General features: G+C 38.3%; 5 protein-coding genes across 8 annotated transcripts; 2 read left to right on the top strand and 3 right to left on the bottom strand.

The window, feature by feature from the left end:
- Positions 1-44,626: 44,626 nt before the first annotated feature.
- LOC127629941 (delta-like protein C) lies at positions 44,627-48,575 on the bottom strand. Its single transcript, XM_052107260.1, has 9 exons — positions 48,312-48,575; positions 47,992-48,231; positions 47,827-47,884; positions 47,462-47,719; positions 46,683-47,044; positions 46,376-46,592; positions 45,246-45,945; positions 45,020-45,134; positions 44,627-44,922 (listed from the first exon to the last, which is right to left on the bottom strand). Exons 1-9 carry the CDS (start codon positions 48,360-48,362, stop codon positions 44,917-44,919), a joined length of 2,007 nt encoding a protein of 668 aa, XP_051963220.1. The 5' UTR covers positions 48,363-48,575; the 3' UTR covers positions 44,627-44,916.
- A 7,849-nt stretch (positions 48,576-56,424) lies between these two features.
- timm50 (translocase of inner mitochondrial membrane 50 homolog (S. cerevisiae)) lies at positions 56,425-96,630 on the bottom strand. The gene is made up of 11 exons (XM_052106884.1): positions 96,427-96,630; positions 95,018-95,177; positions 92,918-92,949; positions 80,772-80,793; positions 72,239-72,297; positions 71,509-71,628; positions 66,540-66,644; positions 64,903-65,001; positions 59,300-59,456; positions 59,108-59,214; positions 56,425-57,297 (listed from the first exon to the last, which is right to left on the bottom strand). The coding sequence occupies exons 1-11, from the start codon at positions 96,628-96,630 to the stop codon at positions 57,199-57,201; spliced, it is 1,164 nt and encodes a 387-aa protein (XP_051962844.1). The 3' UTR covers positions 56,425-57,198.
- Positions 96,631-97,786: 1,156 nt separating this feature from the next.
- Positions 97,787-102,936, top strand: tnfaip1 (tumor necrosis factor, alpha-induced protein 1 (endothelial)). The gene is made up of 7 exons (XM_052106887.1): positions 97,787-98,007; positions 99,168-99,519; positions 99,612-99,781; positions 99,899-99,982; positions 100,112-100,164; positions 100,277-100,472; positions 101,170-102,936. Exons 2-7 carry the CDS (start codon positions 99,279-99,281, stop codon positions 101,386-101,388), a joined length of 963 nt encoding a protein of 320 aa, XP_051962847.1. The 5' UTR covers positions 97,787-98,007; positions 99,168-99,278; the 3' UTR covers positions 101,389-102,936.
- A 224-nt stretch (positions 102,937-103,160) lies between these two features.
- LOC127629680 (small G protein signaling modulator 2-like) lies at positions 103,161-180,356 on the top strand. Of its 3 annotated transcripts, XM_052106881.1 has the most exons (24): positions 103,161-103,322; positions 112,226-112,301; positions 145,200-145,368; positions 155,386-155,550; positions 155,820-155,887; positions 156,076-156,224; positions 158,111-158,245; positions 159,831-159,955; positions 161,497-161,564; positions 161,950-162,113; positions 162,483-162,618; positions 164,344-164,481; positions 169,266-169,425; positions 170,805-170,869; positions 170,992-171,137; positions 171,242-171,370; positions 173,093-173,275; positions 175,489-175,851; positions 176,335-176,459; positions 176,655-176,737; positions 176,943-177,052; positions 177,174-177,270; positions 177,358-177,525; positions 178,087-180,356. In XM_052106881.1, the coding sequence occupies exons 1-24, from the start codon at positions 103,263-103,265 to the stop codon at positions 178,173-178,175; spliced, it is 3,171 nt and encodes a 1,056-aa protein (XP_051962841.1). In that variant the 5' UTR covers positions 103,161-103,262; the 3' UTR covers positions 178,176-180,356. The 3 variants fall into 3 exon arrangements, with proteins under 3 accessions (XP_051962841.1, XP_051962842.1, XP_051962843.1); XM_052106882.1 differs by lacking the exon at positions 164,344-164,481; XM_052106883.1 differs by lacking the exons at positions 164,344-164,481; positions 170,805-170,869 and having other exon boundaries at positions 169,266-169,325.
- Positions 180,357-182,901: 2,545 nt separating this feature from the next.
- Positions 182,902-242,580, bottom strand: tpst1 (tyrosylprotein sulfotransferase 1). 2 transcript variants are annotated; one of them, XM_052106886.1, is made up of 5 exons: positions 242,426-242,580; positions 229,296-230,331; positions 204,785-204,983; positions 186,282-186,341; positions 182,902-184,196 (listed from the first exon to the last, which is right to left on the bottom strand). In XM_052106886.1, the coding sequence occupies exons 2-4, from the start codon at positions 230,126-230,128 to the stop codon at positions 186,309-186,311; spliced, it is 1,065 nt and encodes a 354-aa protein (XP_051962846.1). In that variant the 5' UTR covers positions 230,129-230,331; positions 242,426-242,580; the 3' UTR covers positions 182,902-184,196; positions 186,282-186,308. The 2 variants fall into 2 exon arrangements, with proteins under 2 accessions (XP_051962846.1, XP_051962845.1); XM_052106885.1 differs by having other exon boundaries at positions 182,902-184,155.
- Positions 242,581-259,371: the final 16,791 nt, after the last annotated feature.

The following is a 259,371-nucleotide window of genomic DNA, read 5'->3' as shown; positions in this document are numbered from 1 at the left end:
TAATACTAAATTATTCCTGTGGGACCCAGTTAAGTTTATTATTATAATACTGAATTATCATTATTATTTTGAGGATTAGATTTGTTTTATTTAAAGTAGTATATTTATTTCCTATTTACTTTCATCTTCACATAGAGCTTTTATTTTGACACTTCACATGGAGCTTTTATTTTGACACTTCACATGGAGCTTTAATTTTTACACTTCACCTAGATCTTTTATTTTGACACTTCACATGGAGCTTTTATTTTGACACTTCACATGGAGCTTTCATTTTTACACTTCACCTAGATCTTTTATTTTGACACTTCACATGAAGCTTTTATTTTGACACTTCACCTAGAGTTTTTATTTTGACACTTCACACAGAGATTAAATTTTTTCACTTCATCCAGAGCTTTAATTTTGACACTTCACCTAGAGCTTTTATTTTGACACTTCACATGGAGCTTTTATTTTGACACAGAAAGTGAAGCGTGTAGTTTACGCTTGGGGCCGGTTGCACCAGCTATGTGTACGTTACAACTTAGCCTAATTGTAGCGTAAATGGGCACAATTTCACAATTTACGCACTAAATATTGGTATATTGATATTGGACTCAAGATGGCGCCGAGTATGGCTGCTGCGTTACGAGCTCCGACACAACTTTGCAGTTTATTGTTTGTTTTGTTTACCGTTTTTAGTTTTTTGTCTTGGATGTTGTCTGCCTTATTGTATACGACAGACAAACGCTTTTGGAAATTGATTCTGCAATTACACACCGAAAACCGGACTTCAAATTCCTCAATGCCGACCCGCTGTTTACACGCCTTACCAACTTTGTCTGGGCTGCCCGGCCGCGGAAACGCAGAAGGAAAAGGGGAAAAAGAGCCGGCATTCTCATCATAGTCGCAAATCAACCCCCACTACTCAGTATACTACTGGCAAATATTCAGTCTCTGGACAACAAGCTGTGCGAGCTGAGAGCGCGGATCTCTTTCCAATGAGAGATGAGGGATTGCTGCGTTATCTGCCTTACGGAAACCTGGATGTCTGCGGAGATTCCAGACTCGGCCATCGAACCCGCGAGTTTCTCAGTGCACCGAGCAGACAGAGCGAAAGACCTCTCAGGTAAAAGCAGAGGTGGTGGTGTATGTTTTATGATCAACAAATCAAGGTGTGATCAGAGGAACGTACATTTTATCAAGTCTTCTGCTCTCCTGATCTGGAATATCTCATGCTTCTGTGGCGACCATCCTGGCTACCGAGGGAAATCACAGTGGCCATTATCACAGCTGTGTACATCCCCCCACAAGCCGACACAGACCGAGCACTCAAGGAACTGTATGGGAGCGTAAGTGAGCAGGAAACCGCGCACCCTGAGGCTGCGTTCATTGTTACCGGGGACTTTAACAAAGCCAATTTTAAAACAATCGCACCAAAATACCACCAACACATCAGCTTCAACACACGAGGGGACCGGGTTTTGAACCATTGCTATTCTCCTTTCCGGGATGGCTACAAATCCCTCCACCGCCCACCATTCAAATCAGACCACTTTTCCATTCTGCTTCTGCCCGCTTACAGGCAGAAACTGAAACAGGAAGCACCCACCCTCAGAACAATCCAGTGCTTGTCGGACCAATCAGACGCTATGCTACAAGACTGTTTTGATCACGCAGACTGGGAGATGTTCCGGTCCGCCTCTGATGACGACATCAAGGTTTACGCTGATAGCGTAACGTGTTTCATCAGGAAGTGCATAGAGGACGTTGTGCCAACCAAAACAATACGGATCTACCCCAACCAGAAACCATGGGTTAACGGCGATGTTCGCGTGGCACTTAATGCGCGGACCTCCACTTTTAATTCCGGGAAAGCGGAAGAGCATAAACAAGCCAGTTATGCCCTCCATAACTCTATCAGAGCAGCCAAACGCCAGTACAGGCACAAAATTGAAGGTCAGTTCAACACCACCGCCTCTAGAAGTATGTGGCAGGGAATTAACATCATCACGGACTACAAAGGGAATAAAGACTCTCCATCATCAGCAAATGCTTTGAAAGGCTAATCAGAGATCACATCTGCTCTGTGCTGCCCACCTCTTTGGACCCATTGCAGTTTACCTACCGCAACAACCGCTCCACTGATGATGCTATTGCATCTACAATACACACTACTCTCTCCCACCTGGAAAAAAGGAACACATATGTGAGAATGCTGTTTGTAGACTACAGCTCAGCATTCAACACCATAGTGCCTTCCAAAATTGATGAGAAACTCTGGGCTCTGGGCTTAAACAGCTCGCTGTGCATCCTGTCAGGCAGACGTCAGGTGGTTAGAATGGGCAGCAACATCTCCTCATCACTAACCCTCAACACTGGAGCCCTGTAGGGCTGTGTTCTCAGCCCACTCTTGTATTCCCTATACACACATGACTGTGTGGCAACACATAGCTCCAATGCCATCATTAAGTTTGCTGACGATACAACGGTGGTAGGTCTGATCACTGACAACGATGAAACAGCCTACAGAGAGGAGGTGCACACTCTGACACGCTGGTGTCAGGAGCACAACCTCTCCCTCAACGTCAGTAAAACCAAGGAGCTTGTATTGGACTTCAGGAAGAAAGACAGAGGACACATCCCCATCACCATTAATGGAGCACCGGTGGAGAGTCAGCAGCTTCAAGTTCCTCGATGTCCACATCACTGAGGAACTCACATGGTCCATCCACACTGAGGCCGTTGTGAAGAAGGCTCACCTGCGCCTCTTCTTCATGAAACGGATGAGGAAGTTTGGAATGAACCACCACATCCTCAAACGGTTCTACACCAGCACTGTAGAGAGCATCCTGACTGGCTGCATCACCGCCTGGTACAGCAATAGCACCGCCCACAAACGCAGAGACCTGCAAAGGGTGGTGCGAACTGCCAGACACATCATCAGAGGTGAGCTTCCCTCCCTCCAGCACATATACCTGTATACCTGCGGTGTGTGAAAAAAGCTTGGAGGATCATCAGAGACTCCAGCCACCCGAGTCATGGGATGCTCTCACTGCTATCAGGCAGGCAGTATCGCAGCATCAGGACCCGCACCAGCCGACTACATGACGGCTTCTTCCCCCAGTCAATCAGACCTTTGGAGACTTAATCTCTCATGATCAATAATCAGCACTGCATTTTATTAATCTTATTATCTCACACTGGACTGTCAAATATATTCTCCACAATACATCTACTGTATATATATATTTTTTTTATATACTCTTTATTTTATGTGTATTCTATATTGTGTGTATTGTTTACTGTACATTGTATATTATTATTGTGTTGTGTAAGTATGTGTACATTTGATATGTAAATTGTGTTTTGTAAATATGTCGTTTATTGTAATTGGTATATGTCTCGTCACTGTCATGACTGCCATGTTGCTCAGAACTGCACACAAGACTTTCACCTACTGTTGCACTTGTGTACATGGCAGTGTGACAATAAATTGATTCGATTTATTTTTTTTTTAAATATGTACTGAATATTTGAGCATTGCACCACTTAGGTAGGACGTAACCCTACGTATAAACTAAGAGAGAGAGAGAGAGAGAGAGAGAGAGAGAGAGAGAGAGAGAGAGAGAGAGAGAGAGAGAGAGAGAGAGAGAGAGAACATACATACATGCAGTTTTCAGGATGTGTCTGTCGTCCAGTGTCATGTTTCAACACATTCAAAATATATAGGATATTAAAATTAATAAATGTATATATTTTCCAGCCTGTATAACCCCTTATTTATTTTAGAAAAAAGTTCCTATATATTGTTATTTACAAACTTTTTATTACGTATCGTATATTAATGGGGATATAATGTATTACAGTTGACAGTTACACGAGAAAACAAGGTTTGAACATCAACCGTAACAAGATCAAATTGAAGCTGATGGCTTTTTAACACTTCTGTGTACAAATTTGAAGGTTTTTTATTGGATAAATACAGGTAAATGTCATATTATGTGACTATGCATTACTTTACGGAGAGCTTACGACCTACTAGTTAGGTCTTGCCTTAATAACAGGTGGTGCAACCAAATTAAGCACTGAATTAGTTACAAACTAGTAGTTATAAGCCCTTAATGTGAACTTTCCGTCTCAACTTACGTGAGAACTTACGCACAGCTGGTGGAACCCTACCCAGGTGAAGCGCTGTTGTCATTCCTTTGCTGTTGTGCTGTGCAGCCTTTGTAGATTTGTATAATACTTTGTAGAGAATTTCCCGAATGTTTGAACATTCAGTACTTTATTTTTTTCACAATGCACGTGATCTGCTCTAAAAGCGCTAGAAACCCGCATGAGTCCTGCGCGTGCAGAGAACAGTCCATCACCCATTCTGAAGTGCACACAGACCATGTTTATCTCTCTTTTATGGAAGCCCATTGCAATTTTATTGTCACATGGGACCATATTGCCATTCTGGTGTTATTTTGGATGAATTGTGCTGCCCAGAAAGATGAGTAAAGAAATGAGTCTAATGATGCGCTTTTTTATGAAATTTGATGACCAAATAAAAAACATACTAAAATCATTGCGATATTCACGATTAACTGTATAATATATATCGTCAGCCAAATTACCGCGATTCTATTTTGAATATTCGCCCAGCCCTAGTTGTAGTAAAAGCACTTCTTCGTCAACATATTATGTTTTATTATACCTTTTGAGACAATATTACTGACAACAAAGTCATGAAGCATATTTGGCTCACCTCAGCCACTAATCTTCACCCCCTAGAATAAATGCATTTCAGAAATCTTCAACCTGAACATTTGCAATATTGGAGATATATCCCTAACACATTTACATTCTAAACTTCAGCATATTTGTTTACTGATGCTTAAGTTTAAAGATGAAACATTTGTAAGCAGTTTCCAGACTGAGCTTCCAGATCTTAGCCAGACTGTTTAGCCCTTAATTACAATTCATTTCATTTGAAGGCATTCTCAGTCATTTTTTGTTGCATTGACTGAAATGACATCTAGGGTTGTTGGCATGATAAAATAGGTAGTATTTGGCTTGTCATGTTTTTTCCACTTGACAGACCCCAAATATAAATTCAAATTATTTTACACGTAATTATGAAACGTAAATAGCTATTCCTCTTTAATGTACTCTTGTGCAGTTCTGTAAGTTATTGCCGTGTGCCTTTTTAAACTACCAAGAAGCTTATTTCATACCATGTGGATGTAAACAAATGAAAACATGGCAACACTCAAACAGAACAGTGCTTCTCTCCACAACTGTTTATACAAAAATATTTATCTGAAAGCAAAATAACATTTCAAAGTCTCATCCTTTGTTTACATTGACTCAAGTAGCTGAGGCAGTATGCCATAAGAACGTCAAAATTAAACAATATTAGCATCTGTAATATGCATTGTCTGTGTATTGTTTGTGAAACATTTGTTTTGCTTTTCAGTTCGTCATACAGTAATGTGTAATTTTAGCAACAATCAGCAATGTCCCAAGAATACTGTTTATTCAGCAAGTCCATTGACGGAAACATGTAAGCTGACTAAGTGCTACAAATTCTTGTGAAGTTTAACTACTAAAGCAATATATAAGCATTAAGCAGACACTTCGCTCACAGAATTAATTATAATGACTGACTTGTGAACAGTGCATTTCTACAATGGCATTATCAGTACAGTGTCTAAGTAAGGAGCCAGATTAGAAAGGTAAACAAAAAATAATTCACTTTCTCACTTCCTTAAACTGAAAAGAAAATAATCCAGTGCAAGGCATGACAGTTGACATGTGTGAGTCATTATAGTAAAAAAATTCATAGTAAACAAATCACTTCTTTGGAAGACTCATAACATTTTAGGGATTTGTCCTAAAGAATTACAGATCAGTCCTTACAAAGACTCAATGAAACTACTATAGTGCATCATGATCACATGGGAAGTCATGTTTCCGAGAAATCCACTACTCTAGGATAGACCACATTATGCCGACTTACTGACAAGCACTATCTCCCATCAGACATTTTTGCATTGGCTCAAGCAAGGTTACTGTCCCTTGCAGTGGAAGCACATTGCATCAGCAGCGGGGGAAACCTTAACCTTAAACTAGGAAGTGATAATATTTGCATAATCAGTGACGAGCGCAATTCAGAGGTTGCATTTTTCCCTCTAACATTACATTTTTACTTCACTTATGGTAGGGTTCGGTTTGGGGGGTACAGTTTATGAAATATGCATTCTTTTTTTTACTGTATTACATCCTGTACAGATGAAACAACTCGCTTTACAACTCGATTTTGGAGCCACTCTGTCTACATTACACCACGATTACTGCTTTGGCCACTGGGGGCAGTGTTTCGAATTTCAGTAAGCACAGACCCAGTTTAGCTAAACAAAAGTCAGTCTACAGGGTGGCACCTGCAAACCATGAAATGAAACCTTAAATCTGCTTTTACAAAGATTCTGGCCATTTTTTACCAGATCAAAACCGTTTTGTTCTATCCATATAGTTTAATTCCTGTAATCCACACCTCTTACTGTTTTCGCCACTAGCTTAGAAATGAAACTATTTAGGATGATTGATAGACAGTAAACATGAATTATTCTTGTGTTCACACCACAAAGGCTATTATCGGAATATAGTACCTATGCCAATAAATACAGAGACAGGAGAGTAAAAAAAAAACCTGTTCCTCATCAAACTCCTACACACCAGTATTCCCATTTTAGTAAATCATCAACACTGTAAAACTAGTGACAAGAATGTCTCTTTTGAAAAAGTTAAAATTGTGAAAGTGAAAGCATGTTAGTTGTAGGCATAAGGGCAAGAGGTGAAGGACATATTTCCTCTCTGTTTGGACTATATTTTTGCATGCTTTAAAAAACATCCACATTGCCCTCGGCGTGTTGGACTGCAGAAACTATGTTCAAAGGTGTTTTAAGCAATTATTTTGTTTTCTTGGGATATTCCAGGCTCTAACAAAAACAAGGATAACATTGTCAAAAAATCTGTGTATGTTGGTACTTTTAGAACTAATTCAATGAATGCCACTTCAGGGGAATTTGCAGTGTAGATTGTAGCTTGCCTAGTCATAAGTACAAACAAATAACTTTAGGGTATCACCTGGGTATTTTTCTAGTCTCCTGAGAGTCAATGTCATTGTATTTGATTGTGTCTGTGGTCATGGAAAGTATTAGAAATTGCAATGCCATTACTAGATTTCTGTAACTGTAAATAAACTTACTGAGTCATCAAGGTGTGATCTTAACACATGCACATCACGAATTGTGTGTACCTTTTGTACAATTGCCAGTAGCTTTGCACACAGACATTTCTAAAGGAGTTTAAGCTATTAACAACCTGCAGACAGGCAGGGTTGGGGAGTAACTGAAAACTTGTAACGGGATTACATATTTTAAATACAAAGTATTCCACTACAGTTCCAATTTAAATAATTGGTAAATAGAAAACAGTTACATTCAAAAAGTATTTTGATTACTGAAGAGATTACTTTGCATTTTATTGTCATTTGTTTCATTTAATATTTAGTCCTTTCAGATGGAAAACATTTAAACATAAAAATGATGTGATCCAAACTGCATTTGAGCAGCTGTGAAACACTTTCTTATGATGTGTTACATTCATACGAGCAGACAGAGAAGTACGTTTGAAGTAAGTTTGGAGCAGAAGAAATAGAAATAAAACTTGTGTAAATTGTCAGCTTTACACAAAGCTAAAATGCTATTTCTAGCCATTTTACATGCACATGTTACCAGACATGATCATATTTTTTTATCAAGAAAACATTAGATCATAATTTATATTTTTCTTGTTTGATCTTTGATATTAGGGCAAAAATCTTATTTTTGATAATCATTTTTGTAATGTTTTACTGTAGTTTTAACATGTGTATTTTGTCTTACTGCACTGACAGAGTTTTTATAGTCAAAACAAGTGAAAAAGTTAACCAGTGCCGAAGACGTTAAACAAAGTATTTGGAATACATTACTGACCTTGAGTAATCTAACGAAATACATTACAAATTACATTTTACAGCATTTATTCTGTAATCTGTAGAGAAATACATTTAAAAAGTAACCCTCCCAACCCTGCATATAGGACAGATGATTCATCCTGTTAAGTTCATTTATTTTTGCAATGTGAAGGATCAGTTGGCTTGAATGAACTTGGAGAATTGTTTGTTTTGTTGGCCCACTATGCCACCACCACTCAAATATAATATATCATCACTAAATATAGATATATACAAGTTTTTAAACCAAAAGAGCAACATTTTTAATGCAGCCCGCACTGATTAAAAATGAACTAATCACCAGCGCACATTTTTCTAAAGACTGCATCAAGGTGCTAAAACTACAGTGATAGTCCACCTTTACAATTGTCATGCACGATCATTTTCTCACAAGTTCAATGCTCAGTTTTAGAGGATGCCAGCATGTCAGAGGCCCACGTGGTTTCTCCCCCTCAGGTGCTTCCCTCCATCTCCGCTCTCTCTACATCCAGCACAGCGACTGTTCAAGCGAGTGCTGCAGGAATCTCACAAGTTAATCAACCAATACAAAGGAATATTGTTTCTAATGAAACTGGAAAAAACTTAAATCTCCTCATCGGTCATCCATGAGCTCATCTCATTCTGTTGTTGTGATGACAAATGTAAATTCTATCATGTGACACAATTTGTTTTTGCGTGAATACCTTTTTTTTATCAACAAAAATTTTTTCCGAACTAGTTTATGACATAATTTGTCATATTGACAACATGTATTATTATCATTAAGGGAGCAAATGCTAGTCTTAGTTTTTCTTTTGGATTTAAGTTTTCTTAATATACATAATGTGTAATCTGTGAATGTTAAATGTAGCCTAATTGTCCGGTGGGTGAATTTTCAAAAGAGGGCAGGTTAACTCCAGAAGGTGGTGGGGTTATTTCAGAAGGGGGTAAGGCCAGCTCCAAAAGGGGATGACACTTCCACACGGTTAGGGAAAGTTTTAGGTTAGGGACTCCGTATCACTTTGCTGGAGATTTAGAGTTCCAAAACTTTTTCTCCACCAGGGCGAACATCTACTAAACACCTTCTTACTGCCATTGGTCAATGCCATCAGTGTGTGACCTGGAGCTCCACCTACTTTGAGGCTGACAATGAATTCTAGTTCAGGCAGTTAAGATCAATCAACATGAACACACCGGCGTGCAGTGTTATTAGTGAGCTGGTGCTACATCTGTATGATTATTCGCTTCGATACATCTTCCAAGAGCTTGTCATTCCAATGGTCTGCACTTATATAGCACCTTTTTAACCTCAATGGTATTCAAAGCTGTTATGTCCCTGTGTGACTTTAATGGATTTTTTTTTCCTCTCCCTTTCTCATTTCGTTTCTGTCTTAAACTTTAAGCAGATTCTGGTTGGTTTACTCTACTGCCAATCATCCGAGTTGATGACGTCACCGTAATGCCTACACCCATAACCGGAAGCCCGCGATCATTTAAAAGGGCACGCAGACACCAACGCATTCAGATTCTTCCGAATGCTTTTTGAATATCTCTCTTGATGTTTCGATTGACTGTGAGTTTTCACCGGGTAAACTTATTGTTGGACTGTTTCAATGTGCTTGTGCTGGCTGGGTGGAAAAGGGAGTAGGTAAGTTCTGTCACGTGATATAAATTTTTACTCACGTAGAACAAATTACTGTATAATCACACTAGGTTAGGGGCAAGTGCCACCCACTGTATTTCTACTTCGGTCAGTTAGTATAGTATAGATACAACGTCACAGATGTTGAAGATTTTTACACTGAGACACATTCACCCATTCATACACCAATGGCGGCAGAGCTGCCATGCAAGGCACTAGCAACTTGGGAGCAACTTGGGATTCAGTGTCTTGCCCAAGGACACTTCAGCATGTGGAGATGTGTGGGCCAGGATTCGAACCACCAATCCTGCAATTAGTGGCCTACCCGCTCTACCAAATGAGCCACAGCCAGGTCCTCAGTATCCTGTGTGGGAATGACTTGCAAGGCACTTAAGGCAGTTCTTATGGGCTGGATCATACAAATTGCCTCATTCATCAAGAAATCCAAAGCACAAGAACTTGTGGAATTGGAAGGGAATATTGCAAATGCAGACGCAGAGCTGAAGAGCCAAATGTTGTCTAATGGCTTCAGAGAATTGACCCGATTGAAATAAAGATATAATACTATTTTGTCACTGAAGGTGGAGTTGGCTGTTCAGCGCAAGACAGTCATACTCGGGGAACAAAGCAGGGAAACTTATGGCTAGATATATAAAACCATTCCCTCAGAGAATTCTGCTGGTGGTGAAATATTTACCTCAGCCATTGATATTAATAATGCTTTTAAACAATTCTATCTTGATCTCTATAGTTCCACATTTTCATCTACTGATGAAGTTATTAGGAACTTTGTGGAACCATTAGAACTCCCTAAACTGATGACTGAGCAAAAAACTTGTTTTTGTCTTGATTCTGATATAACCTTGGAGGAGCATGGATGAGGTAATTAATTGCTTGCCTACAGTGCCAGATGTTTTGCCACTGAATTTTTTAGATCTTATGCTACAGAATTAGCTCCACTTTTGCTAGAAGTTTATCCAGAATCATTAAAAAGTGGAAAGCTTCTGCCAACCATGATGCAAGCCCGGATCAGTCTGATTCTTAAAAAGGACAGAGATCCAAGTGAGTGTAAGAGTTACTGTCCAATTTACATGATCCCGCTAGAAGTTAATTTTGGCTAACCAATTAAGTAAAGTTATGACATTTCTTATACATATAGATCATAGGGCATTATACATAGGGCCTTAGCTCTTCTGATAACATTTGGCATTTCATCAATATCATGTAGTCAGTGGAGAATTATCAGAACCCTGATCACTACCATCTCACTTGATGCCGAACAGGCATTTGATGCGGTTGACTGGAATAATCTTTTTAAGGCGATATATGGGTTAGAGAATACTTTTATTGGATGGATTAAGTTACTTTATAGACACCCGGTAACAGCAGCACAAACATGTGGATTAATTTCAGATTATTTTACTTTGGATAGGGGCACCAGGCAAGGTTGCCCTCTTTCCTTATTATTACCCTGGAAACATTAGGAGCCGCAATAAGAAAGAAGAATGATTTTCCAGGGGTGGTGACGGGAGGTGTGGCACAGAAACCTTTGCTTTATGCAGATTATATTTTATTATTTGTCTCTGACCCTACTAGATCCATGCCTTGCCTCCACATAATTATTCATTCCTTTTCTAAGTTATCAGGATACAGAGTCAATAGGTCTAAATCCGAAGCTTTGGCTCTGACAGCATACTGCTCGGTAATGATTTTTCAGCCGGGGAGCCTTCCAGTGGCCCAAACAGGACAATAAGCATTTGGGCATTTTATTCCCATCAAATTTGTTTGATTTAGTTAGAGTCAATTTTGACCATTTAATAAAAAGGTTTTTGAGCTATTTGGACAGGTGGGCTTCATTACATGTATCTATGACTGGGAAGGTTAATGTTATTCAAATTAATTATATTCCAAAATTCAACTACCTGCTTTGGATATTTACAGCTGCGCCACCTGTTCTGTTCTATTTTTGGGAGTAGCATACACCCCCTTAAAGCAGCAGATACTTTGGGAGTGGTGATTACTGCTTTAGGAAAAGGTCATGAGGCATCAGTGTATTACTTCCTGCTAATTCAGAGTCTGTGGGACAGAGATTTAACCTCTATCAAGAGATTATGTGAGAAAGATTTAAACTTGGTATTGGAGAAGTGAGTGTGGGCATCTGCATCTGCATCAAGGCTGCATCTAGAGATGCAAGGGTGAGCCTTATGCAATTCAAGATATTACATTGATTCTGTTGGACCCCCTCAAGATTTTATAGGCTTGGTCTAAATGATACACCCACCATCAGAAAATGGAGACACAACCCATATTTTTTGGTGGTGTGTTCAGATCCAAGAATTTGGGTTGAAGGTTCAGAGTTTTATGAGTAATGTATTGGGCCCTCAAATGTCATTTTGTCCTAGACTCTGTATTTTAGGAGATGGGGCGGTCATCAATGTAGGAGATATATAGTAATAATATACTGTAGGTGTGTCATGGTTGGCAGGAGCACCCTCATTTCAAGAATGGTGCATGGAGATGGGGAGGGTGGTGGCTTTTGAGGAAGCGTCATATAGAAGGCTGGGGGGTTGGGATTCATTTGATGGGAAATGGGGCATCTATTTGGTGTTTTTGGAGGGCTCTCGGGAGGGGCAGTGGAGAGAGAAGTTTAGTTTTATTTATTTATTTTTTAATTTAAGTGTGTCTATAATCAATTGTGACCAAAGGGATGTTGTTGAGGGTCAGGGTGGGGTTGGGGATTGGGAGGGGTAATAGTGGGGTTACATTTTGATTCTGTATTTAGATGTTTTTCTTTTCTTTGTTATCTATGTGGATCAATAAAAAATGTTAATCAGAATAAATCTCACATCAAACATCAGAATAGGGAAATAAATGCGATCTCAGTGATTTCGACTGTGGCATGATTGTTGGTGCCAGACGGGCTGGACTGAGTATTTCTGTAACTGCTGATCTCCTGTGATTTTCATGCACAACAGTTTCTAGAGTTTACTCAAAATGGTGCCAAAAAACAAAAAAACATCCTGTGAGCATCGGATCTGCAGACGTAAATGCCTTGTTGACTGGAGAGGTCAACGGAAAATGGCTGTACTGGTTCAAGCTGACAGAAAGTCTACGGTAACTCAGATAACCCCTCTGTACAATTATAGTGAGCAGAATAGCATCTCGGAATGCACAACACATCGAAAATTGAGGCGCATACTTTAAAACATTATCAAGTGGTTAAAACAGCTTCTTTTGCTGATCTTGTGTGAAATCTACTCAAGATATACAATGAGGCATGAAGTCATTGATAACACATTTTAATGCCATATTAGTGGATGTTTTACATGTAGTCTTGAGCATCCTTATATTTAAATCCATCCATCCATCCATCTTTAACCGCTTATCCGAAGTCGGGTCGCGGGGGCAGCTGCTCCAGCAGGGGGCCCCAAACTTCCCTATCCCGAGCCACATTAACCAGCTCTGACTGGGGGACCCTGAGGCGTTCCCAGGCCAGTGTGGAGATGTAATCTCTCCACCTAATTCTGGGTCTTCCCCGAGGCCTCCTCCCAGCTGGACGTGCCTGAAACACCTCCCTAGGGAGGCGGCCAGGGGGCATCCTTACCAGATGCCCAAACCACCTCAACTGACTCCTTTCGATGCAAAGGAGCAGCGGCTCTACTCCGAGCTCCTCACGGATGACTGAGCTCCTCACCCTATCTCTAAGGGAGAAGCCCGCCACCCTTCTGAGGAAGCCCATTTCGGCCGCTTGTACTCGTGAACTAGTTCTTTGGGTCATGACCCAGCCTTCATGACCATAGGTGAGGGTAGGAACAAAAATTGTCCGGTAGATCGAGAGCTTTGCCTTTCGGCTCAGCTCTCTTTTCATGACAACGGTGCAATAGAGCGAGTGCAATACCGCCCCCGCTGCCCCGATTCTCCGGCCAACCTCCCGCTCCATTGTCCCCTCACTCGTGAACAAGACCCCGAGGTACGTGAACTCCTTCACTTGGGGCAATACCTCCTTCCCTATATTTAATTGTACCTCTAAAATGCCACCCTCAGCGTTTTGGCGTGTTTCTGAGTGTTCGCAAACAGTATATTGTTGCTCAGCTGTTTCAAACTTCTTTTTGGCTCTGAGCAAAGAACAAAGAAGCACTACGCCGTGAGTGTGCTGGGGCTTTAAGCTCCCTTTCTGTCAAAATGTATAAGACTGCCCGCATTGAATTTAGAGAATGAAGAAACGGTACCACTCCATTCTCGTTAATATTCGCTCATCCAAATCAAAATGTGGACCTGCCGGTTTTCTTAAAGAGACACTGCGACACGTTTACATGCACATTCTTACACTGATTTTGCTTAATAAGCCAACAAGCTGTGTGTGTGGTCATGTAAATGCATGAAATGGCTTTCCTTGATCAGTGTAAGGTCACAAACAGCTAAATAAACCGATTGACATGTGTAGATTGCTCATTCCCTCGATTTTGCATTGCGTGTAAACACCATTATCTGCGATCTTACTGGGTTATCCAATGAACATGAGAGTTGTGCACATGCCTCTTCACGGTTTGATGTCAAAAGCAGAGAATAGCTAGATAATTTCAAATCTCATTTTAATGTGGTTTTCTTGTTTGTCCAATTTTTTAAATGAGCAGATTTTTGGTTATCAACATAGTGTGCATGTAAACAGTATTCGTTTTAGCATTTACTCTACATATCAGTGTAAATACTTGTAAATGCCGTAAAATGTGCATGTAAATAATAAACATGCATGCCTAGCAATATATATATATATAGTCTGGCCTACTTGTGAATTGCAATTTACTTTCTACCAAATTGACTAAAATGAGAGAGAAAAAGAAAAATCGAATGGTAAAATTAAATTATAAAATTAATATTTCCCGAAGTACCAACTACAAGGTTAAAAGATCCCCTGCCTTGTATATTTTAACAACATTAGTCTGCTCTAACTGCACATTTCACAAGTTCCTTGTGCACACAACTATAGGTTCTACAAATTGGGTTCTGCCATTTGCCAAGTTAGCAATCTGAAGAACTTCAAGATTGAGGAATCTTAATTTTTTTTATTTTTAGTTAATGACTTAGTACTGACCTAGTAAAATTGAGCACAGTGGGTAAAAACACTATACTTGACATATGTTGGTTATATGTTGGGGGGGGGTTAATGTTAATGTTAACATCTCATTAGTGCCGAACATCTCGACAGGACTCTCCTGAGCTGGCAGCTGACGGCATTCATCAAAAGTTCTAATTGCTGAAACTACTGAAGGACTGTCGTGTGCCCTCTGCCTGCTACCTCCCGATTCGTATAACCACATGGTGCTCTGTTGGTAGTTTTGCCAGTGACCGTATGACTGCGACCATGTTTTGTCCAGTCTTACAGTATCTGTACAAAAAAAAGCACAAAAAAAAAAGTATGAAACAACTGAAGCTAACTCTTCTATATGCATTTCTTTATAGTTAATCCACATAAACAATTTTAAAAAAGAAATAAAGAATATTCGCTGTAGATTTGTGGGGGAATTTCCAGTCACATTAAACTTGTTTCTGTCATTCCTGCAGTCACTCATAAAGGTAGGAGCTCTAATTATCTAAATACATTTAGAATTTTTTTTTTTGAATGAAGTGATGCCAAAGCAAGCCCCCGACTTCTAAATTACATAACTTCCTGTTTCCTTTCCCAATGAATTTTGAAAACACAAGCTCTCAGAAATCAAGATATCAGCATTGCATATAGGCGTGGTAATGACATGTTAATAAGAATTGGGGGATTCTGTGGGCTTTTCACATAAATGGAGTGAAAGGTGACTTCTTTATAAGTTGCACAAGCCTTTTCTAGGGTGACAAGAAGAAGAACTTGAAAATCTTGCCAACAGAGAACAGAGTATGGGTGTCATATTGTGTCTGATTTATGCTGTCAGTAACCATATTAGTCTTAACGGATTTAAATGAGCTGTTCAATGGGTTTACTGGAACATTCAGCGTTTCCTGTAGATTGGTATCCAGACAGGAAAACGTCAATATATTTTTTGAGGAGAGATAAATCTCAGTTTTGCTCTTGTTTAACACAATAAACATCACCTCCTTTTTGTATTATAATCTTAATGTGTTCCTGCAAGAATAAGTGTGCAGTACACATGAGGCTTGTTTTTGGTTTTGTCTTTCTCAAATAACTTTGCATCAAATAGCACAGTAGAATTGTATTTCTTTGGGTACTTAAAAACTGCTAAGTTGAGTCATTCATGGTCTGACCTCAAAAGATCTAACTCCATTTAATTAATTAGCAGTCACACAATAGAGATCTTTACCTGAAAGGATTTCCAAGGCTATTTTATATATCTTTCCAAAATAGTACCAATTTTATAATAGGTGGTGTTTGTAAATGTGTATTATGCATTCAACCTGTATGAGTGGGCATCTGTCACCTTCCTGTGTCTGTCCTTAATAGGAGAGTGAACATACAGTATATACACCACCTGTCTTCAGTCTTCTAATGCTGTTTAAGATGTGTAATTATACATATGGTTAAATTACACATATGCAAATATGCCATTATAAAGCTTGGATGAGCCAGGATATTTTTTAATATAACTTTAATATAAGTTTGGCTGAAAGTAGAAAGTCATATACACCTAGGATGTCTTTAGGGTGAGTAAATTATGGGATCATTTTCATTTTTGAGTGAACTAACAATTTAAGAGACTTTTAGTCACTGTAGAAACAACACATTTTTTATTAAACTGATAATAACAGTTAACAAGTAGCCTATCTCCAGATGCTTGCATGCTCAGAATTTGTTCTCTCTTTTATTTTATTAATTAATAGTTTTGATAAATGTGAATTCATTGTTTAACACTTCCAGTAATTTTGACAATTATTTATGATTTTGATTTATTTATTTATTTTTACTTAATCAAATTGTTATACAATTCCTTAACTTTGTTCACATATGGTATCTGAAAAAAAATGTCTTTAATAATTTTTTTTTTATTTCACTTTGTTGTGTAACCACCTGTTGTGTTCCTGGTCGACAATTGGAAATGAATGGATTTGACTACAAAATGTTCAGGAGCATCCAAATCATTTGATGAGCAATTGCACACACACACACACACACACACACACACACACACACACACACACACACACACACACACACACACACACACACACACACACACACACACACACACACACACACACACACATGTGCATCGTCTTTCATTGTATATTCTTTGAGGTATATTTAAAGGTCTACTTATCATATTATGTTGTGTTTGAACTCATTTGAATCGGGACAGTCTGCTGTAAGTTACAAAAAAGTGAATAGAAAATATATATATATACTTTTCTTGTTGTAGTGGTTGTGCACTGAAAGCCTCTGTCACCATGACAAATTCCTTGTATGTGTATGCATACTTGGCAATAAAGCTGATTCTGATTCTGATATGTAATTTTCTGCGTTACACTCTGTGTACTGTATGTTTCAGGAAGTAAAAAGGAATGATGTGACAAAATGACACCCCTGTTTCTATATTTATGTGTGTTAGTGTGAATTTCATACACTAATTCTCACTGAAGTTTGGCCTCTGAATTAAACAAATTTGCTAATTGCATTTTGCTAACTGAGACATTTCAAACGACATGTAACACTTGGCTATCTCATCTTTTTTATGTTTTCACCAACTCTGAATATAATAGTTATGATAACAAATCTGCAAATTATGAGATAAAAACAGTTCTAATTTTCAGCAAATTAAAAAGCATTATTTAAGAATTGGTTGGATCAGCTATATTTATTGTAAAGTCCAGATTCTAAGCTTTAATTGCCACCCACTTTGTTTAGATCAAACAAGTGGTTATTAATTTATTACATAATAATAATATTTTTTTCTGCATTAAGTGCCCCCACTAGCCTTGTATAAGTTCAGTTCAATGAATCATTCTATCAATAATATATATATATATATATATATATATATATATATATATATATATATATATATATATATATATATATATATTTAAAATATGTTTTAATTAATATGTCATAATTAAAAAAATAAATAAATAAGAAGTTGACAAAGATCAATGCAATATTTTGTGATAATATATGCAATATAAGAGATTTATTAACAATCTTTGTGGGCCAGTTAGCACAAATGAATACAACAAAAAGGTTAATCAAATGCAAGGGATCACTAATTTATTTTAATTTCTTTTTCTTTCTTTTTTTTTACATAAAAGCTGTACACCTGTAATACCTGCTATTTGCTATGCTAGACTAGATAAACTGTTTTCTATCAGGAAGACTCACAGACTGAGTGAAATTTAGATGACATTTATTTGATGAAAATAAAACAGAAATGTAATGTCTCTCTTTAGAGTAAGCACCATCTGGCTGTCCGAAGTTGTAGTACTCGGAACCGTCATATCCTGCCGGAGATAAGAGGCATGGGGTGAGGAGCCTAACCCCGTACAGGATGGGACTCAACTGGTGGTGGTGGGGTGGTGGAGGTTGCCGTGTTGGTTAGGGGTTACCTAATGGTGTAATGAAGTACACCTGCTAGTCTTCCCACTAGAACTACGCTGCACTTACATTTCCTGCATGCCTCTATTAGCTACTCTCCAAAATTAATCAATCACATTTTTAGAATGTATTGTGTCACTGCTCAGCAAAAAATGCACAAGTTAGTCAGTTATCTGTTTTGAATCATTAGTATTATCATTAGACCTGTGGAATGTTTTTTTTAAGTGTTCCAGGATAGTCAGAATATAAATCAGATTAATCTGTTATTTTAATTTCACTCATATTTTCTGAATTCTTTAGTGAAAATTACATTTACATTTATGCATTTGGCAGACGCTTTTATCCAAAGCAACTTACAGAGCCCTTATTACAGGGACAATCCCCCTGGAACAACCTGGAGTTAAGTGCCTTGCTCAAGGACACAATGGTGGTGGATGTAGGGTTCAAACCAGTGTACTTCTGATTAACAGTTTACCAGTTATGTGCTTAGACCGCCACACAACCACCACACCAAATTATGTTTGAAAAGGAAGTGTTGCGTTGTTTATTGATGCATACAGTATATTACTCTGCAAAGTCAAAATAGTACATAGTTCACTGAAAGTCTAGATGTTGTGGTTTATGCAATCAACCAAATTATACACATAATACGTCTATAGTGAAACAAAACTGCTTTTACTGGTTTCCTTGTATTCAAAGACGCCTTTGATTCAGTAAGCCTTAAAATTCAATCTTAACAATGATGAAAGCTGCTTTTTAGTCATGCTAGTATCAATGAACTTCTGAGTTTGTGAGTCCTGCATATGTCAATGCTGTCAATACTTATTTTCACTTTCATTCCTTCGTGGTACTTCTATTCAGAACATAACTACGGTCAACCCAAAATATCTATTATTTGATTTTAAGAGTCACTGACATCAGGAGAACAAAGCGAGGCGGTGTCCCCTTAAAGAAAATTCCCAGTTCAATAGACGTTAAGCTCAGTCAACAGCATTTGTGAAATAAAAAAATGCTCAACTTTACAGCTCAAATAATATACAAGTCTTAACAGAAGAATTAATGTAAGTGCTTTTATAAAAGTAATAGCTTCACATTTCTGCCTTTAAACGCTCAAAAAATTGTCCCCATTCACTTCCAATGTAAGTGCCTCACTATAACATTGATTTTTTTTAAGGAGAAGGAGGGATGAGTCAAAGTAATTTTTGTGGTAATCAACATTATGCCACAAATACTGTCAATTGAACTTAACTTGTATTAAAGCCATAATTTTCCCTTAAATAGGGATAATTATCGAGACATGTATGAGAAATCTAATCAAAACCCTTTTGAAATACTCACATCATTTAATGTATTACTTTGCCAGTACTTACCTGCAGCAGGGTTCATATCTAACAGTGGTTAAACATTATTGTCACATATTTATCACACAATATATTTCCTGTAATTTACCTGATTGCATGTGTTACAGTGCATCTGGAAAGTATTCACAGCGCTTCACTTTTTCCACATTCTGTTATGTTACAGCCTTATTTCAAAATGGATTCCATTAATTATTTTCCTCAAAATTCTACAAACAATACCCCATAATGACAACGTGAAAGAAGTTTGTTTGAAATCTTTGCAAATTTATTAAAAATAAAAAACAAAACAAAACAAAAATTACATGTACATAAGTATTCACAGCCTTTGCTTAATACTTTGTTGAAGCACTTTTGGCACCAAGTACAGCCTCAAGTCTTTTTGTGTATGATGCTACAAGCTTGGCACATCTATTTTTGGGCAGTTTCTCCCATTCTTCTTTGCAGGACCTCTCAAGCTCTATCAGGTTGGATGGGGAGCGTCGGTGCACAGCCATTTTCAGATCTCTCCAGAGATGTTCAATCGGGTTCAAGTCTGGGCTCTTGCTGGGCCACTCAAGAACATTCACAGAGTTGTCCCGTAGCCACTCCTTTGTTATCTTGGCTGTGTGCTTGGGGTCGTTGTCCTGTTGGAAGATGAAGATGAATCTTCCCCAGATCTGTGCCTTGATACAATCCTGTCTCGGAGGTCCACAGACAATTCTTTGGACTTCATGGCTTCGTTTGTGCTCCGACGTGCACTGTTAACTGTGGGACCTTATATAGACAGGTGTGTGCCTTTCCAAATCATGTCCAGTCAACTGAATTTACCACAGGTGGTCTCCAATCAAGTTGTAGAAACATCTCAAGGATGATCAGTGGAAACAGGATGCACCTGAGCTCAATTTTGGGGTTACAGGAGATTGGGTTTGGGGTTTTATCCTGTTCCTTTATATTAATTGATTGCCGGATGATAGCAAATGTCCCAGGATGAATTTCATGCACCAGTAGTTATATAGTAAAAGAAAAACTTGGATATTACTGAAGCATGAGACAATAAAATTGTGTCCCGTTTTAGGGATGTAAGTACATATTTTCTGAAAAGGGAAGTTTTTATTTGCCGCTTCTTCCGTTGCAATGGAAATGCCATTAACAGCATATTAGAAACTCCCATATTCAAGGGCAGAGGGGTCAGCAACACTTCTGCATCCCTAGAATTTGTGCCGATCAGATTGGTTGAGGGTGTTCTAGGGTGTGAGCGAGTGAAGCATTGCACAACAAAAGAAGACCATTATGAATCAATAACCTTAGTGTAACTCGATAATTTGAATGTGTTATTAGTGAGATTTTTATTTGGTCAAACCTCTGAGGGCGGCAAAATATGTCCACAAAGTCTAAGATCTGTGATTTTTCAGTATCCTTACTCATCTGTCAGTATGTGCTACTGTAACCCATTTGACTGTAAAGCCAGGGAAAATGCCTGAATTAAATCTTTTTTTTGTACTTCCTTTCTCACACGTCAAACTGCTAATTCAGAGAGAAAGGGGGACTGGGCAAAACTTCACTAATTTGCACACCATCCTGTTTAGTTTATTCTTAAAAAAAAAAAAAAAAAAACACTAAGCTTGTGTTAAATGATCAAAGCCCTGTCACATAGTAATACACAGAAAGATTCATCACTGGAGGGGAAATGAAACCATGTTTAGATTCCACCAACACTGTTGCATGAATGGGCATTTTAGGTCATCGTTTTTTCTGTTTGGATTGTCTTGAAGATTGTAATGCTGCAGATACATATGCTATTAGGCAGAAACTTGGAAACATCACATCCGAAAATTAAACTAAATGTGCTTTAGTCTTAATAGACAACTGTGATTTACACAGTCCGATTTCTTTAGATGTGCACAGTCATAGTTCTTGGGAAGCCAATTACACTTCTATTATGTTTACAATGGCCCTGAGGCTTTCACAAAGAAAATTTATAAAGAATCACGGTTCCCCGTTATTTGATCAGACTTGTAAAATAGGCCACACAGATTGGCCAGCTAACAGTTTTAAACAAAAATGAAAACCCTCATGCCATCCCAAATGTGTATGACTTTCTTCTTAAACACAAACAAATATTTTTAGAAGATAATCTCAGCTCTGTAGGTCCGTACAATGCAAGTGAAGGGTGACTATAATAAAGGCAGCATAAATGCAATCCATGTGACTCCAGTGTAAATAAATACATGTCTTCAGAAGAAATATGACAAGTGTGGGTGAGAAACAGATAAAGTCCTTTTTATGACCAATTCCCACTTTACTTTCACATTCTTCTTTTGTTTTTGGCAATTCACATTCTTTGTGCATTTCTCACCCACACCTGTCATATCGCTTATGAAGATATAGATTTCACCACTGGATTCTTATGGATTTTGTTTATGCTGCCTTTATGTGCTTTTTGGACCTTCAAAGTTCTGGCCACCATTCACTTGCATTGTCTGGACCTACGAAGCTGAGATATTCTTCTTAAAATCTTCGTTTTTGTTCAGCTGAAAAAGAAATCCATCCACATCTGATGGCATGAGAAGTTTTTAATTTTTGGGTGAACTATCCCTTTAAAACATTTGTGGTTGATATGACTCATAGTGTCTCATTAAGTTAACACTGTGGGTTAACATAAAATCTCAAATGAATAAAGTGGAAATTTCACAATATTATGAAAAGGAATAAACAAACTGTTTAATAATAGTAGATTGTTATGCTAGTATTTTACATAAATTGTAGTAGATAAACACATTTACTGGCAGATCAATTATGCACGTCCTCAATTTTCCAGTTGTCATCATTTTAAAAAGATTATTGATGGTGTGATTTAAAGGTGTACTCAGAAACATTTTACCCATTAAAAAAAGTTGTACTCCTTAAGAAATTAGTTTTTTAACATATGTTTAAAATCATGACCACTAATAACATGAGATGAAGACTCCTGTGATATCAGTAACCTTATAAAATCTGATTGTGGACAGATAACAAGCCTCGTTCTCATTTGGCAATGGCACAAGTCCAACACAACAACAGCAGACGCCTGTATCTCCTTTCCAAAAACACATTCCTTAAATTCTTCCTATTATTTGTACAAAAATGGGTAACTGCATGGGAGGCTGAGGAACATGGACGGGTTCCAAAAGTCAATAATTTGGAGTAATGATCACACTGATATTATAGTGCAGACAAAAGAAAGGAGGTGGACAAGGAGTTTGAACATGAGACTTGAAGAAATAGAATGTGAACCCTTGGATATCTGCGTGAAGTGGTCATAAAATGTTATCTGATCTGATCTGAGCAATAATATGTTTATAATTTATGTTGTTATTGAACACACATGGTAAACATTCACAGTTCACAGTCTTCCCAAACACTGAAAAAAATGTGCTTCATGTGATAATATTTGAGTGAACCTTTTGGTGGTTTTATTCATAGAAGTTTTAAGGGTTAAATCAGGTAGACATTTACCACCATCATTCCTGCCATCACAAGAAAGTTTTTATATAAACATAAAATGAGAATAGAGATACAATAAATCATCATTATGATCATATGTTTCCAGGATGCGTACACTAACATCCGCAGGAGTGATTTGTCCTTTTGTCCACTTAGCTAAGTTGTCACATACGATTGAGACAGTTTCAATAACAGCTGGGAAAAAAATGCAAAAATGAGGCCTGTCTTCTAAAAAACATAGAGGCCAAATAAAAGCATTGGGAATTTTAAAAACTCTTCTGATAAATCTTGTCTGGAAAATATATACTATATTTATATTATAGGTTAAATTCCCCAAAATGTTTCCATTATTACAGCCAGGAAGTGTCTAAGTGTAAAAATTGGTTTGGAAATTCTCATCATACATCATTGCATATGATATCGAAAATAATTGTTTACAGTTCCTTTACATGCCCCAAAGTATTACTCAAAGAAAAGAAAACAAAAGAAAACAAAAAGCAAAAAAGTAATTTGTGCAGTTTTCACCTTGCGGATCTATTTACACTTGAAAAATAAGGTTCATTTATTCATATTTTATATATATACATATATATATATGTATATATATATATATATATATATATATATATATATATATATATATATATATATATATATACACACACTGGTGGCCAAAAGTTGGTACTTTTATTCACCAAAGTGGCATTCAATTAATCACAATGTATAGTCAGGACATTAATAATGTGAAAAATTACTATTACTATTTTATTTATTTATTCCAGAACTTCTTCAAAGAGTTCTCATCAAAAAATCCTCCACTTGCAGCAATGACAGCTTTGCAGATCCTTGGCAAAGGTAGCTAGCTGTCAGTTTGTCCAGATACTCAGGTGACATTTCACCCCACACTTCCTGTAGCACTTGCCATAGATGTGTCTGTCTTGTCGGGCACTTCTCACACACCTTTCAGCAGTCTTGCTGATCCCACAAAAGCTCAATGGGGTTATGATCAATAACACTCTTCTCCAGTTATCTGTTGTTCAATGTCTGTGTTTCTTTGCCCACTCTAAACTTTTCATTTTGTTTTTCTGTTTCAAAAGTGGCTTTTTTTGCTATTCTTCCCATAAGGACTGCTCTTTACTGTTGTACATGAAACTGGTGTTGAGCATGTAGAATTCAATGAAGCTGTCAGCTGAGGACATGTGAGGCGTCTATTTCTCAAACTAGAGACTCTGATGTACTTATCCTCTTGTTTAGTTGCACATCTGGTCTTCCACATCTCTTTCTGTCCTTGTTAGAGCCAGTTGTCCTTTGTCTTCAAGACTGTAGTGTACACCTTTGTATGACATCTTCAGTTTTTTGGCAATTTCAAGCATTGTATAGCCTTCATTCCTCAAAACAATGATTGACTGACGAGTTTCTAGAGAAAGTTGTTTCTTTTTTTGCCATTTCTGACCTAATATTGATCTTAAGACATGTCAGTTTATTGCATATGATGGTGCTGATTTTTACATCAGTAATGTCCTGACTATACTTTGTGATCAGTTGAATGCCCCTTTGGTGAATTAAAGTAATAAAGTAATATTAAACTTAAGACTAATATTGACCTTAAGACAGGCCAGTCTATTGCATACTGTAGCATCACAAAAACAAACACAAAGACAATGATAAGCTTCATTTAATGAACCAAATATCTTTCAGTTGTGTTTGATATAATGGCAAATGATTTTCTAGCACCAAATTAGCAATTATCATGATTACTCAAGATAAGGTGTTGGAGTGATGGCTGCTGGAAATGGGGTCTTTCTAGATCTTATCAAAAATGACCTTTTTTTTTTTTCAAATAGTGATGGTGCTGTTTTTTACATTGTAATGTCCAGACTATATTTTGTGATCAGCTGAATGCAACTTTGGTGAATAAAAGTACCAATCTTTTGGATGCCATATATATTACTTTTAATAAAACCAGTTAATTTAGGTGTTACCACATGAAGCATATATTTTCAGGTAACTTAACAAAACTATTTTTACAGTGTGTTTTGTATGTACATTTTCACTGCATGCTACTGAACAGGAAGTGCCTGAGTCAATTATGGCTTTCTGGGCACCACCAGAAACAAGACTAACCTCAGCATACATTCCAGTATCCTCTTTCTGTTTATGGCTTCAGGGACCTTGCTCGCTTGAAACCTTAAGTTTTATTCTCAGCCAAATATATTGGCTCTTTTGACATTTTTCTTTTATGCTTTCTCTTTCTCTTTCTCTGACATTTCTGAAGTGTTTGCAAGGTCTTTGACCCTGAAGGATAAATCGTTTTCTCTGACTCCTGATGACAGTTGGCAGCTTAGCGAGAGTTCAGAGGTCACAGAGCTCTCAGTCAGCTCCCGGTCTAGAAAATAAGAGAGCAGGACTGGGTGAAACAGCTGTCCTGAATTCATAGAGAATGTTATAAGGATTGCCTGAATCCAAGGCCATAACCATGTCTTGAACATTGGGGGGGGGGGGGGTCAAACTATTTTGGGGGTGGGGGGTCATGGGTGTTCTCAGTCTTTTAAAATTATAAATGTGGTAAATGCAATCATTTTCTTAATAAAGGCTTTAAATGCATTAAAGTTCATTTTCAATAGAATCTTAAAACAATCTTTTCTTCAAGAATCCTAACAATGCTCTTTGACATACAAATCACTTCATATTGACCACTGCTCTCAAGATACAAAGAGGGGAAAAATCATCACACATTCACTCTTTGTCTTAAGCCTGATTTACTGAAAATTTGGCCATATCTGATTATTGGGGGGGACTTGTCCCCGTCTGTGTATGTTGCGGTTACGGCCCTGCCTGAATCATGTGCTAATGTGTTAAATAAGGGGTAATGTACAGTTAGCCGGTCATTATTGAAAAATAATCGCAATTGACCATTTCGAATTAAGTATTCTTGAGAACCGTTAAATAAACTAGCAAGGAACATTACCATTGCAAACATTTTCAATATTTCTTAGCCAGTGTGACAGTACAATGTTTATCATAATGATCATTAAGTACATGAACATTTAGAATGCTGACAAAACTTGTCTTTTTATTCCTAATTGTTCTATGGAGTTTTTTTACTTATCGGCTTTTCGTTGTTACTCTCCTGGCTGAAAATACAAGCCTTTCCTGTTCGGTGATGTGTGCACTTTCACCTTAAGGCTACTTATGCAACTGAGGCCATTGCCTTTGGGACATTGTACTGTTGTTTATGATGTTACACTTGCTAAATGTTTTCAAAATGTAAAAGTCCAATGGATTGCAGTAGTTATTTGTTTTTTGTTTTCTGTAACAGAATTCTGGACCAGACTGATCTCAATGTGAATTTGGAGAGAGCTGTAAATATGTAAATATTTCTGGAGAGGAATGAAGATTTTATTAACTTTGCCCCCAACCCAAAACCTGATCATTTGTGGAGTCCAAATGTAATCTTAGAGGGAAAATGTAACCTTCGAATCACACTTATCACTAATTATGCAATCGGATTTCTTCCTGGTTTTATTGCAGGACGAGAATCCTGGTCATGCTATCAGTAATGAGCAACATGAGAGGGTAAACACATTTGAACTAATGCAAAAATGTCTGATGGATGATGCCGCTTGTCAGTAACTTGGCATTTTGTGTCAAAATTAAGGCTTCATGTCAGATTACTGGAACATTTGACAGCAACGTGCCGACTTCCATGTTTCCTGGACACTTTCGAGTTAATGCATGAAGGTAATGAAAAGAGCAATGAAATCCCAGCAATTATTACCATGTAAATCATAATTTATAAAGCCAAAAATGTGTTTGGTATGTTTTGCGTTACAATGCAATGTGTTTGTTTTACGTACATATTACAAAACTCTCCACCACAGCTATCACCTGCATTCATCAAAGGTATGGTTTTGTTTTTATCAGATTTCTACCAGAAGCTGAAATATTTTTGCTTTAGACATGTACAGCAACACTCCTTTTTTGGGTTACCTTTTCAAAATAAGATTCTAATTGATACAAAAAAAAAACTCGTTGGCTGAACTTGATTCAGTCTTGGACAGTGGTTTCATGTTTTTTAAATACATATTTTTTTAATCGAAAAGAACAAGAGGTGCTCCACTCCCTTCCTCGCCTTTGGGGAACAACTCCCAACCTTTACCCATGTACATGGAGAGACTGTATGTGTTTATAGTAATCAAGTGTTGACATCTGTCACATCTCCTTGCTCATCTTGGCTGCACATGGATGTATTTCAGATTCCTGTACACCGTGTTAAAAGCAGAATTCTTTCCAAAAGGTATCTGCTATCAGCTAGCAAAGACTATTATCTAATTGCATAGTAGTTTTTTATTTGTTTGTTTGTCCATGCATTCATGGGTTTGACTGTGCTTATTTATCTGCATGGGAAGTAATTTTTGAGAAAGGTTCCTCAGAATGGTTCCTGAAATGGGTCATTCCCTGCAAAAAAAACTGTGTGGATATGGGGAAGCTCAGTCAATGAATGCCATAAGTGTAAAATACAGCTTCTGCGAAGTACCTGCACACTGCCTAGAGGGGAAATGGGGAAAAACTGTAGCCTCTGAGATGTGTATATCTGTCTATATACAATAGCTGTGCATAAGAGTTATTCACTCACCAAGACTGTAAGCAGGAAATAATGTTGATAGAAGCCAGTCAGGAACACACAACATCAGCATCCCTCAGATTTATCACCATACTGGAGCCAAAATTCCAAAGAAATCTTGATGGTACAAATTTGATAAGACAGCTATGGTTGTAAACCAGCTCATATTCTTGGGAAAATCCTGACACACTTTTGCACAGTGCCTGCAAATATCCAGAACAAAAGTGTAGAGGATGCTGGGATAGACACTTTGATGTCTGGGGAAGATAGCTGGCACACTTCCCTAACACCTTTCCTAAGGTGTGACTAAAAGAAGGAAAGAGAGAGCCACCACTATAGGAAATTACTTTAGACCCTCAGGCCCCCCTCATTCTCACTCAGTTTGCCCTTTCATGTTAATGAGAAAAGTCTTTTCTGGACAGACTAAATGTCTGTTAAGGTTAGCTGCCCTTTCACCCAAAAATAGTAAAGGTGAGACCTCTGCCAACCCCCTGCATGCTTTTCCACATCTCTGGGTTGAAACAAGGAAACTGGGATTTGGCCTCTACTTTGAGTGAGGGATAACAAGGACACCAGATCTGTCTGATCCAATCACCATCCCAATTGAAAATACTTGACTTTGATGCAATCTGACTCCAGGTATACTTCTGGTTAATAGTTGAGATGATCTTAGAATATTCCCAACAGTTTATGCTGACACAGAGGCCATCACTAAATTATTTTGCATTACTATGCGTAATATTATGTTATTAGTATAATTTTGGCACTGCATGGAAAAACCTAAAAGTTACTTACTAAAATATGTTCATAACACTGGGGTAAAAGGAACAGGAAGCACAAGAATAAAACTCCTATGCACTGCATGGGAAGAGCTGCTAATTCTTAGATTTCTCCTGGTTGTCTCTGACCCCATACAGACAATCCAGAAAGTGTGCGCACAAGTGATTATCCTAACATAAGAAAACAATAATGAAAACAATAATGGTGTTGCAGGAGAACGTGTTTATTGTTAGAAAGTGACTTTTCATCACCCCTCTAATCTCTCACTATGGCATGCGTGGTGGCTTTCCCATACTGGGAATCAGTATGACTAGAAAGGGAATCTTGGAGTCTCTTTTTTAATCTTTTGGAACTGTAGTTGCAATTGGTTACCATTCGCATAATTTCCACTATGTGGCCAAATGAGGGCATGCTAGTGCGTGGCATGGCCAGTTGCTTTCCCACTGTCACTACCAGGGCTTCTTTGTGCCTCATCGGGGCTCCTTTGGGTTTAACGATTAATCTTGCCTGTTGACTACCCTTGGCCCAAAGATGGCCAACTGGGGATTGTCAAATTCAGCTTACCTAAACAGATCAACAGATAATGGAGAATCGTCAGTACTGGTCAGTAAAGTAAATCAGAAATTCCGAATATTTGGGCTTATGAAAATGTGCAACATCAGATCAACAGCACCTGCCAAAACAAAGACGTGACTGTTGTCAATATTGTTGCAGAGCTTGCCAAGTTGTGTATCCAGTGCACAATGGTACAGGTTCTAGGGGAAAAAGTGAGGGCACAGTACAAATCCATGTTCATTTCAAGGGCTAGCAAATCTCCAATGTCTGATTCCTCAGCTTGAGCTTCCCTCTTGCTTGTGAAATGGGCAGGGTGTGTGAAGTTGACACCAGGGGGCATATTGAGGGTGGGTTTTAGGACAATACATGTGAACAAAATTCTCTATTTGAGGTCATTTTTATTTCAAGCTGGCAATCAATTCACTAGAATTGTTTTCCAAACAAGCTCCAAGCGAATGTGTTAGTGTTGTAACTGTGAATTGTATCCACAAAGTGAATAATTCCAAATGTGTAACTAGTTGTAACCACACGTCTCTTTTCTGTGAGTTCACTGAAGAGCTTATTGTATTTCAGACTTTTGGCCAGTGAGTTGGTCAGAATGGAATGCCCAGATTCGGGATCCAGTGGGTCAACCCAAGCTGGCCTTCAACGTGTTTCCCCTTCGGAAAAGCTTCCAATTTAACTCAGTAGATGCTTATTCTCTCTCTCTCTCTCTCTCTCTCTCTCTCTCTCTCTCTCTCTCTCTCTCTCTCTCTCTCACTCTGTGAGTGAGATTGAAACCTGCTTCCTTCCTCAACCTCCTTTCCCACACTAAACTTCATTGTGCAGTTGATGGAGCTGTCTGAGGTACAAGAACTTACACTATAACAATCTCACCGCTAGTTCCTCTTAGTTCCAATGTATAAGGCTCGGTCAGCATTTCTTCAGTTTAGGAGATAAATCACAAGATATGGGTGAACTCACAGTCCAAAAGCATAAACCAGATTGGGATGATAAATGAGACTTCCATCTCATTAATTTTCTTGTTGTCCACCTACCAGACTGATTACAGTGTGAATTCAACAACAGCAGCTCAAACGTCGGTCGGTCGGTGCTTACCAAAATTCAAACCAGCGTCTCCAATGCCGAAGCTGGACGTGTTGCTGAACGTATGGACACATGCAAGCTTTAGTTTCTGTATGAATTGGCCACAGAGTGGTGCCAAAAGCGAGTTGTTTTTTTAGTAGTTACTGATGTAATACAGTCAACAGGACTACTCACTAACCCAGATCCCACTAAACCTAACTGTCAGTGGAGCAACATTTTTTATCTTAGATCAAAAATGCAACCTCCAAATCGCACTCACCAATGTTTATGTGAACATTATTACTTCCTGGTTTCAATGGGACCAGAACCCATGTCTCAGAGGCCAGAGGGAAAGTAAACACATTTGATGCAATAATGTCTAATGGGGGATTCCACTTGTCAGTACTTTGGCAGAATAGGGTTGATTTCCCAACTTATGTTAAAAGTTGATTTAACTATCTAATGCAGAAAAGGCTGAGATTACTTTAAAAAAATTGATAAGGTGATCTTTCATGGTATTCAGTTTCATCAACTTGAAATTTTAAACAGTGGGGACTCACAATGTCAAGTTTGGCCTTGAATGCAGAATTTACAGGCTTTTGTGCATGTTCAGTTTGATCAATGTCTGAGGATGCCATTTGTGGCAGAATAATTCCCTCCTGCATATCATTGCCACTATTGTGCTATCACAGCTAGTTTGGATTGATACTTTGACAAGACATATTTTCTTTAATGTAATGTATCAATATTTATGATATGTAAATATTCTTTAGTAATATTTTCTTTAGGATGTTTGATTGCTCTATTGACCTTAATGGTTAATGCACAAGAACTGCATAGGACTGTCCATTTAGTGGACTTTAAGTTTGTATTGTAAGTCTATTAAGGCCAGGGCTCCCATGGACATGGAAAATCAGGAAATATCAGGAAATGAATAATGTGTGATTTTGAATTTGAAGGATCTTTACCTGTAGTCATGAACAACCATTAAAATCATGAAAAGTTCTTGATAATTAATGGGTCAAAAAATATGGTAACCCTGCACTATGAACTTCATATTGTTGTATCTGCTACTGAGCATGCCAATTCCTAAAAATTTTTCTGGAGGAAATACCCATAATCCCTTGTGCTTTAAATTATTTATGTGTGTTAGGTCAAAGCATTGCGACATGTGAGGGCTTGTAACTAATTTTTGTTTAGTTTTAATACGCAGATGGTTTTAGCTTTATTTAGTGTTTTTAATTATGTCTTTCTGTAAAATCACCATCATGGTGATAAGTGTTCAGTTTGGTGAACTTTATTCAGGTTTTCAGATGTCAGGTGTTCATATACACTGCTCTTTTAAATTTGGCCCAACTAATTAGTATGTTGGTGGGACTGACCCAAGATCTTTTAAAGTCTGCTTAACAAAAAACATCTCGAACCAAACACTGCATTTATGCTAATTTGAACTTAAAACTCAAAGCTTGTTGAACTTATGCATGTTAAAATCACTCATATTTCTGAGTTTGTTGGACTTAATTTATTTGGTTAACTGAATGCACAGACCAACTTAAAGGCAAATTAGTTGTATCAGCTTAACAATTTAAGTTGAAAAAATAAAAATAAAATAAATAAATAAAAGCCCTGAAGCTGGTTGACTTGAAAGTTTTCTCAACTTCTGATTTTTTACAGTGCAGGATACATTATAATTCAAACATGTCAACATGCCTGCATGGAGTCTTGTCCTCATTCTTCAAGATCACAAGAACAGACATGCATGGTTGAGAATACTTGATTCATTGCTCCTTTTTTAACTGCCCCCAGACCATCTGAATCCTTGATTGTCAGAGTCTGGTTACACTGACACAGCTTATGTACAGGAGATGGGTGGAAGACAGGAGGTTCTTAGGTATGTGGCTTGTTTTGCCCCTCCGTTCAGCCCTCTCCCCCTTTCTTGGTAGAAAAGAGGGTCTGTGAATCTGCACTGTCTGATACAGAGAGGTGGGGGACAGGTGTTTTGCCAGGTCTGCTAGAGTCATCTGTGTTAATGTCCCTGGTCACGCCAGTTCCCTGTACTCCCTTTCCCACGCTGCCGAGGTCAGAGGGGAGAAGTCTGCCGGATGCAGGCCTACCCCAAGACCCCCTTCACCAAAGAGTGGGTTTTCAGATCACCTCTAAAAACTAAAAAGTCTCCAGCCTAAACCAATGCAACTGTTTATATCAGCCAGATGAGTCATGCAAGCCTCAGTCATTGGCCTCTTATTCACTTAGCCAATGATGGTTTCTAATTCCAGACCAGAACCCTTAGACATATTTTACATAGATCTTACAGAGCTATCATGTCTGAATGTTACTCCTTTAGGGTCATTAAACTTTTATTCATTTCGAAAATACATAATATGCCTGTAAGGCTGTTAAAAACTGAGCTTTCAGACCTCCCATACACAAACACACACTCAAACATTTCTGTTATCTCCAGTTTTATATTCATTGTGTCTCCTTTACAGACTTAGATTTGATTCTTTAAAACCAGTATGATTGCTCATAATTCCTGGGGGAGACTGAAAACATCTGAGAGAATGTGAGGAGGCAGCCTCAATCTCAACACTGGCATTCACTGATTTACGAACCCCTCCATCCCCAGTGAAAGTTCCTCTCTTGAGATCAGGGCTGGAGGGGAGGTGGCTAGGGGGGATGCAGTTCTCAGTCTGTATCCCACTGTTCTTTTTTTTATTCATGTGAGGGAGTATATGTTGCTGCCATTTTTCTCGGGCTGGAAGACTCCATCTGTTCTTAAAGCGATAGCTTAGCCAAAAATAGAAATCATTTGGTCACCCTGATGTTGTTTCAAAACTGTATGACTTTATTTCCTCCATGGAACACAAAAGGAGATGTTAGGCAGAATGTTACCCTCAGTCCCCATCCACTTTCATTTCATTCATTTTCATTCACTTTCATTCTGTCTAACATCTCCTTTTGTATTCCACAGAAGAAAGTATGTCGTACAGATTTGGAACACAGAGTAAATAATGACAGAACTTTTTGAGTGAAATATCCCTTTAACTGGAAAGGAGAAATTGCTAGTTATGCATTAAGACAACATTAAAGTATTACAACTTTGTAAATTGAGCTTATCTTACTAAATTGAAGTAGAATTTTTTACAGTGTACCAAAAGATCTGCAAACGTGGCTTCTCAGAACTAACTTTTCTTTTCTTAGCTATTTGTGCAATTACTTTTACCCAACTGGTGTCAATGTCATTTTTCTGCATGTTGAAGTTTATACATTTATTATATATATATATATATATACAAATTACATAAACTGAAATGGTCCATTTTTAGTTATTTATATGAAACTTTGGAATCACCTGTAGTTCTTGTTAGTTTATTTTTATATTTTTTCCACTCTTTATCTACTTAAAACCTATCCAACCTCTCTTTGTTAAATATTTAGCTTGAAAAGTGCTATGCTTATTCAATCTTTCATAAAACTAAAAAGTGACCTGGTTTAATATTTTGTCATTTAATTCAATGGCATTTAAAAATATGAAGTGTGGCTTAAGTGTACAAATACTTTTTGGGGTCACTGTATTCCTCATAACATGTTTGCTTTTGTACTTTTAGTAATTTGGACATAAGTGCCATTAAATTCACAATTTCTTGTTGCCTAATACCGCAAGGTATCTGCACACCTTTGGAATCCTCATATGTGAATCGGAAGTGCACATAAGCACCTTAGACAAGTCTCGCTGGTTTCCCTCTGAGACAATAGCAGGAAATCCAGTGACCATTCTACTTGTTTTTTCCCTTAAGTTGACAATGCATTTGTTATGCCATGTTTCTGCTCTGTAAGTGTGTGTAGAGATTGGGCCACTAATTACAGTGAGAAGGAAGGGTCTCTTGTTTTCTTTTGAAATTAGGTTTGTTGACTCTTGCTCTGGAATGTTTTTTTTTCTTCTTTTTTCTCTGTTTTGTTATTGCCCACTATCATAGCCCCCACCCCTACCACATTCCTTTTTCTCCCTCCATATTCCATCCGAAAAATCCACTCTGTCAGTAGGACCTATATTTGTGTTGGGCACTTCCTATTTGTTCTGACCTTTGACATTAAGGGCCCGGCAGCTGAGCTGTGGTGAGTGGTGTCAAACCCTGACCTCTGGAACTGCTTGGTCTTACTGGGAGAGCTCACTATGTCTACCAGTGCAGACATTGTTGTATCGCCATTCCCAAGAACTGTTGTGGTATGACTTTGAATTGCAAACTTTATGCCAGAAAAATCGGTTGTCTTTAATGACAGAGACACAGACACATGTTGTCAGCATAGTTAAAGGGATAGTTTAGCCAAAAAGGAGAATTTTTTAAGAATGTTGATGCTGTTCTTTCCCATACAATCAAAGTGAATGGTGACAGACCGAATATGCTGCATATTGTCTCCTTTTGTGTTCCACACAAATAAGAAAATCATGCAAGCTTTATCCAAAAAGTGCGTGAGTACACGATGACTAAATATCTCCTGTTAATGTCTTCTTTTAGGTTACTGTTAAGTTCACTTCTATTAGATGTTGTGCAATTGTGCGAAAGATTGAGTGGATTTCATCTCAAGTAGTATAAAGTGTTTTTGTATATGTTATGGTATGAGTATACGTGTGTGTTCAAGGGTGTGTGGTCAGGAAGATACTCTGTTTCCGCTTCACGCTAAAAGAAAGAATAGGAGCCTCGGAGCGATGAGTGTGCCAGAATAAGGTCCACTTCCCTTCCCATGTCAAGACCTATAAATACTCCAAAAACAGGAAGCCAACAGGGATGAAATCGTGGGCAAACTTTAATCCTAGATAGACATCCCCCATCACCACCCCATAACCCTGACCTTTTACTCCACGAATACACCATACACATGTACAAAACATGCACCTGAACATTCAAACCACACAATTGCTTACTAAAAGTTACTTTTGTGGCCTTCCTTAAAGTTCTCAATCATGCATAGCTTTTGTTGACAAAGAAGCCAAACGTATGAAGTAAGAGTAAAATGAAAGGTTAAGGCAGTTAGATCAGGGTGTAGCTGATATTTATCAGACTTGTGAGCAGAGGAACAGGTTGTCATGTTTCATTTTACCTTAACAACTTACGTGGTGGGCAGAATCCATGAAAAACAGGTGGTTCACCAGACCGATCTCGGACATATTGAGTTATTGAATTAAAACTTTCATAGCCACCCATTATCTGATTATTCTTAAAGGGTTCTATCTAGCTAGCAATCTAGCTTGCTTAACATTCAGATGAGGCTTTGTCAAGCCAACATCAAAGTTTGTCTTGACAACTTTATTTATCTAGATCTTTAATTTTAGTCTCATTAAAAAAATACTGCACCAACAAACATAACTGAGCTGTAATATAAAAATACAGTATGACCACGGGATGGCCTCATGTGAATCTTTATTTCTGCCTGTCTAAAAGAATGTGTGAATAAGAGTTTAGTAGGGATTTGTAAATGTCTTATTTGAGCATGTGAGTGAATCTTGTGTTTCTTTTTTCTTTTACAAAGTATGGTCAGCAGACAGGGCTGTCGGGTTCTTCAAAAGTAGGAAGAAGGGTGAAATCAGCAGTGATGTGGCGATGACAGGTGTCTCTTTAATCTATGTGGGTTTCTCTCTTTTACAGCTCTGTCCACAATAAAATATGAACAAGGATTGCTCACCAAAGATTCTGACATAATTTACCTTAAATCCAAACTCCATATGACTCATGTGATATATTCCATGTTTTCTAAATTCATACAATAGTTTTGTGTGAGGAACAGACTGAAATTGCAAATATTGTCAGCCACTTGCTGTGTCCTATCAGACATAAAGGTGGGGAAATTCACTAACAATTAATTGTGCCCACCAAATGTGCTTTTTATTAGCACACACTCTCTGCGCTGGGTTACGTTTATGCTGCCTTTATGTGATATTTGGAGCTGCAAAGGTCTGGTCACCATTCACTTGCATTATATGGAGCTACAGAGCTGAAATATTCTTCTAAAAATCTTTATTTGTGTTCAGCAGAAGAAAGAAAGTCTTACACATCTGGAATGGCATGGGTGAGTAAATGATGAGAGTATTTAAGTTTATGGGAGATCTATAAATTTAAATACTCAAGAGGCAGCGCAATTTCAGCACTGATTGCACCTGCTAAAATACATTGCAGGTGGTTAGTGAATAAGACGCAGGTATTTGCGCTGAAATGCCAAGTGCAGAAATTGCCGCGACTGTTAAGTGAATTTCCCCCAATGTTTTCATTCTGCATGGGGCGCTTGGCTGCTAAGAAAACTTTGCAACGAATACTCCATTCATCCGCATTAAAATCTAAGAACGTTCTCATTAGAGAGATTTTGATAATTGCAAGTATTCCTACATGTAAATTGAAATCCACCTCAACAGTATTGATAAAAGCCTATTTTAAATCCTAATCCAGTAATAATAAGTGAGTGTAATGGGCCCATCCTGGCCAGCGCTGAGAAAAGTAACAGGTATCATGTGACAGTGTCATTTCGGTAGTGGTGCAAACCTCTAGACAATAATTATTAATGACACTGAAAAACTTTAATAACCACAGTAATAAAAAGAAAACCAGAACATTTTTAAAATGCTGTGCATGGTGCCCCCTTGGGCATGGTGCCATCTATCAGTCTGTCTGTCTGTCTATCTATCTATCTATTTACATGAGTTTATACTATTTGGTGCTGGTCTGGCTTGTGGATCAGAATAGTTATGCATTTCATCAGCAACAATTAGATGGTGAAGATAACTGCACATTAATAACTTACTGTTTAAGCTGATTAACCAGTCTGGTGGGTACACCATCCTACCAGCATCCAAAACACAGCATGTAATGATGACCAGCAATCAGTGTTCGAATTGTGACAGAGCACACGGGGTCCTGGTAGCTGCAAAAACACTGGATTGTCTACCCAGTTTTAACTGAATAATTATGTCAGATGCATTCCCAAGATTCCCTACTGTATTGTACCTCAAATTCAGAGAATACTTCAATACATTGATAAGTTGAGAACAAGATGTTATGCATGCCTTTCGTATTTAAGTATTTAAAGATACTGAGGGAAATATTAACTGTGTGCATTAACTTAGCGACTGCACAAAGACAAATTATGATTTGATGTTAGTCAATAAGGTGTACCAAAAATCATAAATCAAAGAAGAATTATATTTTTCCAGATGAAAATGAGGATCCACTCTGTCAGTGTCACTCAGTGACCATCTGTTAATTCCTTCAGAAAACAATGGCTAGTATACTAGGTCATGTTTAGAATTTTCAGGTGAAAAAAATATCATTTGGAAAACCGCGACAAATTATGGATAATTTTGCGTTGTCACAGCAAATCTAAAATAAATCTAGTTTTATGTTTGAAGTATTATAGTTTCTATGAACCCTCATAGAAGCCGGCTCTGAAATCATACCCCCGAACTCTTCTCGGATGGAGGAAGAGATGTTTTTCGGCCACTTTTTCAGTCACGACCGTGGCTTGAATATTCTGTAGAGCACGATGCATGCTTTTGTTTCCATGTCGAGTGTATGTTGCTTTCTCAGAGAACACTTTCATTTCGACAGGTTTTACAAACTGGAAAGCAGCATTAGAATGTGACCGCGGTCTTCAAAAACATGCTTGTGGCCAGGCTCATTTACAAGTCTCAACCGAATTTAACCGCTGACAGGTGTCTGGGGAGACCGTATTATGTTTACTCGGCCCCCAACAGATAGAAAAGAATCGATATTACATAAAAAGCATGGTAGGTGTTGTGAACTTTTTAGCAGTCAATGAACATCCACTACGTGGAGATCGGGAAACATTTGACAATGATGAGGATTGCAGAGCTGTGGGGCTTTTTGCCAAGCTGTTTAAATACATGTTGGAAAAAGATAAATACCTTGTGTAATCCGCTTTGGGTGCAATGGTGTGCCAGAAGAACATCTCATTGGCTTGTTAGAACGACAGAAGCTTGATGCAGATAATATCACCACCGAAATATTAAGACACTTGTCTCATACAGGATTCAGTTCTGACAATATACTGAGCCAGTGTCATGATGGAGCATCAGTGAAGAGTGGGGTGCGAGGCGGTGCAGGTTGGGCAGGCATATCCCCTACAACCACATGCTATAACCACCATCTTCACCTCTCCATCATACATGCAATTAAAAGTGAACCTTGTGCCAAAATTTCTTTGACTTGTCCGGCTCCCTGTACTCAGTGATCATTTTGTCTTACATAAGTACAGTTGCCCATATCTCAAGAGGTTGTTAGAAATCCGCTGGACAAGTCATTTTGAAGTTACCAAATGTGTTGTGGAGAACAAGGAAGTCATTCTTGACATTCTTTCCAAGGTTTCCGATGATGACAATGCCTTGGTTGACCTTGCAAAAGAAGCCTCTGGGCCTCTCTCTCAGCTGAAGTGAAGCCATTTTTTTGAAGTCGGCAAATTTCTGATTCATCTTCTTGCCATTTTGAAACCAGCCAATGCCATCCTACAGTCTCAACATGTTGATTTGTGCAGTGCAGCTGAAGTACTGCAGGGATCTCTTCCTTCCTCAGTGCACTGATGAATCTCAGAGAAAATTAGTCAATTGCAGCATTACTGCACTGGCATGTCTACTGATGAGCCCTAACCAAACATCTAAGGACTATTAATCCCTTCTATGCTGACTCTGTCATTTTATCACCTGTAGGGCAAGATGCGCAGTCAGGCTCTGAATGTTCCACTGAAGGCAACAGATATTAAACATTGTTGATACACCTGTGTCAGAGATGAAAAACAGGTTTTCCACAAAGAATTTAGAGCTGATGCAAGCCCTCTCATGTTTGATGCCAAAATCCAACAAGTTTCATGACATTCAGCTGCTTGAGCCTTTCTGTAGTCTTGCAGGTGTTACAAAAAGTGAGTTGCATGGTGAAATTCTTGTTGCCAGACCAATGCTGACCAAAAACCTTCCAACTGATTCTGACTTAAAAGATGTATTTCCAGGTCTTCATAAACTGCATGTGTCTGCCCTGGTCCTGGGTGATTCTACTGCTTTATGTGAGAGCATATTCTCCACTCTGGCAAGAATCGTTACACAATTCCTCCACACAATGAATCTTGCACTTTTAGATCATGAAAAATCAATAACACATGAACTGGACATGGGTGTGTTTGTGACCGAATTTTCTAAAACAAGCACAAAGCTAATGTTGTAAATATTATAGTAGTGATATCAATAGTTTGATGCACAGTCTCGGACCTGCACCTGTTGTGAAAAAATCTACAGTTGTTGTACAAATGGACAACTGTACATTGTACAAAATGTACAAATTGTTACAAAATCTGTTATAAAAGGACAATTCCTCTCGATTATGGGTAAATAGGTTATCACGAGCAAGGATGTCATAGCTTGCCAGCTCTGTGTATACAAATGCATCCTGTTTGACCCTGCCACAGTGACCAGTTTAAACCCTCTTCACCCCAAATGTGGGCACTCAGAGAAAAATGTATTGCTCAGAGGTTGCTCTTTCTTCACTCTAGTATATCATCTTGGCATCTTGAGACATTGAGATCTCTTCTGAAACTCTAAAGGAGACACATGTGAGATTACAGGGGCTTTTTTGTTTCCTTATAGGCTTCCAAATCCAAGAACATAAGACTGATTATAGTTCTAAGTGACTAAATGTAACCAAGTTGAGACATTGGGAATATAGAGTAGCAGTGGGTATGAACATTGGTCCCTGAAGGCCAAACATCTCTCAGGACAGATCCAATGCATCATGCCAAAAGAATGGCAGGTAAATAAACATAAACCCTTATTAGCATAAAATAATGTAATAAGCAGGGCATGGGTACACGTAATGACAAACATCAGGACCATATAAAGCAAAAAGGAGAAAACAAAACCAATGACTTCAAAAGTTAAACATTAACAATGACCCACAATTAGTCCATTCCTTTGTCACTATATGAAACCATTCTTTCTCTTTCAATTTGATATTAAACATTGGAGGAAACTCTGTTTTACACCACAGTGAACTCACAGAGACAATGTAAAGTGTGCAAACATATCCTGCTTTTATCCTGCAGCTAACGTCACCATGACCAATTAACTTAGCTGCAGGTGCCTGCTTATCTCAGTGGCTCAGAAAACTGCAGCCTCAGATTTAAAGAGTAATCCTGAAAAAAAAAAAAGCAAGATAAACAGATGAGAATGAGGAATGTGAAGGAGGCGTAGACTTTCACATCAAGACTCTCTTATGACTTGGAAAATCTTGCATGTTTACTGTAAACTCATTACTAACACAAGCAGTTTACAGGAATAGCCTATAAATCTAGAAACCTAGTAACTGTTTGCGCTAACAGAAGAATAAATGTCAACACTTTACAATAAGGTTGTAGTCATTAACAAGCAAATGCAATATGTATCATGAAGTAACAATGAACCGTTTTTTTTACAGCATTTATTAAACTTTGCTTAAGTTCATTTATCAAAATACTGTAATTCATTGTATATGGTAGTTAATATTGCATAAATGTTACACTCAAAAAATGTTTTTTAAGACCTATTCATTTCAATTTCATAACACAGTTCCATCAAATTGACTTGAACGAATATCTTTAACAAAATAAAGAATAAAAAAAAACAATATAATATTTGGTTAAAAATTACACAATTCAATTTAATAGAATTTTGTTATGCTTCAATGACAGCATGCACTCAAACTGGCAAAGAATTCACAAACCTGATGAATTTTTCAAATCCTAAAACTTTATTTTTATTGGTTGAAATTAGATTACAGGTTTAAATTAGATATCCCAGATATTCACTATGGTTTTAGACTTTTGGACCCACTGTAAACCCTCATAATTTAATGCACTATTTAATGTCATTTCATGATATATGTATATGAAGTATATATATTTTGAAAGATCTGGGGGATAAATCGAAGATCTACATGGTGGTCTGTACAGGGAAAGTGTCGGGAGTCTGTGTGCTGGTGGTGAGGTTGAGTGCGTTGGGGACAGGTGTCAGACCAGGCTGGGACCACATGTCAACGCTCCCCAGGGAGAGAGATAGAGAGGGAGCCAGCTGACAAAGGGGACTGGTTTTAGGCTTCAGCTCTTGGGTTTTAAGGGCTTCATGTTGCAGTGTGTTAAGGGAACTTGAATTTAGGTGATTCCAAAATTTTTCAATATGTATAATAAGGGGGTATCTGCCTAGTTCGGCCCGGCTTGCATTAGTAGGTGTTCTTCTCTGAATGTTTCTACAGAATTCTGAACAGAATAAAACAGAATAAAAGAACAGAATTCTTCACTCAAGGGCGAAGAGTGAGACAGGGCTGCAGTTTGAGTCCAACTCTGTTCAACATTTACATAAATGAGTTAGCAGTGCTACTGGAACAATCTGCAACACCCGGTCTTACTCTAAATCATTCTGAAGTTAAATTTCTTCTCTATGCAGATGATCTGGTGCTGTCAGCTACTGCACAAGGGCTACAGCAGCACCTGGACCTGCTGGAGAACTACTGTCAGAACTGGACCCTGACAGTCAATCTGAAAAAAACTAAAATGATGATTTTCCAGAAAAAAGCCAGATTACAGGTCACCAGATACACATTGACTCTGGGGAATACTTTAATAGAACACAACCGACACTACGACTACCTCGGTCTAAAAATGAGTGCTTCAGGGGGTTTTGATCTGGCAGTGAATGCACTAAAAGAGAAAGCTAGAAGAGCATTCTATGCTACTAAGGGCAAATTTACCCAAGTTGACATTCCTGTAACAATCTGGTGTAAGATCTTTGTTAGTATTATAATGCCTATTGCTCTGTACGGATGTGAGGTTTGGGGTCCACTCTGTCTGGCAGATTACTCGAGATGGGACAAACACCCCATAGAATCCCTGCATGCAGAATTCTGTAGAAACATTCTAAGAGTTCAGAGAAGAACGCCTACTAATGCATGCTGGGCCGAACTAGGCAGATACCCCCTTATTATACATATTGAAAAACATACCTAAATTCAAGTTCCCCTAACACACTGCAACATGAAGCCCTTAAAACCCAAGAGCTGAAGCCTAAAACTAGTCCCCTTTGTCAGCTGGCTATGAAACTCACAAACCCACTAACAACTAACAAACACCAGTTTCAGACCAGCACTGCTGAACTAAACCAAATCAGAATAAACCAAATCGTAAAAGAAAGCAAAAATTCATATTTGGACCATTGGGAAAATGAAAGTAAAAACCAAAGCAAACTGGAATGTTATCGGGCCCTAAACAGAACATATAATCTGGCAGACTATCTCCACACTGTAAGAGATCTAAACAGAGACAGATCCTCACCAAATACAGACTCAGTGATCACAGTCTGGCCATAGAAAAAGGCAGACACAGACAAACATGGCTTCCAAAGGAAGAACGAGTCTGTGCTCACTGTGACATGGGTGAGTTTGAGACAGAGACACACTTTCTCCTTCACTGAGAGAAATTTACAGAGGTGAGAGAGAAATAACTCCACAAACTCTCAAACCTCATGCCACAGTTTTCCAGTTCAGCAGAAACAGATCAGATGCTGGTGTTACTGGGGGAGGACCATCATGCATCAGTTGCAGCAAAATTCATTTTTGAGATGCACACCCTCAGAAACCAATTACTGCCTTAATGTACTTCAGTCACTGTACTTTTATTTTCTTATGTTCATAATGTCATGTTAAATGCATATTTTATTTTATATTGTATAGTGTATATTGTTATTATAGTTTTATTTTATTCATTACATGGCATCTTATTTTAATTCTATCTTTATTGTTATTTGTTACTATTTCATTATTATTATTATTTGTCTTGTCATTATCTGTTTTGTGTATTAATGCTTTGGCAATATTGTATGGAAACACAATCATGCCAATAAAGTACTTTTAAATTGAAAATTGATAGAGAGAGAGAGAGAGAGAGAGAGAGAGAGAGAGAGAGAGAGGCCCCCCTCCCCTTTTTCAAGCCTAAGCTTCTCTCTGTGAATGGAGGAGGAAGAATGGAGGTGTGAATGGCAGGTGATTCCTGTCTAAGGACTATAAATAACTCTCCACAAGCATTTTCTCTGCCTTTATCTGCATTGCTCTGATCTTTCATAAAAAGATTGAATCCAACCTCAAATCAGGCTGCCATACTAGTTATACAATAATAGCCACAATAATGAGTTTATATGAATTAAGAGGATATTGGATTGTTTTCTTGTGCATTTTACACAGTTTTGTCCATGAGAATAGAAGACTAGAGCTAGTCTTGCATGCAAACTTTCTCTAAGATATTACGCTAGGAACTCGATAGGTTCAATTGAAACAACATAATCTTAATTGAAGCAGAAATGGCTTGATAATAGCACAAATCCTGATCAACATAATATCAGCATTTACACACAGAAAAAACTAAAGTCATGAGACAAAATACATTTCAGGATTTATTTTAAGAAAAATACATACTTCTGAGTTTGTGACAGGCACAAGACATAAACATATATACATTTCTCTTTTATAAATACAAATTATTTACAATCAATTAAATAGTAGGAATATCTCAAGGTTTTGTACAATATTGCATTGTTAAATTAAGAATGACATTATAAAATATAAAAGTATCATCCATTTTGGTTTGAATTGTTAAAAAAAAGAATTGAAAAAACAAATCTACTCCATTAAGAATCTTGATATTTTTTTGAAAAAGACCCCAATGCGGAGGTTCACAAAACCAGGAAAACTTGACAATGACAAGGCTATCAGTTTGAACCAACTGGCCCATTTGAGCCTTGGGAATGTCGGAAATAGCTTAGCAGCACTGAACATTGCCAGGACGAAAGCTGTACACAACAGCATCCATCATGTACTGCTGTTTAAACAATTTGTACCCAAGACAACCAAAACATGTATTTCTGGAAAAACATACTCCTAAAGAGATTTTTAAATAGACATATCAAATACCAAACTACAAAAGTATTTTAGTGTTGCTAAGGAGTACCCTTCTCATTGAGTTAAAGCACATTGAAAGATGAGGCACTTAGTAAAGATATTTTGGTCAGAGTGAACAGCATTGATAGTCAAATCCATTGTAGACATTAAATACAGTGTAAAAGTTATTGGTTACACAGCCATTTTACACTGTAGATTCCCAAGATCATTGTTCACCTTGTTCCCAGCTGAAACAGCTTGTTCCATCAACTTTGATTGCTTGTCGTCACAAATCCATAATTGTTCATAAATAGCATTTTCGAACCATATCCAAAAAATACTCCATGGTCAGAATTCACCTCCTTTGAGTAAAAGGCTGATTGATTGGCTAAGCAAGGCCTCTTGTGAAACGTAAATTGAGATTATGCCCGTTTTCATCCTTTTCAAGGCCTCAGATAAAAAAGAATTGGCTGTTCAGTGATTAAGGAATCCTTGATTCTCCTTAGCTCAGACAGTCCTTGGTCTTTATGTACAATTTAAATATGATATATATATATCTATATCTATCTATCTATCTATCTATCTATCTATCTATCTATCTATCTATCTATCTATCTATCTATCTATATATATATATATATATATATATATATATATATATATATATATTATTCTATTTGGGACATTAAAAAGGAAAAGAAAATAGTGCTTATTATGCAAATTGTTCCTAAAGTCTTCAAGTCCATAAAATTCTTGCTTTGTCTCCGCAAAATCATTGTCCATATCAATAAAAAGTCATTTCTAATGAGCAGCATGAATAAATAAATAATATATGTAGATATAATATATACTTTTCACTTCTTCCTATAGTCATTTAGGACTGTAAACATTTTTGGGCCATTGGTCCACTGGTAATTGAGGTGTTCCAGATTGAAGAATACTGTTAAACCTGAGGATAAATGGGAAAAGAAGAATGCCGTTAGCCTATGTTTTTAGAAGCAATACATCGAGTGCATGCCAACAATGAAAGTTGTGAGAATACTTACCTCAGTAGCATACACACATTGTTCTATGTGTTCAGGAATGATGTATACAGGGTGATATAATCCCTCTTTCGGATAGTTCAATGGCGGAACCAATAATGTTGATTCCAAGTTTTTCCTGTAATGGATTTAATATACAGCTCAAGCTCAGCACATTTGATGTGATCAGCTCAAATATAAGACCAAAAACAGAGATGAGTAAAATAGACAAATAAGAAGGTCAACTTACAGGTCAAGCTTGTTGTTTTTGTGTTTTTCGTCTACGGTCAAATTGTAGTCCAGCATCTTCTGCTTGTAATTTGATTTGTCACTGGAATGAGCGTCCACAATGGTGGAGCTGAGTGCCACATCCTTATTGGACATCTTATAAGGACCACCAGGAATAAGAAAGGCCTCCTTCTCTTTAAGGCCTAACATTGAGTTGGGGGTTAAAGAGGTCCGGTTGTTGACCGTCTCCAAGTCATTGCGCACAGTGGATGAGATGGCTTTGCGATTTTGTTGCATCTGTTTCAGGACCACAATGGCAGCAGAAACCACAAGGGTGAGTGTGATGAGGCCCAAGGTGAATGAAACCACCAAAGCAGCTGGAAAAGGAGGGCTTGGTACAGGGGTGGGCTTATCTTTATACTCGCACCGTGCGCCCATGAAGTCTGGTGGGCACTGGCAGACGGGTCCAGAAAAGTGGGTGTAGCATGCCCCTCCATTCTCACAGGGCATGAGGCTGCAGGCATCAGCACGGATGTTACAGTCCTTGCCTGTGAAGCCAAGCGTGCATGTGCAGGTGTAGTCGTTGATGCCATCCACACAGGTGCCGGCGTTTTGGCAGGGGCTGCGTGCACAGTCGTCTATGTTTATTTCGCAACGCAAGCCTTTGAAGCCAGGGCGACAACGGCACATCAGGTTGTGACCCAAATCGAGGCACTGGGCACCTTCGAGATAAAAAGCATGGAATGTGTTAAAATCCAGCAGGTTGTATGAAATTCACAAACCATGCCCTAAAAATGAAAGCAATAGTTAGGCTGAATGATAGAACCCTTCAAAATAAGAGTGCAAACCAGGGTAAGTAATTATAAACCTTGGGAAAGCTATGGTACATCTTTATGACAGCTCTATCTTGCCTTTCATATCAGTCTTTGAGCCACACTGGTGTCTTTTCTATCATGCTTGAGTAGTATGTCTTCTACAGAATGTCACGCACAGTGGATGCATCTCAAAACCCTAAAGGAACAGGAGCCAGAAGCCGCCAGCAAACTGCCTCAGGCAGAGAATGGCGACAGCAAAGAATGCTGAAGCCCTACAGGCTGTTGTTTTTCAAGAAGGATTGCAGATAAGAGCTCGTAGGAGTGAGAATATGCTTACTGTTAGCACAGGGGTTGCTGCTGCACCGGTCGATCTTCTTCTCACAGTTAGATCCCATGTAACCTAGAGGGCAGCGACAAGAGTAGCCGTCGGTTCCCTTCTCCATGCAGGTTCCTCCATTGAAGCAGGGTGCATCGGAACAGGTCATGGCACTGATCTCACAGTTCTTCCCATAGAAGCCTTGAGGGCATGTGCAGGAGTAATCATTCACCAGATCCTAAGGGGGGAACAGCATCTCATTATCCATCAAGTTTCAATATATGTCAAAATACAGCACAGATCATACTGATCGTGTTTGACTGCATACATTACAGCTGCCTCCATTCTTGCACGGGATGCTGTCACACTCATTGGTCTCAATTTCGCAGTTTGTGCCGCTGAAGCCGGGCCTGCAGGTACAGGTGTAACTGCCTTGGCCAGTGTTGGTACAGGTGGCGTCATTCACGCAGGGCCTGTGATTTGTGCAGAAATTCAGATCTTGGTTGCAGAACAGGCCGCCCCATCCCTCCTTGCAAGTGCACTGCCAGGGTTGGCTGCAAGTGCCGTATAAGCACCCCGGGTGTCGTTGGCACTCATCGCAAAGGGGGCCCTGCCACCCGAGGTGGCACTGGCACTCACCGGGGGCCTCACAATAACCGTGCTCCTCGCTACAGCCAGACGAGCAGATGGCTGTTAAAAAGGAGAGGGAGAGAAAGGGGGAAATTAGAATGCCCATGTATCATAAACCACCCCTCCCTTTCTGGAGGCTCAGACACATCAAGTATTTGTTAAGTACTAAACTAACTAAGCAGCTGGGAGGCACACAAAGAAACACATGCCGTCTTTTTCACGGAAGGCAGAGCATATTAGGTTTCAACGCGTGTCCTTGTTAAATCATGCTCCTTGCTTCCATTGTTACAGCGAACAAAAGCGTGGTAGGCAAACTCAGATTTAAGTTTTTATGTGACCGCAAGAAGCCGTTGAACATCAGTTTAACCGCTTGCAAGATTTTAACGGCCCGCGACACTTTTAAACATGTAAACATTTGTGTAAATTGTAAACGTTCATGTATAAAAGAAAAAAGAAAAGAAAGAAAAACACACTTACGTTCAGCGCAGTATTCGCCTTTCCATCCAGTCAAGCAGATTCTATTGCCGGCGGCATCGCATTTGAAGTGGCCGAACGCGTCATCCCGTGGCCGGCAGAAATCCGAGCAGTCCTCGCCGTGGTAAAATTCATCGCACACGACGCGGTAAGAAAAGCGCAGTTCACTTTGCTCTCCAAGATGCACATCCTGGGACCAGTCCTGCCCAATTGCGAGTCTTCTTTTGGTGGCTAAACGGCTGATCATATTGTTCAGGTTCTCTGAAATCCATCAAATAGATTACTTTTAATACTCCTCTATAAATAAAAAGTAAACGTTATTTTTTCTACTGAAACAACACTACTGGAGGCAAGAGTAGGGCGCATACCTGTTGACTGCTCAGAGGATTCTACGTTCCATGCCTCAATTATCAACGACACAGTTCCCTATAAAGACCGCAATTTATTGAAACTCGTTAATTATATCTATCAAACATACTTTCATCTTTATTTTATACATTAAGATCCATTCACATTTGTAAGGCTATACTCACCGGCCATTTGAAATTAAAAGGCACCTTAACAGGCGCACTGCTGGAGATGGAGCTCTGGTCTGCGCTGAATACTCCTGTCAGTCCGATGCCGTAAGTGCACGGAGGCTCAGGTAAGATGACGTCCTGCGAGTGCTTCAGGCAAACACGGAAAAATATCTGACAGTCTCTGGACCGTTTACACACACTGCTTGTGGTTGTGAAAGAGTGTACTTTCAACTCAAACACACCGGATGATTCGCCCTATATGGGAATAATACAAGTATAAGTAGGCTATTACTAGCTATAGCACGTGTATATAATACAAATTAAATCATACTCACAAGTTGCAGTGATATCAAAATGAAAAAACACGTTGATAAAAAAATAGCCATTTTGTATCTTGTTGTCTGCTACTGAAGGATAGCAGACCGCGAGCGTAATCCGAAATGAATGTTTGTAGTGGTGGAAACAATTTAAGAAAAAAGCACTGAAGCGAGGAAACGAGTGGAATTAACTATTTAAAAAAAATCTTGTCGTCTGTTGTATAGGAGCTTAGAAAATAAAGAAAAACAGATTTCTAGCTCCAGGAAACAAGGACTTTGGACTCTTCTTTTAAGTTTCGTGGAGTAATGAGAGCGCGTGGGGTTTAAATAGACACAGCAGAGGGGCGGAATTGTTATTATGCAAATTAAGTCATATAAGGAGCGAGAAGGATTTAGGCTACTCGCGTTTGGTTGTACGTTCGTCAATGTTGTAAAATATTACATAATTAATAATACACACACACACACACACACACACACACACACACACACACACACACAAACATATGCTGTAAAACAAATACCTTTGGAATTTTTTAAGAAAACATTCTAATGGAGGTTAACAACCATGGCATTGGTTAAATATTAACATTTTTTATCACATTGGTTTATGAATTAATTAAGAAGCAAATCCACAATCATTTGCCCGACTTTGCTCAACATTCTGTTTGTAAAAGAAATGACTGTTAAATGACAAAGCTTGTCTCTTTTAGCTGTAGTAGGCCTAAGCAATAGGCCTACTTAAGTTTGCTGAAAGCAAATTAAGAATGTATTCGTAGTTAAGAATGACAAATGTGCTAAGATAAATCTTTTTTTTTTCTTTTCAACGACCCATATTTTGTGTTTTTCCTGTGTCGCGTGCCACGCTATTCTCGCAAGTTTGTTTTCGTCTAGAGAGAGGTTCGTCACCGATCTCGGATGGGAGGGGTGCAGGGGGGTAACCCCCCCCCTTTAATTCAGCCCTAAAATCTGTAATTGTTCTGACGCGTGTGAGTCGTTAAACCGGCATGCTTCGGAGGGGCACTTTATTGTGCCCTGGAAAGATCCGGAGGGCTCTTTTGTTATCTTGGGTTCGGATTGTAGGTCTTTGGTAAAGAGGGTAAAATGGTGGGGGTTACACAGAGCATTTAAGATGGCAGATAATTGCTTTCTAGAGTAAGAGAGAGAGAGAGAGATAGATAGATAGATAGAGAGAGAGAGAGAGAGAGAGAGAGAGAGAGAGAGAGAGAGAGAGAGAGAGAGTGTGTGTGTGTGTGTGAGCGTGTATTTATCACTTCGTGGGGACCAAATGTCCCCATAAGGATAGTAAAACCCGAAATTTTAGACCTTGTGGGGACATTTTGTCGGTCCCCATGAGGAAAACAGCTTATAAATCATACTAAATTATGTTTTTTGAAAATTTAAAAATGCAGAAAGTTTTCTTTAAGGTTTAGGTTTAGGGGTAGGGTTAGGTTTAGGGGATAGAATATAAAGTTTGCACAGTATAAAAACCATTATGTCTATGGAAAGTCCCCATAAAACATGGAAACACAACGTGTGTGTGTGTGTGTGTGTGCAGGGAGGGGGATACTCACTACAGCTGTATGATAATCTTGGCACCTGCGCACAGAGTGTTCCCATTTATGCTAAATTGTCACTATATGTCATGAAAACCTAATAGGCTACTGTATCTCATATGTGTTTGTGGAGGATGTTTCTAGTTGTAGTCTCAACCATTTTTTTTATTTTTCTTGGTACCTGTTGGTATGCACTGTAAACAGTGTTGTCATTACTGAATTAAACCCCATGAAATGTCAAGTTTTGGGCTCACAACTCAAATATCTAAGCTCCTTGAATGTATTTACCTTTAAAACACATAGACTTATAATTTTAAGTGTTAATTATTCAAACCCACAATCCCTCATGCTTGATTTATTGAATTATCTTTCCTTGGTCAATTGAAATTTAAAGAGGCATTTAAATAGTTGTAATTAAGAATTTATAGAGGTTTTAGCTCTTTTGTAATATTTTATGTTGTTTTCTTGCAAATACAGTTGTTGTCTTGTGAGATGTCACAGGGTGATCAGAGTTCTATTTGCTCAAGTTAAATTTATGTTTATTACTGACTGACCTAGAATCAGTTGTGATATTTATAAAATAAATTAAATAAAAAAATATTAACAGGAACAACAATATTCAAATAGCAAATTTGAGTTAAGTCTACTTGCATCTAGTTAAATTAACCTAGTTAGGTTCATTCTATGAACACCAAGTTAATTTCACTTAATTACATACGTTGTGGATACGCCTTTACTTAATTTGATTGAGGGAACGAATTTACTTACTCAAATGAGTAGATTCAACTGATTAGGGTTTTCAGTGTATGATAAAAATTCGAGTCCATTCAATTAAAATTATTAAGAAGAAATAACAACATTTAAATTGCAAATCTGAGTTAGGTCTACTTGAATCTTGTTACCATAACTTAAATAGTTAAGTTCACTGTACTCTATATGAACACCAAGCTAAGCAAACATAATTACACAATTCAACTGAGTGAACAGGGTTGCTCAATCAATTGTGTAAAGTTATCTTAAAAGAGTTTTCAGTGTACTACAATTAACATTCCCTGAGGTGTGGTGGCACAAATCTATGCTTTATGTTGTGTGCGAATGGTGCTTTTAATGCCCTTTCGCACAATTCCCCTTAACGTTCCTCCAGTATGTTGTCTTTAGTAATACAATCTCTTACAATGTGAGATTAACCATGGGATTTCATTTTAGCATGAATCTATCCTAAATTATTAAACATCCATACCTATTTTTCACAATCTGTATTGCCCCATATAGTCTACCAAAAACACAGCAACATTTCATTATCAAATGCACAACAATGCACACTTAATATTTTCGATTTAAGCATTTCGATTTAATATCACATTTTCATAAAAAAATGAATGGATTTATCTTTAACTAACTGAATAAAATAACAAATATATTTAAGTTTGTTAATTTAATTTAGGTAAAGATAACTGTATTCAATTTGATGGAAATTAGTTCTGAATATAAACTGTGTCAATAAGCCAGAATATATATATATATTTTTTTATTATTATTTTTTTTTTTTACATTTATTTATTTATTTATTTATTTATTTTTTAGTTCAGCATGCATCAATCTGCCTAATTCCTGGCAATGATTCTCCAAGAAAATCTAAACAAAATGTGGAAGTTTTTTTGTGAGTAAACATCAGACATTCAAATTTAAAATGGGGATTCTGTCGCTCTATATTGTGACATCAGCATCATCACCACTGAACAATGCGCGGCGCTCCAAACTGTTGCTCGTCTTAGTGATTTTCTTTTGTGATTCTAATGAGAGCAGCGCGTGCCTCCGCTGGCCCCATCTTTACCCCAGGCACGCTTTGCCCAATGAACGTCACGTCACCATATGATTAGGGTGTTAAGAAGCACTGCTATTGTTAATTTACTGTCGGACAATGATTAAGACTGTCTGGTTTCTTGGCTTCTGATAAACAAAAGGATGAATAGGAGTTATTATTTGTGTAAACAAGAAAAACTGTCCCAGCAAGTAACTGAACTAGCCAAATCAATGCAACCAGATTTTTTGAATAGCGTTATCCAAACATACTTGCACATACATGTTGTTTTAATGCAACCTCATATTGGTCTTGAGGGTTTATGGCCATGTCTGTTTTAAGATGTTTTTATTTGCAGTAGACCTAATGAAGTTCAAATTCTTGTAACAGATCAACAACACATATTATGTTTGAAACAGTGACTTGCGAATTAACGAACATAATAATAATAATAATAATAATAATAATAATAATAGTTCTCTCGTTTTTTTTCTCTGACATGGTGATGCGTGCCCACGCTCTACGGGGTACATGTTCATGCAAAATAGGTGTCGTGTGCCCATTACATTCATTCCACAAAGAGGGTGTGATGAGGGGAAAGCGGGAAAAAAGTCACAAAATCAATAGCCATCTGGGTCCATTGAAGACGCGCATCTCTGATGTTTCCCAATATAGATGACCGTGAAATATCAAATCGACTTTGGCCTACATGAACCTTCCCCCAAGGGATATAACATACCAAATAAAAAGTGCCAGTATTTCACACTTTCTCATCCACGTGTCTGAAAACCAAACTGTGTATAGCCATCGCTTTTGCTGAGATGAGCGTGTCTGTGACTTGGCGCTGGCGAATTCTAGGGGGAGGAGGATTGGCACATGGGGTGGAAAGACACATGGCGCAACCCGGTATCACGCTAAAGCGTGTAATACACACGCTGGTCCAATAGCGGACGCGTGTCAGGGTCACGCTTTGCCTCCTCAAGGCGTGAACATGACACGCATGAATGAAGGTTGAGTACCAGCAGGGGGCAATAATTTCCTCAATGCCAATGGCGACAGTTTTGTACAGGCGTTAGCCAGTGCAGAAGGCTCAGCGCATACATGTGAATTGGTGCCCTCTGCCAAAGTGTGAAGTGCGACACGCGGTGCTGAAGGCAGACCGATTCCCATGCTTCATGCACGTGTATGATGCTCTGAGGTGTTACTTTTATTATGCATGTCATTTGTTCACACCTTTGGGCAAAAGTCTGTTGGGGTCAGCCCTGGAATTGGCTTTAAAGGGATAGTTCACCCCAAAATGGAAATTCTCTCATCATTTACTCACTCTCATGCCATCTCAGATTAATATAACTTACTTTCTTCTGATGAACACAAATGAAGATTTTTAGAAGAATATCTCAGCTTTGTTGGTCCTTACAATGCAAGTTAATGGTGGCCAGAATTTTGAAGGTCCAAAATTCACAAAGCCAGCATAAAAATAATAAATAATAATAAATAAATAAATAAATAAATAAATAAATATATATAGGTCCAAAATTAATTCAGATAATATATATATATATATATATATATATATATAGAGAGAGAGAGAGAGAGAGAGAGAGAGAGAGAGAGAGAGAGAGAGAGAGAGAGAGAGAGAGAGAGAGAGAGAAAGAGATCCATTTATAAAAATAGTGGAAAATGACAGTTGACATTGTTATTTCTACCTCTTTCCAGTCACAGAGCACTTTATTTTGAGAGTTGTTTAAGTGAGAGAAGATCCTGTAACTTAGTGCAGTTTGGAGGAAATTGTAATGTTTAATAATTTATTTTATTATGAAAATAAAATGTTGCATTGAAGCAAGGTAGATTTTGTTTGTATATGTGGTCAATAATAGTTCTTAGAAAGAAAATCGGAATCGGAAAAAATTGGTATTGGCAGGTCACACTTGCAAAAAATCAGAAATCAGAATCGGCCAAGAAAATTGCAATCGGTGGATCTCTATATATATATATATATATATATATATATATATATATATATATATATATATATATATATATATATATATTATCTGAAGCGGTATTATAGGTTTGGGTGAGAAACAGATTCATATTTAAGTCCTTTTTTACTTGATTTCTCTCACCTGTCCAGTAGGTGGCGATATGGATTAAGAATACAATTAGTCAAAAACAAAAGAAGAATGTGAAAGTGAATGTGTAGATGTATGTAGATTAGCAATAAACGTAAATTTTGATCAGTTTGATATCGCTTCTGAAAACCATTGGAGTCATATGGATTGTGGATTTATGCTGCCTTTATATGCTTTTTGGATCTTCAAAGTTCTGGACACCATTCACTTGCGTTAAATGGACCTACAGAGTTAAGGACCTACAGATCTTCGTTTATGTTCAGCAGAAGAAAGTAAGTCAAACCCATCTGGCATGGAATGAGGGTGGGTAAATGATAAGATGATTTTCATTTTTGAGTGAACTATCCCTTTAAATTTGAAAAAAATCCACAGGACTTTTGTGTCTATATATATTAACACCACCGGAGCTGAGGAGACTCTTGTTCAAAACACTGATTTTAAAACGAGAACGGCGAGTCGGGCGGCTCTTTTTAACCGTAAGTGCTACAGAATATACGCCAGGAAAGATGTAAACAAAACCACAGTAAATTACTTTCGCCAAGGTTAATGCGTCATCTGGTCATATGACATTGCCCGTTACCAGAGGAAGTATGTCGTCCGGGGATGTTTTCATTATGCTCATCTGCTTAACTAAAGGACGTAGGCTACTTTATTAACGACCGATAAGTACTTTGTTAAACGTAGCAGTGGGTGTGTTTTTACAGAGGTCAGACAGATAAGTTTCATGCTATTCAGAGGTTACCATAAGTGTAAAATGGCACGTGTCCGTATGTCAAACGCAGAGGTGCAAACATGACAAATGTTTAACACCTCGCATTCTGTGTCTTTGAATTGCCTCAAACGGTCTGCGCTCTGAAGCGTCCTGCGGGGAAATTAGGTCGGTGATCGGTCAAAGAGGCTATTGGCATGTATGTGTGTGCGCATTTTAAATGGAAAGAGCAAGAGTTCGAGTGTTAAGATACAGTGATTTTAATTAGCTCTGGATTCTATTTCCATCAAAGAAAAACGAAGGGAACACCAACAAGGATCTAAACTGTATTACACTGGTGCAGATGGGCCTCAGTAACTTTAGCAAACATGTGCAAAAGAAAACTTCAAAGGAATCTCTGACAATATAATACAATAGCCTATTTCAGACAAACCTCAAATAATTTTGGTGCTAAGCACAATATGAATAGCATTGAATAATTCAGAAGTAGGGTACAACAGGGCCAAATGTCCCCCGGGGTAAAAACACTTTTGATTTTATTTTCTACACTAAACCGTAGTTTTCAAAAGCACTTTACACTGCGACTCATTCACCCATTCACACGCACACACACACACACACACACACGACAGCAGAGCTGCCATGCAAGGGGAGCAACTTGTGTTTCAGTGTCTTGCCCAAGGACACTTTGGCACGTGGGTCAGGAATCGAACCGCCAACCTGCTCTATCACCTGAGCCACAACACTTTCCTAAACACCCTTTTGCCACTATACACTGCAAAATATTCCTGATCCATGAGATCACTGCAAGCAATGTCTAAAGCGTGATTGTGAGGCAATCTGAAAAAAAAAAAAAATTTTTGCAAAGGTATGTAGCTAATAATAATCTCTGAAATTATAATTTATTTTTAGACAAAATACTTATCATTTTTAGTTTTGTTTAAGGTAATTAAATAAAAAGTTATTTAATAACTGCCCAATAAGTAAAAAGATGTTTGGGGGAAAAAGCCCCCCCTGTTGTAGGGGGCTCAAGGCCCCTATAAAACACTTTTTGTTGTCTTAAGTGGGGGGAATAGATTTGTTATGAAGAATGTTTAAAGTGGGCTCAGACAGACTGATTCAATCACAATGGAGATGCATTTGTTTATAGTATATTTTATGTTCCGAAATGCCAAATGTGATTGAAATGAACAAAAAATTATTCACTTTTATGAAGTGGTTATTTTGAATCAGTATTATGTTAATTTGTTATAAAAAAAGCATCTTGCTGTCTCAAAATTATTTGCCTAAGTTAACACATTTTATAATTATTGTCCTTATGTTCACAAGATATCACTTCAACACCAAATGTGGTGGTCTTCCACCCCAAGTATTGCTTTTATTTTTTGTCGGACACATTTTATTTTAGTATTGTCGAACATTGGCGTAAAATATCATTTTCACATTTTAGCTGACCTCTATCCATGATAGTGCACCAATAAATACACTTTTTGAAAAACATTTGATAAACTGTAAATCCTATGCTGTTGGAATCATGTTAGTTCCTCAGAAGAGCCTCCAAAACACAACCGCTGCTTTTTGTATAAAAAATGCATGTGGTGAGGTTGCTTTTGTGTGGCTGTGGTAAGTGACTCTTAACTAAGAATAGGACATTTTCAGGAAGTTTAGTTCAAATCATGTCAAGTCAGGTTGAGTATCTGAATGCCAATGTACAAATGTACTGAACTTAGAATATGATGTACATTATTTATATACTATTGTATAAATTACCCATTGAAAGTGTCACAAGATATATATTTTCACCAAGCAAAGCTGGTCAAAGAAGATCTGCTCTAAATCATAAAACCAATCCAAAAAAGAACAAACCGAAACCAAAATGAAACGAAACACCATGGCAAAACATCACACACCAATTATTTTAAGTTATCATTTGTTTATTGGAGATATTCTGGGTGGTTCACCATTCACATCAAAAGCAATACAAAGAACATTTCACAAGCACATCTTCAGACATAAAGGACCATTGCTGACGTGAAGAGAAAAAGCACCGGATTGAGCTCTTTATTTGCCTTCACATGATAAGAGGTTCTCCTCATTGCAATGCAACAGCATCACCATGACAAAGACAGTCTCACTGGCAGCATTTAGCGTTCTCAAAGGTAATCACTTATGCATACATGTGCCATGTGTTGGGCACACATTATTGAAGTCTAATATCAGGCTAATGCCTACAGCATGAAGTTATGGGTTTCAAATAAGATCTACATGTTGGAAACATATCAGTATCAGTTCACAATCCGTGTCCAAGTGTAATATAGTACTATGCAGTTATTTGCTCTTGCAGGGATAAGGAAGCCAAGTGGACAGGAATTCGTCCAACCAAGATGAGGATGTGTCTCCCCTTGAAACATTTTGTAATCAGTGAGATCAAATATTGGGGCACCATATCTGTTTGTCTGCTGTCCAGAAAGTGCCATCTCCCACACAGGAATGGAACGTCTTATGGAGCTGTGCTCCTCATCACAACCCTTAATACATGGTAGAAACCATTCGGTGCAGCTGATTGGAGGTTTTTCCATCAATGCCCTTCTGCTCCCTTTCTCCCCCTCCCTCCCAAGTGTCCACCTGTTTGGCTATGAGCTTCATCTCAATGGCTGGCCATAATCCAGGTTGGACTGTTTCATGTGGGTGCATGTAGGAGGAGTCCTCACTGCTGCTTCCGGGACCAGAAACGACCTGCAATGGAACCTAATGAAAGTCCCTGCTTCTTCTGCTGAGAAAGCTCTGAAAGTCTCTGTTCCTCCTCCTATGCATGAATACACACAAACCTTCATTAAAAAATGATCACAGAATAGTATATTTACATTTACATTCAAGCCAGAAAGATACTTTGCAGAATTATGCATAAACAAACACTTGGCCCGGCTGAACACACATAAAGTGCATTCTTGCTGTACTGTGATTGTAACAAACCTCAGTACAAAAGGGGGGTGATAAGAGTTGCCTTCAAATTTTTGCGGCTTAAAATAGTATTTTATTAGTCAAGTAAATTACTAAAATATATATATATATATATATATATATATATATATATATATATACACACACACACACACACCCTGACTTCAAAATATTTGCTTAGCAATTTTCTCTTTAAACTGTTACTACTTCATGATAGTACTGTACGTAGTTGGCTTGAAAAAGAAAATTCACTGTGGAAGCGGATATCTCACACTAATGTGTGCTACAGCGTCCCTTGCTGCAACGTGTACTTGCTGTGTGTTATGAATTGTGGTCGGATTGCCAAAAAATCAAGCTTGTGTAACTAGAAGTGTCTACGTTCATGTAGTTTCGTAAATTATGTTTCTCCATTAAAGCTTAAGTATGCAATTTATGCGACACTAGTGCCACTGAACGGAATTGCAAAAATAATGTTTTCAAAACAGCTTTCTGAATACACCCCACACCTGCAGATGTTCAAACAGTCAGACAGACCCACCCCAACTCACACCATTGGTTGAGTTAAGTTGCTGGGGTGGGTCTAGGGATGTAAACGTTTAACCGATTGTCCCACATTAACAATTTGTTCAACATACTATCAGTTAAAAATTAACCGAGAGGTTAAATAAAGAAATATATGTTATGTACACATGAGGGCGTGTATGGTTCATTTGGTGTTCAAGCGATTCATTCAAAATGTGTCCGTTACGAAATATAACAAGGATATAAAAAGTTGTTCATTCAAATGGTGATGTAATAACTATTGCTAAATATGCACATCTGTCATGTGAGCCTGTTTTGTTTCAGCCTGTATACAGCTTTGTCATGCCTGTTTGGTCACTTTGGTTTTATCCATGGCTTATCGGTTAACCGGTTAATAACCGGTTAAAACTCGCAATTAGTCGGTTGAAAGAATTTCCCTAGGTTGGTCTAAGCTGGCCACTAAAAACATTTTTTTTTTATAGCACCACAGAAACACAGTGTGGCATATGAATGGCATATTAAGCTGGAATAGAAGTATTTTTATTTTAACACAGAAAAACTGACATACTTCAGCTTTAAGCCTTTTAGTAGACACTTTTATCCAAATCGACATACCAATGAGGAACATCATCAGCAATTTGTCATACAACAGCTAACAATATCTGCAGTATTAAATTGTCAAGTTCCAACAGTAAGCTAGCATAAGCTAAAGTAGTACCGATTTTGCACTAGTTGTGTTTGTTGTTGAGCAGTAGCATATACAATTAGCTTTTTACATTTTCAAAAAGGAGATTTGAGTGGTGCTATGTGGTTGCGAAGGTTGATTATTCGCCGAAGTCAAAATAGCCAGAACGCTTTAGAAAATTAATAGCACACCTTTCATCATCAAGCTGAATTAATTGAGGTATCATTCATGTCTGTTAAGTTTAGCAAGTTTAAACTTTGGGGTATGTTCAAATTCCTAATCCAAAGTATGAGCAAAATTATGTGTTGCTTAACTAAGTAAGGACATTTTTTTTTTTTTTACAGCTCTTAATGAAGGCTAATATTCAAAATTGGCAAGAGAAAGAAACTTGGGATATAAGTGTATAACATTCCATATGTAGGTGTATAACGATCTATATCTTGAATACCTGTGCAAGCTGTGCTTGTCTTCTTTTGAAGGCTTCAATGGGGTCCTCCTCATGGGCATAGTTCTCTAGCACGGTACGTACATCATCCACTCCACTAATTGCAATAGCTAAACAGCATACATGAGGTTAAATAGTGACAAATGATTTGTACAATGATACAGTCCAACAATCCACCATACACAAAAACCTCACTTTTAAGGAAGGCTGCCAAGTCATACAGTGTGCGGTCTTCTGAGTTGCCATCCCACTTGCACAGTGCCAAGCCATTGAAAGGCTGTAGATTGAAGGCCTCCCGTTTGCAGTCCACGACAATGACTTTAGAGGTATCCCTGTTCAAGCAAGACACATCCTGTTGGACAAACAATAAGCCCCATTAGTCATATATATATATATATATATTTTTTTTTTAATTGAGATACTTTAACCAGTGTACATTCATCACACTCTTGCTACTGTTGATGTGTATCAACAGTAATGTGATCTCACATAATTTAATTGAATATTAATGCACTATTTTGCTACGTTGCTTGGCAACCATAAAAAGCCTCCTGTAGAGCACAACATTCTGGTTCTGAAAGTAAAAATACCATTAATGGAGGAATTGATAATTAATTATAACTTGCATACCTTTAAAGCCAGAACTACCGTGAGATACGAGGTTAAATTCTGGTATATGCTACTGTTGAAGCTATCAGTCTATTGAAATCAGTATATTTTTTTGAAAATCTACAGTACTCTACTAAACTACAGTACTCATGATCAGAGAATTTATGCCAACAAAGTGTGCCAAATGAGCTCTGCTGCAACAACTCCCCCCTTAAAGTGCTTGAATGCAGCTTTTAGAAATTTGAGCACTGGAATTTCTGGAAAATCGCCTTGTTTTGATGAAAAGTGCTTGAGATTAAAGTGGAGAGTTTCCTCCGTGTAATGCGTGTCCATCAATCCTTACTGTTTTTACAGTCAGATAAAAAGTACAAATACATATTAATTTTAATCTCATACAGCATGGATGAGCTAAAGAAACCGAGAGATTCTCCTTACTGTTCACTGAACCGGAACACTGCTCGTTGAACCCTTAAAGTGACAGTACCTTTTTAACATATCTTATACAAATGAATGTAAACTCAATGTTATTACTTGTAAATTGTACACATTATTTCAAACAGTTGTAGCTCATATCATTATTATATATACAATTTCATGATATAATATTAATTAATATAATGTAGAATTCTTTTTATTTTTAAGTTAAAGTAAAATTGTGATTCTAATAATGATGACAAACAAATCATACATAGATAGATAGATAGATAGATAGAGAGAGAGAAAGAGAGAGAGGCTTAAAACAGACAACATCATAATCCTGTTAAACACCTGTTGCATTTTATACAACTTTTCTATTGAACATCGTTTTTCCCCGTATTAATGTAGCAACCATTTTAAAAAACCAATAAGTAAATTGTGTGATACAGTTACCATTTAAATCATGCTAAAAAAACTCCCTTTAAATGCACAGCCTCTTGTGGCTTATTGCTTTAAAAGAGGCCTGGCATTTAGGAAACAAGGTCCAGTCTACTTATCACAGTGGCTATAAATACAAATTGAGGTTAAACGTGACCTCTCCACCACCCCCGAAATATCCATGTTGTGTGACACTGATGTGAACCATATTTAACACCTATACATTTGAAGAGGGGTGTAAAGACTTAACACCACCCCATTGCCCCCAGTGCTCAGTCACACACAAACACACACTCTCTCTGGGCCAGCTGTCTCAGTGGTGGTCCTACAGAGCAGATGGACAGGGACGCTGCACTCTCTCCATCACTAAGGTCATCAGTGGTCCCCTGGGGGGCTAAAAAAAAAAAGTTGAGTGCAGAAAACGAGAGACGGAGATGGAGGGGCCCCAAAAGGAAACCCCTTTGGACAGCAGCACACTCTGTAGCATTTGCAATAAATTACCCGCATCTGCCTTCCGTACGAGGCACGCCCAAACCCCACTGGGAGCATGGGTGTGTGTTTCGCAGTGTATTTGTTATTGAGTGCATGTATGAATAATTTGATTTTTATAGATTACTATAGCAACACACTAACTTAATGACATCCAAATCACATTGAGTAACAGAGGAAGCCTAATGTGTTAATGATTAGTACTTCTACATAGCTAGCGTGTGCATGATCTTCTGTGTGTGTGACCAGAGCTGTGAAATGCAGCTGGGCATAATAGTGTCATGTTGCCGAGTCAAACAGTCCCCAATTCCCCAGGTAAAACATTGGAGCACGAGCCAGAGGAAGCGTGCCTCCGGCTAGATGCCACGCTACGCACCTGCCAATCAAAGCCCCGTCCACCCCCTATCTAAGCTCGGGACCTCAGCATCTACTGGTGTCATATCTAGACAAAAACAGTTCACAGAAAGGCCACATTGGGCATTGCACGATATTCACCCAAAAATGAAAATTCGGTCATCATTTACTCACCCTCATATCGTTCCAAACCCGGATAACTTACTTCTATGGAACACAAAAGGAGACATTGGGCACAATGTTAGTAACTGACAGGCTCAGTCACCATTCACTTTCATTGCATGGAAAGAAAGATGCAATAAAAAGTGAAGTGACTGAGGCTGTCCCTAATGTTTTGCCTAATGTCTCAATTTGTGTTTTTTCAATTTTCATGGAACAAAATTGTACAGGTTTGGAACAACATGAAGGTGAGTGAATGATGATCATTTTCATTTTGGGTGCAATATCCCTTGCTTCAAAGCAATACCAATGAAACTCTTGTGTCATGCATTGCTTCAAGTGTTCAAGCTGGCCAAAAATGCATGATGTTAAAAAGTTATAAAGTGTTTACTTCAAGTCACTCAAGTTGGCTACTTTAAGTATTTCACGGTTTTCTTTTAACTGGCCTCCATCTATATACGGTTTCTTCTCGAGGATGTTTGGCTCACATTGGCAGCTTTTGATGTTTTTCTCCAGAATTCTTGAGAACACACTATAACTGGCCTCCATCTTCCGGCCAATCGCTTTTGCTCATCTCCCCTCCCACCCCTTTAACGGTCCAGATGGGAGATGAGGGAGGGGAGAGAGGAGGAGAGGGAGGGCAGAGTGAAAAGGACGTATTTTGGCAGAAGGTGGATGGAGAGAAAGTGCTGATGGGGGTCTAGAGGACAATGCCAGACAGGCAGTGGTGAAATGTGACCTGAGTGTAGACCTATTGCACAAATACGCTCGTATATACACACACACACTTCTAATTGCATGATCACTATTGAGTAACATGACCCGGTGAACTTCAAATAATTTAAATTCCACATCACATTAATGCTGATTGGGGCTGAGGATCGCCAATGACCTTACAATACCCATCGCAATACACGTCACAATTTAATACACCTCGATGCATCACAATGTCATAATTGGATCACAACTGAAACCGTGACAAAAGCATGGAATTTGAATTGATAAATTCCTAATGATTCTCATACCTAGCTGTGAATCATCTTTTTTGTGCACAGATAAATGCCGGTTTCAAAATTTGCATTTATTTAGACAATCTACTACTTAATTAATTGATTAGCAGAAAATGATATCAATGAACACAAAAATAAATAAATAAAAATATTTATAGAAGGATCTAAAATATTGATGCAATATTGTAAGAAAAATATTGTTTAAACATGATCTCTTTGTGGTGTAGTGTGCACACAGAGTAGTTTTGCAACTGAAGCTTCACAGTAACAGACACTCTCTACAAAGTAGCAGGTTTTGAACTCGAAACTTAATTTCCTGAGATTTTTACAGTTAACCAAGAAAGGATTTACAGAGAGTTAATTGAATAGTAAAAAAAAACAAAACAAATCTATAAATCTTGACATCAACAGTCTCCTTGGCGATCATGATTTCAAGCTCAATTACACTCCCGAGCACCATCCAGCGCTCTGCATCAAGCACTAGAAAGTGTACCGTAATCAAGCTTAAAATCATGATCGTGGCTAGAGAATGCAATGGCAAGATTTATAGTCAAATAAAAAGTGCTTTGTCACTTTGGTCTGTTCTCACCCAAGATGACATATATTAAACTACTGGGAGTCTTTTTTGATCACTTTTATGTTGCCTTTATGTGCTTTTTGGAGCTTTAAAATATTGGTCACCATTCACTAGTATTAAATAAATCTTTGTTTATTTTCAGCTGAAGAAAGAAAGTCATACACGTTTTAGATGGGCGAGTAAATGATAAGAGCATTTACATTTATGTGTGAATTAACCCATTAGACAAATAAGCATTATAACTTTTGCATGTTTAGTGCTTCATATACAAACCTCCAGTAACTTGTGTGACATGCTAATCAGTTAATGGATGAGAAGAGAATACATTAAATAGTAAGTCCCCCACCCCCTCACACACGAATGTATGTGATTTGAAGTAGTTTGAGTCCACTTTCAGCATTTTGCATTTTTCGATATAAATGATTATGATATAATCATAATCATGCATGTGAATTGTCACAGCACATCTTGCGAAAGAGCTTTTTACATTTTGTCCTACATTATTCTAAATGACACAAATGGGTAATCACTAGCCCGCAAGCAACAGTGAGAGAGGAGCGGGCTATTTAATTTATATGATGTATCTCGCACCGCCATTCCAATCTACATCTTGATGTAGTCCTTCCTCACGATCACGCAACATGTTTTCATCAGCTGAATGGAAGCCTAAACAATGTTAATGTGTGACGAGACTTGCGCTGCGTGTGCAAGCCATTCACACATCACAAGCTGATCAACTATTTAGCCCTCTTCGGTGAATCACACCTGAAAATCCTAACATGCTATTTCCAGGTTTAATGTATATTTTGATTAGACGCAGATTCTTGAACCCCACGATGTGGGTTTATGTTTTCTCTTTTAAGGTAATTTTGAGTGTGACTGGTTTAAGGAGGGTGCACCTGTATGCTGGGTCAAGATGGAATGCAGGTGCAGAATTTATATAAAATAATAAACTCCTCTCTCGTCGTTACTGGCGTGCCAGTGACGACCCCTGCCTATTTCTAGCACTATAATACAGATATACATTTGGGTTTAAATGGAAGAGGTTTCGCCCCATTCACAAGCATAATGAGGAGAAAGCTTGGATAATGATGGACAGCCTAACTAAGGAAAAGGAGGAGACAGAAGGTTAATGAGGCCCGAGAAGGGAGATTGGAGGAGGAGAAAAGGAGGGGAAGAAACTGCTATTGTCTTGGGCTGTTGAGAAAAGAGAAAAAGAATAAGGACATAACAGTGGGGAAAATCAATGGGCGAACAGAAGGACGGCATGCTGCAGAGAGACAGGGGGCATAATGTTGCCCGGGTCACACAGAAGGAGGAGGCCCATGGTGTGGGGGAGCAGGACAGGGAGTCTAGAGAACTACACTCAGACCACACTACATTATATGCATGGATGTAGGAGCTCTAAAGAATGATTTATTAATGTGTAACTATTTGTAATAAATGAGTAAGGATAAGGAGTCTGATTGCAGAATGAAAAAAAAAACATGTTGCAACATTGCAACACTGGGTTTTCCTACAACACATTGGTGAGACTCAACATCTGGTCAAATAAGTAGCATCTTCCTAATGGTGAAACAAATATTTTAGACAAGTTTATCTTGTTTGAAATGCTTCTAATGTGAATGAAATGACTCTTTAAATAGAAAATGAAATGGGCTTTAAATAGTGAACAATTGACCAACAAAGCGCGATTATCTAGAGGCAGATGTAAAGAGTTAAATCAGAAATATCATAAAATGTACCTTAACATGGTGGCCCTCCATGTAGCGTGTGGCATCCCGAAAGAGCCGGTACATCACAAATCCTTGAGGGTCTATGCTGTCAATCAAAGGATACGCCGTCTGCGGGCATTCACAACATTTTATGTATTAATATTTTGACAGCATCTTTCTTGTGCAGAACACTGTTGGAGATGAGGGGCAGAATGTTAGCCTCAGTCGACATTCACTTTCATTGTATTAAATAAAGATGCAATGCAAATGAATGGTGACTGAGGCTAACATTCTGCCTAATCTCCTTTTGTGTTCCATGGAAGAAAGGAAGTCATATGTGTTTGAAACAACATGAGGGTAAGAAAATGTAGACAATTTTCATTGTTCTCAAAAGTAAAATAAAACACAGTCTATATAGGGATGCAAACTGACCGTGATCATATTTGTGCATAAAAAGTTGTGATTCTCAAAACTGCAGTGCTATGGCTTGAAAAGCCTGTGCTTGTTAAAGGGATAGTTCACCCATGAACTCACTTACATATCATCCCAGATGAGTATGACTTCGTTTCTTCTGCTGAACACAAATTAAGATTTTTAGAAGAATATTTCAGCTCTGTAGGTCCATACAATGTGAATGGTGACCAGAAATTTCAAGCTCCAAAAATCACAAAGGCAGCATAAAAGTAATCCATAATTCTAGTGGTTTGATACATGTCTTCTGAAGCGATCTAATAACTTTGGGTGAGAAACAGATCAATATTTGAGTCTTTTTTACTATTAATACACATTTTGAAAGTAAAAGTGGAGATTTATAGTAAAAAGGATTTAAATATTGATCTGTTTATCACCAGCACCTATCATATCACTTCTGAAGACAAAGATTTAACCACTGAAGTCATATAGATTACGTTTATGCTTCCTTAATTTCCTTATTTGGAGCTTCCAAGTTCTGATCACCATTCATTTGCAGTGGATCAGAACTTGGACCTACAGAAATATTATTCTAAAAATCTTAATTTGTGTTCAGCAGAAGAAAGAAAGTCATACACTGGCATGACATGAGGGTGAGTAAATTATGAGAGAATTTTTGGGTGAACTAATGCTTTAAGCATTAAGACACTGTTGACAGAAAACTAACAGAAAACAGTTGAAAAACTAAATTTACATTCACATTCATTAGAATGAAAGAGAACGGCAGCAGCAACTTGAAGGCAAAGAGGTCAAATTAAAACAAGGCTCATTTGCATGACTTAAGAAGTGTGGCCAGTGGCAACATCAGTCGGGTATCAGATAAATCAACTAAACAGACTAAAGAATTAATCACTGGTGCCACATCAACAAAACAACATCAGACACACACAAACACTGGCAGTTTGACTGAAGCCTAACATAAAAGTCTCACTAACAGCACCATATAGGAAACATTATGTTTGAGCATTTGTAAAAACTCCTTGTTTGTAGAATCAACAAACGTGTAGGTGTGCCACTGTACCCAAAATATAAACTATTGAGAGTGAGTTCACATTAATGCTAAGCAGGGTTGGAAAACTTTACCTTACAATAGTAGCTGAAACAATCAGTGTATACAAAAACAAATAACAAGTCCATCACAACTGGCATTATTGTGGTAAATAGATGATATCTTTTTAAGAATCCTGCATACTCACCATGCCTGTCTCTGATGTGAAGATGACTATCTCATAGAGTGGGGTCAGTTGCTGGAACAGAAAGTCTATGCCAGGCCTCTTCTTAAAACGCCAGCCTGTGGCCAACTAGAGGCGGCAGAGACAGATCCATTAAACATTAAATACACAATAAACACGCACGCACTTTCAAAATGGAGTGCATTCAGTTAATTTTAGAAGAAATAATACATAATATGTAACAGATTTTGGCCACTAGACTTCTGGAGCATTCCACCACTGGCCTTCTCATCCCATCTACAGTGTGTTGTGCCTGCAGGTGGTATTTTAGGCTTGAGTTTTGATAATTAAATTAATTCAACATTGCATGCCTGCAAATAGCTTTTATTTAAAGTACCATCTGGATTACATTTAATAATAAATATGCGGTTAGAGGGTCTTTATCAATCCTTTACTTTTACAATCATTAACTCACTCTAAATGACAGCCCAACAATTCTTTAAAGTCTTTCAAAAGAGGACAGAACAGAATGAAGCACTTTTCATGGCATTGTGTTAAATAATTTATCAGCGAAGGTTGCTGACTTTCCTGATTTTACACCGATGACTCTTAAAGGGATAGTTCACCCAAAAATGAAAATTCTCTCATCAATTATTCACACTCATGCCATCCCAGATGTGTATGTCTTTCGTCTGAAGAACGCAAAATAAGATTTTTAGAAGAATATTTCAGCTCTGTAGGTTCATGCAATGCAAGTGAATGGTGATCAGAACTTTGAAGCTCCAAAAAGGAAATAAAGTCAGCATAAAAGTAAACCAGATGACTCCGGTGGTTAAATTAATGTCTTAATGACGATCCTGTTGGTTTTGGGTGAGAACCGATATCGGTTATCTGCAAAAATCTATGCTGATAGTTTATTTTTTCCACTCTTTTCTTCATAATTTGGAATGCACAATACCCAATGGGCTCCAAGTTCTTGTGGTGGCGTAGTGACTCGCCTCAATCCGGGTGGCATAGGATGAATCTCAGTTGCCTCAGTGTCCTAGACAGTCAATCCACGCATCTTATCACGTGGCATGTTGAGCGCATTACCGTGGAGACATGGCGTGTGGAGACCCACGCTATCATCCGTCGCATCCACGCACAACTCACCATGCGTCCCACCGAGAACCACATTAGAGAGACCACGAGGAGGTTACTCCATGCGACTCAACCCTGCCAAGCAACCGGACCAATTTGGTTGCTTAGGAGACCTGGCTGGAGTCACTCAGCACACCCTCTTTTATTCCTCCTCAATTATCCGTTCCTCTGATAATGACATCTTTAAAATGTAACCAAGGGCATGCAAATAAAATTCAAATGCAACTATATGGAAACGTCCCTCATCAGCACATATATCATGTATTCAACTTCATATATTGTGAATAATAATAATAATAATAATAATATATAGGCTATAAAAAGCTTAACTTAATAAATATTAAAAACAGAGCATTGTAACAGAGACAAGTCATTTCAAAATAAGAGTCCTGATGGGGTTCAGGCTTGTTTAGTGTTAAAAGTCCCACGTTAAAAATCCAATCTTCTTTTCTTCTGATTATTATTCAGATTTTGGTTGAAAAATAAACCACATTTGGGATTTCTTTCATTTTGTACTCTGACCTCTATGTCTGTGCAGGCTATACAATGTTATTTCATTCTATGAATGTTTTTTTTTTTTTAAAAAGATCGCCCAATTAAACAGTTATCTGCCTTTTCCACCACCTTAGTTATTGGTATTGTCAAAACCCACTATTGGTCAACTTTTAGCGAGAACAGACCAAAATGTAACTCCTTTTTCACTGTACATCTTGATATCAGTAATTTCTTTGGTGATCATGATTTTAAGCTCGATTACACTTCCTATAGCGGCATCTAGTGCGCTGTGAATGCGTAACGTACAAGTGAAAAATGTGTTACATTTTGGTCTGTTCTCTCCCAAAACTGACTGGATGGCTTCAGAAGACATTAATTAAACCACCGGAGTCATCTGATTTACTTTTATGCTGACTTTATTTCCTTTTTGGAGCTTCAAAGGCCAGGGGCCAGATTGACAAGAAAGTTCATAAGAACGTTCCTAAGTGCAATTCTTAAAATAATTGTGAAGAAGTCCTCAAATATTTTCTTAAGACTAAAAAGACAGACTTTGACATAGTCGGATCAGCCTGATAATGGAGTTGCCTTGTCTAAAATCCTACAACAAATGTAATACTTCAACACTGGTAAATCATAAGAATAAATGTATCTTTTAACTTTTTTTTATTTTTTTTTATTAAAATAGCATGCACCTTGCGACAATTTTTTAAAATGTAGTGTGTGAGATGTGTTAGGAGAAATGTATTTGCTGCTAACCATTTGAGAACTTTTAATTTGACATGGAGGAAAAGAAAAGAAACAAAAACTTCTGTAGACAAGAGGTTCTTGAGGAAATTACTGCAAGGAAAAATTCTCCTTAGGAAGCTTGATAATTATATCACGTCAGAAATTAAGAGGTGGGTAAATGGGAATAAGTGGCGGAGGCCGTCTCCGCTGTGCACAACTCAGATAGGGATGTGGATGGTGGTGAAAAAGAAAGTCTCAGCTTTCTAATGTTACAATTATTGTTTCTATGAACCCTAAAGTTGACGTAGAGCACTATATGCAGCGGATCAGTTTGAAAAAGCATGATTAGTCACTACATTAAGAAGCTTCAAAACGACATTTATTGTTTGAATTTGGTGAGAACATTTACACGGTTTGAAAGCGGAAAACAAAAACATAAATCACAAAACAGTTAGAAACATGTTTTGGTCTAATATAACATTTCTACATAAACAGGCCATTGCGACTTCAGACGCGCATGACAGAACACATCACATTTAAAACAACCCAGTTAATTCATTAAACATCTTACCTTTTAGAATATAAGATAACTGTGAGTTTTCCCATCTAGATTTTTCTTAAATAATCTTAAGAAAAAAATAAAAATCTTTCTAAAGTTTTTTTTCAGGAATACAAAATATTCATAACTTTTTTCTTATGTTAGAAATTAAGAAGAAAATGGTAATTTTAAAGTAAGAATTTTCTTCTTAAGAACGTTTCATGAATCCAGCACCTGATAACCATTCACTTGCATTGTATGGACCTTCAGAGCTGAGATATTCTTCTGAAAATCTTTATTTGTGTTCTGCAGAAGAAAGTAAGTCATACACATCTCAGATGGCATGAGGGTGAGTAAATGATGAGAGAATTTCCATTTTTGGGTGAGCTTTCCCTTTAATAAGCAGACAAAGTGTTAAGTCATTTAAACACTTTAAACATTTCACATTTACATTTTATGCATTTGGCAGATGCTTTTGTCTAAAGAGATTATGCATGCAATGTATATTTGTCTTATTTTGTGTGTTTCCTGGTAATCAAACCAATGATCTTGGCAATGCTAGCACCATGCTCAACCAGTTAAGCTACAGGAAACCCTAAATGGTTTCTATTTCCATGATAAATTATTTACCTTATCAAAAACCGAAAACACATAGGATTTTTACCTTTTACCCCTTTTCATGTTGAATGTAATCACCTTTACCAGCTTACTCAATATGCGCAACTTATGTGCGCATTCCTGTTTAGAAACGTTACAGAGAACATTAGAGAGCTCACTCAGCATTTTAGCATACATCTTGGCTAATTCTTCTTTTTCTTTATTCTTCTGTACATAGAGATAGGAACTTTTAGTGTGGCTTAGATTAGCATATACTTAGTGTGCTATGAACTTGTTCACTGCAACATATGGCACAGCACAGCCATGTATATCCAGTATACATAAAAGAAAGTAAAAAAAATAAATAGTAGAGTACAGTCTCAGACAAAGCATCAGTTGAGGTTAAACAAAAATCACTGTGCCATGCGCAACGGTAACAGTCTGCTGAGGAGTGTCAGGTTACATGTGGGCTATACTCCAGCTGTCAGCTGGCCAGGTAGAGGGAATAAATGGGGAGGAGAAAACAGGTAAGGGAGATCGACAGGTGGTTGGCCCAAAACAGCCAGATCCAGATGGCCTTATGCAGGAATTGGGAAATGATAAGGATAGTTTATCAAAAGGGGAAAATCTTTCAAACTGTTAAAATATCAAGATCGTTTAATAGTAAATTAAAAAGATAGACACTTTATTGCAGATGGGATCCAACAGAATACACAAAGCATGTACACAGGAGCAGCCGTGTTTATCTTGGAACTGCCTTCGGCCTGCAATTAAACACCCACCAAAAGTCTCGATTTTATCTGAGGTTCAGAGTCTTATGGTATTCACTGACATTACACAGATTGCAACTATCAAGATTTATGTAGCCTATCATTTCCTGGAACCATGTTAAATTTAGATCTGAGAGTGCAAAGTTTGGGTCTGAAAAATAACTATTGGAAAGAATGGAGAGCATGCCTTTCAGCAAAGTCATAGAATATAGTCACATGCAACTGGAACACAAGATGACTCAAATGAGCAGATTATAAGAAATATATATAGTACAAATCAATGCAAAAAAACTGTCAACAACGGGGTTGGAGTTATCAGTAAATCAGAGTTTGGTAACAGCAACACCAAACATGGAGTCAAATCCAAGGGAACTTGCTGATAAAACTTACTGTAAATCCCTTTGGATAAAAGCAACTGCTAAATGCATAAATGTTTTCAATTCCAAAGAGATTAAATTAAATCCCAATTGGCTGTCCACTTTTTGGCCAAATACACACCACAAACCATCCTGCATAAATTCCTCAATCCTGAAAGATTTCTTGGTTACTCTTTTTTTTTTTTTCTTTAATGGACAGGACAGTGAAAAAGAGGGGAATGGGATTAGGACATGATGCAAGCCAGATACGAACCTGCCTCCCTATTAGCATATCAGCTCTTTTTATGCATCTTCAGCACTACACTCTGCTCTGACTTGCTTGGTTAATGTAAATGAGATGTGAAACCTACCGACCACTCTGGATGCAGGAGGACATCAGTGAGCTCCAGCACTAGAGTGTATGGAGGCTGATAATAGGGTTCTCGCAGAGGGTCTGGGAGAAGCTTTGGGCTTGTGGGCTCAATGATCATCTTCATAGAAACAGAAAAAGAACATATTTAAACATTATGATTATGTTTTAGGAAGTTACTCAAAAAAGTTATACAAATTACAACTCTAAAATTGTAATGAGGTTAATTTTTAACTTCAAATATGTATCACATTAATAATGACTTAAAAGTTACTTTCCAAAACACTTGTTTTCCCACTCAACAAAATACGGTCTATATTTCCTCCTCGTTCATTGATTCATCGCGATTATCTAATCAGCTAAATGTCTGGCAGTGCAGTGCAAAAACTCAAGCAAATCAAAAAAATTTGATTTCAGTGATTGACTGACACGATTGTTGGTGCCAGACGGGCTGGTTCGAGCATTTCTGTAACTGGTGATCTCCTGGGATTTTCACGAACAACAGATTACAGTTTACTCCGAATGGTGCCAAAAACAAAAAACATCCAGTGAGCCGCAGTTCTGCGGACGGAAACACCTTGTTGATAAGAGAGCTCAACGGAGAATGGCCAGACTGGTTCGAGCTGACAGAAATCTACAGTAATTGCAGTAATTAATTACATTGAAAATAGAATACAAACAACTCTGCTTCCAAAGAACATAAATACAAACTGTTTATGGTATCCTCTCACCTGTCTGTAATCTTTGAAGTATTTGAAGGTTCTTTTAAGCTGCTGAATGACAGGAACCTCTAGAAGACAGACAAATACATTGGTGAAGCCTGAAGAAGAAAATATTTCTACCGCTTGTCGGTATAAAGAAACATTTTAATCATGAGCATTATTTGTGGCTGCCTACAAGCCATCACAAAACGTTTGCAATTTAGTACATTCTATCAAATGACTAATGCATGCCTTTATAAAAATAAATGACTTTGGGCCTTTTGTGGAAAGTCATTTTCTTAATACCCCCAATCCAGTACACCAACATGCTAATGGTTAGATAATAGTTACGCCAGCATCATCAAATAATAATAATGGCCACTTCGATTACAACATGTCCACATCATTCAAACTAAATTGATTATCCCATTTTGCCACTTCATGTCTTCCTACAATCACCATATGCCACCTCAAGCGGTAGAAAGGGCAGATAAAGTGGCGGCACACAGGTTCCACGCACCTCCTGCCTGGTGCACTGTGCGTCTGTTAAGGCAGCCAGCCCACCAAGGGGGCCAGTTGACAACATCAGTGCACAAGTACGGAGGCTGATTTTGTGACGTGGGGGAGGGACGATACAAACTGCTTTAACAGTTTGCTGCTCTATCCCTTTCCCTCCCTTTCTCCTCTCATTGTTTGATTAGTTCGGATGGGGAGTGTTGCCTATTGGAAGTCTCCGATGGTATAAGCTTTTTCTTGAGACTAATGAGTGAAACAGGATGGATGTCCCCTCATCACACTCATGTTGAAGGGAACTGTGAAACAGTGGTACTATGGCCATGGGTAGAAAAATTCACATGCTGTGTTAAATTGAAGCATTCAAGAACACTCATGCGTTCAGCTGTATTTGTACAGTCAGTATCAACATGGATATTGAAATCACCAAGCAGTATAACATTGGGAGACATAGCACAGGCATGCGTGGGTGAGAGTATTTCACCAAGTTCAGAGAAAAAGTGAGGCTGATACTTTGGAGGTCAATAAATCAATAAGACAATGAGAGGAGTTTCACCAACAATCTTGAGAGCCAGATATTAAACTGATGTGACATTATGAAATTCAGCCAAAACCGCTCATGCCATCTCAACAAACAACAGCTAGACCACCCCCCTTTCTGTGAGGTCGGGTTTAGACAAATATTTGTATCCATGGGGAGTAAGCAAATTTAGCTATAGAAAGTAATTAGGTGTTTGCCAGGTTTCAGTTTGCAGTAGCATGTCCAGTTTTTTTAAATCAGCGATGAATTAATTGAGAACTGACGCTACGTCCATTAGAGAGTGTGACAGTTCAATAGTGCCAAATCCTGACGAACAAATCCGAAGTGTTTTGATGTGGAGTAGTGATCATCTTCAGTGAATGCCTCAATGAAAGGGAGTTTGAGCACCTTGCCAATGCAAGATCAGTTTTACAGCACCGTCTTTTTGTCCAGATAGATAGAATTGCTGTGGGAAAGGAGCGATAGACTGGAGAGTCTACGGTGAGCGGTGGATATACCGTGGCCGCCAGAGGATTCAGAGTTCACGACAGAGTTCATATGTTTTGGAGTCTCAACATGGATGGCAGTTTAAGACCAAGTCGTGATGTCAGTAGTTGGATTTCCATGACATGAATGCCAAGGACATCCAAAACATGTTCATATGCGAGATACAGAACAAAAACAGTCATGAGAATACGGCAATTGCAGAGCTGCATAATAATTTGAGAGAGAATAAGGACTTACATTTTGGTCTGATCACACATAGCTTAAGAAGACTTAGAAATAGTACACAAGTCACATGGACTCTTTTATGGTGATTTTATAGTGAATATAGTAAATGTTTTATGTATTACAGTTACAGTTTGTCCTTTATGGAGCTCGACATCCCATGGTCACGATGACATTTTGTTGTACAGAGTTAAATAAAGACTAATTTTAATTTGTGGCCAAACTATCCCTTTAAATGGCAATGTGAGGTTTTATGATGATAAAATGCAGGCCATGTTAAATGAAACACCTGCGGCATCTAAAGTTGAGAATAAAAAAAAAATACTAAATTACATTTGTCATTTTTAAAGGAGTGTTCAGAAGAAAGTTTATCCACTTTACATCGATCACAGTTATCACAGTAACTTCAGCTCAAACTGGCACACATCTGCCACAGCTGCATAAGTCCTTCCTTCTCCACATGGCCAAGATCAATACAAAAGGGTGAACAGTTGCAAGAACCGTTACCAAGACTGATCCAAGACAACACCCCCCCCCCCCAAAAAAAAACAAGCGCAAAACAACTGGGTCCGCTTTTGAAGAATCTCTTGTCCTAACCTTGTTTGTCAGTGTAAACGGCGAGGAGTCCTATTGTTTCTTCACTGAAGGCCTGTGGCACTCTGGAGGGATGCCCATTGAGTCCCAGGCAAGGAAGGAGGGAGAGGAAGATCGATGGTTAGGCCTCTGGACACAACAAAAGCCTCCTTTAATCCTGCACTGGTTTAGCATATGCTTCACTAGTTTGCCAAAGGCCATTACTCAATTGCCTTTCTTCCTCCACCCCTTTCTTTGGAAGCCTCTTGGTCTTCTCCCTGTCAATCGCTCCTTTCTCCAGCAATGAAAAGTGGTCTTTAGGTACGGCCCCTCACTCAGAGCGGTCATATGGGAATCTATCCCTTCTGTGGATAGTGTACCAGGCCTGTGGTAGTGTTCTCCAGGATGGCCTGTAGTTCACTGTTTGTTTAGAGTACGAAGGGCTTTGTATGCATTCCATTTGCAACAATGACTAATGTATCACACATAAACAAAAAGTCTTCCGATTCTCACCCACTAACCTAGCAACTATACCTTCTGCCAACACTCTCCATTACCATGATGACAATACATTCTTACTGTTAGGATCATTCTTGGTGCTATAAAAGGTGCACTCAGTAATGTTTTTCCTTATTTAAAAGGTTTTACATCTAAATAAATGAATAGTAATTTTTAAAAAATATCTACTGTATAAAATCATGAACACTCATGCGAGATGAAAAGTTCAGTCATATCAGTAAACTTATAAAAGCACTATTAATATACATAGAGAAGGGGCACCTCATGCTATGCCATGTTAGCATCACATGACAAGTTTAATACTACTTGCTTAAATCTCAGAAACTCAGTAACAAATCCATGCATTCAATCAATAAATAAGATATTTTATATATTATTATTTGTTACATGTTCATGTTTAATTGCATAATTTGTACTATTTATACATATTTACATTGATTTGTTGAACGTGCTTAAACTGGTACGGTCTCTAAAAAAAACAAAAACAAACTGCATTTCTGTAAAGAGCATCTTTAAATGAGCACATGTTCATGAGCGCAAGTTAACGAGAGACTCAAATGGCTTTACCTCATCTGTGTCATGCATGATTAGAATTAAACATTTATTTTTGTTGTTTTTGATCAACAACGGACTCCAGACATTATTCTTCAATGGGTTGCGTGGACACACCTTACATGGAGTAACTTTTACTCTCAACAAGCAGTGAAAGGATTTTGCTGCTGAATACTCCACCACAATACTACAAAAATTGTGAAAAAGTGAGCCAGTTGCCAAGTTTATACTTTGTCGCATATCGTGAAATTTGATTGCAAATACAAGTGATTTCCTCTCATTGTATTTCAGTGTTGAGCATAGAGTAAAAGATAGAATCGATAGAGTTTGTTCAAATGAAGATTTGCGATGCATCGGAAAATCTATATTTTTACCCACCCCTAAAAACTACTGTGAATGATGCAGCATCCAGGCCACTAGGTGTTAGTGTAAGCCATACATTGACATACTTTAAAAAATTACTGAGTGCACCTTTAATTGTGTCCTTTGCTACCTGAATTAATAAAATCACAATTTGTGAGTAACCGATATACTGTTAAGGTTGATAAATCGGTTGATATTTGGTCTCTTTAACCTCATGCTACCCCATGTCCACATTCTTGGAAGTTGTATTTTAGCTTCACTATATGCAACGCATAATTTAAATTAATTTAAACAGACTGATCTCAGTTCTTAAAATTCTGGGCTGTCAGTAAAGGGTTAAACGTTGGACGCACAGAGTCAAATGCAAAACAACATGGCGCTGATCACAGAGGAGTTGGTAGAGGGAGAGGAAAAAAATAAAAGTCTTGTTTCAATTGATATGCCATTTTTAAATGAGCAATTTATCGCAAAATGCCAAGCTGCTAAGCACATACACTAATGTGTACTTTAGTGCATTTTCTCCTTAGAAATAGTCTCAGGTTACTCTTGTAACCTCGGTTCCCTGAGATGAAGGGAACAAGACATTGCTGAAAGCTTTGGGGAATTCCTTTTCCACTACCTAGTTGAAGTTGATCATAATGGCAATCTTATGATTGGCAATGGTGTTTGAGCCACGCCCTATTAGGCAAGCATTTGCCCTATATTTGCAGGCACTCACCATTTCTTCAGAATTTTTTGGCTGAGGACAAGAACACATCACTCGTACCTCGAAACTCTGAAATAGTAGTGCGGCCAAGTTTTAATGTCTCGTTCCCTTCATCTCAGGCAACTGAGGTTACAAGAGTAACCAGAGACGTTCACTATCGATTCAGTTCACAAGACACTGCTGAACGCTTTGGGGAATGGAGTCCCATCATGCCGCTCTACGTAACGCAACACCCTTGGATGCACCAGGGTATAAAACACTTTGAAGAATATGTATATAAAAAGGTCGGAGGCCTGTCGGGCAGTGATTTAGTATAATATCTCTTTAGTGTGTATGAAAATAAATAACCCCACATGGTGAAAACCAGACGGGAAGTTTATCATAGTCTGAGGATGTGTCAAATAATACACACAGTATAATTTAACCCCTTTATACCAGAGGTAGAGAGGGAGGTTTTATTATTTATATTGGAAGTGCTTGTGACTTCTAGTGGGAGTAAGTTGGGTAGCATCCTACACAGGTGACTGTATAAAATTATAACAGGTAGCCCCTCCCATGATAAGGGGCTCGGGCTCACCTGCCGGGTTTTAGAATAGTAAGTTCTCTAGACAGAGAGGACTCGTGAAAAGATGGATGCTGTTACTAGATACAAATCAAAAAAGGAAATGAAAAATGCCCACAGCAGTCACGCTCTGGTCTCAGGAGGTTAAATGATCTGAATCTACTGATAATGTTTCCCATTTGGCCCAATTGCACACCATCAAACTTTTGATGGCATGAAGTCTAGTACACGTTGTGCGTGTTAACACGCACACGACAATACGCTGATAACTACCAAAAAGGTCCAAAAATCCAACAATACAAGAAACCAGTGTTTACCAGGGATTTGAAATCATCGGGCAATTCTCCGATTTTTACATCAAAACATAAAGTGGCATGCGCACAACACTTGCGAACACTGGAAAACACAGACAGAATGCCGGTAAAGCTGAAAGCATGCAGAGTTAAATCAGGGTTATGGAAAAAAAACCTGAGATATTTTTGTGCATTGATGGCTTATTAACGCACTCATTGTCTCAAAACTGAGAACCACCAACTTTCAGACCATAGTGAAACAATGTAAAACTGATATAAAGCACCCAACCAGTTTGTTACTTACAGGCCATTTAAGAGCAGGCCTTCAGTCATTAGCAGTGAGCACATGGACCAAAAATGTTGCATTCATACAGTACACCTGAGCACGTTACACAAACCTTTATATTTTTATTTCCTTGATTATTGCTGATATTGGTTGGTGATGAAATCTTTGTGTGTTTAGCTGCAAGCAAAACAACCCTTCCACCTGGCATATTTAAATCCAAACCGTATCACCTGCAACAAGACTACACTTGTCATTTTAGACCCAGGTGATGCGTGAATCTGTTGTTAAATTCCATTCCAAATGAATCTAGTTACAAACATATGACATCATGTTGTTACTAAGGTATAAAATAAACAAACTTAACTGACTGTAGGACTTTGTATTTGTATTAGAATGTGTGATTTCATACAAACAAAATGTTTTATGTGACTCAATTAATTATGCCTCTCGCTAATTGCATCCAGTACAAATTGAGTGATGCAGCTTTTGAAAAGGCTGTGGGATGGTTCAGGATGTGCATGCATGCGTCTTCCATCGAATGCCGTCACTTGGCAAAGCATTTGCATTTAGTCATTTAACAGACAAAGCAAAAAGCTTTTTTGGAGGCATGCCTGTTTGCCCAGTCCTGTCTACCCAAGGATAGGGCTTATCAAGGGTCCAACTCTTCGTCCCCATGCTACCCTTCTGCTGTGAGAAGGAGGGTGAGCATGGGCCCAGGAGGCAGAAAACCTGCTTCTCCACTCCCCTGAGGGAGTAGGCGTTTCACCCTATTCCCTAAAGTAATCATGGCCCTTCGTTATGGCATTAAAAGCTATAAGAGCATTAGTATTGGACAGCAGTGCTCAGGGCTCTGTGGTAATAAATCGAGGTGGGGAGAAAGAAGGACAAGTCAGGGAATGATCGCTTGGCGACAGCAGCCTGCTATCTCAATTCATATCAGCAGTACATAAGCGCAGGTGGCCTATTACCTTTAGTCTGTTAATGATAATGCCAAAGACAGCATACTTCCAGTTGATGGTACTATAAATAGGTCAAAGCTATCACCACCAAACAAGACCCTTCACCATAAAACCCAAGTCACATTTAATTGACAGGAAGCCAATCATAAAATGCATAGTTTATACAAAAATGAAAATTGTCATAATTTACTTACTCTCAAGTTACTCCAAATCCGAATGACTTTGTATAAAAACAAGTAATGAAAAAACAAAAGGGGGTCTGGGGCAGTAAAGCTTCAAAATGACAATAAATAAATAAACACCATGAAAATTCCACTATTGCATCAGTTTTCAATTCAATAATGTTTGGTCATGAGACTTGTGAAAACCAATGACGTTTGATGCTATTAATGTCAAATCTGATGCAACTAATGCACCAAATGATGCGATGAATGACTAGAGCTACAGAGGAGGGCAAGATTTTCAATGAATAATGACTTAAATTTTGGTCTGCTCATCACACAATCCTATATGTCTTCAGAAGATTTGGAATACATCACACAAGACATATGGCTTACTTTTATGGTGTTTTTTTTGTTATTTTGTAGCTTGCCAGTCACAGTACCAATTATCTTTTATTATATGGAAGGGCCATTTAAAAAAATAATGTTTCATGGGTGAAAGCACAAATCATACAGGTTTAGAATGTATAATGAATAAATGATTAATTTAAAAGGAATTTTCATTTTAGGCTTACTATTCCTTTAAAACTGCCAAACAAAATGCACAGCCGTACAAACCAACAATTCATAATTTAGCTGAAGTTCATCAGATCAAGTATCAAAGCAGCATGAATGGAAGTGATTGTTACAGTTGCAACTGGCAAATGTATCACATGCCACTGGTTAAGTCTAGTCAGAGTATGTAAGCGATTGATGCCTGCAGGGGGCATGTGGAGGGGTCCAATGAGTCTAATGGAACATTTGACTGTGGAGTGGATTGGCACCAACTGGCATTGTGTTTAGTGTGTGGTGCTCTATGGCACTATGGCACCATCATATGTCTTTCTAACCTGACAGTGGAACGAACACCCAGGCAAGACAGAAGGGTCTTCAACTGCTAAAAAGGCCTGTCTGACAAACAATACATTTCTGCATTTGAAAGGCTTGGGAATGACTAAAGGTTGAATTAATGGTATTTGAAAGGTACAGATTGAAGGTCTAAAATAAAACTGTTTAGTAAAAATGGTTATCCTTTATATTTACATTGACTTTCCTCTGATCAGGATCTACTTCCCCACTATTCTGCATTAAAATACCCTTTGTCTAGGATTCAATAGAAAAAATAAATTGCAGCTTTACTTAGACTTTGATATCCCAATTTACACAGGTTCAGCCTGAAGCTTAAACAAAAATCTATGACAACTCTCTTATCACAGAGTCTCAGAGCATGTGTCAATATTAACTTCCTCTTGAGCTTTAAGCAATGCATTTCAAAGCCTTAATCAATTAAAGGTATAGTTCACCTGAAAATGAATGATAAGTTCACCTGAAAATCTGATGATAAGTCCCTCTTCAATATAGTGCCAGTAGATACTGTTTTTTAAAGAGGGCGGAATAGAATTACTATTAAATATGGTCAAAGTGGGCTCAGATTGACTGATCCAATCACAAAGGATATTAAATTGTTTATAGAATTCTTGAGATATATGTGATTGAAATGAACAGAAAATGGTTATTTTGAATAAGCATCATCTTAATTTGTCACTCAAAAAAGCATCTTGTTTTCTCAAACGTTTTTGTTAACAAATTTTGGCCCTATATCTATTGTCCCTATATTTACCAGTACACAATATTCAGCCATGTTGTACTCTATTATATAACAACAACTGTATAAAATGTATATTAAGGCTTTCTTTGTTAGCACAAATTCTTTTTAAGATATCAACTTTCATAGCTTCCAAGAATTGCTTCAGGGCCTACATGTGTGCAGATAAGGGGAGGACTTACCTTTATCAAACTCATCTGGAATCTGGAAAAAAAGAAAAGGAGGTGTGATAGAAGAAATGTTTTCAGTGCACACTGGTACATTAAGCAATCACATGTGGGTGCAAAACAAGTTCAATTAAGAAATATAATGCTGTGACATGCGCAAGCCAAAACAAAAACAAATTAGCAGTAAAATGTATGACAAAACTGATTAGATGTTTCTAGACTGACAGGCAGGTAGCAAGAACACAACAAAATCAAGGGTTGAATAAAAGGAATCCTGCATGACACAAAGTGAATTTTTTTCTCTCCTCTGAATTCCAAAGAACCAGTAGAAAACGTTGTTTTGGCATGCAATTTGAAGTCTGCACACTTAAAGTTAAATAATTTTATACATGATTATAACTTAAGTAATACTACATTTGTGGAAAACGAAACAAAAACTGTTACTTGTTTGACATGTTTAACTTGTGGTGGAGCCCCTGAACTACAAGGAAAAACGGAAGTTGCCATAATCAGACACAATTACTATTCTCAGCATGGAATACTAGTCATTACTGAATACTGCCAATTAAAATAAATACAATTCTAAATGTGCCGCTCTGAATAAGGTATAAACTAGAAAGCTCTCTTAATTAGCCAAGATTGTAAATATTATTGAAAATACTTAGGCCTATACTTCTTTGCCCTCTACAACATTAAATAGTACACCAATAAGCAGTCAGATTCAGCAGCACACGAATGAATATTCAGCAGGTCATGCCCCACATTGGATCCAGCACACTCCAACAGGGCAGGAGCACCACTTGCTGCCTGCTGGGACCAATCACAACATAGCAGGGGAGCAGAAGGGCTGTTTCTGCTTCATTCAATTTTCTCTCCTGTAATCGTTCATTTTACTAGGGCAGCTTTGGCGCCTACTGCTGGACAAAACTGTGTACACACACACACACACACACACACACACACACACACAGTATGCAAAAACGAAGGAATTATCACCAGACCAGATGGGAATAAACTTGGTGGATGAGGAAGTGGGCAATCTGTGAATTTATCAAGGACACCTTGTCTCCTTAATTGGACAAGCAATGTTCTATGAGTGCTGATATTTTGTATGAGTGTCTGTTTCCGTCTGTGTTTGCTACATACAATTAGTAACATTTTAACCAAACTATTTAGGTTGACAAAGCAAAAACAAACAATTGTCAGATAAATTGTATCCAAATCTCTGAAATGTAATTTACTCAATATTAAGTTCTTTATAGATCTGCTGAATAAACTATCACACAAGCAAGAGAGCTGTTGTACAGTATATAAGTAACTAATACATTGACATTGTAGTCTGGTGGTGTGAATAAAGTCTGTGGGTGATAATCATATGAAGTGTTGTTCATTGACTTACATCAGTACAGTTGAAGTCAGAACTTTACAGACACCTTAGCCAAATACATTTAAACTCTGTTTTTCACAATTCCTGACATTTAATTGTGGAAAACATTCCCTGTCTTAGGTCTTTTAGGATCACTACTTTATTTTAAGAATGTGAAATGTCAGAATAACAGTAGAGAAAATTATTTATTTCAGCTTTTCTTTCTTTCATCACGTTCCCAGTTGATCAGAAGTTTACATACACTTTGTTAGTATTGCCTTTAAATTGTTTAATTTGGGTCAAACGTTTTGGGTAGCCATCCACAAGATTCTCACACGAAGTGACTGGAATTTTGACCCGTTCCTCCAGACAGAACGTGTAACGGAGTCAGGTTTGTAGGCCTCCTTGCTCGCACACGCTTTTTCCATTCTGCTCAAATATTTTCTTTCGGATTGAGGTCAGGTCTTTGTGATGGCCACTTCAATACCTTGACTTTGTTGTTCTAAAGCCATTTTGCCAAAACTTTGGAGTTGTATGGATTACTTTTATGCTGCCTTTTTGTGCTTTTTTTTTGAGCTTCAGAGTTTTGGCCACAATTCACTTGCATTTTATGGACCTACAGAGCTGAAATATTCTTCTAAAAATCTTCGTTTGTGGTCTGCAGAAGTAAGGGATAGCATGAGGGTGAATAAATTATGTGAGATTTTTCATTATTGGGTGAACTATCCCTTTAAGGTATGTGCAGTTTTGGTCACAAACATGGAGGCGCAGTCATACAGGGATGTCAAGTAAAGTCAACCTTTAGTTATAGAGCACATTTAAAAACAACAAATGTTGACCAAAAGTGCTTTACATATCAAACAATTAAATAAAGATAGAGTGATATAAAAACTGATTGATATAAAGATAAATATAAAACATAATAAAATAAAAACCTATCAATACAGCATATTTATCCATTTTAAACTATTCAAGGGTCTATTTTATTTTTTCAGAATAAAAATAAGTTTTCAAAGAAGCACTGTGGTGGGGGATTAAGGGAGGAGAAGGTCAATGATTTATTGGGGAGTGAGACCAGATAGTGCCTTGTAGACATAAATCAGAAATTTAAAATCGACCCTGAATTTCACAGTAAGCCAGTGTAGAGATGCTAAAACCAGGGAAATGTGATCCCTCTTTCTTGACCCTGTTAAAAGCCTAGCTGCCGCGTTTTGAACTAGCTGTGGGCTGGATAACGCCATTTGGTGCTGACCAATGTACAATGAGTTACAATAGTCTAAACATGTTGTAATAAGTGAGTGGATCACAATATCCAAGTCTTTATGGGAAAGACATTTTTTTATTTTAGCAATATATCTCAGGTGGAAAAAGCTACCCTTGACAACAGCACTGATCTGCTTATTGAAAAGTAACAAGGAGTCTAAAATCACTCCAAGACTCCTTACATGATCTTGTACATTGGACGACAGAGGACATACCGGGGCAATCATAACATTGGTTTTGTTTTCATTTAATTGTAAAAATAATGTTGCCAGCCAATTTTTAATATCTATGAAGCAATATATGACATTCTCAAATGAACAATTCTTTTTCAAAGTTGTGACGTCAGCATAACAGTGATAAGATATGCTGTACTTCTGAAAAATAGAGCTCAAGAGGAAGCATATACAGGGAAAATAACAAGGGTCCTAAAAACCGACCCTTGAGGGACACCACACTGTAGCCAATGTAGAAGAAAAATTACCTACATTTAACATAGGATGTAGAATTGCATGTTTAAAACTACTTGTAACATCTCCACTTGCTATAGCTGTTACACAGGAACTGGTAGTTATGAAAACTTCTTTAAGGCGTGGCAAAAGAATATCCAGCTTGTAACACTTCATCTTAGAAACTACATCTGCTAACTGTGCTGACGTAACTGGTTCAAAGTTAGTCAGGGAGCTGGACGGGGAAGGTATTCGTGTTTGATCAAATTGTGAAGGTACAACAGCACATTTAATCTGCTCAATTTTGTGAGTAAAGCAGTATAAAAATATTTCACAGGTATCTTGGGTGGCATCCAGAAAAGCATGTCACATAAAAACAGTATACTGTATATTGAGTACAAAGCCCATAGAATGTAATATAGCTTTTAGACAGTAGTTCTATAATATCTTATCTCTATTCTACTGTATGAGAAGGGGATTCAGCCTCGGTTCTCACGCTGTCACTTCCCTGAAGTGCCCTTCAATTAAGACCAGTGGCTGTGAAAAACAGCACCATAAAGCCTGGCACACTCCACAAATGTTTCCAGCAAGGTCTTAACTATGTGCAAAGTGTGCCCAGTAAGAGAACACTTGCTCACAAGGCAAAACCACCAAAAGAGTCATTATACTCAAGAAGTATGCTCTCTACTTTGGAGGGAGTAGTCCACAAACATTAAAACATAGCACCAAGTGTGTCCTTCAGGTCACTAGAGTTTCTCTAGGACAATATTAGGTTTAATTAAAAGCATTTACTTAAATGGACAAAAGCAAGATAAACAGTCTGTTTGGAGGTTATGGCTTATTGTGTGCGAGCGTATGTGTGTAGGTATGAGTGCGTGCAACAAGCGTATGTGTGAGCGTGTGTGTTAGCGTGTGCGTATGTGTGAGCGCGCGTGTGTATGTGTGTAAATGCGGGGGAGACGAGGGAGTGTGAGGGCTCTTTTTAACCGAAATTGAAATTAATGTAGGATATTTTAGACATTGTTTTGACGTTCTTAACCGATTTACTTAAACCGATGTCTTTGTGGTAGCCTGTAGTTCTCTTTGAAATGGCGAAGTGATATGGAGCAATGGGTTTACTTGAAAATAATTGCAAACTTTAGTATGTCCATGAACCAATCAGAATCAAACATTCAACAGACCTGTGATATAAACATTATAGTCTAAAAGTTAGGGATGGGCGATACCACTTCTTTTTTTTATTTATCCCATAACAAGTACTTTTAGGCCAGTATCGCCAATATCGATACCAATACCTCTATTAAACCTGAATTCTTACAAATTCTTTGGATAAAATTAGTAACTTTAATTATTACTTAATATTTTGTTATATTGATAGGCTTAAGCAGACAATTATTAGGCTGCTTTTTTTACCCTTTAACAATTTGTAAGTATAAGCCACATATAAAACCTCAAAATTATCCATAGATATTATTATATGGTTACTATTACTAAAACCAAGTTACAATATGGACACTAAAGTAATGCTGTAGTTAAAGAATGGTTAATTGTAGAAAAACCTTGGATACTGCCAAAAAGAAAAGAAAAACATGGTTACTACAGTCATGGTTAATATTACAGTAAATCAATGGGTATTTTTCATAAGGATTTCATTGATTACGAGGATTACAGATAATTATCAATGTTTTAACAACTCTGAATTTAAATAAGGCTGTAAAAATGGTCAAACAAGCCCAATATAATACATTTCACATCTAGGTTTGTCATTACTTGGTGTGAATAACTCCAGATGCTGTTTTTCTGTCATTACCTCAGGAAAACACGGATCCCTCTTTGAACGAGCTATGACTGAAAGAGTGAATAATGACTGACTGATGGTGTATTTTAGCATTTCTGCCTCAAGAGGAGCAGAAGAACAAATAAGTCCGGTGCCAGGCAACAATTTGCACATATAATATTTTTTTCCACTTTGAAGATGAGATGCATTAATATTCATGTTATCTAAATAATAAGATTTACACATTAAAAACCCCCGTCAGAATCAATGTTTTATGCGAGGATCGATATTCTTGATACCACAGTCCTGTGCTTTCCCTCTGCATTGTGTGTGTGTGGATAATAACGAGACCAGTAGCCAGTTAACAAAGTCAAACTTAGCTTGTTTTTTGGTCACTGTTATTTGTTTGGATATATGAAAGGATGCGTTTCAATTAATGGATTGTCCCGTGAAATTGACAGCGTGGACTGACAGCAAGCATGTTAAACCAAAGCAGAAAGCAAATGTCTACGGAAAGCACTTCTGGACATAATTTTCGAAATAAAAGCCTAACAGTGAAATAACTTATTTTGAAATTAATACGAATGACAGCTTTTTACATTTTTGTTTTAAGAAAATACAATAAAAAAAATAATTTTCTTTTGAATTCCAATAAACTTTTAATTTGATGTTCTGCGCGCTCCAATGCGTCATCATGGAATTATCGCATATTTGTAAAATTATTGCATTTTTCCTTCATATTGCGCAGCCCTATTCACAATGATTGTTGATATACCACACGATTGAAACCGGTTGAATTTGTTTGCATCCCCTCGTAGCAAGCTGGGCTACCTTTTTCAAGAGTTAATGTCTCGCTCCTTGCAAGGATCGAACCAACAACCTTCTGGATACCAGTCCTGAAACTTAAGGCCTAAGTATTCTTCGTTTTCTGTGTGCTATCATTTCTCAATAGACACAAAATTCATCATCAACACAGTAGGCACGGACTGTCCCTGTGCAACCAAGTTTTTATAGACACTGGGATAGCACATGCGCCTGCCACAGAGTATAGTAAAGCGTATCGCAATGCACACATAGTGCGCATGCTATGAACACATCTGTATAGGCCTGTGTTCAAAAGAGTTTACATGGAAAGGTAGAGTGTTTGACAGTGTGTGAGATAAAATGGCACATACATTTTTTTTATAAAGTACAAAAAAGTATACCCTAGCCTTTGACCTCTTCACCACAAAACCCCTCAAAAAATACATTTAAAAAAGATTTTTCAAAACGTTTCACAAACATTTTCTGTCATAAAAATTCAAAGTAAATGTTCAGGAATTGTCCTATGGCTGGCAATAAAGACGGACAACAGTCTCTCCATGGGAAGAAAGCCAGGCTCACTCTCCCACACTGTCACCTAATGACATCCAATTGGACTTTGCAGAGGTGACAATATTTACAACAAAAGGCCCAGCACACTTCACATTTGTCTCTTATGTGGTCGCACATACATGTTAAAGTGTGTCTTTGAAATAAGTGCTAAACGGTGTCCAAAAAAGGTGGCACTGGAAAACAATAAGTCTTTCCCGTGCACACACCTTATCCCAGCACATGTCACCATTTGTAGAGAGCTGGGAAGGTGTGGAGTTTATAAAGCAGAGTGACAATGAGGTGACACCTGTGGTCTCACATAGAAATGTGTATTTGCAGTGAATACTAAACCGAAGATTCTTGAAAATGAACACCTAAACATGTGGGGTTTAATTCCCACGGTTTTTAAGACAACTGGGTCTCCATTAGAAGTCAGTTTCTTCTGAAATTAAATGGTACATTTACTTGAGACCATAGTGTTTTAGGAACTCCTGAACAGAGGAATGAGAAATTGCTTTCATATTTAATAACCATGACTGTTTGTAATGTTCAGGGCTGTATTATGGACCAAATCAGTGCCTTACGGCCTCAGACTGCTAAGGACCTCCAAAGCTTCAGAATGCAGCCTGTGACTTCCATATAAAAAGCTGAAGACCAGGGCCTCCGGGTATCTTGCCACATACAGCGCGGGCTGAGGTCCTCTGGGCCTTTTGGCACATTTAGCACAAGCTACCAGATCCCAGCCACATTGTCAGATAAAGTGCCTTTTGACAACCTTGGTGTATACCAGTAGGGTTTCAGGACATTTTTACCGGGTTCATTTTCAACACGGGACGACCAATGAAATAAGACCCATTTATGGCAGACACATAATAGAAGACATGGCTTATGCTTTATCTTTCTTCAAAATAAATGCCATAAGGTTTGAACTATGGTTAACTAATGAAATGACATTCCTACTTTTTAAGTGTGGTTTAAGTGTCCAAGTACATTTAATAATTTAGCACTTTTATCCATAGCAACTTATAAATGAGAATGATGCAATCAGAGAAAATTAAATCCAAAGGAGAACACGACACAAGTAGTGTTAACTAGGGCTGCACAATTAATTGATTGCATAATTGAGAAAACACTTACAGCTGTCACAATTACCAATCGTCAATTACAGTATTACTATTAGATCTACTCCCATTGCGTAAAAAAAATATACATTAACTATGTGCTTTTTACAGGTGTGCATTCTAGAAAGCATTCGATTGGCCAAGGCTTCTCAACCTCTATGTGACGTCATGGATGTCTTTTTAGCCGGAAGAGACACTGCAGATTTTAAATGCACATCTTCCAAAAACTAATTTTGTCAATTTTTAGATCTACAGTGGCATATACACTTACTGAGCACTTTATTAAGAACCTAATAATGTCAGGGTGTGCTGAGTGACTCCATTCAGGCTTCCTAAGCAACTAATTGGCCCGGTTGCTAGGGTGGGTAGAGTCACATGGGTTAACCTCCTCGTGGTCACTATAATTTGACTGTAGCTCTTGGTGGGGCACGTGGTGAGTTGTGCGTGGATGCCACGCAGAATAGCATGAGCCTCCACACACGCTAGGTCTCCACGGTAACATGCTCAACAAGCCACGTGAAAAGATGGCTGACTCAAACGCAGAGGCAACTGAGATTCGTCCTCCGCCACCCGGATTGAGGCCAGTCACTACACCACCACGAGGACCTAGAGCGCAATGGGCATGCCAAATAAGTATCTACTAAGTAGTGGGTATCGGGCATTCCAAATTGGGAGAAGTGGGGATAAAAAACAAAAAATATTCAGGAGGACATCATATCCTCTATGCATGACTACTGCTTCAGTAAATTATAATTAATGTAGAATAAATGATGCATTATAGTCCTCTGACGACAATGAATTTTGATCATACTTTTAGGTGACTAATACAAGTTCTCTAAATTAATTTTGTAGTGATCATTTAATCAAAATAAATTATATAATAATTTATTCCATTCATTCACATATCTGTTTATTCAGTCAAGTATGCATTTAAGGATGTTTTTACAATCAACTCAACCGAATATTGGCACCCCTCAAGAAACTGAAATCAGATCAAATAAACAATGCATATAATATTTCAAATCTTCCTAAAAATGTATGGAGAAATTGTTTACCATTTATGTAGTAGAAATAATTCCTACAAAAGTGTTGTCATTTTAAAATAGTGTATTCTTCTGAAAACATATGGAGCAAAATTATTGGCTCCCCTAGAGAATATTTTACATAAATTTAAAGAAATTTGCATCTTTGAAGGAAATAAAAATCTTTCTTTTTTTACTGTTCTGGAGACAATTTCCTGTTTTCCGGAAGTATAAATTTGAGGTTACACACTTTTAAAATCCATTCGTCATTGATCATAATGTGTAAAACAGAAGAACTGTCAACTCCAATGAGAAATGGTTATAAAAATGAGCAGTAAACTGAAATGACCAATTAACACAATTAGGGCAATAATAAAAAAAGACTGAAAAGCATAGGACTCATGCACATACTGCCCACACGTACAGTGAGGAGGACGGTAAGAGAGGCAAAGAAGAACCCAAAGACCACAGTTTTGGAAATGCACAATTTAGTTGAATCTTTGGGTTTTCACATTTGAAAATCCACCGTAAGACGCCACCTCCATGAAGAAGCCCTTCCTTATGGCAAGCCACAAAACGCAAAGCCTGAACTCTGAAAAACGTTATTGGAAATATGACTGGAATCACATGATGTGGTCAGATGAGACAAAAATGTAACTTCTTGGCCATGCACATAAGTCACGTTTGGCTAAAAAATAAAGGGACTGCATACAGAGAAAAGAACCTGGTCCCCACTGTGAAATATGTGGTGGTTCATTGATGCTTTGGGGCTGTTTGCTGCTATTGGTCCTGTTAAGAATGATGGCATATTGAATTCAAATAAATACCAGGTAATTTTAGCCCAAAATCTGGTTGCCTCTACAAGAAGGTTGGACCTTTCCGCAAGATAATGACCCCAAACACACATTAAAATTGACACAAATATGGCTTCAGGAACTCAAAATCAAAGTTTTGCAATGGCCCTCTCAGTCTCCAGATTTGAACCCAATTGAAAACCTGTGGTGCAAATTGAAGAGGGCAGTTCACAAGCAAAGACCAAAGAATAACAAATAACTGGAAATGTTCTGAAAGGCAGAGTGGTACAAGATTCCTCAACATGTATTCTCCAACCTTGTCAGACATTACAGAAAACGTCTAAGTGCTGTTACTCTCGCCAGAGGAGGCTTCACCAAATATTAATAATGGGGTTGCCAATATTTTTTTTAAATCAATTGTGTTAAAGAAAACATTGTTGTGTTCCAAAAAGCAGTGTGAAAATTGAAATATGCAGTGTATCAATGAATTTAAAATAACATTCACTGCATGGGTTATTTTTGAAATATAATAATCTTTGCTCTTTTTCACGAAGGGTGCCAATAATTTGAATTGACTCTACATTTCTCCAGGGTGTATGTTTGCTAAACATCCATTTTATGAGCTACTTTCAGTAGTGGTGACCAAAACGGTTCAGTAATTTACATGATGGTTAAGCTGATAAGCTATTAAGGCAGTTAACAAAACAGGTTGACAATGTGGTCTTATCTGTTTGAACTGACAACAGCAAAAGTTTTTTTTATTTTTTCCCCTCTCATTCTCACCCTGGAGTTATCCCTGGGATTGTTATGTTAAAGCTACATTCTGTTATTAAAAAAAACGCAAGGAATATAAGGGATTTTTTTTTTTCATTTGCCATTGATTCAGAAGCAATATTATTCCATATTATATAATTTTTAAATAAGAGATACAAGTCAATGTACAAAAGTATAAATGTTTCTACTTTCCAAGATCAATTCTCATTTCATTAATTTATTAGAGACTTTCCAGTGGGGTTTCAAACCTCTAGGGGTTCTAAATGGAACTACAAGGAGTTCAAGCGATGATGAAGATGGAATGCCAATACAGAATAAAATGGAATAAAAATGTATATATATATATATATAAAAGTATAAAATTAAAACTAATAAAATGATCACATAATTTAATCAAAAAACATTTGTTGTTTTAAAATAATTAGTGGTTTTAATTATTCAAAATAACATGTTATGATTAGGGCTGTCAGAATTATGAAATTTGGCTGGCGATTAACAGTCAAACACATAATTGGTATTATCATTAAATGTCTGTTTTTAGGCATATCATACAAATTGTCATACATGTGCGCTTCATACACCTTAAGAAGTCATTCATTCTTATTTAACTTGGAATCATAAAATAAAACTGGGATGTACGATTTCCTTTATTGATTTAAAACTTGAGTGAAATTTAAAAATATTATTTTTCACAAAATAATTCCAAATACTTAAAATGTGACCCTTTTTGGTCAACTCTAGTCCACTTTATATTCACACTTTTGTTTTTGGGACCTAGCCAATCTAAATAGCCATGATGTTATATTATATTAAGCAATAGTAAAATGTTTTTGTCCTAAATTCCTCACTTCGAGATGTTATGTTAAGGCTCTCTGATTTAACCCATAAGCCCTTATTTCTCATGAGGCCTTGAGATTCTGTGTGCATTTAAAATGTTTCTTCTTTTTGTCATCGACACAGAAATAGAGTAAGCTGGTGTCTCTTCTTTATTTTTTATATTTAATGAAAAGTTTGTGTTACTTGAAATCTTGGGGATACTTAAAATAAATAATTTATATCATATGGATGCCAAAATAAGGTTGGAAGCCCAAACTGAACAATAAGGGGAGGCACATAGAAGCAGCGTGTGAGACTGATCACAGAGCCAATTCCTGAGACGGAGTACAATTTACAGTACGGGAACAGGATGGCGGTCCTATCCTCACAATATGATCAAAAGGCCTCAGAACAGTAAAACCTATCTAATCTAGTGGATTAGGTGTGTGATCAGGCACCAACAGTCATTTGAATCCTGTAAGGTCACACTTACTGTACCTGTGAAGTGTGCCCTTACAAGTGGGCTCTAATTTAAGCAAATTACAAAACAGGATGTCTAAGAGGGAGATATGCCCTTTGAAGGGACCACCTTCCTGAATTGTGGCACATGCCTCATTTTACACCTACATGTGAAGTGTGTCCTTTGAGTGTGGGAAAAGATGGCAAAATATTGCAGTAACATTATAGTGCCTTTGCTAGTTTCATCTGTCTAAACCAACCAAAACAAAGGTTCAGTCTTACTTTATATACCTTTAATAGGCTTTTAATATTGAGGGATTGCAATCATTGGAATATTACATCATAATAAGTCACTTTGATATTTTAAACATGTCATTGACCCAAATTAATTTGCTTCAAGTCCTCTGTGCATTACAATATAATATGAATCTGGTAAGTGTGGAAGGTGACTAAATAGTGTAAATACTGAAACAAGATTCTTCTATCACAAAACCACAGATATTTTAAATGACAGTAGCACAGGTCTCCCACACAGGGGAGACAGGTACAAAATGCAACACCACTTAACACAGCACACTTCACTAACATCTCCTGTGAGACGGCATTTGTAAAGTAAGTACTTTGAAGTGAAACATAGGTTTATATGAGAACCTCCCACCTCCAAATGTGCTAGAAGTCTGCTCCCTTAATAAAGTTCTCAAGGTAATTCACAGCACTATGAGAAGTGTGCCCTACAGAGTGAAACTGGCACACTCAACTGGCTGCTAGTAGTATCAATAGAAGAGAGATCAGGGGAGAGCAGCAGAGGTGAGAAAGTGTGCCTTGGGTGGAAATGTGTGGCTGCACATTTATACAATATGTATATATGGGCTGTGATGTGTAGAAAAAAACATTTGAGAAAGACTGCCACATGCTGTCAACGATCTACTAGGATCACAATAACAATACATTTTTAAAACTTCATCCTTACCTTATTTCCTTGTTCATCCACAGAATTGCTACCTACAGAGACATTCATCATTTTGATCATTAGATATCAAACTTTGAGTTTATGTAAGAAAAAAACTACAATTGCTTAATGAGATTTTAAAGAACTATTTAACATCATATTTTACACACTTTAGTCTTGTTTTTATCCTACTTTATATATGATATATAGATATACACACACACACACACACACACACACACACACACACACTAGAGATGCACCCATATGAAAATGTTTGGCTGATAGTACGATACCTATTTTAACAAAAATGTATATGCCGATACCGTTATTTTGACACTTACCTCATTTTGACATCAAATCACTGTTTTACTTTTGAATTATACTTTAAAAATGTACAAAGAGGTACAAAAGCTTTTTACTGTTCTAACAATAAATAATTTCCAATGAACATGGATTGGATCTGTTGAACACAGGCCAAAATTTTAAAGAGTCACATTGAAAGATAAATAGAATATAAAAGGACACAGAGGACACTTCTGTCTTTGCAGTTCAAAATGACACGACTCACCTTTTACATGTATGTGCACGATAGAACATAAATTCATACGATGCATATGTTGGGCACTTCCACAGAAATGTCAAAAATAATATAATAATAATGCCACCCAGACCACTAGAGGGCACCGCTTGCTCACACAGCGCTGAACGCAGACTATATTTTCAAATGCAGCCTTTTAATGATGCGTTCACATACAACGCAAAGCAGGCGGCGTAAATGAAACGAATGATGCGAATCGAACGCACAAAATTACTTCATTCGCTCAAGTTGAAATTTTTCAACTCAAGTGAAAAATAACATGACGCGTTGTCACGAATGCCTCTCCGTATTGAGATTGTCAGGATGTCACTAACGTAGAAGCAGAAGAAATATGGAAAAATGGATGAAAATATTGTTATAGCAGTGTGTGTCCACCCGAAATTGTATGACACAATGTCATACATGTACAGAGGCCAGAAGAAAAAAGACATCGCTTGGAGGAAAGTGAGCGAGGAAGTTGGACTACCTGGTAAATTCTGAAAATATGTACATCTACTTGATTCCAGCTATTTGTTTACTTTACTATGAACCAAGTCGTTGAAGCCCCTCCTCCTGTCCTTTTCCGGAAGAGAAAGGGGAATACTCGCGAGTTCGCATTACTCGCGCGAACGCAAGTTTAAACACAAATTTAAAATCAAGTGGTCAAACTCGTTCAAGCAATGCGAGGCGAAAATTTTCTTTGAGTTGTATGCGAGAACGCACCATAAGGTTTAGTAATCGCACAAGGCCATATTGCAATTTCAATCTTAATTCAATCAATCATGCACTATGAATGGATATCATACCGAAATCTCAGAAGTCAAAGTGTGTTTTCAAAGTGTTTTGAAAGGCTCATCATGTAGCCTATAGGTAATTGCTGCTTTTACAACTGTCACGTTCGTTTATGGCATTTTGTCTGCATTAACGTGAAAACGAGAAAGAAATTAAAATTAAATATGACATGTTCTTAGGAGTGCCAACCCTTCTAGATATTGTATGTTTTATTATTTCTGGATTGTGCATTTTAATTCACAGTGATTTTACAAAGTATGTTACTAATTAATTATAAATTAACCATTGGTTTTTCATTTAGCCGTTTTCATGCTAATAACCAATATGGTTTTAATTTGGTCAATTAATATCTGAAGCCAATACAATGGTGCATCCCTAATATATAATACACTAATCAATTTAATAGATATTAAATAATTGTAAAAAGTTATTCAAAATTTTAAATGATATCAGCTAAAAAAAAAAAAAAAAAATCAGCAGTAACACAATTTTACCAACTTTACCTTCCACAACAAAAAGTCAATAGACGAAAATAATTATGATGATAGGGGCTTCTGTGATTTGTATCTTTAGTATTATAACATCCAAAGGTCTTCATACCCCACTAAGCGACCCAGAATATTCCAAGCATCTCATTTGTAACAAACGTTATGATAAATCCAACAATATTCAAAGCAAATCTTCAAGCCTACATCAGCCAAGTTCTGCAGTTTTCAACCTTAAAATAAAATTGCAACATGCAAACTCACCAAATAAGTACACAATGCCAACTGTACTTCCGATTCCCATTATCCCTGCTAACCGAAGGACCATCTTCTTTGCATATGCAGTGTTCTCTTTGTGTTTCTTGTCCTCACCCTGTTCACCTTTCTTCTGACCAGAGTCATCACCCTCTGGAGGAGGCTGACCCTGCGAACAAAGAGTCACTCAGTAATATTTGGAAAGTCTTTTTGGACTTACACTGACACCTAGGAGCTTAGATGCAGCATCATTCAAATGCAATAATTTTCAGTTATCAATGTCATTGTAGAAATTCACTACTCACAGCCACAATTAATTTAATCCATGAGTAAAAGTGTCATATAACAGGGCGGTTAAGTATTCTGTACATTAAGCGAGTAGTATTCTGCTGGTCATGTGATTTTAAATAGCAGCCCCCATTAGGAGACCCTCTCCTTGTAGAATAAAACATATTTTTTAAGGTTACTGATATAAATGTAATCTTCATCTCTTGTGAGTGCTCATGATTTTATACATACGTTTCAAAATTACTATTAATTTCTTTAGGAATAAAATGTTTTTAATGAGGAACAAAATAACAGAGTGCACCTTTAAGATCTCCCTTTAAATAAAATAAAACTCAGCAACAGAATGGGCAGTTTGTGACATCATAAGCGCTATTCAGCAAAACATGAGTGCATATGTTTCAAGCCTTTCTCGACAATAGTGCCAACTCCTGGACTAATACACAGCAGAGAATTATAGTCCTTCTTGTGATATGCACCAATAACTATTTATTTTTTAAGTGTCTGCTGAAATGTCAGTAAATTTGATCAATTATCCTTTAACAGATTCAGCCTAGAGGATTCATTTGCATTCTGCAGTCAGAAGAAGACTCTTGACCTTGCATGCTGCAACTTCAATGAGAAAGATACTAAAATGTAATTTTAGTCACACAACTGAGCGCACACACACACACACACACACACACACACACACACACACAGAGAGAGATAATTTGCTTTATATTAAATTGTGTATTCTAAACAAGCTGTCACAGAAGACACTTTTTTTTAAAACCCTTCTAAACTGCATTGAGAAGGTTAAATATATATATTTAATGATTATACTGTATGTATACATACATACATACATACATATCTAACATCTACCATCATACATTTACAAGGTATAAGGAGTTTCTCATACATAACTTTGGTATGTCAATGACTGTTCAGCCTGACTTCATTCAAACCAGCACCTGTCAACCCTTACGAGACAGAACAAAGAATTGACCATTTGTGATCGTTTTTGCATAACAAATCTCAACGCATCAGCACTAACTAGTAAGAATGTACATATTTCCATTGATACACTAAACGGCTGTCTAATCTTCTATCATGTGGGAATGTCAGACGGTCACAGCGCTCACTCCTACCTGGCTTTTCTGCTGTTGCTGAAGCCTTTCTTGTAATATTGCCTGGGCCAGCCCTCCTGTAGCACTACTACTAGACGTGTCAGCGGATAGTGTCCTGACAACATCCAACACCGCAGGGGTTGAGCTGCCGCTGGCGCCCTGCCTCAGTCTGAAGAGGCCCCGGCTCGCCCGGACACACATGGGATACATGGACACCGCCGACATCTTGAATGTGATGCAGCTAGTACCGGGGGCACGAGGAGCAAGGACAACGATTTTGATTGGTTACATGTTTGGTGATTGGCAGGCAGAAAAACCTATGAAATGTGTGATGGAGGCGGTTCTTGAAATGTCGTCAATGTCACCGGCAAAAAGCTGATAAAAGTTCCCATTTTTGGGCTCTTTGTAAACCAAATTTATTTTATTTTACAAATGAATTCGAATCCAATTTAAACCTTTTGAATAAATAAATAAATACAACTAAAAAGTAACAAAGATAAAAAAAGCACTGAAAACATGTACAGTTTTAAAGGAACTGAAATGTATGTAAAAAATATGTTGTCTGGCAATGTAAAATTATGTTTTTTATTTAAAATTTTGAATGTATGTAATTTAATATTGTCAATGCACACACACACACACACACACACACACACACACACACACATATATATATATATATATATATACCTGCTAATAACACACTCAAACAGTTGAGTCCATCATTCTTCTCAACAAAAGATATATTTTTGATTGCTTTCTTGTTAGAAGCAGAGCATAGGGAGTCATAAAATAATTTTATATCAATACGTAAAAGCCTAAAGTTAAGATTTTGACGGGGACATTTATTTTTGAGTGTGATTATATAAAGGAGTTCTGGAAAGAATGGTCAGTGCTTGCTCTCTCAAATTATAACAAAATTTTAATTTTTGAGATTGTGACTTGTTTTTAAATTGGGATCCTGTGTTGGGTTGAATGTGTTAAAAGTAGAATTGTAACGAGGAAGTCACATGATGGAAAAATGGCGTCACTATGAGCTAGTGTATGTTTCAAAATAAACGTTCCACTAGTGGCTTTTGTAAATTGTATCTTCTATTTAAAATACTAACATGCGATGCAACGTTTCACTATGTATTTATGATTACAGGGATAGAAAGAAATTCAGTATCATTATATTAAATAAATAAAGTATATGAGAGCGCTGTCACTCTCTGTAATTAATAGAGAATTATTATTTTATATTGTTTTGTATTTTTTGTTACAAAATAAAACAAAGTTATGTTACACGTGTTATTTATTAATATCAATTAATTATTGTTAGCAATATTTATATAATTATTATCACGTAAATACTAAACTGGTGTGAGCGTCAACTAGCCAATGTGTGGCAGTACAATCTTGTCACGTTTGAACCTGTTGCTGTTTTACTTACAGAGAAGAAGAAACAAACGCGCTATCGGCGAAATCGCTACTGGAAATATAAGTTAATAGTGTTTTATATTCAGATATTTGCTTCTCATCAGATGTTATGGAAGTAAAACCGTTGCACTGATCAAGTCTTCGAGTTCAATTAAACGCACACTAGTTACTGGAGCACAGTGGGTGAGATAATTTTTTGGTGTCAAACTTGATTTTACTTCTGACTGTTTTGAATTAAAGGCATTATATGTTCAACTTTTAGGTCAGCATTAGATAACCAAACTCCTGAAATGTTTATGCTGATTTTTGCTTTAGAGTAACAGATGAGAAAACTAAACACAGACGTTTGTTAGTAGTAAACCGTTGCCAGTTTAAAGATTATTGAGGCTTTGTTTGTAATGTAGTAATGCAACGACACAATACATTATGTATTAATAACCCAGATATGTAAATTTACGATATAAACTTTGCATTTTGTAAGTTTAGTTGGTCTATCAATCAGTTTTGTGTAGTTGCTACAGAGAAAGTTCGTACTGTTTTGTTTTCATGACTCGCCATAAAGGGACAGTTCACCCAAAAACGAAAATTATGTTATTATTTACTCACCCTCGCGTTGTTCCAAACCCGTATGACTGACTTTCTTGCGTGGAACATTAACCTCAGTCACCATTCACTTTCATTGGATTTTTTCCCCATCCAATGAAAGTGAATGTTGACTGATGTAGTCATTCTTACTAACATGTTTTTTTTTTTTTAAATGTTATATTGGAATTCCCAATTCACTCTAAGTCCTCATGGTGGCGTAGTGACTCGCCTAAATCCGTGTGGCGGAGGATGCATCTCAGTTGCCTCCGTGTCTGAGACCGTCAATCCACACATCTTATCATGTGGTTGGTTGAGCGCGTTACCGCAGAGATATAGCGCTTGTGGAGGCCCACGCTATTCTCCACAGCATCCATGCACAACTCACCATGTGCCCCACCGAGAGCGAGAACCACACATTATCGCGACCATGAGGAGATTACCCCATTTGACTCTACCCTACCTAGCAACCGGGCCAAATTGGTTGCTTAGGAGGTCTGGCAGGAGTCTCTCTGCACGCCCTGGATTCAAACTCGCGACTCCAGTTGTGGTAGTCAGTGTCAAAACTCGCTGAGCTAACCAGGCCCCCCTAACATGTTGTTTTGTTTTCCACAGAAGAAAACAATTAGTCATATACAAGTTTGGAACAACATGAGGGTTAGTAAATGACAGAATTAAATTTTTTAAGCGTACTGTCCCTTTAAAAATACTAGCAAAGTCTTGTAATATACTGATATGAAGTTGTATGCATTTTGTTTAAGGATATGTGATACGAAGGTTTGGCATCACTAGCAGCCTGCCCAGCAGCATTCACCACGGCGGGGGAAATCCGACCCATTGTGTGCAGGGTGGTTATCTACCTACAGCGGGACATGTCAGGAGAGAGCTGCCTGCACCAGCTTCAACCACAAATCGGGCCCATTGTGTCAGTCTCTTCAGCGGCTTGTCCCAAGACTAAGACTTGCACCTACAGTGGTGTATCTGGAAACAAATACGTGCAGCTCAATGTTGGTGGAAATCTTTACTATTCAACACTGCAAGTTCTCACCCGGCAGGACACCCTGCTGAGGTCCATGTTCAGTGGAAAAATGGAGGTACTTACTGATAAGGAAGGTGAGTTGTTTAGCCAGTGCAGAGGCACTTTCAGATAAGATTTAACATCTTTATCCTTATGCGATTTAAAGTGAATTCTCTGTTATTTTTAGGTTGGATTCTAATTGATCGGTGTGGGAAACACTTTAGCTCAATTCTCAGCTATCTCCGTGATGGATTTGTGACCTTGCCTAAAAGCAGACAGGGTGTCATGGAGCTCCTGGCGGAAGCCAAGTATTACCAGATCCAAGGATTGATAGACTTGTGCCAGAGGGCTCCGCAGGTTTGTTGACACTTATGAAGGAAAAGTAAAATGCAGTGTAAAATAAGAAATAGAACCTTTGAAAAAATTGATGCTGCACTGAATTGATTGTTGTCTGGTTGTTTTAATTTTTGGCAGGATAATAAAGAAAAGGCATTCTGTGTTATCCCAGTCATAACATCTCCAAAAGAGGAAGAGAGACTTATACAAGGCTGCGTAAGGGTGAGATTCTACGTGCAAAATAAATATTCTCTGCAAGTGCTTTATATTTTAAGGGTGTTGTTATATGTTCACTCAAAAACAAGATAATCTCCAACATGTCTTATGCTAGTTGTTGTTTTCTACTTACAGCCTGCTGTGAAACTGCTATACAACCGGGGTAACAACAAATATTCTTATACCAGGTAAATATACTATTTGTAAACAAGGACTAGGATGTAACTTTTTTTGGAGATGTTCAATTGGCTGCCATTGACATCACTTCCCTTTTTGATTCATTTTAATCTTTCTCAAAAGCAACTCGGATGACAACTTACTCAAGAATATTGAGTTGTTTGAGAAGCTATCGCTGAGCTACAGTGGTCGTGTGCTGTTTATAAAAGATGTCATTGGAGACGAGATCTGCTGCTGGTCCTTTTACGGTCAGGGCCGCAAGCTAGCAGAAGTCTGCTGCACATCCATTGTTTATGCTACTGAGAAGAAGCAGACAAAGGTCAGTACCATTTGATATGTTAAGATTACAGACACTCTCATAGGCTGTTTCACTAATGGCCTGTGAAAATGTGTTATGGAATAGCTCACCCAAAAATGAAAATTCATACATCTATTACTCTCCCACATGCCATACCAGATGTATGTGTTTTGCATACTTTCTTATGCAAAACACAAACAAAGATTTTTAGAAGACTATCTCAGCTCTGTAGGTCCATACATATTAAGTGAATGGTGTTCAAAACTTTGAGGCTCCAAAAAGCACAAAGGCAGCATAAAATAAATAAATTGGACTAGTGGTTTAATCCATGTCTTCTGAAGCAATACAAAGAGTACACAGCCCGATAGCGCAACATTTTGTTGCATGTGTTTTACTTGAATCTATCTTGGGATTTAAGAATCGAGATCATTCAAATGAAGATTGTGATGAATTAGAAAACCAATATATTTACCCACCCCTTATCGCTTCATAAGACATTGATTAAACCACTGGAGTCCAATTGATTACTATTATGCTGCCTTTATGTGCCTTTTGGAGCTTAATATTTTTGGTTACCATTCACATGCATTAGAAGTTCTCCTAAAAATATTAATTTGTGTTCTGCAGATGACATGAGGCTGAGTAAATGATGAGATAATTTTCTATGGTTTAACTATCCCTTTAAGTTGAAAAACTCTTATAAAGAACTCTGTCACAGGTTGAGTTTCCAGAGGCAAGAATCTATGAGGAAATGCTAAATGCCCTGCTTTATGAGACTCTCCCGGTCCCAGATAACTCCTTGTTGGAGGCCACCCGAAGGCGTAACAATTGTTGCTCACACAGTGAAGAGGAGGAAGCCGTGGAGCTGAGGGAGCGTGTGCGTCGCATCCACATCAAAAGATACAGCACTTATGATGACCGACCACTTGGACATTAGCCTAGCTGTGAATCGAGGCTTTGCCACTAGTGCCTCAGTTTTTGCAATGACTGTGGAGAACACTAAACTACCAGCATCAATCTCTGAGAGACCATATTACCACATTTTTAATCACCACCTGAATAGGTTGCTGCTTTGTTAATTGGCTGTAAGAGGAGGCTTGACAATTGGTTTTGGAGATGTAATGCCATTAATGTGAACATAACAAATAAGGTTGATGTAGCTTGCTGTCAGTTACTTCGTTTTAATTTATTTACCTCAACATTTCATTAAAAATCTTTAGAAATTAATAAACCTAATCATAGAACTTTTATATTTGATAGCATGTATTAACGATTTCTACTAACCTTACAGGATCATATACTCCTTTACAATCATTATTTATGCCTATATCAATCATCCATACTGTGATTTAAGTTATTCATATGAAATAGGTTTGATCAAATGAAATCATGTATTCAAACTTGTAGTGTTGCATCAAGAAAATAACGTTACAAGTTTATGATTTGTCTGTTAGGAGGATGAAGAGAAAGGGATGGTTCACCCAAAAATGAAAATGTTCTTATCATTTACTCAGCCTCGTGCCATCTAAGATGTGTATGGGTTTCTTTCTTCTGCAGAACACAAAGTTTTTATGAAGAATATTTTAGTTGTGAATGGTGACCCTGCCCCTCAAGCTCCACAAATCACATTAAAGCAGCATAAAAGTAATCAATGAGACTATTGTTTTAATAAATGTCTTCAGAAGATATATTAAAGGTATGGGTGAAAAACAGATAAATTTGATCAAGTCATTTTTTTTACTATAAATTCTCCTCCCTGCCCAGTAGGTGGCAATATGCACAAAGAATGTGAATTGCCAGAAGAAAAAAAAAGTGTGAAAGTGAAGAAGGACTTAAAAATTGATCTGTTTCTCTAGCACACCTATCATATCCCTTCTGAAGATATGGATTTAACCACTGGAGTCTTATAGAATACTTTTATGCTGCCTTTATATGTTTTTTGAGTTTCAAAGTTTTGGTACCCATTCACTTGCATGGACCTGCAGAGCTGAAATATACTTCTAAAAATCTTTGTGTTCAGCAAATGAGGGTGAGCAAATGATGAGGGAATTTTAATTTTTGGGTGAACTATTCCTTTAATGCCTAATGAATTATTATGATCAATAGTTTACTTTCCAATTAATTTATGATCAAAGCATTTTTTTGAACACAAATGTTTATTTTGATCTAGCTCTAATTTGTATCAGTTGTACTCTCTACAGCAGACTTTTTGTGTGATTCATGTCCTTATTGTCTTATACCAAAATTAAGCGGCATTAAAATATTAAGTATGAACTTTATTGTTTTTATGTGCATACTAGAATTGTATAAATGGATTTCGTTGTTATGCATCTGTGCGATTTATATGGTATGCACAGCTGTTTCCTGCCACATCAGGAGGATGTGAGACAATCAACCTAAGCAGTATCTGGGATGCAATAGGTCATATTCCCTCCCCTATGAATCGAATCATGCCATGGTAAACGTCTAATGATAATAAATTGATTTGTTCAACGACCACAAGCGTATACATCTGAGTTGTCAAACGTGGAGGAGAGCTAAAAATAAATCGCCGTCACTGCTTGTACAGCCTTGAGGTACGGCGCGTGAACACATTTATCCCATTGATTAACAACGCAAAGGGGGCGGGGCCAGCGGTAATGTCGTCATAAAGGAACCGATGATGGCTTCGCGACGCTGTACTACAGTAGTCTTTAGATGCGTCAACGCTCAACGGTCAGTACACACGTTTATATGAAAAGGAAGGAAGGAAGGAAAGAAGGCAGGCAGGCTGGTGTATGCTGTACTTTGGTAGTTTAACAGTCAGGGACAATGGGTTCGACTACAGACGAAGAATTTAAAGAGAAATTATTATGGAACGTGAAAAGAGAAGTAAGTGTAATTTATTTCACCTGTTTTTTTATTGTTTATTATTCTGTTACTTTAGAATGTGTGACGTGGGCTTGCACAGTAGTATTCATGCATTATTTATTGATACAATTGGCTGCAGATATAAAGCATGCGTTTTCAATGTATGCGTTTAATGGAAGTTTGAGGTGCACTGATGGCTAATATATCAATGTATTGCTGCAGTGTGAGACGTGATGTCCAGGCATGATATAGTTTCCATCTCATATACTGTAACTGTACATAATCTATATCGAAACATGTTCACTTGTAGAGCGGTTCAGAAATGTTCTTCCTCAGCCTATGTGCTTCTGAATATGGCCATGGGAGATTTGTAACAATGGGCTCAGTTGTGATTAATAGATGCAACTTTGTACAGAATTGCAAAATATTGCAATTATAGTTTAGACCGTCTAAACGTATGGTTTTAGTGAGAACTGTTACTCCGCCTGCTGCAATGTAAACATATCAACGAGTTGACACCGAATTTGCTGTAAATCATCTCGCGCTGCTTTATAACTGAGCGCGCGGAACTCTGAGCACGTGATGATTGCAACGCTGTTAAAAAAGAGCGGTGCTTTTTATTGCGGTGCATCTTTTGTATGGCTCTGCTTGGCCATAATGACTTGTTATATTTTGATCTAGCGTTAGTGTGTATCCATTGAACAATACGGTAAACAACTTTCCCTTGTGAAAACACTACAGTAGCCACATTTTCTGAGCTATTACGCATTAATTCGCATGACCTAGTAATGTTTTTCTTTTCAATTTAGCGCCTTTTTCTTTTGCATGAAGCTGCCGAAATTTGACTCCCTGCCATCTGACGACTCCCTACCTGACTGTCCCTGAACCTTAAAGCCAATCCCTAATCCTAACTCTCATTGGTCCCTACAACTAAAGCCCATCCCTACACCTACCCTTAAAAATAAGGATACAGGGAGTCAAAATTCGGATTTATATACATTGTTTGGTAAGTTACTCAAAGTAGTCCACAACAAATTACAGATGACTTCTCTGAAATTGTTAACGTTTGACTTTATCGATTACTTAATCGAAAAGCAATCGTGTTACTTGTTACTTTTAATTTACTTTCTAAACTCTTTTTACAGCAACATTTTTTGTTTTTCTGCTCAAATTCAAAATAATGTAGATCTCTCCCCCCACCTTTCAGCTGTCACGGAAACAGATATCAATATGAACATATTAATTCATATTTTAAATGTATAATTTAAATTTTACATCCTGCTCCCTTTCTTCCCTGCTCCAACTCACAATTAGGCCTACTAATAATGTTCACCGGATCACCATTAGTCATGTCATCAAGAACACTTTAAATACTCACCTCAGGCTCTCATTAATTGTCTAGTCTCACTTCGCCTTTGTTTTTGCATTCAGTTCGGTGTTCCGTGTATACCCGTGTTTTCTTTGTGTTTGTTAATAAATCTGCATTTGGGTTCACCACTTCTGTCGTCCTCTTCCTCTGAGCGTAACAGAAGACTAGACCTTCTACAAAATAAACCCAGCAGAAGCAGCGTCTCACACCGAGCAATTATCCGAACTTGAGCATCAGCTCCAGTGACACGAAGGGATCCTCCTGGATAAGCTAGTGAATACTCAGTCCATCACCTCATGTTCCATGCTCCAGACTCCTCCTCAGTTGCCACAGCACCTGCAATGTCTCCACTGCTCTATCCATCCTCCTTTCAGCATTAATCAGTCCAGTGGCATCACCCGCAAATTACTCTTGCTCTGCAGAGGAGTGCAGCAGTTTTCTCCTCCAGTGTTCCTTGTGTTTCGAGACACAACCCCAGCGATTCCCCAATGATCATTGAAAGATTGCAGTTATCATCTCTCACCTCACCGGAAAAGCTTTTCAACGTGATGTGGAAAGAGGGAGACTCCGTCATGTAATCCATTGGGGCTTTCACAGCACACTTCCGTTGTTTTTTGTTTGTTTTAGAACCATCCTCTGGGGATTTCCACGGCAGTGAGCAACTTAGCCATTTTATTAAAATTTGTCAGTCTCTGTATGTTTTCTACACTTCCGCATGCAAGCCTCAGCCAGCCATTGGAATGAACCGGCACTGATCATCCGCTATCGACAGGGTATGAATAAATCTTTTCAGATACATCTCGCTGGGTTTGATGACCCACGTGGGTTGGAGGCCCTCATTCAATACATTCAATAATAATCTGCATAGAATGATGCCTCAGACAGTGTTCAACTGGGGTCGGCTACACACCTCCACCAATCTCACTTTCTCAACTTGAGGAGGACGAACGCATGCAAGTGATTCTGCCTGTCTAACCTTGGCTGAACAAAAGAGGATCACAAACAATCTATGCCTCTATTGTGAGGCTGCTGATCACCATGTCGCCAACTGTTCCATCCGTCCTCCCAGGTTGCTGGTAAGTTCCATCTGTAGTGAACCTGTATCCAGTAGACGCATCTCCATTGATGTCTTAATAAAAGCTCCTACTGTTTCCTCACTGTTCATGCTCTTCTCAACTCTGGCTCAGCAGGCAATTTCATCTTGCCCTCACTCCTCAACCGGCTCAACCTCCGGATCAAGCTGGTCGTGAGATGCCTACCCATCCACTCAGTAATAGGAAAACCTATCGGCTCCGGTTATATCACCCACCAAACAGAACCCCTCTCAATCCAGATCTGTGCTCTCCATAGAGTTCTGGCCATTGCTCATTCTCCCAGACTCCAAGCCAGGCATCATCCTTGGTCTCCCCTGGCTCGTCTACCATAATCCAGTCATATCCTGGTCCACTTAGGAGGTAACTTTTGTGAGTTTCTCATGGTGCCTTTCTATGCCTGTCCGTTGTTCCCATCCTGAACCTCTTCTGTTCCACACCACCACCACCATTGAAAGTCCTCATTCGCCATCTGAAACTTCATCCCTACTGATTATCTGGACTTCACTGAGGTGTTCGGTCCATAGAAAGTCTCCCAACTCCCTCTGCATTGTCCCTGGGATTGCACCATTGACCTCCTCCCTGGTGCCCCTCTCTCTAGAGTCTATCCTCTGTCAATTCCTGAACAACATGCTATGGAAAAGTACATAGAAGAAGCCCATAGACCGAATTACATCCATCCATCAATGTCACCAGTTGCATCCAGCTGCTGCTTCGCAGCGAAAGAGTATAGAGGTCTTCAACCTTGCATTGACTACCGTGCACTCAATAATATCACAGTGAAGTTCTGGTACCCATTACCTTTAGTCCCTGCTGCCCTAGAACTACTGAGAGGGACCCACATATTTACCAAACTTGATCTTCGCAGTGCATATAACTTTAGCCACATCAGAGAATGTGATGAGTGGAAGATTGCATTTGTCACTTCCAGCGGCCACAAAGAATATAAGGTCATGCCTTATGGACTGGTCAACACCCCCTCAGTCTTCCAGATCTACATGAATGAGATCTTCTGAGATGTTCTCCATTGGTTCTTCCTGGTGTACATCAATGATATTCCCCCTCTCTACAGGAACATGTCCATCTTCCTTCACGTTGGTACCAGAACCTAAACTCCCTCCATCTATTATCGTCAGTCTTATACGGTGGGATCTAGAACAACGCATTGTCCAAGCAGTCTCTTTTGATCTTACTCCAGCAGCTTGTCCACCTGACCGTATCTATGTCACATCACCCCTTCACACACCTCTGCCAGAATGGCCCCACTCTTCTCTGGGGTCTGGACATCCAGGAATCACAAGAGCCCTCGCCCAAAACAGGTACAGTCCTGCACAAACTGTACTATCGCCAAAGTGCCTCATCGTCTCCCATCTGGTAAACTGCTGCCTCTTCCAGTCCTCACCGTCCATGGTCCAACCTTGGAGTTGACTTTATTACAGACCTTCCTCCTTCCCATGGGTATACCTGCTTATTGGTGGCAGTAGACCGATTTTCAAGGTCCTTCCCACAGCCATGGAAACTGCAGAGGCACTCTTCTATCAAATCTTCAGTAACTTTGAGATACCTGAAAACATGGTGTAAGACAGGGGGCCCCAGTTCATTTCAAGGAAATGGAGGTCCTTCATTAACCACCTGGGTGTTTCTGTTAGACTCTCCTCAGGATACCACCCCTAGTCCAATGGCAAAGCAGAGAGAAAGATCCAGGAGATCACATCCAATATCCAGGGTAGGTATGGATCACATCCATACCTACCCTGGGCTGAGTATGCTCAAAATTCACTTAAATTCCCATCTACTGGTCTCACCTCCTTCCAGTGCATCCTTGGTTACAAACCCCTTTGTTTCCCTGGTCCGGAGAGCCCTTGGAGGTCCCTGCCATAGATCATTGCTTCCGGAACAGCGAAAAGCTCCTTGAATGCCACCCACATCCACCTTAAACGTGCGGTCTGTCACCAAAAGATCCAGGCTGACACTAGGCATTCTTCCACCCCTCATTTTCATCCCGGGCAGAAGGTGTGGCTATCCACCAGGGATATCCGTCTCTATCTCCCTTGCAAAAAAGTCCTTGATTTATTGACCCTTTCACTATCAATAAACAAATTAATCCTGCCACATACTCTTTAACACTCCCTGCGCATTATCGTATTTCTCCATCGTTTCATGTGTCCCTCCTCAAGCCTCACTTGCCTTCTCACTCTCTCTCCCTCCTCCATAGAGACTGATAGGGGTCACCTCCTTCCGCTGCTCCTAGAGGATGGTCCTGCCTACACCATTCAGACCATCCTGGATTCCCGACGTCACCTCATTGACTGGGAGGGGTACAGTCCAGAGGAGTGCTCTTGGCATGACATCATGGACCCATCACTCCTCACATGGTTCCATTGTCAACCCAGATCTTCCTGTTCCATGGGGACTAGGCCGCCCACAATGTTGTTCTGTTTCTCGGGAGCTCTCTGTGGAGGGGGGGAGAGGGATGTACTGTCAGGCCTTCATCAGTCTCTGCTCCCTTTCTTCCCTGCTCCAACTCTCCAGATTTACTAATTGCACTCACCTGATCTCCATGTCATGTCATCAAGAACACTATAAATATTCACCTCAAGCTCTCATTCATTTGGACTCATGTGTACCTCCTTGTGAAAGTTCTAGAAGTTTTCAGTTTTCTTTGTGTTTGTTAATAAATCTGCATTTGAGTTCACCAATTCTGTCGCCCTCTGAGCATAACAATCATACGAATTTAGATACAGTAAATATTTGTAACCAAAGTAATTTACAAGAAAATAAAAATTCTTAATTGTGGGTCAGTAACCGTAATCTGATTATAATAATTTAAAATGTAATTCTTTACATTTCGTTACAGTAAAATTCATCACCACGTAATACAAGGCCCTTTATGTCCATTGTTGTTTCACAATAAAATAGTTGAAATGGCCAAGGCCCTACTGCCTTTCCATGCCACCACAAGTTTGGTTTGCAACTCATTAACACCTTAATATGACTACTTTTTATATTTTATAATGGATACCTCCAAGGTGTATTTTTATATGCTACATAATATGAATAAACTAGAAGATAATCTATTGAGGGTCAATAAGTTTGCAAAATTTCTCATTCACAGGGAGTAATTTAATTTCAATTTAGAAACTACTACATTCTTTTGAGTTAAATTCATTAAATCTTATCTTTGGCCTCACAGTGTAGAGAGGGGCAGTTTTTAAAGTGCACCTCATGAATAATAGAAATATTATTATTAGATAGCCCTAAACTGGAACCAGGATCTCTCATCTGTCAGAGTAGACAGAGTCCACAAGGCTGGTTCAGCTTCTTGAAACAAACATTTGGTATCCACATTTTCCTGTCAGATATAATTTCTCACCGTGATTAAGGGCAGATCTAGTAAGAGCCAAGAACCATGGATGTGAAGAACTTTGGCCTCAGGTGGCTTGGATTAAATTAATTTGAACATCACTTCATACATCAACTTTTGTGTCATATAAGCTTGAATGTCCACTTTTTTTTGCCTCCAAAATGAGTAATTTCCTTCGCTTGTTCCTTGTATTTCACTTTTTTCACCCAAATATAAACCGTGTTACCATACAGCATTGATTTTGTGTGATGATATTAATATTTCATGTTTTTTTTGTTGTATTTATTTTGGGTGTGATGGTGGGGAGCATAGAAGGACAGATTTATGACATCTGACATGATGTTATACCAGTATTTTTTACCATAAAATGTTTGGCTAGGAAAGAAATTTATTAAAAAGACCTGAAATGTGCATTTGGATTTGATTTATTTAAAATCTTGAATGGAAAATGACTGAATAGCAGCGCTGCTGCAAAACACAGCATAAGATTTTTGTTCCTCCTTTTAATTTTTTTGTGTTTCGTCCCAGGTATCTGTCACTTTAAGCTTCAGTCATTCGCCTTCTGGTTGCCTAGGAACTGAAAGCATCAGCAACTACCTAAGAAGTTAAATTGCATCAGTGGACGATTAATACAGCTGCGTTAAGCAGGCATTGCCAGAAATGGCTTGCATTCTCTCTACTTTTTGCCCATCAATATTCATTGCTGCAAAACGGTTTTGACGGTCAAAACGGTCTATTCATATTTATCTTGAATACTGGAAATGTTTGTTATTTTGGTAAATTTGTGTGATCTCTCTTGGGTTGTAGGTTGTTCTCTCTAGCAAACTGATTCAGAAAGAGCTTCAGAAACATTTAGGACTGCATGCTGCTTCATAGACTATCTTTTTATACTGTAGCTCTATATGTGATTGACTGCTGCACTTCAAAGTTGTCCACTGTATCCTCTAAAATATGGGAGAGAATACCAGCGCTCTTTGTATTGACTGATGTTAGACAGTGGATTAACTCAGAATATGAGTTGCAGTGATCTCTGTTATCTAAGGGCCACATATTGCATGTGGACTGAAAAGACCCTTATTTCAGCTGTAAAATGCTTGAGTGATGACTTAATTAATGCCTTTTGTTACTGCTGTCAGCTCAGCTGGAAAATTGGCAGAGCATTTTCACTGGGTTACATTAAATATGTAAACTTTTGTGTGTACTTTTCCAGCATCTTTCGAGACTCATTATGTAATGTAACAGATGTAGGTTACTGTGGTGTTTTACATTTTTAAAACAAATTTCCCCCATTCTGTTCAACTAAAGATGGGGTTTTCCCACTTTTTATTGACAAGGATCCCAAAAAATTATCAGCCCCCTTACAATGAAAAGACTTCCAAAAATATAAAGCCAGCTATATATTTTCTAAACTTTGGAAACAGTTTGTCAAAACTTCTGCTTATGAAAGTCTGTACTTATTGAAATACAAATCACTGCCTCCAGTGGTCGAAGCTGGAAGTGTTGTTGAATGTATAGGCACTTGTGAGCTCCAATTTTTGCAAGCAGGAATAGCTGCATGCCGAAGATCTCCAAAAGGGGGCAGGGTTACTCCAAAGGGGGTGGAGTTACTCCTAAAGGGGAGGGGTTACTCAAAAAGGGGGTTGTGCCAACTCCAAAAGGAAGGGTTACTTCTACACAAAGCTAGGGTTAGGTAAGGGGCTCCCTATATCTTTGCTAGTGGTTTTGAGCTCCCACCTCTTTTTTGAGCTCTGCCTGCAACTATATCATTCTCAATTTCTGGGTGAAATGTCTACAGACTTGCGCCAAAATGATTTGTATTTTTTTGTTGTACTTTTTTGTTGTAAACGATCTAATACAGTCAACAGGAATGCATATTTTATCAACCCTACAACGTAACCCCAACCCTAAAACTAATCATTAGTGGAGCAAAATTTAAAGGAATATTCCGGGTACAATACAAGTTAATCTCAATCGACAGCATTCAACGCATAATATTGATTACCACAAAATTTTATTTTGACTTGCCCCTGCACTTACAATGGAAATAATACAGTCACTTGATAACCTTTTCTGTGCAAGACAATTTCATTGCCATGACAATGTAATGTCAACAAATCCTAAAACGACAACATTACAGCTCAAATAATACACAAGTTTTAACAGAAGAATTATGTAAGTGCTTTTATAAAATTTGATGCTTCACATTTCTGCCTTTGAACCCTACAAAAATTGTCCCCATTCACTTCCATTGTAAGTACTTTACTGTAACCGCGATGTTTTATACGTGTGGATGACACTCAAAGTGTGAAATCAAACTTATCTCTAGTTAACATCAACTTTGACAGCTCTAAAAAATATATTTGTAATTGGGGTTAGGTTAGGGTCCTTTTTTTAGGGTCCATTTTTCTCAAGATTTCTGTATTGGCCAAACTCTTGATCTCAGCCTCTAAATAGTCCTTCCTTCACTGTCTATTGTCCTTGTGTCAAATCTCAGACCGTAGGACATTTGCAGCTTTTCAATGCTACAGTTACGCTTCTGCTGTTCAATCGCTGGGATCAGATCATTTACACCCCTTGTTGAATAGGACATTCCAGACCCGCACATATGTTTTTAATCAATGAACATCCAATATTATGCACCGCATGTCAGAATCCACTATCTTTGAATCATATTTTATTGGACTGGACTGGTTTTATTTCTGTTAGGAATTTATTAAGAGGTTTTCAACAAAGTCAACCCTGAGTCAGTTTTAGAGTTCTTTTCGAAAATAAATGTTGGGCCACCTTTTTACATATTTTTACTTGTTTTTCGCCATGAAAATATCCATGGAAGCTGACATGGCACTAACTAACTAACTCACTCATTCGCTCTACTACTGACATTTGGATGAAACAAAGAATATGAAGGCTCATTCTACACAGTTCTTTGCACTCCCAGGGAAACTTACCAATAGAATGATGCCTAATTAAAGCATTTATGGTTACACTGTCATGATTAATTAGTTGCTTTAGTGTGCTGGAATTGAGTGTGCAGAAAGATTTTTGACTCATTATTTCATGCCTGTCTGTGCTGTTCCTAATTATGACTTTCCGCGTCTAGGTGAAGCAGATTATGGAGGAAGCAGTGACCAAGAAGTTTGTCCATGAAGACAGCAGCCACATTATTGCACTTTGTAGTGAGTACAATTTTTTTTTTAATCACTTTTACAAAAAATATAAGAGATACAAAATGTGTACATATTTGTTCTTCTTGTTTTTTTTACCTGTTTGTGGAACGTGGAATTCATTTTCAGGGCCATACCTTTATGAGGGCACATTTTGCTTTAACATATAGCTCAAAATGTCTCCTTTTATGACAAAGGCCTACAGTAAAAATATTAGGAAATCAATCAAGTGTTAGATAATTGGTCATTTTAAATATATCGGGCATTTTTGTAATTTTCATTGATATTTTGTACCCCAAGCCCAGGTTAATTTCTGATTCTGCCACAAATTCATCTCATGACATCATCATCTTTGTGCTAGCACACATCTCAGTGGGAGATTATTTGAGAGCCCTCCTCAGGAAGGGTTGTGAGGAGAGATAGCTGGGGCTTGGTGACATGATAGTTCCAGAGCTTTGGATCACATCCAACAATAAGGTAGTTTTGTCTGTGCAGATGACTGGGAGTGAGTGTGTGTGGGTGTGGGTTTGTGTGACTCACACTCTTTACTCAAGTGACACAGAGACAGGCAGGAACATTAGCCCAGGCAAGTCAGTGATTTTGTGATGCACCAATACTGCGTGACATCACAACACACTTGAGCAGATAGTGCTTAGTCAATATGTATATGTGCAGACTTCAGAGGCGTAGCTGTAACGGCTCAACAATGAGGATTTTACTGTTGGCTCGAATGTCAAAATTTTCATTGGCCCCACCATAATGCCTATGTTACATACTAGATTAAATAAATATATATAATTAAAATGAATGGTAACTGGAAATTGTACTATATTCATTAACACATTTGCTGGAAAACAATAGTATACGATGCAAAACATTACTGATTGGTACTCTTAAAACCGCTGTATGTTAGTTGTCTTTAATTATTATGTACTTAATGGGGGTCTACTTCCACGAGAATGAGCAGTTGGATTAGCCACGCCCCCTATAATATACAGCAATAGAATGGTAATTTGCTTAATTAAACCCATGTTTTCTTACTGTTTAAATACGTTAACCTTTTTGTAATAGACATCAATGATTTGCATATAACAAGTACTTGATTTATGCGTGCATGCAAATGCATTTCTGCATTTTAATTGACCATTTGTGTTTCACACATAGCAGATATTCTTGCACTGATGCTACTTGGGCTTGTTGATATTTACAGTGTATGTGTATCTTGTCATCCAATACGGTGTGCCAGCTTTTGCTTTGAGGTGCAGTTGTTGCGTTGTGTGAATTTCAAACCCACCGGAGCGCTGTAGATCTAAACGGCACAGTACAAGTCATCAGGGGCCAGGGCCTGTCACAACAAATCAAAAATGTGACCTGCATGCATTTATAACTATGTTTTGTTGTCATGCTTATGCAAAAATACTAGGATTTATCCAAATGCATGTTATCTTCCGTGACTCTCGGTTAAAAACACTAAAATGAGATGGCCACTGTATGTTGAGGTTAAAGGTTACATGATGACAAGCAGTGATGTCAGCCCTGGGCTACTCTGTGACTCACTTCTCTCTCTTCCTCTCCCATTCTGTCCCTCTGCTTTTTAATTGCTGATCATCTGATAATACATCTGAATTAATACATTTGTTATTCCAGCACTGAGCACACTTTTTAGAGTGTTGGACATCATAATGAGTATGTATTCATTCAGCCCCCCTTTTCATTAGCTCTGAATTAAAAAGAGTCTGAATCTGATATTTGCTGTGTAAATGTGATAGACCCAACAGGACCATATACATTCCCCACAGTGCTTAATCCTCACTCAGTACTTCAGTACTTAATTACACTCAAGCTCGGCTGTAAAAAAAGCTGTGAAAAAGTGTCCTTTGAGGTGATGTTCACATACAGCTTCCGTGGTTTACTTCTCAAGATTTTAACCAGGTTAACTGTGGCATTAATGCAGCATTACAGCTGCTCTAGAAAATAAATGTGAATAGGAATTCTACTTTTTTTTTTTTTACATTTGCTATTTATATTAATTCCACTACAGAATATTAAAGAGGGGTTTGCATAGGTTTTGCTAGTGGTGTGTATATTGTGTGAGTGTGTGCGTGTGTGTGTGTGTGTGTGTGTGTGCACCGATCAGCCACATCATTTAAACCACCTGCCTAACATTGTGTAGGTCCCTCTTGTGCCACCAAAACGGCGCTGATATGTTATTCTTCTCAACACAATTGTACAGAGCTGTTATCTGAGTTACTGTAGACTTTGTCAGTTCAAACCAGTCTGGCCATTCTCTGTTTGCCTCTCTCATCAACAAGACATTTCTGACCATAGAACTGCCGCTCACTGGATGTTTTTGTTTTTGGCACCATTCGGAGTAAATTGTAGAGACTGTTGTGTGTAAAAATCCCAGGAGATCAGCAGTTACAGAAATACTGAAATCAGCCTGTCTGGCACCAAAAAACTTGCCACGGACAAAATCGCTGAGATCACATTTTTCCCCCATTCTGATTGTTGATATGAATATTGACTGAAGCTCCTGGCCCATAGCTGCATGATTTTTTTACATTTAATTATTCACACGATTGGCTGATTAGATAATCATATGAATAAGTAGATGTACAGGTGTTCCTAATAAAGTGGTCAGTGAGTGTGTGTGTATATGTATGTGTATATGTATATATATATATATATATATATATATATATATATATATATATATATATATATATATATATATATATATATATATATATATATATATATATATATATATATATATATATATATATATGACACTGCCTGGACAAAAAAGTTGAACACTCTAATATGTCGTTAGACTGCCATTAGCTTTGACACTATGCATGACTGGTGCATCTTGCTTCTTACCCTGATTGCTTTGGGATAGGGTAAATCTGGATTTATCAGATCAAATGACCTTTTTCCATTGCTCCACAGTCCAATCTTTATGCTCCCTAGCAAATTGAGGTTGTTTTTTCCAAATAGCCTCATAACAAGTGGCTTTCTTGTGGCCACACAGTTGTTTATTCCCAATCCTGTAAATTCTTGTCACATTGTGCGTGTGGAAATGCTCTTAATTTCACTATTAAACATAGCCGTGAGTTCTAATGTTGAACGATGTGACTTCAAGTGTTTTAGAGATCTCCAATCACAGTCATTCAAGATTTCTTTTCTGACCACATTTCTTCTGCGAAGCTGACAATTCACCATGTTCATGTGTTGGACAGTTCTTAATCCAACTCCTGTGATTTCAGCAGTCTCCTTAGTTGTTTTCTTTGCTTGATGCTGGCCAATAATTTACTCTTTCTGAAACACTGTAACATCTTTTCCACAAATAGAGAATACATCTTCTGACATGGTTGTTTAAGAAATGAGAATCTACACAAGGCATCAGTTAGGGTTAAAAGAATTGTGGCCAGCTGAAACATATCAATCACTGCAATAATGATCCAATCATAGGCTCTTAAGAATCTCCTTATTTAAATTCAAAAGACTTCTTTTTTTTTGGCCAGGCAGTGCATATTAATCAATAGACGCTAAATTGAGTCAACCATTTGATCGTTTGTTTGGGAATAGGACTAATCCGTCCACGCTGTGTGTTTTGCACTGCTCATTCAATAACGGTGTTGCAGTGCCGCTCCATGGTAGCAGGAAACTCCCAAACACAGAACGCATGTTCGAGAACTAAACCTAACCAAAAGTCTTGAAAATGATTTGGTTAGTAGTTTTATCAGTAGCTTTAAAAAAAAAAAAAAGGAAAATCTTTCTCAGTTTCCAACCCTAATGGCGAAAATCTAAAAATGGCAAATATCAACAGATTAATCAGCCTGACTGATATATCGGTCTATAAACAATTTATTAAACCCCATTAAAGTGTGCAATCAATGTATGTCTTCAAGCTTCCTTAGAGGAGCAATACATCTAGATAAATGTCACGTTAAATATTCATGACTTGCATCATCTGTAGTTTAATCACATTTAATTATTCCCATTTAGTATTTTTTTTCTGTCTCTGTGTTTTTTGGGATGGAATGAGTATATGGATCTGTATTAAAGTTATCTGAATGTTTTTTTTAGGATTGATGTACTGTTATATCCTATTGTGTAGTTTATATTCACATTTCTGTCTTATAGTTTGTCTTGTGAAAGTTAGAGAGAGACCAAGGAAGAGAAAATGTACAACACTAAAAGAAATAAAAAATGTTGTCCATTCCAACCTTCAGTCCTTTGGTTTTCACATTCAGAGTTACCCCTCACATATTGCAGGTGTTTTAGATGTTGATTTGGAGTGTTTTGGGTGTCTTTGCATGAGACCATCTGAGTCGTGACCGTAAGGGGCTGATGAGCTTTCAGTGTAAATGCTTTGCTAATGTTCTTCAGAGGAGTGTGGGTGGTGGCTGCTGAGGGATGGACAGGGAATATTTCCAATCTGTCGTCACCATCAAAAAGCAAAGCAGTTTCTCTTTATTACAGACGAGAGTTGCCGGGCACGGATTCCCCACGCAGCCTGCCACCCCCTCTTTTTCAAACTGGAACACGCTCTCACCCACGTCATTACAATGTACGACAATGCACTTCCAGCTAAATTATGTTTCAGGGGAATATCTGAACACAAGGATTGTGCCAGTGCAATGTAGGATGTTAAACGTGGTGTGTGTGAAAGGGTGGGATGGTGGTAACACCAATTTAGAAGCGGTAAAGGAGAAACATGGTTTGGCAGAAGTACTAATGTTCTAAGATGGCAATAATATTTTATGTTTGTGACAATCAAAAATGAAATTTCTGTCATTACTCAAACTTATGTTGTTTCAAAAGATGTTCTTTCTTTGTGGAACACAAATGGAGATGGAATGGATAGATTGTTTGCCTCAATCACCATTCATATATACTGTATATATAAGTTTATTCCAAAATATTTAGATATTTACAAATAATATATTTTGTCTGCTGGTTAAGGGAGACCGACTCAATTGTGTCAATCACACTCTATATTTATCCATCACTCTGTTGTAAAATTCTGTCATTGTCTATTTTTATCTGTCGTACTTGTTTTCATTTCATAAGTACAAGCATACATTATAATGGTATATACATGACCGTGTTTATTTGCCTAAAATGTATCGAACTCGATACCCAGCCCTAGTTCCTATAAAACATCTATAATACACTGTGTACACAAAATAGTTACACTCAGGACCTTAAGGACAAAAATGTCCCCATTGAAACCAATTAAAACAGCAATATTTGTTCCCAGTGACATTAAAGAATAAAAACATGAATTCTATGATATTATGCTTTCATTCTGGAGCCCTGGCTTCAAAATGTCAAAATATTTAATAATTTTTTTAATATTTTCCACCATATGGCACCATTTTTCTCATGTTTAGCCTATGGAGCAAATACATGCTTTTTTTCTATTTTCTGTTATTGTATTATAGCAAACAATCTTGAACCTTTCAGTTATCTATATTTATATCTGATTTTATTTTGCTACACTGAACAGTGTAAAAATTTGGCAATACTACTTTTTGGCATGTGATAGCACCCCTGCAACGCACATGGACACAGAGGGAGAGGGAGAGTGAGAGAGAGAGTGACGCCAAATGTATGCACTAGGTTAAAATGGTTATGTTGTTTCTTTTATATCTGTCAAAATGATGGACATCATTTGGAATTATCCATCATTGCTTAAAAAAAAATCTGCAAATGAGCGAGATTTTTCGACTAATGCAACCCCGGTTCACACTGTGCCTCGGAAGTGGGCTGTTGCTTTTGGAATTGTCTGGCACACTTTGTTGGCTGCGATTCTCTGATTGGTGGACCTTTCTCTTCAGGATCATGGGTAGTGTAGTTCTTCACCAGAAGAAAGTTGAAGTTGCCCTCTATTGGTGTATTATGATATGCATTATCTAAACTGGCCATTTTTGGGCCTCTGTTCAGTAATGAGAAAAATCAAAAAGCCAAAAAAGGGGTTTCCCAGAATCTTAGCATCCATTCGATGACTCATCCATTTGGCGTCCCTTTTGATATGTTTTGATATTGGTGTTGCTGTTGAATCATGTGCCGTGCTGACTTCCAATTATGTAGAGCACATACTTTACGGACATGCCCTCACCGATGCTGAGCCGTTAGAGCTGCATAAAAGCCCCTGTCCTGATGCTGCCTCCGCTAATGCTTGTTTAAGGATTACACAGTTAAGTGCCCACACAGATTTCTCTGTTTGTATTTAGTGTAAAATAAAATAAAAAACACACTTCAAATATGTCATTCTTAATCATAATTGTGATGTCTTAATCATTATATTTTAGTAACTGGATAATGAAATATTGCTGCCTTCAAGCCCTTCTGGGAAGTTCCTACTTAAGAGTTTGGAAATCGTAATTACAATTTAATGTGCGTTAAAATTATTATGGTCTGTATAAAATGGACACATTTGGAAATATTTATTTTTCACTTACGACAAAGACAGGATGCTTTTGTGCAACAAAATATAGCAAACTATAAGCATTAGGTGTGTAATTGATGCTTTTCCAATGTATGTTATCATTTTCATGTTGCCACAGAGAATCATGAGAAATACACTGAAAAAAATTTGGAGCGCGGTTTACTTTAAGTTTACTAGGTCTGTCAACTGGGCAGATAAACTATGTTCGAATTTTTACCTTAAATATTTGTAAAATTCGAATAATTTTCTAATTTTTAAGTCAGCTGATTTGTAATTTTTTTTTTGTTGTTTATTTGGTCCACAAGAGGGTGCATTAAATAAACTATTTAGCACCAGAAAAAAACAATACAAGTTTAAAAAGTTTTAGCCGGACCATATTTTCAAATGTTAAGTCAAAAGACAGCTTCAATAGACAGTTCACATTGTTACACTTGACGCCACAGTAAACTACCCCTGACTCAAACTTCATAATAACAGCGAAATACCATATTGTTTTTTATTCATTACAGTGTATGTAGAGTAGCAATATTCCCAGACAGCAGTGTATTCGGCTGAACTCTGTGGTGAAACAACTCAGACCATGAGCTCAGACCAGGGGCTGTTCTAACTGATGGAACACAATAGACTGGAATCGAACGTGAGGATCTTGAGACAGACACATATTTCCAAGTTGAACTCCTTTCCTGACAAAGCGTTTAAAAAAACTCATTGCTTAATGTGAGAAATGCTTATTAAGAGAGCAAGACACACCTCCACCAACTGTAAGGGACTGTTCACACCGAATGCTTTGTTTTTTTCTATGCAAATGCACGTTAGACGAACGTCTTTGTTTTTCATTTGTTGTTGTTTATTCAGTGCCTCGTGCAGGAGCCCTGTTGTTTAGATGATGTGTCTAATCAAAAAGAACTTTAAAAGCATATTGAGACACCTGCTTTCTGTTAAACTGTATTTGTTGTGCTGCGTCTAGCCTTTTTTTAGCACAAGAATGTGATCGATCATCATCAGTGCTTGGCACAAATCCAAAATTCGAAACACCGTTTTAGCATTCGAATGTGAATTTTTTTTTCTTAAATTCAACGAATATTCTAAATCTTTATTTGATAGCCCTAAAGTTTACTCTGCAATATTCAGTTTCAAGTAAATTTTACTTACTCTTTGTTTGTACATTTTACTTAAGCAATGAAGGACTGAATTAAGCCATGCTTTTCAAATTGAACTGGCATTTCAGTGCATTTTATGGTTCTTAATTATGTACCACATGGCACATGGAATTCTTCCACAGGGAGGCTTAATGCATGCTATGTACTCTATTATACAACATCCCCTTGCTTTAATGACGATAGAAACAAGATTCAGAGCTGTGCGCACAGACCTCTTCACTTGACGCACAAAACACAATGACTGCAACAATTAACACATTTTTTTAATTTTGTTAAAAAAATTAAACGGCTTGTACGGTGAAATGTGGCATTAATCTCCTGTATTGGTTGCTCTGTGTGTTCACGGTCAATATGTTTTGGTAATTTTTTTTATTGATGTGGACATTACATATTAGGCATTGTCTTTTGATAGGCCACACTTCAACCCTGCCTGTAACAGTGGTTGATGGTCTGTCTGTAATTTGCTGAATTTGCCAATGTTGAGCTGGTGGCTGATGATGTGTCAGTGATTGGTGGATTTTACAATCACCTCTCCTCAGAACTGTTGTTGTAATGGAGTGTTGCTCTACACCCTAATCCACATGAATTGTGAAGTTTAAAATTATTGAATCTATATATTAGTACAAACGTTGGGGTAAATATATTTACATTATATATTTATCTATGCACTATACACAAACATTAATATACTAAGAACTAAAGATGTTCATACCATGGACAACTGCTATGATATAGTGGCTTTGGAGATGTAATTTCCCTTTGTCCAGACTGTTGGGCTTAAAAACACTGGCCACGCAAAAGGGGCAGTGGAAATTGTTGCAGCAGTTTTTGCATTGCTGTAACTGGGGTAAAATTTCACCTCTTTGAATGGAAATATGTGTCTACAATGGGAGAATTTTATCACATGCATTTTTCAGTTTCGCAAACATTGACAGATGCAATACAATAAGGATAGCGCTCTCTTTGGTAATAGTAACCAAATCACACACCATACACTGTATAAATAAAACAGAAAAAGGGGAACAATAATTGAATATTCATCAATTAAAATCAACAGAGGCATCACTTAAATCAAAATACATTTTTTGTAATAAACACGTAGCTAATCCAAACAAGAATAAAACTGTTTACAGAATATTAGATTCAATTAAAGATAACAATCCGATATTCAATAGAAACAACAAAATGCATACCCATGAGTTAACAGGTAAACACTTAATTGGTTTAATACCAAATTGGTCAATTCATTGTTAATCATAAAAGGTTAAAATCATTACAAAACAACAACTTACCCTTCTTTCAACTATGTTTATTCCATGCCATTTGAATCCGCCCTAAACATCCGGCCGGAGTCTGCTGCCCTTGCGCTTCTACCCTGAAACTGCTGCTGCGGAGCATTGGCCAAAGTGGCTAATAAGGGTGACGGAGTTTCCCGCCACAGTCCATTTCTACCTGCATTTGGTGAAAATGTTCAGAAACATCTCTTTTAAGTAGAACTCATTTTACTGTCTACTTTCATTTGGTGGTAATAGCGTGATGTAAATTACCATGTGCAAAAGTGGCACAACTGTTTAATGAATCTGCACATTAATCTTTTCTGCTATAGCCTATTTACATCACAAAAAAAACATTCAGGGTATAGTTAGGGTGCACAAGCCTGTTGCCTCAAACCAGCAAAATGAGTAGCATTTTTTATCTACAGAACACAAAATGTGTGTATACTAAGTTTTACAGTCAACATTCTTTATTACAGATTAATTGTGATCAATAATCATTATAAAGCTTCCACCATGATTCTTAATTTTACACACACAAGTCAGGGCTCAAAGAAAATCTTGCTGGTTTTCCACCGGTAATTACGACAATGTGCATTTATCTTGTTAATATGAAAATTCCGCAGCATATGTCTTTATTGTTTGTTGATACATCTCTTAAAACATGGTTGACAAAAATCTTCTAAAAGTTTTCGTCCATGCATATTGAAAGTTAACAAGCTGTGGGTTGTGTCGGGGGTCGGCTGGCTTATGGCTGTGTAGCCCACTGGCCGACTGACAATGGGAGGAAAATCACAGACCTTGTAAAAGCGATTTTTCAAACCAGAGCTGAGTGTGGGTGAGGCCAGAAGAGGGTGAGAGTTCAATTGCCATTTAGATATTTAACATGACTACAAAGTATTTGAATTGTGTAGGGACTACATTTCTTCCGTCCTTCGGATGACACCGTTAATGGTAAACCGAGGTCCTGACTCTCTGTGGTCATTAAAAATCCTAGAGAACTTCTCTTAGGGGTGTAACCTGGTGTCATGTCTAAATTCCCCACATTGGCCCATCTCAATCATGGCCTCCTAATAATCCCCATCCATAAATTGGCTCTATAACTCTACTCTCTCCTCTCCACCAACAGCTAGTGTGTGGTGAGCGTACTGGCACACTATGGCTGCCGTCGCATCATCCAGGTGGATGCTTCACACTGGTGGTGTTTGAGGAGAGTCCCGTTCGCTTTGAGTGTAGTGTCAGAACAGTGCTATATAAATTTAACATTCATTCATGTTCACTTCTGTCCTGTAATTTGGTGTTATTAATGAGTAATGCAGCAATAATTAGTGAAATCCTGTCTTTCTGTAAAATAAATAAAAATCTCTACCCAGTCACCAAGACAATCTGTGTGCTGGAGCTGCAATTTTAAATCCCTTAACGTCACAAGTAGCTGAGATGGACCTGCAGATTTACTTTCGAACACCTGTGAAATTGTAAGCTAATTATACATTAGTGAGTGAATGAATAGTGTTGTGAGTCATTTCTGTTTACCCAGTGTACCTCTGCAGATCCTCACGATGAAACATTTTGCGAATGAGTTTTGCTTGAGATTTAAATTAGACTGCGAGCACATTTTATTTGTGAAACGCACATCTGTTCCTTCTGATGTGGCCAAGACAAATCTAGAGCTGTTAGTTACTTCCATATAGTACGTTCCAGTTACCCATTGACTCCCCAGTTACGTTTTTTCAAGTGGGCTGGGTCAGTGATTTGCTTTTGCATGTTTTAATGTTTCACTTAAGGTGTAAGCAGATGGAAAAGTGATATTAAAGGCAGTTATTTTTAGGACGGATGGGAAATTTAACGCTATTTTAATGTTTCACGATGACTAAATTATGCTCATAAATGATTATCTAAATGTGATTTCTTCCTTGTTTTCATTTGAATAGGACACTTGTTTCTCCTGTGTTTCTGAGGCTGCTCACGCAATGCGCTACCCTAAATGCATGGACGTGTCCCCAAACATTATTGCGTACATCAGCTCCTCCTTGACTAAAAAATAGCTTGCACAGTATGTATGTGAACACTCATAAGGGATACTGATACTTCACCATTGTCACACAGAATGTCCTTTGGATGAGACGTTAAACCAAAGAACATTTGGTAGGAATATGTTGATTTCCAGCATGTTTATGTTGTATGAATTAGGGTCGGGGGTTAATGTTAGAGTTTCTTTACAAAACAAACATTTAAAAAATGTGTTTTTAAATGGAGGAGTTTGACTAAGTAGTAAAGGAAAAACAGCGAACAAGTGTCCAGCATGCATTGGAGCTCCTTCAATGCTGTTTAAAAAGCAATCAGACTGAGGGGGCATATGCCACCCTATATTTTTAAGCCAAGATGATTTTGAATGGAATATTTAAAAAAGCAAAATAGTATATGCACATTCGATGATTACATTAAATTATTATTGCATGTAAAAAAGAATGTCTGTGGCAAATATCTTACCTGACAAAACTTTGTCAAATTAAGTCTCATGTTGAAATTAGTTTTGTAGACAAAAATATAATTGTGCCACCATATTTATTTATTGGACCAAATAATAAAGAAAAGCAGCTAATAAGTGCCCAACATAGATGGAAACTCCTTCAATAATGTTTAAAAAGCATCCCAGGGTGATGCCTCGAAGTTGGTTAAGAAAATGTCAAGAGTACATGTCTGCAAATTCTAGGCAAAGGGTGACCACTATGAAGATGTAAAAATATAACACAGATTTTATTTATTCTAGATTTGTTTAGTCACAACATAATTCCCTTAGTTCCATTTATGTTATTTCATAGTTTTGATGAATTTACAATTATTCAAAAATGTGAAAAAACAAAAGAACAATTATAATAAATACTGAGTAAGTGTTTCAAAACCTTTGACCGGTAGTGTATGTGCGTTTAGAGGTTTCCACACACTTCAAGTTTTTAAATTTACCTGACACAACATTATTTACAGTGCATGGTGTTGGTTTAGAGAATACTATCTGTGAAGGGTGGGGACTTTGAAGAAGCTTTAAAGAATATTTGCTAAAAATCCACAAAGTAATGAAAAGAAATAGTTTACTATCAAAAAGACGGGGCGGACCTATATTAATCGTTCAACTATACACAGTTATCTGGCAATGCAAATATTCTGAAAATGGACAGATATCCCCCAATTAATTGACCTAGTCGATATATCGGTCCATCACTACTCTACAATTAAATACTCACACTGAGTTTCATTTTGGCAGGCAGTGTTTTTTTTTCACTTGCTACACAATTGGTTAACTTGTGGACATCATTTAGGGAGACCATAGAGCCTGCAGAACACTCTAGTATTCCACTGATTACAGTCCTTCTCCATGAAAACACACCATTTCTATTCAGGGTGAAGACCATTTCAGAGGATATTACGCATAAATTTGCTGAAACACAAGCAAAGACACACAGTTACCTAATCCTACTCTGTTGGCAGTCTCCTTTAGGGTTATTTCTCAACACTCTGTGCTGTGATTTGCCCTGAAATGACAATAAAGGTCATAGCATGTGAATGCTTGGACTATGCTAAATTTGGTCAATGTCTGGCACTGATCGCCCCCAGATTTGGCCAGAGTGTGTTACTGGAATAAAAGTCCCTCCTGCCATATCATATCCTACCACTTCATATGTGCCCAAAATCAATGGGATTATCCCTGTCACAGATTTTAGGAGCAGGGAAGCCCCCTACAGCATCCCTGTTCTTTCTCTGATGCTATCTGCAGGGGACTATGCTCTGGGAGGCCAGATGACATCTGACCTTTACGACTTAAGCTCCACTGAGGTTTTACTGTTGTATCTACTCATGAGGACAGGACTAGCTTCATAATTCCATTGATTTAATCAACCAGGATACTACGCTGAGAGCCGTTTCATGTTAGGTGACATGGGTTCAGAAGATGAAGGAAAGACTTGTCTCAGGTGACTCTAAAGGAGGTGTATTTGTTGGTGATGAGTGGCAGTTGAGATTGGCTGCTATTTGTGTGTTGCCTTTTGGGTTTTGTGGCTGATTTTCACCAGTGGATATGCACCTGTTTGAATGATGTGTGTGTGTGTGTTGGTGTGTGACTGAATGACTGACTAGAGGGAGCGCTGCTGCTTAGATTGACAGAATTCTGTGATGGCATTAATGTTGTTAATCTCTTCGCTTATTGGACAATGCGGCAGTCAGGCATGCAATACGGGCTGGATGGTAAAACAAAGAAATGGTATATATGTTAATATTTTTTATCCTCTTAGCGATATTCAAGAAATATTTCTTCAATATTGTAAAGCAGTCAATGGAAAGGAGGAGGCGAGAACCGGCTTGAAGACACAAATAATATTTTTAATGATAAACTTAAAAGACACAACCACACACATGACAGACTTGTCCGTAACCTATCTCTCTCTCCCGCACAATCCTCCGCAGCCGGCCTTTATCCCTCTCGGAGGCTTGATTAGCCTGATAAGGGACCGGGTGTGTATGATCAAGACCCGGCCCCGCCCTCCACCCTGCCACATTCCTCCCTCGTTCTCTCAAGCAGGGGAGCCCCCGGCATGACTTACACCCCCCTTTCCGTAGGGAGGGGCGTGCCTCTTGCCCCGTCTGCCGGCAGGTCATCCCCGTCTACCTGGACGAGGGAGGGGACGAGGGGAGGGAAATGGAAATAATTAAATAGGGGGGGTACTTCCTGTAACAGTGTAGTATCCCCCCAAAAAAACACTGTAAAATTTAAATGACTTCACGGAGCGAGAGAGAAAGAGAGAAGAGAGAGAGATTAAAAAAAAAACCTCTTACACGGCAGTTCTCCGATACGCTGTAGCTTGTTCCTCGGACACTCCTCCACCCTCTAACGGACGACAGCCACGCCTCTACGGGCGGAACATCCCGCCGCGTTCTTGAGGAACAGAAGGGGTCTCCCCTGCCCCTGACAGCGGTTCTCCCGCTCCAGGTGGTCGGCATCGTGCCCCTTTCTGCTCGCGGTCAGCGGTCTCAGACCCCGCCGCGTTTCAGCGGCTGGTAGGGGACTCCTCCGCCCCTGGCAGAATCCTGTTCCAGGCGGTCGGTTAGGAGCCCCTTCTCCCTTCGCGGTCGGCAGCCGTCGTCTGCTTCCAGGCAGCCGGGCTCCTCGTCCCCCGGCAGATGGCTGCTCCGTTGGGGTGGACGGTAGTCAATGGAAAGGAGGAGGCGAGAACCGGCTTGACGATTCAAATAATATTTTTAATGATAAACTTAAAAGACAAACACATACATGATAGACATGTCCGTAAACTATCTCTCTCTCCCGCACAATCCTCCGTAGTCGGCCTTTATCCCTCTCTGAGGCTTGATGAGCCTGATAAGGGACCGGGTGTGTATGATTACGACCCAGCCCCTCCCTCCGCCCTGCCACAAATATATACATGTATTTGTGTATTTGCTGTGAAATTACTACAATTACTCTTTGGTCGAAGAAAAACAAACACTTTCAAAAGGAATACTTCACCTAAAAAATTTTAATTAGGTCATAATTTACTCACCCTCATGTTGTTCCAAACTCATTTGACTTTCTCTCTTCCATGGGACACAAAAGGAGATGTTAAGCAAAATGTATGTTCAATGTATGGAAAAAAGAAACAATCATTCTGCCAATTTGAGGGTGAAGAAATTACCACAGAATATTCATTTTTGGATGAACTTTCCCTTTAAGCTGAGATTTAAAATATTATAAAATTACACTTGTTTTTGAATTCTTTGCATTAAAATACAGTAAAAGGGTCATTGACAAATAAGGTTATCCGAGGTTATTGAAAATAAAAAGTCTTTTAAAAATATAGTTTAAAACACATGTTTTGTAACTATCAGGTAACAAATGTGTTAAAATACTTTCCTTGCACCTTGAATACGAGTGGATTCAGTTTAATAATTAATTCAAAGTTTTTAAGTATCATGAATTAAATCATAAATATCATGAATTTTTTTTTATTTTTATTTTATTTTTATTTGCTTTTGTGATATTCCTGTACATTTTATTTTAGTACCAGCAAAGACATCTGCAGTGTAGAAACAGAGGAAAATGGCATTTTATGGGGTAAAGAGAGCGTTTAAAATGTTCAAAGTTTCACGGTGGCAGTTCACGTCAAATGACGCTCCCGGGGTTTCATGGATAAAACGTGCAAATCACCACAAATTATGTAGTTGTTGACTCCTTAAAGTACTCCAGAAAGGGGCCCCAGACTTTCAGAAATAATTTTGGCTTTTGTTTCATTGCGAACCGAATCTTTTCCATCCTAAGAGCATACAAAAGGTCAAAAACCCATTGGCGATAAGAAGGGGGAGCTGTTGCCTTCCAATTCATAAGAATAAGTCGCCTGGCCAGTAGAGTTCCAAAGACTACACTGTCAGCCTGCAATGTGTTTAGATGAACAGGCTCCGGCAAGATACCAAATAGTACTGTTAACGGGTTGAGGTCTATTGTTAAAGAAAAAATAACAGAAAAGCATCCAAAGATTTCCCCCCAAAAATTTGATAATTTCGGACAAGACCAGAAAGAATGTGATAATGTAGCTGGTTCAGTTAAACAGCGGAGGCAGGTTGGGTCAAGATCTGGGAATATTCTGCTTAGTTTAACTCTAGACCAATGGACCCTGTGCACTACCTTAAATTGAATGAGGGTGTGCCTAGCATTTATAGATGATGAATGTATTCGGGCAACAATCAGATCCCAAACATTTTCCTCCAGCGTCAAATTCAGTTCCTCTCCCCAGATGCCTTCAGCGGACGCATTGAGGGGGACTGTTTTGTATTGATTATAGTAAATATTTTAGATATAACCCCCTTCAAAGAAGTATGGAGATCTAATATGTTATCCAGTATATTTTTAGATGGCAGAGAGGGAAAGTTTGAAAACTGCTTACGAATAAAGTTCCGTATCTGAAAGTATCTAAATAGATGTGAATTGGGTAGGTCAAATCTTTCTTGGAGTTGCGTAAAGGAAGCAAAATTGTTATCTATGTATAGTTGATCAATTGTAGATAGGCCATTTTCCCTCCAGATATTAAAAGCCCCATCCATCAGAGAGGGTGGAAATAATATATTACAAAAAACAGGCGCTGTAGTACAAGGGTCCTTAAGGTCCAACGCCAAACGTAATTGAGAACAAATCCTTAATGAATGTTTAACAACAGGTTTTTTTTTACTACATTAGTATGCTTATAGGGAATTGGTACACATAATAAAGATGTCAAAGTTGCTGGAGTACAAGAGGCAGATTCCAATAGTACCCACTGAGACTTTTTAATTGCAAATCCTGCTGCACCCAACATAACAAATTCCTAATGTTTGCTGCCCAATAATATGTTTGAAAATTTGGCAGAGCCAGGCCACCCAAACACCTTGGTTTCATAAGATGACTTTGATTAATTCGTTTTGACTTATCCCATATGAAAGAAGAAATATTCCGTTGCAGAACTGTGAAAAACGATTTTGGAATAATAATAGGGAGGCATTGAAAAAGATATAAAAATTTAGGAAGTACATTCATTCTGATGATATTCACCCTTCCTATCAAAGAAAGAGGGAGACATTTCCAGGACATGAAGAGAGACTTCACATGATTATAAAGAGGACTAATATTGGCTTTGAATAGGTCAGAGTATTTACGAGTCACCTGAATCCCCAGGTATTTAAAACGATTTCTGACAACCTTAAATTGAAAATCTGAATATGAAATCTGAAGGGAAGATGAGTTCAATGGAAACAGTTCACTTTTACAGAAATTTAGTTTGTATCCAGAGAAACTACTAAAGACATTCAGAATGGAAAAGACTCGAGGAATTGAAATAAGAGGGTTAGACAGAAAAAGAAGAAGGTCGTCTGCATATAAAGAGACCTTGTGTACTATACCTGCACGGGTAATACCACAGACCTGTGCACTGGACCGCAGGGCAATTGCAAGGGGTTCAATGGCTATGGCAAATAGCAATGGGGAGAGAGGACAACCCTGTCTTGTGCTTGTAATTCGAAATATTCTGAAAGAACATTATTAGTACGTACAGAAGCTTTAGGGGCCGCATATAACTTTTTGATCCAAGAGACAAATGTAGGGCCAAATCCGAATTTTCCTAAAATCTGAAAAAGATAATTCCATTCAACACGGTCAAACGCCTTTTCAGCGTCGAGTGACAGAACCACCTCTGGATTGTTTGATTGGGAAGAATACAATATATTAAAAAGGTGCCTAATATTAGAAAAAGAATGTCTATTCCGAATAAATCCAGTTTGGTCATGTGAAATTATTTGACCCATAGAGTTTTCCAGACGGATAGATAAGAGTTTTGCTAAGATCTTATAGTCACAATTTAACAAAGAGATGGGACGATATGAACCACATTCAAGTGGATTCTTGTCTTTCTTTAGAAGCAGAGAAATAGTCGCTTGGTAGAGACCCGCAGGCAAATAACCATTCTGAAGACTTTCTGAAAAAACCGAAAGTAAAATTGGGCTTAACAATTTAGAGAATACTTTATAAAATGAACATGAGAAAAGAATGAATACTTCCTATCAGAGGGATGCAAGTGACGGAATGCATCACATATACCGTACTTTTGCATAAAAGTGAGGATAACTGATGCACATTTTGATAGAGCTATGGTTTTTTTGGAAGATCTGTCAAGACCTGGAGACATAACGCAATTAAAGTCCCCAGCCAAAATAAGTGGGTGTGAGTGAATATTAGGAATACAAGACAGAAAAGAAGAAATAAACGTAGGATCATCATAATTGGGTGCATAAACATTTGCAAGAGTCAGGGGGGTCGAGAAAAGTGTTCCTGATACAATAATATATCTCCCTTTCTGATCTACAATAGTGTCAGAGACTATAAATGGGACAGATTTATGCACTAAAATTGCACAGCCTCTAGATTTAGAATGGAATATTGAATGGAAAACCTGCCCTACCCAATCCCTTTTTAACCTAAAGTGGTCAGCAGAACGAAGATGCTTTTCTTGCAAAAAACAAAGTCTGCCTTTAAGCTCTTCAGATGGTTTAAGACTCGGCTGCGTTTAACAGGATTATTGACAGCCTTACAATTCCAGCTAACATATCTCAAAGAATTTGCCATGCTAAAGTGTTTAATGAAATTAAAATATTCCGGGAGAAAATGAAAACAAACGAAATCCAACTAACAAAATACGAAAAAAAAAAAAAAAAACAGAGACCTAAAATAGACAGTAACACATCCATGTGTAAAAGACACCCAAAAATGAACACCATGAAGAATAAATGAACTTAAAGATGAGCTCAGCTTTGCAACCGCAACACCACCCATCCCTCCATCCCCATCCCTACTCCCCTTTCCCCCTCCCACCCTATGAACAAAGCTAACACTACCCTTAACGGAGTGTACGCCTCCATGGGTTAACACCCAACAATACGCCCGAGTCACTTTAACACGAAACTCGAACATGACTCTGCAAACCACTAAATCATGTTACAACCACATTTATGGTTATGACAGAAACAAGAAACTGAAATTTTAAATGTTGTTATAATAGGCTAATGAGCGAAAAATAGCCTCAGCACCTATTTTATTTTTAACTATGCGATAACTATTGAGAAGAATAATTAACTTTAACTCAAAATGACACAGCTGGTAATATAACATTAACAGATATAGAGCAGGAAGAAAGAATAACCTGGTATTTTTTCAGCAAACATTAGACCATAAGCTTTGAAAGTCAGGCAGCTACTTCAACCAGCTGACCCTTCTATTCCCTCAGCCAAACAGATCGTGTCCTCTTGTCTTATGGGGTCACAATGTGCCTTTTCACATAGTTCATCGCTTCAGCTGGGGTATCAAACTTGTGCTCAGTACCTTCATACGTGATTCGAAAAGCCAGTTAGACTTCTCAGTCCATATTTCACATTCGATCTGGACTTCAGCACACGTTTCACGTCGTAATACGCTGCCCTCTTTTTGGCGATCTCAGGGGGGAAATCAGGGAAAATATGGACAGATCTGTCTTTGAATTTGAGCTGTTTGGATTGAATGGCCATCCGCAGAATGTCTTCCTTGACGTCAAATCGGTGAAAGCATATGACAAACGCCCGCGGTCTCTGACCCTCCGCGGGTCGCGCTGCCAACATACGATGGGCTCGGGCAAGAAGCAGGGGATCATGGAGGCTGAATATTTCTTGCAGTGCTTCTGAGATAAATTTTGTCGGCTGTGTACCTTCCATACCCTCGGGAATACCCACAAGACGCAAATTGCTTCGACGGGAGCAACATTCCAAATCTGTGCACCTAGCCTGAAGAGCGGTAATCTCGTTCCGTAAGGAGGTCACGGTGGGCTCAAGTGCCTGCAGACTTGTCGTCCACTCTGACGTAGCATTTTCCAGACTAGTTAGTCTATCCTCGTGCGCTTTCACTTCTGAAGTTACCGGCATTAGTGAATTATGTACTTCTTCTCTCAGGGATGATATATCTTTCTGAAATTCCGCTGCATGCGCGTCAAACTTTTGGTAAATTGCAGCTTCCAAAGACTTAATCGCTGACATTATTGTAGCACCCTCCGTTATGCTAGTTTCATCTTTTGCTAACTCTGCAGCTCCATTAGAGCTCGCCGAATCGGTCTTTTTCTGTCGCGGAGCTATTGACATTGAGGCGCAAAGCTCAGAAATATCGCACAAAACAATTTAACAGCTGTGATGAGTAAGTTAAGTGGGTTATAACTTATATAGAAAGTAAATATAACAATTAGTTTGCAGAGTTTCCGATCCTACGACCTCACATGTCAGATGCTAAACCGGAAGTTAATATCATTAATTTTTCAGTCAAGAATATAAAGAAGACCTGAACAAACTTTGCCTTTTCATAAAAGTGTAAAAATATGTATATTTAACAAGACAAAATCAGGATTTTATATTTTAACTTCTCACACAGTGTTTTGTTGTTGTTGTTTCTTTGTCACTTGACAACAAAATGGCTACCTACACGCTACATGACTTTGATTTGCTGGACAAAACTTTTCCAAATATTAATTCTATTTTCAAATGAAATATTTTTCCTGCTTATTTAAAAAAATAAAAATGTTCAAGAAATAAAAATGATAGATTGTTCTGCTCTACTAATGCCAGCATATATTTTTTCAAGGCTTTCATCTTTAGGGGCGGCTGTGGCTCCGTTGGTAGAGCGGGTCGGCCCATTTACCATTTACCATTAAAAATTTTTTACTGTGTCCAGATGGTTAAATCACATGATTTTTAACTTTAAGCCCCAGAAAAAAAAAAGAAAAAAAAATACTTAAAACTGAGTCATTGAAAACATGTTCAATATAAGAGGTGTATTCTAGTAATTGTTTTGTGTGAATTGCATTTTAATGTAATATTGAAAAATTTCCAAAAAAGTATTGTCACATTATTGACTATTTTGAAGAATGATTTTTAATTAAATTATTTTATATGCACCTAAACAACACAGGGATAAACCGCAATATTTACCTATTTTTTTATATTTATTTTTTAAACAAACTTCTGGGGCCAGACTAGTTGATGTTGTTTCCCTTAATTATAGCTGGGTGTTACAGAGGCAGTGCATAGGACTCACTCCCCAGTAAGAGTTGTGCTTTTTTTGGGAGGGAGAAGGACTAGTGCATGTTAATTTTCAGTGGAGCGTGAAAGCTGAAGTGTAAAAAATTCCACCATTTTCATTCACTCACCCTCATTTTTTCCAAAATCTATACGACATTCTCTCTAACTTGGAACATAAAAGGAGAAGTTAGGCAGTACTCATACAAATTGTGTTATTGCATCCCTAAATCTGATAGTGGTATCAGGAAATGAATACAACAATGGCAATAATCATATTTCCCCCATCTTTGGAACAGGTGTTTGATGACTGCTCTACTCTTCACCACTCAGCAGCTGTGACCTGAGTTTTGTGCATCCTTCAGCTGATTGAACCGTCTGTTTTTTTCGTAAGAGCTTAGACAAAGAGACTGTTAATGAAGTTAACTTTCTCTTTCACTGAGTGGATAGAGGGAGGCACTAGCAGATTGATCTCCATTCGACTTACCTGACTTAGTCCAGAGAAATTCGATTAAACTCCAGCCTGTGGTCACTGCTATACCTTTAGCAGAAGATATTGCTGTTCTGATGGACTGTTAGAGTGAATCAGTATTTAATCACCTGGTGTGGGAGGATGGCATGCAAGTCCTTGGGAAATGAGTGAAGGGTATAGGCTCATTTGAAACAGTGATGCTGACCAGACACAAACACTAGCTGTTTCAGACTGGTTATCTTGGTGACAGGTTACTTTATATACATTATATGCACTACCATTCAAAAGTTTGGAAACACCTTCAGTTCTTCACTGCAAACAAAAATCCTGTAAAATGTACGTCAGAATACTGGCAGCTGTGGTTTTACACATTTACAGGCTTTACGGGATGTAATTTTGATACCTGTATATCTGTATATCTTGGAACACTATGATCCCAATAAAGTGCCCAACGTGGTTTTCTGCTGTCTTAGCCCATCCGTCTTAAGGTTGGACATGTTGTGCATTGTGAGATGCTATTCTGTTCACTACAATTGTACAGAGGGGTTATCTGAGTTACTATAGCCCTTCTGTCAGCTCGAACCAGTCTGGCCATTCTCCGTAGACCTCTTTCATCAACAAGGTGATTTCGTCCACAGAACCGCCACTCACTGGATGTTTTTTGTTTTATATACACTCTAGAGACTGTTGTGTGGAAATCCCAGGAGATCAGCAGTTATAGAGATACTCAAACCAACCCATCTGGCACCAACAATCATGCCACGTTCAAAATTAATGAAATCACATTTTTCCCCATTCTGATGGTTGATGTGGACATTACCTGATGCTCCTGACCCATATATGGATGATTTTATACATTACATTGCTGCCACACGATTGGCTGATTAGATAATCATAGGTGTACAGGTGTTCCTAATAAAGTGCTCAGTGAGTGTATTATTATAATTTAACACTAAATAATGCAATAAACATTAAGAACACAGAACACCCCAATGTACAAAACTGATATTAAAAATAGGAAACATAACTTTGCCCATAACTTTGCCCATAAAATATAATGTAATATATAATGGTTCATGCAGGGACTTCTGGGAATGCCCGATTATAATTTTTTTCACCATAATTTTAACAACAGTTTACCATACAAATTACACGTATTCCCCTTGTTAAGCATAATATACATTTATACTGTTATAAATGTATTATGTGATGTTGCTGAATCCAGCCATGTGAGGTTTATTTGGCTGGAAGTCACTGGTTTGGAATGATTAGACATGGCATGGGGCAGGTACTTGGATCATCAGAGTGCAGGAAACACAAGTTTTGAGATTCCAAGAAGAGGGTGAACGCATCATACACTGGAATTGTTTTTGTGATTCAACACCTTCATGCTTGGTTGTGTAGTGTGTTTGTGTTTATGCGTGTGAGATTTAAATAGACTGTATTTGCAAGGCTTAATGGTGATAGGAATGGGCTGTGTTTACATTTGACTCCTTTCACAGTAACTGTGGATGCTTCTATTAATAGAGGCCTGTATCTGTTTAAACGCCGCTCATTCTCACTTCATGGAAATAGCATGCCACTTCTGCAGGCACTGGTGTTGCCAGTTCCACCTAAATCTGCACATCCTCATTTAGGTTTCAGACAATTGGTTTGACATCACAGTCCTGCTTCAACCAGTCACAATTCATACTCATTATCGTTGAATCTCAACGCACTGTTGACTGCTGCAGGTTAAATACATTTGATTTGTTATTCAGGAGATGAGTATATTTAGAGACAAATTTCAGCAAAGTGAAAATTTGAGATCAGTCACGTTAATGCCAAAAGCAGTGTTTATTATTTTAGTCAGTGTTGGGGAATGTTACTTTAAAAGTAACTCATTAGAATGTTACGTTACTCCTCAAAAAAAAGACACAGTTATTAAGATTAACAATGGATTAAAAAGTTATTTATTTTATGGAAAGTAAAGCGTTACGTTACTTTTGCTGTATTTTTATTTTTTTACAGCCACTTTCTCTTCTGCTATGCTATGGTTCCATACAAATAAGCCATGCATCGCTTACAAGAGACATTACTGGTCATGCTAGCTACTGTACAAAACTCATGTTGTTTTGACATAATAAACAAACAGATATTTAGTAAGTAGGTCTTCACGTCTTATTTATAATAAAGAATCAATAACATGAATATGCATGATTTGTTTTTCCATCAACATGGCAGCCAGTATGAATAATGAAGAATAACCACTGTCTTACCTAAAGCAGCAAAGTCCAAAACTTGAACCTTCATCATATCTGTGCGTTAGCGAGTTGATTGCCAGGCGATATCTGTATCTAAAAGGTGATTGGCTCTTTTACCTGCAAGACGGGACTTCCTTTCTTCACCCATTGACTGTTGGGTGCTAGAGCTTCTTGGTTGGGCTTTCCAATTTCTCCCATTAATTTAAATAGACTCTGGCCTCACACTAGAGGTCTTCATGTGTCCACCCTAACCCGAGACCCAACCTGGGACCCGTACAGGTTCGGATCCACATTTTGTATGGTTAGCCGGAGCTGGGTCTGTGTCAGGTCCCATTCTATTGCTGCGGGTCCGGCCGACTGCGGAAGATGGTGTGGGAGAGAGAGATCGTTTACGGGCATGTCCGTCATGTGTGTTTGTCTTTTGTTTAAGTTTATCATTAAAATATTATTTATATTGCCAAGACAGTTCTCGCCGCCTCCTTTCCACTGAACTATGTTACACTGGTGCCAAAATCCGGGAAAGAGGATGGATGCCCGTCGCGGAGTCCTTGACACTGCCATCCACCCAGGGGAGCGCCGCTACCATCCGCCGGGGGAGGGAGTAGACCGACTGCCCTGACATGGTGAATGGCCGCCGTCCACGATGCAAGTGGGGACTGGACTCCCCGACCATCTGGAGCAATGGAGCCGCTGCCAGGGGTGGAGGAGAGCCGCTGCCATCCCCCAGAAAGACAGTTCACATGGAGTTACACTTGCACTGATTCCTTCTACTCCAGACTCAAGCTTCATAATAATAGTGAAATACCATATTGTTTTTAATTCATTAGAGTGTATGTAGAGTAGAAATATTCACAGATAGCATTGGTATCCGGCTGAACTCGGCGGTGAAGCGGCGCAGACTATGAGCCTAGGCTAGGGGCTGTTCAAAAGATATTTCCAAGTTGAACATCTTTCCTGCGTTTAAACAACTATTAATATATTGCTTAATCTGAGAAACGCTTATTAGAGAGCAAGACGCAATGGCCAAAGACCACCACCAACTGCAAGGGGCTGTTCACACAGGACGCATTTGCAAACATCCATTTGTTTTTCTATGTAAATGCATGCATGTAAATTATTCAGCGTCTCGTGCAGGAGCGCTGTTTTTTTAGATGATGTGTCTAATTAAAAATATCTTTAAAGGCATATTGAGACACCTGCTTTCTGTTAAACTGTATTTGTTGTGCTGTGTCTTGCCTTTTTTAGCACAAGAATGTGATCGATCTGAAGTCATCGCATTACAGTGAGAATAAAATAATTGAATTGAAATCAGATGCGTTTCTGATTTGTTTATATGTTTCTCTCAGCTGCATGAAGATATTAATTTGCTTTCTCACATCAATAGCTTTAAATATGCAATTTAGCTGGATAATGAATGCATAAACATGACCAGCTGGATATAATCTAATGCAAATAGATGGTAATAGATAGTAACAATCTTGACATTTGAACATTTGGGTAGGACTTGCCTGTATTTTTGTCACATTATTCTAATCATAGTGTTAATGTTAGCATCCTCTCAGCCTTGTTGGTAAACATGCTGCTGTTCTTTACTAATGCAGCACCTAGTCAAAAAATGTATTATTTTATAATGATATGACAATGTGTATTTTAGTATACTGTATACATAACTTTTACACTGTTGATGTTTTAAATCCGCATCTTAAGTGCTCCGCTCCATGCAGAGTGTAGTCTCGCATATCAAAACAAACACCACAAGGTATCAGTGAAGTGATAGTTTTTATTTTGGCCTAGTTTTTAAAATGTCTGTCAGGATGAGGGTGCAACCATGTTACCTTAACAAAATCATGCTGTTTGGTCAATGTGTGCTGCAACATGTGTCTTTTTCCTGGGAAATAACATGGAGGTTTTTTGCAGCCAAGGCTTTAAGGTGTGTCTATACAGAAAAGACTGTAAGACTTAAAAAAATAAATCTATCGTGAGAAATATTTATTGGAGTAAAAAAGTGTAACAACTGGCCCTGGCCTCCCCCATGGTTGACTATTCACGGTTGTTTTTATCAGGAACTCAGTGGTTAACCAGGATTCTTACTGATACCGCTGTAAAAGAACAATATACAGGTATATTGTCTGACGGACGCACACTGGTAGACCAGAGTGTCATACAGTGTAACGTACGGTTACCATGACAACTGTGGTAACGCGCTTACTCTTTGTTGCTGTTTGGATTAATATTTTGGTATTTCATTTTTAACCCATTGGTTAACCAGGGTTCTCCATTTATTATATAGGTGAGCAATGGCTGCCTCATGCCCCCCTCTGTTTATACCCAGTGGATCTTATGAATGGCCATATCCAATGTCCTACCTGTCTAGGCATTGAACACTTCAGAGAGGCTTTAATAGATCCCTCCCCTGAGTGTAGTTTAATGCCTTTGGGGGTATGCAGCATCAACTTGCTAAATTGGACCCTGATTTTCAGAATATTCCAACCAGGACCACAACTCAACAGACTAGCAGTAAGCATCCTGCTAATAAGGCTGAAGGGCCTTCAAAGTAAAAACTGACCTGCTTTGTGGCTGATTTTTCAAACACAGTTCAGGGCATTCAAGCCTTATTGATGGCCGAGGGGACGAGAGTGTGTACATCTGAGGTAGTTTTTTCTGTCTTTTGATCAGCTCCCTCATCCAGGTATGATCGTGTGGCACGTATGCTAGCATCAATGGCTGAAGGCCAGGAAAAGTGCCTTGGTAATATGCCTCCAGTAGAGCAATATATATATCTTCCTTGGTGGTGCCTCCAGACAAGGCACACAATTCCACCAACCCGGAATGCAGGCGCACATACGACCTGCTGGTCAGAACCTATAACACAGTCTCAGACTTGAGTCGGGTAGGGAATTCCATGGCCCACCCATCTATGGCGGTCTGGAACAATGAAATAGAACATTGGTCACTGGCGTAACTGTGGTTCTGTGAATAGTGGGAGACTGCCAGAGTCTCTGGTCACTCAGACTACGAGAATGACTATAGAGACCGACCATGATCAAGTCATGTGGAAGGAAATGGATATTGCTTCCTACACGTGATTGGTCAGGGTCACGTGTGACAAAATGAATGCAAGTTTCACGATATGATGCATAAGCACACGCGTCCTTCCACTATGTTTTAACCATCTCTGGCAGTACACTATTCATAGAACCACGGTTACAGCAGTGACCAATGTTCTTCTTTTACACAGAATCATTCAGTAATTCAGTAAATAGTCACAATATGTTTCAGATGTTTTTACATTTTATTATTGTATATTTCAGATTTTCCTTTTAGAAAATATATTTAAACCCAATTATTGTCCCAGCATATATGTTGTGTCAACATTGATTAAAGGCCTTTAATAGGAGGCATAAGCTCAATGCTGTTTGGGATTGGGTGGGCTAAAGTTTCAGTTTAACCAATAAAATCAAAGCCAATTCATGCAGTGGCCCAATAGCTGTCAAGATTTAGAGATGTGCTAAATAAATTGTAACCAATGCAATCAAGGCCAGTGTATGCAGTGACCCAATGGTTGTCCAGATTTAAGGGTAGGTTAAATTTAAAGGCAACCAATCCAGTTTCAGATAAATGACCAATAGGGGTGACCATTTTATCCAAAAGGTGAGAAATGCAAATGTGACTCAGGTGTGAAAAAGTCTCACGACAGACAACTTAAGTGAATTACTTACCATGGCAACAAATGGCCATAACACGGATGGAATCCTCAGTCACTATACATCTGAAATGGTATATAATCTGATGATTTTAGGCCTGAATTGAAATGAACAGAATTAAATGTAATAAAACTGAACTAAATTGAACTGAACAGAATCAAACTGAATTATATTGAATGGAAATGAACTAAATTTAATTTAGCAAAACCTATTACAATAGAATGGAATTGAATTGAATCAAGTGGAATAAAACTATTTAATTGTTTTTAATTAAATTAAATTGTACTAAACAGAATGAGACTGAATTTAATTGAATTAAACCAAACTGGAAGGGAAATTAGCTTAATTGAATTGAGCCAAACCCAATCAAATGGAATGGAAATTAAGTACCCACATACTCCTATGTGGTAAACCACATACATTTCAGTACCCACATACTCCTCCTGTCTGTCCAAACCACCTCTACCACATGAAAGCAATCCAGTTCCATGTAACTCTGCCCAATGGTGACTCAGTTCTTGTGAATCTTGTAGTTATTTCCTGTTGTTATTGATAGTCAGATGGTTAGTTGCTCTTCCCCAGAAGGGCACTGCATGAGGACAGAGTCTGAGTCCAGACAGAGGGACAAAGATCTGGCTGATGAACAAGTACAGCAGTGCTAAGCCATCTCAATGTTCCCAAACCAAGCAAAGTGCCAGAGATCATTCCTTCCTTCCTTCCTTCCTTTCTTCCTTCCCTCTCCCTTTTCATTCTACTCTATTTTCTTTCTTTCCCCCTTTACATTCTACTCAATTTATCTCTTTGGAGTTCTGCCCTTCCTTTCTTTATCTGCCCCTCATTTTCAGTCCTTGTCTAATCCTTTTTTCTATAACTCTTTCTCAAGCCCCCTGCCTCCCACACACTCTACAGCTGCTGAATCCCTCTGTAATGCAATTCATTACTGTCTATTACTGTGACTCACAGCTTGACTGCACAGTCACAGATGGGTCCCCCTCAGTGCCATGTACAGACGGCAGCTGCCAACACCCCTAAATATTCTAAATTTGGTCAGTTAAATTTAATCAAACCTTCCGCAGGTTATCTTCTTTAAACTGAAAATTCTGATGTCATTTACTAACACTTATGTCACTCAAAATGTGTACGACTTTTTTCCTGTGGAACAGAAAGAGTTATTATACAAATGTCAAAGCTGCTCTTTTCCATACAGTGAAAATACAGGTTGATATATATATATGGTTGGGATTTGAACCCAGGTCCCTTTGCATGCCAAACAAAAACTATACTACTAGACTAAAGTGGTGGTCACGAAATGTCGGAAGATCTAAACAACACATGCTGACCTCTTAGTTCAATACAAAGAACACATATTTTAAAGCTGCATGTTTTATTGTTGCAGGAAAGAGAGTTGACAGTATTTTTTATGTTTTTAATATAATACTGTGGCAGGGCGGAGGGCGGGGCAGGGTGATGATTCTACACACCCGGTTCCTTATCAGGCTAATCAAGTCTCCGATAGGGATAAAGGCCGACGGCGGAGGATGGTGCGGGAGAGAGAGATCATTTACGTACATGTCCGACATGTGTGTGTTATTGTCTTTTGTTTAAGTTCATCATTAAAATATTATTTATATTGCCAAGCCGGTTCTCGAGTCCTCCTTTCCATTGAACTACATTACACTGGTGCCGAAACCCAGGAAGGAGGTGGGATGCCCGTCGCGGAGTCCTTGACACTGTGGTCAACCTAGGGGAGCGCCGCTGCCATCCGCCGGGGGAGGGAGTAGCCCGACCGCCTGGACGCGGTGAACGGCCGCCGTCCGCGAGACGAGTGGGGACTGGACTCCCCGACCGCCTGGAGCGATGGAGCCGATACCAGGGGCGGAGGAGTGCCCTGCCATCCCCCAGAAACGCGGAGGGGTCAACAGAAGACCGGCGTCCGCGAGGGGAGGAGGGAAGTGACTCCCCGACCGCCTGGAGAGGTAGGGCCGCTGCCAGGGGCGGAAGAGTGTCCCCAGGAGTCGCCGTGAACGCGGAGGGGCTTTCTTTCCACGGGGGGGGGCGTGGTTCTGACTCCGGTCTGCCCGGGGAGGGGAGTGGTTGTCGTCCACCTGAGAGGGTGGAGGAGTGATTGAGGACCATGCGACGGTGTATCAGAGAACCGGCGAGTATGGTTTTTTTTTTTCCATTTCTCTCTCCTCACTCTCTCTTACTGCCGCTCCGCATTGGCCTTTTCCCTCTTGTTTAAATTTTACAGTGTTTTTTTGGGGGGTACTACACTGTTACAGGAAGTACCCCCCCTATTTAATTATTTCTGTTTCCCTCCCCTTGTCCCCTCCCTCATCCAGGTAGATGGGGATGACCTGCCACCAAATGAGCCAGAACCCCCACTGTACTACACATTTTTTTTTTCTTTATTAGGATCATTTTGTTTTCCAGCAAAAAAATATTTCTTAGAAAAAGATAGATTCACTTGAAAAGCAAAACTGCCTTAGATTAAAAGACTCTGTTTTCAATATATTTCAGTGAAGTTAACAATCGTCACAGTGACTATTTGTGTTAGGTGTAAATAGCACCTGTCACACAGCATGACTATTTGCACACCAATACTCTGGTAGTAACACAAATTGAAGACAAACTGGGGTTTTAGTGTTGCTGCAGTGGTGTGGGGTGTGACGGCCATGTGAATGTGCTTTTTTCGTGCAGAAAAACACTGCACTCTAAAGATACTAAATGAGATTCATTTGACCGATACTGAACAGAAGCAGTTGTAAAAAAAACAAAAGCAGCAAAATCGCACCCTCAACTGACAATTGTTTTTTACAATTGACAATTGCAACATGGCAATATTTTTTAATTTTAACATAATCTATATTCAGACTCCAGTGGTTAAACCAATATCTTCAGAAGCAATATGATAGGTGAGAAAAAGATACAATTTTAAGTAATATTTTCACTCTATATCTCCACTTTCACTTTTATATCTGAAAGTGCCTGTTTAGTTTTACATCTGAAAGTTAAAGTTGAGATTTAGAGTAAAAAAGGTTTTACTCATTTTACTGTGGATATAGATACTTGTCTACCTGTTTCTTCCAGAATCTTCACAAGGTCCTTTGCTGTTGTTCTGGAATTGATTTACACTTTTCGCACAAAACTTTGTTCATCTCTAGGAGACAGAATGCATCTCCTTCCTGAGTGGTATGATGGCCGCATGGTCCCATGGTGTTGGACGATGGACCAGACTTGTGGAGGTCCACAATTTTTTTTCTAAGGTCTTGATTTCTTTTGATTTTCCCATGATGTCAAGCAAAGAGGCATTGAGTTTGAAGGAAGGCCTTAAAATACATTCACAGGTACACCTCCAATTCAGTATACCTCCTATCAGAAGCTAATTGTCTAAAGGCTTGACATAATTTTCTGGAATTTTCCAAGCTGCGTAAAGGCACAGTTAACTTAGTGTATGTAAATTTCTGACCCACTGGATTGTGATATAGTCAATTAAATGTGAAACAATCTGTCTGTAAACAATTGTTGGAAAAATTGCTTGTCTTGCACAAAGTAGATGTCCTAAACGACTTGCCAAAACTATAGTTTGCTATTATTAAATCTGTAAAGTGGTTAAACAATATTGTCATTGTTAACTAATGACAAATTCTGACTTCAACTGTATTAGTTATTTATGTATACTAATTCCATTCAAATAAAAAATGTAGGTGCATGACCCCCCTGAATGATTTGCTCTGCTTAACTCTTAAAAAAAAAAAAGAAGGCTGCTACAGGCTTAATTAGATCTTATAAAAGCTCAATGGCGACAATGCTCTGAAAGGAACAAGCACAACCAGACTGACCTTCTTCCATGATTGCAAGAACATGGGAGACTTTCAGTCATTAATGCCCCATTATGACTTGCAAAGATGTAAAAAGACAACACTTGATTTATGGGAAGTAACAAGTCTAATCTGTTGCCCATTAAATCCCCATGTGGTGCATCAGATGCTAATCACTCTTTAGTTAAACGCACAAACGGAATATATACTAAATGGCCAAAAGTATATGGACACGCTGGCTAATGGAATTGCCTGCATGTATGCTTGATTGTATTAATCTGATAGTTATTGGTGAACTAAAATAGCTGTTCAAGTTTTGCAGCACTTATTTATGAATTCAAACATGTGTCAGTATTTTCATTTGAAAGTGTGTGTTTGCAGCCGCGTGATTGCTGTAAGCGTGAGGCCAAAGTAGCGTGTGGGTGTATAGATGCATGCAGGAGGCCGTGCAAACCAGCAGGCACTGTGAGATTATGTAAACACATCTTCAAGTGTCTTCAGATCGTTTCCCAAATGCACAGCTTCCTGTCCGCCTGTTTGTTGCTCTGTGGATGATGGCTCGGGGAACATAAGAAGTGCCATAACTTATATTGGTGCTCTTGGCTTTAGTGATAAAATCACTATTTGCTTTTTGGGAGAGGACAGTTAACATGTTGGGTTCTTAAGAGAAAAGCACTTCGTGATTCATGTCATAAGGGGGGTTTGGTAAATGTGTACACTCTGAAATAGAATAGGAGGTGTGGATTGGGGAGGGATGTGCTTACTTTGACATGGAGGCCCCTGGCTGTCCAGAGCCCTGGGCCATTGGCCCCACTGGCCCAGTCCATAATCCAACATCGGTTGCATGTATTGTTTCTTCATGAATTCAGTGCACTTTTTCAGCTTTCTGAAACTTTCAAACAGCAGAGAGCGTCTAAGCTGCAGCCCCCTGTGGCGCAAGCCAAGCAATAAAAGTGCTATTACAGCCATAAACATCTGATTGCTTTCTCAAATGCAGTCGATTATGTAGCAGTGATGGTACCTCAATTCCGCTGAGATATTGATAGCATCAATCACGCAGGGAGTCGACAGGTAGAGTGCTGCAAGTCACGCCAAATGGTCGCACCAGATGCAAATCTCACAACTGGCCTTTCATTCTGACCGTGTAAAAAATATTCTTGATTTCATTTGCCAAGCAAGTCCTCTCATGCATCTTGATTTATGTCATTCTCAGCACATGAACAGTTGGTTACATGTCGGGAGAGATGGATGAACACATTATTTATGAAATGAACATCAGATCCATCCTTCTTCTGTGATATCAGGGGAGTTTGGGCTAGAAAACTGTTGCCATTGTTTATTTGTTTTTGGGGGGAAGCCAAAGCCCAACAGAACAGGAACAGGTAGTTTGTCCTAACCCTCCTACTGAAATATTTAACTTCGCTCCAGGAACCAGCTTTAAATCTAGTTGCCAGTTGCAATTATGCTCCTATAATGGGTGTTTACCAGAAGCAGAATGAGTATGAGGCAGAATACAATTACTTCCGCAATAAGATATTCCCATGCAAGTTCATCAATAGAGAAACCCCCTGGGGTTGCTTGGGAAAGAATTGTGGTTGACAAATTATGTGAGAGCAAAGGACTGTGATTAAGATATTCATGCAGCAGTTGGAAGTAATAAGATTCAAATTGCTAAATGGTGCACTCAGTAATATCTCTAGTAATATTTAGCTGACACCTAGCGGCATATATTAGCAATAAACAAAAAATCCACATTAAAAAGTTTTACTTTCAGAAAGGAGTAGTAATTTTGAAATGTGTATAAAATCATGACCATTTACATCAGATGAGTTTAAATTTACATGTAGAGGGTCCCTTCATGTGGGCTGCCATGATAGGATCACATGACCAGCCGAATGTTACTCGTTCAGTCTCAGTAACTGCCCTGTTATTCGACACTTTCACTCATGGATTAAATTAAACATGGTTGACTGTGAATAGTGAATTTATACAATGGCATCAGTAACTAAAAACTATTCAGTTTGAACAATGCTGCTTCCATGCCCCTAGGTGTCAGTGTAAGTCCAAGATTACATAAAATATTACTGAGTACACCTTCAATTATATTCAGTGTTTTATTTAACCACTTTTTGCATCCTTCTTACCACCTCTTCCATCTGTGTTTGTCCATACCTGCAGGCTCCATTGAGGCTTGTTTAAGCCACCTTCTGAAGCGAAGAGCGGCGGGATTCCTCCACAGGGATAAAATTGCGGCCCTCTTTACTAAGATCGGCAAGGTGAACACAACGACGAGTGAGGTGTGTCGCAAAGTACAGGAACAGTTGCAGCAGCAAGATGAAATCACCAGGTCTGACTACTAACTTTTACTGTAAACTTCCATTCTTACAGGTGAAGTGTGCACTACTAACCTGTTTCTAAACGGAATTCCCAAACCCTTTCCCTCTGGTCTTCCATTGTTCAAGCAAATTGATCAATACAGGTAGTCTTGCAAAAACTCCTGTCATGGGTTGGTGTTGTGGGCAGTTCAGAGAGCGCAAGACCCTGAGACAGGAACACCACTGCAACTGGAGAAGTCATGGAAAATTTGAAAAATACCTAAATGTGAAAATTAATTATTGAAAATAATGATTTTTCATGGCAAATATTTAAAGGGGTCATATAATGGTACATGCACTTTTTCAAGTTGATTGTACTGAAATGTGTGTTGGCTGTGCCTGTACACAACCATCCTATTATGATAAAAATCCATCCAGTGTTTTTGTTTTAATCTCCTTATATATTTTCCCCTGCCTCAAATCGAGCCGTTCGACCGTGTGACGTCACACTGGAGCAGAATGGCGCCTAAGCGATTGTGGTGTTCTGTTCTTCGGTGTAATAACGAACACAGCAGTCATTTTGATGTTCCTAAATCTGAACCGATGAAGACGCAGTGGCTGAGTTTTGTTAACGATGGGAATATTCCCCACGAGCAACGTCAATGCGTTCATGTTTGCGCGAATCATTTTTCAACAGACTGCTTTATAAACGAGGGTCAGTATAAAGCTGGTTTTGCTAAGAAGCTGCTGCTGAAAAAAGATTCGGTACCAACTATTTATATTCCCTCTGCACCTCCAGAAGAAGTAAGTGTAACGTTTTATTAACCTATATATTAATCTTTGCAAATCGCTTGCACGCTTCACAATGAATGTGGCTAATGTTTACACTCAGGGTACATTACGGCATGTTTTCCATAACGTTACGACGTTCTCAATATAATTCATAATCCCACGTTTATAATGAACAACGCGTTATGGTTATTGTGTTATTAAAAACTGTGTACGCAGGTGTTACAGTTAACATGGTAACACTAAGTTACACCTGGTTTACTTGTATGTTACTGATTAAGAAGTAATGTAAAAAAACAGTTATACGGAGAATAACTCCAGAACGGAGGGGCGGGGTGACCAAAGTGAGAATTTTTAATAAAATTATATTACAAAGTTTTAATTTAGACCCTAAAGATTCATATTAACTTGTACAAAAATGGCATTATATGACCCCTTTAAGTATAATAAAACTGTTTGACTGTATGGCTAACATGGTTTTGTTACATGTATATGGTAACAATCAGGACTCTGTTTGGATAGGTGTCAAATACACAGATTCATATAGTTTTGTCTAGGTATGCACCGATTATTTTTGTAAATTTGGAATTATGCTTTAAAAATTACAATATAGTTTTAACAATAAATAATTTCCATTGAACATGGATTGGATCTGTTGAACACATGACAGGCAAAGCTTTCATGAAGTCCAAATTTGCTGGTTTCAAAGCAATTTGGGTGGTTTCCCTCATCATTTACCCAATACGTAAGTGCTGTTTATAGAGGTTTTTCCACATTAACATAAGAACGAGAGAGAATTAAATTAAATATTTCATAGAAGGGCACCGACACTTATTGTGGCTATTATTATTTCTGGATTGTGCGTTTTTACAAAGTGTGTTACTAATTAATTAAATCAACCCATCATTTCATATCAGCATCTTCATGAATAAACTGATAGGCCGATGGTTGTAATGTGGTCAATAACTGCCAGCCAATACATCCGTGCATCCCTAGTTTTGTCAATGCAGGCAGCTGCATTTGTGAAACAATATCAACGGTTGACTGTCATGAACGAAGCACTGTCACGTACATTCTCAACTCATCTGCTTTGCTCCGATGAAATTGTTTATGTATTGATATATTCAAAATTGTTTTTTGCTGCAGTTGTTAACTACAAAAACGGTCGGTGGTCAGATTATTATTTTTTTAAACGAGTTCACAAGCCGAGGCGGTAGCGTGGTGATACTTCCTTTACACCTCAGGATGGGAATGTAATGTAATTTTCAATAAATGAATGATCAGAGTCTGCTTATAATGTGGTTACCACATGTAGGGCCCTATGATTTCTGCAATGTTAAAAACAGGGATGGACTCACTGGATCCAGTTATAAAATTGGCATTAGCTATAAACACGGAATGTCTCTTAATTTGACATATTTGGGACAAAAATAATGTTTGAATTCACAAATAATCCAATTAAATTTGCAATATGTCCTAGTGTGATTATTAATCTGCAAAAGGCTGTGATTTAATGAAATAAATATATAATCTGCATGTACTGCATTGTTCAAAATGAATGTGTGTGATGAATTCAGAAAAATAACCATTCAGTAACAACAATATGCATCATGACCTCTCGTGTGTGTTTGCTGAAATATTACTACACCCGTTGGGCACATAAAATGTCTTGCAAAATTGTGCCTTAAAAATAGTAGGAACCCTGTTGGTTGATGTGTTGGGGCCATTCATTCAGAACATGTTTTATGTAAAAATAGCTACATTAACTGGAACAGAACACAGGTGTCATGAGAAATGTTTTTAAAAGATGATGTACTTTTAACTTGTTACAACATCCTAAAACTGTCAAAGGTATCTGTCAAGTATAGGGGTGTGCAATATTGACAAAAAATGATATCTCTATATTTTCTGGGATTTTGCTGATAACGATAAACAGACGATATTTTGCATCCTTCAAAAAAAATGTGTTGAAGGCTTATATTGTACTAGTTCCCTCTTACAACATATTAATAGCATAATATGATAATATTGATTGTTGATATTTTTAATCGAAACAATATATTGAAGGAAAAGAGATCTTTATTATTTTAAACTGAATCATTCAAGAACAATACAAAACACTGCTCAGCTGAAAGGTGAACTGTGCAGTGCAGCATACAAGCAAGAAGCAAAAATATGACATTGTAATAAAAGTCACCAAATGCAAACTTCTTTCAAACACAGCACAAGAAAAAAACAATTATTGCATTTGTAAACAAATTACACCCTTCTGTACATTTTTGCATAAAGTCAAAGATGAAAAAAAAAAAAGCCCAGGCAGTGTGTAAGTCTTCAAAAGTTGTTTAAAACCATCTCTCTCAACCTCTTGAATTAGCACGATGACTTTTGCGATGTAATTGGTGACAGCGTTTGTTATATCTTGCCATCTGTTGCTTTTTTTGTCCTAAGGAACTTTTTTGTTAAAGAGGAAAACTAAAAGGAAAGAAAGGCATAAACTGGAAATGATCATTTTAGCGATATAAACAAAGCTACATGACTGATAAGGGGTTAAGACAATGGTGAAAGCAGGAAGCAGATCATATCAGAGCAGAGATGATTTGCTGATTTGTCAGACTTTAAACAGCTGACTGGCTCTGCAGCACTCTAAATGAGGGATGGTATGGACGGATACTCCAGGGCTTTGGTTAGCTTCTTATTTTCCCATTAACTCTCCATTAGCAGAGCCACATGGCCAATGTGCCACTCAAGAGTAGAATGCATTTTCCTAATAGCCAACATAACTGTTGTTGTCAGACATTAGCATTAGTTGAGGCCAATTGTGTGTATCTGTACAGTAGCTACTCACACAAGCTCTTACAGCCTTTATGTAGAGTGCTGCAAGTCACATATTCTGTGTTGCTCCCTGCCTGTCCATTTTAACAACCCCTCCCCCACCACTGCACACTCGGTTACTCCAGTTGCCACAGCAACACCATGGTTTCACCATTGCTAGATCAACAATATGCTCGCTGGTTTATTGAATGCTTCTACCGCAGTGATTCAGGGCTTAAACTGATTTGAGAATCAAAAGATATTACAAACATGGCTCTAATAAAGGATTAGCATATGATTACTCTAATACAAGAGAGTTTTTGCACTCCAAACACTTCATCGTTTTATTGATTTGCTTGTTCTACCGCATACAGAATCTTAATGGCAGCTTATTATGTTTAAAGCTCTTTTCACAGCATTGGGCTGGATCTAAAATTTTCATTCAATGATATATGTTTTAGTAAGGGATAATGTACAGTTTCAGCTCGTCATTTCAATGCATATCGCTGATCCTACCAATTCTTAAATTATGCTCTTTAATTGGCTGACAAATTAGAACTGTTTCGTTCTCATTATTTGTTATCACAACAATTATATTCAGAGTTGGTAAAACCACAAAAAAAGATGAGATAGCCATTTGTTGTATATCGTTGGAAAGGTCTCAATTTGTAAAATGCAATAAGTACATTTGTTTCACTCAGAGGCTAAACTGCAGTGAGTTTTAGATCAAAGTCAACATCTGTAATAGTCAGTATCTGGTGTGGCCACCAGCAAGTACTGCAGTGCATCTCCTCCTCATGAACTGCACCAGATTTGCCAGTTCTTGCTGTGAGATGTCACCCCACTCTTCCACCAAGACACTTGCAAGTTCCCAGAGATTTCTGGGGGGTATGGCCCTAGCCCTCACCCTCCGATCCAACAGGTCCCTGTCGTGCTCAATGGGATTGAGATCCGGGCTCTTCGCTGGCCATGTCAGAACACTGACGTACCTGTCTTGCATGAAATCACGCACAGAACGAGCTGTATGGCTGGTGGCATTTTCATGCTGGGGGGTCATGTCAGGATGAGCCTGCAGGAAGGATACTACATGAGGGAGGAGGATGTCATCCCTGTAACGCACTGCGTTGAGATTGCCTGCAATGACAACAAGCTCAGTCCTAAGACTTTATAGATATTACAGTTTCATTTTTTTAATGCATGTTTTCCTGTAAAGCTGCTTTAAAACAGTCTGTGTTGTGAAAAGCGCTATATAAATAAAAATTACTTGACTAGTGGCTAAATTATTAATATAACAGCCTGAACTCTTGAAAATGATGTGACTGGTGACATTTCTACAAAATGACATTACGTGGTTCATTGCTCATATTGTGGCAGTTTCGAGGTGAAATATAAACTGTGTGGTGCTAAAATGTTCTCCTATACAGATGAGGTTTTAAAGGGTAATGCTCTATCAAAGTTTAAATCTATTAAATCGACCTCCCTATTCTAACTTTAAACCAAACCGATAATTTCTTAAAAAGTAAATGTGACATGAATAATATCAGTTCATATTGTGATGCTTCACAATATGAACTTCAATGACATTTGAGAAAGATTGTAAATGTAGTTGGTTATGTTATAGAAATAAAATGTTTCATACACTTTAGTAAAAGTGTTTTAATGTAATAAGAAAGCATTATCTGATGAACAAATTGAAAAGTAAGTGTTTATGTACTGATAATCTGGCATTTAACTCATGGTTTGAGTGAAAGTGAATAGAAGTCATTGTTATTGTAGTGTATCTAGTGTTTATTTCAACAGGAGGCTGCCGCAATACCTACAACAAGCCACGTAAAAATTATTTAGCAAAACTGTAGGTATAGTAATATATTTCTGTGAGACTAGGTTGGGATAAAAGATGGGGGGGTTTGGGATCTGGACTGTGGTTGCTGGCACACAAGTCTATATTATTGCTCTTAGAGCTGAATTTCACCGTTTCATCTCCATAGCATCTGCATACTGTAGCTCATGCAGCTCATCTGTGATACTGGAATTTATTTGCTTGTTTAGAATGAATTTCCTCAGCTGTGGCCACACACACACACACACACACTCACACACAGTCTATAAGGTAAGCCGTTTTGAAATCAATTTCTATGTAAATCAGAGGAGATGGGCCACTGTGGCAGGCAGCAGACTCTTCTATCACTGGTGTATCTGTAGCTGGGTGGTACTATGGTGTAGTGTGGTGTCTGGGCTGGAGAGAGAGTGATGACTGTGGGCTGTTATTGGCTAAAGCCCATGATGGACTCCCTCAAGTCTGTAAACTCAACATTACAACACTTCTCCCAGCTCTTCACGGCCTTCAAACTAATCTCAAAAAAGTTTAGAGTCACAGAAACATTCACAAAGGGATATTCTAGGTTATTTTTAACCTAAAGGTATAGTTCAGCTTAACTTCCTGAGACCAGAGCATGACTGCTGTGTGCATTTTCCATATCCCTTTTTGAGTTGTAACTAGTAGTACCTAATAAACAAAAATGCAGTGCAATGCAAAAAAATAAAAACGAAAACCAAATAGATTTCCTAAAAATTGATGGCAGCATATGTGGACAGCGGGACTAAGTTGTGAAATTTTAAATAATACCAAGCTATAGAAAGTCTGATTATTATTTATTGTTATTATTATTATAAATCATAAAATATAAATCAAATTGTTTATTATGTTTCCAGCAGTGTTGGTTATTCATGTTTGTGAGACGTTTCAGACATTTCATCAGAAATTAACATAATTAATTCTGATTCAAAATAATGTCCAGCATCATCCAATCACTGCTAACCATGTTCAAATAAAATTATACATGATAAATTCTGAATCTATGTATTGATTACCATTATCCCAAATCTGTTAACATGTTGAGTGGTCCAAACATCATCTGCAGCCTGAAACAAAATTTTTGATTGAAAGTTTGGATTGAATGCGATTGGCTGCATAGAGAACTATAGGATGCTCCCTTGCTCCCTATTTAGTGAATGACTTAACCTCCAGTGTGCTCTCTGTCTCCACTGGTCTCAGAACAGTTTGAAATGCACCTTATTTTCATCCTAACTCCATATAAAGCCTCTGAAAGCAAACTGTTTCAGCTTTTGAATGAATCCATTGATTCTCAGTGTGATAATGCACAGTAAATATAGAAAATCTGCTGAATTACACATTAGTGGACATTGTATTTAGCAGCATAGCATTTTGTGATAAATCACAAACATTTAAAATATGGCATATCGGATGAAACTAGAGACTCTAATATTTTGACTCAAACAGTTTTCAATGTAAAAACGTCATTAGGTTTCTTACCAGATACAATTTTGTTTGTGTTTCTCCTAAAGACAAACTCTGTGATCGAAACCATGTTGTTTTGTCACATTTTGTCAAATATTTAACCCTTTTTACTGATATCACAGTCTCCTGAACTGAGATCAGTTGGATTAAATTAATTTCAATTATGTGTTTCATATAGCAAAGCCAAAATAAAATGTCCACGCATGTTTAAGGGGGGCGGACAAGGTTAAAATGAAAATTCTGATTTAATCAATTTGTTTATGGAATTTCTTCCATACGATAGCTTTGTACAAGGAACAAACCAAGTGTTAGTCACCATTCACTGAAATCTTTGCACTTAGCCGTAGCTCTCAAATCTAATTTGTGCTTGCGCTAAAGTTCAAATGTGTCACGACATAACACCATGTTTATTGTCAATGAAGTCAGAAGTCATTGGTTCGTTCTTGTGACTGATCATCAGTGATTCAAAGCTGCCATAACGCATCTCGAAGTGCCATATTTGAAAGACTTTAATGTCATTACCTGCTATTAAGTTAGGCCACGTCCACACTAATACATTTTAGTTTGAAAATGACGTTGGGTGACTGAGAACAGTCGGTGTTGGCATGGTGAGAACAGTCGGTGTTGGTAACTACCATATCTGTAAAGCATTTGTCATAGATTTATGAAATATCTATAAGTAAATGACTAGAAGTTCCTTCACCTAGAAAAATAGTCCCACCTTAAAACAAAGATTTACACAACTTTTACGCTCAAGTAACAATTTTTTTGTTTAATTGCTCTAACAAAAAAAGAGCTTCACATTTCCTCTGTTAAACACTGGTTGCCTGTTAGACTTTCATTGTAAGTGTATTACTGTAATTGTGTTTCCAGTTCATTTATGCACGCTGAGGAACGAGTCGAAATTACTGTCTGTGGTAATGCTTCAGATCCAGGATATGAACATTAAATCGAAATTAACCCGGAATATTCCTTAAACCGATTACATTCGTAATATTTTTTCATTAGCGCTATTGTTTTCCCCAAGAGCTTTGTTCAGTATCGGCTTTCCGCAATGGTATCTTGTGACAGCGCCCTAAAGCATGAGATTATTTTTTTTGTCTTATTGGATCCTCAGTGATTTCTTTTTCTCTTTATTTTCATTTGAGTTGTTGTTGACAACTCACTGCCAGCCTAGAGCTGATGTCTGGCTCTCAAGAAACATTACTGATAACTCACAGTGCTGTGATATAATTTCAGTGAAAACATAATTGCATAGATTTAGCTTTTCTGAAATGAGAGGAATGGCTGTTTTAGATGCGTTGAGTGGCCTGTGTGAGTGATGGTGCAATAACTTTAATCTTAGATGTTCCAACTCATGTGTTACTCAGTCTTTTATCTGTGAGATTTATCTCTTTTAATACTCTGAGGTGAGTCTTTTGGGATGACACATGCTCCGTTCCTGTCATTGTGTGTATATGTGTGTGTGTGTGTTGTCTTCATTGGCTGAATGGCCCAGCGGGTTCAAGTAGGCTCTGCTGCTGGCCTTCCTGCACTGTTATTGATGAGCAGTCATGTCATCCTGTTGAGATGCTGTATGGAAAAGTACAGGACTCGCAAACACTAAGAAATAACCCATCATAGCCCCTTTTGTGTCCCTTTTATGAGGCCAAACAATGTAAGTATGAGATTTATTGCAGGGTGTATAAGGACACCTATTCACACAAGTCCAAACTTTCGGCGACAAGTGAACGACAAGGAAGCAATGCTACAGGTCCAAAAATATTGTTCTGCAATGATCTGCATTTTAAATTATTTATTCTGATGACAAACAGTCATTCAGGTTTACTGTAAAAGTAAAAGCAAAAGCTTTACTGTAGAGTTTTGTGGCTTTTAATCCTCATTTATTCGCTTTGAGACCATCTGTATGGTTTTGCACTAGGCTTGGGATCAATGCCTTTTTCACACATCAATTATCTGATGTATCCGATGATTATTGATGAATAGGTCTACCTAATGCACAAAAGTTTTTAACTTTTCATACATATTTCTTAACACAACTTTGCGTGAGCGGCAGGGTAAATTAAAGTGTGTCACACACCGGATGTGTCTGGTGGACGAAATGGCGCTTTCTAAAATTTGAAGCAATTCTTTTCTATTAAGGTTCATATAAGCATGGTCTTTCAGTCTCTTGAGGCTGCTTAAAATTCTTCAGTGACACAGAGCGTAACACGCTTAGTTTTTTGTTAGCTTTGACCCAAATCATTATCAAATAACAAAGATTATTTAATCTAGCCATCACTGGATGATATATTGTGTACATGCATCTTTCATAGAGCCTACACAATGTCTTTTTGTGGTTTGACAGCTTGAATGAAACCACTTCAAAGCTACATACAGAGAAATTGCATAATAATTTATAATCCTTCAGTTTGCAGAGTTAAACCGGTTTCATACACTAACCTGCAAACTCATCAACATCACTTTCATTCTTGAAGTAGAAAAACCGAAACAGAACCCCAGGTGAATGAATTGGAAATCATGCAAATTAGGCTTGTTATTTAAATGTCGGCTAATGTTAATATATCGATGCCTAAAAATATATTGATAAAATAACGTGATGATCAAAAATCTATATATAATTATTTTAAGACATAGCTATTTTGTACTCCTAAATATTGATACAATTTCTTTAGTAGGTCTACACTTTTAAAAATGACCAAAAGTTACAGACCAAAACAAATATATGACTCATCCTGCAATCCCAAAGATTTTTGTCAAATCATATGCTTACTAGAATGAGAATGCCCCCCCATGCAACCTGCAAATGACTAGCAAGTAGTAAATCATGGTTCTTAGCCGTGAAGTAACTAAAGCCTGTTAGAGTCCTTTGATACGTCCTGTTTTAATAGAGAATACATCAACACAGGAAAACAACTGATCTTATTATTGGTCGGAAATAGTTATGTTAAGTTATGTTATGAGAAAATGTTTGTAAAAATAACTTTTGTGTCATTTGGTCACAATAGACTTGCAAGGATTTGCAAGATCTCACTTTATGTGCTTGTGTTTTGACTGTTTTTGGTCATATAGACACATGTTCAGTCATGTTCTCTTGTGTGAATGTGTTTGTATTGATTTTGTATCTTAGGAGAACCCAAAGCACAGGACAAGAGCCCCTCAGGAGGCAGGGTTCTTCAGTCGGCAAAGCACCCCAGCCTCTCTCTGCACAGGCAATCAAGCACATATGGGTCCGCACTGCCCTTTTTGAAAAAGTCTTGGACAAAGTCGTGCAGTACATTGTGGATAATGCGAGGTAATTAGAATATCTGCCTCTATTCCAGTCCATTCTGCTTTCTCTGTTTGATTTTGTATAAACTGCGACCACGCTGCATTCATTACAAGAGCATCTTGTCTTTGTTCATATTATTATTTGCAAAGATTCAGGCTTGAAATCTGATATTCTTTATGTTCATGGTGATAGCTTTCACTCTCAGGTATAATGGGCTGTTCATTCAGCTTTTGAAATAGGTCTCTGGTTTTTGACTAACACATTGTCTGTTATTGGTTTGTGTGTCTCTGCAGTAAGTATTATGAAAAGGAGGCCCTGATGCACGACTACGTGTTTGGCCCTATACTGGCAGCGCTTCTGGGTAAGTCTGTCTAATGCTTACAAACACACTCAGGAAAGATTTATAGGTGAAATTAAGGTTTACAGGTTATGAAAAATATATTCAGTGCTTTAAAAAGACATTCAAATGGTGTTAGCTCAGCATTATTGTATTACAATACAGATTGTTTGTCAGATTGTTTGTGTGAAATAAATGTTTTTCATCTATAGTAGGGCCTTGTGCTCTGGAGTACACCAAGCTCAAGACATCAGATCATTTCTGGACAGACCCGTCAGCCAATGAGTTGGTGCAGAGGCATCGTATCCACGGGGCCCACAGAGGTCAAGAGGTTTCGCCGGGCCAGAGGCCTGCACTCGGGGTGAGAAAATCATGCCGTTAGAGCACATGGGGTGTTTTGATATTGTTATTTTTGTAATAGTACCCTACTAGTCAAAAGTTTGGACATGCCTTCTGGTACTTGTTCTTTATTATTATTATTCTCCACATTTCAGTAATCAAATCTGGGAAATAGCACAAATGGAAGTATAAGAATTATGTAAAGACCAAAAAAATATGTTATATTTTAGCTTCTTCAAAGTAGCCACATTTTGCCTAGATTACTATTCTTGGCATTCTCGTTACCAACTTCATGAGTTGCTCCCCCAACACATGGGATGCTTTTTAACAGAATTTAAGGCGTTCCCATTCATTCTTGTCACTTTTTGGCTGCTTTTGCTTGACTTTGAACAACTCAGTTTAAAAGAGCCATTGGTTTTGTAAATAAATTCTTAAGTAAGCACAATTTATATTTGTTTACAAAACTAATTTCAAGCATTTAAGCAGAAGCATTTTGATCTAAAGGTTTTTAAGATGCATGAGAAACATAAATTCAGTCAAGTGTAGGCCTGTCGCGATTACTTAATAATCATTCGATCGCGGTTATTTGATCTATCCGTGGTAAATTGTGATAAACGCAATTATTGTGCACTTTACCAATACCAATCACGTTTTACTCTCCAAATAAGGGAATGAACGGTGCGTTTGAGTTTCTCGTTCAATTGATCTCCATCCGTCTCACTAATTCGCACCACAGACCATGCTTAGTGCAGCTCCTGAAGAGCGCATGAATATTAACAGCTTCAGAACCAGAATTGAAGCGCAGTGATGCACATGCCGTCTGTGGAGGTTTGCACCAAACTCCGGTAAAAATATAAACAAGGATTTTAGGGAATGTAAAGTGCTCCATTTCAGTTTAATTTAACCATTGTGTAATGGCATTGTGGGTTCATACACGCAGTGTTAATGACACAGAGGAGCCCGAGATTATAGAATGAAAAAACACAGAATCTGAAAGGTCTTTCTTCATTTGAAATAAGGACTTGTGGGTTAAATTGGAGAGCCTTAAAGTAACATGTGAAAGGGGTCTTTGTGGCTCAGCGAGTAAAGACGCTGACTAACACACCTGGAGTCGCAAGATCGAATCCAGGGTGTGCTGAGTGACTCCAGCCAGGTCTCTTAAGAAACCAAATTGGCCCGTTTGGGTAGAGTTAGATGGGGTAACCTCTTCATGGTCACAATAATGTGGTTTGCTCTTGGTGGGGCGCATGGTGAGTGGTGTGTGGATGACGTGGAGAATAGCATGAAGCTATGTCTCCGTGTGAATGCGCTCATCAAACAACGTGATAAGATGCATGGATTTATGGTCTCAGACATGGCGGCAACTGAGATTCGTCCTCCGCCACCCATAGTGAGGTGAGTGAATACGCCACCACGAGGACTTAGAGCGCATTGGGAATTGGGTACTCCAAATTGTGGAGAAAAAGGGGAGAAAAGAAAAATTTTAAAAATAAGTAACGTGTGAAAGTGAAGATTTTTGGATAGAAATATTTTTACGAATATAATATAATAATAGGTATTCAGGTTGGCTGGGTTCCACAAACAACAGTGTAAATGCAAAATGGACCAAGACTAAAGTTGATTTATTGAAAATTATTAAAAATATTTTTAGATTTAAATACAATTTTTAATGTCATTCATACGTTTTAAAAGCCTGTAATTGTTAAATATGAATACATTACTTCTTAATGTTAATCAAGCATACATATGACAAAAGCATGACAATTTGTTTGACAATTAATCATCATAATCGTGACAACCCTTCTCAAGCGTGTTCAAACTTTTGACTGGTGGTGTTTCTAAATGCTTAACCTATCTGTATATTACATAAATATTTCATATTCATGGTCACACATTCACTTTCTATAGATCCGAAAGAGGCAGTCTAGTGGTAGCATGTCTGAGGACAAGTTTGCAGCTTCGGCGAGAGAGTATGTTGAATCCCTGCACCAAAATTCACGTGTTCACTTGCTCTACGGAAAGAACAACGTACTTGTTCAACCGGTAAGACGGTAAACACAAAGACATGCTGTCGCACACATTCAAAATCACTTACTGGAAAATTGGTTTGATTTGCGGGAAATAATTCTCTTTATGGTTGTAACAAAACGTATTGATTTTAGATCAATGAGTCACATCTAATCAATAAGTGCTTCACAATAGGGGCTGGTTATGGGAAAAGGGCCACAATGGTTTACAACATGTGTAGATGGAGAAAATCCCTTCTTGTCCAAACAGTCCCTGGCATTTGCTACTCTCCAATGAATCAGCCAATCAGTGCTGAATTTCTGGCTGATAGTTGGCCAGTCTTTTGAAATGGAAAAGGCAGACTGGATTAGCCATTACACCACACTAGATTTGTCATCAAGTATGAGTCAAGGATGTGGTGTCTGTGTGTGTTTTCCTGTGCGCATTTGTGTGCATGTCTATAAGATTTGCCATGGTGACTGATGTAGCTGGGCACGCAGAGTGCTGGGTCTGGCAAGGACTTGTAGAAATCAATAGTGTAAATGGCCCTTGCCAGTAGGATCCCAGTGATTCAGGTGTAATTGGATTTCAGTGTGAAACCTGATGCATCTTGCAGCTATCATTATCCCGGTAAATCGTAAGAGACATTTTATTTATATCACTTGTTTGATTGTATCACTCACTCTCTCTGTCATTCTGTGATCTTTCGCTTCTCTTTTATTTTTTATCCCTTTCTTCCTGATATATTAAAGGAAAAGTTCACCCCCAAAAAAATTCTGTCATTATTTACTCACCATCGTGTCGTTACAAACTCCTATGCTCTTATTTTTTTCTGTGGAATTCAAATGTTTCTAATGAGAGATTTTTCATTTTATGATTAAAGGAATGTCATCTCAGATGTGTATGACTTTCTTTCTTCTGCTGAAAGATTTTTAGAAGAATATTTAGGCTTTGTAGGTCCCAACAAAGTGAATGGTGACTTTGGCAGCATTAAAGTAATCCATAAGACTCCAGTGGTTAAATCTATATCTTCAGAAGTGATGTGATAGGTGAGAAACAGATCAATATTTAATTCTGTTTTCCTCCCTGCCCAGTAGGTGGCAATATGCACGAAGAATGTGAATCGCTAAAAACAAAAGAAGAATATGGAACTGAAAGTAGAGATTTATAGTTAAAAATGACTTAAATATTGATCTGTTTATCACCCACCCCTATTATATATCTTCTGAAGATTTATATTTAACCACTGGAGTCATGTGGATTACTTTTATGCTTCCCTTTATGTGATTTTTGACCTTCAAAGTTCTTGCCACTATTCACTTGCATTGTATGGATCTACAGAGCTGAGATATTTTTCTAAAAACCTTTCTTTGTGTTCAGCAGAAATAAGTTATGCACATCTGGGATGGCATGGGGTTGAGTAAATAATGAGAGAATTTTATTTTTGGGGGAACTGTCCCTTAAAGTATTTATTAAACTCATACACAGGAAAGAGACAGAGATTAATATGTAAGGCTGCTGATAATGATAATAAAGGCTTTTTAGACCACCTTTAAGAGGAATGGGGGAAGCTGCTGTGTATTATTATTTGTGGTTTTGATAAAGTCTTTGTTCTTTGCAGAAGAAGGACATGGAGGTGCTGCGTGGTTACCTGTCCCTCCATCAGGCAGCGGAAACACTCACGCTGAAGTGGACACCCAATCAGCTAATCAATGGAACTCTGGGCGACTGTGACCTAGAGAAGAGGTAATACACACAAAGGGGATATTCAAGAAAATTGGGTAATCAGGTAAAATGGACCAGATAAGGTTGGAGTGTCATAAATCTTAAGATAATACAGTGATACCCTATCACTGTAAATAATTGTAAACTGTTGCTTAAAATTGTAAACTTTACATGACATGTAACTGATTTAATTGGTGTAAGTTTGCTAAGGTGGATAGAGCAGTTCATTTAACAGAGGAAGGAAAAGGAAAACATAAGATCCTGCTATTGGTCAACAAGGTTATACAAGGATATATAATATATTTTAATGGAGGAAGTGGACATCTAAATGTAACAGAAATTATATTTTGATTGTGTCTATAAGAGGAATTGCAAAAGATTAGCTAAACAGGCTAAAGACAAAAAAAAAAAAACTATGGTTATGGGCCCATTTTAGCAGAACAGGTTACCAAAGTTAATTTAAAACTGCTTTTGTTAATTTGTTCATAATTTGTCATTTTGTCTGAACACCACAGTAGTGCAAGCGTAGAGGGGGATATCCACCATTAAAATATATCTCTAGCCTAAAACTTTGTTTTTTATTATACAGTATATTTTGAACATAAAATGATAGAAGAGACCTGACTCAACACAAAACTACAGTAGCACTTTGGGAAATCGAGCATTATGCGGATAGACATCTTAATGCTGCTCTCTATGAAAACAATGGCTTAAAGGAATAGTACAGTTTAAATTCTCTCATTTACTCACCCTCATGGCATCCCAGATATGTACGACTTTCTAAAAGATTTTAGGAAGAATATCTCAGTTCTGTTGATCCTTACAATGCAAGTGAATGGTGTCCAGAAATTTGAAGCTCTAAAAATCACATAAAGGCAGCATAAAATTAATCCATATGACTGAGAAACCACACGCGCTATGAAATCTCCATTATGACCAGCCCTCCTATGCATGTTCATGAGAGGACCAAGTACTTCTTCTAGTTTTTGACGATTAACATTTTTCATGCATATCCTCACCTACTGGGCAGGGTGGAGAAATAAAAAAGGAGATAAAGCAAAGGAAAGAATAAATAAATCCTATGTGCACAACAGCCCAGTAGGTGGCGATATGTACAAAGACTGTGAATCGGCAATAAAGAAAAGAAGACCTTTTGTAAATGTGCATAGTAGGGCTGGTCAAATTGGAGATTTAGAGTGGAAAAGGAGTTCAGTATTGATCGGTTTCTCACCCACACCTATCATATCGCTTAAGAAGACATGGATTAAACCACTGGAGTCTTATGGATTGCTTTTGTGCTTTCTTTATATGTTTTTTGGAGCTTCATAGATCTGGTCACCATTCACTTGCTGATATGGATCTACAGAGCTGAAATATTCTTCTAAAAATCTTTGTTTTCAGCAGAAGGAAGAAAGTTATACACATCTGGGATGGCATGAGTGTGAGAAAATTAGAGAATTTAAAACTATCTCTTTAATTTATCTGATTTAATCCTTTAAACACATTGCTTGCAATAATACACACTGTTGCCAAAAACACTTTCTCCCTCTCTCTAACTCTAGTATTTATTGGGACTACGCATTGACTGTGCCTTTAAGACAGATCGTCTGCCTACATTGTCATCAGCGCCGTAAGTATAATAACATGGAAAAGGATTTTCTCTTAATCACGTTCTTCAACTTCTGTAGTTTTAAATTGAGTCCAAGAGGTTCATTGATCGGTGTTTCCACATCAAAGTTTGTAATAAACGTAAGATTTTACTAAAAAGTATGTAATAATTTTACATTATGTAAATTATAAAATGAAATAACTAAAATGTAAAGTAAAATACCTGTAATGCCCTTGTCTAAAATAAATGAAAAAATAGGATAAGATTTATGATTTAATTTGCATAATTTGAATGTTGAATCTATCATTTAAAAAAAAAACATTTGCATTGTTTGTTTACTATTCATTTAATGAAAATGATATAATATGTTTTAAAATAAATGTATATTTATGTGAATTTCTCTCAGCGGACTGTGGTGGCACTCTGGTGTTAGTAAGTCAGGATGGGATCCAGAGGCCTCCTCTGCACTTCCCCCCTGGGGGCCACCTTTTGGCTTTCCTGTCCTGTTTGGAGACAGGTCTACTGCCCCGGGGTCAGCTGGATCCCCCTCTCTGGTCCCAGAGGGGTAAGGTGAGTGTTGTTTAGTGCCATCTTACTCTAATGTATTCAGCAGTTACTATTAATGACCTGCATCTGAATCTTTAATAGATTTTAGCATTTGACATCCTTGTTTTTAGATGGAATAAATAAAAGCTTTATTCCAGTCTGCTTGTTTGAATTCTAGCTTTTACATAGTGTTAACATATGGCTATGTTCAATTAAGAGTTTCTAATTAATTGCAAAATGTTATTCATTTGAAAAATGCCTTATGTTTGAATATGATCGTGTGTGCGTGCGCGCGTGTGTGCGCGTGTGTGCGTGCATGTGTGTGCGTGCATGTGTGTGCGTGTGTGTGTGTGTGTGTGTGTGCGTGTGTGTGTGTGTGTGTGCGTGAGACAGGGCAAAGTCTTCCCTAAACTTCGTAAGAGGAACAACACTGCCCGTTTAGTTGATCAGGATGGCGGGGATGGAGAGGAGCAGATCGCTGCAGACTACGTGTTTCGCATTGTTTATCCGGGACACTGTCACGACTCAAGTGAGTATCCATCCAGACGTCCATCCATCACACATCCATTTACTCATTTAACACTCCACCAACCAGGGTTCCCACGCATCCTGGAAAACCTAAAAAAAATAGTAATGATTATTTGTTCTGGAAAATATTTTAGGTTAAAAAAAAAACCTTTGACTGTTTTGCTAAAAAAGTTTTTGTTGCATGTACAAAAACATGGTAACGATCGGGATAGGTGTCAAATACACAAATATGTATCACTTTGTCACTGTTGATGGCTGCGCATTGTGAAACAACGTTAACAGTTTAGTCATAAACAAAACCATGTCACATACATTCTCTGCTCATCCTCTATCATCTCTTCTTTGCTAAGTATTTATATAGTGCAAATTCAAAATATTCTTCTTTCTTTTCTCCTTTTCACTTATCCGGGTTTGGAATGTGGAAGTAAACGATAGCAGGGAGACCACAGAAAATACAATTGTTGCTTACCCTTTTGCTACAAAAGTGGTGGATTTACAGCAGTCAGAAGAGGGAAAGAGGCCACATTTTCTGTCACCCTCTCAGCAGCTGTAATTGAAACCTCACCACAGCTGTGGTAGCTCATTTTATAAAACTAATATAATACACAAAATTATTTTAAAAAATTGCAAATATAAAAAACTAGATTTACGCTCCTGAATAAGTCTGTGAAAAGAGTCCATTAAACCACAAAAGTTTGTGATTTCATGAAATATATATATAATCTGCATGTGCTGCAAGGTTCAAAATAAAAATGAATACTATAATAATTTCATTCGATTTAAGTTTGAATGAATTCATTTAATTAGATGCCATTTTGATGATACAATTTAATGAATCTGTTGAATATGAAATTCAGATCAAATAAACACAATATACATCATGAACTCTCGTGTTTTTGCTTAAAGGAATATTCCAGGTTCAGTACAAGTTAAGCTGAACCAACAGCATTTGTGGCATAATGTTGATTACCACAAAAATGTATTCTCACTGTAACCTCGCTTTTTTAAAAGAAGAGGATGGACAAGTCGAAAAACATTTCAGTGGTAATCAACAAATGCTGTCGATTGAGCTTAACTTGTGTTGAACCCAGAATATTCCTTTATATATTACACCCATTAGGCAGAAAAAATGTCCTGGAAATATCCTGGAAAATTGTGCCTTGAAATAAGTGGGAACCCTGATATAATCGTATATACATCTATAAGATGGCTGAACTCTGATTCGGGCTGTATCCAGTGTTTGAATTGCATCAGTCAAGGCTCTTGGGGGCTCTGGACAGTTACAGAATGGGACTGTGCGTGGACACTTTAGCGTGTTTAGAAAATTCAGATGGAAAATAAGTTTTGAATTACTAAGTTCAAAAAATACCTTTATTTTGTGTCAATAAGTCTAAAAAAATTACGATTTTGTTCTTTGTTTTAATTCAATGATACAGAAAGGGACATAAGACCCCCCCCCCCCCCCATTTCAAATACAGGCTGCATCAGCCACTGTCTCTTCATCTCGTTGTTAGTGTGTTGTGTTCTCACGTTTCACTGTTTATGTGAAGCATAACAGCCGCCATGGAGGCTGCTAGGAGGGATGTGAGTGTTAGCTTTGGATTTTCACCGTTTTGAACTGGGATTTCAGTGCCATTTTTTATATCAATGTGTGTGTGCATGTGTGATTTAAGCATGACTGTTGCTACAGAGGCGGGTGCTAAACTGTATTCTTTTATCACCCAAGCTGTCACAATAAACTACCACCACACCACGGGCAGTCGTGCGCCCTCTCTGGACGACGATGAGGAGGAGGAAGATAGACTTCACGCAATGATCTCAATGATCTGCTCACGGAACCTCACAGACCCTAATGTCATGAAAGGTTTTTATCACCAGTGACCCACCTCACCCCCCACCCCAGCTCCCCATCCTTCTTTCTTTTCATTGCAACTGTTACCTGATCCCCACAGCAGCAGTCCAGCAGTGCAGCCGGTTGTTAGTCAGTGAGGGAACATTGAGCCACAGCTGGCACCTCAGGCATCGCAGTGTTCTAGTAACTCAATTCGGGGCTGCTTTTTGTTGGCCTGACCTGTGTGCATGTAACCATGGCAACCATGGTGTAATAATTTGTAGATAAAACAAAAGCTAGATCAAGTGAGGTCCAAGGTGTATGTTGTTTGTATGTTACAAGGCACCTATTCCAGCTTATCAGTGGTGCTTGCAAAGGCAAGCCTCATTATGACTATTGCTCATACTTTGGGTTAGGGATTTGAACAACTAACCCTACAGACAGTAAGGAAACCTCAATCATGCAGTTTGTCTAAGAGATTAGTTTTTCAACTTGGCTGCCATGGTGACATAATGCTGTAAACCCTAAAACTACTCTGAAAACAAAGATTTTTTGAATGAATATTTAATTTAAATGCTTTTATAAAATTTATAAGCTTAACATTTCTGTCTTTAAACCCTCAAGAAATCTGGACGTTAAGTTTTTTAAAGAAAAGGAGGGACAAGTCAATGTGTAGGAAAAATGATATAACCCACTTAGACCAGAGCCATGACTGCTGTGTGCATTTTCCATTTGCCTTTTTGATTTATAACTAGTAGCATCTAATAAACACGCAAACTATTTTATTTTAGAGCAAATAATTTTCCTAAAAATTCATGGCAACATCTGTGGACAGCGGGACTAAGTTGTGAAATGTTAAATAATACCAAGCTATAGAAACTCTAGTTTTTTATCTAATTGTTTATTATGTTTCCAGCAGTGTTGGTTATTCATGTTTGTGAGACATTAACATAATTAATTCTGATTCAAAATAATGTCCAGCATCATCCAATCACTGCCAACCATGTTCAAATAAAATTATACATGATAAATTCTGAATCTATGTACTGATTACAATTGTCCCAAATCTGCTAACATGTTGAGTGGTCCAAACATCATCTGCAGCCTGAAACTGAACTTTTGATTGGAAGTTTAGATTGAATACACTAAGCTGTATAGAGAGCTATATGATGCTCCCTTCCTCCCTATCTAGGGAATGACTTTACCTCCAGTGTGCTGTCCATTTTAAAATGGCGTATCGGATGAAACTAGAAACTCTAATATTTTAATTCAAACATGTTTCAATGTAAAAACTTAATTAGGTTTCTTACCAGATACAATTTTGATTATGTTTCTCCCTAAGACAAACTCTACTGTGGTCAGCACCATGTTGTTTTATCTGAACTATTGAGAATTATTGAGATTTTGGATGGGATATTTTGACTTAGGCCAGTAAACAAACATCTAGCAACCACTCAGAACACTCTAGAAACCACATAACAATGCCTTAACAAACAAGCAGAACACCTCAGCAACCTCATAGTTTCGCCCTGGCAACTGCTCATTTCAACGAGCACGACTCTTGCAGAAAATGTAAAAATCTAGTTCTTTAACTCTTTCCCCACCAAACACGGAATTTTCCGGGTATCCGTGTTTTAGGTGGAATACGGTAAGGAAGACCCGCACGCATGTTTTGAAAGAGTACGCAACTCTTTGATCAAAGAAACAGACTGCGATCGTCTCAAACGTGAAGAAGTGGAACACCATACTAATACTAAAGCTTCTCAGCTTTTTGTCCGAAATGTTGTTTTTGACAAAACCTACCTCTGTTCAAGTGGCAATAAAAAAAGAACAAATGAAGATAAAATAAAATCGTTTCTTTTGCCTAAAAGCAGAGGCTCAGATCTTTATTTTGATATATAGCATCTTCATATATTCATGGAAGAAAATATTCTGCGGGCCATTAAAATTTACCGAAAATCTTCAAAAACCCTGGCGGTGGCTGGCAACTTTTTTTAAAAACGCTGGCGGGGAAAGAGTTAAATGTAAGAGAGAAATAAATCCAATCTTGCTTACACGCTTAACCTTATTTGTGTTATTGCAACTGACATTTACACATAAGTCTATGTGTGTATAAGGTCAGTTCTGTGCACATCTCTCCCCCAGAGTCACTTCCCACAAATTACGTCACTATGTTCTCTCCACGCTTCCGTTGCCGGGGGTTACCTACACTAGCCTTTTTCACAGTCGGGAAAGCTTTCACTGCCCTGCCACATTGTCGCACCACTGCACTGCCTTTGTCATTCTCACACACTACACGAAAATACCATCTGGCTGATCTAATAGAGATGGTTTAGGACAGTGTTTCTCAGCTGGTGGGTTGCAACCCAAAAAACAATACTAAATTTAAATATTAAAAGGCAAATAACCATATAATCAGGCTTATCTATTTTTAAGAGGAGAAAACGATCCCTGTATCTTTTTGACAATGCTGACGTCAAAGGCAGTGTGTCCAATCAAACTCTGTGGTATTTTGGTGCAAATTAATCTGTCACTAGATAGAAGTTAGGTTACATGACATGCCCTTATCTTTAAAACCCATTAACAAATCTAGGCAAGGTCCAAGAAAATACAGTATGACCCAGTATTACATCAAATATAACATTAGCTTGCGATGAGGATAAAAAATGTCTTTGTTGACCACAGTGTGCAAAATGAATACATTTCAGCGTTTGATTGTAAGGACATTTTGTGTACTTTTGTATGCTACACAATTTTGGTACTGTGTTTGGCTGAAGCATGATGGGTCCTGAAGCAAACCAGTGGGAATCCACTGGTTTATGATTAAGGTAATCTGCACTGTTGGGCCAGATTTTGGTGGTCAGGCAACAATTCTTCCAATTATTTGCTCTCTTTTCCTTTTGCACTATTTGGTTGACATGAGTAAGTCCTGTTTGTTGTTTTGGGGTTCCATTACTTTCTTTTGGTTTCGCTGCAGAATGCTCAAGGGGCTTTTGCATGTCAAATTTGCAAATGTGTGTTTTATTTTCTTTATTTCTGTTTATGGTGAATGTGCTCCACTGCTTATCTGTCAGAACTGTGTCTCCTCTCCTTATCAGTTCTCTCTTTTCCTATTTGGTTTGTTATTTTAGTTTTTGATTTTCCTCTTGTGTTGTGCCGATTTTCTGCAATGCTGTTCACTGTAATTCTTCACTAACTGCAGTCACCTTTCATTATATCAGTTAGGTCCTGTGGGGTTCTGGTGTAGTAGACAAATGAATCGTTCCATGAACGCGTCGCCCATTTGATCATAGACTTACCAAAGTTCCATAGCCCATGCTAGACTTTTAGGGATAGATATTCAATATGTGCTGTCCGTCCACTGTTATTTTATTGTTACAACAAGGGAAGTTATGATGTATAGCAGGTCACCAGCTCCAACCTGAAGAATTAAGGTGAAGAGCATTTACTCGTGTCAGTTTACTATCGACACTTTTGGCTCAATGAGTTCACTATCTTCACATTTTATAAACTAAACATGGTATGCATTTTTCTTCTTTATTTATTTCTTTATTTTTGTCATGATTGAATCAGATGCATCCAGCATGGTAGGAATGGTTACTGTCTGTCGTTCTATATTCCACTCCAAGCTCTACCAGTGCCTGGCTTGATTTGTGACACTCTGTGATTGATTAATTGATTGATCGATCGATTGATTGGCAGGTCTCCTGGCATGGCATCCCCGCATCGTTTTACACCTTTTCCTTCTGTTCATTCATAGATGCATGTTTTTGATATCCTAACTTCAGGTTTGCTTGTATTACATTATGTGTATTTAGGGGCATCTGGGTAACAAGATCTGAATGTTATTTATATATATATATAAAAAAGGAAGAAATGTCTGAAAAGAAAAATAGGCTATATTTAAATACCATCCAAAACAAATGAAAGTCTGAGTCCACATTGAAAATCTGGGATTCAAAATCTAATTTAAACCTAGAAATATGCAGAACTTTTTTAGGATTTAAAAATAAAAAACTGTAACTGAGAAGCCTTGAAGTAAAATTGATGAGAAATATGTACACTTGCACTATTTCTAGACCACCAATAAAATGTAAGGAAATGAATGACAGTAACCATGTTCACTCCAATGTAATAAGGAAATCGTTTATTGACATAAAGTACACAAGTACTGTACTTCTCAAATCAGGCTGGGATAACATGGATCATCAAGTTTGGCACAAGTGCATGCTGTCATTGAAGCAAAAGGGGGACTCACTTAAGAAATATTTCAATTCATATGAATTATTTCAACTTTTTACACACATTGTAATTTGTCAAATTTATTACATTAGAAAAATGCTAAATAGATGCATTTTCACCCGAGGTACTGTATTCAAAATAAAAACACTCCAAATCATACTGTATATATGTCAATGCATTATACTCTTCCTTAATTATCTCATGGTTGAGCTGAGGCCTGTAGCATTCAAATCACATTGTCTGTGAAAATGATCTTTTATGCCCATTCTAGTAGGTTCCACCAGACATATATTGTGGAGTCTGAGATTTGAACCTAAGTCACATTCGACAGTGTTCCTCCATGCGACAGTTTCTTATTTTATAGTAGTTCAGAGAGAAAAGATATTAACCATTTTCAGTGATCCGAATAATACTATTGTTAATATAATGTATCTAAAGCATATTTTCACAATGGAAATATGTTTCCTCAAATGCAGATTACTTGAGCAGGTTAAATATTGCTTATTCATCTCCATTTACTCTCTCTTTCTCTCACTCTCTCTTTATCTGTCTCTTCCACTCCAACGCCCTTGCAGACCACGGGGACATGATGGAGATGCAGGGCTTTGGCGGTAGCCCGTTGTCATGGCAGCAGGGTGAATGCACCAGTCATATGTCATTATGTCTCTCATGCTCCACTGGGGGCAGCAATGTATCTGTCGAGCTTCCAGTGAGCTGTACCTGTGTGCATGACCGGTGAGAGAAGTGCATGAATATGCCATAAATGAGTGCTTATTATACAGATCAAATAAATCAGCTGATCAGCATTCCTGCATTGAAAGCAGACCTGGGTAATATAAAAATAAATATAAAAAAATATAAAAAATCATATGTGTGTCATTTCAAAAATGAATTATTAATATCATCTAATGCTTCTTGAAATACCCCATATGTTGTGTGTATTATAAAACCTTTATTGTTTATGGGCGATATACACTCACTGAGCACTTTATTAGGAACAGTGTTGGGAGTAATCCAGTTACAAAGTAAATAGTTACTGTAATATAATTACTTTTAAAGTTAAAAAAGTATTGTAAAGCATTACATTTTAAATTCAGATAAAGTTACTGACATTAATTTAATTACTTTTAAGTACATTATAGGGTTATGCTTATTTCAATATATGATTTATGTAGAATACATGAATTATGGCGCCGTATCGAGTCATTTTGAAGAAAAATGTGAGTGTATGACTTGTGTGAAATAATGGAAGAAACATAAACATTTATTTTTTTTGCAGAAAACTGTTTTAGAATTTTACTTAATTAGTAATAGGATTACTTTTTCAATTAATTAGTAAAGTAATCTGATTACCATTTTAGAGAAATAATTAGTTTGTAGTGTATTTCTATTTAAGTATCTATACACCTACTTATTCATGTGATTATCTAATCAGCCAATCGTGTGGCAGCAGTGCAATGCATAAAATCATGCAGATACGGGTCGGGAGCTTCAGATAATGTTCACATCAACCACAGAATGAGGAAAAAATTTGATCTCAGTGATTTCGACCGTGACATGATTGTTGGTGCCAGACGGGTTGGTTTGAGTATTTCTGTAACTGCTGATCTCCTTGGATTTTTAAGCACAACAGTCTCTAGAGTTTACTCAGAATGGTTCCAAAAACATTTAGGGAGCGGTAGTTCTGTGGATGGAAACACCTTGTTGATGTGAGAGGTTAATGGAGAATGACTGGTTCAAGCTGACAGAAAGTCTACGGTCACTCAGATTACCACTCTGTACAATTGTAGTGTAGTGAAACATTGAGGCAGATGGGCTACAACAGTAGAAGACCATGTCAGGCATTTTATTAGGATAAACCATAGTGTTCCTTATAAAGTACTCAGAGAGTGTATACTGAAAACTGAAATGTTCTATTAAAAACTACACTTACAGCCATTATATGAATTTCTTTACATTTTAATTCCATTTCCTTAAATTCAATTTTGAAAATGTTTGCTGCTTTAATTCAAATTCAGGAATTGGTTTGGAATTAAAAAGACATGCTTAGTTCAGTTTTAAATAGCACACATCCGTATTGAAAGATGTAACCTATGGTTCCCTTCTGTTCCCAGTATTCCTCTAAAGATGCTGTGCCAAAATATGAAGAGACAGATTGTCTCTCGGGCATTTTATGGCTGTAAGTCAAAAAACGCTGTTTGTTGGTTAATTCAGTAATATGAATGAGTAATTACAATATGCAAAATTAACCCTTAGCTGTGCATATTGTATCTAAGTGCTCTTTTGCAATTTTTCAATCAGGGCTGGCCTATTGTCGCCATCTGTCCACTGTGAGGACTCATCTTTCAGCGCTGGTCAATCATAACATTGTCCCTCCAGACAAACCTTGTGAAGCCTCTGGGGGACTCACCAAAGATGTATGGAGTAAATATCAGAAAGACTGTAAGGTTAGTCTAGCATGTTTTAACTTTGGTAACTAGAAGTTACTAGAGGTCAGTAAAAAGTACAATATGATGCTACTTTCTTATACTCTCCACCTGTCTTTTTCAAGAATTATAAGGAGCTGGAGCTGCTGAGATTGGTTTACTATGGAGGGGTGGAGCATGAGATCAGAAAGGAGGTGTGGCCGTTTTTGCTTGGTCACTACAAGTTCGGAATGGACAAGAAAGACATGGCTCAGGTAAACAGGAAACTTTAAAAAGGACTGATATGTTTAATTTCAATGTTTATTTCAGTTGACTTCAGTTTTCTTTGGCCACGTAAAAAAAACACACTCCAGCTAAATTCGGTTGTCACTTCTCTTCTGAGTGATTAATCCTGTCCTGTACACACAGATTTCAGCGATATTAGAAGAGTGAAACCTGATAATGTTTACATGCAAAGTAAAACTGGGGGAAAATTACGTGTGCCGATCAGTTTTTGCTCAAACCGCTAAATAATATTGTATTATGTACATATAACATAAAGCCAGAGGTCAGGTTCCTCTCAAGGTCTCAAAGACTTTAAAGCATGATTTTCTACAAAGTTGCTTTGAAACGATATGCATTGTGAAAAGTGTTATTCAAATTAAAATGACTTGAATGTAGACAAACTAATTATTCTCAAGAAAATATGAAAATTGTTTTTCTCATAGCAATCTGCTGATAAATGCGATGCTGTTGTTTAAGTTCCTTTATAATGGAGTTCTGCTTTATGTTGCCAATGTCAGACACTGATGTGTCACTTAAGATTTAAAATACATTCATGTCGAATCCTTCAAGTTTAAGCAAAAACATTTTGTGGGCTTCTCATTCTTTCGGTTTAAGCAGCATAATAAAATATGAGGTATATGTGTAAACTCTTAAGTTGTGATTGGAAGTAGAGTTAACTAGTACATAATTCGACTCTTGAGCATTTTTCCACATTATTCATGAGAAGGAACGCTTCCATCCAATCACTGCGCTGCCTCATCCATGAGCTCACATTACAGTGGCGAATTCAAAATCACACGCGGACTTGACAGCAGTTCCTAGCCCAAATATGAGAGCGGAATTTTAAACGGAACACTGTGGTGAGATCGGAATCACTCGTCAGAATGGACCACAGTCGATAAACGGATCGGAGCGAGCACATTTGTTGGCCGAAGTTCTGCTACTCGCGGTCCAAACATGTGCTTAGAGACGCACTTATGCCATCTCGTTTTCTCTCACATTTTGAAGTTCAGCCATCTCTATATCATGAATGAGCGAATTATTGTGCTTGATCCCCTCAAGTCTTCACCTCCATACCACCAACTATCCACCCACCTTTTCACATATTTTCACACCCCTTTCATGACCCTTTTTTTTTTATCTGAGTTGTGAATGACTGGTGCTGAACTAGGGGATTTCTTGACATTTAAATAACATAAACAAAACACAGCTCTTCTGTCGATGATGGTGCTCTGTTGCTGCAAATGTTAGTTTGGTCAAAAATAGGAGTTAAACTGTTGCCGTCTACGTTTCTTGTTTACAGACCAAACCGTTGCTATGCAAACCGTTGCTCATCACTAGTTGACCTATTGCTGGTTCAGGGTAGTGGAAGTAACTAGTGTATTCCGTCTACATATGGAACGATCATTCAGGAGACTCGCTTCCAAAAATAAATCCTGTTGTAATAGATTTTTCCTAGTATGAGTAATCGCTTTACTGTCTGTTATGCAAGAACAGATTTTGGCCCTTAAAGGTCCCCCGCAAATCTTTTTAGAAGCCCCCGCTTGTCCTAAATTTTAAATGTAATGTCCAAATAATGAGAAATTAAATGGCAAATATGAAAAGTTAAGTTTCAATTGAAAGATATGAAGCTAAATTGGCCCCACTGGTCCAGGCCATAATCCATCCTTGCTGATTTACTGTACATTTGCTGATTACTGTACATTTTGTAGATTGATGAGAAGATCACAGAGAGATATCAGCAGGTGATGCGAGAGTGGAAGGCATGTGAGATCATTGTGAAGCAGCGGGAGAAAGAGATGCAGTCGGCCATCTTTGCCAAGCTGTCGTCAGGGAGCAGTATAGACAGCCACATCCTCAGACTCATCCACAGAGACTCCACTATCAGCAATGAGGTTTGTTTAGTGTTTAGTGCTTAGTGTGTAGTGTGTAGTGTGTGTGTGTGTGTGTGTGTGTGTGCGTGTGTGTGTGTGTTTGTGTTTTGTTATTGTATTGTTTTTAGTTTTGTTTTTGTTTTGTCATTTCTTTCGATAGCATTTTTTAATCAATGAATTACATGATGTGCCGATTAATTCATGGAATTAATCACAATTAATCGCATATCAATATTTACTGAGAATGGCCTCCAAATAAAGATAATTGAGTTTAATTCATATACATATACTGTGGCAACAGACATGCATTTAGACAATACAAAGAGTGTCTTTAAAAGTAAAATATTATTAGTTTTATTTCCATGTCATCGAACATTATCCCATTATTGGCCTGCTTCCCTCTGCACTATTTTTATTTATTGGTCATATATATACTTGTGCATCTGATGGACACTTTTAAAGCGCTTCACTTTGGTTGCGTCTTGTCTTACTAGATTTCAGCATCTGTAGTCATAACAGCTGTGTTTTTAGGTGGCTTCAAATGTGGATTATAAACTGGGTCAATAAGGCAAGTGTCCCGAGACCTCAGGCCAAGAGGCCCACGGTAGTATGACACTCAGAAACAAGGCACCTCGATTGCAAAATTGATATAGAAAGATAAACAGTGCTTGAACGTGTGCCAGCCATGTTACCTCCTCAGCTTCTCAGGCCTACGCCATGCTCCAAAAGCCTGCAAACCATAATCAGAGGCCCTGATTATGTGTTTTGGTCATGTATGATGACCAAGCATTGTAATTTTATGACTATTTAAAAAAAAAAAAAAAAAAGTCCCCTAAAAAGCCCCCCGTAAGTATTCTGCATGAAAAATAAAGAGTAGCGGTAGTTACGTTTGAGTGCCATTTGTTAGTTATCAGCTATCCCTTTAAGAGAGTAAAGTATATAGTACATTTAGTAAATGCATCACAAACACTGGAGTAGTGATACAGCAAAAAGGAAAGCACAGAGTCGAAAGGGAGACTTTTTGACAAACTTTAAGGCTTTTAACATTGTGAAAATATTGCACAGGGGTAGAATGGCAATAATAATTAGAGCAGTGGTTCCCAACCCTGTTCTTGGAGGCCCCCAACACTGTACATTTTGGATATCTCCCTAAACACCTGATTCAACTAATTAGCTCATTAGATCAGACTCTACAACCTGAATTGGGTGCGTCAGATAAGGGAGATATACAAAATATGCAGTGTTGGGGGCCTCCAGTAACACAGTTGGGAACCAGATACCTTAAATGTGTTTCTCTTTTTGGTCAACTTTAGTCTAGGTCAGCTTTACATTTACACTATTGTTTTTGGAACCCAACCAACCTGAGTATTATATTATGCAATAGTAATATCTTTTTGTCCTAAATCTTCATTTTCTCCCATTTATTTTAAGACTGTTCGATTAAACCACCAGCCCTTATTTCGCATGAAGGAAGATCTTTGAGATTCTGTTTCTTCGTTCTATCATCTGCACATATATAAAGTAAGCAGGCGTCTTCTTCTCTGTGTCACTGTGTTCCATTAATACTGCGTATATGAACCCATAATGACCAAGAAAATTTGCCATTACGCAAATATTTAAGGAGCACTTTGCGTTCACTTTATTATTTTGCGGGAGTTACGGCGAACCTCCACAGACAGCGCGTGCATCACAGCACTTCAGAAGTGGTCAATCTTCACATGCACTTCAGGTGCTGCTCTGAGTGCAGTGTGTGGTGCGGCTCAGTGTGTCCATTTGGAGTGCTCACATAATGCAACAGCGGAAAATGAGACTCAAAAATACGATGTTAATGTCATTTCTAGATTCGCTTAATATTCCTTCCCATTCATGGTGCATATGTTGAGGCAGAGGAGGGGGGTGGGCTTGAGGTAGGGGCCTCCAGGAGCCTGATGCCTAAGGGCCTCGCAGGACCATGATCGGTCACTGTGTCACTGTGTCAAGTTAAACATAGTTTGGAATCTTAATGAAAAGTATCATGAATTTTTCCTGAAATTCTCACATTGCCTATATAAATTAATACCCGTAAAACACTCCTAAAATAGTTTGTTATTTTGGGACATTTGATTGTTCACACCTTTGCTTGGAAGTACATTTGGAGACTTCAAGTCAACTTCAAGTGAATATCGCTCATTTAGAGGTATATCTGATATCATGTAGCTTCATCATACCCTTCAACCCATCTTCTATCTCCTTAGGTATTCATGTCAGTGGATGAGCCTGATGCAGGGGGTCACGACACCTCGTGTGAGGGAAGCACACCCACCTTAACCACTCTGGTCACCCCAGCTGTTTTAGCTCCAGATGAGAGGCCTCTGGTTGAGTTTGACTCTCCAGACTCAGGCCTGCCCTCCTCCAGAAACTACTCCGTGGCGTCTGGCCATTCCCAAATCATGTCTAGCATCGATGATGGGCAGAGCATGGAAGAGGACACTACACCCACTGGGGGACTAGAGGAGCAGTGTGGACGGGACTCTTTGAGTGAGGACAAACTCTGCAGTCAGTTGGACAAACTTGTAACCACCAACGAGGGAGCAACACCATCCTTATCTTCTTATACGGTACATTGGCACACTGTTGAGTTGGGGCGTAGCTTACTACAAACGACAATCCTACTAACCTAACTACATTGTCCAGTTCCATGACAGTTGCAAATAATGTACAGTAGCTTTTCTATAACAAACTTTTTTTTCAAGAAGTTGCTTTTGTAATGAAAGTTTTTTGTAATGAAATATTCCATTTAAATACTTCTTATTATTAATACAATGTCTTCTATTATTACTGTATATAAACTGTATCATAGTTATAGTATGTATTTAATAGAAAATACTACTAATATAGCATATGCTACTATTTAAATAGCTTGTAGTGTAGCTAACATTTGTATAAAAAGTATGGCTTGCTTGTAGCATCTACCTGGCAAGCCACAAATTTAAAGTAGCTTCCCCAATATGAAGGGAATAATCTTTGTGTAATTGTTTTGTCTAAAGGCTAGTATCTCCATATTGTTGTTTTCTGACACCAAATGCTCTGACTGTGCGCAGATCGAGCTGTTGGATAAGGTGGCGCTGAACTTGCACAGAATAGATAAAGATGTCCAGCGCTGTGATCGCAACTACTATTACTTCACAACAGCAAACCTGGAGAAACTACGAAACATCATGTGCAGGTGAGAAGAGCTCTGAGTGATGATGCTGATCACGTATGTTCTCACTGCTCAGAATAGCAACTCATTGAATTTCAAATCAGCCAGCCTGTTTCATTAATTGGAACATGAATCACAAACTAATACAATTTTATAAATCAGCTGAACTGAAACAGAGTTTGTCTTTGTGTCTCATGATCTCTCTCCTTTATGAATCAGTTATGTGTGGGAACATCTGGAGATTGGCTATGTGCAGGGCATGTGTGATCTTCTAGCCCCACTAATGGTCATTCTGGATGATGGTGAGTGTGACACTTTAACATGTAACACACTAGAGTTATTTCAGCGCCATCTTTGCTGAAAGGTGCTTTAACTGCTAATTATTCATTAATAAACTAGATAGATGGATGGATGGATGGATGGACGGACTGCAATGCATTCATGTTTATATCTTAGCCTTACTTATCTTTATAAACCTTTTCTCCTTATTTTAACCCCACTCAAAAGAGTGCCTGGCCTACAGCTGTTTCACTCAGCTGATGAAAAGGATGAGTCAGAATTTCCCTACCGGACGAGCGATGGACACTCATTTCGCCAATATGAGGTCACTGATACAGGTAACATGGCACATTACCTTATTTCTCCCCCTTCCTGTCTGAGTCAGTATCCATGATTCGTCCTTCTTCTGAGCGATCTGTGACATCATTAGATCTGAACATTGATGTGTTTTTTTTTTAGATCCTTGACTCAGAGTTGTTTGAGCTCATGCATCAGAATGGAGATTATACTCATTTCTATTTCTGCTACCGCTGGTTCCTTCTTGACTTCAAAAGAGGTAACAACACTTGGATATTGAAATTGTGATACCACATAAATAACCTTCATCACTTAACTCACTGTTTATTTTGTGTGCGTATGTTAGAACTACTCTATGAGGATGTGTTTGCAGTATGGGAGGTTATCTGGGTCGCCCCCCGCATCTCCTCCAGGCACTTTGGCCTCTTCATTGCACTGGCATTGGTGGAGGTGTACAGAGACATCATACTAGACAACAACATGGACTTCACTGACATCATCAAATTCTTTAATGGTGAGTGAACAGAACAGTACACTTTTAAACAGGGAGGGCAGAGCCAGGGCCCAAAATTTACATTGGCCCAGAACCACAAGCAAGTAAACAATGACTTTGGAGAGAATTTTTTTTTTTACTGACTAGTTGGTAACTTTATGAACTGCAACTTTACATGGTTTACAAGTCAAATTGGAAGATCGATAGTCTGATCCTCACCGATGCAAGTCACATGAGTGACTGACCATAAGTTAAAATGTCTTTTAAAAAAACTGTTGCAACTCTTATATCTTCTAACAACTTTGCCTTTTAACAAGAACGAGAAGTTTATATAGATGCTGAAAAACAGGCAAAGTTTATCTTGAATGCTAAAAATCTGCAAAACTTAATGTTGCGAAATAATGCACAGTACAGTTTCTGACTAATAAGAAATAATGTTTATGGCCATTGGTAGAGGTGGCAAAGGGTTGTGCACAACTTCACTGTGTTCCTCAAGAGGAAATGCTGCCTTCATAGCAAGTGACAGTGGGAAAAATCATTAGTGTGTACTTTAACTGTGTGCTTTGTGTTAATCTCTAACAGAGATGGCAGAGCGCCACAACGTGCAGTACATCCTCCGAATAGCACGGGAGCTTGTACACAAGGTGCAGACCCTTATCGAGAACAAGTGAGCATGGACAGAAGGAGGTTGTGGACACCCACAAAGCACTGCCTTGCTGTATCCCTTTCTGTCTTTCCCAGCAGCCCAAGGCTCGAGACTGCCTGGGATCTGCCACTGGCAGCGTGGACCTCAACTTCTTGACTCTTACAATTGTTTTCCTGCCACAGAATGCCATTGTGACAGACCCAGGCATTGTCTGCATGCTCGTGATGTTTGAGCACACTGTGACTACTTTTTGTTTGTTCGTTTCTTGCAGTACACGCCTCCAGCACATGCCACATCTATCAGGTCCTTTAAGATCTGCTTTTATAATAAAATCTAAGCCTCATAGGTTGAGGCAATGGCAATTACCTTTCCCTAATGGCCGCTGTTGTTGTTCACGTGCCTCAGATAGAAAAGGCGCAGAGCAGTTTAACTCAGCACAGAGGCTGCATTAGTTCAGCTCCCTTAAGTAATAACTACGCCACTAAGTCGTTAAAACAGTGTGTGACCAAAAGGACTGTGCCAGTGACCTTGTTATAGTATCTAAATGCCTTGTTTTATTGTTTCTTCTGTACGATTCCCTTGACGTTTTGGTTAACAGTGGAAATTAGTTGACGTTGCCTTTGTAACATGTATCCATTCTTTTGCACTTTGAATCAATGACCCTGTGACACCAGTGATGCTCCTTAGACGGGACAGGAAGGAGTTGCGGTGTTACACAGGGTTCACTCCACTTCCCTTAAGGCTCTCCAGTCTGGAAAAGGGGTCCTTGAGAAGACACAACCAGACTCTTCCATTGCTCAGCAAATTGCTTCCACATTATGAAAATAGTACAATGCGACAAGACTAATTTCTTCTAGTGTGTCCCATCATGGATGCAGGTTTGCTTCTTTATACACTACTTTAGTTTATTTAAAAGAAAACTTCTCCCATAAAATGAAAAGTTTATCATAATTTACTCACCCTCATATTATTCCAAACCTATATATGGCTTTGGAACAACATGAGGGTGAGTAAATAATGATTTTTGGGGGGGGGTAAACTATCACTTTAAACGTTAAAGAGGCTGAGGTTCAGACTTTAGTTCATGATATGCTACTAGTAGAGATATTGCATTATTTTATGCCTGTACATCATCACATCTGTCTCTTTCGCTCTTGTTAAAGACAGATCACATACCATTTGCACTGTTAAAAAAAGACATCCACGCTGTCTTAACAATCCTCCAAATATTTGATACCTAAAGGCTGTGTTCGAAATAGAATACTACTTTTAATACACTGTACTCGTGTGCAATATAAAAAAATTTAATGTGAAACAATGCATAATGCAATGTTTCAAACAGTAGTGTGTGTCATTGTTGTGACATGACCTCATCAAGTTGCATGTTTAATTGAGCGAATGCTCTCCAATTATCATTTTAGAAATGGAAACATTGCATTTTTAATACAAGTTTGTGTAAAAAGGTTGTCATTTTTGGCGTTCCAATCAAATAGAATAATTTTAAAACTATTTTGATATTACTACTGGTTCCTACGCTGGAAATGGAAGGTCAAGTCAAGTGCGCTACAAATGTAGTAGGTCATATGGGTATTCCATGCATGCAGACTGTAAACAGTATACATACTACACACTGCAGAAATAGTAAAAGTTGTATGGTAGTATACTATTCCGATCCTAGCCTAACTGAATCCCCCAAGAAAACAAACAAAATAACCAAAAAAACAACTATACTTTTACATCAGCTGACAGAGATTATGTGAAGTCGTTTTACAAAGTGACTATTTTGCTGCCAATTCCTTTTGTCCTTGGTTCAGTTTGTATGTGTCGAGTGTGAGGGATGTTTTAGCCCTTATGAAAGGTTTACTGCCGATGGGACCTTGTGTACCAAAGCCTCTAAAACGTCATCCTTGTCGTCATACAGATGTGCAATCTTAAACCATAACTCGAAGACTGTTGATTAGGTGTATATTTAAAAGACAAATCGTACCTTTTAATTTCTACTGTGAAACATTTGATTTGTTAACCTCATTTCCAAGTGTACAATTGCACTGTAAATACAAAGAGAAAAAGCCCTGGATTTCTATGAGGACAGTACTGTCAGTTGTATTTTACACTCAATTTTTTACTTAGGTTTTAGAGACCGCTTCTAAGAAACATTTATACCTGGAGAGCTGTACAATTTGAATGTGGGAAACCATTGTTACTTGTTGACTGTTATTTCTCCTAATCAACGTTGTGCACTGGTTTCTATTTGTTAAATATATATATATATATATATATATATATATATATATATATATATATATATATATATATATATATATATATATGTACATTATGTTTGGACGCCAACATCAGAATGAAGTATGTATTGTAACGGATGCATCATTTACCTTGAATGTATATGTATTATGATAAAAAAAAGTTGTTCCTTGATATTAAAACATTTTCATATGCACAAACCATAATGGTCTTTTCCTCTTAAAAATTAAATCAGCTGATGAAAGCTCTTGGGTCTCAATATTCAAGGCAGGATTCCCATGGTTGTAGAAAGCCTGAAAATATCTGGGAATAAAATTGTGATTTTCAGGACTAGAAAAGTCTTGAAACTTTCAAATGAATATACTTTTTCTAGTTTTCCTCTGCCTAAATAATCTCATCAGCTAGATTTTGCTCACACACCATAGTGAGTTCTGATTTGTAAGTATAATTCATTATAGAGTTGATCCGAAACAATATGATTTTTCAAAATACATCCATCAATCCCAAATTAATGGTAAGGTTGTGAAGTTTTATTAGTCAGCAAGGCTGGGAACCATCTGAAAGGAATATTCTGGGTTCAATACAAGTTAAGGGGGCCTGGGTAGCCCCCTCATTTTTTTTATTGTTTTCCTGTAAAAATATCTAAAAATCATTAAAACAAGATCAATTTGATTTATCTTGATTTAGAAACAACACTGCATAAGATATTTTGGTTTTTCCAGAGAATGTAGTTTTAACATGTGTATTTTGTCTTACTGCACTGACAGAGTTTTTATAGTCAAAACATGTGAAAAAATCAACCAGTGCTGAAGAAGTAATCCAAAGTATTTGGAATACATTACTGACCTTGAGTAATCTAACGAAATACATTACAAATGACATTTTACAGCATTTATTCTGTAATCTGTAGAGAAATACATTTCAAAAGTAACCCTCCCAACCCTGGATATAAATATAGTGCACACGTCATATAAACTACTTTTATGGTGCTTTTTTTTACCCTTTTGGGTTACATTATATTATATCATAAAAGTAATCCATATGTAATACATATATATATATATATATATATATATATATATATATATATATATATATATATATATATATATATAATTAAACTCATTTACTCAACCTCATATGAGGTAATTTAATTTTGTTTCTTGTTGAACTATTCAAAAGAATTTGATGTCATACTGGAAAAGAAACTGAGATTCACTGTGTGCAGTGTCTAAAAGTGACCACTGGGTGGCGCCAGAGTTATGCGAATAACGCTACGCACAAGGTCTGGTCAGGAAGAAAGCCTCAGTAGATATGCATGGACAGCAGTGGCGTTGACACTGGTTTGCAAATGCCACCCAAAACTTAAGTTTGAACTCCCAAATAATTTTTGTATTTTTTATTTACATTTAATTATAATATGTTGGGGTGTAAAATGCATCAGTCATCTGCTGAAACTTCGATGCAATGATTAGGGAATTTAGTAATGAATTGTTTGTGACACCGGATTTCTGCCTCATTGCACGTGTCCATTCATTGTTCTTTTCTTCTTCAATCACGATATATTGTGCTTCTTGTGGAGAGTACACTTGAAAATATAGGCTAAACTCTACCAGGCCTTTACTTTAGTCTATATTTGCATATGTACAGCAATTTGTATACACTAGTGTTCTTAAATGTGCTATATAAATAAATTGACCTTGACCTATATGTCCTTAGTTCTGTGACCCTGTTTGGTTTAAAGATCAGACTTATCTGCCTGTGTAGATGACAGATTTTATTTAGATTTTAGTTATTTGTTCAGTAAATGTTCGCAAATCTGTTACACATAGGGATAGTTAACACAAAAATTAAAATTCTCATCATTTACTCACCCCCATGCCATCCCAGATGTGTTTAACTTTCTTCAGTAGAACATAAACGAAGATTTTCAGCTCTGTTGGTCCATACAATGGAAGTGAATGGTGGACAGAACTTTGAAGATCCAAAATGTACATAAAGGCAGCATAAAAGTAATCCATGACTCCAGTCATTTAACCCATCTCTTCAGTAGCGATATGAATGGTATGGGTGAGAAACAAATCAATCTTGAAGTCCTTTTTTTACTATTAATTCTCCTCCCTGCCAATTAGATGGCGATATGCACAAAGAATGCAAATCACCCCAAAAAAATAAAAATAAGAATGTAAAATTGAAGCTTTATAATCAAAAAGGACTGAAATATTGATCTGTTTCACACCCACAACTATCATATCGGTTGTTTGACTTGACGATATGTATTTAATCACTGGAGCATTTGGATTACTTTTGCTACTTTTATATGCTTTTTGGACCTTCAAAGTTTTGGCCACCATTCACTTGCATGATGAGAGAATTTTCATATTTGGGTATATCATCCCTTTAACGTGTGTTTGCATCATGTCAGACATGATATTATCTTTTATTCATATTGGCTCAATAATTCATTAAACAGTAATGTTATTTTTCTGTTTTATTATGAACAAACCTCTCAGTTCCCAAAGAATACAAAGAAAGTTGAGATTTAGAATTTTCTTACAGTTGTGCATTCGTCTGTTCAACACAATGCATTACTTATTTCTTATCCACAGTTATGTTTTTGAACCAATGAATGTATACTAAAACCTAGTGTATTTTTGTCATCGTTTAGACAATTATCTATCATTCCAAAACAATTCATTTGAACTTTGTAACAAATTATTAAGCCTATTATTTTTGATACATTAACAGGCATACCTAATCCATTTATAAAAGTGTCATTAAATTGTTAAGCCATTAAAACGTAACATGTCAATAAATGAATTATAGCTTAAAAAAAAAAAAAAAAGTGGTTAACAGTCACTTAATTGCGCTTTAGTTATTGCACATCCTGTTTTCCTTGGCACACCCAGTCTTGTTTCTTACTAAGCAACTAATGGACAGAGGTTGAAAGGTTTCAAATAAGCTCCAACTAATCTTAACTATGCACCTATTTTGGTCATTTGAAAAGTGGACTTTCTCTTTATGATTTTAATTAAAGCGGAAGTGCCAAACGGAATTGCAAAAATAAACATTCCTCCCCGTCTACCGCTGATCAAACAGGTAGTCCCTCCCCAAATGCACATCATTGATTAATGTTACTGAGGTGGACCATCGGGATACTCAAACAAACAGAACAATATTTTATAGTGCCACAAAGACATTTTGTACAGATTTACACTGACAGGTCATTTATTACAACTCTCAATGTACATAAGGTCACTCCGTTGTGAATGCAGAGAACAAAAATGCAGATCTATCTCTACAAACTCTCAATAGCTCAAGATCTTGTACATCAATCAGTACTCAAGAAATTGCACATTACAAAGGCATTAAAAAACACATTAAAATAGAGATTGCATCTTGTATTCTAAAGCTAACTTTTCTCCATAAATACTTCCTTTTGCTAATCAATTAGTCCACTGTATTTTCTTATAACAGAATCACAGGTTTATGAAGCCAGGAAATCAAAAGAGCAGAGTGGAAAAATAGAAATGAAAAAGACAAAATATTAAGAACAGCAATGACATTCTTAGGCCACAATTGTTACAGTACAACACCAAAGGCCAAACTGTCCTACAGAGAGTGGTCCGGACCCAAAGTCCTGTGTGTGTTTGTAAGTGTTTCCATGCATGGTGGTCCCAGCATAGCATGGGTGATGTACAGTAAGTCCATCATGGTCCCACGGCATCTGCTTCTACTCAACCCTGAAACACAGGAAGAGTGCAGCAGCTGAGTAAGACCCCACCTGTGAGAACAGCAAATCTATAATTAGAGGCCAGGGTTCTACATCAGTGGTTCTCAACCAGAGGGCCGGAACCCACAAAGAGGCCTTAGCACACTTCCAAGGGGGCCTCAAGTTGACTTAAAATGTATTTAAAATAAGAAATATTAAACTGGGGGGCCTGGGTAGCTCAGCGAGTATTGATGCTGACTAACACCCCTAACAATCCAGGGCATGTTGAGTGACTCTAGCCAGGTCTCCTAAGAAACCAAATTGGCCCGGTTGCAAGGGAGGGTAGAGTCACATGGGGTAACGTGATTAGGGGTTCTCGCTCTCAATGGGGCACGTGGTAAGTCATGCACAACAAGCCACATGATAAGATGCGCAAATTGACTCTCAGAAGCGGAGGCAACTGAGACTTGTCCTCCGCCACTCGGATTGAGGTAAGTAACTGCCACCATGAGGACCTAGTAAGAAGTGGGAATTGGGCATGCCAATTTGGGGAGAAAAGGGGATAAAATCAAAAAATTTAACTAATTCAATGTAATTAAAATGCAAAAAAAATATATGAAGACTCTTTCTGAAACTTTTAGAATCAAAAATGATCTATGATTAATTATTTTAATCAGACAAGTCTAGTTTCGGGCGAGGGGGCCTTCAAATATTGTCTTGGACTGTGGGGGGCCTTGGAGTCAAAAAGGATGAGAACCACTGCGCTACGTCACTGTTACAAACTAATGACAAGGGAGAATGTATTCAAATGCCATAGTCTAGATGAGAGTGTAATGCGAAATAACTTTCAAAATAAAGGTTATTTTTGCACCATTCATCACACACTTTAAAGAGTTAAATAAAATCCTATATAAATCTAGCTAAGTTTTGAACTCTGCCTAGATTTAAAGGGGTCATGACATGAGAAACCAAATTTGCCTTGATCTTTTGGTATATAAGAGGTCTTTGTATCATTAAAACGTCCAGCAAGTTTAATATTTTAAGACGTCCTCCCCATTCTAAACGAATCATTTATTTAATCAAGCTCAAAATACAGCTCGTTCTGGATTCATGGTTAGAAGTGACGTGTCGGTTAGAAGTGACGTAACAGCGTTTGCATATGACCGCCTCCAGCACAAGATAACTACGCTTATAAGCGCAAGACTACGCTCATTTCAGTATCGCCGTGCGCCTCACAAGTGTTCAGTCGATGGACAGCGAGCTCTGACAGAGACTACTTGTGCACAGGAAAATTACGATGCCACACAGATGTGCTGTTCCTGGCTGTGGTCAAACAAAACCTCTGAATAAGCTGCCGAAAGATCCAGACGTCAGGGAAAAATGGATGCAGTTTATTTTTTGCGGACTGACCCAGTCACGGCAGTGTTAACTTAAGCGTTTGTTCTGTACATTTTAAGGATGACTGTTTTGAGAACAAATCTCAATATGATGCTGGCTTTGCCAGAAAACTGTTGCTCAAAGATAAGTCCGTGCCGACTATTCTGGGAACAACGACGACGCAAACTGTAAGTAATCTATTTTAAACTTTAAACTACTTTTTAAAGCGCAATTTCATTCATTATGAATAATCACAGTGTTTTTACTTAGTTTACTTGCATATTGTTCTGGCTGGGAGCGTCAATAATTGATACATAGGCACTGACGTTAGCCAATCATAACAGTGGGCGTTAACACTGAAGTCTTAAATGGAAAACGCCCCCAAAACAGACTGTTTGAATCAGAGGATGAGAAACAGGGTGGGAAAAGGTCATAAATCACTAGATTTTAAAAGTTTTTCTTAAAAAAAAATATATTAATACTATAATTGCACCTAAGGGAACATAATAATACAATAAAAAAACCCATGTCATGACCCCTTTAAGCTTTTATTGTAAATAAAATATGCATTCACTGTCTATTTAAATTTACATTATCAGTATTTTGTTATGGTGTCACTTTGCCATAACACATATTGAAAAAAAAAAACAATCGGCACTGTTCCTCAAATCATAACTTTCAAATTTTGTGCCTGAGGTGGCAAAATATTATTTCATGAAAGTTCAGCCATAACCTTATCATATGATACAAAACATATTTTGTAACATAATAGCAACTCACGTCTACGGGTAAAGTCTTCTTCTCCTCCTATCTTGGGTTTGAGTTTTCTGTTTTCTGAATCTGTTTAGAAGAGAAACATTTGTTACACATCCAAGAAATCATTTCATCTCAAATAGGAGGTCATTTTCTCTATGTTTGGACAAAATACTGTACAGTTGAGTGCATTGAAATGCTGGAATGAATACAGTTTCCCGTGTATTTGTATTGTTCTGAGGATTTCTTCAGTGAAGTTACCATATAGTTTGGATTCCCCATGGAACGGATTAAACATAGGTTCAATTTGGGGGAAGGGGGAGCAGCTCACACAAGACAAAGAATGAGACACACAGAATATAAAAGCTGTTAAGAGTGAAACTCCACATGTTTACTCAGAGCAATTATTTAGTCACACCAGTTTTGAATCACAAGTAACTCCATTGTTTCCAAACTTATATGGACCCGCCAGCGGGTCCAGAGAGGGGCGCTATATCGCAAAAATATTTTACACTTAATCGTTTAAGTCTCTGTATACTTAAGTCAGGCATATTTTTTTTTATGTCTCCAGACAGCAGGAATGGCCAAATGAAAAGCTGTGCATGCAGGCTATGGAGGCTCTGTGAAGATAACAGACTCCTCTTATGTGAAACACTCTCTTGCGCTGCTTGGAGGATATTGTGTGTCAATTCCCAGGGTGTCTGACTTCACAAAATTCACAGAACCGATTCAGGCATCAGAGACAGGGACAAAAGAGTGAAAGATCAGGAGAGAAAGAAAAAATAAAAAGCCAAGAGAGACAGACGGAATGTTGTTTACGGTGATATGAGAACTAGCCATCATGTCTGCTCCAGAAAGCATTTAAGTTCAACCAAAGGGGGCAGAGAGGACAGTACCAAAAATCTCCAATTAAGACCTATCCAGCTGATCTCATTTCCTAGCCTTCTAAGCTTACGAAACTGGGAATGTGGAACTTGCTGAGAAGCGTGAATGTGTATCTGTGTGTGCGCACAAAGGAACGAAGTGGTGACCCAAGGAGGAGCCAATCAACTGACGGTGAACCCACTATTTCAAAACACTTCCCGATGTTGTAGTTCTAGACTGAGAAACCTGAAGCACTGTCTCATTCTTGACTTTCCAGTAGAGGAGCTGCAACTGGGAAGTGAGTTATTAGAGCCGTACAAAAGTCTCTTTCTTATAAATTACCTCCTCCTGCCCCATTTCCAGTTGGTCAGGAGTAGGCTGTCCTCAACATTTTCAGCCTTTTGATGAAATATTTCAATATGTATGTCTCTTCTTCGAAATAAATTAAGAGAGTGTTTTATTTTCCAATCAAAAGAACCATCATTTTGGCCAAAAAACCATTGTTGCAAAGTAGATTCAAAATGTTTAATGCAAGAGGAAAATACACTTTAGTTAATCTACATAAGTTAATTAATCTAGGTGTGTTTTTAATTAAATAAATGCATAGAAATGCAAAGAAATATGAGTATTTAAGTTGTATTTATCGATGCACCAAATATAACAATTAGAGCTAGATAAAAAAAATATAGATTTTCTGATTTATTGTGAAGATCATTTGAACAATCCTGATATCGATTCTTAAAATGCAAAGATCGATCTTTTAATCTATGCGCATCCCGCTACGATAAGAGTAAATCACATTTGCATTTGTGATCAAATTTCACTCACTATATGACAAAAAATGTCTGTGGTAAATTTTCAGATTTCACCTGCATTGAAATGTGACCAAAATGATGAAATGCTAATGATAAAATAAAATATTTTAAATATTTTTTGTAATGTACAAAGTTAGAAGGTCCGTTGTATAATTAACAGCATTAACTGGGAGATCATTTATTTCATATGTAACCAAAATGGACATTATAACTGAAATATACCTTATAAGAGCTTATGAATCAAAATCGAATCAGGAAATCTGTCTGAATACTTGGCCCTAATAACAATACATAAGGCATGTCATAAAATATATATCGGTCCAATGAACCAGATTTAAATCCGATACTGTGTGTTAGTCATGTCCGTTACTGTCAAGCTCCAAAAATGACATAAAAGAACTATAAAAACACCATTAAAGCAGTTCATATGATAGCTCTGTGAATCACAAAAGGCTGTGTTTATTAAGTAAATATATAGTATGCGCAGCGCCAACGTGTTAGTGAATGGTGCTGCTCTGTTGACACAAACTCATGCAGAGGCTGGTGATGCACTTGCGGCTATTTTTAGCCTTCACACCGGTGTGCAATATTTGAGCGCTACTCAAGAACAGCATCTCAGATGTAGATGCTTAATAATTCGGTTCACATATAATATGCATTTAGAACGGCACCAGAGATGAATAAGAACTCAATTAAACTACTGTGAACTTGCCTACAAACAGACACATACAGGACTTCCTGGAGAGTTTAAAATGTCAAAATAAAAGCATGAGGGTTTAAAAAGTGCATGATTTAAATATATTACTGTTGCAAGAAGTCAATAATAATAATAATATTAATAACAAATTATTATTATTGTTATTGTCATCATTAGAATTTGTTTACAATTTATAATAATATTTAAGTTGAATGGGTTCCAAAAAATAACTGTGTGAATGAAAAGTGGACTGATGTCTTACAAATAAATTGAACAAAAAAAGAGATCTGAATCATTTAAAGTCCAGAATCAAATTGAAACATTTTGGGGGAAAAAAAAGGCAAAAATAAAACACTGGTTTCTTTTCTACTGAAGACTGGAATTACTGTTAATTTTTCTGCTACATTATACAGTATACTAGTAATTAATAAAGTGTTTCTTAATAAGCTATACATTTATATTGAAGTAATGTGTAGTTAAAGGTTTCTTTACATATTAAACAGCACTCCCAATTAGTTCCACACAATAATATAAAGATTTCTGTATTCTATATATTGATAAACATCAGGAAAATCTTCTGATTACTGATTCGTGAAAAAGGCATTGATCCCAACCTTAATTAAAATACGTTTATCAACACTTTTTTTTTACAAAAAATACTTCATGCATGGAAATCAACTGAAGACTACTGTGAACATTTTTATGTGATGATGCAAACAAATCATTGAACCTTAATTTTATATTGTCAGCAAAATAATCATGAATAAATTGTGATTTGTGAATATTCACTATATTGACCAGCATTAGTCAGGATCATAGAGTAATGTCCGTAAGCCATATGGGATATGATGGTTGCGCAAGACTTCAGACCCAAATTACTGAGTGGAGTCTCTGGGCGCCGGTTAAAGAGATCTAGTATCACTAGTGAGTCAAGAGGTGGGGTTCAGCGGGTGGGTGTAGAGGGATTGGAGCTTGGATGGGGTTCTTTTGGGTTGAGTTGTCTAGCCAAGCTTGTGGTTGAGAGCCCGACTGGAATTTATTTGCAACACAAAAGGCATGCATGTTTCCCATGTGACAGGGTTCCATTTTGAAACAATCTTTCACTCATCCAAGACTGTTTCCCTCACTCACAAAATTGTATTCCTTCTTTAAAAAGAGGACTCCCATGAGGAAAGAAAGTGTGTTTTTCATATTTTTGCCAGTGCAATAAAGAAACAATATACTTGTATTCAATATATATTCTTTGAAAGCAAGTCTAAATTTCTTATATATTGTTTCTCAGGTAAATGTATCTTGTTTTAAGAATTTTTTGATATTCTAAAATATGAAATATATATGAAATATTATATTCAACATTCTCTAAAAAAAAAATTCTCCTGGAGTATAGCTCCTAAAGTAAATGTACGTAATGAGGTTTAGATATTTATATTGGAAAACAAACCAAAAAAGACCATTGTATATTGGGCTAAGACTACACACTCACCTTTTTGTTCACTTCGACCCATCTTTAACTCACAAAAAAACAAACTCTCTCGTCTTAACAGAGCTGCGTATTGTAGATTTTCTTCACTCCAATATACACACGTGACACATATTATAACTCACTTTGTCGTGAGCCATCATGTTAAAATCTAGCTGCAGCGAGTGCGTGAGAGGGTTTATCAGCCGGCAGAAGATTGAAACTCTCTCGCTCTGTTTTTACACAACTCATATAAGCGGCTCTGACCACACAGAGAAATGCCAGTTTCAGAGTTTGAGCTTATTTACACAACCCCCTTTCTTATTATTTGAACTTCAATGAAAGATGCATTTAACGAATAATGCCAGGCTGTTCCATTTTTAGACGCTCTGACAGGCAAGTTTTCCTCAAGCGGAATGCCAGATCCAGCTTCGCTTTATTTCGCGTCAGGAAGACAATTCTGCATTTTCTTATTTTGTATTTTTGTAGTATAACTCCCTCATACTTTGCAATCTACATCACCTTACGCTGTTTGAAAGTTTAGAGTGTATCTGGACTGTGAGCTGTTTTCTTTCTCTCCTCAATCAGGCACGAGCTGCTGTGCTGCTCTCCTGCATCATCATTCGAATTTCATATGATGTTACGTTAAATGTGATCAAACGACTTTTCGACAATGAACATTTTTGTAGACAATTTCTTATTGTCGACGTTGTCAATAACAATCTAATCGTTTCAGCCTCACTAATCAACTTGGTTGTCATCTGTTGTTGAATGACTAGTCAACTAGTCGACAATAGTGACCCACACTGCAAAAAATTATTTTCTTGACAAGTATTTTTGTCTTGTATTCCTGTCAAATTATCTAAACTTTCTTAAAACACGATTTATTTACTTGTCAAGCAAAATGGGATAAGATATTAAGTCTTGTTTTAAGATAAATCTAACTAAATTTAGTGAACTTTAGACTCAAAACAAGAAAAAAAATCTGCCAATGTGGTAAGCAAAATAAACTTATTTTAAAAGGAAAACAAGTTTATTTTGCTTATCCCATTGGCAGATTTTTTTCTTGTTTTGAGTCTAAAGTTCACTAAATTTAGTTAGATTTATCTTAAAACAAGTCTTAATATCTTATCCCATTTTGCTTGACAAGTAAATAAATCGTGTTTTAAGAAAGTTTAGATAATTTGACAGGAATACAAGACAAAAATACTTGTCTAGAAAATCATTTTTTGCAGTGCATCCCTTTGATGGTTGGAGAATAACATCTTTGAGGTCCCCACGCACTCATTCACAAAACAGGAAGTCCGACAACCGGGTCAGCGTTGCCTGAAAGTGACATATGTGGTTTCCAAATCTCTCTGAGACATATAACAGCAGTGACATGCAAAATGAGTCATCAATGATCTCAAAACATTTTTTTGGTTCTCTCTCACATCATTGAATTTTTCATTGCTGCAGTAACGGGACAAATGGTTCAAACAAGAACTTTTGAGTTATGAGAATACAACTGATATAAGCCTGTGGGCAATGGAGTGTTGGTTTGATTGACACCTTCGTATCTGTGCAAAATTCTTCAAATCCTCACAGCTCATGAGCTCAGGGGAGACGGCTCATATGGAAAAACTAACTGTGCAGCTCAGCAGGTGAAGCTGACTCCTCGCTCCACTGGAATGTTTACATTGAGCCCCAGAAGCTATCAGTGGAGTTTGGTTACTGAAGAGTACAGTAGGTTTGCCTTCTATAAATACACTGAATGCGAAAAATTTATTTCACAATAATGTAAAAATGGCCAAATAATGTCCAATTACAATGAAACACAAAAAAAAACTAAGTAGCAATAACAAAGTTCAAAGAATAGTTCACCCTCAAATGTAAATTCTGTAATAATTTACTCACCCTTATGTCGTTCCAAACCCAAATTACTTCTTTCTTATGCGGAACACAAAAGATGTTTTAAAGGTTTGAGTAATAAAAACACAAATGTATGTGATTTAATTAAATAAATATACAGTTTGCATGTACTGCGCACTGCAAAGTGAAAGTATCAAGCCACTCGTATGCTCAAAACACCTAATTTTATAAGCATCCCGCTCTGTGATTATTGTTGTAATGACAGAGTGCTCATTCACTGTGATGCATGCAGTGCCTGCAGACTATATAATTAAATCGCAGCATTGTGCGATTAAATGACCAAACTATAATAATTACATACTATGGTGGCTCAGCGGTTAAGGCTCTGGGTTACTGATCAGAAGGTCGTGGGTTCAAGCCCCAACACCACCAAGACACCACTGTTGGGCCCTTGAGCAAGGCCCTTGAACCTATCTGCTCCAGGGGCGCCGTATCATGGCTGACCCTGCACTCTGACCCCAGCTTAGCTGAGATATGTGAAAAATAAATAATTTCACCATGTATATGCAGAAATGTATGTATAATGTGTGACAATTGGTCAAATTAAATTAATTAAATTAAATTAAATTAAATTAAATTAAATTAAATTAAATTAAATTAAATTAAATTAAATACTGTATTACCAACGTCCAAAAGTGTGAAAGATCATAGAATGCATTTTATTATTATTATTATTATTATTATTATTATTATTATTATTATTATGTTGAACCTATATATCACAAGCAAAAGCACTGTTGTACTGAATTTAAGTTTTCAGTATTTTAATTAAATTAAATTGAATCAAAATTTGGAATTTAAAAAAAAATAAAACTTGAAGCAATGTTTACTTAAAGGTAGAGTCCAATATCATTTTAATCCAATACACTGTCAAATTCTGTGAATATCTCTTCATGGTCCGCTAGCTGACCGTTCTGTGTTTGTGCACACCCCTGGCTCTGACAATGGTAAAATAAGCAAAGGAGATCGGACTGATCCACAAAACACTATTGCATGAATTGGGGGGGCTTCTGAAGGGAGGGGTGTGTTTGTTTGGCTGTTGAGTTCAAATATCATCAGTCTTCTCAGGAATCGCTTACTCCACTTTTAAATAAACACACTCAAAATAAACATTATTTTATTTTAATGGATTATTTACATTGAAATTTAACATTTTCATAGTCTAAAGGGTTGTTTAATAGCATATTACCTATTTTTTTATTTTTTTTATTGTACTGTATCGGTAACGATTACTGAAATTTTGGTATTGTTACAACACTAGTCTTAAAGGTGCACTCAGTAACTTTTGTCTTTGTTTCATCTTGAACTTACTCTGACACCAGCGGCCTAGATGCAGCATCTTTTAAAATCAGTAGATTTTAGTTTCAGATGCTATGGAAGAAATGTAGTATTCACAGTCAGCCATGATTATTTTAATCAATGAGCAAAAGTATCAAATAACAGGACAGTTACTGAGATTAAGCGAGTAGTATTCGGCTGGTCATGTGAATCTAACACGGCAGCCCCCATGTGTGTCTCCATGTAGAATAAAACAGCTTTTATAAGGTTACTGATATGACTGGAGTCTTCATTTTAGTGTGAGTGGTCGTGAATTCTAACATTTAGAACATCTAAAATTAAAATTCCTGTCTTTAGAAGTTAAACTTTTTTTAATGAGGAATAAATGATTGAGTGCACCTTTAAGAATTACTAACTATGTAAAAGGTGGTAATAATAGTTTCTGCTTTTTTAAAAGAGCTAATAGTCTAGGCACTGTAGGGTGATCTAGTTAATCCCTTTCAGTAGTTAAGAGTACTGTCAGCAGTGACATTAAAAGAGGTGGTGAGTAGACTGTTATGTTGACAGATATATTCTCTGCCTCAGTGGTGAGCTGCTGTCCCTGATCTCCCAGCACTGGGTTTTTTTTGCACTGCCACATCCAACATCATCTGCTGTAGCCTCTGACGAGAGGTGCAGCGAAGCATGGCAGAAACCACCAAAGCGCTGGTGCTCACTGTTCCATAGAACACAAACGGCAAAAAACTATTCATCAAAGATGAATTAAATGCAGGGCGACAGTGCTGACTCAGTGTGTTAGGAGACACATCAAGCCCCCTGAGTTATGACTCTTTCACACCTATTCTTAACTTGAGCTGCTCTTTACTACCACAAGGCATGCAGGGAAGAGCATTAATAGCAGATTATTATAGACTAGCTACAACATTGGGAAACAAGTTATTTTCTCACTCAAACCCATGTGATTTTCTTTCTTCGAAAAACCGAAAACATAGATATTTATATTTTCCTATTTGAGTGCTATTTTACTTGCAACAACAATAAATGGGGACTGGGAAGGGTCAAGCTCCATAAAGATGAAAAATGTGCAATAAAAGTGGTCAATAGAAAGAGACTCTAATCGTTTGACTGAAATAGGTTTCAATGTAAAAGCTTAATTAGGTTTCCAACCAGATGTTGTTTTGTTGCTGTTTCTCCCAAAGAAAAACTCATCTGTGAGCGATGCCATGTTGTTTGATCACATGACTCAATACCTCAACTTTACAGACAGCACTCCAGAGTCTCCTGAACTGAGATCAGTCAGTTTAAATGAAATGAAATGAAATTAAACGGTATATAGCAAAGCAAAAATACAAATCCACGCAGGTTAATTAAAACAATACGAATCGCAGCATGTTTGACATGCGAGAAACAATGAAGCTTCACATCACTGATGTCAACCTGGCACAACTTGCAAGATAACAGCATGGACAGTCTTCAAAATATCTGTTGTGTTCCAAATTTTCATTTTAGGTTCACTTTTTCTTTGATAAGTAAATAAACATTTTAAAATATTTAATATATCAGTAGCACGTGTACAAATATAATGTGAAAATACATTAATCAATCAAAGTCCAAATCCATGTTTCAAGGCATGATCAATTATTTGAATCAGCATTAAATAATTATCAATTAAAAGTACAATGTAATAATTATTGTTATTTTTAATGTTGTTACTGAAAGTGCCAATACTGAATCAACATTGAACAACCCATTCATCCGCATGATCTCTCTCTTGTTTAAGGGGAAATAAATAAATAACAAATTCTCTCAAATTACAATCCAGTTAAGCACAACTGTTTCCACAGTGTCACTAGCAGCACTATTGAGACAGAGAACATATTGATCTTAATATCAATTTCTCAACATGAATCATGAAGTTGCAAAGCCACTTAATAGGCATCGATTGTGGCTTTGGACAGGATTCAAAAATGTACTAATTCATATGAGACCCACTACAGAGAACTCCTACAAGAGACCTACTACAGCTAAAAAAAACATTGTTACCAGAAAGACCCAGAGTGTCAAGCACAACTGAAACTCGCAGATGCTTTGACAATATAATGTCGCTGAACTACATACATCCCGCCTCATGTTACAACTGTTCTATAGAGTTTTATGGATCACCTTTAATACCCAAAAAATTATCTGAACAACAAAGCATATAAAACATTGAAAAGAAAAAGCCACCAACAACTAGGACAATACATGGCATGATCGTGGAAGCAGTTGATAGGCAGCAGATGTTTCTGTCTCTGTGTGGTATTTCTTGTTTACTCATGACAGAAACACACAGGTCAAGATTACTGTGACCTAGTAAAACATGTTAATCAAACAAAATCATGGATACATTAAACAATGAGTCAGTATGACTTTGTGATCCTTGTCCCATGACAGCATTGCATACTGGTAACCACTTTATTTACACTAAAGAGTAAGGAATTAGACATGTAATAGTACTACCTTCATTATGCCAAAGTAGTCAGATCAATATTACCATCTAGTTAAGCCCCAGTACTTAATTGTAGGAATTGCGCATTACTGCCAAGAGAAATTAGTTCTGAGTTTAATTAATCAAAGGACATGAGCATTCTCACTGACATTGAGAATGGGTGGTGTTTCGTTCGAAAGCCTCATTTGAAAGTTGCTGCAGTGCCACAAACAGCCTAGTAGTTTCAATAACCGGGGAGTGCTGTTTTAATGCAGAAACAGGGTTCTTGAAAGGGCCCTTATGCAAGCAGTTATTAAGAGTGCTTAAAAGGGAAGAGAATTCTCTGAAGTTTGATTTGAAGCAAAAGTTATAGGGAAAATTGGACAAAAAGACAAGGGTACAAGGCTGTGTACTTAAAATATTTCTGAACTACAATCCCATGAAGTATTGCAATTGACGTAGTCAAATTAATAACAATTAATTTAATTAACAAATATTAATAAAAAATATAAAACTATTGATTTAAAGTTGTTGATTACATATATAGAAACAGTATAGTTAAACTGTATTGCAAAATATTTAGTTATATACAAATATAGAAGTAGTTTTAGAGTAGGGATGTTCACAGATAGTCATCAACTGGCTAACCATTCTACATGCCATTTATTCAAATACCAATATTACTATTCGATTATTTTACATGTGCTACAGGGGCCTTCGATCTGACAAACCGTCAGGTTTTCCAGTCGGGTTTGGTTCCGTTTTTCTTCTGTATACAGTTAACAGGCACTGGACGGGTGTCTTTGCGCTGAAGTTCATGTTTTTGTTTTTCTTTCAGCATCTCGAGCAGGATCACCACATTTTTAGACACCAATTAAAGTTGAAAAGAACTAAATATTTTATAAACACATCTCGAAACACCTGCGTCGTGTTTCATTCATTAACTGTTTCCATACAAGGGTTTTTCTTTGCGACAAAAGGTGTAGCGCATCAAAACGTTTACAGTTATAGCCGATAGATACGCAAATAATTGCTAAAATTCGACATAATATTTTTCTGTTTAACTCTAGCTCTGTCGATACTTCAAATGTCCTGAAAAACTGGTTTAGAAACTTGCCATTAATGCAAAAATATAGTGTCACATGACAGAAATTACCCCAATCTTACCTGTGTTAATCATGACGACAAGGTATACATAATTGAAAGCCAATTTAACGTATGTGAAGCATTACTCGCACCATTATGGATTGGTCTCAACGGCATACCTGATCTGATGCTGCAAATACATCTGCATCATGACACTTCCAGAAGTGCCAACACCAATATCTCGTATCACGCACCTGCCATCGACAAGTGCATGGAGAACAAATGAATGGCCACTTTTTACGATTAATTTAATCGTGGTAGCCATCCGTTTATTTATTGAAGTTACTTTTCCACACCATTCAATATAATAGACGGCAGTCATGGAATTAGCCCACAATACAAAAATCATATCATTTCTGTGCACGAAGATGTTTTAAATTAAAAATAAATACACAATGCAAGGAGAAAAGCTTCAATGTGCTTTTTTGGAACACTAACAGCCCAATTCTATAAAGTTATTGTTTAGTTTACTTTTGAACAGATGCCGGCAGAATTCCCTGTATTAAATAAAATAAATCACCAAACAAATAAGGCATTAAATTAAACAAATAATTACCAAATGAATCAATTATATTGTTAGGCCTATATAATTGCTTTTTCTTTATACAAACTTAAATTAGCCTTACCCTGTTATATAGATGAAAAAAGTCAGCTGAATTACATTCTCAGAATGTTCTACACTTTTTTCAAGACTAAAAATTATCAGAACTATTTGTCCAATGCTGAGTTCACTTTCAGAAAACAAGGTTTTGAACATTTTAAAACTTTTAAATATTTAAAATTTAACCCTCTTTACCTTTACTGAGCTTCTGCAGAAAATGTAAATTGCATTATGATGCTAAAGTTCAGTTGGTCCTTAAAAGTTGCTGGACAATATGTGGGACATAATGCAGTTGTGATGGCAATGCTTTAGATGATTGCTCAAAATAGTCTATTGAATATCAGAAATGTATCATATATGTAAACACTGATATTACGCCACATATATTTTTCTTTAATAGCTGTGCACACCTCATATACACATCGATGGATGGTCCTTACACTAAGACTGAAAGTTTACCCTACTACTTGGTGCAGGTTGCCAGCTTGAACAGGACCATGAAGATTTGCTTTCGGGTCAGAACCGGTGGCAAACTGCGATAGGAGCAACAATATTAAAGTCCTTTCAGTAATTGTTTAAAATAATTTCCCCTGTGGAAGAAATGTATGGGATTTTTACTTTGGGAACCAAACTGTTGCATTATATTTCAGAGAGTAAACAACTGTTTTTCTTGCAAATCCTTTTGGTAACACACGTTAGGGCAGAACAGCCAGCTGCAAAAGCCATCAGCCCTTACCAGACCTGAAATCCACCCCCATCTCTGGACTCATGATGTCTCTCTTACAGAACACCGCCATGACTGAGCAACATTGCAGCTTTTTCTCTGATGAGCTACAGTCTTGCAGTTCAGCCCTGTTACCAAGGAAACCTTGCTTAGAATGCTATCGAGAGCCTTGTGACTTCTGAGCAATTTGCAATTCTATTGAGATACAGTAGAGAAATCTCAGGAGGATGTGTATTCAGAGTGTATAAAAAAACTCCACACTGGCCTTCTTACAACAAGGACATCTTGTGAAAAAAACCTACTGTACCTACTGTAAAGCTGACTCAATTAAAGACAGACAGTCACTGTGAGGAAACAAAGTATTTGACTTCAGGACAAAACTAAAAAGTTTCTCTAACACAGAGAACATCTCTTCATCCAAATCTAAAGTTAAAGTTCTGTAAATGAATGATTATTTGAATGGCTTTGCAATGTAAGCATCATAAATTATGTACAGATACAATAATATGGTATTACACAAATGTTATTGCAGTCCAGGCTTAAAATTCAACACTGAGTTTTATATAACATGTAACAGGGTGACCCTGCTCCGTCTCTCCATCCGCAAGGGGTCCTTGGCCTGAAAATAGTTGAAGACTCCTGCAATACTTGATATGCTGAGAAGCCCGAGTTTAATGGATGTTCAAAAGCAAGGCATATGGTTTGTATTCTTTGACTACTCAAATTCAGCTCGCGTCGCAAACACCAAAATCAGTGCAGCACTGTTCACAAGTTTTTTTGCACATGCTCAGTGTAACGCCTTGTCTGCATCATACACCTTGTGCGCAGATCTTAGGTCTTCGCTGCTGTGTGTGTGTTGTACTCCATGTAGAAGGAGGGAGTGAGGAAGCTTTACGAGGGATCCGCACAGCTGTGTTTGATCCAGGGGAAATACACATTAATACGCTGCAGATGTGATGCGCTCTTATTTTCTTTCTCACACATATATATCTGGCTGATATAGACGGAGAGTGACTAAAACATTTTCTGAATAACACTGAATGGAATCTAGACTGTAGGGTGTAGGCAAAAGTGTGAGTTAATACCATACAAACAAATGCATGCAAGATGAAATACAATAAAAGGTCTCCACTCCATTTTTGACATCAAACATTCATGACCATGTGGGCTGAAATTTTTACAGCTTCTAAGAATTAGTCAGTTTAATGATCATTCTTTTTGAACTAGTCACGATTTTGAAGAGTTTCAAAGAGAAGAAAGGCATGTGTTTAATTCTACAAGAAAAACATATGGAACCGACAGAGATTTTGTGCCAATTGAATGGCTGAGAGTGATAAGTAAAAAAATTGAAATAATTGCTCCAATTAAAAGGAATCTTCTCTGTGTGGGCAGGAGGGAATAACTGTCACAGCAAGTAGAGCATGACTGCACAGTAGAATCTCATTGAGGTTCTCTAGTTCAAGGTTGATGTCAACCCATAGTCAGCTTGCATTATCTACTCTTCTCCAAATGCATTTCAGAAAGTTTGGAGAAAAGCTTTGGCATTGTCATAGCAGAGATGCAGTATTGCGAACTGGATTTTGGATTAGATTTTAAGACATTCTGTTACAATCAACATCTTGCCGTAGAAAGTAGGGCAGCCAGGATTAAGATGAGGTCAGCGAACACTGCCCAACTATGTCAATGCAACCAATGATGTACTATGTATTTTCCAAGGATAAAAATCCATCCTAGACACTTGCTTGGGTCCAAAACCTTGTGAGCTTCTTAGGTGCTCTCTTGACACAAAGGCTGTTCAAATTTAAGCAAGTTGCCCCCTAAAAGCCAAGTTATACATCAGTTGTCCATTTTGCTGAACAATTTATTGTCCTCCTTCTTCTATGTTCTTCAGAGCAGATGTTCTGTACAGGATACAACTCTGTGCAGTCCTCTACAGGTCAGGTTGAGTATCACAAAGCAGTCATAGTATACATGCGCCAAATGCGTCCATCTGTACTCCGGGTCAATGGTATATATTTCAAAAGGCAATGTGGTCGACTGGGCACACTCCAATCGAAATGCGGAAAAACAAAGTAAACCTGGGCCTTCAAATACCTTGTTTTGACCAAATTCTAAGGCAGCATCACATGTATCCTTTACTGAGGTGGCAATCTAAGAATGCATTGTGACAAGTTGAGTGAAAAAAGTAAAGGAATGTTCCTTGTTTAGTACAAATTAAGCTCATTTGACAGCATTTTCAGCATAGTGTTATTAAAAAAATGAGACATCCTTTTTTATTATTATTTTAAGAGATTCCTTGAGGTGCACTTATAATATTAGTAAATATAAAAATAAAATAAAAGAAATATTAAATATTCAGTAAATATTAATATATTTGTATATATTTTATAGGACAATGTAAAAGATCAAGGAAAATTTTATTCCACATGCCATTACCCGTTTAAATAAATGAGGGATGAGTCTAAATACGTTTTTTGTCATAATTCACTTTATGCCACAAATTCTATCGATTGAGCTTAACTTGTACTGAACCCGGAATATTCCTTTAATCCAAAATGGTGGACAAGGAGAGAGAAATGTTGATTGTAAATTAACTTTTTTTTGTTTAATAATGAAAAGTACCAACAACAAAAAAATTGCTCAGTGTAATTAAAAGTGGATTATATTACAGAATATTTGTGGGTGCTATGTATTTTTAATGCTTATTAGAGTATTGCAATGTAATCTTAGCAACATGCTAACATCAAAATTTACATCAATCGTGAGTCAAGTCTCCCTATTTGTTTGGTTTGCAAAGTTGTTGCCTTTGTAGTGTTACAAATCAGTCGATATTAAGAATTTATGATGGTTGGTACGATGCCTAAAGCGATTCAAACACAAGAAGTCGTGTTGTGGGTAGGACAAGCACAGATATTGCACACAGGACGTGTCGATGCAGTGCAGGTAGCAGTCTAAAACTGTAAATCTAGTCACTGTAAAAAACTAAAGTTACAAAGGTTTTTGCACCTCTTCAAGAATGAACAAAGTGACATTGAGGAGTTATCAGATTATTGTCTGAAACCAGTGCAATTTAGCAAAATGTCGATGTTTATTATGCAAATACATGTATCCTTAAATAGGCTTCATTCAAGCCGTCAATGAAAAGCTGTACTTGTAACTGAAAATATATGAAAGATACACAATGCAAATTTTAGCCATGGCTTAATTAAATAATCTGCCACTTTATAAAGGTTTAGATAGAATTTCAGGTAAAACTATGTGAGTGGCGCTGTAGAATTTTCATCAGCCTCTGGAGTCGCAACTGGCGGAGTGCTGCATACATTCATAGAAAATAATAGTTTATAACAGTTGTTAGAATGCGTTGTGTCTTCCGCAAAATGAGTCCGGTGTAAAAAAACAAATGTAGGCAGTGGACAGCTTACTAGGTTTTGGAACAAAACTACTGACATAGCTTTTCTAAAGCCCTCCAAGTCAGACAGACACCATGATAGTTCCTCTTTCCAACCTTACAAATGTATCTTCAGGGGTAAAAAGAGATACTCTTCACTGTGGCTGTGGTACACTGCTCAAGTAGCATAAAAAAACAAACAGTCAGCACTTTTACCATTTTCTTCAGTATTGTGTTTTGTTCAGCACGGAAAAACACCAACAAGTGAGACTTGATGTCAATCATGTCTTAGTGAATGACAAAACCACCAAGCCTGTGTGCTGAATAGAGAAAGGAACCTGAGTGAAATGAAATCCATTATACGGTAGGTTGACAGTGCTACATCAAAAATTGCTTCCCTCAGGCACAACTGTGCACTCGCAATAACAGCAACACGAACCTTGTCTGCTCAAAAGGAATATGGAGAGCCTGGAGCCATTTTAATTAATCTTAAAGGCTCTTGTGGGACATTAAACAGCTTTTATACTCCTTTCTTCCACGGTTTAGCATATGATTTCATCATTAACTGCTGCAAATGGAGTGCAGCTGTGAGCAAATGTGGTGTAATACTGCTGATGTAAGAATAGATCAAAAATTAACTTCACATGGACAATGAGACTTACAGTCTGAGCGAAAAGGGGGCACACTGAAGCATTATTTGCGCCAAGGTTTCCTCATGCATGTATTAGTGATAGACTGATAAATTGGCCAAGCTAATAAATCGGCTGATACTTGGACATATTGTAATTATGTCCTAACAGAAGATTTAGAAATCGCATATAAGCCATTGGCCTCCCAGCTCTCTAATTACTGGTATTAGCCATTGAAAAACCCATATCAGTTGTCAATCAATATGTATCAATCAGTACGTTTACGTGCACTACAAGTTCAATTTCAGTTGGACTAGAACAATAATTTGTCTTTTTAAAAATGCAAATGCTTTATTCAAACGGAAATCGCATCATTCTGATTTTTTGCGAAGTCGGACTAACAGACCTAGATAATGAATATGGTTTCATCCAGCATGTTGTTAATCAGACTTCAATTGGCCTTGGCATTGTGCACATGCATGTTCTGAAAAGACAGAGGTGCCACGCGACTTATATTTAACCTGTTGTATTTAACGTCCTTCTTTCAAATATTTGATTATGCACTATCATGTATTCTTGGACAGACAAAGACAGACTTCGATTACAAAAAACCCACTGAAGCTTGGTTATGACTTCATGTAAATGTACTGACTTTGAGAAATCAATGAATGTTTGTGCAAGTAATCATAACACTGACATTTTCTGAAACTGTCATCATAAACAGACCAAATTAGCCTTGAAATTGTCTTGTCATTTATCTCAGTAAACATTAGTGTTGAAGTGCAAGGAATCATGGAGAAGAAGCCGTTCAGATCATAAGTATATCAACATTCTGTAAACTTCTCTTTAGAGAGGAATTACCTGTAACAGAGTGAGATTAATGGGGAATAATGCTAATGTCAGAACGGCTGGTCAATCGGCCAACTTGCTTCGGAATAGAAAGCACATTTATTAAGATTTGACAGCAATAGGCTGGGTCTATATCCACCAGCGCACCATGAATCATTGACATGATGATAGTAAGATGGATTCAATGGAGTGTCAATTAATGTTTGGTTCTTTATAAAGAACGCTCATTTCACCTTTATTACTGGTCTCTCAAATGCAATGAAAGGTGTTTTTCCCTTGTATCCTTTTGATTCGTTGAGATCCAATCCATTTAAGCCTCTACCGAATAATAAAAAAACATCTCAAAACAATGAACAGAAGGTCTTATTCCAGGGTTTTTGCAGAAAGTGGCATTCTAAAACGTCATGTAAACGTTAATGCATATTTCCTCACACGTTTAAGGGATTAAGAGAAAGTGGTTAAACACAACAAGGTTTCTCCTTGAGAAAGCTGCTCATGTGGCCATGTAAACACGTAACGTTTTTACATGGACACCTACATGGTGTTCTAATGGGTTTTTGGGGAGTGCGCATGTGCGTGGAACAGACCAAATAACAAACATCATAGGATGGAGCCCAACAACAATTCAACAAAACAGTGGGAAAAACACATACACTATAAACTATACCAATTTATAAACACCACTGTAAAATATCAACAGTCTCTCGCGTTCGTGTATATGCGCTCATACGTTGAGGGAATCCTGGAGTTTTTCGTAAAAGGTAACCAACCCCATTATTGAAGTGCAATTCCACTGCAGGTCATGATAGAAAGGTAAGGTAGCAATTACAGCAACTGTTCTGGAATATCTGGAAATAAAGCGAAGCAACAGGGAATACAATTCTTCCATGATACCATGTTTGTTATTTACACAAACGTTACAGAGAAATTACTTTGCTGTGGAGGAAGCTGCTTACTGATCGATCCACATTTATACAGGTGTAAAGAGTGCGTCGCTAATACAGTGAAGGTCAAACAGAATGCTGCTTTCTCGCAATAACCCGCTTTCTGGTGTCCACGTAAATGTAGTCACTGCTTGAAAATCATCTGAGGACACAGAAGAACTAAGTGGAGATGTAATGGCTCACATACAGATTTTCCAATCTGCATAACCGCAATGCGCTAATCCCAAATGCGCAACTCACACCTAAGTGCCCATTTCAGCACATGGAGCCGTTTTCCCTTGCAGGCTGTCTGGAATGTTATGGGTTTTAATACATGGATTAAAAATGGTAAAAATAAGTACTAAGTGCAGTGGCTGAGCGATACGAAATCCTCTGATCCCAGTCTCATAACATGCCTTCTGATACAGCCTAGCTTGAGGAACACTTTTTAAAATACTTTGCAGATATGTGAGACATATGTCAACAATAATAATAGTGACATCACTTGGAAACAGATGGAGGAAAACAGGGTTGACTTAGTGAGGGGATTTCAGGTAAAACTAAAGTAAAAAAAAGAAATAAACTCGCCACAGAAGGTCTCCACCCAGTTGCAACAAAGCCCTTACATTAGAGACAATTCACCTAAATATAAACATTCTGTCATCTTTTGTCATCACCCTTGTGTTGTTCCAAACCTGTATGAAATTATTTTTTAACTTGAGTTTGTTGCAACAGGGCACTGATTTTTTTGTTATGTTGTGTTGTAGATGCACACTCACCCTTCTAGTATTGTCCAGGACAAGGGGGTCGGGCCGGCCGTAGTTGGGGGGGTTGGCGTGGGGATCATAACCAAGCCTGGCCAGCATGGGGGCGATAACTGCCATGTCCCGCAGCACATCTGGGGGGATTTTACCCACCCACTTGGATAAGGCCTCCACATTGACAGGCTTGATCACTTGGTCTGTGGATCTCTCTACCCTGTGGAATAGAAAAAGATGGTTGTCAATCAGGACTGTATAGTGCAACAGTTTTCTTTGTGAAGGCAAATTTGAACCCATTCACGTGTGAGTATCTAGCACTTGAAAATCTGCAAACACCACCTGCTATGCATATTGTACATGAAAATCACCAGTTCCATTCTGATTGGCTGGATGCGATGTAACTTTTTCAAAGTAGCTGGTGCACAGGTTTTTATCAGTTTGCCAGATAAGAAAGTTGTCAAGTAGTAATTAGTGGTTAACCAATGAGTTAAGGATAAGACAACTATTTTAAACAATATTTACCCAAGGTTCACTCAAATATATTTGAAAATAGAAAAATGTACATTGCACTTTTTTAGCCAACTATCATCTGTGGTAAAAAAAAAAAAAAAAAAAGAAAGAAAGTGTGAAGTCTTGGTGTCAATGTGTTTCCAGACACTTAAAAGTCTTCTACCCACAGTCCACTAAATAGGCCTTATTCAGAATAACAATTAAAGAATGCTCCAGGCATCCCTTCACTTCAGACTGTGTAAATGCTTTAAATGAATGGCCTTTCACTCTCCAGGATCATCTCCCAGGCTGCCATGCATCACACTTCACATTCCACACCATACTCATATTTGATTAAGATAAGATGGCAGAGATGGAGATGAAGGATTCTTGATCTGCTTGTCCAGATGTACAAAATACTGCATGAACTGGCAGAGTTAAGTAGTTTTATCCTGACCGTGTTGATATAGAATTAATTATGAGTAGATTTATTTCCAATGTGCATATTACTGAACATCCACATAAACAAATACATTTCAGTCTAGTTTTATGCTTAGTAGGGAGCCTGTCCCAATTTACTAACAGCACAACCTGCTAAATAAGCTGCTTCCCTTAGTATTACCCCACCATAAAATGCTTGGATAGACATTTGTGGAAATATTAAACATGAATCAGGCATTATGTCACACCCTGGGTAAATTATTCTTATGTCTGACTCAGAAATGAATTATTTGCAAAGAAAGGGCTAAAGCAGTGTTTGTCAGGTGTTTGTTTATAGAATAAAACATAGGAGTGGCTTACATAATTGTAAGATATTGTTTAAAATTCACAAATATTTGCTTTAAGAAGAAATTAACCCCTTTTCTGGGAAACTCATCTTGTCACCCATCCCTGTTATCCTATAAGATGGGAATTGCAAATATTGGAGGAATATCACAAACATGCATGGGTAATATTTGTCATATTTAATATAAAATATGCTTAATTTTCTTTATGCAAAATATAATGTATTACTTTTTTCTTTGAACGTTGGGGAGGAAATAAGCTTGATTTTATCATGAAAATAACATCACAACTCTTAATATCTTAATGGTCCTAAAAAATAGGCTCATTTTTGTTTATGAAAAGAATGAAATGAGACCTGGACATGTTCTTTGTGAGCTTCACCCTAAGTGAAATGCACTCTCTTTTTTTGTTGTTTACAAAATCAATAGGTGTTCTTCTCTTGTTTGGAATGGAATAACTGTAGTCGGAGTTAGAGGCCAGATTACCCCCATTTTTTTATAATTTCTTCCCTCATAGAAAGGACTGTTTCCAGATGGGAAACAGATTACTATACTAAATCCCTATCTAAAGCCAAGACACAGAGGATTGCCAGCTCCACTGCCGCCCAACATCAGAGTGTTGTGTGCATTCTCTCTCTCTCTCTCTCTCTCTCTCTCACACACACACACACACACACTCTCTCACACAATCTCTCACACACACACACTCTCTCTCTCTCACACACACACACACTCTCTCTTTCTCACTCTCTCTCTTTCTCTCTCACACACACACACACACACTGTTCAATGAGTATGTACTCTGAAATCACTTAGATTTTTAACTTAATTAAATGCCTTAAAAGGAATAGTTCAATATAAAAGTTCTGTTATTATTTTTGCGTTTCAAAATATGGGTTTGATGAGGGTGAGGAAATGACAGAATTTTCATTTTTGGGTGAACCTTTAAAGTAAGGCCATTCATGAAACATTCTGAATCGGTTTAAATCTGTTCCATTGTGTGGTCACAGAATATTATAAAGATTCTAAATAAACATTCAAAACATTATGCATTCCAGAACCTTTCTTTTTACTCTTATTCCTGGAAAGCAGGAACGCAGCTGTGTTTGACTTATTGTGTTCACCTTCCCATCACACCCTCCCCAACCTCAGCAGCGTTAGAGATCTGCCTCTCTCCCCAGGCACCACAAAGTCCATTTCTACTGGAAAGCAGCTCTTCTGTACATTTCATTGTTCAAGTCCCTGGTCAATACAGTGCTACACTTCAATAATCCATTTACACTGGAATTGCACTTTTCTTACGTGATTAATAGATTTACTCCTTCCCAGGACAGAGAGAACTGTTTTCTTGTCCTTGCTCCAGTATTTTCCTCAGTGGAAAACTCAAAATCATTCATAAAAAAAAAACTAAAAAAAAATCAGAAAAAGAAAGCACACATAAGCATGGACAGGAGGAAAAGCCATTTTTTTACAGCCTGGCCACTGATGCATCATGCCATTCTCTAAAAAAAATAGCATCCTCTGTTCTGCTGTTGCTATGGCCAACACATTCCAAACAAGGACTCGGTCTGCACTGACGCTAATTGGTATGAATCTTTTTATGATTCATTGACACCCTTTGAGACAAAATTAGCATCTGTAAGGTTTAAAAGCACAAACATAAGATGAATGGCAACAGCTTGGATGTGGAGGCAGTAGCAACAAAAATAAGAACACAGAAAAGCAGCTACAATTTCAAATTAAATTACCATTTCTATTATAATGTTACGTATGGCATCTGTTATTTTTTTTTATTTAATATAGTGATATTACCTTTAAATTAGGAGAAATTGCTTATTTCTCCTAATTTAACAAATTAGTGACCATCGTTAATACAAATTAGTGCACAGCATATTTCTGTTTGACTACAACATAAAGTCTATTTTGTATTGAAAACAAAATTGATTTGAAATTAGATCCTTTATATTATCTTTTTGGCCTTTTGCCACTTTATACAATGGTCTTTATGGTCAATGGTCCAAATACTTTATACAAAGTATTTGGACACTTAAAGGGTTAGTTCAACCAAAAATGAAAATTCTCTCATTATTTACTCACACTCATGCCATGCCAAGTGTGTATGACTTTCTTTCAACTGCTGAACACATTTGAAGAAAAACAGAAAAATATCTTAGCTCAGTAGGTCCTTAAAATGCAAGTGGATTGGCTCTGACCTTTGAAGCTCCAAAGAGAACCAACCGTCAGCATAAACATCATCCATACGACTCCTCTGGTTAAATTAATGTCTTCTAAAGTGAAACGATCCCTTTTGGTGTAAAAAATATCAATATTTAAGTACTTTTTAACTATTAAATACAAATTGCTTCCGGTTAATTTTTGGGTGAACTATCCCTTTAAGCCACAAGTAAACATGCGTGATAAAAATATAAAATCAAGAATCTTTTTGTTTTAAAGAAATATAGCCCAAACACACTTCAAGGAAAACATTTCACAAAATTAAGTTTGTATGGTTTCAAATTATAAAAAAATAGATACGTATATTGATTAAAATTAAGAAAAATAACATTGAAACTTTCTGGTTGTGAAACTTTGTGGAACATGTCCATAGTTAATGTGATGAACTACACATGTGATTGCTCTGCTAGTGGACGGTCTTAGAGACCAGGGGGCGTCTTACAGAAAACGTCCTATCTTAAGTTCCCAGTCTGTCGCTCACTTCGACGTTGTGTCGAAGAAGCAACACTGGGGTCTCTCGAGCACCGAATATACCACTGATCTATGAAAAAAGGCCAATGAGTAGTTGGCAGACAGTATTTGCATTCCCCGCCCCCGGTCGAGTTCATTAAAAAATTTTCTTCGGAGCCGATGATCATGTATGCAGCGAGCTGCGAGTCACACACTGTTCCTCCCACCTCTGAGTGCGATTGCTGTTGGATCTACAATGCAAATCAGTGGCTTTCTCCTTCTCTGCACAGCAGTGCAGTTTGCCCCTGGGCGCTTTGACAGCGCAGTTAAAAGAGTTATTTTCTCTAAAAGACCAAATACACAGCTGCCGTTGAACATCCTTTTCAGGACGCATCTTTTTAAAGATGTCTTTCCGTCTCTGTGTAGTTTCTGGATGCAGCTGATTTCTCCCCACCTCTGACGGTCATAAAAGCTGCCTAGCGTGCCTGGGCTGTGATCACACGCAGGCAGCGTTTTATGAATGGTTCATGTTCTCAGTGCGAGAACATAGCCATGGCAGCATTGCGGTCACGGCTTTGAGAAAGCCACATCTCGCCTCCTTACTACAGGATTGGGCCAGGCGGCGCGGGCGATGAAGGCGATTTGGGTATAATGACGGGCTCTGTTCACAGGGTAAATCCCCTCGAACCACCCGCCTCCCCGGTATGCTTGCTTGCTTGCTTCCGTTCGAGCTTGGGATGAGTGATTTCTCACCAATGGTTCATGTTCTCAGTGCGAGAACATAGCCATGGCAGCATTGCGGTTGCGGCTTTCTTTTGTCATGAGAGAAAGCCACTTCAGCCGCTCCTCGCCTCCTTCCTACGGGATTGAGGCAGGCGCCGCGGGCGATGAAGCCGATGACGGGTTCCGTTTCGCCGGGTAAATCCCCTCGAACCACCCACCTCCCCGGCACGCTTGCTTGCTTCCGTCCAAGCTCGGGATGAGTGCCATGGTTAAACTATGGTTCCCCTTCTGTCGCTCTCTCCACGTTGTGTCGGAGAAGCGACACTAGGGGTCTCTCTTGAGCGCCGATATTCACCTCTGATCTATTGAAAAGGGCCAATGGGAGTTGGCAGTCAGTATTTGCATGCCCCGCTTAAATACGGGTATTTAAGCGGGGCAAATACGGGAGTTCATTCAGAAAATTTCTTCGGAGCCGATGGTCTGTCTGCAGTTGCTGTGAGTTTACACACCACTATAAAACGTTCCTGTTTCCTCTGACGATCTGCATGCTGTTGGATCTTGACGGCGCACAACAGCGGCTTTCTCCTTCACTTTGCACGGCGTGCATTGTTGCCCCTGAGCGCCGACAGCGCAGACACACATACACACTGTGTATATTAAAAGAGTTATTTTCCTTAAAAGAGTAAATTTCTCTAAAAGAGCAAACACAGCAGCGTTGAACGTCCTTTTCAGGACGCGTCTTTCTGAAGATGCCTTTCCGCCCCAGTGTAGTTTTTGGAGGCGGTGATTTCTCCCCACCTCTGACGGTCATAAAAACCGCCTGGCGTACCTGGGTTTGCGAAACACGCAGGCAGCGTTTTTTATGAATGGTCTATGTTTTCAGTACGAAAACATAGCCATGACAGCATTGCGATCGTAGGCTTTCTCTTGTAGTGAGAGAGAGCGCTTCAGCCGCCCAGCGCCGCCTCCTTCCCACGGGATTGAGGCAGGCGCCTGGCGATGAAAACGATCTGGGGTCAATGACGGGCTGCGTTTCGCCGGGTGAACCCCCTTGAAACCCCCCGCCTCCCCGGCACGCTTGCTGTTTTCCGTCCGGGCTCGGGATGAGTATGCTCTCCAATGGGTTATGTTTTCAGCCTGAGAACATAGCTGCAGCAGCGTTGCGATCTCTGATTTCTTGTGAGGAAGAAAGCCACTCCAGCCACCCTCCGCTCCTCGCCTCCTTCCTACGGGATTGACGCAGGTGCCGCGAGCGATGAAGATGATCCCGGGATAATGGCGGGCTGCGTTTCACCGGGTAAAAACCGCTCTGTCCCCCGGCCGGCCGGTTCAGACGAGTCCAGAGGACGCCAGCATGAGACCTCCTCCTCCTCAGTCACGAACCCGCCCCCTGCCGGGTGCGCGGAGCAAGGTAAGTGCTTTGAGTCTATTCTCAGCACCTCAGCCTCAGGCCGCAACGAAGCCACCCGACGCTGCATTACCTGTTCCGCCCGCTGCGAGGCCCCGCCGGTACGTCCAAAATACTCGTCCCTTTGGTGCCCCTAGCGTAGAGCTGGGAAGCGTGGCTTTCGCTTCCCAACGCATCACGCTGGCTGCACCGGACCATTCGACTCGGTTACGCAATTCAGTTTGCCCGGCTCCCGCCCCTCTTCAGGGGCGTCCGCGGAAATCACGACCCTCTTAGCCAAGGGCGCGGTAGAGCCCGTCCCTCCAACCGAAATGAGGAAGGGTTTCTACAGCCCTTAATTGTACCCAAGTAAGGCGGCGGCTTACGACCAATCCTGGACTTGCGAGTTTTCAATCGGGCCTTGTTAAAACTCCCGTTCAAAATGCTCACGCAGAGAAATATTCTGGCTGGCGTTCAGCATCTAGATTGGTTCGCAGCGGTAGACCTGAAGGACGCGTACTTCCACGTCTCAATTCTGCCATGACACCGACCCTTCTTACGGTTCGCGTTCGACGGCCAGGTGTTCCAGTACAAAGTCCTCCCCTTTGGCCTGTCTCTGTCCCCTCGCGTCTTTACGAAAGTCACAGAGGCGGCCCTTGCCCCGCTACGAGTAGCCGGCATCCGCATTTCTCAACTACCTCAACTGGCTCATCCTAGCACACTCTCGAGAGTTACTATGCACACACAGAGACCAGGTGCTCCGGCACCTCAGTCAACTGGGAAAAGAGCAAGCTCACTCCGGTTCAGAGCATCTCTTTTCTCGGGTTGGAGTTAGACTCAGTCTCAATGACAGCATGTCTCACGAGCGAGCGTGCTCAGTCGGTGCTGGACTGCCTCGCTTCCTTCAAGCCAGGCACAGTGGTCCCTCTAAAACTTTTCCAGAGGCTCCTGGGGCATATGGCGTCCTCCGCGGCGGTCGCGCCGCTGGGGTTGATGCATGTGAGACCACTCCAGCACTGGCTCCAGACTCGAGTCCCGAGACAAGCATGGCACCACGGCACGCATCGGGTAAGGATCACCCCCGCCTGCCTCAAAACACTCCGACCCTGGACAGACCTCTGCTTTCTACGGGCAGGAGTGCCCCTGCAGCAGGTGTCCCGACACGTCCTGGTCACAACCGACGCCTCCCGGTCCGGGTGGGGGGCCCCGCTGCGTTGGCACATCAATTGCCTGGAGTTGTTGACCGTCCTTCTTTCTCTCAGGAAGTTCCTCCCGTTAGTTCGGGACAAACATGTCCTCGTGAGATCGGACAGCACCACAGTGGGGGGTACATAAATCGCCAAGGCGGCGTACGCTCCCACCACATGTCACAACTCGCCTGCCGTCTCCTCCTATGGAGCCAGCAGCGACTCAAGTCGCTGCGCGCCACTCACATCCCCGGCAAGCTCAACGTCGTAGCGGATGCGCGACAATGCCTGCCCGGCAGGGAGTGGAGGCTTCACCCCCAGTCGGTCCAGCTGATTTGGGAACAGTTCGGCAAGGCCCAGATAGACCTGTTTGCCTCCCAGGAAACCCCCCACTGCCCGCTCTGGTACGCCCTAACAGAGGCTCCCCTCGGGACAGACGAGCTGGCACACAGCTGGCCCTCGGGGCTGCGCAAGTCACGCATTTCCCCAGTGAGCCTTCTTGCACCGGTGCTGTGCAAGGTCAGGGAGGATGAGGAGCAAGTCACGTTAGTGGCCCCCTACTGGCCCACTCGGACTTGGTTCTCGGAACTCAGGCTTCTCGCGACAGCTCCTCCCTGGCGAATTCCCTGAGAAAGGACCTCCTCTCTCAGGGACGGGGCACGCTCTGACACCCGCGCCCAGACCTCTGGAACCTCCACGTCTGGTCCCTGGACGGGACGCGGAAGAGCTAGCCGGCTTACCGCGACCGTTGTGAATACAATCAACCAAGCCAGAGCCCCTTCTACCAGGCACCTTCACGCCCTAAAGTGGCGCTTGTTCGCAGATTGGTGTTCTTCCCGAACTGAAGACCCACAGAGATGCGCTATCAAGTCAGTGCTCCTGTTCCTACAGGAGAGGCTGGACAGGAGGCTGTCCCCGTCCACCCTCAAGGTGTATGTTGCCGCCATTGCCGCCCACCACGATCCTGTAGATGGCAAGTCTTTGGCCAAGCACGACCTGATCCTAAGGTTCCTGAGAGGTGCCCGGAGATTGAATCCCTCCCGGCCAGGCCTAGTTCCCTCCTGCGATCTCTCGATAGTCTTGGCAGGACTCTAGAGACCTCCCTTCGAGCTGCTTGAATCAATTGGACTCAGGGCCCTCTCTCTTAAGACGGCCCTGCTGATCGCGCTCGCCTCCATCAAGAGGGTCGGGGACCTGCAAGCGTTCTCTGTCAGCGACACTTGCCTGGAGTTCGGTCCGGCAGATACGTCTGTGATCCTAAGACCGCGACCGGGCTATGTGCCGAAAGTTCCTACCACACCATTCCGAGATCAGGTAGTGAACCTGCAAGCGCTGCCCCGGGAGGAGGCAGACCCAGCCCTTTCATTGCTGTGTCCAGTGCGCACCCTGCGCATTTACCTGGACCGCACACAGAGCACCAGACGCTCTGAGCAGCTCTTTGTCTGCTTTGGGGGATGGCAGAAAGGGAATGCCGTCTCCAAACAGAGGCTCGCCCACTGGGTTGTCGACGCCATCACACTGGCTTATCACACCCAGGCCGTGCCCCTACCCTTGCGGGTCCGAGCTCACTCAACAAGGGGTGTTACGTCCTTGTGGGCACTGGCAAGGGCACCTCCCTAGCAGACATCTGTAGAGCCGCGGGTTGGGCAACACCCAACACCTTCGCAAGGTTTTACAACCTCCGCGTTGAGTCAGTTGTGTCTCGTGTTTTCTCAGGTCCGAGCCCGTAGAACTCGGTAACACGTAGACCGACCGGCCGGGTGGATCGCTTGCGCCCAGCGCCCTTTTCCTGACGTCAAGGTAAAGTAGTGCGCCTTCTTCCCAGGGCGCCCCACTCCGAGTCGGGCCCCTGGTTGATTCCTCCCTAGCCCTCCGGGTCCGCGGTTCAGCGGAGGAACTCGCCGACCCAAGCCACTGTGGGTACCCTGATGGCTACCATGTACTGGTATAGGTGCTCCACAGGTAAGGCCTCCTGCTCGGACTCCCCTGTGTGTAATTCCACGGTTCTGTCCCCTTACGAGCGGACCCCGTGTCTCCCTTAGGCAGTTACAGCTGCCCGGTCGCCGTGCTGTAGCAACTCCCCCTTTCGAGGCTGGATCTACCACCGCACCATACTTTCCACACGAGCCCTAAGACAGCCGTGTGGCGTGTCTACCACTTTTCCTCCCCAAGAAAAAGGGCAGGTGTGGTCTCCGCGAGGGTCTGGGTAAGTCCCCTTCCCTATATGCGTGTAAGGGCCCCAGCCGTGATTGCTCTATGTGAGAAACATAGAGAGAAAAGAGGCCCAGCCAGGCTGGCCCGTTCCCATGTTGGCAAACATCGCCTTGTTCCCCTCCCAGGGTAACTAGAAGGATTCCGATGTTCTTATGGGGCATTGGGGAAGCGTACGTGCAGCCAGGTACAGACGATGCGCGGCACTGGATGAAATCTCTGCCCGCCTCTGTATCGGCGGTTCACGTACACGGTTCAGCGCATGGCAAGATTGGAATGGGCCCCTAGTGTCGCTTCTCCGACACAACGTGGAGAGAGCGACAGAAGGGAACGCTTGGTTACATATGTAACCTCCGTTCCCGAGGGAGGAACGACACGTTGTGTCTTTCCTCCGCCATGTCGCTGAACCGAGCCACTGTTGTGGCCGGACCATTTCGGCTCCTCAGAAAAATCCTGAATGAACTCCCGTATTTGCCCCGCTTAAATACCCGTATGTCCGGGGGCGGGGTATGCAAATACTGACTGCCAACTCCCATTGGCCCTTTTCAATAGATCAGAGGTGAATATCGGCGCTCAAGAGAGACCCCTAGTGTCGCTTCTCTGACACAACGTGTCGTTCCCTCCCTCGGGGAACGGAGGTTACATACGTAACCAAACGTTACTGTAGTAAAACCATGTTTAAGTTTCATGGTTTAACCTAACTCCAAATACATTGAACACACACACAAAAAAACAAAACACACAATTAGCAAGCTGCAGTGGTGGCCTAATACTGTATGTTAGTATTTAAAATGGGGTACAAATAATATCTGCCACTATTTACACCGTAGTGTAAATTGCATCCACAATTATTTGCAGCAGGGTGCAAACAGCATCTGCTTTAACTTAATCCCCTTTAAAGCACCGCTGCCATTGCCATGCACATTCAGATGTCTGCTGCATTGCATTTCGCTGCAAAAACAGTCAAAAAAACTGCATTTTGTTCCATTCCATTGCACTCCATCAAGCTGCTGAAAAAAACAACCTACTTAATTCTGCACTTTCTTACAACTGCTAAGTCGCATTGTCATTGTCCAGGCATTGTCATTGTATGCATCCCCAATACAAACACATAACCCTTCTTTCCCGTTGATGCAGGGAGATAAATGCACACACACTTCTGCTGGAAGAGCAGCTTAATGGTCTCTGACTGTTTGTCAATTATTCATGGTGGGTGCTAGAGCTTTTTACATGCGGTGTACTACTAAAGCCAGATAACAGAGCCCTCAGCTACATGGCTTGCTCATGTTAATGGCCAGGTCTGTGCCAACAGCTGCTTACAGTAAATCATGCATTCAGAACTGATGTTAAAGGTCAGACCCATAAATGTTAGCCCATGTTCTGGTCAGAGAGTCAGGGCAAACCATAGTAGTGAGCCACTGATCGATGGGTGGGGGGGCAGATAGGGACCTGCCACTAACAGACTTAAGTGGAGTGAGCTTTTCCTCTGGCAGGTGTTGTGGGCAAAATTTAATGGACTTGCATCTGTACGTCCCCTATGGGGTTCTGTGTTTATCATCAGCAATTAGGGCCCTTCAGGCTACCCTCTTCCTAAAATCATATCAGAGCCTTCTCTGAAATGAGCTATGATGGTTTCATTCCCCTCAAGGATTGCATAATGATGAAGGCTAGAACCAGCATTTTTTTCTGACTGCCTTTAATGGGAGCTCATCTGCTGGACAAGATTGAGAGGTGTTCTTGTACTTTAGTGCTGAAGTATTGCTCCATGCACAATGCTTATGTCTGTTACGTAACTTTTGACCCATGTTAGGGTTAGGTTATGTAGGTAATTAGGTTCTGTTATGTTAAAATAAGGTATAAAGCTATATAATTACTGTTACTGGCAACTATTTAATTTATAACCACAATATGTAATGTGGTGGTGTGATGTAGACAGTAGGGATGCCAAGGTGAGAGTCTGAAAAAAAAAAAAAAAGTTTAAAGTTTAAGATTTTACAATAAGATGCTAATTTTCTTTTTATGAAACAGCACTGAGGAAAAAAGTCACATATGACAACTGAATGTGTTACTGGACAAGTTTCTGAAGAATATATGCATGCTAAGCACAGCCCTACAACAGGAAAACTGAGAAATTCACAACAGAATGAAGTGCTTTAAATGTAACCAGAATGCACCACAGCTAAAAACATTACACTCACTAGTTGGCTGTTGGGCAACTAGTGAAATATCCTGTTCCATTTGCAGGATGTGTACCTCTATATGACTTCTGTCTGCATGTATTACATCCCTCTGCTTCAGTAACCCCTATTAACGCAAATGCTCCCTAACAGATGATTTAAGTTGCTTTTTTGGTGGATAGGAGTCTGGCATTTAGATTTTCTTTGAGGCCAAAAAAAAAACAAAAAAACAAAAATAAACAATTCACATTTAGTCCACAATAACATCACGCGGCATCACGCGGACACTGTACGAAACTAAAGAAACAGCTGCACTTACCTCACAGGCACAAGCACAAGAGATTTTCACATTTCGGCTCACACAAAAAAAAAAAACCTTGTAAATTATATATATTATTAGGAACACTATGGTCCTAATAAAGTGCCTCACATGGTCTTCTGCTGTTGTAGCCCATCTGCCTCAAGGTTCAACGTGTTGTGCATTCTGAGATATTCTGATCACTACAATTATACAGAGGGGTTATCGGAGTTAACGTAGCCTTCCTTCTCCATCAGCAGAACTGCTGCTCACTGAATGTTTTTTGTTTATGGCAACATTCTCAGTAAACTGAAGAGATGGTTATGTGTGAAAATCCCAGGAGATCAGCAGTTACAGAAATACTCAAACCATCCCGGACATACGGGATCGACATTTTTCCCCATTCTGATGATTGATATGAACATTACCTGAAGCTCCTGGCCCATATCTACATGATTTTTTGCATTGCACTACAGCCACACAATTGGCTGTTTAGATAATTGCATGATTATGTAGATGTACAGGTGTACCTAATAAAGTGGTCGGTGGGTGTATATATAAAATATTTTTTACCATGTATAAATACAAAATTTCACAGTATAACCATAGATTCTAAATTCTTATGGTTAAATGAACAGTGACATTTTTAATTGTGGTTAAATGGGTCAAGTCATTGTGACGACGAGGAGGGCATGGCCAGGCCGTGCGGATGCATGTCCGGGAGGGAGCTAAGGGAAGAGCCGGGGATGCCGCAGAGAGAGAGAGAGAGACACACTTGGCCGCTCTGTGTGTTTATGTTGCTGTGTTTGATGTTCTGTCTAATTAAAGTTGTGTTGATTGCTGTTATGATTGGCTAACATCTTGCAGCCCCTCGAAAACACCCATGTATATTTGAAACTCAAAATGGAAGAAAACTAACCAGCTACACAACAATAAAAAATAAATGTTAGACTTCACCCATAACGCATATCCAACGCATTGCATCCGAATATATTAAACTGTTCACTCAAGCACAGTATAAAGTATAAAAGCAACATAAACTATAAATTAGGGCTGTCGCAAGCTTGTAGTACCACCTGTTTACTACAGAGGGCAGTAAGTGAAACTTCAGCTGCATGGCAATGCACAGTTTATACAGTGAAGAAAAACACCCTTGAGCAGCAGAACACAAACTTGCGTTACGTTCTTGCGTTCCAAACACTTGGAGCGCAAATCCGAACTAAAGGATCTCAATATGTGTTCCAAGTATTAAACTATATTTAACTTGACACAGTGACCTAAACATTTTATGTTTATGATGCAAAGCATCCAAGACGCTACACAAGCATGTCTGATGCAGATGTAAATTGACGGGTCCTTAAACAAGCACTCATAATAAATTTCCAACTGATTGACAAATTCACTTGTGAAATGGATATCTGTGAACTGTATGCCAATGACTGGTTTATGACCAATAATATGGTAGTAAAAAATACATTGTATTCTAAGGCTATGTTGTCTTATTAATGATTAACTCTTCTGCCATATGAATGTAATGCATTTTAATTATCTGAATACTTATATACTTATATATATATATTCGTGAGTTTGAATCCAGGGTGTGCTGAGTGACTCCAGCCAGGTCTCCTAAGCAAACAAATTGGCCCGGTTGCTAGGGAGGGTAGAGTCAAATGGAGTAACCTCCTCGTGGTCACCATAATGTGGTTCGCTCTCGGTGGGGCACGTGGAGTTGTGCATGGATGTCGCGGAGAATAGTGTGTGCCTTCAGACGTGCCATGTCTCCGCGGTAACTCACTCAACAAGCCACGTGATAAGATGCGCGGACTGACGCGCATCTTTGAGCAAGTCACTATGCCACCACGAGCAGAACAGATGCAGTTTTAAAAATTGAACTGTTAAAACACTGCGCTCATCGCCGGAAACGCATCAAACCAGCCAAAGATGTCCATCTAGCATGTTTACAAAGACCAACAATTAAAAATAGCTCAGATGGTTGCAGTAATGTACCATAAATTAGATTGCCAACTGCCAATAAACATCACAAGAGATTCAAAATAGCACAGATGGGTGCGGTAGGTGGCGGTAATGTACCATAAAATAGATTGCCAAATACCAATAAACATCATAATCTCTAGTGATGTTTATTGGCTTTTGGCAATCTATTTTATGGTACAATACTGTGGCTAGAACCTAGATATCCAGCTAATATAATATTGCTGTATACTAAACTAGACAGCACTGACAACAATGCAATACAGCTAATGTCTGAACGCACCAGCAAGTCCAACATCAACATCATGACTGTGATGCAGTTAGTTAGTTGTGTGTATAACTTTGCCGAACAGCAACAAACACCTGATCCGATTGTCTTCATAGATCATGGGCTCAATATAAAAAATTAGTCAAACGTTTCTGATCAATATAGATGATTTTTATTTCCTCGATAAATATCAATAATGTTTTCTCGTGCCCAGTCCTAGTTATAACTTGACATTGTGTCTTTTAAAAGCACTGCGAGATGCATGATAATGGTCAAAGTAGTTAATCTATCGCATGTTTATGTAGAGATGGGCACTGACCAGAAGGTCGGGGGTTCAAGCCCCAGCACCACCTAGATGCCACTGTTGGGCCCTTGAGCAAGGCACTTAACTCCAGGTTGCTCTGGGGGGATTGTCCCTTTAAAAGTGCACTGTAAGTTGCTTTGGATAAAAGCATCTGCCAAATGCATAAATGTAAATTAGCACATTAGATTATTTTGGAGTGGTGGTGGCGTAGTGGGCTAATGCACATAACTGTTAATTAGAAGGTCGCTGGTTCAGTCCCCACAGCCACCACCATTGTGTCCTTGAGCAAGGCACTTAACTCCAGGTTGCTCTGGGGGGATTGTCCCTGAAATAAGTGCTCTGTAAGTTGCTTTGGATAAAAGCGTCTGCCAAATGCGTAAATGTAAATGTCCTGTGTAAGTCCCCTTTGTCATAGAGGAATAGAAGCCCATCATGCTCTCTCCTCTTCATAGAATCTTGCTTTAGAGGCAGTCATGTGTGACGTTACAAGATAGGGAATATCCAAAAGAGCCGTTTTGCAGCTTAGTTTAAATAAATGTTCTTTTTGTATTGAGGAGGAAGTTTTAAGTTCTGAAACTTACAGTATGTTTTTATAATAAAATTATCTCTTACATGTCAGAAGATTAAAATAATTGTATTCCTCATGTTATCACCCCTTTAACCCTTTAAGCTCATTTTCTTACCGATGGGCCCACAAGAAAAACAAAAAAGTAATAGTCAAAATATTAACAAATAAAGTCTTTACCAACTCAAAATATGTATTGTTTGAAAGCTTTCCATTGCATGTAGGCATTATGACCAAAACTGAACAAGGGCGTTGAAATCAGAAGTGTTCTGTTTTGATAAATAACATTTAAAAAAGAAAGAAAAATATGGCACTGTGCATATTTTATTGCAATAAATAAAAGCATCAAACTGATCAAATAGCCATGTGTCATGTTGTTGGAAAGCTCTTAAAGAGCATAATCCAACCAGCCTATTTGTTTTTCTTCGCAGACAAAAATATAGTGAGTATATATATATATATATATATATATATATATATATATATATATATATATATATATATATATATATATATATATATATATACATACATACATACACACTCACCTAAAGGATTATTAGGAACACCTGTTCAATTTCTCATTAATGCAATTATCTAATCAACCAATCACATGGCAGTTGCTTCAATGCATTTAGGGGTGTGGTCCTGGTCAAGACAATCTCCTGAACTCCAAACTGAATGTCAGAATGGGAAAGAAAGGTGATTTAAGCTATTTTGAGCGTGGCATGGTTGTTGGTGCCAGACGGGCCGGTCTGGGTATTTCACAATCTGCTCAATTACTGGGATTTTCACGCACAACCATTTCTCCACTCATTCTCCACTACAAATAGGAAAAAGAGGCTACAATTTGCAAGAGCTCACAAAAATTGGACAGTTGAAGACTGGAAAAATGTTGCCTGGTCTGATGAGTCTCGATTTTTGTTGAGACATTCAGATGGTAGAGTCAGAATTTGGCGTAAACAGAATGAGAACATGGATCCATCATGCCTTGTTACCACTGTACAGGTGTGGGGGATGTTTTCTTGGCACACTTTAGGCCCCTTAGTGCCAATTGGGCATAGTTTAAATGCCACGGCCTACCTGAGCATTGTTTCTGACCATGTCCATCCCTTTATGGCCATCATGTACCCATCCTCTGATGGCTACTTCCAGCAGGATAATGCACCATGTCACAAAGCTCGAATCATTTCAAATTTGTTTCTTTAACATGACAATGAGTTCACTGTACTAAAATGGCCCCCACAGTCACCAGATCTCAACCCAATAGAGCATCTTTGGGATGTGGTGGAACGGGAGCTTCGTGCCCTGGATGTGCATCCCACAAATCTCCATCAACTGCAAGATGCTATCCTATCAATATGGGCCAACATTTCTAAAGAATGCTTTCGGCACCTTGTTGAGTCAATGCCACGTAGAATTAAGGCAGTTCTGAAGGCGAAAGGGGGTCAAACACAGTATTAGTATGGTGTTCCTAATAATCCTTTAGGTGAGTGTATATATATATATATATATATATATATATCTTTCTCTTTCCAGGTTAAGATCTCAATCTCTCTATCATGAAACCTAGCAAAGAGCAGCATTGCACACGCAGCATTCATGAAGGATGTATTTTATGTATAAACAAAGCAGCCAGGCAACCCTTCACAGACACCACAAAAGAAGTGGAATAGGGACCTGGTCACTTGAAGGGCTCTCACTAATCTAACAGAGCCTGGTTTTAACTCGACTGCTTACTGGAGCAGACACCACAGACACAAGCAGCACTTAAATCATGCCTCAGGACACTGGTGAAATGAGTGTAGAGCTACAAAAGTAAAGTCACCACAGATCCTGCTGTGGGATTCTTTTGACTGATCTGTACAGCACAGCATAAATCCCCATTAAAGCTCAAAAGCCTGTTCAAACAATTGACATTAAGAAGCATTATCATGTCAGTATTTCAGTGGCTGCAGAGTAAGAGGAGCCAAAAGCAGAGCAGAAGCTTTAACAATGGAAAAGAAAAATTTTATGGAAATAATTTCTACAGCACCAAACAGAACGACAAAAATAATGCATTTTTAAACAGCATTCCCCAAAATGTAAAAGAGATAGAGAGCCACAGTGTTGAAACTTAAATCTACGAATTGCTTAGTTTTAGCGGTCTCTGCATATTAACCATAGCTGGGATAGGAGAAAGCATATTAAAATGGTAAATTACCTTAGAAAAATACATGAATCACAAAAGATTAGTGCATTAGTTCACAGGACTTTCAAAAGGCTTTATTGGTTCAATTAAAAAAATGCAACATGTTCAAACTACTTAGTGTACCATTGCAGCAGTTGTTTTATGATAATGAGCTCAAATATCATGAGGATTTCCCAGAAAATTACTCCTTTCATTTTATCTGAATATTGGAAATGAATTATTGACAATAAAAGCTTAATCAGTCAGTGTCATCACACAAACATCCACATGTCCATTCAGTGATTGTAATAATATTGTGTGCTACTGCTCCCTTCAACTAACTTAATATTTGTAGGGCAGAGTATTGGCATAGATTTTCCAATTTAATTTGATTAAATTAGATTCCAATTTTAATTCATTTCATTTGGAAATATTTTAGTTACAATTTTAACAGTAATTACATGTTGCCAGATCTCTGCACTGCATAATGTGCACTGTGACTGAAACAAGTTCCAGGAATTTCCAAATACTTTGGCTCCAAGTTAACATAGCCTGACATAGGAGATGACAGCATTTCTCCAGCATTTCGTGTAATGAGGAGATTAAACAAATCTGTTCCTACATGCCAAATTGAAAAAAAACAAGGCAAAATTTTTTTTATTTTTGTCCGTTTAATGAGATATGATTCTCACAATAAAAGTGGTTAATGTTCAGTTTAAGAATTAGGTTTATTGAACATATAGAGATTAGTTAATATATTATTATTAAGTAATCATGCGTGAGAGGATCCTCCAGTGATTCGGCAATGCCTGCGCAACGGATGGCGAGCAACAAATAATATTCAGCAAATATTTAAAATAAAGATTGTGATGCATGTATTTGTAGCTATATTGAATATTATAAATAAATAAAAACAGGAAATCCGTGTGGAGGCATTTGTTGCCCCATATTTCGAAATTCAGGGCCATTTGTGCAAATACGCAAATTTCAATTACGCAAATTACCACCCCCTCCCTCCAAACACTGCTTTTAACTGTGTGCCCTTTCATACTCTCTCCAAATGTTCTTCAGAAGAGCAACAACAGATCATAAAAACAGCAGCCAGCAATAACATGCTACATTACTGATAGGACTTTTAAAATGGTCAAAGCACTCCCAGCTGAACACATGGAAAATAGATTCAGACCTAATGTCTTCATGTATTTGGTTCATAATACAACAACAAAAGTACCTGTTCAAATATTAATACTTTCATCCTACGAGTCCTTAAATTCATGTTGTTTAAAGCTGAAGTGTGTAACTTTATTGGTGGTTGAACTTTCTCCTATCTTAGCTTAATATGAAAAAGAAAAGACTACAATTAAGCCATTTGTACACTGTAAAAAAAAAAACTGATGTAAATGTACGGCCAAATTCCTACAGCAATCAGCTGTGATTCTTAAATACAGTAGTTTGCTGTAAATATGTTGCACTCTGGGAGATCAAGAGCAGGCTCACTGTGAAGTGACTAGTTTTATGGTAAATAGCTGTTCCATGCAAGGCATTAGGGGAAAATTAACATTTAAAATCATGATATCGTCTTGGTGAAAGCTATAGTGACATTTTGAAATGTTAGTTTGTGGCACACGGTTAGTGTTCATGATATTTCTGACCAACACTTCTGTTCTTTATCATCTCACATCAGCCTTCACTTGTCTGCATAATGAGAAGTCAAATAAAAAAAATTAAAAAAAAAAATTTACCTTTGAAGCAATGTACATATTAAATGTATCATTTTGCCATGATTGAACAATGAATTTCTAGAATAAATTAAAATAAATCCAACAACCTGTACACATTAAAATAAAAGTATAGCACTGCATTGTGGGTTATAATGGTGAAATACCCTTTATTCTTTGTGCTTGAATAAGTATATATGCTTTGGCAATGCATTGGGTCTACAAAAATTGTAAAAAACATACAAAAGTTTTTATTCTGACTTAATAGAAGTCTTAGTTTAATTAGTGTTGTTGTTTTGTTAACAATAGTTGTGTTTTGTTTGAAGTCACCATTTTGGTGATTAGTGTTCTCTTGAGCTGGCACCTTTGACCTCCTTTATTATTATATTATATTCTTCCAGCCAGTCAATTTAAGTTTAAGTAAAAGACAAGTTGTTGCACTGTGCTACTTGGAAGACAAAATCTAAGGTCAGAATGAATATCTGATCCTACCTTGTCACTATATGTGGCAATAGTGATGCATTACACATAAAAAAATAAAATAAAAGCAAAAACAGTAAAGGACATTTCAGCAAAATTATATCAAATTGAGTGTTTGATGTTTTTGATGAACTTACAGCATAACTCAAGTTGTTATCAAGACACACAGAAATCAGCTCTTGGCATACATAACGTAACAATGGTAACAATTGTTAACAAACATACTTTTATGTAAAAAAGTAAAAGCTGAACATTAAAATACAAGTAACTTGGACTAAAACAAAAACAATGTCAAAATAAACCAGTAAATAGTAAAAAAAAAAAAAGTAATTTCTTCATGCCACAGTGCATGCTGGGAAAACAGTACTTTAGTAGCGCCTTTGATTTAAACCTCAGTAGTAAAATTGCAGATATATATTTAATAAGTTTGATTCATTTCTGTAAATCAAATGATAAATAATTTACCACACTGGTTCATGAACCTGCTTGTGTTATCACACCAAAATGTCCACGGAAGTCTTTGCGCAGAATTTTATTTGCTTAAAAACATGTTAGTAATGATGCATGTAGGTAAATATTGCAATCAATTACGAATGATCCATAAAAATAGCTAATTACGTTACATTACATTGTGTTAATTTAGTGAAAAACAGATTTTAAAAAGCCTTTTACTTTTGAGAAGATTTTTACTGTTCTAAGGCTGTTAATTAAAATTCAAAATTAGAATATTCAAACTTGAGATAAAAATTAGCTTTCAAATTTTGGATTTGTTCCAAGCACTGATGATGACTTACATTCTTGGGCTAAAACAGTCATAGCGCAATGAATAAAACAAAAAGGCGGGTGTCTTGAGATGTGTTTTTACATTTCCGTTTAAATTCAAACAGCATCTAAATAATGCATTGTTACTGCAAGAGATGCTGAAAAAACTATGAGACGACACAAGTCAAAGATGTCCGTCTAGCCTAGCGCCGCATGCTTACATAGGACAAGACGGACGTGTTTGGAGTGAATGGCTCCCAGTGGTGGAAGTCTTTGCCGGTTGTGTCTTAGACTTTGCTATGCTCTCTTATCAGCATCTCGCTGCATAAGCATTAGGTATATACATACTACTGTTTTAAATGAGAAAACACTGTGGTACTGTTGGTATCATGAATGCTAGGAGTACTATGGCACACCATATAGTACTCCTATAGGCTACTGTGCAACACTAATTTAACACAGAACCATCTTTGAAGCATTTCTTTTTTACTAAATTTTTGAGAAATTTAACTGACTAAATCTTCTGACTCATTATAACAGCCAGATATGTTCTTTGCAATAAACAATCACTCTAACACGGTGCTGATTGGTTTATATTGATTTGTTACACAAATGTTTTCCCCTACCTGAAATAATGTCATTAAAATTAGAATCTAATTTGAAATTTGGTCATATTTCAGAGAAAAATTAAAATTTTGTGTCTTAGCCCTACTGTGTTTTAATTTTTGCATTAAACATTTTCAATCCAATTTTACATTTTGAAATCACCATTAAAGGAGACCTATTATGCCCCTTTTTACAAGCTGTAGCATACGTCTCAGGTGTCCCCAGAATGTCTGTGAAGTTTGGGGGGGGTGGAATCAAAAACACTCTGATTTTGGGTGTGTCTTCTTAAATGCAAATGAGCTGCTGCTCCCTGCCCCTTTCCAGAAGAGAGCTGTGCCTTTACAGCTCATGCTTGGGATACCACAGCAACAACAAATCAGAAACAATATGACTGACAGCATAAATACCGGAGTTCAGCCATATATTTATGAATATATATATGTCTATCTGGTCTCTGTGAATAGAATCAGAGACAATGGTAACTTACAGTAAGCGTTAAAATAAAAAAATAATGACATAGCTCTGGTCTCCATGAATACATTCAGAGACAATGGTAACTTTAGTTGCATTAGCCGTGGAATCAGCTAACAAGCACATTCGGAAAGGTGATTTGCAAACATTCACAAAATATAAAGTGTGATACTTACATCTTCAGGATATAAAGCTGGAACATGAACAGTTGGTACTGATCCATGCTTGAGAATCAAATTTTTTGAAAATCCTGCTTTATATTGGCACTCATTCACAAAGCAGTCAAGTGTAAAATGATTTGCACAAACTTACACACATTTTTGTATGTTTTGGGGCACATTTCCTTCAAAAACAAAACTTGTCCACTGCGTCTTCAATGGCTCTGATGCCGGGAGTACGTGAAGACTCTTATGTTCACGTTTACAGCCAACAATAGAACACTTATGATGCTTATGCAGCTGAGACATTATTCTTCTCACTGTATCTGCTCCAGTGCTGAAAAAAATGGCACACTGTGTGAGGATCACTCAGGGGAGGATCTATAATAATAGGGTGGAGTCTGTCACCAGTCGTGGGCGAGGCCTGCTCTAATGTGACGTCACTATAGGAGCATAAACGAAAACCATTCATTTGACACAATGTTTTTGATGAATAGAAAAATAAGAAAGAGGAGTGGGTGGACTTTTAACATTGTAAGGTGGTTGTATACACACTCTGCTGACTCACATTTATGTACAAACACCATGTAAAAGTGAATTTTGCATAATAGGTCCCCCTTTAAGTCAATTTAGAGCAATTACAGGATAAAAATACTGAGAGTATATCAAATATTTTTAGAGGGCTTAAAAAGATTGCTATATCGCCCTAATATAAAAGGAAGTAAAAGGTACTGAAATGAAGGGAGAGAATACAAGGCAGTGGAAGGTCAGAGCAAGTATGCATGCACAAAGATAACACACATTTAAAAAGATGAAAGACAGACCAGAAATGCTTTGAGAAGGAAAAGGAGAAACAGGAGATATACGACAGGATCCAAGACAAAGAAAAATAAAAAAAGTTTGGCCTCTCTCAGAGCATAAGCTTTTAATTAAAAATGTGTTCAATTCTAAAAATGGCAACCAGACAGAAGCCATATATATTAAGGGAACATGGAGGAGCCATTTAATTTGCCAATGGAGTGTGACCCCTTTGAGTTTTGGAGACTTCAATGACTTCTGTAGGCCATGCGTCAGAATATCTAATGTGCTGCCATACAACATTGTTGTGATATTTCTTGACTCCATGATTGCAATAGCCACTGCCCTTGCTGATCTTGAACATGTAGTAGCTCCCTAAAGTGCAGAAACAAATTAAGGGTGGGAAATGCTTGACAAAACAGGGTTGCACTAACAAAAGAGAAAAGGAGCCCTAAATGTAATAATCCAAGAAAATATGAGCTCATGTGGACATCTTTGGATATTACACGTCTATTTTTCCTTTTGGAAAAAAAAAAAGCATCACTCAGGTTCCAACTTGTAACAACATGTTTTATAGCAGAAGGAATGCTGCCAGTTAACTTCCACCCTTCGTTTGGTCTATTCAGTGCACATTGAGTAAAGCAATCATTAGACTGTAACATGGCTTTTTAGTATAATGAAATACAACACATTGTGGTAAAACCGATCTTGTAAACACAACTGCACTCCAGGGATTATCAAGTTGTTATCTGCCAGAACTGGAAGGAACACATCACTGGACAGTGAGAATTTTAACACTTATACAGTTATAGACTGACAGAGTGAGAAACACCCACACACATCTGCACATGTACATGTACATAAAAGTTCATAAGTACACTTAGCTGTGGTAAAAGGGATGTGTAAGGACACGAAAACTGTGGCTATTTTCAGAATACCATGCTACTTGTAAAATTTTTGTAGTACATAGCAAGTATACTGTGAATTTAGGCATTGAATACTTGGTTGGCTTACTACATGTAGAGCATACAAGCAGAATACCGCAATCCTCAATGCAATATGATCAATTTGATCTACCATTTCCAGTGTGACCAATACACAGGATGAAATGTTAATTTGATTTTTAATATCTTCATGGCTCTAACTGCCAACATTTGATAGAAAATGCAAAATCATAATTTTATTTCAAAGATGAAAGCTTGACTACTATCGCTGAATTAAACAACGTAGCGTACTACTGTTTGAAAAATTGTAATAATTCCATATTGCTTTTTTTAAACATTTTAAAAGAATAATAGGCCACACAGTTTACTGTGCAGTACATAGTAAAGTACATTAGTTTTTTGAACATCGCATGTGTGTGACAAATTTGGCTGTTGACATTAACTAGATAAGACAAGTGAACAGAGCTTAAATGACCCAGGTGGCTCCTAAACCCAGGATTTTCATGTTGGAAATGTTTTGAGTTTTGCTTTGGTGTCTAAAAGAAAACAGTTACAGTTTTTTGCCTAAACCTATTGTGTGTAATATTTTTTTTTATTTTAAAATACTTTTTTCTTTTCCTAGCATAATGTGGATAGACAACTACAAGTTTCTGGTTCACATTATAAGATTTTGGTCAAGCTTTTGCATGCCGATATGAATTTCTGGGATTGTAAATATTTCTCTTGATGTAGGGCAGATTCGTCTGTCATTGATACAAATGCAATAAATGCCTCAGTGTCTGAAATAATGTGTCACAGTTGTGCAGTGTTACTGCTCTTATGATGGCCAGATGAGATACAACACACAATAATCACTGTCAATCGGGATGATTGGGACCAAACTTTTGGCTACGGTGTGTATAGTACAGTCTGATATAAAGTCATACAGTGTGCCATGGCTTTTTCCAAAGATGTCATCACATAATTCAGTCTTACAAGCAACAACATATTATAGAATAAAAATGATACAGTGTGCACCCTGATAAAGGCATTTGTAGGTTGAGTTCCCTGAAAATTGTGTGCTATCAAAACATTGTTCTGTTTGCTTGAGCATCACATCCTGAATTTGAGGCGGGCCTATCTCTTTGTTCGACCAATGGCAAATGGTGGGAGTTTTCAGGAAACAATCATTATTTTTGCAAATCAGTATGGTGCTGCTAGTGGCATAGAAATTACACACTTTACCTTTAAATCAAAGAATAATTAAGTCTCTGCTCCTGATGACATACCAGCACTGAATAGCAATCTTTCACTCTTGGAGCATTCCGGACCCTAAACTGTAGACATATAACTCAAGGTGAAAGCTACTTACTTGGAGAGTGAAACGCCTCCTACTTTTCCAATGAGATCCTCGTGATGCAGAACTGCCTCGTTCCAAGGAATGTTGAGAAATTTTAGAAGTGTCCTCATCCACTTTTCTGGGTGTAGGACAAGCTGTTCATAGTGCACAGGAAGGCACTTGTCCGCTGCCTCTAGGCACTGTGTATACATTGTCTCTATGGCCCGGTTCCACTTTGTTAGGCAATCCCGGTAGCTGCTCAAGTCAAACCCGGCGATTGTGACTTTGCGGGAGATCATGGAGTGGACGGAGGCCCTGCCGTCACGGATCATAAGGATGAACTTAGCATGGGGGAAAATCTTAGCAAGGTAGGTGAGGGATTTAAGGGCAAAAGGGTCTTTATTGCACAGGTAGGCTGCTGGCTCCCCGTGCTTTACAATGATCTCCAACAAGAAAGCCTGCATTGCTGAGTCCAAGACCTCGTCCGTTACTCCGGCTTCATCTAGACGCATCTTCTCCCGCCCAGAGCGACTCCACATCTGCTTCATAGCCAGAATGCGAGGAATGACACGGGTCTCTTCCCCACAACGTACTTCAGGGTGAGCATCCAGCATGGCCCGCATTAGAGTGGTACCACTGCGAGGAACACCACCAATAAATACAAGAGGCATGTCTTTATTGTAGATGAAGGGGTTGCTGAGGTTCTGGCCCGTGTGAAGGGTGGTGCGCAAGCTGCTGACCAGTGGCTGGCTGCGCTCCTCAATCCGGTGGTGGCACTCCATAGCGTGCCTCCCCAGGTAGAAGACTGTGATGGAGCTGATGACCAAGCAGGCCACTAGTAAATTCTGCTTCAGCTTGCCAATCATCTCGGGAGCGAGCGGGAGGGCTGGTAGAAGAGCCAGGGGTGGGCTGAGATGGGTAGAAGGAGTAGAAAAGGGGAGGGTGGAGTAATGTTGGGTGAGTTGCGGGTTGAGTTGAACACCCGATACTCAGGACTGGCCTTGACGGAGCAAGCGGAGGTTGGGATCTGCTGTATGCAGTTCTCGTTGAGTACCTGGCTCCATCAGGCCTAAAACACACAACAGAACAGAACTTCATCATCCACTCAACATCATATAATTAAACAATCTCTAAAAGCTCATCTCATTAAATTATTGATCAAAGAACAACACACTCACTGAGTCAACATGATTTACGTCAAAATGAAACCAAAAATTACCCCATTAACTTAATACATTCCTGTTCTTATCACTCACAGTTTATTGGGGTACTCTATACCAAATAATGGCTATTGAGCAATGCCTTCATAAGCCTTAATAAAAATGTAGTACCTTTTCGACATTTTGACATCACCAATCACTCTTTGCTTCACCCACTTGTCTCCATTCTAGCATATAACGTCCACTTTTTACAATCGTCCACTTTTTACAATCCAATAATATCCCATCAAAATGTTTTTCAAATTTTTAGGAATAAGTCAGATTATGAAAGTAAAATTAACTGATGCATGTTGACATTAAAAAGGTATATGAAAAATATTACCTGCCCTGTTGAACCAAAAAAGTCTCAAATGAAATGTAACTGAAAAAAGCTTTAGACATTTTTTTTTAAATGCCAGGAAGGACAAAAAATTATCAGACTTCAACATATTGGACGATAAGCACAATTGGATTTTAGAGAGAAGGACTAACAAAAGAAATACGAGTGTGAAAATAAGAGACCAATCTGGTCACATATCTTGAGTTTGACTCATGTTTCCTCCCACTCTCTTTGTACAGAAAACTCCTCTTTACCAGCAAGATTTATGACCTAGCAGTCTTTAATTTGCACAGCGCGGTACACAATCTTAAGGAGTGGGTGGCCAACTCGACACAACAACCAGTGCGCATAAAACGTGACCACACTGTTTTGGCTTTAGCGTGTTGGGTTTGTTACAAGGTTTTCCCTGTGCTATTCCCTGGACCACAGTACAGATCAGTATAGCACATATTGGCCTGTGTCAGCACTGTGCTTAAATAGAGAATCCCTGCAGAGATCATTATGTAAACTACATTTTTCACTTTCTGAAGCAAATGTAAATGGTGGCTGCCACAATGCTCAGGTGTTAAGGGTGGTTCCAAGAATACTGCTATGGTGTTCAGAGTGATTTTAGGTATTTTGCTATGCAGTTGCGAAGATGTTCTGGGTGGTTCCTAGGTTTGAGGTTCCCACCCTTTTTTCCCCATGACCTCTCAAGTCATTTGGGATTGCTGATTTTTTTAAAAAGCATTTTGATTCAGACCAATTAACTAATGAATTATTCAGACAGATTTGTGAATCTTTGACACATTCACCGATTCAAAAGAACGATTCGCCCACAAATAAAAAATCATGGTGTGCAAGAAAGTTTTACTCTACACAAGAGCAAATTTTAGCTGATTAGATCATTTTAGAGGAAAATTAGAAATGGAAATTGTCATGACATGATCTAAGATTTAATAAATTTTCATGACTGGAAATCACAAATGTTAAAATTCCCATATATTTCCACAGCCATAAAAATTCTGTAGGTTGTTTTGGGCGGTTCCTAACTACCCCAAGTCAAAAGAGCCCACCCCTGAAGTCTCTATGATATTCTGGTCCTTCGATATGGCTCAGGTACCTCCTTCAATGAAAGCCTATGGGGTTATTTCTTCACTTGTTTTATTGACCACAAGATGAATTGCTTACAAAAGCAAAACATCTCCAAAGCCATACAATTTGAGGTATTGTTCATGTCCGTAGCACAAATGGTGAAAGGAGTAATGCACAAAAATTTAATACTTAGGGTTTGTTATGAAGAATAGAAATAGTGATGCTTGCATTATGAACATCTTGGCATTGCAATGGAAACCCAAGACACGTTTTTTTCCAAGTTCTGTTTCCATGCACTTTTTCCCCCCAAGTAAAATATATACCGGAGTTTTGAAGAATTTGACTAAAAAAATGCAGCTGTAAAACATGTTTTATCATTACCTCTATCTCTTTTGCTGCCAATATAAAATTATATTATAACTGTCAAATACTTGAACACAAATGGGCTCATTCCTATGAATGATCAAAGACATTTTAAACACAAGGTTAGCCATAGTATTCATTAGATCATCCGTAGCTCCCAATTGAGCCTTAAGCCATTTCCATCAGAGTAGTCTGCAGACACAGGCATTGAACCCCCTCTCAACCAATCCAAACTAGGCTAGTAACCACAATGACCAACCTGGGAGTCCGGTCAATAACGTTTAAGACACCTGAGCATGACACCACTGGGATTCTTCTATTCTAGGAAGTTCAAGCTGGTAAAGTGACCCTTAATTGACACAGCTCTTCATGTATGTCCAGATAAAGGAGATTATTTATGATCGTCATTATTCAATCCTGTCAAGAAATTCTTAGAAACTGATTTTGCATTACCCTGCAACCTACATGAAGAGAATCCTCTATATAGACCTAAATACTAACCCGCAGGCATTTTTGCATACAGACAGTCACCCAACCACATTCATATGGCATTGAAAATAGTACTGAGGCTGAAGGGAACAAATATTGATCACTAGGGCTATGGTTTCCATTATAAAACAGATAGTTCCATTCCTGTGTGCTGACTGCACAAAATACAGTGTTCAAGTTTCATGCTAAAATGCACTTTATGAAAAACAAATGACGTTAGGCAGAGTGATACTCAGTCATACTAGCGATAGCATCTCAGGGTGAAAACGGCTAACGTGGTTTCTTAAATTAGTGGTATTCCCTAAATGTTTTATTTGTGTGTGTGACAGGCTTTACACACAGCGTGTGTCTTATCCAGTTTGTGCTTACCAGTTTGTTCATAAAAGCCGAAATATGCCCAGGCTTTTAAAATAGTGGGTGCATTTTTCATAACTCGCTTTTGTGTTTTGCCTCCCTCCGCCAATTTACACTAGCGTGACAAGCGCGTATGTGACTAAATACATCAGAGAAACGTCAGTAGGCTAAAATCGATTATGGTCTATTACTGCATCAATGCAGAATCGTCCACGTCAGCATCGTGATGCATCGGCCCCCATTTGGCAAATCGGACCATTCTTCCGTTCTGCTTCTGCCCGCTTACAGGCAGAAACTGAAACAGGAAGCACCCACCCTCAGAACGATCCAGTGCTGGTCGGACCAATCAGACTCTGCGCTACAAGACTGTTTTTGATCCGCAGCGGACTGGGAGATGTTCGGTCCGCCTCTGATGGCGACATCGAGGTTTACGCTGACAGCGTAGCGTGTTTCATCAGGAAGTCGCGTAGAGGGCGTTGTTCCGACCAAAACTATCCGGATATACCCCAACCAGAAACCATGGGTTACTGGCGATGTTAGCGCGGCACTCACTGCGCGGACCTCGGCTTTAATTCTCCTAACACGGAGGGCGTAAACAAGCCAGTTATGCCCTCCGTAACACTATCAGTGCAGCTAAGCGCCAGTACAGGCACAAGCTTGAAGGCCAGTTCAACACCACTGACTCTAGAAGTATGTGGCAGGGAATTAACACAATCACGGACTACAAAGCGGAATAAAGTCTCCGCCATGAACACGCTGCATCTCTCCGGACGAACTTAATACATTTTATGCTCGTTTTGAGGACAGTAACACCGCCCTCGCGGAGAGAGCACTCGCTGCTGGCGCTACAGAGGTTGATTCACTCTCCGTCTCTGTTGTGGATGTAACCCGATCATTCCGGCGGGTGAACATCCGTAAAGCCGCGAGTCCAGGCGGCATTCGGGCAGCGTCATCAGAAGCGTCGCGCGAATCAACTGGCTGGTGTTTTTACGGACATTTTCAATCTGTCCCTCTCCCTGTCTGTAGTCCCCACATGCTTCAAAACATCAACCATTGTGCCTGTACCGAAGCAAGCTATAATCACATGCTTAAATGACTGGCGTCCTGTTGCTCTGACCCCCATCATCAGCAAATGCTTCGAGAGGTTAATCAGAGATCACATCTGCTCTGTTCTGCCCCCTCTTTGGACCCATTGCAGTTTGCCTACGCAACAACCGCTCCACTGATGATGCCATTGCATCTACAATACACACTGCTCTCTCCCACCTGGAAAAAGGAACACATATGTGAGAATGCTGTTTGTAGACTACAGCTCAGCATTCAACACCATAGTGCCCTCAAGCTTGATGAGAAACTCCGGGCTCTGGGCTTAAACAGCTCGCTGTGCAGCTGGATCCTGGATTTCCTGTCAGGCAGACGTCAGGTGGTTAGAATGGGCAGCAACACCTCCTCATCACTGACCCTCAACACTGGAGCCCGCAGAGCTGTGTTCTCAGCCCACTCCTGTATTCCCTGTACACACATGACTGTGTGGCAACACATAGCTCCAATGCCATCATTAAGTTTGCTGGCGATCACGGCGGTGGTAGGTCTGATCACTGACAATGATGAAAGAGCCTACAGAGAGGAGGTGCACACTCTGACACGCTGGTGTCAGGAGCACAACCTCTCCCTCAGCGTCAGTAAAACCAAGGAGCTTGTTGTGGACTTCAGGAAGAAAGGCGGAGAACACAGCCCCATCACCATCAATGGAGCACCGGTGGAGAGAGTCAGCAGCTTCAAGTTCCTCGGTGTCCACATTACTGAGGAACTCACATGGATCCGTCCACACTGAGGCCGTTGTGAAGAAGGCTCACCAGCGCCTCTTCTTCCTGAGAGCGGCTGAGGAAGTTTGGAATGAACCACCACATCCTCACTGCGGTTCTACACCAGCACTGTAGAGAGCATCCTGACTGGCTGCATCACGCCTGAGTGCGGCAATAGCACCGCGTACAACTGCAAAGCCCTGCAAAGGGTGGTCGCGAACTGCCAGGAACATCATCGGAGGTGAGCTTCCCTCCCTCCAGGACATATACACCAGGCGGTGTGTGAAAAAAGCTTCGGAGGATCATCAGAGACTCCAGTCACCCAAGTCATGGGCTGTTCTCACTGCTACCATCAGGCAGGCGGTATCGCAGCATCAGGACCCGCACCAGCCGACTACATGATAGCTTTTTCCCCAAGCAATCAGACTGTTGAACTCTTGATCTATCAGGATCAATAATTAGCACTGCACTTTATTAATCTATAATCTCACACTGGACTGTCAACATATTCTCCTCAATACAACTGCTATATATATATATATACACATATATATTTCATATACTCCCACTTATTGTATTGTATTGTATATTCTGTTCTATATTCTGCATTGTATATAATTATTGTGTTGTGTAAGTATGTGTACATCTGATTTGTAAATTGTTTTGTGTAAGTATGTGTACATTTGATATGTAAATTGTTTTGTGTAAGTATGTTGTTTATTGTAATTGGTATATGTCTCGTCACTGTCATGACTGCTATGTTGCTCGGAACTGCACACAAGAATTTCACCTACTGTTGCACTTGTGTACATGGTAGTGTGACAATAAAGTGATTTGATTTGATTTGATTTGATTTGATTTGATCGTAGAAATGATTAAAACACCCCTACCGCACCGGAAGAGGCAATGTTGTTCAGGAGCATCTTCAATGAAACGTGTCAATGGATGATTCATGATTTCATCCTCTTTCCTATTTGCCTTGTGTTAGCTCAATCATAAATGTTCATACGTTAGAGACCCAATCTAATTTATTCCATGCAGAAGAGACAGATCTCAGTTGTGGATAGCACATAAGCTGAGTGGGTAGCTGTAGAGTTTAGAGTAGCCTAAACATTATGAGAAGGCTACATCACTGACCATTAAAAAACATTGAACAAATGGAACGCATGGAATACTAAGATGCTTCCACTTAGTATTAAAGTGAGAGTGCACTGATTTAAAAGACATGCAGGATCCTCTACATATAAATCACTTCACACCACAGAGGACCAGCCTTTTGACTGATTTACTACTGTGGTTAAGCAATGTTTGGTGTCACGTTTCACATTTGTGAAAGTGAAATCAAGAAGGTGTTGGGATTAAATTAATAGAGCTTCCTCACTTCTGTTACAGATATCCTCCACTGGGTTTGACATTGATCTGTTTGGGAACCCTCCAAAGGCCGGTGCTGAAACAATACCACAGAAACACTTAATAATGAGAAGGGCTTGAGAAGTGCTTCTTTGACTATGAAAGGGGTCTCACTCTTCTTTAACAAAGCTATGGTTGAGGGAGAGGGTCACAGAGCCAGTGTCCAATCTGGCCCTGTTCTACACATTTACAATGAAAAAAAGGGGGTTCTGGGACAGAAAATAACAATGACTCAGTCTGGATAACTAGATTGCATATGACTAGTTTGATCCTTTTATAAATCAACAAAATAGTCTACACATCAAAGCCAGCTCATGATAGCATAAAGAGAAGGAATTAAATTACTCTGGATGTCAAAAATGTAATCAAAACTAGCAAATTCATTTAATTCAGTGCAATTACTTATATGAAATAACATGTTAGAATGAAATTTACTATAACTACATTTTTGCAGACTGACTTTTACATGCTGCATTCCACATTTCGCTATATTCCTGGTGAAATTAACACTAGAGATGCTACAGCAACACTTTTACACAAATCACGACTACAACGGCTGATTATGACTTTATAAACACTTATTTTTTGCACTTATTCAAACACTGTGTTGTGTATCAAAACACTTTTAATCTAACTCATCATTTGAAAAACTTTACATTTTACCAATATTTAACATAAAAATCTCATCTCATGATGACATCATTTCATTCGCTTTTGGAAAAATGTTTGGATCTTAAGTCAGAGAAACAAGGGATAAACCTCCAGTCATATGAATGCTGAAAAACGTGATCTGCACTTCATTGTGCAGCATTCATCTTACTCCAGCTACACCAGGAAATGTGTTGTACAGAGGAAATTTATTTCACATAATCCTATGCAATAATGCTTGAGGGCCAATTTAGAATTAAAGCCGCAAGCAGCGATGAACGGGCCATCGCACCCTGGTGTAAGTTGGGGCTGCTGTGCCAGGGGAAAAACATTACAATTTTGTAGCAATTTTTATGTAATAATGTATTTAATTCTTCAGGTCATGTATTTGTATGTAATTCTGAGAGGACAGGAGAGTTAAGAAGGTAAAGGCTTTTTATTTCACAACACATTTTATCAAAAGATACGGAAATAACATCAGAATAATGATACTGACATATAGCCTGACAAAATCTTATATCACAGAAGATATTTAAACAAGACAACGCGTTTTTCTCAGGCAGTTTAGTAGGCCTACTTCAGCTGTGTCTGACTGGAAAGTTCATTTTTCTTGAGGTAAGACACTTATTACTTCACAACATACGTTATAACTATACATTAAAACATGTCACTTCCTGCTGCCAGTAGGTGGCGCTATGACTATAACTTAATATTGGCATGTAGGTGTATTCAGGCCTGGACTGTTATCAAACATGTGAAGTTTGGGGAGATTGGACATTGTATGTTTGGAGTTACAACAACTTTTTTTTCGAAATATCAAAATACGCCAGGCCGCCACAGACATGCCGTTCAAAGAAAACTCAAAAGCAATTTAGCATTGCAAAGGCCTTTAGATTAGACTGACAGAATATGATGTTGATCTAATTTAATCTCTAGGAGGAGTTTGTTAAAGTACGAGGCCTGGAAATGGCAAAAATTTAGCAAAATTGAAGAGAAAAATTGAAGGAAGTCTGACTTCCTGTTGCGTTTAGGATATGGCTCCAAGATACTTTTTTTGTACATGTTGTACATGTTACATAAGCTTACAAATTTTCTTATGTGTAGGTGAAATGTGCCGCGAGGGCTGCTTCGTTGAAATTTTTTTAGGTGGCGCTATAGAGCCATTTTGCAACACTTAATTCTAAAACCTGTATCAGATGAACATTTTCGCCACTTTTGAGGTGTGTGAAAAGTTCTTGATCTTTCGAGCATGTTTAAATTTGTCAGGCCGCCACAGACACACCCTTTAATGAAAACTCAAAAGCTTCTTAATTTAACATCACCAAGGCCATTGGACTGACTGAATACAATGTTAATCTGATTAAATCTCTGGGAGGAATTTGTTAAAGTACAAGGCCTGGAATTAGCTGTTGTCAGTAGGTGGCACTATGATTATAACTAAATGTTGGCACAAAGATGTGTTCAGGCTGGGACTATTATCAAACATGTGACGTTTGGTGCACATTGGACATTGTATGTATGAGTTATAACAACTTCAACTTATTTCATGGCGAAATTCGAACATTGTCAGACCGCCGAACCGTGCAGTTAAAACTCAAAAGCTTCACAATTTAGCATCGCCAAGGCCTTCAGATTAGACTGACTGAATATGATGTCGATCCGATGAAATCTCTAGCAGGATTTTGGTAAAGTATGAGGCCTGGAAATGACAAATACTGAGCAAAAATTGGAGGGATAAATAAAAATGGCTAACTTCCTGTTGAGTTTAGGGCATTGGTCCAAGAGACGTATTTGTAGGTCTTAGCATGATACACACGTGTACCAAGTTTCGTACATGTAGGTGAAACGTAGCACGAGGCTCACGATGTCCAAATTTTCGTGACTTTTTAAGCAGGTTTAGGCCCTCAAAAATGCGATTCACTTTGGAAAAATGAATACAGAATAATAATAAACGGAGCAGATACAATAGGCTCCTCGCACCTCTGTGTTCGGGCCCTAAATACAAAAGATACCACAGGTTCACTGGGAAGACCGAAAATTAGACCATTTCAACACTTGGTGAAGCGACATTAGTAGTATATCCATAAAATAGACTATAAAAAGTATTTAATGAAATAAAAATTTTATTTTCTCTTTAAACTGAAGTGTGTAATTCTTTTAGCTTCACAAAAGGAATTGCAAATAAACGGTTTTCAAACACCCCCGATAGTCCCGCACAAAAAAATAATGCCATTGGTTAAGCCAATCAGTACATTTATAATACATGCATTATGAAAGTTCAATTTCATTTGAGTGTCTTAAACAAGAATTTGTATTTTTAAAATGTCATGCAAATGCTTTAATATGACTGAAACCTTTTTTGCAAAGTCAAACTATAATGCAATTGTTGTTCTGCTTCGCCCAGCATGCATCGCACACAATTGAGTGCCACAATGCCCACCACTTTTCCTGCCATCTGGGTTCCGGATGTATTTTGCTGATTCATATTTCCCATAGACTTTTAATAAAATCCTTCATAAAAGATTTGTAAGCATAAACTAAACCAACCAGCTCCGAGGTGAATCACAACATCACAAACTTTAATATGAAGCAAAAAAGTATTTGAAAACCTGACAAAAAGACAAAAGGTACAACACTGTCCTTACTGTCTTTTACGAGGACAGGGACTACAATCCCACGATTCACTGCGAATGACGTAGTCGAATTTAAAACATTGGGAATATCAAAATGATTATGATTTTAGGTTGTTGATTATAAGTATAGAAACAATTTATTTCACATTTATTGCAAAATGTTCTGATATGTACAAAAAGAAGTTTAAGGGTGAAGAGACATTGACTCGATTATGTCATTCACAGTGTCATGGGAGTGGGTGGTGGCTTCAAGGCATGTTTTGCAGGCTCGGTTGGCCCCAGTTCTCTGATTAGTGGATCTTTCTCTGCTGTTATAACCTGCTGGTATTAAACATATACCAGGCATATACCATTGATGAACAACCTCGGAGCTCTAAGTAGGTCTGTCTTTAAAAGTTTAGAATTTATAATTGAAAATCAATGTCTATATGGAAAAAAATTATGGGATTTTTACTTCCAGAACCAGACTGCTGCACTATATTGGACTTGGCGTTGTGCGTGCGCATGCATGCTCAGGTGACAAGCGAAAGCCTATATAACATGCCAAATTTTACATACTTCATTCAAATATTTGATTACACATTGTGTCATGTATACTAAATAAAATAGATAAAGGCCATAGCTTGACTATGCATAAATCCACTGTGGCTCAATTAGAGCATGCAGATGTTGAATGTTGCTGTGCCAGGCAAATAAATCTACGAATGTGCTTTTTTTTTTATTAGTGGTTACATATTAAGCTGGAACCCTAGTTGAACATAGAAAAGGTTACACACTTCAGTTTTAAAATGAAGATTGGGCATATCAATTAGATATAGAAAACTCTATTTGGGTTCCTTAAGTATCACAAGAAACGGAGTAAAGACTATGGTGACACAGAAAAAGAAAGTCTAATAGTCCAGTAAAAATATCAAGATATGTAAAGATATCAAGCCCAGTAATCTTTTTATACAGTACAATACTGATACATCCAGAGAACTCCAACAAACACTTGAGTAAAGATATACATCTGAAAATGAAATCCAGCTGTGCTTGAATGAGCAATAGACAAAGTGAGCAGGATCCTTTTCATTTCAGACATGACGGCTTTCTGCTTAAAGGACAAGGAGAGAATGGAAATATTCGATGTAGGAAGCTCTCTGTGAGCAGAACCATACATCGCTGAATTTGACAGTAGAGTGCTCATGGCATTTCTGAGCAATCACAAAAGACAAAAAAGGAGCTCTCGGGTCAAATCTCATTCCTTTCTTAACAATCATGCACTTCCATCCACTTTTTACCTATGGCCTTACTTGTTCATAGTTTGATCAAACAATGATTTAAGTATCAGTTGGCCACTCAATACAGGCCTAGTCATGTCAGAGGTGTTTCCCTACAATATAGTCATCATCTGTCAGCTATTGTCTAAACCTGATTCTTCAATCAAGTCTGAAACGGAGGCTAGGATTCTTCTCTCATTACAGTCGAGACTCCATATTACCATAGGCCACAAACTGAAGTGCATTATGCCACTCACTAATCTGTGATGGTCTTATTTCTCGTGACCTCCAACCTCAAGCCATTCTGCAGAAAGCATTTAAAGATCACATTACTTCATGTTAGTACATCCACATTCTGACAGCAATATTATACATTTCTACCGGCTTTTAGGTTGTTGAATTAATTTTCATGCAATACTGACCAAATTGTGTAGCTCAAATTGGTCTATGACATTGTCAACTTGACAACCATAGTATCTAATCTAACATTCAAATGCACTAGAGTGTTTTGTTTAAGATGCATGTAGTGCACTGTCGCAGTGCTAATACTGAAAAACAGATCAGAAGTGGCAGTCAATCTGCTCCAGAGTACAAAACCTCAAGAGTACTTTCTGCATAGTTTACATTCAGTAGATAGCACAGGCTGAGTACATATGAGCGATACATATCAATCCCCACTGCCTTCTAGTGGCTCGTCAGTACTGCTTCAACTAATGGGAAAATCCAGAGTTTTCGTACAAGGTACCATGAAAGATAATAAGGATTAAAAACAAGAAACATTATCGTAGATGGGGAATGTGTTGAGCCTCTTCATCTAGCCTCTTAAACAGACACATCACCAGAGGAAGGTCTTTGGGTTTCCACACATGTTGAAAGTCCATTTTTCAGTTGTGATTGCATAAAATTCCAGGACAGATCAATACGCAAGTGTTACGTTTGGGTCTCATGAAACCACTAGAGAAGTTAGTGTTACAGCAAAGCATAATCACAAAGGATCATCCATCAAACAGATCTGTTATTTAAACTGCAAACTGGGAAAAGGTATTATGATCCTACTCATAATTCATAATGCACAAACCACAAATTACTTAACAAGGAAATGTTAATGCTGTTTAGTGTTTACTTAATATACTAAGAATAAATGTATAGACTTTCTACTCTATCTATCTAAAAAAAAAACATTTCGGTGCTCTGCTAAAACGTTATTCATACTTACAGAACCAGAAATAATGACACATATAGAAGTGATCATACTTAATACTTACATATCCCTTTGTTATGCACACATACAGTATCTGATAACGGCACAGCATATGACTGTCACTGAAAGCTCATTTGTCGTCCGACACAGTTGCATTCAAACGCTGGCACGTGCCAATTCTGCATCATTTTTTGCCCCGTCCAAACATACAAACAAGACAACCTTTTCCAAACATTTCATAACTTAAGGCGAGCTAAACCCGTAAGAAATATTTTGTTCCTCGCAGAGGGAGAGCAGAACGAGTTGCGGTTCTCATGGATTTCGATAATAATGTATATACATCGTAACGCTGCAACACTTTTGGATTATGAAGAGTAAAGGAACGTACCTGGTGTGTTCGATCCGTCACAATTGACGATTAATAGATTACACAAAAACTCGTCGTAGCCGAGCACTATTCGCTTAAGCTGTTCCATTCACCGCTTTAAAATGCGACACTCCGGACGTCTCGACGCTCCGTTTATAATAACTGTATCACATCAACGGCGCGTCACCCTCACCGGGTTGCCAAATGCTCGCAACCGAGTTTGATTTTCGATGAGTAACTACAGCAAACAAGACATCATTTTCGGTCGTTTGTTGTGCGAGGAACGTCAACATTAGACAATTCTTTCATTGTACTAAACCAATTTAAAATACGTTTATTATAAGTCATTCAGTGGGAATATCTGGTGTGAACATAACCTGTAAATCGGTCTATTGTTAGGAGATTTTATTTCAATCAGGCAACATTATCATTGGTTGACCAGCTGAAGAAATATTTTAATAACAACGCTCTGATTGGTCCAAAGCTCATTTGACGATAATATGTCGACATCAATTATTGGACAATACAGGCTGTGAGCTTTAACCCCACCCCCTTTAGTTGTGTTTTGCAAGACAGCACCGGGACGCCACAGAGTTCTTAAAGGCACAGTGTATACTCACAACTACAGCTGTTAGATGATAACTCTTCCTGTATGTGGGTTCACTTTATTTTAAAAATACACTTTTTCGATTGCAAAAAATATGGCTGACATTAATATAAAAGAACAGTTAAGCATTAAAGGAATATGCCAGGTTCAATATAAGTTCAGCATTTGTGGCATAATATTGATAACCACATAAATAAATTTTGACTCGTCCCTCCTTTTCTTTAAAAAAAAAAAGCAAAAATCTTACAATGAGGCATTTACAATGGAAGTGAATGGGGGGCAATCAGAAAAACGTTACAATACTCACCGTTTCAAAAGTATAGCCACCAGACATGAACAATATGTGTTAGTGTGATAAAATAGTTTACTAATATTTTTTGTGTAAAGTTATAGCCAATTTTACTTAGTTTCCATGATAAGGTAATGTCAACAAACCCTAATACCCTAACATACACCCTGTAAAAATGTCTATTTAAACAACTTTACAGCTCAAATAATGAGTGCGTTTTAAAGGGTTAGTTCACCCAAAAAATTTTCCCATAATTTACTAACCCTCAATCCATATATGTGTATATTAATTTCTTCTTTCAGCCAAACACAATCAGAGTTATATTAAAAAATGTCTTGGCTCTTCCAAGCTTTACCATTCACTCCCATAAAGATTGGAAGAGCCAGGATATTTTTAATATAAATCTGATTTGTAGTTATAGAAACAAAGACAGCAATTCCATTATTCCATATTTATAGTCACCTTTAATTTAGAATAATACTCTTAAAATACCCTGTATGAAATATGTACTGTAGATGTTGAGCCAATTTGACTGAAATCCAAAAGTGTCCTTAAAAGAGAGAAGCCTTTTAAAAACATTTCCAGGATCAGGACATTGGTCTTGGATACAGTATTATTTGAAAAATACAGTTGAAAAAATAAATACTGATAATTGTTTTTTTTTAAATAAATAATAATAATAATATATCTATAATTACAAGTATTTTGAGGACTCCATATACAGAACTCCAAGATGTATCATAAGTTGTTTTTTTTGCACATCAAATCGTTTATAAAAACGTTTTATAGATTTTATAGGTCTAGTCATATCTTTGTCACTTTAAATGAATTGTGAACAGGTTTAAAACAAGCTTTCATTGATCCCACAGTCGACCTTGAAATTGAACCAACATTTCGCCATTTGTCGACATTGACAAGTGGCTGAAAAATGGCTTTCAATATTTTTGGGTTTTGTAAAAAAATTTATTCTCATCATCTTTCCAAGTGAGATGACAACCAAACAAAAGTCACAGTCTCTCTTGGGGGAAGTTTTTCCTGGTCTGCAGCTCCGGCTATTCAAATATCATCTGTGCAGTTCAGAAATATGACCGGCTATGACATGTCTAACAAGCAGGTGTGTCAGACATGGCACCTTTAACAATATATCCCCGGAGAGTGGAATAGATGGTGCTGAGAATGTACACCAAAGTGTGGGAACAGATGGGTCCTGAGAGAATGGCAGGAAATCACAGCCTGTGTGGTGCAACATAGCGTGTCGACGTATGGGCCTGTTCAAATCTGCAGTGGGATAGGCTTAGGGGCAGAGAGAAAAAACGGCCACCCTCGAGTGTGAACTCTTCCTCTGGCCTCTATGACAGCATACTAATCACTGCATCCTACACATAACGGAAATGCATGACAGAATTTTTATTTTTGAGCGAAGTGTTCATTTATTGCAATGTTATACCATAAAATCCCATTAAAGAGATTGTTCACTCAAAAATTATAATTCTCTCATCATTTACTCACCCTTGTGCCATGACCTTCTTTCTTCTGTAAATCACAAATGAAGATATTTATCTTCATTTGTGATTTGCAAAAGTATCCTTTTCTTTTTCATACAATGGACAGTAAGTGAATGGGGTCCAAAACTTTCAAACTCCAAAAAGGGGTGTAAATCAGCATAAAAGTAATCCATACGACTTCATACGTGGTTTAATCCACGTCTTCTGAAGTGATATTATCGCTTTGGGGGAGAAACAGACCTAAATTTAAGCCATTATTCACAATTATTAATAATAATAATAATAATAATAGTAACTTTATTTTTATTGCACCTTTTAGTGATTTAGCACCAAGTGCATCACAAAACATAAAATCAAGAACACACACAGTAAAACACAACATATTCATACAGTATAAATAGCATGTTTATACAAATTAGTTTTAAACAAGACATAAAAACTGACACTAATTCAGCAGATCTTATGGCACTTTTCCTCTGCACGTAACGGTTCGACTCGACTCTACTCGCTTTACTATTCTGAGTTTGCTTTTCCACTGCAGTTTAGTGCCGCCTCAACGTGAGTGGGATTATAGGTTGATCGTCATAGTCGCGCCGCCTCTACTGCTGTGACATCATCTTAAACGCGACACAAACATTACTGACCATAAACAATAACATGACCTCTAGCTGTTAGCTACTAGCTCACTGTGCTTCAGAAAGCAGTTGTTGCATGGTGATCTAAGTGTAACAGTTAAATTGGCCTGGTTGTTTTAGAAGCAAGCTTTCCAGAAGCTGGTCAACTAAATAAAGTGAAGCTTTCAAGCAAAATATAGAGTTAACGTAACAAAATGTACGTCTCCATCGTGAACTCCAACAATGTTGTGGATGATTCCAGGGCACTCTCCCTCCCATTGCTCGCTGGTTTAGATAGCATCCATTTGGTCGAACCAATTCCACTTTTCCTTGTTGGTTCTGTAGTCACTTAAAAGTTTGTTTTTTTACTTTTCCCTACACTGTTGGTAGGTCTGGCAGTAGTCATGTGGTTCCTGTAAGACTTATTCGTTCCAAAAGAGGAACGTCTGCACCTCCTTTATTGACCACAGCGTAGTTTTGCGCACAGCCATTTCTTTTTACAATTCGAAAGTCGTGTGAACATATGATACTGCTATAACTATTGCTAACTTTGAAACTAGTGGATTGATGTCCTGTGTCGCAAATCCAGTGACGCTGATAGTGACGATTCTCTCTGACAAATCAGTGATTTGCAAGGTTTTGACGTCACATTTAGGATTGGCTCGGTTCACTTGGAACCTCGACCGAGGTGATACTAAAAAGTACAGGTACCAGGTACTATCCACAGCGGAAACCCCCCAAAAGCGAGCAGAGTCGGGTTGAGATGTTCCGTGCAGTGGAAAAGCCCCATAATATCCCAGGGCAGGCTGTTCCATAAAACTGGGACATTATACAAATGCTCATTCAACTTTTGTTTTGTATCTGGATCTTGTAACAGTCAACAGTTCACAGCAAGAATATCTACTGTAAGAGGTCTAATTGTTTCATAAAGTCTTAAAATTTCTGCTAAATATTCTGGCACAAGGATAGGCCAAAGGCCAAACCATGTAATGCCTATTAATGTGGTTATGTAATTCTTATTTAAAATCTTAAATTAATTGGTAACCAGTATAAAGAAGTTAAAACTGGAATAATAAGACCTAGTTCCTGTCAAAGACTAGCAGTAGCATTTTGCACTGAATGTAGCTGTGCTAAAGTGCATTGATTTTTTTATGAAAACAGAGCATTACAATAATCAAGGTGAGATGAAATAAAACCATTAATAAGCTTCTCTGTATCCTTGAAAGTCAAGACATGTCTAACCTTGGAAATTTCCCTTAACTTATAAAAAAAAAAGACTGAACTACTTTCTTGACGTGATATTCAAAATGTAAATTTATATAAAAATATTTGCCCAAGTGCAGACTCAGTCTGTTTTTTTTTATTAAACCATGACTGACTATAAAAACCTCTGTTTTATCTGTATTTAATTGAAGAAAATGACATGCCATCCAATTTTTTTTATATCTACACGCTTGAAGAACATTTAAATTAGTCAGATCCTTGGGATTCAACAACAAATACAACTGCAGGTTGCAGCAATGACAATTAATTTTGTATTTTCGAATTACAGAACCAAACGGTAACATATATAGTGAAAACAATATTGTCCCTAACATGGATCCTTGCGGAATACCACAATACATTTTTGAAGAGGAGGACATCTCATCTCCAACAGACACTATACAAATTTCTTATTCATCAAGTAGGAAACAAACCAGTCTAAAGCCACCCCAGATATTCCCACCCATCTCTTCAATGTATAAATTAAAACGGAATGATCAACTGTATCAAACGCTGCAGTTAAATCAAGCAACACTAAATTGGAGCACTCTCCTGCATCCTCCACCATCGATATATTGACATCCATCCGGATTGGGACAGTGCAGGCTTCAAGAAGAAGATTATTTGGTGCTGCACAGGGTTGCCACGTACTCAATAAGACTCTCTCTGCCGTCTTCAGTCAGCCTTTATCCCTCTTGAGGGCTAATTTAGCCTGATTAGGGGCCAGGTGTGCGGAATCACGACGTGGCTCAATTATACTCGACGCTAGATTATTGGCGGGGGGGGGGGGGGTTGAGTGGGCAGGGTTGTTCCCCCGGCCCGAGTCAGCAGTGGGTCATGCGGGGACATGGGGGACATGGTCATGTGTCAAAGTTATATCTAACTTCATTGCCATGACTATGTAATGCCGTAAATTCTGTAATCCTGGTAAATGACAATTTAAACAACTTAAGCTTTAACAGAAGAATTTTTATAATTGCTTTTAATAAAATTATAAAATGATGAATATTATAAGCTTTAGATTAAAAATATATTTATAAAATAAGAGTTAAAACAGCAGGATGATTACCCAAAGGAATGTTCTGGGTTAAATACATTTTAAACTCAACATCTGCAGCATGCTTTTGTTTCCCACAGAAAATATTTGGATTTTTTTTCAGTACAAACCGAGGGATGTGTTGAAATTGGTTTCTGTCATAAATGACAGCATGGCACAAATACTATCGATAGAGTTTGGACCTGGAAATATTCTTTTAATAAACATATATCTTTGCATGTGTCAAAAATCTGTGCATTTTTTCTCTGTGAGTTAGGATACAAATACAACCGAAATTCCATAAAGTATAAATTGTCTGCCTCACTCCCGTGAAATAACTCTTCTGTACTGCAGCATATCTTTGTGTACTTTTTATTTTCATATACATTTTTGTCCTCCATTCTAATATTCCACCTTTCATAATATTTAGTCAGAGTAAGAAAAACACTGAATGTGGATTAGGAAGCCAAGCCAATTCACCATGCAGCTCTTCTGTCATGGTTGCCATCAGGTTAGAGAGTCCCTAGTCCATTGCATATCCTAAATCTAAATTAAATCCATTCAGTTGCTTATTGAGTTTTCAAAAGGATTGGATGTTGCAATGAAGAAGCTGGTTGGTTCTCATTCACCAAGAGCATTGAAAAAAGAGGACCATGTCTCTATGTTCAAGAACTGTAGACAGATGACTTCAGGTTATTCTCAACACTTACTCAATATACATGTTTGGAGAAACCTCAGAATTTGAAGTTTAGAATGCAGGATTTTGTATAAAAAGTTAAAAACAAAAGTTCACTTTGACACACAAACTTTGATTATTTGTGATGCTCCCTGTTATGTCTGCCACAAAAGATGGATATCTGGATGAATGTTTGAGCTCTCTGTCCTTGTCCTCCTCTCCTGCAATCAAATCAATAATAAGTCACAGAGTGTGTGGCTTGTTTAGGTAAAAGCCTTCAAGCTCTGCCAAAAACAGAAGTTTGGGGGACAAAGGGGAGGGTGATGAAGTGCTTGGCCCAGATAACTCACCTCTCCACACTCAAGGGTACCTATAAGAATAAAAGCTCTATTTATTACACCACCATCAATTATATGATTAAACCGTTGTTTCACTTTGTGAAGGAGAACCACAAACAGCCAAAGAAACTGTGCTTCTGAATTATGCCAGAACATTGATGACATCAAAATGCTTTGCCAAACAAAGAGTAATATGCTGTCACGCTGCTAGATGTGGTTCCAGCTGTTTTTAGACAACTATTCTAGTTTATTAAAAATGGCTGCGCCTAGCGCTCAAACACAATTTAGCATCCAGCTAAATTGGCATCCAGGCGTCCAGCTGGCCCGACTGTAAACAAGTCTGCAGTTTGTGTATTGCTCTGTGGCAAATGTTATGTGCACTGAATTAGCAGGCTGTCCCCACAGTTTAATTGAGGTGAATCAGGCTTGGCAGGGTGCCTGGTCTGATTTTTGACTAAGCTGATTTTCATAGTCCACTGTTCAAGAGTATGATCAGTAGGCAGATGGTGCATCTAGTGGGATTTAGAACTAAAGCAACATCAGTAATTTTAGTCATTCACAGTATATATAACCACTAGAGTGCTTACATTACCTGTGCCTCCAGTGAGAGTGCTTGTTTGCTGGAGAAAATTTAGCAAATAATTGAAGGCCGTCGGTTTGCACGATTTTTTAAATAAACATACTTATTTGGCTCAAGTAAACGGAACGTAGTTTTTAGTAAAGTAAATTAAGTAAATGTAACTAGTTACAAGTAAACTTAACTAATCTGTGATAAAATTATCATTGTTTTTATTTAATTATTTCACTTGCGTTACAGCATATCTTTTAAGGAAAATTACTGGGATCTCAATTAGCCAATTTTGCACATTAGATTCTCCTCAGTACTTCTTAGTGTACATAAATCTGCACTTTTGTAAAGTATAATTGAGTAAAGAAAAATGGCTTAAATTTAACAGACTTCACCAAGTTCACCAGAGGTAACACTAATCACCATAATGGTGAAAACAAATCACAACTATCAACCATCTACAACAAAACAACATTCATAAGAAATATTTAATATATTCCATTTTGAAATATAAATTATTATTTTCTTCATTAGTTCCTTTGTTCTGACCAAACATACATAAATTTATTCAAGTGCAAGGGCTTATGGGTATTCCACACAGCCACATTTGTTTATTTGACCATTTTGAGTTTGTAGTACTCAAAGCCAATGTTTAAAGAACGTATATATTTGCATTATGATTCCAAAATGTGACATTTCAAATGCTGTTTAACTAAGACCACTTAAATGTTTTTATTAATGAAAACTTTAGGATTTAAAGAGTAACAGGTAACTTAATTACACCTAGTAAGAATAATACAAAATTAGGTTTCCGTGGAGTAAACTATTTATTTTTGTATTTATTTTTTTGCAATTTGAAATAAATATTAATATTTACAGTGATTAAAATATTTAGTATGCAAGTGTATGTAAGTAAGACAATGTTTTGAGCAACATCTCATCACTGACCCTCAACACTGGAGCCCCGCAGGACTGTGTTTTCAGTCCGTTCTCAACACATGACTGTGTGGCAACACATAGCTCCAATGCCATCATTAAGTTTGCTGACGATACAACGGTGGTAGGTCTGATCACTGACAACGATGAAACAGCCTACAGAGAGGAGGTGCACACTCTGACACGCTGGTGTCAGGAGCACAACCTCTCCCTCAACGTCAGTAAGACCAAGGAGCTTGTATTGGACTTCAGGAAGAAAGACAGAGAACACATCCCCATCACCATTAATGGAGCACCGGTGGAGAGTCAGCAGCTTCAAGTTCCTCGGTGTCCACATCACTGAGGAACTCACATGGTCCGTCCACACTGAGGCCGTTGTGAAGAAGGCTCACCTGCGCCTCTTCTTCCTGAGACGGCTGAGGAAGTTTGGAATCAACCAACACATCCTCACACGGTTCTACACTAGTACTGTAGAGAGCATCCTGACTGGCTGCATCACCGCCTGGTACGGCAATAGTACCGCCCTGAACCACAAATCAAGCAATCAGACTTTTAAACTCTTGATCGCTCACGATACATATATCAGCACTACACATTATTAGCCTCAGACTGGACTCACATTTTATACTTCTCTTAATAACACACTGGCAACTGACTATTAATTGTTGAATGTCAACACAACACTGATTACATGGGGGGTACAGTGTATTTTTATATATGTATATTATGAGGTGCATATTGTATATTGTGCTGAGTAACAAGATGTGTAAATTGTGTTTATTGTAATTGTCATACTGCTATGTTGCATGGAACCGCACCAAAAACTTTCACCCTCTGTTGCACTTCTGTATATGGTTGAGCGACAATAAAGTGATTTGATTTGATTTTGCTTGAAGTTCTCACATGAACATGCAAGCGATTATGAACGAGCTTCTCGGTTGTTAAGAATTTCGAAAATAAATTTATACAGTTTCGGTTTGTTTCTCACCAAAATTTAATGCCTTCAGAAGGCTTGGAATATGACGCACTAGTCGCATGGATTACTTTTATGATAATTTTCCTCCTTTTTTAAGCTTTAAAGTGAGTTACCATCAACTGCCATTGTATAGAGCGCAACAGTGCCTGCCCACTTTTCCAGCTGTCTGGGTTCCGGAAGGATTTTTCACATAAATTTTTCCCATAGACTTTTTATAAAATCCTTCATAAAAGAGTTGTGAGTCATGACCCAAACCACCCAGCTCTGAGGTGAAACACAACATCATTGTTTTGAAAGTTTTGTATTTGAAAAGGTCTACAGTCCCATGAAGCATTGAGCAGATGTCATTGAATACAAAATTATTTGAATATATAAAACTATTGATATATGGTTGTTGATTATGTGTATAGAAGCAATATTTTTTTACGTTTATTGAAAATATTCTGATTTGTACAAACATATAAGTAATGATTACATCATTCACAGTGAGTCATAGGAGTGAGTGATGGCTCTGATAAACTTTTTGCTGGCTTTGTTGGCCATGGATCTCTGATTGGTGAAGTTTTCTCTGCTAGACCATGGGTAATGTAGTTATTTACCAAGAATTTTGCTATCAAACATGATTTTTAAACAATGAAGTTGAAATAACACAGACTGATGGTTTCAATAGAAGCATATACCATCTATGAACAACCTCGGAGCTAAGGGTAGGTCTGCCTTTAAAGGTTTATGAGTTATCGTTGAAAATTAATCCACCAATGGAAAAAAGGAATCAGTCAAACTTCCGGAACCAGACTATTGCGCTCTGTTGAAAAGACGGACTGCTGTATTAATTAAAACATCACCCTTTTTTTTCTGCCTAAGAAAGAAGTTCATATAAATTTGGAATGACAGGAGGTTGAGTAAATTATGACAGAATTACATTTTTGGTGTAAAGGCCATTATATGGGATTGGATAAAGGTCTTTGAAACGGAAGACTGCTTTTCCATATTTATGGCACTATAACACCTAGTTTTTGATGTCAACTGCTTAAGGGTTGAGCAGTAGAGCCTGCGCTATCTATGTGGGGGGGTTAGGGGGGACTGCATGCCGGACACTGCTGCAGGAAACGGTTGTATCCGGTGCATACAGCCAACTATGGGGACAAAGAAGAAAATGAGTACTCATTTGTTTAACATTCAGTCAAGCTGCAAAGTGAACAAATAGCCTTAGGTCATTGGCAATAAACACATAAACTGCTGCTGTATGTTGATGTTTGGCAAGAGTTAATTGGGCTGAAAAAAGTTGCTTATCACAAAATTAAGAACACAATGTCAAAAGACACTTAAAAAGACATTTGAGTTGGTAACCATGGTCAGAGATTAACAAGGGTTTGGGACAAAAAAACATTAAAAAATATGGCTGCAAAAATGCCCCATAGTTCATTTCTCTTTTTGTTTGTTTTAATCTGGTATCAAACATCTGATGTATTTCATTACATTCAATACCTTGTTATGGCTTTACTGCAGATGCAGACAACATATTGACCTGTTACTGTCAGACATCTGTATTAAGTGTGTTTTTAAATGAGTATCTGATAAGTTTACGCCGCATCTCTCCTACTTCCCGGGTTTTAGCACCAGTGTAAAGGGTCCTTGCCAGTTGGCGAGTAATTTGGAGCACGAGGTGGGCAGCAATACAAGCATTTTATCTTCTTGTGCGAATTCCCGTAGTCGAGTGCCCCTGTCGTACAGTCGGCATTGACGTTCCTGAACTTGGAGCAAATTCTCCTGTGTTACCTGTAGCCTTGGCGAAGATAGTTCCGGTAAAAAACGGAGCTCAGGCCGGAGGTATCTCCCATATCAAGTTCATTAACCCCGGTCCCTTGCGGAGACCACCTCTCACCGTCGCATCTTACAGATGTTGCCAGGTTGCAAGCGGAATTTGCAGATGTGTTTTCACCCCTACCCGGTCGCACAAACCTCATAGAGCAATCCCAAAAAAATCCCCAAAACCATACAATTTGAACAAGCTGTAACATTCAAATATGAAATGCAGTAAGATGTATTATCTACCAAATAGACTGGCAAATTATTTGTATTGATACGTTAAAAAATGTGCATAATTTACAGCTATTTTTGTTCATTTGATCTAAAGGGTACTTGCCGTAATTTATTTCAATTGATTAAATTTAATTATATGATATAAATGGGTGACATGATGTGTTTTTTTCATGGTTAGAAGAAACATATGCTCTCATAAGGTTACAAAAAAAGGCGGCCACCTGAAAATCACATCCAGGAAGCAAATATTGCCCCTTATTAAACACATACATTTCTGACAATGGTGGTAAGTATATTCTTCCTTTTCAATGTTGAATTGAGTACTCAGCAACCTTGACAATAAGATCACAGCCTGAAGGAAAGGAAGATGTCAAAGAATGTTGCATTATGGAGTTTGTGTGGTAATTCTACCTTTCTTCATGGCCATTTATCTTAAACAGAGGCCAGTGGAACAGACTCGTGGCGTTTCTGCTGCATTGTGCATTCCTCTGGGTCCTTCTGAAACTGAGAGGGAGCATTTTCTAGAGACATGCACATAAGGGACCTTTGACCCCCTTATACTTTAGCAGGGTGAGGAGCAGAGAGCATTTCAAAGGCCACAGAGCCAAGATTTAAACAAGGGAGGTGTCATGTTTCCAAAATAGGGAGGAACATTTGCATCTAACCACAATTACTTGGCTGTTAACATCTTTGAAACTTATCTGCCAATGTGTGTGTGTTTGTGTGTGGGTGGGTGGGTTTGGGTGCTTTACAAGGAATTTTGTGTCCCCATATTTCAAATCGCTTAACATTTTTTTGGGGAAAATGTCAAATTGCAGAAAGTTTTTTGTGAGGGTTAGGTTTAGGGGATAGAATCTATAGTTTGAACAGTATAAAAATCGTTATGTCTATGGAGAGTCCTCATAAGGATAGCCACACCAACATTGTTTGTGTGAATGTGTGTGTGTGTGTGTGTGTGTGTGTGTGTGTGTGTGTGTGTGTGTGTGTGTGTGTGTGTGTGTGTGTGTGTGTGTGTGAGCGTGTATTTATCACTTTGTGGGGACCAAATGTCCCCATAAGGATAGTAAAACCCGAAATTTTTGACCTTGTGGGGACATTTTGTCGGTCCCCATGAGGAAAACAGCTTATAAATCATACTAAATTATGTTTTTTGAAAATGTAAAAATGCAGAAAGTTTTCTGTGAGGGTTAGGTTTAGGGGTAGGGTTAGGGTCATGGGATAGAATAAATAGTTTGTACAGTATAAAAACCATTATGTCTATGGAAAGTCCCCATAAAACATGGAAACACAACATGTGTGTGTGTGTGTGTGTGTGTGCGTGTTTTTGTGATTTACGAGGACAATTTTGTAAGTTACAAATTAGTACTTACAAGGGTATTATGCTATGAATGTGATTTATGAGGACATTTCTAGTGTCCCCATAATTCAAATCGCTTAAAAATCATACTAAACAATGTTTTATTGAAAATGTAAAAATGCAGAAGGTTTTCTGTGAGGGTTAGGTTTAGGGGTTGTGTTAGGTTTAGAGGATAGAATCTATAGTTTATACAGTATGAAAGTCATTATGTCTATGGAAAGTCCCCATAATGATAGGTAGACCAACATGTGTGTGTGTGTGTGTATATATACACCACTGGATGTGCATCATGCAAATTTTGAAGAGAAAGCTTAAACTGAAAGCTGACTATGAGTAGTGCATTTGGCTATTCTTGATAAACGTGATTTACTATTGGTCTTTCTAATTCTCAGTACAAAATTCTCTGTAAAGACTGAAAATCCCTGATAGAGTCTCTGATTTTTTGGCTTTGCATTAATTAATTCAAAGTGGGCATTGATCTGATCAATATTTTATTTGGTTGTGTTTTGCATAATAGATACAGCACAATAGGAGCATTTAGTTAAACGACATACCTCCATAAAACAACACCAGACTGCAGCAATAATAAATCAGGCTGACAGAGAAAACAAAAAAGTCCTCTGTGGCTTACAGTTCATAAAAGATTTGATGACCTTAGTTCAAGCAGAATAAACTCTGCACATAGTCAAATAAAGCCTTAGTTGTAATAGATTAAATAAATGGCAAGTCTTATACATTAAAGTGAGCAGAGCTACACTAATTCAAAGCTAATGCAGCAGCTGGCAGGAGAGGTGCCATCAGAGCCTCAGAAATATTCCTAACCTCAGCATACAAACAATGTACTTCAAACAAGCCTCCTCCTCATCCAACCACCATCCAAGCCTTATTTAAACAGCCACAGCAAGTCTCTATACTTATGAAATACAATTACATCTGATGCTGTTTATTCTGCTAAAACTATTAGTTTTTACCCAACTCATAAGCTAGTACATGTGACTTTATTTATATCCTTCCTAATATTCCTGGTGGGTCGTGGTAAGCTCAAGGTCTGCTAATCTAAAAATTCCACCATCCACACGAATATCCTCAAATCAAAGGCTTATAAGCTTGGGGAATCATTATTTTTGTAATGTTTTCCAGTGAATGTAAATCAACATCATTAGAACAAGATTAATTTACTTGAAAGGAAAAACTGTGTAAGAAATTAAGACCTATTTTATTAGAATAGGCCTATATTTTGAATATATAAAGTTTATATTTTTTTCTTCCCCATTGGCAAACAGTTTTTCTGTAAATAGTCATCTCAAATTGGAGGAAAAAATAAATAGTTTACTCAACTGCAGCTTACAATTCTTACTTATTTTAATTAAGGTACTGTTACTCTCTAAACCCTAAAGTTGTCATTAATAAAAACATTTAAGTGGTTCTAATTAAACAACACTTGAAATGTCACATTTTGGAATCAGAACTCAAATATGTACGTTCTTTCAACTTTAGTTTGAGTTCTACCAACTAAAAACAAGTACAAATCAAGTAAAAATTGCGGCTGTATGGAATAGCCATAAACCGCTTGGAAAAGCGATTGGATAAATTATGTATGTTTGGTCAAAACAAGGGAACTTATGTAGAAAATAATAATTGTTATTTAAAAATGTATGTAGTTTTATTTCTTATGAATATTGTTGTTGTTTCGTTGTAGCTGGTTGATATTTGTGATTTGCGTGAAGTCAACATTTGTGTAATTTGTGTCTGTTAAATGTAGTCATTCTTCTTTACTCAATTGTACTTTACAAAAGTGCAGATTTATATACACTAAGAGGTACTGAGGAGAATCTAATGTGCCATATGTCTAACTAAGATTCCAGTCAAAATTTCCCTTATACTATATAAGATGTGCTACAGCACAATTTAAATCATTAAAAAAAAACAATTATACTTTATTCACAGATTAGTTAAGTTTACTACAAAATTAAGATCAGTTCACTTGAACCAAATAAGTACGTTTACTGGAAAAACTAAAAAAGCATTCAAACCGATTGCTTGAAAAAAATCTAAGGTAAACTTTTTAGACTTTATATTTTACAGTAGATTTTACAATGTGTTTTATTTAAAATAATAAGTACCAAATGGCAAATGACTCTGTTCATATGAAATTCAACAACCTTTATTCCCATAGACACCAACCAATCAACGAACAGAATTTCAAATATATACAATACAGGCATCAACATTTTTTCTAGTTTATTTATGCAATACAAATGACTGATGTGTGTCAATAACATAAAAAAACAGACTTTTTTCTTTCGAAGCTGTCAGATTGAGGCTTAAACCGAAGAAAAAACCAGTGCAGTCTCATGACAAGTCGTCATAATTCATACAAGATGGTGAAATTTTAAGAAATCTTCCAAGTTGGCTTGTACAAAAACATATGACTTTTACTTCCAAAGAGAAAAGTAACAAACCAACAAACAATATTTAATTTCACAAAGTTTAATCCCTAACCCAAACCCTTAAACCTAGCCATGACTTTAATAGGAAAACTATTAGGAAACTTTGTGTACAACAAAAGAAATAAAAAATCAGGGTTCAGAACAAGACAAGGGAAGCATGCTATTGATACACATCAGTCATTTGATGTGTATCAATAGCATATTTATTTATGCATTGAGTAACCAAATTTCTACACTGACAGGAGACTAGAAAAAATGTTGATGCCTGTATTGTATATATTTGAAATTATGTTTGTTGATTGGTTGGTGTCTATCTCACAAATTTGCCATCTTGTACTTATTATTTTAAATAGTCTTAAGACTATGTTGGAAAAACTATTTGCCAATGAGGTAAGAAAAATAAATTTTATTCAATGTATATTCTCTGAAAGCAAGTCTTACTGAAATATCTTATGCATTATGCAAATGTGTCTTGTTTTAGGAATGTTTAGATATTTTTACTGGAAAACTAGTCGAACAGACTAATCAAGAAAATGATTTTTGCAGCACATTGTATGTCGAATCATGCAGTGTTCATTGTGCATCTATAAGACTTCCTTTGTTGCAGACACAGTGAGAAGACACATGGTTGTGGTGTCTATTTCTCAGGTATATCCTCATAGAGAGGGACACAGAAGAATGGTGGGAAGTAGCAAACAGCACGTCTACAAAAACGATTTATACCCCCCATCCGCTAAGCAAATAAGGTGGAGTGCAAATGGCGATTTATCTGAAATCACATGCTACAAATACAGCCTATTTTTCCCTTATGCACTTGGCTAATCTAACGCAACAGATTTTCTCTTTAATAAGATTTGACACTTAATTGTCTGTCTTCCTCAATTTTCAAATGGCCAAAGGATTCATGGCTTCGTCTGTTGCCAGTGCGGCGAAATATGAGACCAATCAAGGGCAGAGACGCTTCTAGAGACCTCGTAAATGTGCAAGGTCAGACAATCTGCCGGACAGTTGAGAGGACAAAAGCACTCTCTTGTCTGGTATGTGCTATAGTATCTGCATGCTCAGTGTCTTCTGTGTCCACAAGCTACAATCCCCTGCTGTGAAGCTGCAGTCCCATTGCTCTGCCACCCAGGGAAAAGGGAATTTGTCACTTTGTGCAGTGGCCCATCAGTGCTCTTCTAGTGGGCTCTGGTTACACTGTCCCACCACCATCTGTACTCAGTGGCACAAAGCCAGAGGGGTCCTCCTTACCCTTTTTGCATTTTAGTATGTTTAATAAAGGAATATTCTGTGTTCAATACAAGTGACACAGCTCGTAGACAGCATTTGTGGTCTAATGTTGATGACTAAAAAAAAATATTTTGTCTATCCTTTTCTTAAAAAAAAAAAAAGAAAAGCTAAAACCTCATGGTTACTGTTGTAAGCTCCATTGCCTGATGGAGGGAACGAGACATTGTGTCGATTGTAGTGATACAAGGGGTCTTTCCTGAGAGCCTCGTGTACCTCTGGATTTGAGAAAAGGCCAAAGAGACAGAATTTGCATGTCCTGCCCCGGACATACAGGTATAAAGGGAAGCGTACGTGCGACTGTCAGTCAAGTTTTTGCATTGAGGATCTGAGAGTAAGGTTCAGACGTTTACAGTGGTAGGTCTAGTGTCATGGCAAGGGGGACACAACATCTCGTTCCCTCCATCAGGGTACGGAGGTTACAACAGTAACCGTGACGTTCCCCTACTGTCACTCACTCGATTGTAGTGACACAAGGGGTCCCATTTAAAAACACCATCCACTAAACCGTGTTACGTGAGCTGCTGACACAGGTGCAAGCAAGATACTGCGTGCTAAAAGCAACTGTTTCGGCCGCACGAACCCTCCCCAACTCCCCCAAAAAGTGTCATATAGATTTCTAAGGTTTCCAGCACCCCCGAGGGGGAAACAAGTGACATGAATATCTTTGGAGCAAGCCGGCCAACCGTGGCCTTTTCTCTCTCTATGTTTATCGTCATAGAGCATAAAGCAGCTGGGGCTATTTTAACGGTATAAAACATGTCGGGGAAGGCCACGGCTGGCCTTGGACAAGAACCAGGCATTCTTTACAGTTCCTATTCTTTCAGGGGGAAAAGATTCTGCGGAGACCACATCCTGCCCAGGCTCGGGGGAGGTAACATGTGGCCAATACGTCACATGGGTTGTCAAGCCACACGTGGAAGTGGCGCAGTGGTAGGTCCTACCTAGTAAGGGAGGAGCTCTACAAACACAGCGACCGGGGGCAGAGAGACTGCCCAAGGAGACGCAGGTCCACTAACAGG

Source organism: Xyrauchen texanus, chromosome 36 (assembly GCF_025860055.1).
Source record: "Xyrauchen texanus isolate HMW12.3.18 chromosome 36, RBS_HiC_50CHRs, whole genome shotgun sequence".
NCBI classification, from domain to species: Eukaryota; Metazoa; Chordata; class Actinopteri; order Cypriniformes; family Catostomidae; genus Xyrauchen; species Xyrauchen texanus.
This window is presented reverse-complemented; position numbering and strand designations above follow the sequence as displayed.

What these genes read in the sequence shown, in the direction of transcription:
- LOC127629941 (XM_052107260.1), bottom strand. Translation starts at nt 48,362, where the DNA reads ATGGCTATTTTTTTATCAACGTGTTTTTTCATTTTGATATCACTGCAA. An exon ending in CTTTTAATTTCAAATGGCCG is followed by an intron (nt 47,885 to 47,991) that starts GTGAGTATAGCC and finishes CGGTCTTTATAG; the next exon opens with GGAACTGTGTCGTTGATAAT. An exon ending in AGAATGGAGGCAGCTGTAAT is followed by an intron (nt 46,593 to 46,682) that starts GTATGCAGTCAA and finishes TTCCCCCCTTAG; the next exon opens with GATCTGGTGAATGATTACTC.
- timm50 (XM_052106884.1), bottom strand. Translation starts at nt 96,630, where the DNA reads ATGTCGGCGGTGTCCATGTATCCCATGTGTGTCCGGGCGAGCCGGGGC. An exon ending in TCCAGATGAGTTTGATAAAG is followed by an intron (nt 72,298 to 80,771) that starts GTAAGTCCTCCC and finishes TCTGTCTTCTAG; the next exon opens with AGGTTCCTGTCATTCAGCAG. An exon ending in TCCTGCATCCAGAGTGGTCG is followed by an intron (nt 66,645 to 71,508) that starts GTAGGTTTCACA and finishes TGCCGCCTCTAG; the next exon opens with TTGGCCACAGGCTGGCGTTT.
- tnfaip1 (XM_052106887.1), top strand. Translation starts at nt 99,279, where the DNA reads ATGTCAGGAGAGAGCTGCCTGCACCAGCTTCAACCACAAATCGGGCCC. An exon ending in GGTACTTACTGATAAGGAAG is followed by an intron (nt 99,520 to 99,611) that starts GTGAGTTGTTTA and finishes TGTTATTTTTAG; the next exon opens with GTTGGATTCTAATTGATCGG. An exon ending in CTGAGAAGAAGCAGACAAAG is followed by an intron (nt 100,473 to 101,169) that starts GTCAGTACCATT and finishes ACTCTGTCACAG; the next exon opens with GTTGAGTTTCCAGAGGCAAG.
- LOC127629680 (XM_052106881.1), top strand. Translation starts at nt 103,263, where the DNA reads ATGGGTTCGACTACAGACGAAGAATTTAAAGAGAAATTATTATGGAAC. An exon ending in GACTGTGACCTAGAGAAGAG is followed by an intron (nt 159,956 to 161,496) that starts GTAATACACACA and finishes CTCTAACTCTAG; the next exon opens with TATTTATTGGGACTACGCAT. An exon ending in AGACCCTAATGTCATGAAAG is followed by an intron (nt 164,482 to 169,265) that starts GTTTTTATCACC and finishes ACGCCCTTGCAG; the next exon opens with ACCACGGGGACATGATGGAG.
- tpst1 (XM_052106886.1), bottom strand. Translation starts at nt 230,128, where the DNA reads ATGATTGGCAAGCTGAAGCAGAATTTACTAGTGGCCTGCTTGGTCATC. An exon ending in GGAGGCGTTTCACTCTCCAA is followed by an intron (nt 204,984 to 229,295) that starts GTAAGTAGCTTT and finishes TCTATTCCACAG; the next exon opens with GGTAGAGAGATCCACAGACC. An exon ending in TCCTGGACAATACTAGAAGG is followed by an intron (nt 186,342 to 204,784) that starts GTGAGTGTGCAT and finishes TCTTCTAAACAG; the next exon opens with ATTCAGAAAACAGAAAACTC.